Source organism: Ranitomeya variabilis, chromosome 5, assembly GCF_051348905.1.
Source record: "Ranitomeya variabilis isolate aRanVar5 chromosome 5, aRanVar5.hap1, whole genome shotgun sequence".
Lineage (NCBI taxonomy): Eukaryota > Metazoa > Chordata > Amphibia > Anura > Dendrobatidae > Ranitomeya > Ranitomeya variabilis.
Window position 1 is genome coordinate 74,613,011 of NC_135236.1, and position 288,358 is coordinate 74,901,368.

General features: G+C 44.3%; 5 protein-coding genes across 14 annotated transcripts; 3 read left to right on the forward strand and 2 right to left on the reverse strand.

The window, feature by feature from the left end:
- Positions 1-47,788: 47,788 nt before the first annotated feature.
- LOC143773312 (uncharacterized) lies at positions 47,789-74,127 on the reverse strand. Its single transcript, XM_077260792.1, has 4 exons — positions 73,682-74,127; positions 69,495-69,582; positions 66,268-66,381; positions 47,789-48,602 (listed from the first exon to the last, which is right to left on the reverse strand). The coding sequence occupies exons 2-4, from the start codon at positions 69,541-69,543 to the stop codon at positions 48,397-48,399; spliced, it is 369 nt and encodes a 122-aa protein (XP_077116907.1). The 5' UTR covers positions 69,544-69,582; positions 73,682-74,127; the 3' UTR covers positions 47,789-48,396.
- A 1,158-nt stretch (positions 74,128-75,285) lies between these two features.
- TACC1 (transforming acidic coiled-coil containing protein 1) lies at positions 75,286-185,440 on the reverse strand. 10 transcript variants are annotated; one of them, XM_077262273.1, is made up of 14 exons: positions 185,244-185,400; positions 128,828-128,904; positions 117,227-118,037; positions 115,625-115,660; positions 104,877-104,937; positions 103,616-103,775; positions 103,478-103,524; positions 87,652-87,744; positions 85,906-85,982; positions 85,779-85,822; positions 84,452-84,612; positions 84,257-84,363; positions 80,063-80,183; positions 75,286-79,273 (listed from the first exon to the last, which is right to left on the reverse strand). In XM_077262273.1, exons 1-14 carry the CDS (start codon positions 185,306-185,308, stop codon positions 79,205-79,207), a joined length of 1,929 nt encoding a protein of 642 aa, XP_077118388.1. In that variant the 5' UTR covers positions 185,309-185,400; the 3' UTR covers positions 75,286-79,204. The 10 variants fall into 10 exon arrangements, with proteins under 10 accessions (XP_077118388.1, XP_077118385.1, XP_077118384.1 ...); XM_077262270.1 differs by lacking the exon at positions 185,244-185,400 and adding an exon at positions 138,653-139,026 and having other exon boundaries at positions 117,227-118,028; XM_077262269.1 differs by lacking the exon at positions 185,244-185,400 and adding an exon at positions 138,653-139,025.
- LOC143774559 (nodal homolog 2-A-like) lies at positions 139,213-212,285 on the forward strand. The gene is made up of 3 exons (XM_077262279.1): positions 139,213-139,532; positions 209,513-210,270; positions 211,868-212,285. Exons 2-3 carry the CDS (start codon positions 209,554-209,556, stop codon positions 212,018-212,020), a joined length of 870 nt encoding a protein of 289 aa, XP_077118394.1. The 5' UTR covers positions 139,213-139,532; positions 209,513-209,553; the 3' UTR covers positions 212,021-212,285.
- Positions 212,286-214,810: 2,525 nt separating this feature from the next.
- LOC143773314 (nodal homolog) lies at positions 214,811-217,722 on the forward strand. The gene is made up of 3 exons (XM_077260793.1): positions 214,811-215,081; positions 215,447-216,204; positions 217,570-217,722. The coding sequence occupies exons 1-3, from the start codon at positions 214,811-214,813 to the stop codon at positions 217,720-217,722; spliced, it is 1,182 nt and encodes a 393-aa protein (XP_077116908.1).
- A 50,997-nt stretch (positions 217,723-268,719) lies between these two features.
- Positions 268,720-274,252, forward strand: LOC143773315 (uncharacterized). The gene is made up of 9 exons (XM_077260794.1): positions 268,720-269,114; positions 269,413-269,480; positions 269,717-269,859; positions 270,006-270,165; positions 270,676-270,731; positions 270,815-270,901; positions 271,101-271,908; positions 273,814-273,959; positions 274,117-274,252. Exons 1-7 carry the CDS (start codon positions 268,810-268,812, stop codon positions 271,539-271,541), a joined length of 1,260 nt encoding a protein of 419 aa, XP_077116909.1. The 5' UTR covers positions 268,720-268,809; the 3' UTR covers positions 271,542-271,908; positions 273,814-273,959; positions 274,117-274,252.
- The last annotated feature ends 14,106 nt before the right edge of the window (positions 274,253-288,358 follow it).

A 288,358-nucleotide genomic window follows, 5' to 3' on the forward strand; every position in this document is an offset into this window, starting at 1 on the left:
CATGATGCTCAATACTGTATAATGGCCACACATGATGCTCAATACTGTATAATCGCCACACATTATGCCGAGTACAGTATAATGGTCACACATGATGCTGCATACAGTATAATGGCCACACAGTGCTCCATACTGTATAATGGCCACACAGTGCTCCATACTGTATAATGACCACATATGATTCTGCTTACAGTATAATGGCCACACATGATGCTCCATACTGTATAAGCGACCTGCTGCAGCTTGCAGTGTGCACATAGATGGACCTGCTGCAGCTTGCAGTGTGTATATAGACGGACCTGCTGCAGGTTTTTGGAGGAGATGTGTCCCTGTTCTGGGGGTCTGTGATGCTCTGGGGGGTCTGTGATGCTCTGGGGGTCTGTGATGCTCTGGGGGGGTCTGTGATGCACTGGGGGTCTGTGATGCTCTGGGGGTCTGTGAGGCTCTGGGGGGTCTGTGATGCTCTGGGGGTCTGTGATGCTCTGGGGGGTCTGTGATGCTCTGGGGGGTCTGTGATGCTCTGGCGGGCTGGGAGGCTCTGGGGGGTCTGTGATGCTCTTGGGGTCTGTGATGCTCTGGGGGTCTGTGATGCTCTGGGGGTCTGTGATGCCCTGGGGGGTCTGTGATGCTCTGGGAGGCTCTGGGGGGTCTGTGATGCTCTTGGGGTCTGTGATGCTCTGGGGGTCTGTGATGCTCTGAGGGTCTGTGATGCTTTGAGGGTCTGTGATGCTCTGGGGGTCTGTGATGCCCTGGGGGGGGTCTGTGATGCCCTGGGGGGGTCTGTGATGCTCTGGGGGTCTGTAAGGCTCTGGGGGGTATGTGGTCCTCTGGGGGTCTGTGATGCTCTGGGGGTCTGTGATGCCCGGGTTGTAGCCCCAGGCTGCTGGCTGATGTCGATGAGCATGGCAGATAAGAAGTGCCGCTTATTGCTAGATATATTGGTAATTGGAGACAGTAGGTCTGCTGCAGCACCAGGGTAATTACGGTAATGCAGGAGCAGAGGCAGCAGAGTGTGTGAGCCCAGGCACACTGGCACACGGACACTGCCATCTGAGCAGTAAAGTTCCTGGTGTGCTCTCGGCCAGGGAGTGGTGAGCTGTCAGCTGTGATGGAGCGCAGAGAGTGCACTTAACTTTCCAGCAGCAGCAGCAGCGTGTGCTGAGTGCAGGAGCCTCCCCTCTCGCCTCCCTTGTAACTTACCCTCCTCATCCTCCCTCCGTTCTCTACCATCGAGGAAATAAGTCAGGGAGGAAGCGGAGATAGGGAGACTGGAGTGGAGATCTCTTCCCAAAGTGTCTCTGATGGCGGCTGATCAGACCTGGCTGCGAGAGTAGCTGTGCTCAGCCTCTGCACGGTCACTGCCTGGAGTTTATTCTTCGCTGCTTCCATCCCATCCCTGCCTAATACAAGGGGGCGTGTCGGCTGCTTCTGCTGTGTGCGGGAGAAGCAGAGTCCCGTGCAGGACTGCGGGGCACAGCCTCAGAATCGGGACAGTCCTGCAGTATGAGGGACGGTTGGGAGCTATGCCTGCAGCATATGTCTCCATCCTTCCCCATGATCTTGTACCATTTGTTTCCATCCCGCCTCATGTTCCTGCCCCATCTGTCTCTATTCTGCACCATGTGTCTCCATCCTGCCCCATGATCCTGCCCCATCTTGCCCCATGACCCTGTACCATGTGTCTTCATCCTGCCAGATGATCCTGCACCATGTGTCTCCATCCTGTCCCATGTTCCTGCCCCATCTGTCTCCATCCTGCCCCATGATCTTGCACCATAAGTCTTTATCCTGCCCCATGACCCTTCAGCATGTGTCTCCATCCTGTCCCATGTTCCTGCCACATCGGTCTCCATGCTGCCCCATGAACATGCACTATGTATCTTCATCCTGCCCCATGATCCTGCACCATGGTCCCCATCCTGTCCAATGTTCCTGCATAATCTGTCTCCATCCTGCCCCATTATCCTGGACCGTGTGTCTTTATCCTGCCCCATGTGTCCCATGATGCTGCAGCTGCCCCATCTGTCTATCTTCATCCTGCCCCATCTGTCTCCATCCTGCCCTATGTATCCCATGATACTGCCTAATGTGCCCCCATATTGCTGCTTATATTACCGTGCGGGTCCGCGGGGCACGTGGCAATAGATTTCAAAGGACGCACGTTCAGTTACTGCGCCGGCAGGATCATGCCCCTGGAGCCCAGTGAGCAGAAGAGAGCGGCCCGCTCCGGTAATGCCCTGATCACAATACAAGCAGGGATTGTCTAACAAACAGGCAATCCCTGCAGGTGTTGCAGCTGTTGAACAGCTGCGAGACATGCAGCCGCGGGGACTCGAATATATTACGCGAGCATGCCAAAGACACTCTGTTAGCACTTGAGCATGCTCAGATAACACCTTATCCGAGCATGTTCGCTCTTCACTAACACTGACCTCTCCAAGGTCTTCATCACTCCCGTAGCTCCTTCGGGGACAGGGCCGTATCCTCTCTGCATTAATTATATTTTACTTATTCACTTCTCCTGCAAGTCTTCCCTTAAACTCACTTTTTTATGTCCACAGGCAGCAGCTTTAGCTATGAACCACAGCTCATAATGATGTAGATAGGAGATTTTGGTTATTTTGACCTGTATTGAAGGCAGTGAACCCAGAAGCAGATTATATATGTACATTGTATACAGCAGTGTATTTCTTTATACTTGTATACTGAGGTAACGAAAAAGTCAGATTTTTTTTGTTCCTATAAAACCAATAAGCAATTACAAACATGTAATTTTTTTTTTTTTTTTGTGAGTCCCCCCCAGTAATCAAACCCACGACCCTCAACATCACAGGTGGGAGCTAAAGCTGCTGAGCCATTGGCTCCAGCAATGTAAGTTAGAAAGTTCTGTGTACTTGATCTGTATTGCAGGCTCTGACCCCACAGGCAGTTTATACTGATACATTGTACATAGCAGCTGATTTCTATATCTCTGTATTTTATTGGGACAATAAAAGAGATTTTTCTTCCAATAAAATCACGTGGTGCCGCCCATTACAGTGATGAATATGCGGCTCCACCTCCCATAGGGGTAATAATGTTATTCTCTTGAAGCTTCTATGCTTCTTCTCATAGTAGAAGCAATAAAAAATTTAGTTTCACATCCCCAAAGCAGACAAAAAAAGTAAAAAGAAAGTTTTTAAAAATATATGAAAAGAAAAAAAAAAACATAATTGAAATCACCCTCCTTTTCGCGAGCAAAAAATAAATACATGGAAAAAATAAAAAAATATATATATTTGGTATCACAGCATACCTAAAAGTCCAATCTATCAAAATATAAAATGAATGATCCCTTTCAGTAAAAAGGGAAAAAAAAATTAATTTGCACTTTTTCAGTCACTGCATAAAATGCAATAAAAAGTGATCAAAACATAAAATGTACCCCAAAATGGAAGAGCTCACTGCGCAAAAAAAAAAACTAGGCCCACACAGCTCCATTAATGAAAAAATAAAAAATTGATGGGTCTCGGAAAATGGTGGTGCAGCGCCCCAGAGTCCTGGTCGTTGCAGTACTGTGGCTCCGCCACTATGGGGAGCTATGGTACGTCTGATTGCACTAAGGAGTTTCTCTGGCCAGGTAACACTCACACTACACTTCACACTCCAGCCACCAGGGGGGGTGGTTCTATCTAGTAGGCCACTCCTCACACTCTGGTAAAACTGGGGGTTGGACAGGAAGACGGGGAGAGAAGTAACTGGGAAGAGCTAGTGAGAGGACCTGTCAGGGATGGGATCCTGGCAGAGTCCTAAGAGCAGAACTATCCAGTGAACAACGGGAATACAGTAAAGAGGAATTAGGACCAGAAGGAGTCGTGCTGTTAGACCGAGGCAACATCCTTCTGAGGCGCAAACAGTCGGTGGCCGGAACGTCGAGCAAGTAAGAGACTTTAAGTACTACTGCAAACCACGGCAGGACAGCCAATTAAAGGTTGGCTGTCTCACTTAACACCTAAGCAGACAACGGAGGCAGCTGTGGGAGAGGGGCGACTCTAGGGTCCCGGAAGAGCTCCAGGCCTACCCCGTCATACGGGTGCGTCCTACCATATCACCTGGAGGACGGAGAGAACGAACAGTAGAGACAGACAGAAACAGTTGTGAGGACTATCCCGGGAGCTCAGCAGGGAAGAACTACAACACACAGCGCTAGAAGGTAGACACTGATTCCCACCTGTAAAGAGAACTCCTGATGTGCCTTTGGACCGGCCGGTCTCAGACAGCCCTGTTAACAGCGCTCTGGACTGAGGACTCTAAAACCTTCAGTAAAGAGGTAAAGAGACTGCAACCTGGTGTCCTCATTATTTACTACGACCTACACTGCACCGCAACATTACCTTCGCATCTATCATTGTGCGCCCCTCAGCAGGGTCACGGACCGGGTCTAGCCACCGTGACAACCCCAGTACAGAGACTCAGAGGCCCGGTACCGGGTACCCCTCGGCCCTGCGGCAGTGGGGGCGCCACATTTTGGCGTCACGAACAGGATCTACTTAAGCCTGAAGAATCAGGTCATGTGTGCCTTGGAACTGTGATTTATTGTGCTTGGACTGTGTATTGCCATTTACCGCCAAAATTCGCCATTGCCGCGCACGGAGGGAGGAGCCTTAGCTTCGTGGGCGGAACCAGCCAAAAGAAGCGTGGAACGGAAAGCGCGGTAAGGCGCCAATCCCGGAAGAGGAACTCCGACCTCCAGCAGGTTAGTGGGAGGAAGGGACAGCTATGTCCGAGTCGGGAGGAGAGGAGGTGGCGGCCGCAGCCGCAGACGCAGGGGCAGCTCCGGCCCCCGCAGCGAGCGAAGCCGCGGCCCTAATACCACCACTGGTTGCCGCAGAACCCGCTGTTCCCCTCAGCCAGTCGGACACTGCCGCTAACACAAAAGCCATAATGCCCTTCTCTATGCCGTACCTGCCCGGAGCGGCCTGGCTCCCACGATACTCTGGGGAGTCGCATACATTCACTGACTTTAAGGAAGGGCTCTGCAGCCTGCTCGAGTTCTATCCCCTGACAGAGCCTCAGAAGGTTCATATGGTAACTGGCCAACTCTTTGGGGCGGCTCTGAGAGAATTGAAGTCCTGGCCCGCCGAGGATAAGGGAACTGCACAACAGATTTTTGCAAAGCTTAAAGCCACCTTCGATACTCACACTGCTACAGAAATTAAACTGACTTTCTATGGATGCAAACAGAGACCGCAGGATAGCTTACGGGACTATGCCCTTAATCTCCAGGAGGCGATGCGGGCCATTAAGCAGAGCGACCCCGGCAGCATGCAGGATGAGGATAAACTTCTGAAGGAGCGGTTCATTGAGGGGCTCCTGTGCAGTCACCAGCGGGGCCAATTGCACTTCCTGGCCATGCAAAATCCAGACTTGACTTTTGCGCAATTCAAAGATAAAGCTATCCAGGCATTGCAGGACCGACAGCTCAGCCGCGCAATACCACCCAGGCGCCCCGCTCTCACATACCACCAGGAGGTGGCATCAGATACCCCAGTTGCCGCGGAGGCCGACGCCCAGAGCTACGAGGACGACTCCCCTGCAGGACTCCGTCTTCAGATGCAGGAGCTGACCAAGAGCGTTGCTGCCCTAGCCCGGACGGTGCAGTCCCTACAGGAAGGCCCCCAAAGAAAAGATCCAGCTAGCCTCCAGACCAGAAGATGTCCCCTGGACGCGACAGAAGAGGACCCCACCGACCAGAGGCCGGGACAGCGATCGCTTCCATCAGGACGGACGACCCATCTGCCGCCGCTGTCACCAGGTGGGCCACATTGCAAGGTACTGTCCTTTAAACGAGCAACCCCTGGGGCAAAGGGCCAACCCCCAGGAGTAGGACGGTCAGGCCCGCAGCATTGGAGAACCAAGTACATTGGAGGACGACCAGTCCTCCCTGTAGTGGTTGATGGAATCCCCTTGAACGCTTTGCTGGACACCGGTTCTCAGGTGACGACTATACCCTACGTGCTTTATAAACGGTATTGGGAGGACACCGATATTACTCGTGGCCCTGACGATGATTTCACCATAATAGCCAGTAATGGTCAGCCGTTGCCACAAGTGGGGTATAAGGAGGTCACCATCAAGGTGGGGCGGGTGGAATTGAAAGCCCAAGGGATTGTGATTGTTGATATTGATCGTCGAGAGTGTAATCCCATGATGACTCTTGGTACTAATGTTATAGAAAATTGTCTTGCAGAAGTTATTGTTTTGTTGCAACAGGTGGCAGAAACCGCTGGCCACAGTGAGCAACGTGCCCTGCAGAAGGAAATCAGAGCTCTGATGCAGAGACAGCAGGTAGAGCTGACTGGTGGTGAGATTGGCCGTGTCACCGTGAGTGATTCAAACCCCATTGCGATACCCCCCAGGAGTGAAATGTTAATATGGTGTCGGGCAGCCATAGGCCTCAGGGGAAAGGACTACCAGGCCTTGGTAGAACCCGTATATTCAGACAATAGGCCTACTATTCTGACAGCCCGGGGGGGTGGTCGACGTTCGCCAGGGGAGAGTGCCCGTACGTGTCCTCAATTGTGGGGAGGAAGAGGTTCATCTCACCAAGTATGCCACGCTCGCCAGATTGTTCACTGTTAATAATAGTGTGATACAGACACCTGAACCCTTGGTCCCGTCAAACTTGGCGGAGGACAATGGTTCTGCAGAGCACTCGAAAGATTGGTGTCGGGAATTACATGTGGGCACTGATTCTACCCCATCCCATCAAAAACAGGGGGCCTACAGGGTGGTACACGAGTACGAGCAGGTATTCAGCAAACACCCCTTAGATTTTGGGCAGGTGAAAGGGATCCAACATCATATCCCCACGGGAGACCACCGACCCATAAAAGAGAGATATCGCCCTGTACCCCCAGCTCATTACCAGTGTGCCAAGGACATGTTGCGGGAAATGAAGGAGGCTGGGGTGGTGAGAGACAGCTGTAGCCCCTGGGCAGCTCCGTTAGTCCTTGTTAAAAAGAAAGATGGTACAATGAGGATGTGTGTTGATTACAGGCAGTTGAATCGCATTACACATAAGGACGCATACCCACTGCCCAGGATAGAGGAGTCTCTGGCTGCCTTAAAATCTGCTAACTACTTCTCTACCTTAGATCTCACCAGTGGGTACTGGCAGATTCCTGTAGCGGAGGCGGACAAAGAGAAGACGGCCTTCACGACACCAATGGGTCTCTGTGAGTTCAATTACATGCCCTTCGGATTGTGCAATGCTCCCGGGACGTTCCAGAGGATGATGGAGTGCTGCCTGGGACACATGAACTTCGAAACCATGCTGCTGTATTTGGATGATGTCATTGTCTTCTCTAAGACCTACGAAGACCATCTGAAGCACCTGGCCGAGGTGTTTGAAGCCCTGTCCAACTTTGGCTTAAAGGTGAAACCGTCCAAGTGTCATCTGCTGAAACCTAAAGTGCAGTACCTGGGCCATGTGGTGAGCGCTGAAGGAGTGGCCCCAGACCCCGATAAGGTCACGGTGATCAGGGAATGGCCAAAGCCCAGTGACCTTCACGAAGTCCGGCAGTTCCTCGGGCTGGTAGGCTATTACCGGAGGTTCATTAAGGACTTTACCAAGAAGGCCGCGCCCTTGCAAAACCTATTGGTGGGCCAACCAAAGAAGACCAAGGGGAGGAACACCCCCTTTGATTGGAACGAAGAGCTGGAGGGATCCTTCACTTGTTTGAAGTCGGCACTGACGGGAGAAGAGGTACTGGCTTACCCCGAATACGACCAACCGTTTGTGCTGTACACAGATGCCAGCAATGTGGGATTAGGAGCCGTGCTGTCCCAGGTCCAGAAAGGCAAAGAAAGGGTAATCGCTTACGCCAGCAGGAAACTCCGTCCCACGGAAAGAAACCCTGACAACTACAGTTCCTTTAAGCTGGAATTCCTTGCCATCGTCTGGGCAGTGACAGAGAGGTTTAAACATTACCTGGCCTCCGCGAAATTCACCGTCTTCACGGATAACAATCCGCTAATGCATCTGGATACTGCCAAACTCGGGGCCTTAGAACAGCGGTGGATGGCCCGGCTGTCCAACTACGATTTCACCATCAAGTACCGGGCAGGACACAAGAATGCCAATGCCGATGCCTTATCCCGAATACCCAATTTGCCAGAAACGGGAGAAGACCCGGAGGCACTTGAAGAGGTGGAGCTGCCTGCATTCCATCGCCCCAAAGCCACTCAGAACTCTCATCATGTGAAGAACAGGCACAGGAACCAACCGGATGCCACGCTGAATCCCCTGCCCCATCACGGGTGGGCGGAGACCCAGGATGGTGACCCCGCGGTCCGTCGGGTGAAAGAGCTCTTGACGCAGGCAGGGTTGCATCCCGGCCCAGATGATCCACAGGAAACCCAACAGCTGTGGAAGGGGAGAAGCAAACTGTTTATCCATGATGGCAAGCTGTGCAGGAGGAGCATCGACCCACGTACTCATGAATTGGTGTGGCAGATAGTGGTGCCAAGGCGAGATGCGCCCATGGTTCTGGGAGCCTACCACGATGGAGCCGGACACTTCGGATGGAGGAAGCTAGAGAGGCTACTCCGAGGGAGGTTCTATTGGATTGGCATGAAGAGAGCCATTGAGAAGTGGTGTCGGGAGTGCGGTCCATGTAGCCTACGCAGGAAGGACCGTGGCAGCCAACGGGCTCCCCTGCAGCCTATCATCACCAAATGGCCACTCGAACTGGTCGCGCTGGATCATGTGAAGTTGACACCTAGCCGGTCAGGCTATATATACGCTCTTACCATCGTAGATCACTACTCCAGATTTTTGGTGGTTGTACCTGTCAAGGATCTAACGGCCAGGACTGCCGCCAAGGCCTTCCAGCAGTACTTTTGTAGGCCCCATGGCTACCCGGAGAAGGTGCTGACCGATCAGGGACCAGCATTCGAAGCAGAAGTGTTCCAAGAGTTCTGCCAACTGTACAGGTGTAAGAAGATCCGAACCACGCCGTACCATCCTCAAACCAATGGGATGTGCGAAAAGATGAACCAGGTGGTGATCGACTTATTGAAGACCTTGCCCGTAGAGGAACGGAACCTGTGGCCGACAAAGTTGCCTGACTTGGTGGATATCTACAATCACATCCCAGTAAATTCTATCAACAGTACTCCAGCATACCTAATGAGGGGAAGGCCTAGCCAGTTACCCGTTGATCTGGACATGGGGGTCCTAGTCCCCGAAGATACCTCACCGGATGCAGATTGGGATGCAGAAAGGCAACGAAGGTACCGCAAAGTACAGGAGTGCGTGGAAAGAAGTCTCGCCCAGGCTAGGCAGAAACAAGAAAGGGACTACAACCAACACGCTCCTGCGATTCCCCTGTCACCTGGTGAGCAAGTACTTAAACGAAAGAGGAGACTACACAAGCTCGATGACCAATGGGAAGCGGAACCGTATACCATCCTGCCATCCGATTTTGACAACACGAAGGTCTGTCTCATCAGCAAGGACAGAGGGGAGACCTCGACAGCGGTATCCAGGGATCACCTTAAGGTCTGCCCCGATAAGTTGAGGGAGAGGGACACGGCCCCAGGAATCTCCCCGCCGGTGGAAAAGGAGAAGATGATCCATACCGTCCTTGGTGACTTTCCCCAGTCCTGGACTCAGATAAATCAGGCCATCGTGGTACCTGTTCTAATGTTTCCACAGCCGGACCCACCAGAAACAATGGAGGTACCAGATCATCCGACCCCGCAACCTCAACAAGCCCTACCTGAAGCTGCCATGCCAACCGTTGAACCGGCAAATCCTCCCTCTGCTATCGGTGAATCTGCTGTACCCACTGTTGATAGCAGCAGCCCTGAGAGCTCCAGCCTGCCAGTGCTACCCAGACTCACTAGAAGTTTAGCTAGAAGACAGTGCACTACACCAGCGGTAGCAAGCATAGCGGGCCCCGTTAGGCCAATAGCAACCCCTGTGCTGCGACGGTCCACACACAGCACTCAAAATCAAACTCCTCTCCGCTACAAAACTTGGAGGTATTAGCGGGGGCTGCTATTCAGTTGAAAATGTTTGTGTGTATATCTTTTGTTACAGGTTTTAAAATGGACAATAGAGTAATGGACGGTGAATTGCTCAAAAACTTTCACAAGGGGGACCCCTTTGTTTACCCGGGGTCCCCGCTGTTTCAACCACTGAACTGAGAGCCATAAACTGTGCATGACCTAACTTTCGCAATGTTCAAGAGTCCTCACCTCCCATAAAGGGAAGCACTGTTATGTTTAATTGTTATGCTATTTCAAAATTTTGTGTGTTTTCTGTTAACATGTATTGTTGTTCTTGTTTTCCCAGTCCGGGAGTACTGGATTTAACCGGGGGGGAGTGCAGCGCCCCAGAGTCCTGGTCGTTGCAGTACTGTGGCTCCGCCACTATGGGGAGCTATGGTACGTCTGATTGCACTAAGGAGTTTCTCTGACCAGGTAACACTCACACTACACTTCACACTCCGGCCACCAGGGGGGGTGGTTCTATCTAGTAGGCCACTCCTCACACTCTGGTAAAACTGGGGGTTGGACAGGAAGACGGGGAGAGAAGTAACTGGGAAGAGCTAGTGAGAGGACCTGTCAGGGATGGGATCCTGGCAGAGTCCTAAGAGCAGAACTAACCAGTGAACAACGGGAATACAGTAAAGAGGAATTAGGACCAGAAAGAGTCGTGCTGTTAGACCGAGGCAACATCCTTCTGAGGCGCAAACAGTCGGTGGCCGGAACGCCGAGCAAGTAAGAGACTTTAAGTACTACTGCAAACCACGGCAGGACAGCCAATTAAAGGTTGGCTGTCTCACTTAACACCTAAGCAGACAACGGAGGCAGCTGTGGGAGAGGGGCGACTCTAGGGTCCCGGAAGAGCTCCAGGCCTACCCCGTCATACGGGTGCGTCCTACCATATCATCTGGGGGACGGAGAGAACGAACATCAGAGACAGACAGAACAGTTGTGAGGACTACCCCGGGAGCTCAGCAGGGAAGGACTACAACACACAGCGCTAGAAGGTAGACACTGATTCCCACCTGTAAAGAGAACTCCTGATGTGCCTTTGGACTGGCCGGTCTCAGACAGCCCTGTGAACAGCGCTCTGGACTGAGGACTCTAAAACCTTCAGTAAAGAGGTAAAGAGACTGCAACCTGGTGTCCTCATTATTTACTACGACCTACACTGCACCGCAACATTACCTTCGCATCTATTATTGTGCGCCCCTCAGCAGGGTCACGGACCGGGTCTAGCCACCGTGACAACCCCAGTACAGAGACTCAGAGGCCCGGTACCGGGTACCCCTCGGCCCTGCGGCAGTGGGGGCGCCGCAGTGGCACAAACCAAATTCTTATCTAAAATTCTGAATTTTTTCAGCCACTAAAATGGTAAAAAAAAAAATGATGCAAGTTTTCTTTTATAGTAATCATAGTAATTATTATTATTATTATTATTTATTGTTATAGCGCCATTTATTCCATGGCGCTTTACAAGTGAGGAGGGGTATACATAATAAAAACAAGTACAATAATCTTGAACAATACAAGTCATAACTGGTACAGGAGGTGAGAGGACCCTGCCCGCGAAGGCTCACAATCTACAAGGGATGGGTGAGAATACAGTAGGTGAGGGTAGAGCTGGTCATGCAGCGGTTTGGTCGATCGGTGGTTACTGCAGGTTGTAGGCTTGTCGGAAGAGGTGGGTCTTCAGATTCTTTTTGAAGGTTTCGATGGTGGGCGAGAGTCTGATGTGTTGTGGTAGAGGGTTCCAGAGTAGGGGTGATTCGCGAGAGAAATCTTGTATACGATTGTGGGAAGAGGAGATAAGAGGGGAGTAGAGAAGGAGATCTTGTGAGGATCGGAGGTTGCGTGTAGGAAAGTACCGGGAGATGAGGTCACAGATGTAAGGAGGAGACAGGTTGTGGATGGCTTTGTACGTCATGGTTAGGGTTTCGTACTGGAGTCTCTGGGCAATGGGGAGCCAGTGAAGGGATTGAAAGAGGGGAGAGGCCGGAGAATAGTGGGGGGACAGGTGGATTAGTCGGGCAGCAGAGTTTAGAATAGATTGGAGGGGTGCGAGAGTGTTCGAGGGGAGGCCACAGAGCAGGAGGCTGCAGTAGTCAAGGCGAGAGATGATGAGGGCATGGACTAGGGTTTTTGCAGATTCTTGGTTGAGGAATGAACGGATTCGTGCAATATTTTTGAGTTGAAGTCGGCAGGAAGTGGAAAGGGCTTGGATATGTGGTTTGAAGGAGAGATCAGCGTCAAGGATAACCCCGAGGCAGCAAGCTTGTGGGACTGGGGAGAGTGGGCAGCCATTTACTGTAATGGATAGGTTCGTTGGGGGGGTCACGTGAGATGGGGGAAAGATGATGAATTCTGTTTTGTCCATGTTAAGTTTCAGAAATCTAGCGGAGAAGAAGGATGAAATAGTGGACAGACATTGAGGGATTCTGGTTAGTAGGGAGGTGATATCTGGTCCAGAGATGTAGATCTGTGTATCATCAGCATAGAGGTGATACTGAAAGCCATGAGATTCTATGAGCTGTCCCAGGCCAAAGGTGTAAATGGAGAAGAGCAGGGGCCCAAGGACTGAACCTTGAGGGACTCCGACAGATAGGGGGCGAGGTGAGGAGGTGGTGTGTGAGTGGGAGACGCTGAATGTCCGGTCAGTTAGGTATGATGAGATCCAGGATAGGGCCAAGTCTGTGATGCCAAGGGATGAGAGGGTCTGTAATGATAGGGAATGGTCCACTGTGTCAAAGGCAGCCGACAGGTCGAGGAGGAGGAGGACAGAGTAGTGTCACTTGCTCTAATCATACTGACCTGGAGAATCATGTTGCCAGGTCGTTTCTAATGCACAAACAACGCCCCAAAAAACAATAGTGGAATTGCATTTTTTTCACCATTTGACCAAAGTTGGAATTTTTGGGGTATTTTCTTGTACTCTATATGGTAAAGTGAGTGGCGTCATACAAAATTACAACACAAGCCCTCCTACATCTATGTTGGTGGTAGAATAAGATAGTTATGGATAGCACTCATACGCAAAAAATAGACATGTGAAGAACCCCAAATGGTTCAAAAACACTTAAAAGGCTTTGAATCCTCTTCCTACTCATTTCTGTGGGAAATCCATTTTGCTGTTCAGGTTTGTTTGTTTTATTTCTTTTTACTGAGAAAGTTTTGGAAAAAAAGTGCATTACGGGTCAGCTTCATTCACTTCAACGGAGCTGAGCTGCAGTACCGGACACAACCTATGGGCAGGTGTGGCGCTAATAATACACATTAGACTTTTTTTCCAATTTGTAGCATTATGGTCACATTGTACTTTATTTACACTGTATTTTTTATTCTGGTAACAGTCCCTCTATCACCCACATGGCAAGCTAAAAGTCTGTTTCACAAACAACCCTTTTCTACCCCAAAATCCGGATGTTTCTCTATGTGACTGCAGACTTCTGAATCCTCACAGGGCGTGCATTGAGGATTCTCCTGTGCGGGTGGCCATGTCATCCAAAATATGTGATTTGTTTATTTCCGGCCACATTTCAACTAGACTGTATCCAACCATGCTCTATACCAGTGTTCCCCAAGTCTGGTCCTCAAGAGCCACCAACAGGTCATGTTTTCAGGATTTCCTTAGGCTACTTTTACACTAGCGTTAACTGCAATACGTCGCAAATGCGTCGTTTTGCCGAAAAAACGCATCCTGCAAAAGTGCTTGTGGAGCGCCCCCACACCACCGCAGGGCCGAGGGGTACCCGGAGCCGGGCCTCTAGGTCTCAGTCCTGGGGTTGTCACGGTGGCTAGACCCGGTCCGTGGCCCTGTCTGTCAGTGGGGGGACGTCCGGTGCAATAAGTGGTGTTGTAGCGGTGCAGGTCGCAGTAAATAATGAGGACACCAGTTTGCAGTCTCTTTACCTCTTTACTGAAGATGTTGGAGACCTCAGTCCAGAACGCTGTTAACTGGGTTTTCAGAGACCGGCCGGTCCAACGACACATCAGGAGTTCTCCTCACAGGTGGGAATCAGTATCTACCTTCTAGCGCTGTGTGTTGTAGTTCTTCCCTGCTGAGCTCCCGGGATAGTCCTCACAACTGTTTCTTTCTGTCTCTACTGTTCTTTCTCCGTCCTCCAGGTGATATGGTAGGACGCACCCGTATGACGGGGTAGGCCTGGAGTTCTTCCGGGACTCTAGAGTCGCCCCTCTCCCACAGCTGCCTCCGTTGTCTGCTTAGGTGTTAAGTGAGACAGCCAACCTGTAATTAGCTGTCCTGCCGTGGTTTGCAATGTACTTAAAGTCTCTTACTTGCTCGGCGTTCCGGCCACCGATTGTTTGCTCCTCAGCAGGGTGTTGCCTCTTTCAGCACAACCCCTGCTGGTATTCTCCTTTTCTGTATTCCCGTTGTTTGCTGGTTAGTTCTGCTCTGAGGAGTCTGCCAGGATCCCCATCCCTGACAGGTCCTCTCACTAGCTCTTCCCAGCTACTTCTCCCTGTCTTCCTGTCCAACCCCCAGTTTTACCAGAGTTGTGAGGAGTGGCCTACTAGATAGGACCACCCCCCCTGGTGGCCGGAGTGTGAAGTGTGGTGAGAATGTACCTGGTCAGAGAAACTCCTTAGTGCAATCAGACGTACCATAGCTCCCCATAGTGGCGGAGCCACAGTACTGCAACAACCAGGACTCTGGGGTGCTGCACTCCCCCCCGGTTAAATCCAGTACTCCGGGACTGGGAAAACAAGAACAATAATACATGTTAACAGGAAACACACAAACTTTTGAAATAGCATAACAATTGAACATAACAATGCTTCCCTTTACGGGAGGTGAGGATTCTTGAACGTTGCAAAAGTTAGGTCATGCACAGTTTATGACTCTCAGTTCAGTGGTTGAAACAGCGGGGACCCCGGGTAAACAAAGGGGTCCCCCTTATGAAAGTTTTTGAGCAATTCACTGTCCATTACTCTATTGTCCATTTTAACAACCTGTAACAAAAAGATATGCATACAAACATTTTTAATGAAATAGCAGCCCTTATCAATACCTCCACATTTTGTAGCGGAGGGGAGTTTGGTTCTGTGTGCTGCGTGTGGACCTTCGCAGCGCAGGGGTTGCTATTGGCCTAACAGGGCCCGCTATGCTTGCTACCGCTGGTGTAGTGCGCTGTCTTCTAACTACACTTCTAGTGAGTCTGGGTAGCACTGGCAGGTTGGGGCTCTCAGAGCTGCTGCTATCAACAGTGGGTACGGCAGGCTCACTGATAGCAGAGGGAGGATTTGCCGGTTCAACGGTTGGCATGGCTTCTTCAGGCAAGGCTTGTTGAGGTTGCGGGGCCGGATGATCTGGTTCCACCATTGTTTCTGGCGGGTCCGGCTGTTCAAACATTACAACAGGTACCGCAACGGCTTGGTTTATCAGAGTCCAGGACTGGGGAAAGTCACCAAGGACAGTATGGAACATTTTCTCCTTTTCCACCGGCGGGGAGATTTCTGGGGCCGTGCCCCTCTCTTTCAATTTATCGGGGCAGACCTTAAGGTGATCCCTGGATACCGCTGTCGAGGTCTCCCCTTTGTCCTTGCTGATGAGACAGAACTTAGTGTTGTCGAAGTTGGATGGCAAGATGGTATACGGTTCCGCTTCCCATTGGTCATCGAGCTTGTGTAACCTCCTCTTTCATTTAAGCACTTGCTCACCAGGTGACAGGGGAATCGCAGGAGCGTGTTGGTTGTAGTCCCTTTCTTGCCTCTGCCTAGCCTGGGCGAGACTTCTCTCCACACACTCTTGCACTTCGCGGTACCTTCGCTGCCTTTCTGCATCCCAATCCGCATCCGGCGAGGTATCTTCGGGTACTAGGACCCCCATGTCCAGATCAACGGGTAACCGACTAGACCTTCCTTGCATCAGGTACGCTGGAGTACAGTTGGTGGAACTTACTGGGATGTGGTTGTACATATCCACCAAGTCAGGCAACTTTGTCGGCCACAGATTCCGTTCCTCCACAGGCAAGGTTTTCAATAAATCGATTACTACCTGGTTCATCTTCTCGCACATCCCGTTGGTTTGAGGGTGGTACGGTGTAGTTCTGATCTTCTTACACCCGTACAACTGGCAGAATTCTTGGAATACTTCTGCTTCAAAGGCAGGTCCCTGGTCGGTCAGTACCTTCTCTGGGTAGCCATGGGGCCTACAAAAGTGCTGCTGGAAGGCCCTGGCGGCAGTCCTGGCCGTTAGATCTTTAACAGGCACAACCACCAGAAACCTGGAGTAGTGGTCCACGATGGTAAGGGCGTAGATATAGCCCGACCGGCTAGGTGTCAGCTTCACATGATCCAGCGCGACCAGTTCAAGCGGCCGTTTGGTGATGATAGGCCGCAGGGGGGCCCGTTGGCTGTCACGGTCCTTTCTGCGCAGACTACATGGACCACACTCCCGACACCACTTCTCAATGGTTCTCTTCATGCCAATCCAATAGAACCTCCCTCGGAGTAGCTTCTCCAGCTTCTTCCATCCGAAGTGTCCGGCTCCATCATGGTAGGCTCCCAGAACCATGGGCGCATCTCGCCTTGGCACCACTATCTGCCACACCAATTCATGAGTACGTGGGTCGATGCTCCTCCTGCACAGCTTGCCATCATGGATAAACAGCTTGCTTCTTCCCTTCCACAGCTGTTGGGTTTCTTGTGGATCATCTGGGCCAGGGTGCAACCCAGCCTGCGTCAAGAGCTCCTTCACCTGACGGACCGCGGGGTCACTATCCTGGGTTTCTGCCCATCCGTGGTGGGGCAGGGGATTCAGCGTGGCATCCGGTTGGTTCTTGTGCCTGTTCTTCACATGGTGAGAGCTCTGAGTGGCTTTGGGGCGATGGAAGGCAGGCAGCTCCACCTCTTCAAGTGCCTCCGGGTCTTCTCCCACTTCTGGTAAATTGGGCATTCGGGACAAAGCATCGGCATTGGCATTCTGGTGCCCTGCCCGATATTTGATGGTGAAATCATAGTTGGACAGCCGGGCCATCCACCGCTGTTCCAAGGCCCCGAGTTTGGCGGTATCCAGATGCGTTAGCGGATTGTTGTCCGTGAAGACGGTGAATTTCGCGGAAGCCAGGTAGTGCTTAAACCTCTCCGTCACTGCCCAGACAAGGGCAAGGAATTCCAGTTTGAAGGAACTGTAGTTGTCAGGGTTCCTTTCCGTGGGACGGAGTTTCCTGCTGGCGTAAGCGATCACTCTTTCCTTGCCGTTCTGGACCTGAGACAGCACGGCTCCTAGTCCCACATTACTGGCATCTGTGTACAGCACAAACGGTTGGTCGTATTCGGGGTAAGCCAGTACCTCTTCCCCCGTCAGCGCCGACTTCAAGCAGGTGAAGGATTCCTCCAGCTCTTCGTTCCAATCAAAGGGGGTTTTCCTCCCCTTGGTCTTCTTTGGTTGGCCCACCAGCAGATTTTGCAAGGGTGCGGCCTTCTTGGTGAAATCCTTAATGAATCTCCGGTAGTAACCTACCAACCCGAGGAACTGCCGGACTTCGTGGAGGTCACTAGGCTTTGGCCAGTCCTGGATCACTGTGACCTTGTCGGGGTCTGGGGCCACTCCTTCAGCGCTCACCACATGGCCCAGGTACTGCACTTTAGGTTTCAGCAGATGACACTTGGACGGTTTCACTTTTAGGCCGAATTTGGACAAGGCTTCAAACACCTCGGCCAGGTGCTTCAGATGGTCTTCGTAGGTTTTAGAGAAGACTATGACGTCATCCAGATATAGCAGCACGGTTTCAAAGTTCAGGTGTCCCAGGCAGCTCTCCATCATCCTCTGGAACGTTCCGGGAGCATTGCACAATCCGAAGGGCATGTAGTTGAACTCACAGAGGCCCATTGGCGTCGTGAAGGCCGTCTTTTCCTTGTCCGCCTCCGCCACAGGAACCTGCCAGTACCCACTGGTGAGATCTAAGGTAGAGAAATAGTTAGCAGATTTTAAAGCAGCCAGAGACTCCTCTATCCTGGGCAGTGGGTATGCGTCCTTATGTGTAATGCGATTCAACTGTCTGTAATCAACACACATCCTCATTGTACCATCTTTCTTTTTAACAAGGACTAACGGAGCCGCCCAGGGGCTACAGCTGTCTCTCACCACCCCAGCCTCCTTCATTTCCCGCAACATGTCCTTGGCACACTGGTAATGAGCTGGGGGTACAGGGCGATATCTCTCTTTTATGGGTCGATGATCTCCCGTGGGGATGTGATGTTGGATCCCTTTCACCTGCCCAAAATCTGAGGGATGTTTGCTGAATACCTGCTCGTACTCGTGCACCACCCTGTAAGCCCCCTGTATTTGATGAGATGGGGTAGAGTCAGTGCCCACATGCAATTCCCGACACCAATCTTTCGAGTGCTCAGCAGAACCTTTGTTCTCCGCCGCGTTTGACGGGACCAAGGGTTCAGGTGTCTGTATTACACTATTATTGACAGTGAACAGTTTGGCGAGCGTGGTATACTTGGTTAGGTGGACCTCTTCCTCCCCACAATTGAGGACACGTACGGGCACTCTCCCCTGTCGGACGTCTACCACCCCCCGGGCTGTCAGAACAGTAGGCCTATTGTCTGAATATACAGGTTCTACCAAGGCCTGGTAGTCCTTACCCCTGAGGCCTATGGCTGCTCGACACCATATTAACATTTCACTCTTGGGAGGTATCGCGATGGGGTTTGAATCACTTACAGTGACACGACCAATCTCACCACCAGTCAGCTCTACCTGCTGTCTTTGCATCAGAGCTCTGATTTCCTTCTGCAGGGCACGTTGCTCACTGTGGCCAGCGTTTTCTGCCACCTGTTGCAACAAAACAATCACTTCTGCAAGACAATTTTCTATAACATTAGTACCAAGAGTCATCATGGGATTACATTCTCGACGATCAATATCTACAATCACAATCCCTTGGGCTTTCAATTCCACCCGCCCCACTTTGATGGTGACCTCCTTATACCCCACTTGTGGCAACGGCTGACCATTACTGGCGATTATGGTGAAATCATCATCAGGGCCACGAGTAATATCAGCGTCCTCCCAATACCGTTTGTAGAGCACGTAAGGTATAGTCGTCACCTGAGAACCGGTGTCCAGCAAAGCATTCAAGGGGATTCCATCAATCACTACAGGGAGAACTGGTCGTCCTCCAATATACTTGGTTCTCCAATGCTGCGGGCCTGACCGTCCTACTCCTGGGGGTTGGCCCTTTGCCCCAGGGGTTGCTCGTTTAAAGGACAGTACCTTGCAAGATGGCCCACCTGGTGACAGCGGCGGCAGATGGGTCGTCCATCCTGGTGGAAGCGATCGCCGGGCCGGCTCCTGGTCGGCGGAGTCCTCCTCTGTCGCATCCAAGGGACATCCTCCGGGCTGGAAGCCAACTGGATCTTCTCCTTGGGGGCCTCCTGTAGGGACTGCACCGTCCGGGCCAGGGCAGCAACGCTCTTGGTTAGTTCTTGCATCTGGAGACGAAGTCCTGCAGGGGAGTCGTCCTCGAAGCTCTGGGCGTCGGCCTCCGCGGCAACTGGGGTATCCAATGCCACCTCCTGGTGGTAGGTGAGAGCGGGGCGCCTGGGTGGTACTGCGCGGCTGGGCTGTCGCTCCTGCAATGCCTGGATAGCTTTATCTTTAAACTGCGCAAAAGTCAAGTCTGGATTTTGCATGGCCAGAAAGTGCAATTGGCCCCGCTGGTGACTGCACAGGAGCCCCTCAATGAACCGCTCCTTCAGGATTTTATCTTCATCCTGCATGCTGCCGGGGTCACTCTGCTTAATGGCCCGCATCGCTTCCTGGAGATTAAGGGCATAGTCCCGCAAGCTATCCTGTGACTTTTGTTTGCATCCATAAAAAGTCAGTTTAATCTCTGTAGCAGTGCGAGTGTCAAAGGTGGCTTTAAGCTTGGCAAAAATCTGTTGTGCAGTTCCTTTATCCTCAGCGGGCCAGGATTTCAATTCCCTCAGAGCCGCCCCAAAGAGTTGGCCGGTTATCATATGGACCTTCTGGGGCTCGGTTAGGGGATAGAACTCGAGCAGGCTGCAGAGCCCTTCTTTAAAGTCAGTGAACGTATGCGCCTCCCCAGAGTATCGTGGGAGCCAGGCCGCTCCGGGCAGGTAGGGCATGGAGAAGGGCATTATGGCTTTTGCATTAGCGGCAGTGTCCGACTGGCTGATGGGGGCAGCGGGTTCTGCGGCAGTCAGTGGTGGTATTAGGGCCGCGGCTTCGCCCGCTGCGGGGACCGGAGCTGCCCCTGCGTCCGCGGCTGCGACCGCCACCTCCTCTCCTCCCGACTCGGACATGGCCGTCCCTTCCTCCCACTAACCTGCTGGAGGTTGGAGTTCCTCTTCCGGGATTGGCGCCTCACCGCGCTTTCCGTTCCGCGCTTCTTTTGGCTGATCCCGCCCACGTAGCTAAGGCTCCTCCCTCCGCGCGCGGCAATGGCGAATTTTGGCGGCAAATGGCACAGCACAGTCTTTTCAATAAAGTACAGTCCAAGCACAATAACTCACAGTTCCAAGGCACACATGACCTGATTCTTCAGGCTTAAGTAAATCCTGTTCGTGACGCCAAGTTGGAGCGCCCCCACACCACCGCAGGGCCGAGGGGTACCCGGAGCCGGGCCTCTAGGTCTCAGTCCTGGGGTTGTCACGGTGGCTAGACCCGGTCCGTGGCCCTGTCTGTCAGTGGGGGGACGTCCGGTGCAATAAGTGGTGTTGTAGCGGTGCAGGTCGCAGTAAATAATGAGGACACCAGTTTGCAGTCTCTTTACCTCTTTACTGAAGATGTCGGAGACCTCAGTCCAGAGCGCTGTTAACTGGGTTTTCAGAGACCGGCCGGTCCAACGACACATCAGGAGTTCTCCTCACAGGTGGGAATCAGTATCTACCTTCTAGCGCTGTGTGTTGTAGTTCTTCCCTGCTGAGCTCCCGGGATAGTCCTCACAACTGTTTCTTTCTGTCTCTACTGTTCTTTCTCCGTCCTCCAGGTGATATGGTAGGACGCACCCGTATGACGGGGTAGGCCTGGAGTTCTTCCGGGACTCTAGAGTCGCCCCTCTCCCACAGCTGCCTCCGTTGTCTGCTTAGGTGTTAAGTGAGACAGCCAACCTGTAATTAGCTGTCCTGCCGTGGTTTGCAATGTACTTAAAGTCTCTTACTTGCTCGGCGTTCCGGCCACCGATTGTTTGCGCCTCAGCAGGGTGCTGCCTCTTTCAGCACAACCCCTGCTGGTATTCTCCTTTTCTGTATTCCCGTTGTTTGCTGGTTAGTTCTGCTCTGAGGAGTCTGCCAGGATCCCCATCCCTGACAGGTCCTCTCACTAGCTCTTCCCAGCTACTTCTCCCTGTCTTCCTGTCCAACCCCCAGTTTTACCAGAGTTGTGAGGAGTGGCCTACTAGATAGGACCACCCCCCTGGTGGCCGGAGTGTGAAGTGTGGTGAGAATGTACCTGGTCAGAGAAACTCCTTAGTGCAATCAGACGTACCATAGCTCCCCATAGTGGCGGAGCCACAGTACTGCAACAACCAGGACTCTGGGGTGCTGCACTTGCAGGATGCGTTTTTTCTGCATTGACAAACATTAGCGACGCATTTGCGACGCATTGACACACGTCGCAACCATCGTGCGACGGTTGCGCCGTGTTGTGGCGGACCGTCGGGACCAAAAAACGTTACATGTAAAGTTTTTTGCTCCCGACGGTCCGCTTTTTCCGACCGCGCATGCGCGGCCGGAACTCCGCCCCCACCTCCCCGAACTTCCCCGCACCTCACAATGGGGCAGCGGATGCGCTGAAAAAATGCATCCGCTGCCCCCGTTGTGCGGCGGAGACAACGCTAGCTTCGGGGACCTCGGCCCGACGCACTGCGACGGACCGAGCCCGACGCTAGTGTGAAAGTAGCCTTAGTATTGCCCAGGTGATGGAATTCTTGCCTGTGCAGGTGATGCAATTATCACCTGTGCAATACTAAGGAAATACTGAAAACATGACCTGTTGGTGGCTCTTGAGGACCAGACTTGGGGAACACTGATCTATACACTTGAATTGAGCAAGGCTGCACACGTCTAGTTGGCACGTATCTACATGTATACGTATTGGGTACAAGTCTGCTGTTATCTATGTGACTGCAGACTTCTGAAATCACACAGAGCGCGCAGTGAGGATTCTCCTTTACGGACGGCCATGTCACCCAAAATATGTGATTTGGTTCCTTCCAGTCACATTCCGACTAGACTGTATCCAACCTTGCTAAGTACACTTTAATTGAGCAAGGCTGCGCACGTCTAGTTGGCACGTATCCACATGTATACATATTACATACTTACAGTCACGTAGTCACGTTCTTGCCTGCTACCGATGCTGACACTTGAGAATCTTCACAGCACACCATGTGCGCGATGTGAAGATTCACAAGTCTGCAGTCACATAGAGTGACTGCAGCCTTGTACCCCATGGCTGAATAACCCCTTTAAGGACACAGGGACTAAAGGTGGAAAAATACCCCTTTATGGCACAATAATGGCAGTGGCAGTCTCTGTTGGCTGGCAGCATGGCGGTCTTGCGTTCTAATATGACCCTGTACGGAGTGTGTATGTTCTGGTTTTTTTGGGGTGGATTTTCCTGGATTTCTCCAAAAACATACGGAGAACCCACGGGGTCCAGTCACTAGTCTCTGGGCTGATAAAATGGGATTTACTTTATACGTAAGCCTGGCCAAATGGTTAAACTGGTGTAGAGTGGGTCCATGGAATGACGGGATGGGTTGCAGATTTTCCAGGGAGAAGTCACACATGACTAATATATCTGTGGTCTACAAGTCTTGATTTCCCCAGAGTCGTGACTCACAGGCACATTATTTCGGCATTATTCGCACACATAAAATATATTAAACTCCAATACTGACGAGCTTTTCCAGTGAGATGTATCTCACCCAAGATTTATCCGAGAATGAAGAGCAATGCAAAAATGTAATTTCTCCTAAATATTTCTTCAGTGATTGGGTTCACATCCTCAGTTGGGATTATCATTTACTGGATTAAACATCCTGCACCTGGAGTATAAAACCTGCAATCACCTTCACTTCTGGACGAAGAACTATGCTCACATCCAGCATTTTTGCAGCGTTTTTTTTGTTATGCAAATAAGAAACTACGGTAACTTTTGCAGCACCAGCGAAATCGAATAGATTTCAGAACTCTCGTGCACACGCTTCTGTTTTTTTTCCTGACAGAATTGGAGAACTGCAGCATCACTTCTATCAGAGTTTTTGCATCGTTTTTTTTTTTTCACGCATAGAAAGCGATGAGAAAGTGTAAAAGCGCTGCTGTTTTGCTGCATTTTTTGCAGCGTTTTTTTGGTGAAGAAAAAACTTTATTAGACATGTACTGTAGACAAATCACACATAATTCCCAACAATAAAAAACGCAGCTAAAAAATTCAGCATTTTTTACTACTAAAAGAGCAGGTTTGGGCTGAAGAATGAATGTTACTTTTTTAACTCCTTCATGTTGTTTTTACATTATTCCTGACCAAATTCCCAACTCCATGCAGCCCAGGACCCTCCACCATGCTTTACTGCTGCCTGCAGACATTCATTATTGTGCCGCTCTCCAGCTCTTCAGCAAGTAAGCTGCTTTCTGTTACAGCCCAATATTATACATTTTGGCTCATCAGTCCAGCACCTCCTGCCATATTTTGTTCCCCAGTTCCTATATGTAGTTGAGTCACTTGGCCTTGTTTCCATGTCGGAGGTATACGGATTTTTGACCCCACTTCTTCTATGAAGAACATTTCTCCAGACTTCTCTGAAGAGTAGATGGGTGTTAGTTGGATCTCACTGATTTCCAGTTCTGAGCTGATGGCACTGCTGGACATCTTCTGATTTCACACGGACGTTAGTGTAATGGACCTAGTCTGCTGGACTAAGTTTCCTTGGTCGACCACTACATCCACAGTATTCTGCGCTACCCATTTCTTCGTGCTTCTTCAAAAGGGCTTGGACAGCACATCTTGAAATCTCAGTCTGCTTTGTGATCTTTGCCTGGGGGAGACCTTGCTGATGCAGTATAACTACCTGGTGTCTTGTCGCTGTGCTCAGTCTTGCCATGGTTATATGAACCTGTCTTCCACAACCTCACCTTTGTAGCAGAGTTTAAGTGCTCCTCACCCAGTTTTAAGCCTAGTGGACAGCTGTTTCACATGTGAAAACGGCGATCACTATCACCTGTTTGGTATAATTGGTTACTAATATACCTGACTATAATCCTACAGAATCCCTGACTTTGTACAAGAAGATTTGATGCTGTTTTGGTGACAAAGGGCGGTCACGGCAAATACTGATATGATTTAGATTTTTCTTTTTTTTTCATTCACTTTGCGTTTTAGTTCTTTGATAAAAATAAGCTAAACGCCTCTATTTTTTAAAGCATTCTTCTTTTCAAGCATTTTTTCAACACCTGCCGAAACTTTTGCACAGTACTGTATGCTGTCAGCAGTGTTATTGGCAGCATATAAGCATACATTGCACCACATGTGCCAGTCTTTAAAGGGAATCTATCAGAGGGTTTTTCCCATGGAATCTGAGAGCAGCGTGATGTAGGGGCAGAGACTCTGATTCCTGATTCCAGCTATGTGTCACTTACTGGGCAGCCTGGTGCAGTTTTAATACAATTCCTGTTTTCTCTGCTGCGGATCTAGCAGTTCTCAGAATGCTGAGCTGTGTAAAACTCCGCCCTCACTCATGATTGGCAGGTTCTTGTGTATATTGTCAGAAACCTGCCAATCAGTGGAGGGGGCGTGGTTACACAGATTAGCTGGACTAGCTTCCAGTGAGACTTAGTCCTGCAATGATAATCTTCATCTGATAAAACACTGATTGTATTGAAAATACAGCACACAGACTAATAAGTGATGCATTCCTGGAATCAGATCCTCTACCCCTACATTATTCTGCTCTCAGATTAAAGAGCAAAAACCTGCTGACAGATTCACTTTAAGATTCAAGGCCAGGAAATAAAAGGCAGCAAGGACCAGATTTGTAATCTACACTTGTGGCAGTGGCTCTGCTGCACATATTGGTTGCACTACCTACCAGTTACAGCCATTCCATCCTACCTTCTCCTATACCTCCATCCATCTGATTGCTAGAGCAGTGGTTGTACATGGACCCTGGAGCGTGGAACCAAATTATGAAGTTACAGAGGAAAAGAATATGCCTGTTTCTACGGTATGAAAATCAGCATCTTGCTGGCAGTGCCCAAACCAGTGATCCTCTGCGCTATTCCAAAATCCAAGGACAATTTGTAGCCCGTTATGGCTGAATTGCCCCTATTCTAAAAAGGTCAAATGTTTTTTTTTTAGCAGGGTAAAAAAACAGACAAGGACCTCCCACCAATCAGCAGCATAATAAGACTGATCAGAGACCCCACAATATTTATCCAGGCACACCTTACAGCCAAATGTGCTCCTAGAGCTGGTGCTGTAAACGTTGCATGAATCAATAGTATAAGTGAATATAAGAAACTTTGTAATAGATTTTATTACAAATATATGCTTCTGTCTCCATTTATGAGCCACTTCTTTTCCTCCTCACTGCCTCCTGAATTCTTCATTCACACTGAAAAAAAAACCTGTTAAACTCTCTCTTGGTCTTCCACTGAAGTATCAGATTACAGCTGCTTATTGAAGTCTATGAAGATGCAGAATCAGAGAGTGACCGTGAGCTGCAGAGAGATATAGAGACTTGTGTTGTAAATTTCTAGTAAGTGCTTATCTCAACCCCAAAGCTAGATTCACAGCTACATGGCTTAGTAATGCTCAATAATGTCCTCCATGCTGCTACCGCCTGTGATGATGTGATACATAGATGCAGGAATCCCTCTCTGTGCGCTGTGTATGGGAGACATAATGGCAGGTAGTCTCCATCCATTAGCTCAGAGACAACTGTTGTAGATGTCTAGTAAGTGTTTATCTCAACCCCAAAGCTAGATTCACAGCTACATGGCTTAGTAATGCTCTATAATGTCCTCCATGCTGCTATTGCCTGTGATGATGAGATACATAGATGCAGGAATCCCTCTCTGTGTGCTGTGTATGGGAGACATAATAGCAGGTAGTCTCCATCCATTAGCTCAGAGACAACTGTTGTAGATGTCTAGTAAGTGTTTATCTCAACCCCAAAGCTAGATTCACAGCTACATGGCTTAGTAATGCTCTATAATGTCCTCCATGCTGCTACCGCCTGTGATGATGTGATACATAGATGCAGGAATCCCTCTCTGTGCGCTGTGTATGGGAGACATAATAGCAGGTAGTCTCCATCCATTAGCTCAGAGACAACTGAAAATTAGAGATAAATCCTTCAGAGGGGAAAATTGGTGAAAATGTAGTTTACATGTCATATAATGGACAGAAATAGTTAATGTTAAAGGCCCGGACAACTCCTTTATGTGAATAGGGCTAAGTTGTAGTACCAAGCACAGCCACACGTAAAGATGAGCCAATGTACCTAGATGGGTGTAAGCCAACTAAGTAAGGGTACTTTCACACTAGCATCGTGCACTGCACGTCGCTATGCGTCGTTTGGTTGGAAAAACGCATCCTGCAAAAGTGTTTGCAGGATGCGTTTTTTCACCATTGATTTGCATTAGCGTCGCATTGCGACGCTTTGCCACACGTCGCAGCCGTTGTGCGACGGTTGCGCCGTGTTGTGGCGGACCGTCGGCTGCAAAAAACGTTACATGTAACGTTTTTTGCTGCCGACGGACCGCCATTTCCGACCGCGCATGCGCGGCTGGAACTCCGCCCCCACCTCCCCGCACTTCACAATGGGGCGGCGGATGCGCTGGAAAAATGCATCCGCTGCCCCCGTTGTGCGGCGCATTCACTGCTAGCGTCGGTACGTCGGCCCGACGCACTGCGACGGGCCGAGCACGACGCTAGTGTGAAAGTAGCCTTAAGGCCATTAATTCTATTTTTCCTGAAAAATAAAAAACATAAATAATTCCAGATGTTCTATTACAGGAATTTTCTGTAAATGCATAGATTTCTAGATATCTTCAATCTTCCGATTACATGACTGGATTTCCCCCCCGACCGAACTTTCAGATGAGTCATTCTGCGCAGCATTGACTTCTCTGTAAATCTCTAATTAGTAAAGTATTAAAAATATCAGAGTGGTTTTATAGGTCTACTGATCTAAATATTAACTCCATCCACAATGAAAAATGCAGTTCTGGGATGAGATATAGAAAAACTTTGTTAAAGGGGTATTCTCAAGTTTGAACGTTATCCTCGATCCCACCGCTGGGACCCCTCCTGAGAACTGAGCCTGTGTGAATGGAGCGGTGTTCGATCATGTGCACCTCAGGACCATTGACTCTTATGGGAGTGGAGAAGATCAGCTGAACGCTATGCTCGGCAGCAGAGCACACATTTGACCACCACTCCTTTACCATGGGGGTCTTATGAGGGTAGGGGATAACTGCTAATGATGAGCGAATGTGCTGGGATAACGTGTTATCTGAGCATGCTCGGGAGTTATCCGAGTCTGTTCGTCGTGCTTGAGTAATATGTTCGTGTCCCCACGGCTGCATGTCTCACAGCTGTTTGTTAAGCAATCCCTGCATGCATTGTGGCTGTCAAACAGCCATGAGACAGGCAGCCGCGGGGACTCGAATATATTATAATAACATTAGAGAATTTTTATATATGCAATAATTGGAACAAAAGAATGGAAGAGGTTTAAAAGATTAAAAATAAATTAGCATTTTATATTTTTTTCATTTTCCCCTAGAAACATTGCCACTCCTGTCTATAGGTTGTGTCTGGTATTGCACATGAGCCTCGTACACCCCATTAAAATTAAAAGTAATGTCTGTTAGGGCTCGAGTTCCTGCCTCTGCACAGGGGGAACCTCGAGCCATCTCCGCTGTGGTCTCCCATCCTTGTCCAGCCACAGTAGATCCTGCTCAGCGGAAACATCGGTCCCAGCGTCTGGCTCAGGCAGATTCTCTGCGTCTGGCTACTGCTGTTCTTCCAGGCTCAGCCATTGTATGCAGTACTGGTCAGCGGCGAGGACTCGCTTCTGGGACTAAGTCCTGCTTTCTCCCTTCTGAGCATGCCCAAAGGAAGACCTCTCATTGGAGGTCAGGGGTCACACGCTCAGGTTCTGAAGCAACTCCCATTGGTCCTCTCCTCTAGGAAGGTCCTGAAGTTGCTGCAACTTTAAGGCCCCATACACACGTTCAGGAATTGATGCAGAAAATTCCTGGGAAAATCCTGACATTTCTGCCGGTTTTCTGCATGAAAACCGCATGCGTTTTTTGACGCGTTTTTTGCGCGGTTTTGACGCGTTTTTGACGCGTTTTTGTCGCGGTTTTTCCCAAACATTTCCCAATGCATTAGACAGTGGAAAAACCGCAAAAAAACCGCAAAATTAATGAGCATGTCCGGATTTTTACCGCAATGCGTTTTTCATGCGGAAAAACGCACATCATGTACACAGAAATTGCGGATTTCATTAAAAATGATAGGATGCTTAATGTATGCAGATTATTTGCGGTTTTATAGCGTTTTTATAGCGCAAAAACGCTAAAAAACCGCAAATAATCTGCACTGTGTGAACATAGCCTAAAAGGTTTGCATGGCCAAGGCCGGAGCCAGATGTTGGAGCGCGCCCGCAGTCACATTGTGTGCGTGGAGCGCCCCCAGATGCAGGGCCGCGGGGTACTCGGTACTGGGCCTCTCTGTCTCAGTTCTGGGGTTGTCACGGTGGCTAGACCCGGGCCGTGACCCTGCTAAGAGGCGTCCAGTGAAAGGTGTAGGTGGTGGTGCGTGGTGCAGGTCGCGGTAAATAACGAGGACACAGGGTTGCAGTCTCTTTACCTCTTTACTGAAGGCTTCGGGATCCGCAATCCAGAGCACTGCTAACAGGGCTGGCTGAGACCGGCCGGTCCGAAGGCACATCCAGAGCTCCCTTTGCAGGTGGAAATCTGTGCCTACCTTCTAGCGCCTGTGTGTTGTAGTACTTCCCTGCTGAGCACCATGGGATAGTCCTCACAACTGTTGTGTCTGCTTCTGATGTTATTTCCCACAACTTATGTCTGTTCTGATGTTCTTCTCCGTCCCCCAGATGATATGGCTAGGACGCACCCGTATGACGGGTAGGCTCGGAGCTCTTCCGGGACCCTAGTCGCCCCTCTCCCACAGTTGCCCCCTATGTCTGCTTAGGTGATTTAGATGAGACAGCCCGCCTATAACTGACTGTCCTGCCGTAGGTTTGAAGTATTGCTTGGAGCCCAATACTTCCTCGGCGTTCCCGGCCACCGGCTACGCGCCTCAGTAGGATGTTGCCTCGTCTTACAGCACGACTCTTACTGGTGTTTTCTCCTTTTTGCTTTGATCTCGTTTCTCACTCTCCACAATAAACCTCGCTTCTTGTCCTTTCTTAAGACACCGCCGCAAATCAGTGCAGGCGCGGTCCCGTAACGTTCTTTCTGTTCGCTAGGCCTCGGTCAGGATCCCACCCCTGACAGGGACCCCCCTGAATCTTCCCCTGCAACACCCTCTGCCACAGGATGTTGCCTGGTTCCAACCCAGTCAGCTTCTGACTAACTTTCTATCCAACCCCCAGTTTTACCAGATTGTGAGGAGTGGCCTAATACATAGCACCCTTAGCTCCCCCTGGAGGCCAGACTGTGAAGTGTATTGGTGTCTGTGATACCTGGTCAGGTGAACTCCTTCAGTGCCATCAGACGTACCATAGCCCCCCTTAGCGGCGGAGCATCAGTACTTCAACGACCAGGACTCTGGGGCGCTGCATGCGCACCGCCGAGATCACCCAGAGTTAGTGTGCAGGCGCAGACAGGAAACGCGTTCATTGTCATATTTGGAGACATGTCAATCACTAGAAGGTATCCGGTTATGCAAACACTATCAGCACTGATGGTGCTTGCAGATAAATACCCCATTGACATGTAAAGTGGTCACACCCAGTTGTCCATTGATTTAGATTTTGGCAGGAAGAATAACAGAGGGACGTCACAAAGAAGAAATCTAAGAAAAGATGTTCCAACCTTGGTTAATACAAATATTGAGTAAAACTTCCATTCCATCTGTTGAGTAGATTCTGTCCTGCATGGTGCACATGCGGCGTCTTCCCCAGCGCCAAGTCCTATACTTCTGATTTATTAGGTGTCGACCACTTGGTAACTTTGCTGTTTATAAGATGATTATTTAGCAGCATTTTCTATTCTCAGCACTACTGTACACCATATCTGAGAGGTTGTCAGGAGCCAGGACTGAAGTCCCAGTGTTTGCTAAATGACGCATTTCCCAGCACAGGAAACCATCTCCAAACTATCATCACTTCTGGGGAAAGAATAGAAAATGAAAAGAGCCAAGAACGTGAAAAGCCCCTATAAAATGTGATAATCATCCACAGAGCTTGTTCATATCCTCAACTTCTCCATCTGTCTGATAAAGAAACTCATGTTTAGGGAATTCCCTGTGGAGTGGATAGTGGAAGTGGTTATGTGCGGAGATTAGATCTCCTGTTACCCTCATTATATCTGTGTATCACCAAGTGCTCACCCAGATGTAAGGATGGACTTTTTTTTAAAGTTTTGCTCTGTTCTATTCTTGTGACCGTAAGTGAACACACGGCATAATTTGCCACGGATTAGGGGTCTCCCAGGTTGTGGTCCAAGAGCAGCCTCCAATATCAACCACTGATGACTTTTTTACATGGCACAGATATGAGGTACAGAAGTGTAGTCGTTGTCAAGGCAGGAAAACTGTAACGCCAATGCCGGCGTCCCTGTGTGCCTCTCACTCTCTTCCTGGCGGAGACACCGACATGCTCACTGTCCCGGCTGTGCGGCGATGTCTCTGTTCCCTCCTGTGGCTTCCTCCTTCTCTGGGCATGCGCTCACGCGCCTAGTGCACACATGCTCCCCAATTTTTAATGGGGTCATGCGCGTACTTTGGAAATACCCCCAGCCAATAGGTGGGAGGCATCAGGTATATAAGGCACCTTCCCCAGTAGGGAGGTGCCTGACGAACCCTTGTAGGTTTCCCTACTTAGTATGTGTGCAATTAGTATTTTTCCAGTCCCTGTCTTTGAGTCCCGTGTAGACTGAATCAGAACCTATTCCTAAAACCTGTGTTGTCTGAACCTGAACCTGTTCTTGAATCCTTTCCCTAAAACCCATGTTGTGTGAACTAATACCTGAACCCAAAACTGCGGTACCTAAACCTGAACATGAACCCGCTCCGATGGAACATAAATCTGAAATCGCTCAGGCAGTACCTGAATCTGTAAGCACTCCAGTGGTACCTGAACCCACTCCAACGGTACCTGAAATTGAAACTGCTCCGGCAGTACCTGAACAAGCACCATTGTCCATGCTGTCTTGTGATCCTGACCCAGGTACCTGGCGCTTAGCTGCAGCGCAAGCCTTATTCCACCATCAGGAGCTTTAGAGAAGACCAGGTAGCCTCTTACTGTAGCTACACCTCTCCTGGGTAAGCCCAGATCAGGGCACAGCGGGTCCATGATCCACATGTGTGACACAAACAGTATTGTCTCTTGCTTAAACACTTATTAAAAAAAAACAACATGAATGTCAAATGTTTGAGTATGTTTTTTTTTATTTTAAGTATTTATAGTGGCTTATTTATTTTGTAACAAGTAGATGAGTTTTTCAAGTCTTATAGAAAAGCCAATTAAAAAACCCTCACCTAGAGTGGAAGGCTATGTTCCCATGATGAGCTTTTGGTGAGTATTTGATGTTGCAAATTTTCTGCACCCATTAGGTGACTTTTTTCATTGCAATAGGTTTTTATTGCATGTTTTACTCAGTGTTTTTTGGTCATTTGTTATGTCATGTTTAAAATAAAACTGATTTGCTTTTGATTCTGTAAAACCAAAGAAATGAGCTGGTAATGTGTAAGAGCACGTTGACACTGTGGACATTTCACAGACAAACCCCCCCCCAAAAAAAAAAAAAACCCAGAGTGAGCATATACCCTGTAGTAAGTAAATTAGTAAACAGCAATAGCACATGGGGAGATATATACCATAGATGAAATGCCTACCTATGTTTTTGATACTTCCTGGCATTTGACTTTGACAAAACTTTATTCATATACTTAGATGCGGATTACATGCGTTTTTGATGCGTTTCCGATGCGGATGCATACTAAAAGTACATGCACATTTTCTAACTGTGGATTTTCTGCATCCAATGCAAGTCTATTGGAAAGATTGGCATAGAAAACTCAGCGTACCTGCAAGAGATATTGGCATGTTGCGAATTTGAAACACGCACCTCAGATCACTTTACGCTGAGTAAACAAAAATATGACAGTGGGAATGAGATTTCTATAAATCCCATTCACTTTGCTGGAACTGGAAGATGAAAAAATTACCGTGGGCACACAGCCGTAGGCTACTTTCACGCTAGCGTCGTGAGTAACGGGGGCAGCGGATGTTGTTTTTCAACGCATCCGCTGCCCCATTGTGAGGTGCGGGGAGGCGGGGGGCGGAGTTCTGCACACAACGCACAAAAAAAGTTACATGCAACGTTTTTTTGTGCCGACGGTCAGACGCAACAGTCGCACGACGGTTGCGACATGTGGCAATGCGTCGCACTGCGTCGCTAATTCACGTCTATGGAGAAAAAACGCATCCTGCAAGCAATTTTGCAGGATGCGTGTTTTCTACAGAACGACGCATAGCAACGTGCAGTGCACGACGCTAATGTGAAAGAGGCCTTAGAGGAAGGCAGGTTGGATCAGATGTCGACGCGCCATCTGTAGTGAGTATGGAACACATAGTAGCTCTTCAACAGGAAACCAAATGCTAGAGTCGGCTCAATGGGACTTTCCTTACAGTCATCTAATTTGGAGGCACATTACTTTAAACATTTCATACTTAAACCTTCTGATAAGTGAGAGTAAAGCAGCCTATAATTGGTTGCAGGACTCACGTGACATAACAACCCCGGGAGACCCAGCGCTGAAGTCGCTGCAACGAAGGTGAGTATATCCTGCAAATATTGGACAATCCTTTTAAGTCCTCACATTCTGCTGGCATCTCCAAACAGTCTTTCACCAGATCCCTGCCCACCTGTAACACGGTGTCAGGGGGGACCCCTCCAGAATTTTGTTCTCCCACCATTCTTATGCCCCTTCTGCCTTTATCTGCCTGGTAGTCAACTGCCACACCTAGGTCTAAAGGTACCTTCACACGAAGCGACGCTGCAGCGATAGCGACAACGATGCCGATCGCTGCAGCGTCGCTGGAGAGCTGTCACACAGACCACTCTCCAGCGACCAACGATGCTGAGGTCCCCGGGTAACCAGGGTAAACATCGGGTTGCTAAGCGCAGGGCCGCGCTTAGTAACCCGATGTTTACCCTGGTTACCAGCGTAAAATGTAAAAAAAACAAACAGTACATACTTACATGCGTCCCCCGGCGTCCGCTTCCTGCACTGTGTGAGCGCGCTAGCGATATCGTTACAAAGTCGTTTCGTGTGAAGGTACCTTAAGTGTAAGGGGATGGAAAAGTGAGAAGACCCAAACAGTTAATGACTAACAGATTGTCTGCAAGTGAACATCGCTATCTGCTGGTCAAAGATTATAGTAAAAGGGAAAGAAGAGAGAACTGAATTGGCAGAACTGTAGAGCAAAGTGAATGTCCCCTGGGGAAAGAGATTGGAGGAAACACTAGGTCAGGTGATAGCTGTGGCACAGTTAGCAATTATAAAAGGTCCAGGAGGGCAGAGAAGGGGAAGGGGCGAAGTCGACAGCTGAACCTGTAGCAGAACAGACATATGGAAGTAGCTGAGCGGGCTTATAGCCGCAACTACGAGCACGAGCCAGACTGGTGGGCCTTAGCCTTGAGTGAGGAGGATGAGACAAGAGAGGGAGCCAACCAGAGGAATCGAGACGATCCGAGAGAGAGAGAGACGATTAGAAAAATCGAGATGACCCGAGAGAAAGAGAGACAATCGGTGTAAGCTATGGTACAGAGGGGACTGGGAGGGCCAAACTTCAGGAAATGGAGAGAGTCAGAGTAAAGGCATTGCTGAGGCGACAAGTCGATAATAGACGTGCAGCCAAACGGAGTAGTACCCTTGACTCCCGTTAGGGCCTGTTCTGTGGTTGCTAACACTGACGTACTGGCTAAGTGACTAGGGTGTAGAGCACGAGACTGACTGTGGCGCACTATAGACCACGGTATTAGGACAGAGACGCCATTACCCATCATTATCGTTTATTGCCTTGTATGATTGAATTTTATTCTTAGAAATGTTATAGCGACTTCCGCCCTCAAAAGGGGTATACATTCCCATTCTAAAATACTTCACAGCATTTTAACAATTTGCCAAATCTTCTAAAATATATATCTCAATCTCCCAAACTGTTGTGTTAGATTATTAAATAACCTTGTGAGGATACGGCCTGGTTCTTCTCTAACACCTCTATTCACTGGAATTAGGCTGTCACAGCTTCTTAAGGCATCGTGCTTTCCTCCTCCCTCTCTCCTAAGTTGTTATCTGAGCATGCTTGTGTGCTAAGAGTGTCTTGTGGGCCCAATTTCTCCAGTCCGACATTTTATGTATATTTTATATAAATATTACAGCCACTGTGGCATATGTGTATGAATGTGACAGGAAATGTGGTCCACACAAACGACATTTCACCTGCTCCTCAGAGGTTCAGTCAAATCTCTGATGAATGTGAGCTGCTTCCTCTTTTGAAAGAGAGAACAAAAATCCGAAACTGAAAACTCTGGTAAAAAATAACATTGATTGTGGTCAATGTTTCACATTTAAGATAGTTGAATAGATATTTTTGAGAAGCCTGAAAATAAAATTGATTTTTTTTTTAATATTGTCATTCATCTGTTGCTGTAGTTATGTGGTTCCTGCCCGCCCCAACTGCACAAAGAGGGACTTTTTTACATGTTAAGGTAATATGGCAAGATAGATAGATAGATAGATAGATAGATAGATAGATGATAGATATATAGATAGATAGATGATAGATAGATGATAGATATATAAATAGATACATAGATAGATGAGAAAATCAATTCAATGTGAATTAAATTTGTGTCTAATTTTTAGGAATTTGCCAAACCCAATGTATTTGAACAATTGGCAGTGAACAATTGGCAGTTTGCTTCTTGCAAATCGCCTAACATGGCTATCCCTATTTTATACCTTGCTATAGATTGCATCAGCAAAAGGAGAATCACAAGACCTTGGGCAGGTTTCCCTAAAATGCCTTGCAGCTATCACATCACATGGTATAGCACATCCAATCAATGAGGGACTATCACAGCCCGTAAAAAATCAGAGGCAGGGAATGCAGCAGTCACTTTGTGGTGAATCTGGATAAGGAGAGGACATCACAGCTCACTCACTCACTATTGGGTTGAGGTCTGGGGACTGTGGTGGCCAATACAAAACCTCTACTTTATTGTTTTTGAACCATTTCTTTACCAATCTTGACATATGCTTTGTGTTATTGTCCTGTTGGAACATTACGTCATCCTTTTGCTACTTGAGTGTACAAAGTAACTCATCTTGTGGGATACTCACATATAGCTCAGCATTGAGAGCACCATTGATCCTGGTCAAGTATCTAATGCCATTGGCTGTGAAACAACCCCATATCATCAGGCTTTCTCCACCGACCATTCCAGACTTGTGTTACATGTGTTGTGTGGTGCTTGCATGTATGTCTGTGATTTCACTATTATGGAACATACGAGCCTCCTCCACTGCCGTGTTTGTTTTTGTCCAGAACTGATAGACCTTATGATGAGCCAACTTGTTGACTCTGATATTTTGCCTGGACATCCACTTCTTGGCTTTTGAATCGATGGATGGACTTCATTTCGTATTCTTCCAACTGTCATGGTGCTCACATGATGCAGTTTGGCAACTTTTCTTGGCCGAGAGACCGCTATCGATGAGCTGGATGATGCTGTTTCTCTTTTCTTGGGAAACTTTCTTCATGGCTGCTCCTCGGTTCGAACCAGTGACCTTTCACTTGGGAATCAACCTAATAACACACTGAACTATTGGGGAATGTGAGTACAGATTGTGTAATTTGTAGTATACAGGAAGAAAAAAGATTTTTCCACCATCAGGAGCAAAACAATAATGCAGTCATAGGACAAGAATCTGAATAACTAATCATATAATAGTTGCAAGCCAAATTTATGTGTGAGATAGCCAAGATGATAGTCTATAAAATGATGGTTGTCTCACATTAGTGCAGTAGTGGATGGTGAGATATGGAGCCTGAAAGCCAAAAGCCCTTTTGCTCGTCAGTGTATGTGGCGGCAATGCAGTTTTTATTTTATATATTTCATGTATTCAGTGTTTGCATATATCTTTCGCACACACTGTGTTGCTGCAAAAAGAAATTGTATATATTAAAAAAAGACATGTTAGAGAAGCGTACCATTCCTTTGATATGTAATTATACTCAATATATAGAAGATAATTATCCCAGGACAAAGCAACAGTTCAGCTTTTATATTTCATCAATATATCATTTTTACGCAAGTCTCTAAGCAAATGTGGTCAGTTTATTCCTGTCTATATTTTACTATATCTAGGATGCTGCAGTTTACCTGGCTGTGTATACAAGCAAATATTTCCCAACCCCGGGCAACTATTTTCATATATTTGACTATCAGATGGCATCATCAATAGTGATGCAGCTTCAATGCAATAAAAAAAAAGCTGAAAAAAATGTCAGATACAATTTATATTATGAACATATTCTGTAATAATCCAGTGACTTTGCACTTAAAGGGAAACTCCAGAGCACACCTATAAAATCAATCTGACCAATCCTTATCCTAGCTCACATTATTATTATTTAATATTATAGCGCCATTTATTCCATGGCGTTTTACATGTGAAAGGGGTGTACAATATAAAAACAGGTACAATTATCTTGAACAAAATGAGTCACCGACTGGTACAGGGGGAGATAGGACCCTGCCCACGAGGGCTCACAGTTTACAAGGGAAGGGTGAGGATACAGTAGGTGAGGGTAGAGCAGATCATGCAGCGGGTTGGTGGAACGAGTATTACTGCAGTTTGTACTCTTGTTGGAAAAGGTAGGTCTTCTTGTTCCTTCTGAATGTTTCCACAGTAGGTGAGAGTCTGATATTTTGGGGAAGAGCATTCCAAAGTAATGGGGATACACGGGAAAAACCTTTTACGGTACATTATCGCAGTACTCAATTACTTGCTTCTTGCAATATGTTGCTAACAAGAGGTGGTATGTCTGCCGTCTTGATTGTAGAAAACATTATCAGTAGCTTGTAGCTTCAGTGACTACCTAGCTGTCATGCACAGTGTAGGAAAGGCTAATTGCAACACGAAGGGATAAGGGGAAGGGAACCCAACACTAAGGAAGGGGGGAGTGGTGATCCCTACATAGATCTAATATCACCCTGTCTGCCCTATCGTCCCTATATATGTTCCGCACCTATCGCCGAGCAGGATGCCTAACCCCTGCCTGACCCTGGCAATAATCCCTGCATAGGGAAGGACAGGATACGCACTAGTCAGTCCCCACTAACATTAAAGACAGGTGGGAAGGGAAGTTATAAACACCCCAGTCCAGGTGTGTCAACTAGAAGCGGGGGAGGTTGCCACTGGGTCCTAAAGTTCGAAGGACCAGGAAGGAGTCAAACCGCTGAGACCTTCTGAAGCTAGATGCAGTGCGAAAGTCTGCAGTCTCTGACACACCCGTGATACTAGCCCATGAGTTATCATATAGTGGGGGATGCTGTAGTTATTTAGATGATTCTATGTAATGAGCAGGATGTTGGAAGGTTGCACACAGGAGAGGCTGAGGACTGCACATGTACAGCAGCATGTGTTTCACAGATAGTGCACAAAACTCCAGTCAACTGCAGTCAGGGGCTGAGGTGATACAATATGTATAGTCATCACCAATTGTGTTACTGTATTGCTGATATACAACAGCCGACTAACGAACATTCAGCCTGATAGTTTTTTTATTCCGAGAAACAGTAGCATCACATCATCGTGAGAGTTTACATGGTAACCTAAGGCTTGCTCAGGAGGGAGGTTTCTTCTAACAAGTAATCACTTCCTATAATTTCATCACATGTTCATTTTAGGTTCTTCTCCAAAATTCAGCACCGACTGGGGCAATCCAGAATTTTAACTCAATTTCCCCTGCAATCCTTCTGAAACAGATTCTCCTTTGTGCTTGCGATCGTTGTCCGGATGCAATACTCAGTTACTTCCTCTACATTATATAAAACGGAATGTGTTATCAGAAAATGATCATTTAAAATAAAAAAGATAATATATATTTTTTATTTTTCCAAATCACAATATTATCTATATTTAGGATAAAAAAAATATTTTTTACTGCCTACTAGGCGCTATATTATACCTATATTTCCTGTTCTGTGCAAAACACTTTTCAGCAGTTTTATTATCATCACAGGCAGTATTACAATGATATATAACACATCTGTACACAGTGGATAATAACATAGGATTTATCATTCACAAAATGTGATGTCACAGCTCACCTCCTCCTCCTCCATTCACAATAACCATTATTAGAGCATGCTCAGATTAGAAGTTCAAAGGCTTCTGTAAAAATAGGGTCTGAATAGGTCTATTCCTGCTAATGTCCATGTGCCCAACAGGAAATAGAAGTTAGGCTTAAAATATAAAATATAGATCATGATATGAAAAATAAAAAGAAAACTGTATGTATGTATATATATATATATATATATATATATATATATATATATATATATATATATACATTTAATCTAAAACAAGATTTCAGCTTTTTTGTTTTGCAGAGCAACATCAAGGTGACAGCAGCACAGTGAGGCTGTGTGCACACGTAGCAGATTTTTTGCGTTTTTTTCGCGGTTTTTCGCTATAAAAACGCTATAAAACCGCGAAAAAAACGCTAACATTAAGCATCCTATGTAACAGAATGCAATCCGCATTTTTTGTGCACATGCTGCATTTTTTTCCTGAGCGGAATCGCAATCCAGAAAAAAACGCAGCATGTTCATTAAAATTGCGGAATCGCGGCGATTCTGCACACATAGGAGTGCATTGATCTGCTTACTTCCCGCACGGGGCTGTGCACACCATGCGGGAAGTAAGCAGATCAAGTGCGGTTGGTACCCAGGGTGGAGGAGAGGAGACTCTCCTCCACGGACTGGGCACCATGTATTTGGTAAAAAAAAAAAAGAATTAAAATAAAAAACAGCGATATACTCACCTTCTGGCGGCCCGACCTTCTCAGCGGCTTCCGTGGTGTGTGTGAAGGACCTGCGATGACGTCGCGGTCACATGACCGCGGTCACGTGACCGTTACGTCAATGGAAGGTCCTGAACACACAGCATTAGGAACAGAAGCCGCTGAGGTGAGTATAACCTTTTTTTTAATTTTTTTTATTACTTTTAAACATTCTATATTTTACTATAGATGCTGCATAGGCTGCATCAATAGTAAAAAGTTGGTCACACTTGTCAAACAGTATGTTTGACAAGTGTGACCAACCTATCAGTCAGTTTTCCAAGCGATGCTACAGATCGCTTGGAAAACTCTAGCATTCAGCAAGCTAATTTCGCTTGCAAAACGCTAGTTTTCTGCGGGTATATGCATTCAAATTCTGCATGCGATATACCCGCGGCAGGAGGCGCAGAATTGCCACGGAAATTTCCGTGGCAATTCTGCTACGTGTGCACTCAGCCTGAAAGCCAGAGAGATCGAGCTGATATCAGTATGGTGAAAGCCAGAAAGGAGATCAATGTGACAGCAGCACAGTGAAGGCCAGTAAAAGGAGATAAATGTGGTAGCACTATGGTGAGAGTAAAGGCCCCGTCTCACATAGCGATTTACCAACGATCACGACCAGCGATACGACCTGGCCGTGATCGTTGGTAAGTCGCTGTGTGGTCGCTGGGGAGCTGTCACACAGACCGCTCTCTCCAGCGACCAACGATCAGGGGAACGACTTCGGCATCGTTGAAACTGTCTTCAACGATGCCGAAGTCCCCCTGCAGCACCCGGGTAACCAGGGTAAACATCGGGTTACTAAGCGCAGGGCCGCGCTTAGTAACCCGATGTTTACCCTGGTTACCAAAAAAAACAAACAGTACATACTCACCATCTGATGTCCGTCAGGTCCCTTGCCGTCTGCTTCCTGCTCTGACTGAGCCGCCGTACAGTGAGAGCAGAGCGCAGCGGTGACGTCACTGCTGTGCTGTGCTCTCGCTGTACGGCCGGATCTCAGTCAGAGCAGGAAGCAGACGGCAAGGGGCCTGACGGACATCAGATGGTGAGTATGTACGTTTTTGTTTTTTTTTACATTTACGCTGGTAACCAGGGTAAACATCGGGTTACTAAGCGCAGCCCTGCGCTTATTAACCCGATGTTTACCCTGGTTACCAGTGAACACATCGCTGGATCGGTGTCACACACACCGATTCAGCGATGTCAGCGGGGCCTCAACGACCAAAAAAAGGTCCAGACCATTCCGACACGACCAGCGATCTCACAGCAGGGGCCTGATCGCTGGTACGTGTCACACATAGCGAGATCGCTACTGAGGTCGCTGTTGCGTCACAAAACTTGTGACTCAGCAGCGATCTCGCTAGCGATCTCGCTATGTGAGACGGGGCCTTAAGAGCAGAAATCAAGATAAACAGTGGTGTAACTAGCAACCAATTGTCCCCATTGACCTGAGCCTCCACATGCATGTTTTTCAGATGTATGGGCCCTTGTAGCATTCCAGATCCTGTGAAGACATAAATATTCGCCAACCGACCCCATGTAACAATGTCCCCCATCCTGTGCTCCTTCCTTGTAATAATGTCCTCAAGATCAAGATGATAGCTGTCTGGTCGGAGAGGAAGAGTAAAGGTACCTTCACACTAAACAATATCGCTAGCGATCCGTGACGTTGCAGCGTCCTGGCTAGCGATATCGTTGTGTTTGACAGGCAGCAGCGATCAGGATCCTGCTGTGACATCGTTGGTCGGAGAAGAAAGTCCAGAACTTTATTTCGTCACTGGATCTCCCGCTGACATCGCTGAATCGGTGTGTGTGACGCCGATCCAGCGATGTCTTCACTGGTAACCAGGGTAAACATCGGGTTACTAAGCGCAGGGCCGCGCTTAGTAACCCGATGTTTACCCTGGTTACCAGCGTAAATGTAAAAAAAAACAACCACATACTCACATACCGGTGCCCGGCGTCCGCTTCCCTGCACTCCTCCTGCATCCTGTGTAAGTGCCGGCCGTAAAGCAGAGCGGTGACGTCACCGCTCTGCTCTGTGGGAGATGCCGGAGATGTTCGGCGCTGACACAGGATGCAGGAGGAGTGCAGGAAGCGGACGCCGGGCACCGGAATGTGAGTATGTTTTTTTTTTTTTTTTTTACGTTTACGCTGGTAACCAGGGTAAACATCGGGTTACTAAGCGCGGCCCTGCGCTTAGTAACCCGATGTTTACCCTGGTTACCAGGGGACTTCGGCATCGTTGGTCGCTGGAGAGCCGTCTGTGTGACAGCTCCCCAGCGACCACACCGACTAAACAGCGACGCTGCAGCGATCGGCATCGTTGTCTGTATCGCTGCAGCGTCGCTTTTAGTGTGAAGGTACCTTAAGACAGGAGATCGAGGTGACATGAAAGCCACAGAGGAGATATAGATGATAGCAGTATGGTGAGAGACAAAAAGGAGATCAAGGTCAAGATATCAGCAGCACAGCCAAGGCCAAGAATGAGATTGAGGTCATAGCAGCATGGAGAGACCAAAGAGGAGATCAAGGTGATAGCAGTGAAGTGAAGGCCAAAGTAGAGATGGAAGTGGTAGTCGCACAAGAGAAGGAGAAAGCCAGCTGAGAGGCAGCAGCATGAATATTTATGCCTACTGTCAAATGTTTGGTCCTGTTTAGTAACATTCCCATCGTCTTTAGATTAGCCAGACTGGCATGACTTCATCATTGCAGCATGACGCAAACACGAAATTGTGCTGGACCAGCAAATCAAATGTAGAGCTGAAGAATTCTGTGAGTTAAGAAGATTTGCAGATTTTCTGTCCAGTGGCCAGAGACTTCTGACCTGGCCTATGGAACAGAATCATGTGAATTGATTCTTTCATCATTCTCTAGTAACTAGGAAATGCTTTTACTTGTAGTTCCCCATCAGAAGCAGAAAAGGGATAGCTGTCTTGTCCTGACCACGAGGCACCACAAATTAATGTCCTCACCTTATACTAAACTCTAATAGAAGAGAGTGGTAAAGTCACAGTACATGGATGTCTTCTATCAGTGTGATCACAATTTTGTCTGTGAAGTGAGATCAGGGACCAAGTCTGGTCTGAGGTCTGAATTAAGTTAGGGCCTTGTTAAAAAGCTGCTCCTATTTTTGCCATGACCTTCTGGTCATGTATCACCCTGTAAACCAAAAAAAGAATAGGAGCACAGAATAGAACCTATCACTTATTCATAAAGAATATACATATATATACACATATCTCAAGCAGACACTGAAATTGATCATAAAGGGAACCACTTGAAAAATTCTGTATGAAAAAATAATCCAAAACTCAAAAAATGTTCAAAATATAAATAATTTTATTTTAAATTTTATCAGAAACACCAATCCAAACCAACACACAAGAGATATTATTAAAAAACATATACAACAATTCTAAAAACCGGAGGGAGCAGAATACCACCCATAACCTGAATTTTTCATAATAATGGTATACAATTCTTTGCAATATATCTATGATAGTGGGGAAACCAATCTAAAAATATCAAATTTCATTTATATAAATACAGACAAAGTGCTCGTAACTCTATATATAAATCCAAGTAATGTAGTCTGTATGCAATAAATAGAGGGAGATATATCTTTCACGTGCACATCGCCAAGTCATATATAATAAATCCCAATAGAAAAGTGACCAGTGCATATTGCAATCTCCATATACTAACCAGGATTCATTTCCCACGTGGTATTACCGCTATCCCGCACTCCAACGCCGCGTTTCACGTTGCTTCTTCAGGGACTTCTGAAGAAGCAACGTGAAACGCGGCGTTGGAGTGCGGGATAGCGGTAATACCACGTGGGAAATGAATCCTGGTTAGTATATGGAGATTGCAATATGCACTGGTCACTTTTCTATTGGGATTTATTATATATGACTTGGCGATGTGCACGTGAAAGATATATCTCCCTCTATTTATTGCATACAGACTACATTACTTGGATTTATATATAGAGTTACGAGCACTTTGTCTGTATTTATATAAATGAAATTTGATATTTTTAGATTGGTTTCCCCACTATCATAGATATATTGCAAAGAATTGTATACCATTATTATGAAAAATTCAGGTTATGGGTGGTATTCTGCTCCCTCCGGTTTTTAGAATTGTTGTATATGTTTTTTAATAATATCTCTTGTGTGTTGGTTTGGATTGGTGTTTCTGATAAAATTTAAAATAAAATTATTTATATTTTGAACATTTTTTGAGTTTTGGATTATTTTTTCATACAGAATTTTTCAAGTGGTTCCCTTTATGATGTATCACCCTGTGTAGAGTTCTCAGAGGTCATGACGCATCACCGATGTAACCCATGTTACTAGAGGTCCTCACTGTGAGAGGACTGAGGGAAAAGATGAGGAATCCTGTGCAACACTGATATTGTCTGTCCAACATATGAGTCTCTAATTCCTCATCTTTTCGTCCCAAAGCTCCACAGCAGTAATCACAGAACGAGGCATTAAACATGTAAGGTTGCACAGTGGCGGGGATTTCTCCTAGTAGGAAAGCCATGCTTGTGTAAACCATTTGCCTTGGAAGTTCTCAGCCCCCATGCCCAGACTTCCTGCGGCATATGTCTACAAGTTTACATCTACGCTTGAGATATCAAACTCTTTCCACCCGAAGGCTTCATTGTAATTTAATAAAAAAGCATCCCATACGGTGAGATTAGCTCTCATGGACTTGGTAACCCTGATAAAGTGATACATACGTGTCTCTCCTTTTGTCGCTAATGACATGTTACAGCAAAATTCTTTGACCATGGGCAATACCCTACACAAAAAATACAGGGTGATTTTTTGAATGGCACGTTTGTGTATAATGAAGTTCTTAACTCTAGTAATTTTGTCTGAGGCAGTCAGAATACCATTTTTGGGCAGCGATCTCAAAGCCCTCTGGGCATGGATCTGGGTTGGTGTCCTAGACTACCTATGGAGGCTGGGGCCTTCCTGGATTGGTGAGCAGGCACTTTTCTTGTCTGTGGCTGGTGCTGCTGTCGGTATTGTTGGGAGACGTTGGCAGCAGGCACTGGATTGAAGAGCGTCGGCGTACCGGCAGCCATGGTTTGCTGCTCCTGCTTTGATCCTGGTGGTTCCTATCATGGCCACCATTTTCTTATGACAATGGGTGTTTTTATTCCAAGCCTTTTGGGAAGGACTGAGGCTGAGATGAACATATGGGTGTGATCTATGTGGTGCCCTAATAGGGCAGGGTGATTTCTAGATGCAGAAGGATTCACATTGTTGCCCCGATCTTCTGCCAGCAGACGAATCTGGACCAGCAACTTCTCCGGTCCCACAGAATCATTGTTGCAGATGAGAGATGTGATGATGTTCAATGGCTTAAAGCTAACAATGTGCAGACCAGGAAAAACAACCAGGGAGGTAAGGAAAAGACCCCCTCCGCACTCACCTGCCCCTTATGACACAACCAGTCGTCTGCTTGCATAACAAATAATATTGCACATTTTAATTTTGGCCTCAGGTTCTAGATGCTACTTCTAGTCATGGCACCCATGACCTCCATTTTTAGAGGTCAGTATGTACTTATGATAATGGGGTGAATCACAGGGCTGGAGTGCAGGGCTGGAGTGGCCCCAAGTGTGGGAAGTAGCAGGAGGAAGAGGAGCTCTATTTTGTTTTGGCTATGGGAAGCCTTCTCCGGTATACTGTATGCCTGTAAAGTAGTGCTTGAAAGTTTTTTGAACTTTTCAAAAGTTTCCATATTTCTGCAAAAAATTTACCTACAATTGCATCAGATTTCCTAAAGTCCTAAAAGTAGATTTAGAGAAACAAATCAAACGAGTCAAAAATATTAGAATAGAAAATGATCCAATATCACATGTCTGAGAGTGGCAAAAGTATGTGAACCTTTGATTTCAGTATTGATGTGACACCTTGTGCAGGAAAACTGTGTCTAAACTTTTCCGGTGATTGTTGGTTTACTTTTGCACATCAGCTTGGAGAAATATTAGCTCATTCCTCCCAATAAAACAGCTTCAACTCGGTTATGTTGGTGGATTTTCCCCCATTAACTGTTTGCATAACGTCCTTCCGCATCAGTCATGTAGGACTAAGTTCAGGACTTTGACTTGGTCATTACAAAACTTTGGGGCTGATTCATTAAGACCAGTGTTGTACACTGCAGTCTTAATGAATTGGCATGCAGGAGTAAGATGTGCCTGTCCCCTACACCTGCATCTGAATTAGTCACATCTTGCAAGTACCACGTGCCTCCGCCAGAGATGTATTCCTGTCAGAGAATGCAATACTTCTGTGATGAAACTTACACCAATAAAGTGGCATAACTTTTCCTAAATTAAATGTTCAGGTTTAGTCATGCCCCATCACGCCCATGCTCCCATTTAGGTGAAGCTGGTATACAAATGTCAAAAGTCGCACATTTTAGTACAGTTTCTGGGGTAAAGACCCCAACGAATGAGGTCCTTTAGCTTTATTTTTAACCTTTCTTTTGTAGAACGACATGTGTGCTTTGGGTCCTACATTCTCTTGAGATTCAGCTCATGGACAGATGTGCTGACATTGTAATTCAGAATATGTCGATATCATTCAGAATTCCTTGTTCTATGATTGATGGCAGCCGTCCTGGTCCCGACGCAGCAAAACAAGCCCAAACCATAATTCTACCACCAACGTGTTTCACAGATGGTGTGAGCTCTTTACGCTCTAATACATTTAAACATAAAACCTCTATTGTGTTCTCATCCATCCACAAAACATTGTCCCAGTAGACTTCTGGCTTTTCCTTGTGATTTTTAGCAAATTGCAGATGAGCAGCAATGTTCTTTTTGGAGCAGTGTCTTTTTCATTTCCGGCTAGCCAAGCACATCATTGTTTTGTAATGTCCTCCTGATGGTGGACTCATGAACATTCATATTGGCTAATAATAGAAAGGCCTTTAGTTGCTTAGACATTATCTTGGGTCCCTTTGTGACTATTATGCACCTTGCTCTTGGAGTGATCTTTGATGGTTGCCGATCTGGAGAGCATAGTAATGGTCTTGAATTTCCTCTATTTGTATATAATCTGTGGATTGGTGGAGACCAAAAGTTTTACAGCCTGTTGAGCATCAACATCTCTTCTTCTGAGATCCCCAAAAATCTCCTTTGTACATGCTATGATACAATTACACAAAGGTGCGTTGTGAAGATCAGACTTGGGTAGATCCCTAATCTTTAAAGGGAACCTGTCACCCCGTTTTTTGAAGATGAGATAAAAATAGCGTTAAATGGGGCAGAGTTGTGCTTTACATTAGTGTATTTTTTGTGCCTTTATTCCCCACCTATGCTGCCGAAATACCTTTGTAAAGTCGCCGTTTTGGGCTGTCACTCACGCTGGTCTGGTCCTATGGGCGTGGTGACATCGCTGTTTCTCCCCCAGATCTTGCTCAGCTTTCCGTTGGTGGCGTAGTGGTGTGCGCATGCCCAAAAGGCAAATCCACTGCGCAGCTGAAGGAAAAGAGCGCGATCTGCGCTATTTAGCGGTTTATCGGTGGGCGCGGCCATCTTCCTGAGGCCGCGCGTGCGCAGATGGTAGTGCTTGGCTTCCCGGGGCTTCAGGAAAATGGCCGCCGCGATCTCCATCTGCGCACACACGGCATCCCGTGGCCATTTTCCTGAAGCCCCGGGAAGCCGAGCACTACCATCTGCGCACGCGCGGCCTCAGGAAGATGGCCGCGCCCACCGATAAGCCGCTGAATAGCGCAGATCGCGCTCTTTTCCTTCAGCTGCGCAGTGGATTCGCCTGTTGGGCATGCGCACACCACTACGCCACCAACGGAAAGCTGAGCTAGATCTGGGGGAGAAACAGCGATGTCACCACGCCCATATGACCAGACCAGCGTGAGTGACAGCCCAAAACGGCGACTTTACAAAAGTATTTTGGCAGCATAGGTGGGGAATAAAGGCACAAAAATTACACTAATGTAAAGCACAGCTCTGCCCCTATTTAACGCTATTTTTATCTCATCTTGAAAAAACGGGGTGACAGGTTCCCTTTAAATAAAACAAATCACCCACTCACACCTTTTTGTCATCCTATTAATCGAAAACACCAGATTAATTTCACTTAAAGGAAATTATAAAGGTTCACATACTTTTGACACTCACACACATTTGATATTGGATCATTTTGCACAATAAAAAATGACAAGGTCTAATATTTTTACTCATTGGTTTGATTTGGTTCTTTGTTTCTATGTTTAGGACTTGTGTGAAACTCTGGTGTAATTTTAGGTCACATTTATGCAAAAATATGGAAAACTCTGAAAGGGTTCACAAACTTTCAGGTACCATTATACAGCTATTTCTACGACTCATAAGCATAGTTAGAGCACAAAGACTATCTGCATCAGACCACGGTGTGATATTTTTATTATCTGGACACAAGGAGTAGCCACACTCAACAGGCCTCCTCTATATTTTCAGTATGTAATTGACATAAAAACAGGAATGAAAAAAATCTCATTATATTTATATTATCCATACATATCACTATATATACATTACACCGGACTGTAAACTATGAGCTTCAAGAAACAGACTGAAGAATCGAATAAGCGCCAGTTCAGGAGCGTGAAGCCCCCATACACATTTGATAGCCATTGGAAGAACGATGGTTTGGCCAATTGTTCGGCTTATCACTAGAGATTGGGAGTCCAAAATCAGACATGCCCAATCTTAAACATTTCCGACAATCATCTTTTGCGGCCCAAGACACACATTAGACTGTCTGTCGAACTCATTGATGGTGGTTTCAGAAGACATCTGTCTAATGTGTATGGGGACGAAAGACATTTACGAAATCCTATTTCATTGTGATAAACAGGGTTCTAGGGTTCTAAGATTGAATACTTTGCAAATGTTCTCAAACTCATCCTTGGTGAATTTTCACAAAACCTGTTTTAGTATTATTCTCAGCTTCAGAGCAAATGGACATTAGATGACATTCATATTCAATCACAGGGGACGAATGATCAGCAGGGTTGAAAAAAAGAGGACAGAGGACAGTGCTTGGCAACTGGCGGAATTCTTCAGCCCTGCACTGTTGCTTTTTGGTGGTCCATTACAATCATCGGAGAAGCAGCATTCGATGGTAGCACTGTTTCCATTCTGCTGAGCGTGGTCACAGAAGGACTTGTAGGAGCAGGATTTGATGATACTGTCTGCAAAGAGAGGTTAGGTCATATCACACATTACTGTGGGCTATCGAAGGAATGGTCTATGTCATATATAAAGTCAAAGGTGACAAGTGGGTGATAATACTATCTACAGAGGCTACCTAAAAAGTGTGAAAGACACATCTAATCAGATATTATACATGTTCTCTACAACTTTTCTGGAGTGTCACGAGGACGTTCGGTTAGGAGGACCTTTTTGAAAAGTTGTTCATACAGGCTCACCTCATTTTTGGTTACTTGGATATATCTTTGGATCATAGTGGCTTCGTGGGTTATGGAGATATTTTTGGGCACTTACCCATAAAAGAACCTTAGGTTTAAAAATCTTACAAACAATTGTCACTACCCTAAAGGCACATGACTATTCCAGAAACAAAAATGACCCTTTGTCATAAGATACTAATGGCCCAATTCTTTCATCTCCCATGTTCATTATTTATACCCTCCTACCAGAAGATGATGGAAGCGTCTTCGATTTGTCATGTAAATAGAGGAATCAATTTCATCTAGGTTCATTTTCTTGGCACCGCTTCTATTGAGCAAGAGATGACTATTGAAAACTATAGAGGTCCCACTCTGGCATCCATTAATTTTATCAATGGCCTAATGTGCTGAAATATGAGGGATCAAGAGTCCTAAGTACAGTTGGGGCAAATTGATTCACACTTCACATTCCATTGGCCACAACAGTAGTCTATGGCCACTGGACATAGGAGTGAGCAGGGCCGGACTGGCCATCTGGCAATTCTGGCAAATGCCAGAAGGGCCTGTCTGGTTGTGGGCTGCCTTGTCTGCTACATTGTTTGCAGAATCTCTGTTCTCAAGACACCCATATGGTTAAGAGTTGTGATGGAGCACAAAGTCACTTACCCTAGCAGGCCACGGGTATCATTAGAAATATTGGCCTTGTAGTAAATCTTGCTTTCAACCATCCAAGGTAATATTAGTAATATATCCCATCTGGTGCTCGGGGCGGGGAGCCCATGGGCCTGTGTGATTTCAAATGCCAGGGCTGAATTTCAGCCCCAGTCCGTACCTGGGAGTACTGGTTACCTGTCGGAATCTGTGGTTCTTCTGATTAGCACAATACCAATTAGGCACATGTGATGTCACGCTAGGCCGGCTAATGAAAAGAAGAGCTGTGGATGCCAGCAGGAAGGAGGTGATATTCCCTCTCCCATCTTGCAACCACAGACCACTTTCCAAGCCGATGGGATGAGACATAGAGAATAAATTTGCACCAACTCTACTTAAAGCCATCTGTACTAGGCCCCATGTGAAATTCTGTCGAATTTAGCAGGAAGAAAGAGCAGCATGCAATTATATTCTGCCCATTAAAACAACAGAAGTCAAGGTGGGATCCCATGAAACCCCATTTTTGGTCAGTAGGGTCTGTTGAGCATCGCTGATATATGGTGTACTTTGTATCTCGCAGAGCTTTGTAACTATGACTTGAATCTAGAACACAACGGTGAAGCAAGCCTAAGTTTAATATTCTACACTACACCATACAAGCAAGGTTTTTCCGTTACATAGGATCCCCTTATACCATAATGAAGTTGAAGATAGCCACTATTTAGGATAATGAGTGATTTTGGACTGTGTAATGACGTTCACCACCACCAGGCTCATGAAGGAACATTGCTCACACATAGTGTTCTATCAGCAGACCTTTCTACATCTCATGATGAGTCTAAAAATAAGCTGAAGTGGCTCCAAGCATTAAGAATGTCAGGAATTCCTTAGATAAAGTCTCTTGCAGTCATGTGTCGAAAACAAAAAAAAAACATTAAAGAACCATAATATTTTGTGGTAAAAGTGTCTTAATTCTGAAGACCCCACAAAACTAGGACTGGTTTTAGGAGATAGCAACATGGACTATTTCAACTAGGTTTTGGGTAGGAGCCAAAAAGAGTCTATGGCCCCAACTCATCAGGCAATTTTTGTAAGAAATCTGATGTAAAAATGCTTGAAATGTCACCAAATTGTTGCACAACTTGAAATAGTGCAAAAAAACATAGCATTTTTTGTAATTTTTACATCAGTCTCAGGTAGCTCTGGCAAGTTTTAGAAAAGTGGACAAATTGCGGGAGAGATGTGGCATGGACAAACGCGTCCAACAAATTTAGAAAATGACAGAAATGTTAGACCTTAACTGGTGTGCATTTATGGCATTGGCGAACAGCAGTTGAAAGTTGCGCCAAAGAATGGAGTGCAAAATGCTAGCCTTAATCAATCGGGTCCTAATTAGTCACAATCCAGGACTACCTGAGTTTTTAGCATAAACCTTTTTAGTGTTCAGGCTTTGTATTATGCTTTTGTTTGGGCGTTGAATGCTAGAGCTATTGAGAAATATATGGCTGTGCTATATGGGCACTACTGTATATGGTAAATATCATTTGTATAGTACCGTATATTGTGGTAATATGTATTGTTATGGTTCTGGTGGTAGGAACACATGAACTGACCTGATAGGTAAACCAAAAAATAGGACAAGCCCTGGGGATGTGGGAACTTTACTGACCGCAATCCTGATCCTATAAAAACACACTATAGGCAGCCGTGGAGCGTTCCTAACTCGGCCTAGACGCCTCTGCACAGCCTGAGAAACTAGCTACCCCTAGAGAGAAACAAAGCCTCACTTGCCTCAGAGAAATTTTCCCCAAAGTGAGCGCAGCCCACACAAATAATGACGGTGAGTTAAGAGGAAAACACAAACATAGAAATGAAAATAGGTTTTAGCAAATGAGGCCCGCTAATAACTAAATAGTCAGAGGATAGCAAGGAATCTGTGCGGTCAGTATAAAATACTACAAAAGTATCCACGCAGAGAATACAAAAAGACGCCCCCACCGACTCACGATGTGAGGGGCGCAACTCCGCACCCCAGAGCTTCCAGCTAGCAATCAAATAGCATATAAGCAAGCTGGACTGAACTCATAACATACTGAGAAACATTTTCAAATAGCAATGAGCAAAAATAGACTAGCATAAACTTAGCTTCTCCACGAGGAGACAGGTCACAAGGGAAGTCCCAGAGAGATCTGAACCAGTACTGAATACAACGACAGCAGGCAACAAGTAAAGGTCCAGGTGGAGTTAAATAGGCAGCAAGCCTAGCAGGAAACGAGGCAGCTGGAGTCCAGCTACAGACCAGCCGTAACACTCAAAGCCACCAGAGGGAGCCCAAGAAGAGAACTCACAAAGTACCACTCATGACCACAGGAGGGAGCCCGAGAACGGAATTCACAACAGTACCCCCCCCTTGAGGAGGAGTTACCGAACCCTCACCAGAGCCCCCAGGCCGATCAGGATGAGCCAAATGAAAGGCAGGAACCAAATCGGCAGCATGGACATCAGAGGCTACAACCCAGGAATTATCCTCCTGACCATAGCCCTTCCATTTAACCAAGTACTGAAGCTTCCGTCTCGAAATACGAGAATCCAAGATCTTCTCCACCACATACTCCAATTCTCCCTCGACCAACACCGGAGCAGGAGGATCAACAGAAGGAACCACAGGCACCACATACCTCCGCAACAATGACCTATGGAACACATTATGAATGGCAAAAGATGCTGGGAGGTCCAAACGAAATGACACAGGATTGAGGATTTCTGAAATCTTATAAGGACCGATGAAACGAGGTTTAAACTTAGGAGTGGAAACCTTCATAGGAACGTAACGAGATGACAACCATACCAAATCCCCCACACGAAGTCGGGGACCCACACAGCGACGGCGATTAGCAAAGCGCTGAGCCTTCTCCTGTGACAACGTCAAATTGTCCACTACGTGGTTCCAAATCTGCTGCAACCTATCCACCACAGAATCCACCCCAGGACAGTCAGAAGGCTCAACCTGACCTGAGGAAAAACGAGGATGAAAACCAGAATTACAAAAAAAAAGGCGAAACCAAAGTAGCAGAACTAGCCCGATTATTGAGGGCGAACTCAGCCAATGGCAAAAAAGTCACCCAATCATCCTGATCAGCAGAAACAAAACATCTCAGATAAGCTTCCAAGGTCTGATTAGTTCGTTCAGTTTGGCCATTTGTCTAAGGATGGAAGGCCGAAGAAAAAGACAAATCAATGCCCAACTTAGCACAAAAGGACTGCCAAAATCTGGACACAAACTGGGATCCTCTGTCAGACACAATGTTCTCCGGAATACCATGCAAACGAACCACATTCTGAAAAAACAGCGGAACCAAATCAGAGGAGGAGGGCAACTTAGGCAAGGGCACCAAATGGACCATTTTAGAAAAACGATCACAAACCACCCAGATGACAGACATCCTCTGAGAGACTGGAAGATCCGAAATAAAATCCATGGAAATATGCGTCCAAGGCCTCTTCGGGACAGGCAAAGGCAAAAGCAATCCACTGGCACGAGAACAGCAAGGCTTGGCCCGAGCACAAATCCCACAGGACTGCACAAAGGAACGCACATCCCGCGACAAGGAAGGCCACCAAAAGGACCTGGCCACCAGATCCCTGGTACCAAAAATCCCAGGATGACCCGCCAACACCGAAGAATGAACCTCGGAAATAACTCTACTGGTCCATCTATCCGGGACAAACAGTCTCTCCGGTGGACAACGGTCAGGTCTATCGGCCTGAAATTCCTGCAGCACCCGCCGCAAATCAGGGGAGATGGCAGACAAAATCACCCCCTCTCTGAGGATACCAGCCGGCTCAGAAACTCCCGGAGAGTCAGGCACAAAACTCTTAGAAAGGGCATCAGCCTTCACATTCTTTGAGCCCGGAAGGTACGAAACCACAAAATCAAAACGGGAGAAAAACAGCGACCAACGAGCTTGTCTAGGATTTAACCGCTTGGCAGACTCGAGATAAATCAAATTCTTGTGATCCGTCAAGACCACCACGCGATGCTTGGCTCCCTCAAGCCAATGTCGCCACTCCTCGAATGCCCACTTCATTGCCAACAACTCCCGATTACCAACATCATAATTCCGCTCGGCAGGCGAAAACTTTCTAGAAAAGAAAGCACATGGTCTAATCACCGAGCCATCAGAGCTTCTCTGTGACAAGACAGCCCCTGCTCCAATCTCAGAAGCATCAACCTCGACCTGAAAGGGAAGAGAGACATCAGGCTGACGCAAGACAGGAGCCGAAGAAAACCGACGTTTCAGCTCCTGAAAGGCCTCAACGGCCGCAGAAGACCAATTCGTCACATCAGCACCCTTTCTAGTCAAATCCGTCAAAGGTTTAACCACACTAGAAAAATTAGTGATGAAGCGACGGTAAAAATTAGCAAAGCCCAAGAACTTCTGAAGACTCTTCACCGATGTAGGTTGAGTCCAGTCATAGATGGCCTGGACTTTAACTGGATCCATCTCGATAGTAGAAGGGGAAAAAATGAAGCCCAAAAAGGAAACCTTCTGGACTCCAAAGAGACATTTAGAGCCCTTCACAAACAAGGCATTGGCACGCAGGACCTGAAACACCATCCTGACCTGCTTCACATGAGACTCCCAATCATCAGAAAAGACCAAAATATCATCCAGGTACACAATCATAAATCTATCCAGATACTCTCGGAAGATGTCGTGCATGAAGGACTGAAACACGGAAGGGGCATTAGAAAGCCCAAAAGGCATCACCAAGTTCTCAAAATGACCTTCGGGCGTATTAAATGCTGTTTTCCATTCATCGCCCTGCTTTATACGCACAAGATTATAAGCTCCTCGAAGATCTATCTTGGTGAACCAACTAGCCCCCCTAATCCGAGCAAACAGATCGGACAGCAGAGGCAAAGGGTACTGAAATTTGACCGTGATTTAGAAGGCGATAATCTATACAGGGTCTCAGAGAACCATCCTTCTTGGCCACAAAAAAGAACCCTGCACCCAAAGGTGACGAGGACGGATGAATATGCCCTTTCTCCAAAGACTCCTTTATATAAGTCCGCATAGCGGTATGTTCTGGTACAGATAAATTAAAAAGTCGACCCTTAGGGAACTTACTACCAGGAATCAAATTTATAGCACAATCACAATCCCTATGAGGAGGTAGGGCACTGGATTTGGGCTCATCAAATACATCCTGGTAATCCGACAAAAATTCAGGGACTTCAGAAGGAGTAGAAGAAGCAATTGACACCAAAGGAACATCGCCATGTACCCCTTGACAACCCCAACTTGACACAGACATTGCTTTCCAATCCAGGACTGGATTATGAACCTGCAGCCATGGCAGACCCAACACGACAACATCATGCAAATTATGTAACACCAGAAAGCGAATAACCTCCTGATGTGCAGGAGTCATGCACATAGTCACTTGAGTCCAGTACTGAGGCTTATTCTTGGCCAATGGCGTAGCATCAATTCCCTTTAGTGGAATAGGGAATTGCAATGGCTCCAAGATAAAACCACAGCGCCTGGCAAATGACAAATCCATCAAATTCAGGGCAGCGCCTGAATCCACAAAAGCCATAAGAGAGTAGGATGACAGAGAGCAAATCAAAGTAACAGACAATATGAATTTAGGCTGTACAGTACCAATGGTGACAGACTTAGCGAACCTCTTTGTGCGCTTAGAACAGTCAGAGATAACATGAGTGGAGTCACCACAGTAAAAGCACAACCCATTCTGACGTCTGTGATTTTGCCGTTCAATTCTGGTCAGAATCCTGTCACATTGCATAGACTCAGGCTTCTGTTCAGAAAACACCGCCAGATGGTGCACAGGTTTGCGCTCCCGCAAACGCCGATCAATCTGAATGGCCAAAGACATTGACTCATTCAGACCCGCAGGCGTGGGGAACCCCACCATAACATCCTTAAGGGCTTCAGAAAGACCCTTTCTGAAAATCGCTGCGAGGGCACACTCATTCCACTGAGTGAGCACAGACCACTTCCTAAACTTCTGACAGTAAACCTCTGCTTCATCCTGACCCTGAGAGAGAGCCAGCAAAATCTTTTCTGCCTGGTCCACTAGATTAGGTTCCTCATAAAGCAATCCAATCGCCAGAAAAAACGCATCCACATTTAGCAATGCAGGATCTCCTGGCGCTAGGGAGAATGCCCAATCTTGAGGGTCACCACGTAACAAAGAAATAATAATTTTAACTTGCTGAGCAGGGTCGCCAGAGGAACGAGGTCTCAGAGAAAGAAACAATTTGCAATTATTTTTGAAATTCAAAAACCTAGACCTATCTCCAGAGAACAGCTCAGAAATTGGTATTTTAGGTTCTGACATAGGACTGTGAATTACATAATCCTGAATGCTTTGTATCCTTGTAGCGAGCTGATCCACACAAGAGGACAGACCTTGAATGTCCATATCTGCAGCTGAGTCCTGAACCACCCAGAGATTAAGGGGAGGAGAGAGGCTAAACACACTGCAGAGGAAAAAAAAAAACCTCAGAGCTTCTCTTATCCCTCTTTTGCGATGCATTTACCACTTTACGGGCCTGCTGTACTGTTATGGTTCTGGTGGTAGGAACACATGAACTGACCTGATAGGTAAACCAAAAAATAGGACAAGCCCTGGGGATGTGGGAACTTTACTGACCGCAATCCTGATCCTATCAAAACACACTATAGGCAGCCGTGGAGCGTTCCTAACTCGGCCTAGACGCCTCTGCACAGCCTGAGAAACTAGCTACCCCTAGAGAGAAACAAAGCCTCACTTGCCTCAGAGAAATTTTCCCCAAAGTGAGAGCAGCCCCCACAAATAATGACGGTGAGTTAAGAGGAAAACACAAACATAGAAATGAAAATAGGTTTTAGCAAATGAGGCCCGCTAATAACTAGTCAGAGGATAGCAAGGAATCTGTGCGGTCAGTATAAAATACTACAAAAATTATCCACGCAGAGAATACAAAAAGACCCCCACACCGACTCACGATGTGAGGGGCGCAACTACGCACCCCAGAGCTTCCAGCTAGCAATCAAATAGCATATAAGCAAGCTGGACTGAACTCATCATATACTGAGAAACATTTTCAAATAGCAATGAGCAAAAATAGACTAGCATAAACTTAGCTTCTCCACGAGGAGACAGATCACAAGGGAAGTCCCAGAGAGATCTGAACCAGTACTGAATACAACGACAGCCGGCAACAAGTAAAGGTCCAGGTGGAGTTAAATAGGCAGCAAGCCTAGCAGGAAACGAGGCAGCTGGAGTCCAGCTACAGACCAGCCGTAACACTCAAAGCCACCAGAGGGAGCCCAAGAAGAGAACTCACAAAGTACCACTCATGACCACAGGAGGGAGCCCGAGAACGGAATTCACAACAATGTATGCATGGTATGGTGGCATTATTTAGCACCTTCCCAGTCCATGACATACAATTACTTAATTGAATGGGTGTTTATTATACAGCCAGCACCGGCCTCAATACAGCCAGCATCGGTCTCAATACAGCCAGCATCGGTCTCAATACAGCCAGCATCAGCCTCAGTACAGCCAGAACCAGCCTCAATATTGCCAACCCCTGCCTCAATATTGCCAGCACCTGCCTCAATACTGCCAGGACCTAACACACAATACTGCCAGCACCTGCCTCAATATTGCCAGCACCAGCCTCAATTGTCATGATCTCAATGGCAAGAGAACATAGCATAAGCATATATAGGAACTAGCTCTTGGAAGATGGGAACTGAGCTGACCATGAACTAAACCTAACGCACAACTAGCAGTGGCCGGGTAGCATGCCTACGTTGATTCTAGATGCCCAGCACCAGCCGGAGGACTAAATAATGCTAGCAGAGGAAAATATCAGTCCTAACTCACCTCTAGAGAAATACCCCGAAAGGAGACAGAGGCCCCCCACATGTATTGGCGGTGAATTAAGATGAAATAACAAACGTAGTATGAAAATAGGTTTAGCAAATTTGAGGTCCACTTACTACATAGCAGAAGACAGAAAGGACACTTTCATGGTCAGCTGAAAACCCTATCAAAACACCATCCAGGAATTACTTTAAAACTCTGGCATTAACTCATAACACCAGAGTGGCAATTCCCGTTCACAAGAGCTTTCCAGACACAGTAACGAAACTACAGCTGTGAACTGGAAAAAATGCAAAAACAAACATGGACAAGAGTCCAACTTATCTAGTAGTTGTCTAGGAGCAGGAACAAGCACAGAGAGGCTTCTGATAACATTGTTGACCGGCAAGCAACTAACAGAGCAGCAAGGTTATATAGCGACTCCCACATCTTGATGGGAACAGGTGAACAGAGAAGATGAAAACACCAGTTCAATTCCACCAGTAGCCACCGGGGGAGCCCAGAATCCAAATTCACAACAGTACCCCCCCCTCAAGGAGGGGGCACCGAACCCTCACCAGAACCACCAGGGCGATCAGGATGGGCCCTATGAAAGGCACGAACCAGATCAGAGGCATGAACATCAGATGCATTCACCCAAGAATTATCCTCCTGGCCGTATCCCTTCCACTTGACCAGATACTGGAGTCTCCGTCTGGAAACACGAGAGTCTAAGATTTTCTCCACAACGTACTCCAACTCACCCTCAACCAACACCGGAGCAGGAGGCTCAACGGAAGGCACAACCGGTACCTCATACCTGCGCAATAATGACCGATGAAAAACGTTATGAATAGAAAAGGATGCAGGGAGGTCCAAACGGAAGGAAACAGGGTTAAGAATCTCCAATATCTTATACGGGCCGATGAACCGAGGCTTAAACTTAGGAGAAGAGACCCTCATAGGGACAAAACGAGAAGACAACCACACCAAATCCCCAACACAAAGCCGAGGACCAACACGACGGTGGCGGTTGGCAAAAAGCTGAGTCTTCTCCTGGGACAACCTCAAATTGTCCACCACCTGCCCCCAGATCTGATGCAATCTCTCCACCACAGCATCCACTCCAGGACAATCCGAAGATTCCACCTGACCAGAGGAAAATCGAGGATGAAACCCCGAATTACAGAAAAACGGGGACACCAAAGTGGCAGAGCTGGCCCGATTATTGAGAGCGAACTCTGCCAATGGCAAAAAAGCAACCCAATCATCCTGGTCAGCAGACACAAAACACCTCAGATATGTCTCCAGGGTCTGATTAGTCCGCTCGGTCTGGCCATTCGTCTGAGGATGGAAAGCGGACGAAAAAGATAAATCTATGCCCATCCTAGCACAGAATGCCCGCCAAAATCTAGACACGAATTGGGTCCCTCTGTCAGAAATGATATTCTCAGGAATACCATGCAAACGAACAACATTTTGAAAAAACAGAGGAACCAACTCGGAAGAAGAAGGCAACTTGGGCAGAGGAACCAAATGGACCATCTTAGAGAAACGGTCACACACCACCCAGATGACAGACATCTTCTGAGAAACAGGCAGATCTGAAATAAAATCCATCGAGATGTGCGTCCAAGGCCTCTTAGGAATAGGCAAGGGCAACAATAATCCACTAGCCCGAGAGCAACAAGGCTTGGCCCGAGCACAAACGTCACAAGACTGCACAAAGCCTCGCACATCTCGTGACAGGGAAGGCCACCAGAAGGACCTTGCCACCAAATCCCTGGTACCAAAAATGCCAGGATGACCTGCCAACGCAGAAGAATGAACCTCAGAGATGACTCTACTGGTCCAATCATCAGGAACAAACAGTTTATCAGGTGGGCAACGATCCGGTCTATCTGCCTGAAACTCCTGCAAGGCCCGCCGCAGGTCTGGAGAAACGGCTGACAATACCACTCCATCCTTAAGGATACCTGTGGGCTCAGAGTTACCAGGCGAGTCAGGCTCAAAACTCCTAGAAAGGGCATCCGCCTTAACATTCTTAGAACCCGGTAGGTATGACACCACAAAATTAAACCGAGAGAAAAATAATGACCAGCGCGCCTGTCTAGGATTCAGGCGCCTGGCGGTCTCAAGATAAATCAAGTTTTTGTGGTCAGTCAATACCACCACCTGATGTCTGGCCCCCTCAAGCCAATGGCGCCACTCCTCAAAAGCCCACTTCATGGCCAAAAGCTCCCGATTCCCAACATCATAATTCCGCTCAGCGGGCGAAAATTTACGGGAAAAGAAGGCACAAGGCCTCATCACGGAGCAGTCAGAACTTTTCTGCGACAACACTGCCCCAGCTCCGATCTCAGAAGCGTCGACCTCAACCTGAAAAGGTAGAGCAACATCAGGCTGACGCAACACAAGGGCAGAGGAAAAACGGCGCTTAAGCTCCCGAAAGGCCTCCACAGCATCAGGGGACCAATCAGCAACATCAGCACCCTTCTTAGTCAAATCGGTCAATGGCTTAGCAATATCCGAAAAACCAGCAATAAATCGACGATAAAAGTTAGCAAAGCCCAAAAATTTCTGAAGACTCTTAAGAGAAGAGGGCTGCGTCCAATCACAAATAGCTTGAACCTTGACAGGATCCATTTCAATGGAAGAGGGAGAAAAAATATATCCCAAAAAGGAAATCCTCTGTACCCCAAAAACACACTTAGAACCCTTCACACACAAAGAATTAGACCGCAAAACCTGGAAAACCCTCCTGACTTGCTGGACATGAGAGTCCCAGTCATCCGAAAAAATCAGAATATCATCCAGATACACAATCATAAATTTGTCCAAATAATCGCGAAAAATATCATGCATAAAGGACTGGAAAACTGACGGAGCATTTGAAAGACCAAAAGGCATCACTAAATACTCAAAGTGGCCCTCGGGCGTATTAAATGCGGTTTTCCACTCATCCCCCTGCCTGATTCGCACCAAATTATACGCCCCACGAAGGTCAATCTTAGAGAACCACTTGGCCCCCTTTATGCGAGCAAACAAATCAGTCAGCAACGGCAAAGGGTATTGATATTTTACAGTGATTTTATTCAAAAGCCGATAATCGATACATGGTCTCAAAGAGCCGTCTTTTTTTGACACAAAGAAAAAACCGGCTCCTAAGGGAGATGACGATGGACGAATATGTCCCTTTTCCAAGGACTCCTTTATATATTCTCGCATAGCAGCATGTTCAGGCACAGACAGATTAAATAAACGACCCTTTGGGTATTTACTACCCGGGATTAAATCTATGGCACAATCGCACTCTCGGTGCGGAGGTAATGAACCAAGCTTGGATTCTTCAAAGACGTCACGATAGTCAGACAGGAACTCAGGAATTTCAGAGGGAATAGATGATGAAATGGAAACCACAGGTACATCCCCATGAGCCCCCTTACATCCCCAGCTCAACACAGACATAGCTCTCCAGTCGAGGACTGGGTTGTGAGATTGCAGCCAAGGCAATCCTAGCACCAAATCATCATGTAGATTATACAGCACCAGAAAGCGAATAATCTCCTGGTGATCCGGATTAATACGCATAGTTAATTGTGTCCAGTATTGTGGTTTATTATTAGCCAATGGGGTGGAGTCAATCCCCTTCAGAGGAATAAGAGTCTCCAAAGGCTCTAAATCATACCCACAGCGTTTGGCAAAGGACCAATCCATAAGACTCAAAGCGGCGCCAGAGTCGACATAGGCGTCCGTGGTAATAGATGAAAAAGAGCAAATCAGGGTCACAGATAGAATAAACTTAGATGGTAAGGTGCAAATGGAAACAGATTTATCAAGCTTTTTAGTGCGCTTAGAGCATGCTGATATAACATGAGTAGAATCACCACAATAGAAACACAACCCATTTTTCCGTCTAAAATTCTGCCGCTCGCTTCGGGACAGAATTCTATCACACTGCATACTCTCTGGCGACTTCTCAGTGGACACCGCCAGATGGTGCACTGGTTTGCGCTCCCGCAAACGCCTATCGATCTGAATAGCCATTGTCATGGACTCATTCAGACCCGCAGGCACAGGGAACCCCACCATAACATCCTTAATGGCATCAGAGAGACCCTCTCTGAAAGTCGCCGCCAGGGCGCACTCATTCCACTGAGTAAGCACAGACCATTTACGGAATCTTTGGCAGTAAATTTCCGCTTCATCTTGCCCCTGAGATAGGGACATCAAAGTTTTTTCTGCCTGAAGCTCCAAATGAGGTTCGTCATAAAGCAACCCCAAGGCCAGAAAAAACGCATCCACATTGAGCAACGCAGGATCCCCTGGTGTCAATGAAAAAGCCCAGTCTTGAGGGTCGCCCCGGAGCAAGGAAATCACAATCCTGACCTGCTGTGCAGGGTCTCCGGCAGAGCGAGATTTCAGGGACAAAAATAATTTGCAATTATTTCGAAAATTCTGAAACCCAGATCTATTCCCCGAGAAAAATTCCGGCAAAGGAATTCTCGGCTCAGATACAGGTGCATGACAAACAAAATCTTGCAAATTTTGTACCTTCGTGGCGAGATTATTCAAACCTGCAGTTACACTCTGAAGATCCATTACAAACAGGTGGACACAGAGCCATTCAAAGATTAGAAGGAGAGAAAAAAAAAAAAAAAATTTCAGCAGACTACTTATTTCTCTCCTTTCTCAGCCAAGGATTTTAACCCTTTAGTGGGCCGGTCAAACTGTCATGATCTCAATGGCAAGAGAACATAGCATAAGCATATATAGGAACTAGCTCTTGGAAGATGGGAACTGAGCTGACCATGAACTAAACCTAACGCACAACTAGCAGTGGCCGGGTAGCATGCCTACGTTGATTCTAGATGCCCAGCACCAGCCGGAGGACTAAATAATGCTAGCAGAGGAAAATATCAGTCCTAACTCACCTCTAGAGAAATACCCCGAAAGGAGACAGAGGCCCCCCACATGTATTGGCGGTGAATTAAGATGAAATAACAAACGTAGTATGAAAATAGGTTTAGCAAATTTGAGGTCCACTTACTACATAGCAGAAGACAGAAAGGACACTTTCATGGTCAGCTGAAAACCCTATCAAAACACCATCCAGGAATTACTTTAAAACTCTGGCATTAACTCATAACACCAGAGTGGCAATTCCCGTTCACAAGAGCTTTCCAGACACAGTAACGAAACTACAGCTGTGAACTGGAAAAAATGCAAAAACAAACATGGACAAGAGTCCAACTTATCTAGTAGTTGTCTAGGAGCAGGAACAAGCACAGAGAGGCTTCTGATAACATTGTTGACCGGCAAGCAACTAACAGAGCAGCAAGGTTATATAGCGACTCCCACATCTTGATGGGAACAGGTGAACAGAGAAGATGAAAACACCAGTTCAATTCCACCAGTAGCCACCGGGGGAGCCCAGAATCCAAATTCACAACACTCAATATTGCCAGCACCAGCCTCAACATAGCCACCAACAGCCTCAACACAGTCAGCACCAGCCTCAATATTGCCAACACCGGCCTCAAAACAGCCTCCACCAGCCTCAACACAGTCAGCACCTGCCTCAATACCACCAGCACCAACCACAATACAGCCAGCACCAACCTCAATATTCCCAGCCCCTGCCTCATTACAGACAGCAGCTGCTCCAATATTGCCAGCACCAGCTTCAATATAGCCAGCACCAGTCCCAATATTGCCAGCACCAGCCTCGATATTGCCAGCACCTGCCTCAATATTCCCAGCACCTGCCTCAATATTGCCAGCACCAGCCTCAATATCACCACCACCAGCTTCAATACAGCCAACACCAGCCTCAATATAGCCAGCACCGGCCTCAATTCAGCCAGCACTGATCTCAGTACAGTCAGCACCGGCCTCAATATTGCAAGCACCAGTCTCAATACCACCAGCACCAACCTCAATACAGCCAGCACCAGCCTCAATACAGCCAGCACCAGCCTCAATACAGCCAGCACCAGCCTCAATACAGCCAGCACCAGCCTCAATACAGCCTGCACCAGCCTCAATACAGCCTGCACCAGCCTCAATACAGCCTGCACCAGCCTCAATATTCCCAGCACCAGCCTCAATATTGCCAGCACAAGCCTTTGTACAGCAAGCACAACCCTCAATATAGCCAGCACCAGCCTCAATATAGCCAGCACCAGTCCCAATATTGCAAGCACCAGCCTCAATATTGCCAGCACCAGCCTCAATATTGCTAGCACCAGCCTCAATATTGCCAGGCCTGCACCAGCCTCAATACCACCTGCACCAGCTTCAATACAGCTAACACCAGCCTCAATATAGCCAACCCCATCCTCAATATTGCCAGAACCTGCATCATTACAGACAGCACCTGCTTCAATATTGCCAGCACCAGCCTCTGCACAGCAAGCTTCAGCCTCAATACAGCCAGCACCAGTCCCAATATTGCCAGCACCAGCCTCAATATTGCCAGCACCGGCCTCAATATTGCCAGCACCAGCCTCTGCACAGCAAGAACCAGCCTCAATACAGCCAGCACCAGTCCCAATATTGCCAGCACCAGCCGCAATATTGCCAGCACCTGCCTCAATATTGCCAGCACCTGCCTCAATATTGCCAGCACCAGTCCCAATATTGACAGCACCTGCCTCAATATTGCTAGCACCAGCCTCAATACCACCAGCCTCAATATCACCAGCTTCAATACAGCCAACACCAGCCTCAAAATAGCCAGCACCAGCCTCAATACAGCCAGCACCAGCCTCAAAATAGCCAGCACCAGTCTCAATACAGCCAGCACCGGCCTCAACACAGCCAGCACCGGCCTCAATACAACCAGTACCAGCCTCTGCACAGCAAGAACCAGCCTCAATACAGCAAGCACCAGTCCCAATATTTCCAGCACCAGTCCCAATATTGACAGCAGCAGTCCCAATATTGACAGCACCTGCCTCAATATTGCTAGCACCAGCCTCAATACCACCAGCCTCAATATCACCAGCTTCAATACAGCCAACACCAGTCTTAAAATAGCCAGCACCAGCCTCAATACAGCCAGCACCAACCGCAATATTGCCAGCACCTGCCTCAATATTGCCAGCACCTGCCTCAATATTGCCAGCACCAGTCCCAATATTGACAGCACCTGCCTCAATATTGCTAGCACCAGCCTCAATACCACCAGCCTCAATATCACCAGCTTCAATACAGCCAACACCAGCCTCAAAATAGCCAGCACCAGCCTCAATACAGCCAGCACCAGCCTCAAAATAGCCAGCACCAGTCTCAATACAGCCAGCACCAGCCTCAACACAGCCAGCACCGGCCTCAACACAGCCAGCACCGGCCTCAATACAGCCAGCACCGGCCTCAATACAGCCAGCACCAGCCTCTGCACAGCAAGAACCAGCCTCAATACAGCAAGCACCAGTCCCAATATTTCCAGCACCAGTCCCAATATTGACAGCAGCAGTCCCAATATTGACAGCACCTGCCTCAATATTGCTAGCACCAGCCTCAATACCACCAGCCTCAATATCACCAGCTTCAATACAGCCAACACCAGTCTTAAAATAGCCAGCACCAGCCTCAATACAGCCAGCACCTGCCTCAATACAGCCAGTACCGGCCTCAATATTGCCAGCACCAGTCTCAATACAGCCAGCACCTGCCTCAAAATTGCCAGAACCCGGCCTCAATACAGCCAGCACCGGACTCAATACAGCCGGCACCGTCATCAAACAAAGGCTAGGTTTGATCACTGTAGTATAATCACTAAAATTCCAGTATCATTTTCTGATGACTGCAAAGTGCTGGAGGGTTGTCCTGTCTGAAGGCCATCTTGCTGCCATCTTGGTACTCCTGTAAGTCTGGGTTCACATTGCGTTGGTGCAGTCCGTTCAACGCATGCGTTAAACGGGCTGCACCAACGCTAGTGCCTTTTAAAGATCGCGTTATGCGATCGCGATAGCACAGATGGTCCACCTACGCTATCGGTGATGGACCAGGAAACGCTGCAGACCGCGTCCGAGGGTCTGCCACAGAATGACGGCACATCGCTAACGCATGCCGATTATGACATGCGTTAGTGATGCGCTACATAATGGCAGTCAATGGGTGAGCGAACGCATCCGTTACATAGCGTTAGTGCCGCTGTGTAACGGATGCCGTCAGCGCATTGCCATTGATGCAATGTGAACCCTGCCTAAGGCCCAGCCACTTTATAGAAAGCAGTGATTTTCACTATATACTGCAATACTAAAGTATTGAAATACATATTATTATCAGTTAAATACTTGTAGGTTCAAGTCTCCTCTGGAGATTAAAAAATACAGTGAAAAGTAAAAAAAAAAAAGGTTATAAAATGTGGTATGAACCCTAAAAAAGTAATGGGTCTCAGAAAACAGTGACACAAACTGTATTAATTTCAGTTGAGAATTTTGTAAACCACTAAAATAATAATAATAAAAAAACAAGGTTGGTATTGCCGTAATTATACTGACCGGGTGAATCATTGTCAGGTCATTTTTACTGCACCGTGAATACAGTAAAAACACAACAACAACAAAAAAAAACGATGGTGGAATTGTGGGATGTTTTCATTCATCATTTCTCACTTCCCTTAGAATTTTTTTTCCCATTCTTCAGTCAATTGCATGTAAAACCATACCGTGTCATTGAAAACTACAACTCGTCCTGCAAGAAAACAAGCCCCTCAAAAGGCTCTTGTAGGAAGAAGAGGAGGAAAAAACGATAGAGCAAAAAAACTAAAATGGGCTGGTTAGGTATTGAATGATGTTGTTGTGTGTGCAGTGTGCGGTAGTATTATTTGACATTGTGTGGCAGTTTTTCCATATAAACATATTATTTGAGCACCCCACAGGAAGGTTGGACTTACTTGGCGCGGTGATGGTGGAGCAGACCTCTGCATACTGTGGACACACGTGGGTGCCCTGTCTGTAGCATTCCTCCTCGTTGGATGCCACGCAGCTGTGACATCGCAAGGTTTTACCTTTACAGAAGGAACAAGAGAACACAACTATCTTAACCATAAAGCATTTTTCTTTGTAGGAGACTTTTTACTGGTTATATGGTCCATCATCTGTATCAGGCCATAGAGGTCCATGTGGTCCACTATATAAGCCTTGTATAGTCCCCACTTTTGATCATATAATTGCCATTTCTAAAGTTCAAAAATAATATTTAAATGTATAGTAAAAGCTAAATATATTCTTAAAGATGTTGTACCGTGAAAACAAGTAATCACCTATCGATGACTTGCTGATGGGTGGGAGTTTGACCGCTGAGAACTGCATCGGTCGGCAGAACGTGGGACTTGCATCCCTGTAAGAATGGAGCATTAGTGCTCATGCTCTACCGCTGATCCATTCATTCCCTATGTGACTGCAGAGTGCTACTCTTGGCTTTTTCCAGCAGTTCCATAGAGAATGACTGGAAGCATCTTACCTCCATTTTGTAACTGAAAAAACAAACAAGTTTCCAGTTGTTCCGATTGGTGCAGGTCCCAACGGTCATCCCCCTGTGGATAAGTGACTTAAGTTATTTCTCAATGGAAAACCCCTTTAAGGCCTTCTTCACGCATCCGCTTTTTGTGTCTGAATGCAATCTGTTTTTATAGGGCAGCAAATACGGACACACGCACACCCATTGTGTTCAATGGTGGTGCGCACACGTCAGGTTTTTCACACGGGTCGTGTATCGTGTTTGCCGCACACATGCACACTGATGACATACTGCCTGATGGCAGTTCTCATCATTGTCTCCTGCTTGTGCTGAGATAAGCATGACCAGGCGACAATGATGGGAGTTGTATTCAGCAGCAGCTGTGTAAAATAAAGAAATAAAAAACAGCATGGGCTCTGGAACAATTTTCATAACCAGCAGAGGGAAAGTGGACAGCTGGGGGCTGATATTAATAATCTGGGACAAGAGACAATACCTCATAAGGTTCCCAGGCTATTAATATCAGCTCACAACTGTCTGTTTAGCTTTTGCTGGCTTGAATTTATAGGGGGACCCTACGTCATTTTTTTCTGGGGTCCCCAGTTATTTCACCAGTAAAGGCTAAGTAAACAGCTGTGACTTGTTATTAACAGCTTGGGAACCTTATGGGATATTGTCGCTTGTCAGCTTATTAACATCAGCCCCAGCTATCGGCTTTTCCTCTTCTGGTTATGAAAATTATATGGATACAAATTCTGGAGGCGCTTCCGTTTGGAGGTTTAATCCCAGTTTGTGATCCAACTGGTCTCCGACTGAATAACCAAACTGGTGGGAACACTTTGCAAAAGGTTTAGTTTATTCAGAAAGGTTACAAGTAAGAAAAAAAAAACAAACTTACATGTCCATTAAAAAGGATTGCTAAAAATGACAAGTGTCACAAACAGAGGGAACATGTAGCATGGATACACAACACGTTTCAACTCACAAGGAGCCTTCATCAGGTGTACAGAGCTGTATGACTTGTAGAAGGATTTTTATATACGTGTCTCCATTTTATTGTGGGTGTGGTTTCTCCCTTGGAACTTCCCCTCTTTGCTGCATGTCTCCAATCACTATAAACAAACACATGGGTCCCAGTTCTAGAGGAGAGGGGGGGGAGGTGAAGAGACACCACCCAAAATTTCCCTCAATAACATGACTTGGTTATTATAGTAAAATTGCATTCAAAATCATTTGATTTACAAATTCCTGCATTGTACTTATTTTGAAACCGTGTATACTGTATATATTTATGTATCTATTCTTTCATTCTTTACCCTTCCTCTTGATGATCAAATCACACCCCAAGATTAAAAAAAAGCTTTTATTTTTATTAAAAAAATTATTTGGTTTTTATTTATTTATTTTATAAACATTTTTTAAAAAATCTTTCTTTTTATTTGTGCTTTTCGATTTTCTATATGTGGGATAGAAGCGTGGGTTTGTAAATACCAGTATTTCGATAAGTCGACACCACACGGGATTGTGATTGATTGCTTGGGGATGTTTGGATGGCCACACTCGTGTGTTGCAACCCAGTGTCGAAGACGTGCAAGAAACATCCCATCATGGGCAAAACCAGTGAGCTGTCTCAATACCTTTGCAACCTTATTGTTGCAAAACATACTAATGGTAATGGTTGCAGAAGGAATCTGGTGAGAATTTTATGTCAATAGCACCTTTAGAAATATATTTACTTAGAAAATTGGTGACATGATCAATACTTATTTCACCTGCTGCAATTTAAAGGGGAACAATCACATCGCCATACCTATATCTTTATACACAGCTAGAAGTACAATGGTCATAAAGGAAACATGAGTATTTGTACCGGCTATTGTTAAGTAGTGATCACCCCTCTCATTTCTGAATGTATGATAGGAGTGATCAACGCTAAAAACCCTGTCTGATAAGAACGTCTTATTTTAATATACAGAATGCATGATTCTAGGTCTCGTTAATAGCGCCCCCTTGTAGTCACAAAGATAATGGCACTGTATTATTTTATACTGGCAGTCCTGGCTATTACCATGGACTCCATGCACAGTCCTAATTTAGTCTTAGGGGTGTAGTATTATTTTTTGCCTTTGTATGTAAATAAAATGAAATCATTAAAATCCTCTATTAATCTAGTAAACGTAGTACAAGGGCAAAATAAGTTTACATCCCCTGAGCCCTCAAAGTTACCATCCAATGGTTAACCCCAAAAATATAAATTATCGTTTCATTTTGCACAGTATGCACCATGGAAAAAATGATAATCACTTTTTTTTTCTACAATTGTTGAAAATAAATTGAAAAATGTTTATGTAAATTTTGTCACTGTAGATTAGCGGTTTCCAAATTGTGGCTTTCCAGTTGTTAGGGCATGCTGGGAATTGTAGTTTCCACAGCTATATGTTGGCTGCCATAGATAGGTAGGTTACTTCTCACCGACGTAGCTCATAGATACCGCAGATGAACCATAAATATGGCTATATCCCGCCGACCCGTCCAGAACTGATGTATCGTGTGCAGCAAATACATGACTGATCCATCAGGAGGACGTATCCTCGGATCATGGTGACTGCAAAATATAATTACACTTCTAAAATCTGGAAATAACAAGGAGACCACACTTACTGCCCAGAGGTAAGGAGAGGACCAGGGTGAGGAGGAACAGCACCTTCATGGTGTCCGCTGGCTGCTGCAGGACGTTCTAGGAGAGGAGCTGTAAGCCCGAATCCTGGAGTTAATGTCTTGTTATAGGATTAGACATCTGACCATGCCATGATTAGGTTATTAATACCAGCGCTAAGAGAAGGACAGAGCTGCGGCCATCTGTGAGCTCAGAGGGACAATCTCCATCACTAAGGTCCCTAATGTTCCCAATTTCATGTTTCACTGAAAACTCTGAAAAATCTCCATGACATAATATTTACCTGAGCTTTGCGGATGTCTCGCCATTATTATTTACACTACAAGCTTTCGGCTTTGGGTCCTTCACACAGTATAAGCCTCTGTCGCAGAGATCACCTTTTAAAGGTTGATTCAAAAGATCTGTGTCTTTTCAACAAATTTTACTTAAATCAATAGTACAAGCAAAAATAAGAAACTTTATGATATATCTCATCAAAGAAACAGGTTTTTATCCACTGTTCAGCCATTTTTCCCTCCTTTTCTCATCATGACACTCCGAAAAACAGCGCAAATCTATCTTGGTCAAAGCAAGACAGATTTCCAAAGAGGTAAGGCTGGAGAAGTGATGAGCACTGAGCTTACTGAAAGACAAGGCAGATCCCGTGACAGGTTCAGAGCGGGATTCACAGTCACACTGCTCAGTACTATTTTTGCAATAGCCTCCCTGCTGTTCCATCCGTCTGAACGCACACATAGACATCTGAACATGTCTGTGTATGCTGTATATAGGACACATCATAATTGTCTCTACTCACTAGTACAAACTCATGAGAGCTTATTCTGAAAAGATAAATCTGACCACTTCAAAAACACTAACACTGACTCCAGTGACTTCACATTTTGTTTTGTGTTGCCATATGCTGAGAACCATCATTTTTTGTTATTTTTAATCGATAGAGCTATATAAAGGCTAGTTTTTTGTGCATTTTTTTCTTTTTTTTGTAGGATGAGTTTACATTTTCACTAATATTATTAAGGAATACATACAACTTTTTAATTACTTTTCATTTGTTTTGTGTTTTTTTGGGGAGCTGGGATGAACCAAAAATGTCACTTTTCACATTTGGGGGTTTTATTTTGCCACATTGGTTATATATCATACTTTTATAATTAGGTCGTTATGGATGGAACAATATCAATGATGTCTAGTTTTTTTTTATTGTTTTTATTACATAATATAGCAATATTTGTATTGTGACACTGTTAAACTCAGCTGCAGTGCCTCTCCATCCACAGAAATCTGCTCTAAGCTATGGTGGGGGAGTGTTCTTCTTTCTTTGTGAGTGTTGTGATTTCTTATGATTGGTCAACATCATAGAGGGAGAAGAAGTACACACCCCCAGTGAAATCTGTGATAATTTTTTTTTTTAGGTCCAAGTGGGTGTTAACTCATTAGGTGTAAAATACTTTGATTGCTAATATCTCTGCAATATAGAGGCAAAATAATAATAATAAAAAAGATGTACTCCACTCTACAGCCTCCATTACATCGTGTGTCCAGTTCAACATGAAAAATTTGGTGAAAGGTCCTCTTTAAGTGGTGTGAAACCTTTTCCTTCCTTATGTTAGTCAAGCATGGGCCGACACGCTCTAAGGTGGTCTTTGTCTGGAGCTGACCGCAGACTTAGAAACTTAGAGGTGTGTTACCGTTGACTGGGACAAGACGGCCTGAAATTACTGCTGCACGTAGTGGATTTGAGGGACTGGTGATGTATATAGAGTATACAGCTTAGACATTTTTCCCCAAACTGGTAATGCTGCAAGACATGTAGGACTTGAGAAATTGCAGCTGTTTTACTCCCCCAATAACGCTGAAGCAGTGAGGCCAAGAACCATCTTATGAATGTGGCTGCAATTCCCAAGAATCTGCCAGAGTCACTAGCCAGATTGTCATTTGTGAAAAGTTCTCTTGCTGTACTGTTCAAGTGACTATGCCTTTTGTCTGACACGTTATGCTCATTTGCAGTCATTAGTGAAGTAATTCCAGAGTTAAAGTTTCTGCATCTCTGCAATTAACTGTCCACATCTCTATGTATGCGCATTCTTCCGTCAGACCAAACTTGTAGATTACGGTGGGAATGGTGGACCATTAAATGTATATAGAGGTGTTTTACACTCTGTCACTAAGGTCCTGTGGATAAATGAAATTTTCGTTCCCTCGAAAGATAAGTCACCGAGCTTGCATGTAAATGGTGGAGTCGGTAGAGTAAGCCGTCAGTAGATATGTGTCTTACAAGTTTAGCCACCATACTTCTACCTAAATCTTGCTAAATAGGTTCAAAGCCCGAGTACAGACCATAATGTCTGTGCTAGTTGAGCCTCAGATATTCCTATAAAGTTGTTGCGCTCAGCTTAGGAGCCCCACCTTAGGTCAGAACGTCGCGGTCCGCATATGATGGAATGTTAAACCACCGTTACCTCTTGCTACTTTGAGGCCTCATTCAGTTGTCTGACTTTCGTGTGCGAGTGCTATTCAGGTTTTTCATGGAGAGCACTTGTACCTGTGGGGCCATTCACATTTCACGATTTTTTTCCTCAAACTCAGTAGTCCGCGGAAAATATTGGAGACATGTCCGATTTTGATCTGAGGGTTGGAACAAAATGAGCAATGAAAGTCAATGGGTCTGTGATAAAAAAAATCGAACCACAATCAGATGACATCCGAGTGCCAATTTTCACGGACTGTCAGAATGGAGAAGGTGGAGAATTTAAAAAAAAAAAAAGTCTCCGTGTACGAGAAAATCAGAAGACACACTCTGATCAGAATAATCGGTCAGATTTTCTCCTACATGAAAAAAATGGATGTCTGAAAGGCGAAAGAGCCATAATTCATCCATGTGCATGAAGCCGCATTATGTCGAATTCCCACCAAACAACTCCTCATAGCTCAGTATCTTGGACACCTCCGTCAGTGGTTGGATGATAGAATTTTATGAATAGATATTCACTGTAGGGAAACCGAGCTCATCAGACCATAGGGCGATACATTTATAAAAAGAAATATAGGGTAATCTTCTCACCTGAGTGAGTTAATTGGGCTCCTGAGAAAGCTTAACAACGGTGGCTGCTGCCCTGTGGCTAAGGAATGAACTCCACCAGGATGATTGAAAGAAAAGACAATTCACGGTTTGGGACTGCGCTAACAGAAATGATGATCCAATATATGTGTTTTGTTATTCCACAATTTTAAGAATGACTCTTCCAGTTCCGTAGACATGTTCACTAATGTATAGAAATGGGTGCAGCATAAAGATGGAGGCCTTTCCCTGGGCAACAGATGCAGCTCTCATGTACACGAAGGAAGGGAGTGAGTAGCTCCATGAGGTTCGCCGGACCTGACGGTTCAGATAAGTTGGAAGTATCGGGAGAATCCTGAGGTTTCATGAGCGAAGGGGGAGCACTTTTTGAGGTCGTGGGGATAGTACAGTAAGAGGTTGTGGGGCAGCGCGTTGTGAGGTCATGGGTCTGATTCTGTAACGTGGCACGAGACAGTAGCTGTGGGCAAGGTACTCATCTCTTGCCCCCCGGCACATTTCATGAAAGTGAGGGTCCTGGCTAGGTGTGTGGACTTTTGCTGTGGGGGCGCTACGCCCTTGCAGGCTGCATGTAACCAGTGACATTGGTTTGCCAGGACTAGGTGTTGCACAGTACAATGAGGGAGACCACCAGTCAAAAATAAACTTTTTACACAATAACTGGGAACGGATTATATACAGGAGATAGAGGACACATCTTGAACTCTTCTTTTACAATATGGAACATTTTCCATACACAGATTCCTTCCTTTTTTCCCCAATTTTCACCTTTCCGTTTTTCTTTGCCGCGGTCGCGCGGGTCAGGGGAGTACATGGTAGGCAGGCAGTCTATCGGGATGCCACAGTGGCGATTGCCCAGCACTGTGGCCCTGACCAGGCAAGTGAAAGAGGAATATTTACAGGGGATAATAGTTTATGGTTTTATCGTGACGCCAGCTGAGGTGTCTGGCCAGTGCTGCAAGTGGGGTCCCCAGGGGATAGTTGGTAATGCAGCAAGATGGATCACTCCCCTCAGCAAGAGCATGCCCCAGGGGTGATGGTGGGGGTAGTAGTGAGCAGTGCAGCAGAAAGGAGGCAAAAGAATTCAGTCTTTACCTTTACTGATAATGGATGGCAAGTTGAATCCAGAGGTTCTGGTCACCAGGTCCAGGCTCTGGCTGGTCTGGAAGCAGCTGGAGTCCACTCCACTAAGTGGGTAGAATAAGCCTTCCTTTCTGTGCCCGTATGTTTGGAGATTCAACAGCTTATGAGCTGATGTGTGTACTCCTTGTTTGTCTATTCTGCAGCATCTCCAGCCAACATACATTGCAAGCTCTGCAAGCTGTTCTCTCAGTCCCAGCTCTGAACCCTCTATAATGTGGTGCTTCTAGTGCTGCAGGGGTGGCCTGAGAACCTGCAGCCCCCCAGGCTCCAGATTCGGCTTTCAGGGTCTGCAATCCCTGATAGCCAAGGGCTCTGATGCCCTGTTCTCCTCTTATCCTAGGGTGAGCCTTCCATTGCTCCAACCCTGGAAAACTCTACCTGCTCCTCCTTCCTTTCCCTTCCTCACACTACACTCTGCTCTCTCTTACTCCTCCCCCAGCCAGAAGAGGCAGTCACCCCACAAACTAGGGGCTTGTGCTCCCCCTTCTGGTCAGGGATCAGGCTTGTGTGTGGATGCATGGTTTACTTAGTGTAGGGAGCTCCATATACTTCCAGACATGATACCACCACCGCTTAGGGAGGCGATACCATTGTGGCAGCTGGACCGCAGGGGCGCCACATCTTCACCCAGTTGAGTAGTACAATCCAGTTTGTAAGAGTCCTATGGCTCAACCATCAGCTTTGCTTCCTTTTCCCCTTAGGGTAGCTATTTTGACACTATGGCCGTTACTTATCTCTTCCGTTTCTGACGCTCTGGCACTCCCTCCCAGAGCACTCTCTTTGTTTTATGTACTCTGTCTCATTTATGCCAGTTACATCTCTGGGTTATAAACTCTAGGCCCTACTGCTCGGCCTCCTGACCCAGGACCATTCTTCGATCGATCACTATGTTCCTTCTGTCACTTCTCAGGATCTCGCTATCCTCGGTCTCCTCTCTCGATAAGGAAACCCACGTTATTCGGCACTGCTTGGGCATTTTCTCTACCTTTTCTGATGTTCCAACAGGAATTGTCTCTTTAGCCCCTCTAACTATGGGCTAGTCCCAACCATTACCTAACTTTCCCGGTTTACCTGTTGCTGGGCAGAATATAATACCAGCAACACAACACATTTCTCTTTACACATAAAAACACTTCTGCAATGATACCCATATTCTTCAAAGGAGAACATGGGCAATATGTCCATCTCCTTACAATACAAAAAGGGTTTACGAGGGTAACGTATTGCGAGTTTATGTTTCTATGGTGGGAAGTGTTTTACATGCAACTCGTTGTTCCAATCAGAGCTGAATTTTTATGTTTGCTGTAGGATGCTAATCAAGGAATTCTATTCAGACAGCGGTTTGATGGTATATCAAGGACATTAATGACTTGACCGGTGTACAATAGCTAGATTTTTTTCTTTCCGACATTTCATTGAAAATCTTATTGTTTTTCTTTTCATTGCTCAACGTTATGAATAGGTGAAGTCACATCAGTTTATCTAAATAAACCTACCCCAACAGTATACTTTCATGACAATTTTGAAAACCCCCCCCAAAAAATAAAGACCCGGAGTCATATCTGAAACACCATTTATACATACACAAACAAACAAGGAAAAATATATATATGTCTTCATATATTAGTCAATGCATCTTGCCTGTGTGAGAATAGTCAATTATCTGCACATATATATATATAAAAAAAGATCTGCTGTATATAAAATATACTGCGGTTAAATATATACGTTTATGGAGCCAGATTGTGTCATCTCAGAACAGGCTATAGACCTCGCAAAAAGCAGAACGGTTATTTGGCTTCCACATCTGGAAAAAATATATCCTTTCATATATATATTTATTTTTGCAAACAAGGATAGCAGCAGAAAATATATGACCTTTAAATAGGTCACCGTCATTCTTTAAGTAAGGCGGGAAGGCTCAAAGAAGAGGTCTAATATTTAGGGGAGAAAAAAAAAAAATCAACTTTTTCCCCCCAGAAATAGCCCCACTCTTACACAAAGGATGTTACTGGTATTGCAGCCTGATTTGCTTGACTAGGTATGACGTGTAATACCAGGCAACACCTGTAAACATGAGTGGCGCTGATTTTGGAAGTTTACACTTCACGCTCCAATTATGGAAAATTCTTTTAAATATGTGTAATTAAAAGCTAAATAAAACATGGGCACAGCTTCATACTATCATGTAAAATACAAGGGCAAAAGTTGAGATGAACGATTATAAAAGTGTACGAAAAGTTAAGATTTATTCACACTGCGTATACACCCATACAGTAGCATAGGCTGTATGATATTCATAAAAAGTGGGAATAAAAAAAAACTTATTGACGGACATATTCATGATTAATGCCAAAAGGGAATTCTGCAGTGTGAATATTCAGATAACTGGGAAATAAAAATTGGGCGAGTTAAGACTATCTCCAAAACCTAAACTTAAAAAGGACCTGTCATCAGGTCAAAAGTTTGTGCTCATTTTATTCTTGCTGCTCCCTTGTGGGTTTTTTTTTGTAAATCCGACATGGTTCCAGAGAACCAGAGGTACCTTTTTATATAGTGTGACCAATATGCAAATTGTGCGGATATCATAAAGGGGGTGTGGCTCCCAGTGTAATTATGGAAAGCAGCCTAAAGGCACACCCCAGAGGATCCAGTTAGCAGTACCCACTGCGTAAATACCAAAAATAATAGCATTTTGGATGCAGTGAATAAAAACTCCCATACCAAGGGGAGCAGCAAAAATAATTTTTGAGCAAAAATGGACACTTTTGACAGGTCCTCTTTAAAGTAAAACATGGCTGCCATCTTCCAAAAACATCTCTGGTTGCAGCTCTTGTTCCCTTCAATGGAGTTGAGCTGCAATAGTCAACACAACTTGTAACCAGGGGACATGAGTTTTTTTTGGAAAAAAGCAGCCAATTTTTTTTATTTTTCTGAACTACCCAATTAAAGGGTTATGTGATGTCAAAATCCTATCTCCATGTGCCCTATTAGAGCATATAAACAGCATTGATCAATGTCCTCCACTCATGACAGAGTGACAAGTGTCTCTCACTCTGGAGGAAGAGGGAGCATGTCCATGTCTTACATGGTCAGCCATTCATTTCAATGGCTGCTATGTAATTACACATTTTCCATACAGTGGCTCCTGCAGGAAAAATAGAACGGACCTGGGACTGCTCTTTGGAAGACAACTACGTTAACAAGATTCCAAAACATTTTGTAGGTTCCTTTGGCCTACTTATAGTGGATCATGTCAGCCTAAAGGCCTACTTGGAGATGGTGTCCTGATCCACTCTAGAATATCCAACAGAAGGAATATTTTCTTGATAGAAGAGAAGTCAAGATTATATCTGAACTTCATGAGTGTCTTGGTGATGGTCCTTCATAAAAAAAAAAAAATCATAGGGTAGCTTATCAAGCCTAACTCTAGAAGGGAAAAAAAACTATGGCGCATAAAGATCTTACGACTAATGGAGGCCATGTGCCATTTGACCCGGGTTTGTGTAAAAGTACAAGCCAAGTTGTTAAAGTCTCTAGGTAAAGGGGTACGCCCCTTCTTAACTGCCCTTACCCAACACTCAACGCCAAAGCATTGGTACAGTCTGATTTCTTTAATGAAGTTCTTCAAAAAAGTTATAAAATCGCTTCTGTCAAGTAATTTAAACACCAGCCATGCTAGACAGGTGTCAAGATGGTAAGCAGTCTGAAACAATCACTGTTCCAGAGACCTAACAGAAGAGCTGTATCATAAACAACTGTACCAGAGCGGTTGGAGAAGAAATAAATCTCTCCCTATGGCTGACTGAACTAGGACAACCGAGTTTGGAGAAAAAAAAAATTCCTTTGTGCTTAATCAGCTGAGGAGAAGATTTATTTCTTCTGATGTCACAGCCCTTCTAATCGGCTCAGAGGTATGTGTGCTAACAATACAGTTTCTCTGTCAGTTGAGACACAGGTCTCCGAGAGCTGTGTTTTTTCAGACTGCACCCAACATCACACGTGACTAGGTTGGACTACTGTATGAATTACTTAACAGGCCATTTTATTACATTCTTGGGGAACCCCTTTAAGGGGAAAACAAAATGTTCTGTCAATATATTTAGGAGGTTGAACTGCATGGCTTATGTAAGCGTGTAGACATCTACTGTATGCCACCAATACTTGGATCAAACCTCATACAATCCCAGTAGCTACAGACAAATCCCATTCTGACCTTACAGATCTAAAAGCATACTTGCCAACTTCCCCATAACATCTGGGAAGCTACATGAGTAAGTTGCCAAACATGGCAAATCTTGTGGACATGGCCGAAACACCTCCTAGAAGGTAGCAGTTTGGAAAGGTTCCTTAAAAGAGGATCTGGGATGCTCAGATGAAGCCTTGGTGTTCATGCACATTCTGGGGACAGGAAAAGTGGGTCTGGTAAAAGGGACATGACCACGAAAAAAAAACCCCCAGAAAACTCCTGGACACATGTCCCTGAAAGTTGGCAAGTATATCTAAAAGTCATCCCCTTTCCGTCTCGTCTTGGATACAGCAGAGCCATAAATCAAATTGTACTTTGGACAACCTATTACTAGTCTCAGTACTGCCTAGTTCAGTCAAGGAGGTGGAGCCACGATAAGGAGGATCTTACCCACTGCTCCACCTTTTGACCAAATCTATAAGTATTGGATCTCTTTGAAGATCATATGTAGTTTTTTTGTTTTTTTAAGTTTATGATGTAAGGTATTTGATGACCCTTAAACTAAACTTCAAGACTTCTCTTTAAAGTTGTCTATTGGACCAGCCAATAGTGTATGATCATCCTCGTCAGCACAGTGCTTAATCCTACCCAATCCGCTTACGAAAAGCTTAGATGATGCATATTTGCATCAGTGAGGGTGAAAAGAGTATAGTGATAGCGGAATTTACATTAACCACTTGATTATCGATGGGTCCAAAAACAAGATTGCCGTGCATGTACTGTTAACGCCTCATGTAATAAGCAATTAGCAGGAGTCAGTTGGGGAGAATAGTTCTAGCAAGTCCCCAATAGCTTTGCAGATATACTGCATAGTAAAATTCTTTCTGCACAGGTTACTAATGCTGCTCCTAAGAGGCTTACGAAATCCTAGCTGCCATCAGCTCGTTAATAATTACTCCTCATAATAGGGGCTCCACAGTGGGACCACACAGTAAGTATACCTGGGTTATTGACAAGCACAGTGCCTGCAGCACCTATCATATTGATGCCAACATATGACAATGTTACAGCCTGGTACATGGGCAACACAGGTTTGGTACCAAAACAAGAAGAGTCCAGAGTAATTCAAGAAATATACACCAGGAATGTTCCTCAATCCAGGAGCACTCATTATACGCCATGTAGGAAGAAGGAAAATCCAAAGTCTTAGACAGGACTCATGCTGTTCAGGAGCCATTAGATGAGGAGTGGGCTAGGAAGGTCTTTGCGAGGAGATGGGAAAGACATTAGTCACTCTTTCCCATCTTGGCGATTAGCTCATCACAGATCTTTGTCAGTTCTTCGATCTCTTGGTTCTGGAAAAAAACAGATGAAAAAGTTCAGCCGGTGGGAGTCATATCACTTCCATTAAATGTTAGAAAAGACGACCCACCATAACTAATACACTTTTGGAGAAACTCTAGGGAAATGATAAATTAGACTACGAGGGGGTCATTTTACTGGGGATTAGAGTTAGTACAAACTGATAAGTAGGACCAGGATCATCGGTCTCCTCCGTAATCTGCGGTTGCTGTACAGGAGCCCTGAGAACCGCCTCTTAGCATCTGTGGCTCTTCTCTTGATTAGCCGGCATGGCACATCATCATGGAGCGATAACCATGCAATGCTTGGAGTTAGGAGGAGGCTCTCAGGGCTCCCGTCCAGCGACCACAAACTATTAACGTGGCCAGCGGACCTAGTCCTGCAAATTGATTCACATTGAATCTGGTGGGGATGTTAATACTTTCACTGTGGTACTTCAAGGACAACTTTTCTAGGTGCCAAACCAAATTAGCTGCATATTATTGGGCTGTAAAGGAGAAGTTGCCAAATGCTGCCCCTGACATCACTTGACAACACCTGACATCGTGCTCAAATGCTTTGACATCACTTCCTGCTCTGCAGCTATTGGCTGAAGTAGCACCTCACAGACGTCCTGCTCTGCTCGCCCCCTGATATTAATGGGAATGCTTGAAAATACAGAAGTATTTGCAAACTGTTCACACTTCATAAAAAGGCCAATGTCTCTAGAACTGTATGGTAGATAAAAAAAACAAAAACAAAAACCAAAGCCTTAATGTGTACATGGTACATAGATTCAGCACCTTCTGTTGCAGCGCTCTCTCCAGTGACTCCACTTTCATCTGTTCTTTCCTTAGTCCTGCTTGTAAAGCTGCACTCTCCGCACTGGCCTTGGTGCGAACCTGCGCAATCTCCTCATTGGCTCTGAAAAAAAAACCAAACAAGCAAAAGATTAATTAGTGATGTAAAACCTCGAAAGTGGACGGAAACCAAATCCACAGCAATTGGGACACTAAGTATTTCACAAAATTATCTAGCGCCCAAATATCAGAGACCTTTCCTCAGCGTAGGTTATTATAAGTGGCTGTCCAATGAAAATAAGTAATTACCTATCCACAGGATAGATTATTGATCAGTGGAAATCTGACTGCGGGGACCTGCACCGATCGGGAGGATGAGGAACTTTTATCCCTGTTTGAATGGAGCGGTCGGTTGGATGATTGACCGCCACACCATTTATTGCCCATGGAGCTGGCGAGCGCTGCACTCGCAGCTTTTTCTGGAGATTGAAAGCAGCGGTGGTCAAACATCTGACTTCCAGCTCTATTTTGTAGCAAGGATTAACATTTCCAGTTTTGCAGGTAATAAGTGCAGGTCTCAGGGGTTGTACCCACACTGATCAAGAAGTTGTCAGCTATCCACAGACGGGGATAATTTTTTTTTTTCCATTAGACATCCCCTTGGGATGCGAAGAAACCAAGCTGGGAAAATAAGCAACTAAGCTAAGTAACGTAAAAAATATTATGGATGTTTAGGAGTCAGGACTCAAGTATTAGTCTATTAGGTTCATGAGTTTTGGCTAATCAGGTTCACAGACATTACCATAATTGATGCTTGTGATATAATGTAGTTAGATGGTCTAAGGCTATTGTTGTAGCTACCTAATTTGCACAATTGTTGGATGGTGGCACAGAAATTTTTCCCACTGTTTGCGTTCCCTGGACATACAAGTAGTAGGGTCGTTTATAGATAGCAGTCGGTGACGGGGGGCGCCATATCGTACCATACCAGGGTGCTCCGCAGCTAGGAAGGGAATTTGTTTAGGGAAATTCTAGTACTCAACCCCTGTCCCCGTTTTGTCACCTCATTTTTTAATTTTCTATGTATAATGTATACCCGTTTTTAATTGAAGATTAATAAAAGGTATTTTTTTTATGGGTACAGAATCGGTTGTACAACCCCTTTCAATGTCAGATTGGGGTTGGTCCGAAACCATAAATGAACCTGGTCATCAGCCTTTGATAATAATGAGACTGCTGAAAATGAGACTGCTGATGTCTACAGAACAAGAGATGTCAGTCTACTATGAGGCGAGAGTGAAAACTACAAGAATTATGCTAGAAAACAGACCATTATATGAAAATGAGAAAAAAACATCAATTAAAAAAAATATATAACATAAAACTTGACAATCACGGTCCAATTTTGCTCCTCGAAGGCAAAGACTGCGAAGATTTTCAACATTTCTGATGATCTAAAAATGGTTAAAAATTCACAGAGCTTTTCCAACAGAGGAGGATCTTAAACCGAGAAGCTATAAAGCTGATCACAGGCTTTGTTAAGACATCTCACAGAACATGACCAGCTTTAGGCTATGTTCACAAGTGCGATACTGTCAGGGATAACAGGTTGGGGATCCCACCGCTGCCACCACTTAAAACAGGGCTGATCTTCGAATATTTATGGGATGTGGCTGGTCCTTAGAAAATTATGAGATCACTAACTTCCATTATATCTTCCCCTTGGAGGTCCCAGGCGAGAGATATTATGGTCATGTTTCCCATCACGATTTTATCCATCCATAGAGAGGATACATAGTGTACATATCATCATCCTCTGCCTGATATTAATTTGGAAGTGTGACCGTAGCCGCCCAGTGACTTAAGACAATGCGGTATGGAATAAAGGAGCTCACATCAGTCTGTTTGCACTTCTGTGCAGTTGGGAGCCAATGGCCATAACTCTGTCACCTCCCTTATTCTTAGGAAAGCTTGGGATGGAATTTGTGTCTGTGATGTATGTACAGTCACATTCCCATTTTTTTACCAGATCCTAATGGAAGGCAATGGAGGTCTGTTCTGGCTGACTTTATTTTAAAGACATTGACATTTTTTTCAAGATACTCTCAAAAGTAAAAATAATCAGTAAATAAATTGATCCTCTGTGTTTGTCAGTCTGCAGGATTTTTTTTGCATGTTTTTGAAACTTAAAAACTTTTATGCATTTTTTTTATATATATTTTGCAGGCACTTTACCTGCACATATATTGGTGGGTGTCCTTAAACCATCGCCAATTAATCAAGACAATAGAAAAGTGTGCAGCTCAGGTAGCAAGAGCGCACAGCTGTAGCCCGAATGTGCAAACAAAAAGGAGTGCGGATCCAGTAGAAAGCCAATGACTTTCTATTGTCGCCATTCTCTGCTCCGTGTGCATATTCGGGCAGGAGCAGTGCGCTCTTTCCACCTGAGGTGCACACTTGTCTAACATCTTCTCAGTAATCCGTGGGATTCTCAGGACCTGAACCCCCACAAAATGTACCAGCAAAAAAACAAAACAAACATAACTTTCCTCCCTATAGCCTTGTAAAACTTCCACCCAATTATCTTCTAAAAATATTTTAGAGGGCCAGCAGTAATCAGTAATAAACTAATCAAGATCTCCAGGACAAGTGTTGCTATATGTTAAGAGCTCCTGCTCAAAGAGAAGAAACCCCTCTGTGATGTCCATATTCCCTAATAGGACATATGAATAGGACTGTCTTGATGGAACATCTAAAATTAATGTAACTCACATATTATTTCTTCTTCTTTTATATGAGAGAGAAAAATGAGGGGGAGGCTCCATCTGCATGTAGGGGATGTGCCGGGTACATATAATACTCCACTCTCTTTTCTTTTGATAAGGTTTTAATAGCTGCTATGTACCTAATGTATATAATTTTATATTGCATGTACTTGTTACATAGGGAAAGTGTAGTACTGAAGTTTGGACACCAGAGGTGGCACAATAATGTGCATAGTCATGATCAGAGGGGTCAGCTGCAATTAAGACAGGGAGGACTTCCTGATTAGAGGGAGAAGGGCCAGGGTGCCCGGACCACCAACACGGGCTTAAGTGTCCAGGGATAAGAGCAGCGATCAAGCAACGTTTATTAAGAGAGAAGCCCAGCCATCCACAGCTTTGGGCCTGAATAGCAGTGGCCAGTACAACAGCAGGAAAGGAGAATAAAGACAGAAACAGTGACAGTACGGGGACACAGGTAGCTCCATGATGTGGCAGCTTATAGCTTGGGAAGATGCTCTCAGTACCGGGGTGAAACGGCTGCTGAGGGAACTCCCAGATTCAGTGAGCTTAGAACAGGAGTACCTTGGGTCACCATAAAGCACAGTACAGAAGGGCAGGTAGTTCGCCAAGTAGCAACTAGATTCAGAGACAGAAATTCTCTTGTTTGGGGTGAAACAGACTAAGGAAGGTCTAACTGTAGCAGAGCTGAATTGGGAGGACGCTGAGGAACCATGCGGCATGGGTGTGTGCGCTGTGTGACAGGAAGGAAAGTGCAGGGAAAGAAGAAGAGATGTGGACTGCGAAACCTGTTGTAAATGCTGTGAAGAATGTGGATGTGCTGCGCAAAGGAAACAGTAAAGTTGTTTACGGTATTTGAAAGTTGAACAGGACTGTGTATCAATATTTATAACACCGACTGATGGGAGCCTACAGCAAAGCAGAGGTGACCTTGACGGCGCAGAAAGCGGAGCCACAGGTATGCAAAGTGATGGACAAGGTGTGGCCAGGGCACAGATACATCGGGGTGCTCGGCCATGACTATGGCTCTTGTCTTGCCCCTTAAATGCAGAATCACACACAAGTTTGGGAGAAGAAATAGGCTTGACTGACCTTCGTGAAAGGTTCAGGAACGGCAGGTGGCAATTTAACATTATATACCTTTAAACATCTTGGGCAATTAGAAGTAATTTGTGCTGCGTGTTTCTTAATTGGACTGGTTTAAACTTTTTTAATTTGACTTCTATCTGCCAGACTCTGTAGAATAGTTGTAGGTGCGTGGGGGATTTATAGCCATTTGCCATCAGTTTGTGTACAGTATATGATCCAGTCATAATGAACCATATTGTCATGTAGAGGTGTGTTATATTTATGGCATCCAGAACGCTCTGGCACTTAATAGATAAACGACCTAGAGGATTATAGGATCACTCACTTGTTTAGTTTCTCCTCTGCGTGGACTTTCAGGGCCTGGTACCTCAGTTCTTCTTGCTTTACTCTCGCCAAGTAATCTTGTGCGCATTTCTTTAGAGCCTCTTCATTCTGGAATGGTAAGTTGGTGAATTAATGAGATTTGTTTTATAAATTAAAACGTTAAACGATGATATAACTCAGTTATTCAATAAGTCACCTTCTTGAAGCCTTCGAGGACACCCTTGAGATTCTCGTATCTCCTGAAGAGGTCAGACAGGGATCTTTCCACGGAGTTTAAGTCCGCCAGGGCTTGTTCCTTCTCTATGGTGACCTGTTGTAGACTCTTTTGAGAGGTCATCGTACTCCGCTGCTCATCTTCTACTCAAAAGATGTGCACATGACAGAACATTACATGGGAGAGAAGTATTTAAACAAGGATGTAAAGGGTGGGTGCCAAGAGAGGCCACTATAGAGAGTCTTTGAGGGACAAAGATGTACACCCATATGTCATGTATTTGGAGGCATTTGGTGGTCTTTGAAAACTGTACTTGCCAACACTCACAGAATATCTCGAATGCTCCCAGAAAAAATAAAAATAAAAATGGGGAGACCTCTGGGGTTCCCAAATATTAGCAAATCTCTTGGGTGCCACAGAGGCCACCCATAACTCAGTGCTTCTAGAAAATTTCTGGAGCCATGACATTCATTTTCACATTCGTTGGGCAGGGAATGGGGCATGGAGGATCTGTGAAATGGGTGTGGAGGGGCCATGACTTCTAAAAAGGGGCAGAGTTAAAATACTGAAGAGCTGCAAACCACCATTCTCCAAGATTAAAGACTAGAAAAATTGGCACGCAAACCCACAACCTCGCTTTCAAATCAGTAAAAAAAAAGTTGGAAAACTGATTGATTTTGGCACCAGATTTAACAAGAAGACAGTTTTTGGAGGCTATAGTGACAACTAATAAACCCATGAATTTTGTGGTTTATAATGAGAGTTAAAAAAAAGACCTGTCACCAGCGCAGCATTTTCAGTTGTTCCCTTGAGTACTTCACTTTCTCATTTTAAAATCCGCCATACGGTTCCAGTGATATGGGCCTTCTCATCTAGTGCTAATTTTTATGATCTTTACTAGGGGGGGGGGGTGTCTCAGGATCCTCTAGGGCGTGTATTTCTGGTTAAGCCACGCCCCCTTATAAATTCCATAAAAATTATCAAATAAAAAAGGTCCATATCTTTGAAACTGTGTGATGGATTTAAAAAACAAAAAAACTAAACCAAATTCTCAGGGGAGCTGAAAGAATAAAATAAGACCAAAAACTAAATCACTTGTGCCCTGGTGACAGGTCCTCTTCAAAGCCTACTTGTGGTGTTTAAGAACCATACATCTGCACATATTTGTTTGTTCTGTCTCATGGGCTTCATTACAGCCTCCTTTCAATATCTGAGGTCACTTCTAGGTGATGCAGCTAGGACCTCTTTTCATCACGGGTGTCATGGCTTCACCACCCATCTATAGGGAGCGATATTATATATGACTCACCAATCATCTGTGCAATAGTTTTCTCATATTCAGCAACAATTTTCCTGTAAAACAAAAAGGATACCAATGAGCATAATGTCGTCCATCACCGGTTGCATCCCATAATACATATAGACAAGAACAATACCTCATCTCCAGCACCTCCGCATGGCTCTGCTCATACTTCACCTGCCAGTCCTTGGCTTCAATCTCCTTCATAATGATCTTTAGACAGAGAGATAGGAGTATTATCACCATGTCAGGTGTATATTGGAATATACGACCATCATACACTAAGCAGCAATTCCACATATTTGTATCATAAAGATGGAGACGGTCAACCCAATAGTAAAATATAAAGGAAAAATTAAATTCAAAATGAACCGCTGATATCTACAGAGATCACACTGATGATGGATCAGTACATGGAGGGTCCTGGTTTAAGTGTGACATCAACATCTGCGTGGAATTGCTGTTTAGGTGCAGATATGGAATAAGTTATATCGATATGATCACGTATGGGTCCAATAAAATGCACATGATAAGCAGATGTCCACGAGCAACAGATATGAACGATGATCAATGGTCAAAACTAATACTACAGTTAATTGGTATTATAATGGTACAACAGAACTTTAGAGCGGCAGGAGAGCATATACAGGCTGTGGAGCACGTTCTGCTGCATGGAGGCCCGAAGGGAATGTGAGCCTGCCTTCTATGGGGTACCTGTATAGAGACCCCCCATACACAGACTAAAGATGGTCCAAAGACACCCATAACAGAGAACCATACTCCCTGACCGAGGACATTGGGCAGCTTTATTTCAAATGTCCAATCCTTTCGTTTTCCAAGAGAAGATGCTGTCAGAGGTGTCTGGTAGCCGCTTTCTCTGGCTCTACATTGTAAACACATGAACGCTCGACCCTACATGTGTCAGCAGAGATGGCCATCAACTAAATAAATCTTTGACATTATCGCATGTGTATGGCCAGCTTATGAGAAGAGAAGGCAAATGGAAAGAAGTACAAACCCTTGTACACGTTGGTTCAACCCACCGATTTTGGTGGGACGGGACACTCAGCTAATGTGTATCTCTCCCCCGACATATGATGTTCGGGGACTTAAGGATCAGGAAATTTTAATTAAATTGCCCAATACATTTCTGTCCTTCAAGAACACAAGTCATTACTCGATGACTTTGGCAGAGATTTATTTAGCTCCCCCCATAGATACATGAGCACTTGGCTGGGCTGAGTGTACATACGTATAGTCGGGATTGGTAGCGGTCCTCCACCAAATCTTACAGCTGGTCATACACAGTTGACACTCGAAGGCTCTCTCTTCAGATTCCCCCATACTCAAGATGTCAGCTCGACAGAATTCACTATAGCAGAACCAGACGATTGTATTCCAACTGCCTGATCCTTATGTCCCCCCGATATAATCCGATGGGGGACAGTCGCCATACACATTAGATGGCTAGTCGATCCATCAAAAATTGGCAGGTTCTGCAGACTTTTATCCAGTGTGTATGGAGGCTATAACACATGACATCAGGGATCAGACTACACAGGCTTTATTTGTAGTCTGTAACCATAGAGGAACATAAGTGTGTATAGGGGCTGGATACGCGAAACGGTAGATCTCGTTCCATTTTTTTTTTTTTAAGGCTGTGAGTTACAACTACACGCAACCACATAACACATGTACATCCCCAGCCTTAGCATGAAGCAAAAAAATAAAATAATGTGAAAGCGATCACAGGACTATGACACTACTATTTCTCCACCTCCCTACAGGATGGTGTGCTCACAAAAAAAGACACATTCTGGTCAATGAGGTCTCTATGGAATGATGACAGATGCGGATACAAGTAGTCCTAGATGGAAGTTACCTCCTCTCGGATGAGAGTAAGCACCGCAGCTCGGTCACTCAAGTAGAAGACATCCAAGGGATTTTGACTCCCTAAACTGAGCGAGCTGCTGCACTGAAGAGACAGAAAACCCTTGCTTCACTTCATCTGGTTATCAAGACTTTAAAAAGAGGGTTTCCCAGTTTTATGCACCCAAAGCTTCATTATTATATCATCAAACACTCTGCCATATATTTTGGATTTTAAGTCCTTGACATTTTCTAGATCCCTGCTTGCTATCAGTGCTGATAAAATGCGTTATCCTAGAGTCCAAACTATTGCCTAGACTGGAAGAAATGATGGTACATTCTCTGACCTGGGCCTGTAGGGATTTTTATCCTACAGATGTTATTAAAGGAGATGAGAAAAATAAAAAACAGGAAATATAAAATAAGAAAAAAAAAATCACTACTGTAAAGGAACAGGAGGAAATGTCCTGTATGTGTCACCGACGTGGCTGGTCTGAGTGATTTAAGTCCTGGAATTAAAAGCTCATGCAAAGATAGGTTGTTGAGAAGGTTTATATTGGGAACACATTTGGGTCCAGGATTTAGGAGAGACCAAAAGAGTCTGGGTGGGGAAGGATGCTCCCATACCTCCAGTCTGAACTTTGCTGGTCCTACAAAAGGCAGCTGAAGTGGCTCAGGTGTGTCTAATGTGTGGAAGCTGCAGTGTGTTCATTATTGCTCACCAAACAGAGAAGAAGTGCCTGGATAGCTGTACGGGTGAGGCCGTTGTGTATCTTTTGCCTACCCAGAGACGGGTGGTGTTAATTGTTTAAGCCGAGTAAAAGCTATTGTGCTTTCAAGTGATCTCGGTTCATGGTTTATGATGGATAAATAAACCCAAGACTGTTTTACACCAGAACCATGTACCGTTGCGTACCCAAAAAGCTTCAATCCCCACACTAGTCACCTGGTAAATCCACCACTGCTCTAGTGCCCCGCTCCGATCTTCCTGCAGTCCTCAGTATACTTCCCTATCAATGTGTCCACTGCAGCCAATCACTATCAGCAGTGATCTTGTGCTGCTTACGTCAGCATCAATGCTAAAGACAGTGATTGGCTGCAGTGGTTACATGGATAGACATCATATCATTATTGCGGCAGGGAGTAAACAGTGGCAAGCAAAGACCAAAAGAGCTGTTCGGTCAGAGCGGTGATGGATTTATCAATTGTCTTCTTTACAGCATTTTCTCCCTTTAGCCAGTTTTCAAATTTTCACTTGCAGTGTAAACATTTTCAAACTCTTACTTCTGTCCTCTTCACTTGCTGCAGTGTACCAGCCTGAGAATCCAGCTCTTTAGCTCACAGAGGACTGTCGACACTTGACAGATCACAGCAATTCCTCAGCACATTGACTTTAGGGTATAGGCTCATTTTGTTTTTATTCTTAAGTGTTGTCTGTTAAATGGCCATTGTGTGAGCATCCTCGTACACAATGCACGTATACCAGCTTATGTTCCGGCTCATTTCTTTGGTTTTGCTGTAGTTTCTTGCACTTTGTACAAACAATGGCATGACTCCACCTTTTGGGCTGGACATTTCATCTATATAGCTTCCCATGGTCAGGTGTATGCACAGTTGGGACTCAATCCGCCCCATCTACATGCTCATTTTGTTTTTCATCTTAGGTTTTGAATGTACGAGCCTGAGGATCCAGCGCTTTAGTACGCACAGCACAGGTTTGGACAAATCACAGCAATTTCTTAGCAAATTTACTTTCAGCAATCAGAGATCTGGAAAATGGAGATGAATCGGAAATGCAGATATAAAAACAAAAGCTTTTAAATTCTAAAATGATTTGATAAAAAATAAAAAAAATATTACAATGAGTTTGGCCCAATACATCTTATACTGCAGCAGGTTAGGTCTGCTGGGAGTTGTAGTTTTACATTATTTGTAGAACCGCAGGTTGGAGTCTACTAAAAATGGGAAGACAAAATTGTTTCAAATGAAAATATATATATTTATTATGCTACATGACAGCGACACTGAGATAAGCCACGTTCCCTAATGACCTTGAAGGGATCATCTTATTAAAATGTGTCCCTGACAATGCTGAGTCGTCTAATTTGTCCTAACCTGCAAGCAGAAGATGCATGATGCGAAACTGGCTCGTTGGCGCCCCTCGCTGGTACCCTATATGACTGACTATAACCCATGATGAGAAAATGTAATATATATACATATATATATATATATATATATATATATATATATATATATATATATATATATATATATATATATATATATATATATATATATATATATATATATATATATATATACATATATACATATATATATATATATATACATATACACATATATACACACACATATACATATATACACACACATATACATATACACACACATACATATACATATACACACACACACACATATATACACTATATACATATACTATATATATATATATATATATATATATACATATACATATATATATATATATATATATATATATATACACACATTATATATATATTGTTTTTACAAGTTGTCATTGGCTGATTTTTAGGGCATGTGGATTTTTTTTTCTAAACTTCAGCCTTCCTTACGTGACGTGGATTTGTAGAATATTTTTTACCTTAGCATGGCATCACAGAGGTATTCCCATCTCCATGATCCTATCCCAATATGTAGTAGGTGTAATAATAATAATATTAGCAAATACCTCCAATTAGAAGTGTAGTATAGTTCTTCTAATTCGCCAAGTCTCTTTCCTCATGTGCAGGCATTGCAGGACCTTAAGTATCCATGGTTACGACTACTAGCAACTAGCTATCACTATCAGTAGCCGTAACCATGGATACCTAAGATCCTGCAATGCCTGCACATGAGGAAAGACATAGCGAATCAGAAAAACTATACTACATTTCTAATTGGAAATATTTGCTAATATTATTACATCTACTACATATTGGGATAGGATTTTGGAGATGGGAATACCCCTTTAATTCTGCTTCAATATACTACTGCCACCTACTGTTAGATCATGGAATAACAGTACAATCTTGGAAAAATGAGAAGAGCATAGGACTGTCATGGAGGGAGGGGGTCGTTTTGATGGGAACCTCAATGAAAGTAGCAGTTCTCACTTTCTTGGGCACTGATGCGCACAATATGGCATAGTTGCCTGCTGATCTTACTGGGCCCTATGTTATGATTAATGTGTCAGGTGCAGGACCCACAGTGGTCAGCTGACAGCTTCTTTGCAGAGACGACACCTTTACGTGGGGGGCTTTCAGTTTAGGCAACTTCTGTTTTGCTAGCCCCACCCCTCCCCAACAACCTGATTGGGAGAAGTCAGGCGGCATTCCACAAAAATCATTAAACGAATCATGGATTATAAATGGGTTTTGTACTTTTAATAAACTATAACTGCTAATAATGCCGCTGCTATAAACCGCTGCAGTGATGAGAGTGTGGTGAGAGGACTGTCATGGCCTGGGGAATTGACAAGAACATTATGCAATGAAGACAGTGGGATAACAGGCCCCAGTCCTAATGTCCTCCGTGGCTAGGGGTATGATGGAGCTGACAAGCACCTGGAGAGATGCACATTTTAATTTTTTTAATGTCGCTCTGTCAGTAGAGTAGCTACCGGGGGCACAGGGTGCAGCCGCCCCGAGCTCAAAGGGGACAACCCGGATCTACTCTAAACTGTATTGGCATGAGCAGACATGATCTCCCTGCACTACTGCTCAGCCTCCATGATCTATAGACCAGATGTCGATTTAAGCCTGCGGTCTACAGAAAAAGAGGAAGACGCACAGGCAAGGTGGGGAGCAGGCAGCAAGATGACGTTGCTTCGCCCACACTTCTCCTGAGGATTCATGGTTAGGTGAGTATAACATGTTTTTATTCTAATAGTGCTCACGGGGGGTGGAGGAGACTACTGGGGCCCTGTATACAGTGTGTGTGGGGGGTGCGCTATTGGGGCCAAGTATACTGGAATACTGGGGGCCATAAATACAGTATGGGGGACTAGTGGGGGCCATGCATACATTGTGGGGGACTACTGGGGACCCTGTATACAATGTGTGGGTAGAGGTGTGCTAATGGGGCCATGCATATAGTGTGGGGAGTATACTGCTCTATTGGGGCCTGTAAATAGTGTGGGGGGCCATGTATACAATGTGGGACGACTACTGGGGGTCATCCATAAAATGACGAGGATTACTTTGGGCCATGCATACAGTGTGGGGAGACTACTGGGCAGCCAAGCATACAGTGTGAGGGGGCTACTGGAATACTTTGGGCCATGAATACAGTGTGGTGGACTACTGGGGGACCATGCATATGTAACACCCCAGGTAACTGGTTGTTACAGTGATGTTGCTTCCTTTCGGGGAGGGCAATGTCATGCTTGGAGGCAAGGAGGATTCCCTTTACCAGGTAACGCACCTACATGCAACACATTCTGAATCCAGGCCAGAAGAGGGAACTCTGAACCCGGATTCAGGGGAGCGTCCCTCAGATAGATATATTCTGGTCTGGAGGAGCAGTTAGTCTGTTGGAGGGAGATACGGAGAGAGAGCAGAGAGTGGAGCCGTGCAGCCAGGAGTGTGCTGCAGCTCCAGGAATGGAAGATAACTAGTGATGAGCGAGTGTACTCGTTGCTCGGGTGATCTCCGAGTATTTGTTAGTGTTCAGAGATTTAGTTTTCATCGCAGCAGCTGAATGATTTACAGCTACTACCCAGCCTGAGTACATGTGGGGGGGGGTTGCCTGGTTGCTATGGAATCCCCACATCAAGCTCGCTAGTAGCTGTAAATCTTTCAGCTGCAGTGATGAAAACTAAATCTCTGAGCAGTCAAATACTCGGAGGTCACCCGAGCGTGCTCTGGGAAAACCCAAGCAACTAGTATACTCACTCATCACTAAAGATAACCTGAAGGGTTGGAATGTTAGTGATAGTGAGCATCTGAGGAACGAAGCATAGGAGAAGGAAGGAGCTTAGAGGGGAACTGTGACCGGGCACCCTCTGAGCTGGAGCACAGGAACCGGGCACCGGGAGCCTGAGGTTGTGTTGAACTCCAGGTCACACAGCAGAACCGGAGGGCAAAAGGACTTTAAGTAATTTGTCTGCACGCACACCTGAAAGTGCAACAGTACATGAAGAGCCCAGGTCGTGATAGAGACCCTATAAAAAGGCTCGCACTGTCCATCACACGGGTAACTGTCCCAGGACAGGAGAGAGAGGACTTCGCCAGAAAACCACAGGCAGCAAAGACCTCGCATACGAGCGCGAGCAGGAAGGCTTACGGAACTCACCTGGGAGTGGGAGCCACTTTGCCTACAGGCCGGCCGGACCATATCACCACCTGATACTGGTACCCTGGACTGTGGTCTGCTACCACCAGTAAACCAGGTAAAGACGTTACAAACTTGTGTCCTCCATTTATTTGCCGGCATTCACCACCCTTGCCATACACCTTGGGAGCCCTGGGGACCCAGCTTCACCTGTGGGAAGCGTCACCATCTTTGCTGCAATAACATCACCCCAGAGGACCCCTTTTAAGCAGCGTCGGTCACCTCTGACAGAGAACCACAGGTGGCGTCAAGAACTTTAATTACTTTACCAATCCCTTTAAACACTTCCCCTTTTACTTGGGCGCCCAGGGCCACGGACCGGGTCTCAGCCACCGTGACCTCCCCTTTAATAACAACTGGACCCGTTACGAATGCCCCAAGGCCCTGGTGGGCGACTCCCATACAGTTTGGTGAGCCAAACATACAGTGTGGAGGGACTACTGGGGGCCAAACATACAGTGTGTGGGGGGCTACTGAGGGCTGTCATACAGAGTGGGCTTTTTGGTGCTGCCATACAGTGAGAGGGGGCTACTGTTATAGGGAGCTGTGGGCGCAACATGCTGTGTAAAGGGAAACGTTACATGCGTGGACTCGGGACATTAATGTTAAATGGGCACTTAAGCAGCATAATTGTTATAGAGAACTCAGAGTATTGTGCCTGTCAACTGGACACACAGAGGGCATTATTACTTTCTAGGGGCAAAATGTGGGCACTGTATTCTAGGGCATTTGCACAGGGCACTAACATTTTCTAGAGTGTAATTTTACCATCTAAAAGTGCGCAAAGGAGGCATTTTACTTTGTAAGAAGCTCAGTTGTGGGCATTATTATGTGGGGTACTAAGATGATCAGTAATAGGGACACATACAGCAGCAGCGGCTCAGTATTGGGGTATCAGGTGCAGTAATAGGGACACATACGGCAGCAGCGGCTCAGTATTGGGGTATCAGATGTAGTAAAAGGGACACATACGGCAGCAGCGGCTCAGTATTGGGGTATCAGGGGCAGTAATAGGGACACATACGGCAGCAGCGGCTCAGTATTGGGGTATCAGGGGCAGTAATAGGGACACATACGGCAGCAGCGGCTCAGTATTGGGGTATCAGCAGGATGAGGAGTTTGTGCAGGTTGGAGATAGATGAGGACGGGGCAGCAAATGTTAGAAGTGAAATGTCTTTGTTGTATTCTCTGCAGACGATTCCTGGCTGGAGAAGTTGTCGCGTCGGTCTGGGCCAGATGGAAAAGACGGGAAAAGTGAACGACTCCATCAGAAATAAAGTCCTCTGTAAGTAACCATCTATAACTGTGCTGTAATCTCTTATATGTACCGTAGGATTGGTATCTACTATTATATGGTCACCATATGGCGGTAATATCCATGTTGGTCTTTATATAGAGATTATTTTTAGTGCGGTCATCTGCGGAGGTTTCCTTATACCTATGATTAGGGTGTGCCACCATAGTTGTACACACGGTTACCTGATTAGGGGCCCACTCAGATGTTTCGCCCCCTCCTGAGATGAACCCATCGCTACGTCTCTGGGCCCTGTAATTGTTTGTATGTCATTGTCCAAGAGCAAGTGTGATATGTATGCAGCGCCCCAGAGTCCTGGTCGTTGCAGTACTGATGCTCCGCCGCTAAGGGGGGCTATGGTACGTCTGATGGCACTGAAGGAGTTCACCTGACCAGGTATCACAGACACCAATACACTTCACAGTCTGGCCTCCAGGGGGAGCTAAGGGTACTATGTATTAGGCCACTCCTCACAATCTGGTAAAACTGGGGGTTGGATAGGAAGTGAGAGAGAAAGCTGACTGGAAATCGAACAGGCAACATCCCGTGGCAGGGAGTGTTGCGGGGAGAGACTCAGGGGGGGTCCCTGTCAGGGGTGGGATCCTGACAGAGGCCTAGCGAACAGAGAACGTTACGGGACCGCGCCTGCACTAAATAGCGGCGGTGCCCTAAGAAAGGACAAGAAGCGAGGTTTATTGTGCTGAGTGAGAAACGAGATCAAAGCAACAAGGAGAATACCAGTAGGAGTCGTGCTGTAAGACGAGGCAACATCCTACTGAGGCGCACAACCGTTGGCCGGAACGCCGAGGAAGTATAGAGCTCCAGGCCTAACTTCAAACCTACGGCAGGACAGTCAGTTATAGGCGGGCTGTCTCACACAAATCACCTACGAAGACATAGGGGGCAACATTGGAGAAGGGCGACACTAGGGTCCAGGAAGAGCTTGGAGCCTACCCGTCATACGGGTGCGTCCTAGCCATATCATCTGGGGGACGAAGAAGAACATCATAATTGAGTTGTGAGGGAACACGAGAAACAGACACAACAGTTGTGGGGACTATCCCGTAAGCACAGCAGGGGAGGACCGCAACACACAAGCGCTAGAAGGAAGGCACAGATTTCCACCTGCAAAGGGAACTCTGGAGGTGCCATCGGACCGGCCGGACTTGCGCAGCCCGGTTAACCGTATTCCGGATTGAGGATCCTGAAGCCTTCAGTAAAGAGGTAAAGAGACTGCACCCTGGTGTCCTCGTTATTCACTGCGACCGGCACTTCACCGCACCATAACATCAGCACCATACCTCCACCTTCATTGTACGCCCCTCAGCAGGGTCACGGACCGGGTCTAGCCACCGTGACAATCCCAGAACAGAGACTCAGAGGCCCGGTACCGGGTACCCCTCGGCCCTGCGGCAGTGGGGGCGCTGCAAACTTGGCGTCACGAACAGGATCTACTTAAGCCTGAAGAATCAGGTCATGTGTGCCTTGGAATTGTGATTTATTGTGCTTGGACTGTGACTTATTGCAAAGACTGTGTATTGCCACTTGCCGCCAGAAGTTCCCGCCAAAACCGCCGCCATTACAGCGCTAAGGAGAGCGCAGGAGTAGAAGAAGGGCGTGGAAGTGGGCGTACACAAGCTGGAGAGCGCGAAAGACAATGGCCGCCCAGTCTAAATATTTCTGCACCCTGAGGACGTGTCCGTCAGCAGCCGAGATCCGCCTCCTGATTCTCAATGGAGGGCGGAGACAAAGGAAGCGAAACCGCCCACGAAGGAGAGAGCGGGAAAAGGACCAGGAAGAAGAAGTCAGCGACATGGAGGACGCCATGGCCAGCCACCCGGAGCGTGGGGTAGGAGCAGAGGACTCCCCCAGCTACCCGGAGGGGCACCGCAACCAGGCCTCCACTGCTGATATTGACTTCCTGCAGGCCGGAGTGGATGAGCTCAGCGACCAACTCCTGCGGACGCAGCTGAGCACTGAGGCCGGGTGGAAGAAGACCTTCATCGGGAGCCTCCCCAGACGTCTGTCGGCAGCCTCGTCTGGTCCGGAGCAAGAAAGAAGTTCCAGCGCTCCGAAGCCAGAAAGCAAGGCTCTGCCGGAAAGCGAGATGCTGCAAACGGAGATGACAATGCCGCAGCACAAGGCCTCGCAACCAGAGTTCCAGACCCCGGCGGAGACGGAGCAGACTGGCACCGGAGGGACCACGTCTGAAGCAGGTATGAAGAACGACCCTGCCTCGCCAGCAGAGGACCTGCTGATAGGCCCCGTCGCATTATCCCCTCTCCCTGGGACCTATAAACTCCAGCGCCTCACACCCTTGGATCAGGCCCCGGGTATGGAGCACTTCTTAAAGGCCCCGATCTCGCCGATCACCTTGCCGAGCGAAGTCTATGCGGAGCTACGGCCGCCAGAGCGAGAGTAAACCTCGATGCCATGGATATGTAAATAGTTAACTGTTTGTCTTCTTGCTGCTAGTACCCGTTTAGGGTTAACTCTTAAAGGGATCCCTTTGTTTACCCGGGATCCCTTCTTCTGCTTTTTGTTTTTGTTTCCCGTTTTATCATTGTTGAAAGAACTGCTGGATCATGAACACTGCATGATTACAAACTCCTTGTAAATAGTTTGCACCTTCTTAAAGGTGCCCTCTACTGGTTTTATAAAAGAAAGGACTCTTTGCGAAGAAACTGTTCCTGGAAGCAGTACCGGAGTCCTTGCTGCGTACGGACTTGCAGCTTGAGAAGTTGCACTACCTCATAGAGACTTGGTCCCCTCTTAAAGGGAACGTTCACCCATAGCACTTAAAGTGTAATGATGCCTTAAGAGAAATAGTGATAATGCTTACATGTAAAGTTATATGTAGAAAGCTAGTTAATTGTAAGAAATGCCTAATAATGTGTTAGAGAATGAGGACAGGAAGTGAACCCGTATGGGGTTAGTCGGTGAGTCCTCCTAGGAGCCATACTGAGATGGCTCAGTGATCCTGAACTAAGAGATGGATGATACGTTCTATACTGTGTATAGTAGCAGAAAGGCAGAAGGCCCGGGCGGAAAGGGGCGGTCCTGTAGCAGAATGAGAGGCAGTAGGCCTGGAGCAGATAGACAGGTGGTCCTGCAGATGTAAAGATGGAAAATGAAGAAAAAGTTGATTAGCCTTATAGCGTTCTATAAGAAGGTCTTTAGTGGATTCAGCGTGTACGTCCTTAAAGGCAATGTTAAATTATTGTTCAGAAATTTGCACTAAGTAGAATACCCGGTTGGGTAAGAAAAAGTTATTTATAGCATGTTATTTATAATATTTAACCATGTTTGTAACGTTCAAGTGTCCTCACCTCCCATAAAGGGAAGCTTTGTTCAAACTTACTTATTGTTATTGCATTTCAAAATTGTATGTCTTTTTGCTGACATGTATTGTTGTTTTCTTCCCAGTCCAGGAGTACTGGATTTAACCGGGGGGGGGGGGGGGGGAGTGCAGCGCCCCAGAGTCCTGGTCGTTGCAGTAGTGATGCTCCGCCGCTAAGGGGGCTGTGGTACGTCTGATGGCACTGAAGGAGTTCACCTGACCAGGTATCACAGACACCAATACACTTCACAGTCTGGCCTCCAGGGGGAGCTAAGGGTACTATGTATTAGGCCACTCCTCACAATCTGGTAAAACTGGGGGTTGGATAGGAAGTGAGAGAGAAAGCTGACTGGGAATCGAACAGGCAACATCCCGTGGCAGGGGGTGTTGCGGGGAGAGACTCAGGGGGGTCCCTGTCAGGGGTGGGATCCTGACAGAGGCCTAGCGAACAGAGAGAACGTTACGGGACCGCGCCTGCACAATATAGCGGCGGTACCCCAAGAAAGGACAAGAAGCGAGGTTTATTGTGCTGAGTGAGAAACGAGATCAAAGCAACAAGGAGAATACCAGTAGGAGTCGTGCTGTAAGACCGAGGCAACATCCTACTGAGGCGCACAACCGGTGGCCGGAACGCCGAGGAAGTATAGAGCTCCAGGCCTAACTTCAAACCTACGGCAGGACAGTCAGTTATAGGCGGGCTGTCTCACACAAATCACCTACGAAGACATAGGGGGCAACATTGGAGAAGGGCGACACTAGGAAGAGCTTCGAGCCTACCCGTCATACGGGTGCGTCCTAGCCATATCATCTGGGGGACGAAGAAGAACATCATAATTGAGTTGTGAGGGAACACGAGAAACAGAGTGGGGGCGTTGCATGTACATTACTCAGGCATCAGAAAATGGAGAGGAAACCAAAATGTATAGCAGAACGTGTTAGTTTTTCACTTTTCTGTAACATTTGTAACGCGCTTAACACTATGGAAAACTGGACCATCAGAAAATAGAAGGTGGGTTTCCGGGACACCAATATAGATGAGTGGAAGGGAATCTGACAGGTGGAATTCCCGCCTATCAGCCGATTTATGGGGCATGGACGTCTCAGCATATATCATGTCCTTTACATTGTTATACATATGGTAGGGACAGTGGCTGATACTACAGCCTAACACTAAGTAAATGGCACTGACTGTTCAGCTGTAAATATTGAATTGGGTTCACACTACCAGGACTGAAGGACTTGTGGTAATCTAAGTTCTGCAATCTCCCCCCCTCATGGAAGACTATAAAATATCACATCTTGCCCCTGTAATACTTTTTCTTGCCCCAAGCAGTTTTTTTTGTCACTGCTCTATCCCTCGTGAACAGCCATCTAAAAAATAAATGCTGAAAATAAGCTCATTGCAGCACAAACCACTCACACTATTGTGCCATGTTCACAATAGAACGCAGCCTACAAATCCACTTACATACATTATCGTGTCATAATTACAATAGAACACAGCCTTTAAATCCACTACACACACTATTTTGCCCATAATCTTAATGGAATACAGCCTATAAATCCATGTACACACACTATTGCGCCTTTATCACAATAGAGCAAATTCTATAAATCCACAAAAACATTATTTTGCCTTGATCAGAATAGAACACAGCCTATAAATCCACATAGACATGCTAGTGTGCCATCATCAAAATAGAACTCCGCTTCTTTCACCGCTGCCACACTTCTTCTGTCCCAGTCGCCCCACATCGTCAGTCCTCAGTATCAGACAGCTTCTGTCCTTGCCGACTCATTCACAAACTAGACTCCATCATGGAGCAGCGATAAAAGCAGAGCAAGTGACCCCAACACGGCCACACAGCCTTCGTCACCATTCTAAAATGTATCGCCATCAGGGGCGCTACTGCTGTCACTCACCCTGCTTACATCGCCGCCCCCTGATAAACATCTTGTTTCAGTGAAAGAGGCGGTGAGCAAAAATCAGCTGTGACAGAGGCTGTGTGGTGGCAGGAACACAAACTGTAGTAACTTCTTCCTGCCCTCATCACCACAATTGATTCCGGACGTCATCAGGGGCGACGGTGACAGGAGCTGTGATAAGGGAACGCAGAGCCTCCTGCTGATGACGTCCTGTTTGGGGGGGGGGGGGGGTTATAAATGCTGCAGAGAAGTGACTGCAGGACCATCCTCCTGTGACATCCTGCTCAAGACTCCCCTCAAACAAAATGTCACATGAAGTTAAAATAACAAACAGATGAGGCAAATTACAAAGCTGGTTAGAGCTTAAAAAATAGATATTTATAAAAGAGCATTATATGTATCAGACAACTCTTTTTTAAAAGGTAACTCATCAGAACATGGACAATCTATTTAATAAGTAAATCAATTGCAATCCTATGTATCCACTAGAGGGCAGTGTCAAACACGTTAATTTCTCAACGTTCTGTCCTTAGACCTCTCTAAGTTTTAAAGAAACTATAGTCTCCAGAAGTCAATATGAGAATAGCTATGCGTAAATCAACAAGGAAGTCATTGGACAAGGTCTTCGATCGGGGAACATTTCACTGGCAACAAAGACACGGCTCGTACATAGTCTGTTTTTTTCTGTAGTAACATATGGATGCGAAACCTGGACGATAAACAAACAAGACAGAAGAATCGACACCTTCGAAATGTGGTGCTGGAGAAGGATGATATCAATACCATGGATGGCAAGAAGAGTAAACAAATCAATCTTGGAACCTGTCAATTCAGACATGTCACTTTAAGCAAGGATCACCAAGCTACGACTTGCCTACTTTGCACACATCATACGAAGAGAGCAATCACTGGAGAAGGACATCATGGTCGGAAGAATAGAAGGAACAAGGAGAAGAGGTAGACCAGCAACCCGATGACTTGATACTATCAAGATAACGGTGGAGAAGACCCTGGTGGACCTATCTAGGCTTTGACTAGATTGATCTTACTACACATCGCTCATCCATCAAGTTGACATGGTTTGAGATCAAGCAAAAAAAACAGTTAAATAATAATAGAAATATTAGTAATAAAAATAAACAAATCTAGTAAATAGAGGACATCTAAAAGATTGTGTCTAATAAGAAAAGTGTGCATAAAAGTCAGGAGGGTCCAGGACTCGAATTAGGACTATATTTCATAGTTGCTTCTTCATTTTACTAGGAACTATGTAATACTATCAGTAATGACTGGCTGATTATGTGTCAGGAGGGTGACCCAGAATGGTCAGCTGATAGGGAGACCCCTTCCTTCCAGAGACAACACCTTTATGGGGGTGGTATGGGCGGCTATTTGGTTCTGACAAGTTCGATTGCTTTGCTAGCTCATCCAACAACCTGATTGATGTCCCAAGAGTAATAATTGGCGCTGACAGAATTAGGATGGTTGCACAATAGTGTGTGGATTCATAGGCTGTGTTCGATCATGATCATAGCACAACAGTGTGTGGATGTGGATTTATAGGCTGTGTTCTATTATGATCATAGCACAATAGTGTGTATGTGGATTCATAGGCTGTGTTCTATTATGATGATTGCACAATAGTGTGTGTATGTGGATTTATAGGCTGTGTTCTATTATGATCATAGCACAATAGTGTGTGTATGTGGATTCATAGGCTGTTCTATTATGATGATTGCACAATAGTGTGTGTATGTGGATTTATAGGCTGTGTTCTATTATGATCATAGCACAATAGTGTGTGTATGTGGATTCATAGGCTGTGTTCTATTATGATGATTGCACAATAGTGTGTGTATGTGGATTTATAGGCTGTGTTCTATTATGATCATAGCACAATAGTGTGTGTATGTGGATTCATAGGCTGTGTTCTATTATGATGATTGCACAATAGTGTGTGTATGTGGATTTATAGGCTGTGTTCTATTATGATCATAGCACAATAGTGTGTATGTGGATTTATAGGCTGTGTTCTATTATGATCATAGCACAATAGTGTGTGTATGTGGATTCATAGGCTGTGTTCTATTATGATGATTGCACAATAGTGTGTGTATGTGGATTTATAGGCTGTGTTCTATTATGATCATAGCACAATAGTGTGTGTATGTGGATTCATAGGCTGTGTTCTATTATGATGATTGCACAATAGTGTGTGTATGTGGATTTATAGGCTGTGTTCTATTATGATCATAGCACAATAGTGTGTGTATGTGGATTCATAGGCTGTGTTCTATTATGATGATTGCACAATAGTGTGTGTATGTGGATTTATAGGCTGTGTTCTATTATGATCATAGCACAATAGTGTGTGTATGTGGATTCATAGGCTGTGTTCTATTATGATGATTGCACAATAGTGTGTGTATGTGGATTTATAGGCTGTGTTCTATTATGATCATAGCACAATAGTGTGTATGTGGATTTATAGGCTGTGTTCTATTATGATCATAGCACAATAGTGTGTGTATGTGGATTCATAGGCTGTGTTCTATTATGATGATTGCACAATAGTGTGTGTATGTGGATTTATAGGCTGTGTTCTATTATGATCATAGCACAATAGTGTGTGTATGTGGATTCATAGGCTGTGTTCTATTATGATGATTGCACAATAGTGTGTATGTGGATTTATAGGCTGTGTTCTATTATGATCATAGCACAATAGTGTGTGTATGTGGATTTATAGGCTGTGTTCTATTATGATGATTGCACAATAGTGTGTGTGTGGATTTATAGGCTGTGTTCTATTATGATCATAGCACAATAGTGTGTGTATGTGGATTTATAGGCTGTGTTCTATTATGATGATTGCACAATAGTGTGTGTGTGGATTTATAGGCTGTGTTCTATTATGATCATAGCACAATAGTGTGTGTATGTGGATTTATAGGCTGTGTTCTATTATGATGATTGCACAATAGTGTGTGTGTGTGTGTGTGTGTGTGTGTGTGTGTGTGTGTGTGTGTGTGTGTGTGTGTGTGTGTATTTATAGGCTGTGTTCTATAACGGGGATTGCACAATAACGTACAAAACATAAGACCCAAACAAAATGAACATCTGCCCTGCTATAAATAAGTAAAAAGCAATAGTGCATGTAAACAAGGGGTACTTTTTAAACACAATTTTTTAATTTGAAAAAAGCGTAAAAACCCAGCACCAAAGTGGACCCAGTCGAGATGGTTCTAACTTCTAGTATTAAAACCTTATGGGTCAAAAATGATTTCATTTTTTTTTTTTAATCAAAAACAGTGTATACTAAGTACACTATTTTACTTATATGCACTATTGCTTTTTACTTACTTACAGCAGAGTATACGTTCATTTTGTTTCTATCTTATGCTTTGCCTGTTTAATGGCCAGTGTGAACATACTCCTACACGTTGCACTTATACCACCTTATACTCCAGTTCATTTCTTTCAGTTTTGCACAATATGTGTATTTTGATTTATAGGCTGTGTATCTGGAGTTATAGGCTGTTCTATTATGATCTTGACACAATACTGTATGTGGATTTATAGGCTGTGTTCTATTATGATCATGATGCAATAGTGTGTGTATGTGGATTTATAAATATAAAATTATACAATTATAATCCATGTGGCAGATTAAGCAGCTGATATCCACTATATACATCGTACAATATGCTTCTACATCAGCAGCACCATTTGCACTAAGTATCATTCATACTGAGCATTCAATATAAAAGCATTACAGTCTGGTTTGCAAAATTAACTATGTCACGGTAGACTAAAAAAAGTTATAATTCCTGCACCTTGAGGTCTGATTCATCCCACTATAGAAATCTAAGATGCATCATCTTCTCCATAGATACTCACCTGGGGTGAAGGCTCAGACACCTCCAGAGATGATTGCTTTCCTAATCCTGGAAACAAACAGGAAAGCAGCCGTTACATATGGACAAACACCGCAGTATCAAAACTGAGCAAAATAGTAATGCAATCCAGAGTAAATACCTGATGTGGAGTCATTGGGGCACTCAAAAAATTCTTGTTCTTCCTCCTGTTGACTTTTAACCTCAGTGCCCATTGGCTTAGGTGCTGGAACAGACGCCAGCTTCTCCTCATCTGTAGCATGACCTTCTCTCTTCTCAATGCTGGGAGAACCATCTTCTTGCTGTTCAGAAAAAAAGAAAAATAAAAAAATTTCAGTTTAGAATGGATTTGACATTTTATCAGCTTTTGCAGCATCTGCCTGGCATGGTGTAATGATGGTCCAATTACTGGATCGACTCCACGCCATTCATTGTCTATAGGACGGCCGGAGAAAGTCTGCTTCCAGAGTTCCGTTCTTAGGATCACCGAAAGCCCCAGCAGTTGGACCCTCGGTAATTAGTATGTTATCCCTCACCCTATGGATAGTAGATGACCTAACAATGGACATTTTATGTATTTTCATAAAACAATTTACTAAGACCATTGGCCAAGTTGTCTCAAGATCGAATTCGATCACTTATAGATAATATATTTCTGATTGTTGCAGTTTCCAATATCAGGACACCTATTATTTACTAGAACTGGGGTCTCTAGCCCCCAATTTTTACTCCCTGCAAAACTGCATCCTTCAGTCCCATTTCAAGTGTATGGGAATGATGGAGATAGAGAAATACAGTACTTGTCTCTTTTCGGCAGTCCCATAGAGAATGGATTTTGAGTGGGCCCCTTTTTCGAAATTGGTCGCACCTCCACTGATCTGCAAAATATTGTCTATTCTTTGGATAGGTGATAACTTAATGATGGGAATAACCTTTTAAAGGGAACCTTACAGGCCCCCAAACACTATTAACTTACAGATACAGTAACCTGCAGGATAATAGAGTTACAATACTGCCTGGCCAGTGCACTGAAACCCCAGTTACTGGTAGGAAATTAACTTTATTTCTCCCAGGAGCCACCAGATTTCAGTCAAAACAGACCGGTTTCAGCACTACAACCGGCAGCTGTAAGCACGCCCCAGCACACAGACTGGTTGCTCTGCACAGATGTGCTGCAGAATGAGCTGTCAAAGTGCTGTGCGTGCTTACAACTGTGTACTGAGTTGTAACAGTAGCCATTCCAGACACGGATCTATGACTGAAAGCCGGTGGCTCCTGGGAGAAATAAAATTAATTTTCTCCCAGCAGCTGGACTTTCAGTGTAGTGGCCGGGCACCTCTGGAAAGTTATTAACCTGCACCTAACAAATTAACCTAAATTCCAGAGATGTTAGGCTTACCCACCTGAGTGCAAACATCTAACACCAAACTTGATCCTTCATAACTCTGCACTTTACAGCTGTTCCTAAAAAAAAAGTGAAAAAAAAATATTAATTATGGCTTCAGCCACAAACAAAAAACAGATCTGTCACTAGTTTTCACAATACAAGCTGCATATATTATTGAATAGATCTCCTAGAACTGATGAGGCTGGTGTACTTGCTTTGAAAATCCAAGTAAGAATAGAGGTTTATTTATTTATTTTTTATGGGTTTTTTTTTAGATCTACATATTTTCAAACTTTGTTAGGCTCAGTTATCAAATGAGCCATTTCTTAATGATTTTGACCTCCTAAATTCAAATCTGAAATTATCATAGAAACAAGAGACAACTAAAAATGTTTAACAGTATTAATTTTACTGCAACATGTAATTAATGCTTAAAAGTTTTAGTACTTTCTAACATGTTGTAGCCTGGAAGTTAAGAGCTCAGCCTTAATCTTGGGCAGATCCAAATCTCTAACAAGATCAGTTCACTCTGTGTTATAAGGTGCGGTTCAGTTGAGGTTGCTGATAGAAAGTCTGGGTTGTGAGAGGATGAGGCTTCATGACACCAAGTGTCCTCTTCTTCCTCACTTGACCCAACTGAAAATGTTTCTGGTGGTTTTGGAACCGGCAGTTCTTCTGTATGTGGCACTGGGCGTATTGCAGAGGGAAGGTTTGGATGCTGTAAGTCCACCACTTCTTCTTTGAAACTCCTTTCCTGATGGGGGGCACCATGCAGAAATAGCAATTGGTAGTGTGATGGGTTGGCTCTCGCTAATCATTCGGACGGCAAAAGGCATAAATTGCCTCTTCCCATGTAACCACTGGGTAAGATGTGATGTACATTTATTGAACCATATGTGTGGATCCTAACTCTTGTCCTGATCTCCTATTCTGCAGCCAAACCACAGGTTGTAGGCTTTCCTTATCATGGTATGATTCTATGATAGTGAGGGTGATCAATGAGTGGAACAGGCTGCCACGAGATGTGGTGAGTTCTCCATCAATGGAAGTCTTCACACAGAGGCTGCACAGACATCTGTCTGGGATGATTTAATGAATCCTGCATTGAGCAGGGGGTTGGACACGATGACCCAGGAGGTCCCTTCCGACTAACATTCTATGATTCTGTGGTAGTCAAGTTTCGCTTTTGACACATGTGGCAAAAACTATTCGCTTTGTTAATGCAAAAACAAGGCATATCTAAAAAAAAAAAAAAAAAATATAGAAAACAGACCAATCTGTTAAGAAACTAAGCTAAGAAATAAAAAAAAACTGTATACCTTACACAGAGAGCATCGATAAAAGTAAGTGATGCAGCTGTAATTATTATTAAGTCATCGGAGCGGAGTTGGTGTTTTCGGATTGGTCACCCTAAGATGACAAAAGTCTGAACGTTCAACAGACTAAATAGATGATGGAATAGATGAGCTACTAACAATGCAATAATGAGGATAGGGAAATAATAAACGCAATTTTTCTATAAGCTGCATGAAAGGTGTCAAATAATTACAATCTCCTCTGGATCTTAAAAATTAGAGCCAATCAGCAAATTTTAACATTTATTAATTTTCAGTATGTTCAACTGTTTTAGTCTCGGATCCAATTTTATCTGTAGAACAGTGAAACTTTTCCACTGATAATAAAATGATCAGAGCGAGACTCCTGAAACTCTCAAGTTAACATGAGAAGAGTACAATCTTCTTGGCATGGATTTTCAAAGTACTGTAAGTATACCAACCTCAAAAGGTCTAGGAAATTTATGTTCTATATGCAGTTTATATTATAAAATCTGGTGACAGATTCGCTTTAAAGGGAACCTGTCACGTCGTTTTGGCCCCCTAAACAACCCCATTACTGTACTAGTTTTTCAACCTGTGTTCTCTACATGCTACCTTAAAGCTAAACCAATACTATATTTCTGCAAAAAAAATAAAAAATGTTTTATTATGTTTGCCCCTCTTATGCTAATTATCTGCATCCGATCAAGTGGGAGGCACTAAATTCTAAGCGGTCAAGCTTCAGTGCCTCTAGTCATAGCCAACAGGGTTTGACTGATGGGCTGACCTGTGCAAGTGTGGCACACGCACCCCGATTACCAGCTCTCTGGCATGCGCGGTGGCACTGGGTGCTTTTCTCTAGATTCACTGGCGAACTGCATAGGCAGGCTCTAAAGTTGACGGTTACCTCCTACTTGACAAAAAAAAACAAACAGGTAATTGACATAAGAGGCACGGACATAATAAAATTATTGGGAGTAGTTTTGAAGGCCAAAATAACGAGATCGGTTCCCTTAAAATAAAGATTAGGGCAACAGGTTGACCCAACTATGCCCATGCATGTACTGTTGAGACGTCCTGCCATGCTTGGAGATAAGAGGTTCAGTACCATTGGGAAAATGAAGACGGATTCATCCAGGAAAACTTGGCTCATCAAGATGGAAAGTAATACAAGATGGTTATGATGTAATACATAGGATAATAGGGGGCGTAAATGGGTTATAGGGGAAACACACATAAAAAGGAAAAATTGTCATTTATGGAATGGTTTTATTCCAGAGCGAGGGGGTTCAATGAAAATAATATCATGCTGGTCGGTTACAAAGCTCATGCACTTTCAGCTAGGTGCTTTCCTGGCTATCGGTCATGGCTATGCCGCTGCTCTATACGTTTCGGTCTTTACACACTTGTTGTACCACTTTCTCAGATTTCTACTTCAAATTCAAAGAGTAGAAGTCGCATGGGAAAAGTGAAAAAGTGAGAGAGTAGCAAAAAAAAACCAACAAGAACTTTCAACATGTGGGTTATTCTCAATTAACTACATACTGAAAAGGAAAACAGCTCAATGCCAGGCAGCAGTGAGAAAGTTCAAACAAAATTATCTGCTACGAGAAGAAGGGTCTATAATTCACATATCAAAACGTGTACAATAATGGAGAAAGGTTTAAAAAAAAAACATATCCACAAAGGACAAACTTCTGAGAGATTCACAGAAGTGGTGAACAAAAGGAAAAGCCTTCATAAAGGCCCCGTCTCACACAGCGACGCTGCAGCGATACAGACAACGATGCTGATCGCTGCAGCGTCGCTGTGTGGTCGCTTTGTGGTCGCTGGGGAGCTGTCACACAGACAGCTCTCTCCAGCGACCAACGATCAGGGGAACGACTTCGGCATCGTTGAAACTGTCTTCAACGATGCCGAAGCCCCCCTGCAGCACCCGGGTAACCAGGGTAAACATCGGGTTACTAAGCGCAGGGCCGCGCTTAGTAACCCGATGTTTACCCTGGTTACCAGCGTAAATGTAAAAAAAAACAAACAGTACATACTCGCCATCTGTTGCCCGTCAGGTCCCTTGCCGTCTGCTTCCTGCTCTGACTGTGTGCCGCCGTACAGTGAGAGCAGAGCGCAGCGGTGACGTCACTGCTGTGCTCTCACTTTACGGCGGCTCAGTCAGAGCAGGAAGCAGATGCCAAGGGACCTGACGGGCAACAGATGGTGAGTATGTAGTGTTTGGTTTTTTTTTACATTTACGCTGGTAACCAGGGTAAACATCGGGTTACTAAGCGCGGCCCTGCGCTTAGTAACCCGATGTTTACCCTGGTTACCAGTGAAGACATCGCTGGATCGGTGTCACACACACCGATTCAGCGATGTCAGCGGGGCCTCAACGAACAAAAAAAGGTCCAGGCCATTCTGACACGGCCAGCGATCTCGCAGCAGGGGCCTGATCGCTGGTACGTGTCACACATAGCGAGATCGCTACTGAGGTCGCTGTTGCGTCACAAAACTTGTGACTCAGCAGCGATCTCGCTAGCGATCTCGCTATGTGAGACGGGGCCTTAAAAGGACAGGGATTTACAGAATGCCAATCAAGATTTGGATTTCCAAAAGAACTTTCACTTTTAACAGATTAAAGGCTTCTCTGGAGAAATTTAGGAGCAGTAGTTTGTGGCATTCATTATCTGTGAGAGATAAGCAATCCATTAACTAGAGACTCCATACCTGTACTTCTTTCACTTATATGTTCCTCAAAAGCAAAAAACAGAAATCCACAAATTCATTTACTTTGAGAGCAACTAAAGAGGCAACGGAGGCAACATAAACCCCATGGAATGAAGATTGATGGGATGAGATCTACAAAAATAAACCCACAACAAAAGATAATGCAGTGAATAATATATCTGCACACAGGGCTTAGAAATCATAGATGTAACCCATACAATGTCTACGAACATGGGGGTAGTCCTTTCCCCATAACCACAGACAAGGAGCAAGACCAAGTCCTACTCTACAGAGGCCAAAAGAGCAAAGAGGTCACAGCTGATGTACAGAGGTCCCAGCCAGTGAAAAATTTGAGCTCTTGTATTAAAACGATCCTTCTCTTAAAGGGGGATTATCCAAGGCAGAGAAAAAAAAAAAAAAAAAGCTCAGTTTTATTTAACCCCTTACCCCGAAAACACATGGTCAAGTCATGTCATTCTTTTTAGTTCCCACACATTCGCAGAACACTGATCGTTATTATGGATATGGTTTGGTCACAGTACTAGACCCCTATTAAATCTGTTAGGGTGAGGGGAACTTTGATGTGAGATCAATATACAAAACAAATAGCTGGAATGTCTGGTATTTTAATCACATGAGCTTCCCGTAAGGGAATCTGAAATGTCAAGGTCAAGTCTCAGTGCACATTGCAGTGTTCCAAAAAGCTGTAAAAAATTCAGACGCATCTGTCTGATAAATGTGAAGTCACCTACTTTTTTCCCCACCGTGAAAAAAAAAAAAAACCTTTATGCCATTAATTTTTTTTTTTTTTTATGGTTGTTCGATCCCTGGGACCCCCACAATTATATCTTATTCTATGGACAACTTGCCGATATTTTAACCATTAGGTGGCACTGATGAACATTAGATATGTAGCCACAAACTACAAATTGTGAGGCAGCACCCTTCAGGCTATAAGGGTGCCACGACAATGTAATAATTTGTGTAAAATATAAAAGAAACTTTGCGCCTTCTATAATTTGCATGCTATTCAGGCTCGTTAGCTCATTAATGAGTGCAGCCTACCATGCAAAACAGCCCGGTTCTCATGCTAATGGCTTCTCTAGTTCCACATTTGTGCTGCCTGCCAGTAGGAAACATTTGTGCGGTTTATGGGGGTTGGCACAGGGCGCTGCTTGGCATAAGTGATTACTCTGCACTTCTTGAAAAATAGAAAGGGGAAATGGCAGAAGTGTTTTCGTTCCCTGTAATGAGTCCATGGCACCAGGCACAGAAGAAGCGATGACCTATGTAACACAAAGACTGATCGGTGTCGCACAAAGTATTCAGGTTCGGAGCTGCTGCCGCCTTCTTAAATCTTAAACATTAAAGGGAGCGGTTCTAACAACATTTACCATTTTTCACACAGCCGATTTTCTCGTACGACTGCTAGCCGTGGTTTTCATGGATATCACTGGTACCTGTGATATTCTATGGGGCCGTGCACATGTCCGATATTTTTCCTTGGAGAGTGGTCAGCGTAAAATATTGGTGACATGTCTGATTTTGAGGGTCGGATCAAAATCGGCAATAGGACCACACTCGGATGACATTCGAGTGTAGCCCAATTTTCGCAGACTTTCAGAAAGGGAGAAGGTGGATAAAAAAAAATAAATTATTATTTAATTTCTCGATGTCCGAAAAAACCCCAATGACAAAACGTACAATGCTCTGTTGAAAGTCTGATTAGAGTAATCGGTCTGTTTTTCTTGAATGTGTAAAAATCAGATGTGCGAATGAGCCCCGATACACAGGATGGATGAAAATTGTATAATCAGTTGGGGGCTCAAACTTCTGGGACCTACATTGATAAGAATGGAGGCCCAAAGTCCCTTTTAAATGGACCACTCCTATAGATGATAAATGGAGACATGCTCACACTTTGTCACTACAGCTCTATTCATAATGGGGATTTTTCGATCTCCTTTCTCATGATCGGTGGGGTCCCAGTGGTTGGACCCATAGCAATCATACATTTACAGTGGGGCAAAAAAAGTATTTAGTCAGCCACCAATTGTGCAAGTTCTCCCACTTTAAAAGATGAGAGAGGCCTGTAACTGACATCATAGGTAGACCACAACTATGAGAGTCAAAATGAGAAAACAAATAAAATCACCTTGTCTGATTTGGCAAGATTTATTTTGTAAATTATGGTGGAAAATAAGTATTTGATCATTAGCAAAAGTTCATCTCAATATTTTGTTGTATACCCTTTGTTGGCATTGACAGAGGTCAAACGTTTTCTGTAAGTCTTCACAAGGTTGGCACACACTGTTGGTGGTATGTTGGCCCATTCCTCCATGCAGATCTCCTCTAGGGCAGTGATGTTTTGGGCCTGTCGCTGGGCAACACGGACTTTCAACTCCCTCCAAAGGTTTTCTATGGGGTTGAGATGTGGAAACTGGCTAGGCCACTCCAGGACCTCCATAGGCTTCTTACGAAGCCACTCCTTCGTTGCCCTGGCGGTGTGCTTGGGATCATTATCATGCTGAAAGACCCAGCCACGTTTCATCTTCAATGCCCTTGCTGATGGAAGTAGGTTTGCACTCAAAATCTCACGATACATGGCCCCATTCATTCTTTCATGTACACGGATCCGTCGTCCTGTTCCCTTTGCAGAGAAACAGCCCCAAAGCATGCTCTTGCCACCCCCATGCTTCACAGTAGGTATGGTCTTCTTTGGATGCAACTCAGCATTCTGTCTCCTCCAAACACGGCGAATTTTGTTTCTACCAAACAGTTCTACTTTGGTTTCATCAGACCATATGACATTCTCCCAATACTCTTCTGGATAATCCAAATGTTCTCTAGCAAACTTCAGACGGGCCCGAACATGTACTGGCATAAGCAGGGGGACACGTCTGGCACTGCAGGATTTGAGTCCCTGGTAGCGTAGTGTGTTACTGATGGTAGCCTTTGTTACGGTGGCCCTAGCTCTATGCAGGTCATTCACTACGTCCCTCTGTGTGGTTCTGGGATATTTGCTCACCGTTCTTGTGATCATTTTGACCCCACGGGGTGAGATCTTGCGTGGAGCCCCAGATCGAGGGAGATTATCAGTGGTCTTGTATGTCTTCCATTTTCTTATTATTGTTCCCACAGTTGATTTCATCACACCAAGCTGCTTGCCTATTGCAGATTCAGTCTTCCCAGCCTGGTGCAGGGCTACAATTTTGTTTCTGGTGTTCTTGGACAGCTCTTTGGTCTTCACCATAGTGGAGTTTGGAGTGTCACTGTTTGAGGTTTTGGACAGGTGTCTTTTATACTGATAACAAGTTCAAACATGTGCCATTACTACAGGTAATGAGTGGAGGACAGAGGAACCTCTTAAAAGAAGGAGGCTAGTGAGAGCCAGAAATCTTGCATGTTTTTAGATGATCAAATACTTATTTTCCACCATAATTTGTAAAATAAAATCTTGCCAAATCAAACAAGGTGATTTTCTGGATTTGTTTTCCTATTTTGACTAATAGTTGTGGTCTACCTATGATGTCAATTACAGACCTCTCATCTTTTTAAGTGGGAGAACTTGCACAATTGGTGACTGACTAAATACTTCTCCCCCCCCCCACACTATCACTACATTTATCACCTATCCTATGGATACATCTGCAGATGGCCATAATACATTATGTCAGAATCAGCTGCACCAGACACGATAATACATCCCTACATTACAGCCATTTGAAAAAAAAAATAAAATTATATTCGCATTGGGTCTCTAGGTTAAAGCCACAAATTACAACTCCAACAAATGGAGCAAATGGTTTTGCGAAACTAATATAATACAGACAAAATTATCCCTGGTTTTACATTGATCTAAATTTTACTCAGTAGAAACATCTGGTACGCAGGTGGTGCTGGACAACAGAGACCCCGAAAGGCAACCATATTACAGTCATCTGAAAAGGGCCATAAACATCAGATAGCCGCAGGCCATAAACTATCTCTACCTACTTTCCCCATAAATATGGATGCTCAGCTGGGCTTCTATCTGTCCAGGCAGATCAAAGTGATCAGGGGGATAAATTCAAGCAGCGTAAACTTTCCCTCAACATCAGGAGCAGTTAACTAATTACTCTATTGACTTTTTCCCATCAGTCAGTAGTTTCAGCCACCGTTCCTCTTCTGTATGTTGACATTAAGTGGAATTTTTCAAAGAAAAAATAATTTTATTATTTTACTGGAAATTTAAAGCTTAAAATTATTACAAAAATGTATTGTTGGTGTTGAACAGTGAGGACTAGATCACTCCGGTAAGTTTGTCCTACTGGCATACAGGTCTGCAGTGTAGCAACTCACATGGTGGGTCTACCTAGACTACAGTAAATGATGTGTATAGGACAAATTTTAGTGAAAAGCCATCTGCTCCATTGCCTTCATCAGAAAAGAGTTCACTATTGAGTCCATTAAAAAGGGCTTATGGCGGACTGTGGCACTGTCAGCAGCTGCGTCTTTAGGCACTCTCTGCTTAAGACCCCACACACATTAGATAAAGCTGGCCAAATCCACCAATTCCAGCAGGAAAAGCTGACCATCGGATATCTATGGGGGCCTCCTGACGCTTCCCAGACACATGATGTTGAGGAAAAAGAAGGAACAAGCCATTAGAACTACACTGGTCCATCATTAGGTTTTCAGAGGAGATAAGCTGCTGCCAATTAGAGTCGTCTCCTCTCATCCCATAAAAAAAACATATGAACATTCAGCAGAGCCGACCGCCCATGGAGTCGGGAAAGATACCTGTCTGCCAAACAAATCTATGGCCAACTTCAGGCTCTGTTCACATAATGGGAGAAGAACATCCAAATTTTACTGTAGTATTAGATCCATCATGAGCCTGTCACCAGGAGAGCCCGACGGACCCTAAAATAGATGTCCATTTTGGCTGGATCGGTGACAGAATTATGAGTGGTTCCTCCTGCACAGAGGAGAACAAAGCCTTACTCAACTGTATAGTCTGCCCTTGCCCAATATCTCTTATGCTACAGTTCTTTTATGGTCGTAGTAGAGTAGCAGCTTGTAGTATTTTTTACAGCAAAAAATACTAATACCAGTTGGAAACCTGACTGACCCTTTTACTGTAGAAAAATATTTAGAATTGAGAGTCCTCAGTGGTTGATACCTTTTAATGGCTAACTGAAAAGATGGTAACAAATTGCAAGCTTTCGAGACTACATACGTCTCTTCAGACATATGTAGTCTCGAAAGCTTGCAATTTGTTACCATCTTTTCAGTTAGCCATTAAAAGGTATCAACCACTGAGGACTCTCAATTCTAAATATTTTTCTATCTACTGGCTAACACGGTACCAAGATATATTTCTTTCCTTTTACTGTAGTCAGTCATTGAGGTAAAAATAATGGTTTCACCAAAGAGATCACAGCTGATCCATCATATTCATGATGGCTTCTGTAAAAATGGATACCATAAAGTCAGTGTAAACAGAGGCAAAAGCCCCCATACATTAATTTAACCCAGACTAATGTAATTGGGGGCTTCCCGATACTACTCAGAGATGATGAGGGAAAGAAGGATCCAGCACATTGGATTTCCGATGAATGATCTTTTTTTCTTGGGTAGAAAAGCCACCAAAAGAGTTTGGAAGCCGCTCTCTAGAATAGAACAAAAAGGCGCATGGCTGAGTGTTACGGTGTATGGGAGAATTTGGAAAGATAGGTGTTGGCTGGCAACTATTTATTGTGTGAGGAGGGCTTAAGTATTACTAGACCTCTCTCCACATAACCTAACCTCTGCTTATCTTTTCCTATAATCTCTACTGATAACTTCTCTTACCAATCCACCATGTTTTGCTTCTACTAATGCATCTCCCTATAACTCATCCTTTAGCTCAGAGGTGGATAATCTGCATCCTGGGGAGGCCATACGTGGTCCATGAGGTCATTCTGTGTGGTCCCAACCACAGACACGTGCGTCTGGGTCTGGCGGCAGCAAAAGGAGTGGTACATTATGCGGGAGCATACTAATGGTGCAATCTTTGTCCTTTTTTGGGACCACCATATATCTGCAGAATGGAGGTATACTGACCACCGTGGGGCACTGCAGGAAATAGTTGTAGATGAGGTGGCGAAGTAGCCATTCTTTCATTCGGGTCTCATCCGTGAAACTGAGTTTAGCATCTCACATAAATCGCAATGGAAAGAACCACGAGATTGCTTGGCCTTTCATCCAGGTAGATGGGAGTCCTGAAAATGGAACTAGCACTATTTATGGCATATATTTTCTATATACTTAAAGAGGTTGTCTGTGATTTTTACATTGTTGGCCTATCCTTAAGATAAATCATCAATAGCTGCTCAGTGGCGGTGTGACACCTCGCACCCCGACTGATCATCCATTCCTGGAGTTGGACGGATGTGATCAGTTGTGGAGCTACACAGCACATCTCCGTCAACTGTATAGTTGCCACAGCCAAGTACTGCACATCCACACCCTATTCAAACAGATACCTACTCCTCTCCACATGGCTTCTAACCACTCCTGTGATTCCATATAACGTGACCCTATAAATTCCTGCTACTTCTTCATACCACCTCTTCCAATGACATTCCTCCGACACCCTATTACTTTCTCCTATTCCACCAATATTCTCCTTTCTGGTCCATGTCTACACAGAACATGCTGGAAAATGACTCCATTCTCGTCACAAGATACGGAGAATACTTACAACAGAAAACAGAGAAATTTCACTTGCTCAGAAGTCCTGAGGCAAATAAGGAAAGAAAAAGAGAGGAGAGGACAAATGAACCAGAAGAGACTAAAGAATGGCGACATAGCAATCACCCGCTTGGTTCTTTGTAGACATACATAGACTTGGTATATTAGTAGACGTAGTGATAATAGACTTAGAGGTTTAAAAGGGGTACATGATCCGTTGAGCAATGAAATCCATAAACACTAGACCTTATAGCGCATGCATGGAAAATACAAATAGTAGAGATGGTCTAGGAGACATTGCTTCTCCTTATGGTGGCCACCAAGTCGTGAAGTGAGACTTATAGGTGAAGCAATGCAAACAGACTCTCCTTCAAGAAGAAGAAAGCCATCTCTCTAGTGGAGGCAACCACTCTAGGTCAACATCAAAACTTTAAAGGGGTTGTCCTTCTTTAGGGATTTGTAATTAGAGCTAAAATTAATTTTAGCAATTGGGTTTCATTGTAAATTTTGCACCGCTTTCCTTCTATAACCTATGTGTTGTCCTGTCTATTGCTGGCTGCCTCATGCCTTAATTGAGAGTATCAGCGAGCCCACTAAGATTGCCTGACGGGCAGATTTTTGCTTATCTTTTTGAACTCCTATCAGGCGATTGATGACCACATCAAAGGTCAAAGTTGAATGTGCAAGGAAACCAAAAACCTATAAAAGCAAAACAGTGCAAAATTTGTAATGTAACCCAATTGCAAAAATAATTTTAAACCCCAAATACACATATTTAGGAAAAAAAAAAAAGACAAAAGGTCCCCAAAAAGTGGACAATCCATTAATAAGATTTGCCGTGGTGAAGGCATTTTTTCCTTTTTGGAAAAGACTGTGGTTTCTCTAGATATCCTAAGTCATGGTGGAAAGTCTCTATGAACAGAAGAAAAATGTAAAAATGTAGAAGACATGTAGATGAAGGGAATACTACTTTATGATATGGACAAGGAATATGAAGAGATAACAACTATGGTGTATAGAGAGGTTATATGAAGTAACAGGAAACAGTAAAATCGGAACCTGCATGAAAAAACCCATGAAGGATACATTTCAAAACGTAAAAGGGAATAGGTATGGCACTTACAGAGTTATTCTACCTGCAGGGTTGGACTTGCCCACCAGAGAACTGGAGAATCCTCTGGTGGGCCCTGGCTTCTCCTTCAGGAGGGTTCATAGTGCAAACCTTGCAGCTGCTAAGGGCCTCTTGAGTGGGGAAGAAAGGTGGGCCCTCAGAATTAAATCCTCTGGTGAACTCAGTGTTCTTGGGATTATGATATATTGCAGTTCAGCTTCAATAATGTTACTTTTGTCTAAATGAATAGGTTTAATCTACCATTTAATTTGGGATCTCATTTTTTTTCCTGAAACAGCCCATTTAAAACCCTGAAACTAGCCAGTGAAAACTGAAATTCCTTACAGAACAAAGACATGGACATGTGGTCTTCAACAATGTGTTCAAGGTGACAAGGTAACCCAATTTTAGTCAATTTGAAGCGAATCATTTTAATATATATTCTAGCTCGATCATAAGGGAAACAGTGGCATCAGGAGATACAGGTATTGAGATACTTACGTAATTAGGCGTGATCTTCCCAACTTTGGAGATGACCGGGCACTTCCAGTCCCTGTCCTTGGTTTAGGTTCCTGGGAAAGATCTGTTTCAGAGCTGGACAGAGTCTTTGATGGCTTATGATGGTCAAAAGAATCATCATCAAAGTCTTTGTTGAAGCCAGTTGGTGCCTTTGTGACAGTAGGAGAGGAAGACAAGGTAGACTTTCCACCAAATGGGTTGAAATTGGGATCATCCCACTGGCTAGGGTCAAAATTATGGGAAGATTTGGAAAGAGGGACCTCCTCTGGGTTAAAAGAGATATCTCCGCTCTTGGTTGTTGATTTCGGGCTCTTCTCTTTCGGTATCTTTGATGGAAGTTTACTGATAGATTTTTGAACTTTCCTTGCGGGATCATTTTGAACATTTTCCGATGATTCCATTGAGTCTTGGTCAAAGTTTTGCTCAGAAGAATCTGTTAAACCATTCTCTGACTGCACACCATTATTATTATTGAACTGGTCATCTTCTGTCAAATGTTTTCCCTCTACCATTTTTTGATGAGTATCGTTGTCATCAGATGGAAAAAGAAGTTTAACTACAGATGGATCTTCTGATGGCTGCACCACCGTGCTCTCAGGAATGGATTCTTGGACTGTACAATTCAATGTCTTCATGGTAGGACCATTAGAGCAACCATCAGACACACCTGCAACTCTGCCCACCTTGGTTTCAAGGCCTACATCAAAGGTTCCATTACTTGTTATATTGTTGTTTTCATTAAGAGATAATTCGGACAGATGTTTGGTGACATTTTTCTTTGTTTCTGTCAAACCTACAAAACACGGGAGGAAAAAAAATAAATAAATTGAAAAAAATAGTGCAATACTCAGGGGATTTATTAAGAAGAAAAACTTAATTCTATATTAAAAAGTATGTTGTCATTGATAAAATTTCAAATTTGGGGAGTGACCTATTCTGGGAAACACATTTTCATAGACACACAGTGTTAGGAAATTCAAGTTACCACTTAGTGATCCCATGTTCAGTGCCTTCATCTATTAGGCAAAACAATGTCTTTCTCTGGAAGAACCATAAATCCATCCAGTACAGGGACACCCCATTGTGCCATGCCTTTATTCACCTCCTGGTGCTATAGGGGAATTGACCATTTGCTGCCAGGTTCCTTCACAGATTACAACTGATCAGTTTGGGTCTCACCCTATTATCATTTTATTTTTGGCAAAAACCAGAGAAAAAAGGTATTATCCTAAATAGAGAATTTAAAAAAGGACAGGATATGCCATAGATATATGGTAGGTACAGATCCCACCTATGTGACCCTCATTTAACTCAGAATAGTGATAATAGGGGTTTCTTGATACCTGTTCGCGGTCTCTCAGCCACAGCAGATTTCACAGAGGTAGTGCATAGCCCTCCAAATTCAAGTCTATAGGAGTTATGTAAAGAGTAGACCAAGCACTTTTTTTTTTTTTGCACGTGAACCTCCTTATTAAATACCACAGAGACAATTTCAGCAGTTAATTGACAAATGTGGATCACAGACTTTCATGAAGTGAGGGTCTTTCCTCTGTTACTCTCACTTATCAGGCATTTATGAGATATCCAGGCTTTGAAGATCTAAGCAGGAAAATACACTCAACATTAGGGATGAGCGTAAAGTTCGGGTTAGAACCAGACACCTTGTATCCGGTGCTGGACTCCGAACACGAACTTCTCCTGGAAGTCCGTGTTACTGTTCGGATGCTTAATGATGCTTGTTTAAAGGCTGCAGTGCAGAAAATGAACAAGATTTTAAGCTGTGGGCACATCCCGAGCCATCACAGCTATGCAAAGTATTGGAATGGCTGTGATAGGCCAGCGCCACACGTGACCCAGCCTGTATGGTCGCCGGATCACGGGTGGGAACACTGCTCGAATGAGGGACCGTGTAAAATAAATACATTTGAAAAACCAACGTGGAATAAAATAGTGAAATAGCTCTTGACGATTTGCCTGGTGCGGTAGCAATTGGGGTAATGGGATTGTGGGGTTGATGTCAGCAGCTGGCGCTGACATCATGCCCACGTGTTAGTAATGGAAAGGAATCTGTCAGATGTCTGTTTTTCTCTTTTTACTTACTGGGTTAGTAATGGGGGGGGTGTCTGACAGACACCTCTCCATTACTAACAGGTGGGTTTGATGTCAGCAGACATTATAAAGCGGACATCAACCCCACAATCCAATTACCTTAATTTCCACCGCACCAGGGCAATCGGGAAGAGCCAAGGCTAAGCGTCAGAATAGGCACATTTAATGGATGTGCCATTTCTGGGGTGGCTGTGGGCTGGTCTTATTAGGCTGGGAAGGGGCCAATATCCATAGACCATCCCCAGCCTATTAACTTCAGCCCTCAGCTGTCTGCTTTCCCTTGGCTAGTCATTAAAAATAGGGGGGACCCCATGTCGTTTTTTTTTCCATTAAATTTATTAACAAATACAGTAAACTACACATGAAAGGCACTACTCCACTTGGACCTTCACCTCCTGGTTCAAGATTATTATTATTTTTTTTTATTACATGTTATTTCTCTATCCACATTTGTTGGCAGAGCAATTGTCCTGCTTTTAACCCCCATTTTGCTCCCTTTTGCAGCCCCCTAGTCCTTACCATTTTACAGCACCAAAGTTCAGGTCCCCATTGACTTATATGGGGCTTGGGTCCGGGTCAAGTAACTGAACCTGAACCAAACTTTGGCCAAATCTGACAAATCCGAACTTCCATGGGTCTGCTCATCCCTACTCAACATTGAAATTGCCACATCAAGAAGGAAAAGTTGTTGAATTATGGAAAAATGGCATATTAGTCATCTGCAAATGACGAAAGCAAAATATGGATGTTTTGAAAAATGTCTTTGCATTTAATCAGAATCGAGTATGACCGCTATGTGCAGAAATCCCTGCACTTACACATCTTGGCTGTTATCTATGAGGTTATGAATGGCTGTCTTAGGAATGTTCAGCTGCGCTGAATGCACTTGGGCAAATCATCAAGATCCGCTTCTGGCAACTCCCCTTGCAATCGCCGACCGATGTAGCCCTAGATGTGTTCGATGGGAGATGCTACAGACCATGATAGCACATTTAGGCCACACAGGTTGCTCACAGTAGCATAAGCAACATGCAGACTGGTGTTGTCATGTTGAAAAATGCCTCCTGGGACACTTTAGAAAAATTACTGTACCACTGGTTCCACAATCAATCCACTCTCTACTGCAAGTGAAATCAGATCAAGTCTAAGGTGTCAATCAGTTTCTGCACCAACCATCAGAAAGCATTTCTAGGAATTTGGGCTATGAACCATATGTGCAGCTACAGGTGTTCTACTGATCTCATGCCACTGCGCTCAAAGGCCATCATGGTGCCGAGCAAGTCAGCAATGAAGGTCTATTTTCTTCAGTGATGAGTCCAGCTTTGGTCTTGGATGGCCAAAGACTGGTCTGAAGTCCACGTGAGCAACGCCATGAGGACGCCTTCACTAGTGACTGGTACACCGGTCCAACTTCCAGAATTATGATATGGGGTGGCATAATGTATGGTAGCCAGACGCCTATATTCTTTAGTCTAGATACACTAACAGCTTGGTGTAACATTGATTTAGTCGTGGAACCAGTGGTATGGCCATATCTGCAAAGCATCTCAGAAGCAGTTTGCTCGGGATACCGTGATAATCCTGCATAGTCTAAACGTGTTATCATTACTGCAGCATCTCTGGACTTGTCTCCCATCAAGAACATCTGTCATTGGTCATCAATTACAAATGGAGCTACCAGCAGCAGATCTTGATGATTTGCTCAAGTACTCTCAGCACAGACCATTCCTCAACCATTAATGACCTTATTGATAGTAGACAAGACGCGTTTTCTTCACGTGTTGCTCATTTTCATACTTAATAAAATTGAGATATTTTGTAAACTTAGTTCCCACTTTTTCATCACTTGCATAGTGTAATTAACGCTTCATGACACGTGCCATACATGTACTGCGCTTGTCTTGTCCCTACCTTTGATGTGGGTTCCGGCGCCGAGCCCACATCTTTCCCTGCACATGTCAGCTGTTTTGAACAGCTGACATGTGCCTGCAACAGCCACGGATGGAATGGCGATCCACCCGCGGCTGTTAATCCGTTAAATGTGATCGCGCAGGAAGCAAGTCACTAATTCTGCCCATCGGTAACCCGCGATCACATCGGTATGACAACCAGGGGTCTCCAGCAGACCTCTATGGCTCTCATAGCCAGATTGCTATAAGCACCGCCCGGTGGTCAGCGCTCATAGCAAGTGAGCATTTCTGCTACACACAGGCGATCTGGTCATCGCCTTTGTGTAGCAGAGGCACTCGGACAACTGCAACTTCTAGTCTCTCATGAGACTATTGAAGAATGCAAAAAGTTAAAAAAAAAAAAGTTTTTAAAAATATTAAGAAAATAAAAAAATATACATACATTTTCAAATCACCCCCCATTCAAAATAAAACAATGAAAAACAAAATAAAATACAGACATTTGGCATCACTGCATTCAGAATCGCCCCATTTATCAAGCTATAAAAATAATTAATCCGATCAGTAAACAGCGCAGCGAAAAAAAAAAAAAGTCAAAACGCCAGAATTAAAGTTTTTCTGGTCGCTCCAACATTGCATTAAAATGCAATAACGGGCGATCAAAAGATCGTAGTCACACCAAAATGGTATAATTAAAAACGTCAGCTCGGCACGCAAAAAAAAGCCCTCACCCAAACCAAGATCACGAAAAGTGGAGACGCTACGGGTCTCAGAAAATGACATTTTTTTTAACAAACTGGATTTTTTTTTTTTCCCACCATTTAAATAAAAATTAATCTATACATGTTTGGTATCTACGAACTCGTAATGACCTTGAGAATCCTAATGGCAGGTCTGTTTTAGCAATTGGTGAACATGGTAAAAAAAAATCCCAGAAATTGTTGTGGAATCTCACTTTTTTGCAATTTCACCGCACTTGGAATTTTATTCCCATTTTCAAGTACACAACATGGTAAAACCAATGGTGTCGTTCAAAAGTACAACTCGTCCTGCAAAAAAATAAGCCCCAACATAGCCATATTGACAGAAAAAATAAAAATAAATAAAAAAAATAAAAAATGTATGGCTCTGGGAAGAAGGGGAACGAAAAACAAACTCAAAAACTGCGGTGTGACGCGGTTAACATGACTATCCATTCTGTGATTTCTATGACTCCACCACTTTTCCTTCTTGGTGTTGCACTTCCAAAACTAATATATTCTGGAGAAACAGAATTCATATGGTAGAGAGAAGTTAAAAGCATCCTGACCAGATGTTCCTCAAACTGCAGGTATCAGCACATTTCTCCCACATATATAAATTCTTCGTATTTGAAGCATATGAAAAAAAAAGTGCATAAAAGGGATAATAATAGGGACTTGCATCATAATTCATGCTTCTTACGAAGATCTTATTCCCATATCTGTAATATATTAAAATAACTCTTCTCCTTCCAAACACACAACACAAGCATTGTGCGAGCGTGACTCCGGGGAGCATTAGTCCGTAATTACATTACAAATATATTGCTTTCATGTTAAGCCAAAAAATGGGATTGTTGTATGTAAAAGCTATAATCACAGCAATTAAGTCTGAAAGATGGCTTTATATACCTTTAATCCTGAAGGCAGAGGTAAAAACGGAGACTTATGTTTTTTGAAGCCTAATACAAAATCTGTACCAGGGCCATCTACCATTCATCACTTATACAACCGATGCCCTCTTATGTGGCAGAGACGCCTTTGGTCACCATTAGGCACCAAGACCCAAATACAACGTTACCATTATACCTGCTAATCCCCATCCCCAGCTGAGCTGTAAAAACTAAAGGCCCCAAACACATTAAAGTCAGAAGAGCCTGTTGATATCAGAGTTGGTCGACAATCTGAAGTTTAATGGGGTCTCCTGAATCTCCTCTGAAAAATTATAGTTGAGAAGATAGTGATCAAGCAAACCAAAGTAGTGGTCTTATATTCCAATTTTCCCACTTGACCGAATCCCAGATTCCAACTTTCACGAGGACGGTCCAGTCATGAAAATTGACAGTTCGGGCCAGCAGAACTCGTGGACAGAAGTAGGACAGTTTCTCGAAGAAAGCAGCCATGTTTTTCGTATCCTAGAAAGCCCCTTTAAATAAAGTTGGGGTCCAGCAGTGTCATTTTTTACGTGATGTGTACACAAACCTTAGTAATGGGTGGTGTAGAACATTGTGGTTGGGACTAACGACTGTGAGGATTTCCCCTTCTCCCGCCCAATGTCTTTTCTCGAAGACACTACTTACATTGTTCACGCTTCCTTTATGAAATAGTCTCCTGACCTAAAGTCGCCCACAGTCTTCAAAGCAAAAAAGTAATGCGAAGTATAATTTTCCATGGAGAGGTTATGAACAAAAACAATTCTACTCGATTTCCCCCCCCAAACAGAATTTTTTTACATGACATTTCCTTTTAAAAGAAAAATCAACATCCTATATGATAATTAGGAATATTTCTTACATTTTTGGCAAACTAAAAGGAGTTGTCTTGTTTACAAAACCCATTTTCAAATACCCTATTTGAGTCATCTTATGCATTTAGACGATCAGATAATTGGTGGACAAGTTTGTAGGAACGCCTGCGTAAACATGCCGGTGACCACCCGACAAACAAGCAAAACTCTCTTTCATCAAGCGACTGGATTGCTTATGCAGGTAAAAATATATAGATATTGTTCAGTGCAGCACATTGCCCCATGTAAATCAGGAGATGTGCTGATAGGATCGAATGATTGTAGTAGCAATCATTCCAGCGCACAATGTTGGTCTGTGTAAACAGGACAGTAAACAAGCGCCAAATGACATATATATATATATATATATATATATAGCAGATTGACGCTTGATGTGGTGCATTGATGGACGGAAATAGGCATGATAAATACATACATTAGGGTGTGTCTTTTAGATGCCAGCACAGCAGCTGAGTTTTCCCAGGCAAAGCCGCTTCATCAAAACACCAATAGTAGTTTTCCTAAAGCAGCTTTGTGCAGGTGCTACTGAGGCGGCACAGCCGCCGGTAGCCTTCACTCTATGCTCTCAGAATAAAGCACAGGAAGCCGCCTACAGAAGAACAGGTTATTTTTTCAGAGTTAAGAAACATGAAGAGGTTAAAAGAAGTTATAGAAGATGGAACATGTGCACAGCTCATTTTATAGGATGGTATTGCACTGCATTTTATGGAGAACTGTGTAATTCTTCATTTCTCCTGCAGTGTAGTCTTGCGCTGTTCCTGCCCCTGAAGACAAAAATTGGGCACAATGGAACTATGTGGGGGATGGCGGCCGGTCACAGGTGCTCTGCTGGAGGGGACTGAAAATCTCTAAGGATGATTGAGTTAACATACTTAGGAGTAGTCCAGGATGAACAAGTGGCAGGGCTGAAGAGATACGAAGAAAGAAGGAAGATATGTGAAATGCCGTGCCCTGTCACCACCTGATGAACTTGAACTCACTAGTAAACGTTTGCCTATTGTAAAGAACTTGATGTCCACTTGTTTGTGGTGGATCCTGAGGATGGAAGCCTGCAGCCTACAAGTTAGTGAGATGCACTCCACACCCTACAGCTCACTGGGACACCAATTGTCTGTAAGTAACTGGACAGCAGATCACTCATGACTACCGTTCTGCAGAACTTTACATTGGGTATAGTTGGCAGGATCGATCCATGCATCAAGAAAACTTGGTAGATGTTAAGTCAAAGATGGTGATAAACACCAAAGGCAAAATGGTGGTGAGTGGCGTGAAATGGCAAGATGGACCCACCTCTCGTGGGTGTAAACGAAGTGATAGAGAGTGAAAATCCATCCAGCCTGGGAGGTGGCTTTTCCAAAGAGGCTGGCCTGTACTGAGCGGTGCACCTATGGGCACGGCAGAAGAAAAATAAACCACACCCGTTGCAGTAAGTCAATGGAGAAAGGGCAGAGACTACCAGAAAACAGGCTCCAGCCAGGAAGGGGAGAAGACATGGAAAAGTACACCCTTGGAACAGCAGGCTGGCACCATTGTTGGTGAGCAGAGAGCATCGTAAACAAGTTATCATGGAGTGGTTTTATATTGTGGCACTCTGAGGAGACGAGCTCAATGGCAGCGGAAGATGCAAGAGATGGAGCAGGAAATACGGCAGAGAGGATTCAGGCCTTCAGAAGATCTCCCCGAGCCCTCAGAGAAAGTTCGATATCCAGAGTCAGACAATAAAACTGAAGCAGCCGTATCAGTATGGCAGAAGCCATATGCCTGGCAACATGCTTGAAGGCCCTGGCAGCGACAACCTGCCGTGAGTGCACCTTGACCCCCTAAAGAGGCCTCAGCCCCAGAGACAGCCCCCCTGCCCTGCCACGGATGTATGTGGAAGAGACCCAAGCCTCAGACCCTGAAAGGCAAGATGGGTGTTAAGAGTGATTCAAGGGAAGAAGGAATGGGAAAAGTGGGTGTGGGAAAAAGTAAAAAATGTTCATTTTTTTTCCTTCCCAATTTCTTTAATTCCTGTGAAGCACCTGAAGAATTAACAAACGTCTTGACAGTGGTTTTGAGCAGTTTGAGAGGTGATGTCACTTTTGGGTATTTTCACTTTAAATGTGATGTGGTCCCTAAAAAGTTGGGTTTTGTTAATTTTTGGGGAAAATTGAATAATTGCTGATCAATTTTTAACCCTTCTAACCATTCTATGCAGATGTAAAAGTAGACATATGGTAAATGTTATTTATTAAGTATTTTGTGTGATACTCTCCGGTTTCAGGGCATAAACATTTTAAAATTGCTACATTTTTGCTAAAATTCTGATGATATTTTCACAAATAAATGCAAAAAAATATCAACCTAAAATTTACCACTAACGTGAAATACACTGTGTTACGAAAAATAACGCATTCTCAGAATCACTGGGATATGCTGACGCGTTCCAGAGTTCTTATCACACAAAAGTGACACTGGTCAGAATGTTAAAATATGACCTGGTCAGGAAGGTGAAAACAGACTCAGGGGTGAAGGGGTTAATTAATATCAACTAATACAGGGACTTTTATTCAGTTCATATATATTTAATCTGATGGCGTTAGATGTTGCACTAGCCTCGATTGATCACAGAGTAGTAAGAGGCCATTATTCTTTTTTGAGAGCATTTTAGAAAATGGAAACTATGGGCACTAAGAACATATAGATGATCTGCACAAGATCACACAGGAAAGGACATCCAGTCTTATCACAGATATATTACCCATCAACTGAACATTCTTCATGACAGGAATTTGCTTTCCCCCCCCCCCCCCTATGGCTGCTTAAACAAGGAATCTGACCAATGAAGGGTTAAAAAGTCAGATGCCTTGTTGAAGCAGCCATAGAAAAAATGCCAAGAATCCTTCTAGTAGACAATGTTCCTGACATTTCCAGTGCTGGCTGGTATGTGGTCTGAGGACACACCGAATATTCAACGCAAAATGTAAACAGGACAGAAATAGGCCTACGTCATAAAGGAACACAACTCCCAGCCGGAACCGCACAGGAACCCAACACGATGGAGGAGTACGAGAAGAATGAACTAAGACATAGTAGTGTATATATATATACCGTATATATTCCTCCTGACATGTGCGCAAACCTCATCATCAACTACAAAAAATGTCTGACTGCTGTGCTTGCCAACAAGGGTTTTGCCACCAAGTATTAAATCTTGTTTGCCAGAAGGATCAAATACTTATTTCTTACTGCAAAATGCAAATACATTTATATAATTTATACAATGGGATTTTCTGGATGTTATTTTTTATATTCTATCTCTCAATGTTAACATTAACCTACCCTTACAATTATAGACTGTTCATGTCTTTGTCAGTGCGTAAACTTACAAAATCAGCAAGGGATCGAATACTTATTTCCCTGTATGTATGTATGTATGTATGTATGTATGTATGTATGTATGTATGTATGTATGTATGTATATATATATATACATGAGTGTTGGGGTGATTCATGCTGCAGAACGTGGAATATATTTAGATTCCTCGGATCCTATGAGTCACTCGCCCACATACTGTGTATCTGAATCACAAACCGGGGAAAACAAGCTGTCAGGAAGCTTTTATATTCTGGAGAGGAGCTGATCAGTCACACGATACGGGAACAGAACATGGAAATGTGAAATCACAGGCAGATGATGGCTACAGTGCTCCATTCATATGGGGGGATATAAGGGCCTTCGTTCTGAAGATCAGCGAGGCTCTCAGCGGACGGACCCCTACCGATCTATGGATAGATGATATCAACTATGGATAGGTGATAACGTCCGGTTATTGGAATACCCCTTTAAGGCAGATCCAAAGATCGCTTTATTCTGCATAATGCAGGTGAATAGGGTCGATCTGTGACCCGCAAGGTGCCACGGCTGTAACAAGCAAGTTGCAAAAAAATTCAGAACCATTTGGATTATTTCACATCTTGCTTGTTGTGGTACATTGCGGGTCACAGTGTGACCCCATTCACCTCCATTAGGCGGGGATGTAGCAGCAGCATAAGGCGATCTTTGGCCGCACACTGTAACTCCAGCCTGAACCTTATAAGGGGTATTCCCATCTCCAACATAATATCCCAATATGTAGTAGGTGTAATATTAATATTAGCAATTACCTCCAATTAGAAATGTAGTATAGTTCTTCTGATTCTCTATGTCACATACCCCATGTGCAGGGCATTGAAGTAGATTAGGTATCCACTAAAAACTAACTGTCACTATATGAGTGGTCGTAACCATGGATACCTAAGCTACTGCAATGCCCTGCACATGGGGTAAGCGACAGAGAATCAGAAGAACTATACTACATTTCTAATTTAAGGCATCTCTTAATATAAAAAAAATATTATTACACTTACTATATGCTGGGATAAGATCTTGAAGATGGGAATAAGTTTTAACATAAAAGATTTAAACAAGACTGATCCTATTCACTGGCAAGATTTAGAGATCTTTCAATTGGTGAGGAATTGATAAAAAAACAACTATTAGAGCCTTCAGTAATGGTGGAATTGTAGTATCTGACACCTCAAATGTTGGTGCCTAGTTTTTGGCTGTACATTTTCCATATCTGTCAGCTGAGAGACAGTTTGGATGACAGCTACTCTTCCTTACCCCTCTATACACATGAATCACCATCAACGGTGTCTGGCAGAGGATTAGGCATATTGAAATTCAACATGTACGATTTATTTTTTTTTGTCCCCTGACATCTACTAAAAGGAATTTGGGCAGAACATCTTGTTCACATGGGTGACTGGTCCCACTGAAATTGATGGTTCAGCCGACTTAGGTGTGATGTGTACGGCCACTTTAACCGAATCCTGTAGCACAACCAGAGTGGGTCACGTCTGCTCATCTGAACATACAAATACCCACACTGGGGACATTATGGGCACCACGTGTAGGGACACCAGCCACAGTGGACGGTCAGAGGACTTGCACATGGAGGCGGTGCAGCACAAGGACATCCGCACGTCCGGTTACCTTGAGTTTGCTCCTTGACGGGTGAAGGGACGGGAGTATCGGCCTCAGGCGTGTCAAAGCTTCCCTCCGAGTCGGAGCTGCGGAAGACAGTAAACCAGTTCTGTTAGATTCCTGCCATTATTATTAAGAGATAAACATCCTTTTGTCTAATCGGGCATCTGAGATCCTTCTCTGAAAGCAGCTAAGAATTCACAGCCAGGAGAAAACTAAAATCACAAATAGAGGTCCTGAAAGAGGTGGTCTCATGACAGATCTTTATGGCAGGATATGTCCCACCTCTGGGACCAGCATTTATCCCCAGACTACAGATCCTCCATTTTCCCATTGACGTTGGCATCCTACAACCAATCAGTGGACATGTGCGCCAGTTCACTCCATTCATAGCTATGGGGAGTTCCAGCTGAGACTATTTATGCTACCTCCTCGCCACGCACCGGTGGCCAGATGCCATCTAGAATGGGGCGGGGAACGAGGGACCATAGTCCTGGAGATGGGACGGACTTCTATCAGACATTTACAATGAATATGCCAGAAATGTCTTTCATCTCGAAACAGAAGAACAACTTCAAGCTTTTCTAAAAGTTGGGTGTCCAGTGAATATATGGAATTATTTAATTATTATATGTATAAATTAAATATTATATATTAAAGTATAAGTATATATTTATATAAAAAAAAATAGATATACACACACAAATGTGCTATTCCCAAAATTAGAATATCATAAAAAAATAAAATTTATTTCAGTTCATTACAAAAAGTGAATCTCATTATATAGAGTCATTACACACAGAGTGATCTATTTCAAGTGTTTATTTCTGTTAATGTTGATGATTATGGCTTGAAGCCAATGAATACCAAAAAGTCATTATCTCACTAAATTAGAATACTTTATAACACCAGCTTGAAAAATGATTTTAAAATCCGAAATATTGGCCTACTGAAATGTATGTTCAGTAACTGCACTCAATACTTGGTCGGGGCTCCTTTTGCATCAATTACTGCATCAATGCGGCGTGGCATGGAGGTGATCAGCCCGTGGCACTGCTGAGGGGTTATGGAAGCCCAGGTTGCTTTGATAGCAGCCTTCAGCTCATCTGCATTGTTGGGTCTGGTGTCTTACCTTCCTCTTGACAATACTCCATAGATTCTCTGTGGGGTTAAGATCAGACGAGTTTGGTGGCCAATCAAGCACAGTGATACTGTTGTTTGTAAACCAGGTATTGGTACTTTTGGCCATGTGGACAGGTGACAAGTCCTGCTGGAGAATGACATTCCCATCTCCAAAAAGCTTGTCGGCAGAGGGAAGCATGAAGTGCTCTAATATTTCCTGGTAGACGGCTGCGCTGACTTTGGTCTTGATAAAACACAGTGGACCTACACCAGCAGATGACATGGCTCCCCAAACCATCACTGATTGTGGAAACTTCACACTAGACCTCCAGCAGCTTGGATTGTGGCCTCTCCACTCTTCCTCCAGACTCTGGGACCTTGATTTCCAAATGAAATGCAAAATGTACTTTAATCTGAAAACAACACCTTGGACCACTGACAACAGTCCAGTTCTTTTTCTCCTTGGCCCAGGTAAGACGCATCTAGTGTTGTCTATTGGTCATGAGTGGCCTGACACAAGGAATGTGACACTTGTAGCCCATGTCCTGGATACCTCTGTCTGTGGTGGCTCTAGAAGCAATGACTCCAGCAGCAGTCCACTCCTTGTGAATCCCCCCAAAATTTTTGAATGGCCTTTTCTTAATCCTTTCAAGGCTGTGGTTATCCCGGTTGCTTGTGCACCTTTTTCTACCACACTTTTTTCCTTCCACTCAACTTTTTATTTATATGCTTGGATACAGCAGTCAGTGAACAGATGGCTTCTTTAGCAATGACCTTTTGTGGCTTCCCCTCCTTGTGGAGTGTGTCAGTGACTGCCTTCTGGACCTCCGTCAAGTCAGCAGTTTTTCTCATGATTGTGGAGCCTACTGAAAGAAACTAAGGGACCTTTTAAAATGCTTAGGAAGCCTTCGCAGGTGTTTTTTTGTTAATTATTCTAATTTACTGAGATAGTGACTTTTGGGTTTTCATTGGCTACAAGCCATAATCATCAACATTAACAGAAATAAACACTTCAATTAGATCACTCTCTTTGTAATGACTCTATATAACATGAGTTTCACTTTTTGTTTTAAAGAACTGAAATAATTTAACTTTTTGATGATATTCTAAGTTAGTGAGAAGCCTATATACGAGATTTTCCATGCTAAACCTTGGCGCATACATCATATCCTAAGAATATGCCTTCACTTTCTACAATTGAAATATCCCTTTGCACCATTACCATATTTTCCAAGAAAAATTAGGAAGGACGGAGATAAGGTTACAGTGAAAAAAAAATGTAATTGGAGAAAAAAAAAAATAAACCCATCAGTTTTTGACCCCTGCAGGCTCTCCTGTTAGTCTGGTCAGCACAGAAAACAATCCAGGCAAGAAATAATGGCAGAGAAGTTTATTTCCCTTTTCCTCCCTCGGTCCTCAGAGCACAGCCAACAGTTACATGATAACCATATGGTTCTAGCAGTAGGGCACAGTCAGTCATAACCCCGTACACCGTGACGAGGACGTGCGCAGAAAACAACGTCTGTACATTGTGATACACATCACTGAGGACGCCTCGAGATTTCGTGTGTTACATCGATACCCACGGCTGATGCCGACTCCTATATTGCAGCTGTTGTTTGACCTGACCTCGCACAGTTGTCAGCAGGTGACTACACAACCGGTGACCCCGCTCGCCCCAGGGGACTAACAGCGAAGCACAAGTGTCACCAATCTCCATTACCGTGATAACAAAAAAAAATAAAATCTATGAACTTGTTACTAAGCCTTCTTCAATTTCTCACTATTTTAAAAATTATACGCTTGCTGTCAGTGTATGGAAACATAAAAAAAAAAAAATTATAGATATATTTTTACACATGCACACATATATTTCTATTAATCCAAAGGCTGCAAACTTGTCCTACCCTGGTCACATTGCTGCTGTTAACTTATAGAGAGTGTTCTAGATAAGAAATGTGAGGTCCGGGGGCCACAACCAAAGGTGAAGAGCTGGAAATAGTGGCTCAGAGTACCCAGCTGTCGACATCCCGAAGTCACCGCTATCTGCATCCTCAAGACACAAGTAGTGGTGAATATAATGGTGGGGGAGGGGGCCGCCAGCTCCTTCTTCCACTTTTCAGTATGTGCGAATGAGACAGCAGAAGTGATGACGCCACTACAACGCGCCTGCTGTGCGGAGCGTCAGTGCTCACAGCAAAGAGTGGAGGAGAGCGCCGGGGGAGGGGGGGGGGGGGAACAGGAGTGATGCGAGTATGTGTTGGTGTTGCTTTTTTATGTTTGAGGGCTCATACTGTAAATAGGGTGATTGGAATCTCATAGGGGCTCATACTGTATATAGGGGTTAAAACTGTATATAGTGGTACTGTGTGGAATCTTATAGGGTCTCACTGTATATATTTATTATTATTATTATTATTCATTTTTATAGCGCCATTTATTCCATTGCGCTTTACATGTGAAGTACGGGGCAAATATAGACAAACATTAAACATGAGCAAAAACAAGGCACACGGGTACATAAGGAGGGAGGAATATAGGGGGCTATGTGGAATCTGATACTGTATATAAGGGATAATACCGTATTTTGGGTGTTTGTATAATATGAGCGCTCATACTGTATATAGGGTGCTATGTAGGGGCTCATACTGTATATAGGGGGTTGTGTGGGGGTCTCATACTGCATATAAGGAAGCTATAGGTGGTCAGGCTCATACTATATATAGGGGGTTGTGTGGGGGCTCATGCTGAATATAGGCAGGGATGCTTGTGGGCTCAAATATTATATATATATATATACTCACCGGCCACTTTATTAGGTACACCATGCTAGTAACGGGTTGGACCCCCTTTTGCCTTCAGAACTGCCTCAATTCTTCGTGGCATAGATTCAACAAGGTGCTGGAAGCATTCCTCAGAGATTTTGGTCCATATTGACATGATGGCATCACACAGTTGCCGCAGATTTGTCGGCTGCACATCCCAAAGATGCTCCATACAAGGCAGGATGGATCCATGCTTTCATGTTGTTTACGCCAAATTCTGACCCTACCATCCGAATGTCGCAGCAGAAATCGAGACTCATCAGACCAAGCAACGTTTTTCCAATCTTCTACTGTCCAATTTCGATGAGCTTGTACAAATTGTAGCCTCAGTTTCCTGTTCTTAGCTGAAAGGAGTGGTACCCGGTGTGGTCTTCTGCTGCTGTAGCCCATCTGCCTCAAAGTTCGACGCACTGTGCGTTCAGAGATGCTCTTAGGCCTACCTTGGTTGTAACGGGTGGCGATTTGAGTCACTGTTGCCTTTCTATCAGCTCGAACCAGTCTGCCCATTCTCCTCTGACCTCTGGCATCAACAAGGCATTTCCGCCCACAGAACTGCCGCTCACTGGATTTTTTTTCTTTTTCGGACCATTCTCTGTAAACCCTAGAGATGGTTGTGCGTGAAAATCCCAGTAGATCAGCAGTTTCTGAAATACTCAGACCAGCCCTTCTGGCACCAACAACCATGCCACGTTCAAAGGCACTCAAATCACCTTTCTTCCCCATACTGATGCTCGGTTTGAACTGCAGGAGATTGTCTCGACCATGTCTACATGCCTAAATGCACTGAGTTGCCGCCATGTGATTGGCTGATTAGAAATTAAGTGTTAACAAGAAGTTGGACAGGTGTACCTAATAAAGTGGCCAGTGAGTGTGTGTGTGTGTATATATATATATATATATATATATATATATATATATATATATATATATATATATATATATATATATATATATATATATATATATATATATATATATATATATATATATACACACACACACATACATACATACATACATACATACATACATACATACATATACATACATATATACACACACACACATATACTAGATTGTGGCCCGATTCTAATGCATCGGGTATTCTAGAATATGCATGTCCCCGTTGTATATGGACAATGATGATTCCAGAATTCGCGGCAGACTGTGCCCGTCGCTGATTGGTCGAGGCAACCTTTATGACATCATCGTCGCCATGCTGTGCCCGTCGCTGATTGGTCGAGGCCTGGCGGCCCCGACCAGAGACGCGGGATTTCCAGGACAGACAGAAAAACCCTTAGACAATTATATAGAGAGAGGGAGAGAGGGACAGAGAGAGAGAGAGAGAGAGAGCGCACATACTGTATAAAGAGGGGCCGTGGTGATTCGTATTGTATATAGGGCAGCTATGTCGGGGTTCATACGGTATAAAGGGTGGGTGTCAGCATACGTACTTCTACTCTATACTAAATGATATAAATTATAATTTATTTTACAATTGTATTGAACAGAATTAATTTCAGCCTATTGGTTCGGCCTTCACGGCAGTTGTGGTCGCTCATGTGGCGACTCGGGAAAATTAATTGCCCACCCCTGCTGAAGACTGGACATCACTGTAGCAGGCAGCCTGCAATGTACTAGTACTGGAGTATGTGCACACAAGTTTTTGGAGCAGAAACTCTTCAAATCTTCTGCCAAAAAACTCCTAGAAAACACTCCGTGTGCACATACTCTTAGGCTTAAACAAGTCTTGACCTCTGGATGTCAGCAAGAGTGTTTCTATTCACTGACAGCGAGCAGACTGAGGAATTGAGACACAAAGTTGCAGAACTATTTATTATAACCTGATGATTCTTTTTTCTCACTAAGCCAATACAGAACTGATGCCAGTGATGGCCGGCGGCCTTGTGCTGCCCATGTGTGCAGCCACAGATGTAAGCCGCCAGAGAGGGTGCAGTTCCTGCTCCGTGTCAGCGAGCGGTCAGGAGCTCTCTCTCTCCTGTACACATATTTGTGGTTGTTTTTCCTTTTATACTTATTTTGCCAAAAAAAACAATGGAGGGAACGTGGACCACAAAAATGACGGTAGAAGCAAGCTCTCTGTGCATATGTCTACCCGGCTGCAACTGAACGGGAAGTTGCTTTCTGAGTCAATGATCAAAAATGGACCTCGTCCTAATGCCACCATCTCAGGAGCCAAGGTGTTATGTATTTGTAAGGCGGCATTCACATGGACGATTTCCTGACCCCAACTCATCTCAGTCTCATATATACGTACGGCACGCAGGAGACCCTCAGTCAGTCCGGAAATCAGACATGTGAAGGCAAACTGATAAGCAAATGGTTTCCTGCTAGAGACCACCACAGAAGTCACCGGCTGGCTGTACATGAACACTTGCCATCTCTCCAGCCCCGAAACACATGCAGAACGAGCCCAGTGACCATATGTTTTCAATGGGGAAAGGGGATTAAAAAAAAAAAAAAAAAAAGGTCCCATACACATTAGGTAAAAGTTTGCTGAAATTGCCGACTTCTGCAGGATCAGTCAGCAATCTAGCAATCTATTGGGTAGGCGGACCTCCAGACGATTCCGGCATCGGCTCTATCATAGAGAACACAAGAGCACTCCTGTGTGTGGGAGCATAATTCAGCCAACAACTACCTAATGTATGTGACCAACGTAAACTCTCTCTGGTCACAGCCAATCTTCCCTGAGAACAAAGTAACTGGGCATGCTGATATTCAATATGCCCAATCATTTTCCTTCTTGGTTTGGAACATGGATAATTCATAGATGAGAGCTGTACTTTGTTGACCAATCATGTACTGTACAATATAGCCCTAAAATTTTTGTGGGTGCTGCATTAGGCCACACGTGACAGCCATTTGGTGCCCTGGAGCTAAATAAAGATAATGGCGGGCAAAGCTCGGTGCCCAAAATTTTCACCGTAATGATTATTTAACAGACTTTGGCTCGATCTCAAGCCATGGTGACATGATGGATGAATTATCTGTCTGGAGGTCGATCTTGTTGTAAGCCTACATAGGTCCACCAGGGTCTTCTCCACCGTTATCTTGATAGTATCAAGTCATCGGGTGCTGGTCTTCCTCTTCACCTTGTTCCTTCTATTCTTCCGACCATGATGACCTTTTCTTTTCGTATGAGGCGTCCAAAGTAGGCAAGTTGTAGCTTGGTGATCCTTTCTTCGACTGACATGTCTGACTAGATTTTTTTTGTTCCTCTGGCCATCCATGGTATTGATATCATCCTTCTCCAGCGCCACATTTCGAAGGCGTCGATTCTTCATCCGTCTTGTTTCTTTATTGTCCAGGTTTCTCATCCGTGTTTTACCAAAGAAAAGATCAAACTATGTACAAGCCGCGTCTTCGTCGCCAGTGAAATGTTCCTCGACCTTGTCCATTGACTTCATTGTTGATTTGCCCATAGCTTTTTTTCCTATTGACTTCCAGTATCGTCGATGCATCTTGAGCGATGATTGATCCGAGTAGATTGAAGTCCTTTACAACGTTAGCATTCCTTTCCAGGGACGGACATACCATTGGTGCAACCTGTGCAACCGAAACAGGGGCCAAGAGGTAAGAGGGGCACTTACACCTCCAAAACAGGTGGGATTGTGCATTAGGAGGAGCTAGAGGCCCTCTTCTGTGAATCCACTACTTCTCCTTTCCATGTCATGTCCATACCCCGTGAACATCCTGGAGGATTTGGCTTCATCCAATTGGATCCTGCTTTCCAAGAATTTTGAAGAGGCAACAATCCTGGAAGTTTCCCCTTGTTTTGACTTGCAAAAGAAGTGGAAAATCTATTTTAAAGGGAACTTGTTGGGCGATTGATGCTGTCCAAACCGTAGGAAGCACGGCACATGTTTGCAGCCAGATTTTTTCTTTTCTGAAATACTCCAACGTTTCAGAGGAAATATACTTTGAAGATCCAGCTGGGGACCTGACTTAGTCCAGTGCCACACCTGGATGGTTCTTCCTAGCGCCGCGACTGCCGATTGACAAGTTCCTCCCTGTGTACACCGAGGGACAAACCGGTCAATCAGCAGCTGAAGAACTTGGAAGAACCGTCCGGGGTGGCGCCGGAATAATCAGGTCACCGGCTATGATCCCTGGACAGATCTTCAAAGTATATTTTCTCTAAAATGTGGCTGGCTGCAATCTCCTTAAATATGTTTTAAAACTCTATGAAATGGAGTAATAATATCACCATTTACAGAGAAAGCCACCAAATTCGCCCCCACTGTCCTACGTATTCATAAGTCGGGGAAATCTTGTATGGAGCACATTCCCTTCCATGGCTCTCACCACGATGGTGCCGTTCTACAGCCAGTAACATGGAGCTTGTGGGCCCCAATGCAAAATCTCCAACTGAATTCCATCTATAAGGTCTCTTTTCATATGGGGCAGAGGCACTTTTTTGGGCTCCCCTAGGCTCCGGGACCTGGGTGCATCTACAGCTTTAAGGTTTTACAATGGAGCCGTTAGCGGTTTGTGACATTTCCTTCCTATTTCTTCAGCCTTTCTGTAAGAGCTGCAAATTCACTCTGCGCGCAGGAGCGATGGTGACATGCGGAGAATAATAAGTGTGACCTCATGCCGGGAAATATATATATATATCCAATACTGTACATAGAAGACAGAGTCTCATAGATAGGACCAAAAGCGGGTTGGCAATGGTGGTGCCAGGTATTGCTCCCCAGAAGAGAGGGGTCTGGTGTTTAATTTTTCTCTCCAGGTGCCCCTGTAACAGCTTCATGGTCTGTATCTCCTTGTATATAGTCACTAATAAGATGAGAAGTCTCAATAGTCTTTTATGAGATTATATCTAAGTATACAAGAACCTTAAATCCTGAAACCTGCAGTAGATACATGGCACCACTTTTTAACCAAAAGACCCAACGGTGCCATATATCATAGCAATATTCTGCATTTTAGCACAGCTACCAGTTGGATGTGTAAACCTTCCTTACTTCAAAAACAGCGCCACACCTGTTCAGAGGCTGTGTGTGGTATTGCAGCTCAGCCCCAGTCACTTCAGTGAAGAGGGGATGAAATACCAGTCATAAGCAATGGACAGGTAGGGGGACATTTCTGGGAAAAAAAACAAACAGCTGCTACGCATGTCTCTAAGCCCCTTCTTATGGAGAGCTAGGTGGGCTGCGTAGTATTACATGGCGCCAACTCAAATGAATGGGCCATCAAGCAAAACACATGGACTGACCAAGTCCGCCATTGCAGGAGCCATTTCTTTGCAGGGGCATTCTGCTCTGGTGTACTTCATTAGGTCCCATCCATAAGCTCCAATAGGACCTCCCCATTTAGAAAAGGGGTTGTCTCAACTTTGCAAATTATCATTAGGATAAGTGATGACTTTCAGGGGTCTGACCACCGGGACCCCCATCGATCTAAAAATTTCCCATCTCATCAACCCCATTGAAAACGATCATTTACAATATGGCAACCACCCAGAATCAGACGTGGTCCGTGGGGACTGTAAGCAGCGACTATCTGGGGGGCACTAATCCCCCCTGAAATTTCCATCAGCAGCAACATCTCATCTCATTTCAGTATGGAAAAAAAAAATGGACACGCAGGCAGGTTTTTGTAGAGATTAAATGACCTAGTAGAATCCATGGGATTTTTTTTAGGACATACAGAAAACAGATTATATAGGACAACTGGAATTAACCCATTCATGCACAGTAATAGGCGATTATATCCTTTATACAATATACCATGCCCAGATATTAGACCGACAGAGCTGCATCTGTCACTTATCTACGACAGCAGTCCTATGTAAAACTGAAGCTTTATCATTACCATCTATTGCTACATAAAATGTTGAGGATTTCTTACGACTCACCCAGAATCATGTTCCTCCTCATCCTCGGCGGTCTCCTCTCCAGAACCCCTCACTGCTGACCATGTCCATTTTGCCCACTGGACTGGTGACAGCATCTGCCAAGGACTGAACGCCATCCTGCGACTTATCTCCAGATATTACCCCCCCAAGAGCAATGCGCCCCTGTTCAGTACTGGAGGTGCATGCTAGATATCCCAAATGCTGCCTTTCCCTGGGTCCTGTGGGAACCTGAGCCTCTCTGATGTTGCAAGGAGGATGCCTCTCCCCTGTTCTGCCTGTGTAGCTGGGAATCAGCTGTCTGGCATGTCTCTGCTATCCCTCCCCCTAGCAGACTGTACTACTGCACAGAGCAGGGAGGATCAAAGCCCACACAGCTCTGCAAACCCCAACCTGCACTACATATATAAATGCATTGGCCACTTTGGCCCTTTATCGCTGGCATTCTAGCCTTAATATTACTCATGTAACCACTCAACAGGTTCCATTCCTGCAACAAACTGCTACATTGTATCAATCACTTTGCTTACAAAACACAAATCTTAACCCTTTCATGCCCCTATCAAAAAAAATCTGAATTGCTGCACCACATCCAACCCCTTCTGCGGTTTGTACTATTAAACAGGGGGGGGGATCTACGGCCATTGGACCAAAATAGTAGATTAGAGACATTCAGCTCTTTTTTTTTTTTTTTTTTTACATTCACCCTTTTCTTCCAGAGTTGAATGGTTTAGTCCCAAATTGTAGGGGAATTAGAACAGAAAAAAAAAAAGTGATGGGAAACCTGCTAAGTAAAGTGTACTGTGCAGCTGTTCAGACACAGCTTCCTGCCCACACAGCTCCTGGGCAGGGGAAGTGCGCCCAGCTGTGGCTCCCTTTGCAAGTACATTGTGTGCTTTTTTTGTTTTACCCTTTGTTATTTCCTTTCTTTACCATTTGCAACACAATAGGAAATAGTGTGGAGAATCCTGGGAATGTGAAGAGCCCCGGGCCGTGGAGTGAAGGGTGGAAAAGTTCCATAGTAAGGGCCTATTCACACGTCAGTATTCTGCATCCGCGCTTGTATGACAAAACCAGGAGTAGAACATATAGAGAAAAACTATCATTCAAAGATTGACACCTGTTCTGTGTATTTGGTGACTCTCCTGGCTTTGGATTAGAAATACTGATAAAAAATAAATGTCAATTGCCTTTTCTTAAAATCTTAGAGGAGCATTGCATGGCTTATAAGCCTCCTTGCCACAAGGAGGGACGTTACCACTTAGATCCTGATTAGTGATGAGCGAATGTGCTCGGATCCTAACCGAGTGTCTTCAGCGTGCTCCAATAATATGGTCGTGTCTTCGCGGCTGCTCGACAGACACAACACATGTAGAGATTGCCTGTTTATTAGATAATCCCTGCATGTGTTGCGGCTGACGAACAGCCGTGAGACATGCAGCCGCGGAGAGTCGACCATAATATTCAAGCACGCCGAAGACACTCGGTTAGCACACGAGCATGGTCAGATATCACCTTATTCCAGCACGGTCACTCATCACTAATCCTGATCAAAAATACTGATGTGTGAATAAAGCCTAAAGCAGATGGAAGTCTATGGTGTGGGTCCAAATCCACCATCACATCCATCACTCATCATCTTGGCGCCCCATATTACCGGGAGATTGTCCAGGGGTCCCTAGGTTTGACACAATAATGGACCCCAAAGGGTCAGGAGAAAGTAACCCCCTGTAGAGGTGACATTGGGGCCAATTCATAGCTCTTTAACTGTTGCAGGTCTATGTAGTGTAATCCACATCACAAATTCCCACTCCAGACCCGACTGCCATCACTCAGGTCATCTCCAGAGGGGAACATGAAAAAGACAGACCATTTACCACAGCTTCATCCAGGTACCTGCTCAACCTCCTCAGCAGGCCCTGGGGCTCTGTTTAGCCACTGAAGTTCTGATGTTCCTGCAACACTAGCCTCCATGGTTAGCTCTCTCCCCGACATACAGGTCTACCGGCCCTAACATGAGCAGGGTTAGGCCTCTTTCAGACTAGCGTCGTGCACTGCACGTTGCTACGCGTCGTTTTGCAGAAAAAACGCATCCTGCAAAAGTGCTTGCAGGATGCGTTTTTTCTCCATAGACTAGCATTAGCGACGCAGTGCGACGCATTGACACACGTCGCAACCGTCTTGTGTTGCGTCAGACCATCGCCACCAAAAAACTTTACATGTAACATTTTTTGGTGCGTCGTCTGCAGCATTTCCGACCGCGCATGCACGGCCGAAACTCCGCACCCGCCTACCTGCTCCTCACAATGGGGCAGCGGATGCGCTGAAAAACAGCATCCGCTGCCCCCGTTGTGCGGCGCTTCCACAGCTAGCGTCGGTGCTCTGCAACGTCGCAGTGCATGACGCTAGTGTGAAAGTAGCCTTAGAAGTAAAATGTGCAGACTACGGACACATGCCCAATCCACCTTCTCCTGAGCACTGAGTGCGAGATACGCTAACCCTTTCCCTGTTCAAGTCAATCAGGTGAAAGCAAAACCGCCTCACCGGCGGCAGCCCGACACCACCAATCTACTCCGGGGAGTCCATGGAGCCCTAGACTGACACTGATGAAAATGAAACCTAAGGCTATGTGCACACGTTGCGGATTTACTGCATTTTTTTCCATGCAGAAATGCTGCAGATCCGCAAGTGATTTACAGTACAATGTAAATCAATGGGAAAAAAAAATTGCTGTGCTAATGGTGCGGAAAATTCCGCACGGAAAATGCTGCGGATTAAAAGAAGGAGCATGTCATTTATTTGTGCGGATCTGCAGCGTTTTTGTACCCATTCCATTATAGAAGTTCGCAGGGGTAAAAACACTAGAAATCCGCAGTAAATCCGCACAAAAACGCATCAAATCCGCACCTGCGTTTTGTGCCAAGAGATGCAGAATCCGCACAAAAAATTCCAGGGGCTAATCCGCAGCGTGTGCACATACCCTAATTCCACTTAAGTTTCCACAATGAATTTTCATTGCACAAAAAAAGCAGTGTCTTACGCCGGCGTCACACTAGAGAGGAATACGGGCGTATGAGAGGCGCAAAAAACCACATTGCACACTGACCAATGTTTCTCTATGGGGCAGCTCCTGTCTGCCGTATATTTCTAGCCCGTATTTTACGAGCTGAGAAAATCGCAGCATGCTGCGTCTGTCAGCGTATTGCGCAAAAAATCAGCCAAGGAAAGTCTATGGGGGCGAGAAAAATACGGATTACACACGGACCATCAGTGTGACTTGCGAGAAATACGCAGCGGTGTCCTATAGAAAAGCCGGTAATTTAGCAGTAAAATCACACTGACAGGTTAGAATAGAATAGATAGAATAAATGTGTACACATAGTATAGGTATATATATATGTCAGTGAGACATATATATAGACTGTATATATGTTTTCACAAATATTTGAGCCCATGGATCCATTCTATGTCCATTTTTCAAGCCGGCGAGATTCTCGTACGAATGCCATACGGATAATTTTTTGAGAAAAAAATCTCATCCTCGCATTGAATACGGATCACTGTTCAGAAACTTTTCTGCGTATCTCGGCAGTAAAAACGGACCGTATTTTCCTACGCTAGGTGTGACGCCGGCCTCACAGTTTCAGAAAAATGGATGAGATTTCTAGAAATCTCCTGCCCACTGTGCTTTTTTTATGCAGCATTTCTGCACCTATTAGGTCAATTGGAGCTTGTACTGAGACTGAGAGCAGTTAACCCCAATATTCACTCTCCTCATGTCTCTTTGGGATCCAGGAGGCAGAAATATTGGACTTTTCTCCGTATCCCATGGCAGCACTACGGAGAGAGGGGATCCGCCCTTCAGGGGCAGGAAACCTACAGATAAAAGGGCGGTACCTCTCCCTCGCATCATTTGGTTTCCTGTCCCTGACGGGGAACCTCTCTTTTGGTGGTACCTGCAAGAAGACGCCGACGGACCGGGACCGGGCAGTCGGGTTCCGGCAGCGAGGAGGCTCCTGCCGCGGCTTGTCCGGCACCCGAAGCCGCCACCGCTGGAACCGAGGGGTTCTTCAGGGTGTGCGGGGGGAGAACGCCGCCGACTCTGATGGAGGAAGGGGCGCTGGATCACCCGGAGCTCCTGTGTCGATAAGCGCATGCTCCGGGTGTAGAAAGATGGCCGCCGCTCCGGAAATGCGGCAAGAACTTCCGGGTCATCTCCGCGCGCATGCGCGGTAGTCTTTTCTCCCTGGAGGATGTGCGTGGGACCGGAAGTGCGGTGAACGCCGGGGGTGGCGCCGGATTCAAATAGGGAGATAGTGCGACAACTATGTGTGCACCATCTCCCTGCAAGCATGGAGGACAGCGATCCACAGCAGCAACTGCAGCCGAGGCAGCAGCACCATAAGAAGATAGACCCTAAGAGTTCCAGGGGAAGTGGGTCTAGCAGTCAGTCCACGCAGCGCAGCAGATCTGCTGCAAGGACTAACTCTCCTCCTCAGGAGACTCCTCTACCAGACCCAGGCCCTCCTCCAGAACTGGTACCTACTTCCACATCCGAATGGTGAGTGATCTCCGTGAAAGTACATATTTTATAATGGGGTTCCCTCTTCTCCCTTACTAGGGAAAGAAGAGGCTGGAGAAAAAGAAAAATAGGTCCTGCCCCACCTGTAACAAAGCTTTGCCGGTAGCCTGGAACAAAAAGCTTTGTAAATCATGCATTCAACGTTTATTGTGTGAAGAGACCCCTGACTTCGCATCTGAACTTAAAACTATAATTAGATCTGAGGTTCAGAATGCCCTTTTATCTTCCAAAAAAGGGAAGGATAAGGTGAAGGAGACGGCATATTCCCACTCTGTCCGATCCTCATCTGAGGACGTGGATTCTGACGATTCTAAATCCTCCCTATCTTCCTCTGATGAAGATTCGGGCCGTCATTGCTTTCCACTAGAGGAGGTGGATACTTTAGTGAAGGCCGTTAGAGCTACTATGGGGGTTGAGGATCCCAGACCCGATAAAACGGCACAAAAAAAGCAGAGATCTTTTCCATTAAATCCCAATGTCCAGACACTGATCAAAAAAGAGTGGGAGAAACCGGACAGGAGAAATTCTTCGGTGCCCTCGCTTAAAAGGAAGTATCCCTTTGAAGACGAGGCGTCCACTTCTTGGGACAAGGCACCAAAATTGGATGTTGCAGTGGCCAAAGCATCGAAAAAATTTGCCCTCCCGTTTGAGGATATGGGTACCCTCAAAGTCCCTTTAGATAAGAAAGCGGATACTTTTCTTAAAGGGGCATGGGAATCGGCTGGGGGTAGTTTGAGACCTGCAGTTGCAGGGACTTGCACCTCCAGATCTTTAATGGTGTGGATTGACCAGCTACAAAGCCAGATTAAGGATGGGTCACCCAGGAGTAAATTGCTAGATTCAATCCCTGCAATTAGGGCAGCAGCAGCGTTCCTAGCAGACTCCTCAGCGGACTCAGTGCGTTTAACATCCAAGGCCGCTGCTCTCTCCAACGCAGCCAGAAGAACTTTATGGCTTAAGAGTTGGCCGGGGGACCTCCAAACGAAGCTAAAATTATGTTCTATCCCATGTGAGGGGAATTTCTTGTTTGGGAAGACCTTGGATGACATCCTCCAGAAAGCTGGAGACAAAAAGAAGGGGTTTCCAAATCTGGGACCAGCCCCATTTAGACAGTCCTTTCGGAACCGGAAATTTTTTCATCGGAGACCTCCCAGGGAACAAAACAAATGGGAAGAAGGGAGAAGAAGGGATAGGGGCTACCTTTTCGGCAACACTTCCCGTGACAAAAAGCCCTCCAAATGACATTTTTCCTACGGTGGGGGGAAGACTCACCTCATTTCTTCCTGCCTGGAAGAAAATATCCAACAACACTTGGATTTTAAAACTCATACAATCCGGTCTAAAAATAGATTTTCTTTCTCCCCCTCCCCCCACCCCCGAAATTATATAGTGACAAAAACAAGAACTTCGGTGGCAGAACAAGCAGCATTAGAGAAAGAAATTATTTCCCTACTGCAGAAATCCGTAATTCAAGAAATCTCCCCTCAAGAAATAGGGGAAGGTTTTTTCTCCCCTCTGTTTCTAGTACCGAAACCCGACGGGTCCTTTCGGACAATTATAAACCTAAAAAACTTAAACAAATATGTAAAAAATCACAAATTCAAAATGGAAACAATAAAGTCTACCGTAAAAATCCTTTTCCCGAATTGCTACATGGTCGTGATAGACCTAACCGACGCATACTACCATGTGCCCATCCACGAACAATCTCAAAAATTTCTCAGGATGGCGGTCTCCATAGAGGGACAAATAAGAAATTTCCAGTACAGGGCCCTCCCGTTTGGGATCTCAATTGCTCCGCGAATATTCACAAAAATCGTAGCGGAAATGATGGCCCACATAAGGGAACAAAATATTATCATAGTCCCTTACTTGGACGATTTTCTTATTGCGAGCGACTCGGCTCAAAGTTGCAGAGAACAGAGAGACCGAGTAATGACTATTCTGACGGACTTGGGTTGGCTCATAAACGTAAAGTCAAGTACAGGAGTTCCTAGGACTGATGTTAGACTCCCAGGTTCAAGAATGCCGACTCCCAGGCTCCAAAAAGGACAATATATTGACCATGATAGCACGAACTCTACACAACCCCTCCATGACTCTAAGGAGGGCAATGTCACTACTGGGCTCTCTATCTTCATGCCTGCCAGCGATACCTTTCGCACAATTCCACACAAGGGAGCTTCAGTGGCACATACTAGAGTGGCAGTTAATATTAAAAAAACAATTTGGAAAGCCGGGTCACTCTAAATTCTTCAGTTATTCATTCCCTTCTTTGGTGGGGAAAGAACCAGAATCTTTCAAAAGGAATCCCTTGGGTACCAAAAATATCTCGGGTAATAACAACCGATGCGAGTCCCAGAGGGTGGGGGGCCCACATGGGAGACAGAGTGGCTCAGGGAAACTGGATGGTTCAGGAACTATCAGAATCCTCAAACCAAAAAGAACTTTGGGCGGTGCATCGTGCTCTTCTATCTTTTCTAACCTACATTCGGGGACATCATGTCCGAATTTTTTCGGACAACATAGTGACAGTAGCATATATAAATCACCAGGGGGGAACAAGGTCTCGGTCACTGATGAGTTCCTCCGCCAAAATTATCAGCCTTGCGGAAGAAAATCTATTATCCCTCTCTGCGCTACACATTCAGGGTTCAAACAACGAGAAAGCAGACTACTTGAGTCGAACCCAGTTGAAACAAGGCGAGTGGTCCCCCAATCAGTCTATCTACAACCAGATCACAGGAATGTCGGGAACTAAAACAATAGACTTATTCACCAATTCCAAAAACAAAAAAGTAAACAAATTTTGCTCATTGAATCCGGAAGGGAATCCCCAGGCTCTAGATGCCTTTCTGATTCCAGGGACCCACAAGCTGACATATGCTTTTCCGCCAATAATTCTGATCCCGGCAGTCATTCGGAAAGTCAGAGAGGACAAAACAAAAATGATCCTTAGCCCCGTTCTGGCCAAAAAGGACATGGTTTTCCTGGCTAAGGATGCTATCGGTCTCAGACCCATGGATCCTACCGAATATACCAGACCTGCTACAGCAAGGACCGATCTTCCACCCACAAGAGTCGAACTAGCATTTGACAGCCTGGCTTTTGAACGGAGACTATTAAAAGAAAGGGGTTTCTCAGACAACTTAGTTGCTACATTGTTAAAAAGTAGAAAACCTATTACTACTAAAATATATGGGAAAACATGGAAAAAATTCTTGTCTGTCTCCAAGGTAAAAATCCAGGATGGGCCCTCAATTAATAAAATACTTGAGTTCCTACAAAAAGGTCTGGAACGGGGGTTAGCGGTCAGTACTCTTAAGGTACAGATAGCAGCTCTGGGAGCACTCTATAACCAAAATATTGAGGCTAACCCATGGGTAATAAGATTCATTAAAGCGGTAACTAGATCAAAACCATTAATTACTCAAAAGATGCCCGCGTGGGACCTAAATTTAGTCCTCTCAGCGTTATCTGGTCCTCCATTTGAACCCATAGAGGCGATTCCCATTAAAACACTATCACTTAAGACCATTCTTCTAGTAGCCTTAACATCTGCGCGCAGAATTTGTGATATTCAAGCCCTATCCTCTAACCCACCCTTTACAAAAATATTGGATGATAGGCCGGGTCGGGTCTAAGAGTGACTCTATCTGCCAAAAGTGGCGTCAAAATTCCATAGGTCACAAGAAATATCCCTACCGACCTTTTGCCCAAACCCCAGAAATGAAAAAGAGCAGAACTTCCATAATCTAGATGTCAGAAGATGTCTAGTCAAATACCTAGATTCCACCTGGGAGTATAGGAAGGAAGGCTCTTTGTTTGTCTGTTTTCAGGGTCACAAAAAAGGATTCCGGGCATCCAAAGATACTTTGGCAAGGTGGATAAAGGAGGCAATAGCGTTGCCATATTCATCCACGGGGAATACAATCCCGGATGGTATAAGAGCGCATTCCACAAGAGCAGTAGCTACCTCATGGGCTGAGAAGTCAGAGGTATCAATAGAACAAATCTGTAAGGCGGCCACCTGGTCATCACCATCAACCTTTTTTAGACACTATAGATTAAATCTAGCCTCTGTGTCTGACTTGACCTTCGGGAGAAGGGTTCTCGAGGCGGTGGTCCCTCCCTAAGCTTAGTCTCTGCAATTCTCTCCGTAGTGCTGTCATGGGGGACCGAGAAAGTCATAGTTACTCACCGATAACAGTGTTTCTCGGAGCCCATGACAGCACCCGCTTATTCCCTCCCATCACGAGTGCGGTGAGCACCTTTAATTACATATAATTTATATAATTTATATAATATAGTCTAGGCACGGGGTTCCTTTATTAAGAGATGTTATAATATGATTTTTTTTCTCTGTTGTAACTAACCTGGAGGTCCTCCGATGCTCTGTAAACCAACTGATGCGAGGGAGAGGTACCGCCCTTTTATCTGTAGGTTTCCTGTCCCTGAAGGGCGGATCCCCTCTCTCCGTAGTGCTGTCATGGGCTCCGAGAAACACCGTTATCGGTGAGTAACTATGACTTTTTTTTTCAAACTTTACACCTTAGAGACCTGACTGTTTTTGGTGGGCGCTTATAGATGGAGCCTCCGTCAGGGCAAAAAATATTGTAATTGAAAAAAGTTAAATAAAAGCACAAAATTACTCTCCTATCTTTGGCTGCAGAATAATGGGTTTTTTTTTCAGGTCTGTTGTGTAAAATAATCATTGTATGGGTATACCAGCAAAAGCATTTATCACCTGTCCACTGGAAAAGAGTAAATGCATCGAAAAATGGCACAAATAAGATCATAAATGTGGACAAGGAGTCAAACATAATCCATGACTTTAGTGTTGGAAGGTTGTAAAGGGGTAGGGATGGGCGATGTGGTACTACTGTAGGTTGGAACCCTTTTTTAAAAAAAAAAAAAAGATGTAGAATGGTGCACCCCATTAAATAAAATAGGATGTAGTGGCCCTTGGTTTTATCATGGTTTTTTCTTGGAGATGGCGGAAGGATGCAGGTGTACACAGGAGACAAGCTTTACTCACAATGAGGCAATAAGCTTGATGGTTACAGCAGCTGTCTTACATGAGGCCACAGATTGGCTTCACAGAAGTATAGGACACTTTCTGACACTTGCAACAACTTGATGACACTAGCCACTGTCTGTTAGCACTTTCCTAAGCAGCATAAGGAGCGCAGCCCACATTCACAGTGCTGGTCACAATGATCCTTATGGTCACATCGCTCTGGCAGCAAGATGCTTCTTGCTTGGCACTTTGCACACTCTTGTGTTGTGCCGGTACTCGAGGGCAGGAGCGCTCACCCCTGTCTGCTGCGCTGTCCCTTCCTGCCAAGTCTCCTTTCTTTTGCACACGCTCCGCTCTTCCTGAGCTAACTACGCCCCTGCTGCTGAGTGCAAAGGTCGGTTAGGTTGCTTAAGTTTTCCCCCGGACAACAGAAAAGACAGTTCCGAACCTGGCGCAAGAAAGGTATCCCCAGCCTGGTCCTTCTGCTTACACAGGCATCATCTGAGCCGTCTCTGTCATGGCACTCCCCTTCACACTAGGGCATCGGCTTACTGGCTCCTCCATGGTGGCTTCTTCTCCTCCTTCACAGGCAATTCTCTCTTCAACTCCTTTTCGGAGGATGGACTCTTCATAGTCGGGAATGAGCTACTAAGTTTCCCTTTATTGTGACAATCTCACCCCTATCTGCAAGAAGCCTTTCCAGAGAGGGAGAGGTCAGGAAGTCTAGTGCAGTATTCCCCAACTTCAATCCTCAAGGCCCATTAACAGATCAAGTTTTCAGGATTTCCTTAGGCTGGTTTCACACTTGCGTTTTGATCTGCAGCGTTTTTACCAAAAAAAAGCATGCGTTTTTTCCCTATGTTTAACATTAAAAACGCATGCGTTTTTTTGCATGCGTTTTGCTGCGTTTGACAACGCATGCGTTTTTTCTATGCTTGCGTTTTTTGCGGAAATGCAACATGTAGTAATTTCTAGAGGCGTTTTTTTGCCGCAAAAAAACGAATGCGTTTTTTTTGCGGCAAAAAAATGCATTGCTGTCTATGTAAACGCATGCGTTTTTAAGCACATGCGTTTGCTTGCGTTAAAAACGCATGCATTTTTATAGAAAAAAACAAGAATACACACTGACAAGCCACCCCCCACCATCAAGGTGATAAAGGGATCCAAACCCTAACCCTATCCCTGACAAGCCCCCACCCACCATCAAGGTGATAAAGGGATCCAAACTCTAACCCTGACAAGTCACCACCCACCATCAAGGTGATAAAGGGATCCAAACCCTAACCCTACCCCTAACCCGCCACCACCCACCATCAAGGTGATAAAGGGATCCAAACCCTAACCCTAACCCTGACAAGTCACCACCCACCATCAAGGTGATAAAGGGATCCAAACCCTAACCCTACCCCTAACCCTGACAAGCCACCACCCACCATCAAGGTGATAAAGGGATCCAAACCCTAACCCTACCCCTAACACTAACACTGTGACAGTCAATACTGTACGAGTTTATATTTTTAGTACTCTATAGGAATACCGTATATCTTGGGGTGTCCACATTGAACAAAGCTTTTTATTAGAAGAATGTCCTGGTCACCAGGTCAAAATAATAGCCAATTCCTATGGATCGCTAGGATCCCTAGGGTTAGGGTTGGGGTTAGGGGTAGGGTTTGGATCCCTTTATCACCTTGATGGTGGGTGGTGGCTTGTCAGGGTTAGGGGTAGGGTTAGGATCCCTTTATCACCTTGATGGTGGGGGGTGGCTTGTCAGGGTTAGGGTTAGGGTCCCTTTATCACCTTGATGGTGGGTGGTGGCTTGTCAGGGTTAGGGTTAGGGTTTGGATCCCTTTATCACCTTGATGGTGGGGGGTGGCTTGTCAGGGTTAGGGTTTGGATCCCTTTATCACCTTGATGGTGGGGGGTGGCTTATCAGTGACCTGGTGACCAGGACATTCTTCTAATAAAAAGCTACCCCTACCCCTAGGGATCCTAACCCTAACCCTAGCTATTTCTAGTGGGTTTTCTAGTTGATTTTGATGATTGGCAGCTGTCACACACTTCTCAGCATGCGTTTTAAAAACGCAAACGCAAGAAAAAACGCATGTAAACGCGTAAAAACGCCGCATTTTTTTCCACATGCAAAAACGCATGCGTCTAAAAAACGCACCGTTTACACGCATTTACATGCGTTTTTTCACGACCTGCATTTTTTTTTAAAACGCTGCAGATCAAAACGCAATTGTGAAACCAGCCTTAGTATTGGGTATCCTGAAAACATGATCTGCTGGTGAGCCTTGAGGACTGGAGTTGAGGAACACTGCCACCAATCAGAAGTAGCAATCCTAAAAGTCAATATCCACCCTTTGAAGGGCCTTATCAAATGACTTAGGATAAACAGTCAAAATCAAAAGCTCCATTTGCAGACATGTCTTTCAAAGTATTTGCCACTCATCAGTGCAAAAGCAGGAGATCTGGTTGGTCTGGGTAAGAGGCCTTTGACAGGGTAACTAAGGTTTAACGCTTCTCCTTGTGTAGAGGGCCAAGTTGGTGTTGGAAGATTTACAGGCCATGTAATGCTCCCTCGCCCCTCTAATAGGAGTACTCTCTTACATGGGCTGACCTGTCTCCTCCATCAGAGACAAAGCTCACATGCTATAGCTCACTGGATCTGAATAAAATGCTCCAGCATATATAGGCCCTAGGACAGCACATAATAGAGAATGTTAGTGTAACACCCCAGGGTCCTGGTTGTTTCAGTGGCATTGCTTTCCTCACGGGGAGAGTGGTGTCACACTTGGAAGCAGGCGAAGATCTCTTCTATCAGGTAACACAAGCATACAACATGTTCACACTCCAGGCCAGAAGGGGGAGCTCTGATCCAGCTTGTGGGTGGTTCCCCTGTATATATATTCTGGTCTGGAGGGAAAGTTAGTTTGAGACAGTTAGTGCCAGACAGCAGACTGGAGCAGTTTGAGGCAGAGAGACGTGTGAGGGGCCGTGCAGCCAGAGGTGCTGCAGCTCCAGGATAGAGAGAATACAGAAGGAAGAAGATATTTGTAGTGAGTGTGCAGGAGAGCAAAGCACAGGAGAGTGACAACTGGGGAGAATAGCTGGGACTGGGCTACCTCCCTACAGAACGCAGATTCCGGTAGCCGGAAGACCGAGGTTGTGTTGGACTCTGGGAAGCACAGCAGAAATCGGCAGGACAGCTGGAATACACATCACCTGTCCACCCTAATACCTGGAGACACAGTGGCACATAGAGCCCGGGTCGTGATAGAGACCCTGTAAAAAGGTTCGAGCCACCTGTCATATGGGTTAGTGCCCCACCTTTATGGAGGACAGCGAGAACTGTGAGGACCTTGATAGAAGCCACAGGCAGCAAAGGACTACACCAAAGCGCTGGTAGGAAGGCTTTCATCTTCACCAGGTAACGGGACTCTGAACTTGCTTCCAAGCTGACCGGACCCTGCCTGTACCTGTGATCTGTGTTGTGAAATTGGATTCTGGGCTCCCCCGGTGGCCACTTGTGGAATTGTACTTGTGTGCATCATCCCCTCTGTTCACCTGCTCCTATCAGGATGTGGGAGTCGCTATATAACCTTGCTCCTCTGTCAGTTTCATGCCGGTCAACAATGTAATCAGAAGCCTTTCTGTGCATGTTCCTGCTACTAGACAACTCCCAGCTAAGTTGGACTTTTGTCCTTGTGTGTTTTTGCATTTTGTTCCTGTTCACAGCTGCTGTTTCGTTACTGTGTCTGGAAAGCTCTTGTGAGCGGAAATTGCCACTCTGGTGTTATGAGTTAATGCTAGAGTCTTAAAGTAATTTCTGGATGGTGTTTTGATAGGGTTTTCTGCTGACCATGAAAGTGCCCTTTCTGTCTTCTTGCTATCTAGTAAGCGGACCTCGATTTTTGCTAAACCTATTTCATACTACGTTTGTCATTTCATCTAAAATCACCGCCAATATATGTGGGGGCCTCTGTCTGCCTTTTGGGAAAATTTCTCTAGAGGTGAGCCAGGACTGTCTTTTCCTCTGCTAGGATTAGGTAGTTCTCCGGCTGGCGCTGGGCATCTAGGGATAAAAAAACGTAGGCATGCTACCCGGCCACTTCTAGTTGTGCGGCAGGTTTAGTTCATGGTCAGTATAGTTTCCATCTTCCAAGAGCTAGTTCTCATATATGCTGGGCTATGTTCTCTCGCCATTGAGAATCATGACAGTTTGACCGGCCCAAAAAAAAGGGTTAAATTACTGGCTGAGAAAGGAGAGAAAAAAGAAGTCTGCTACAATTTTTTTTTTTTTTTTTTTTCCTCTAGTTCTGAGTGTGCTCTTAATTGAATCACTTGCTAGTCTGCCTATACTGCAGCCTTCCTCTCTTTCTCTCCTTCTTATCCTTGAATGGCTCTGTGTTCACCTGTTTCAAATGGATCTTCAGAGTGTAGCTACAGGTTTGAATAATCTCGCCACAAAGGTACAAAATTTGCAAGATTTTGTTGTTCATGCACCTATGTCTGAGCCTAGAATTCCTTTGCCTGAATTCTTCTCGGGGAATAGATCTCACTTTCAAAATTTTAAAAATTATTGCAAATTGTTTTTGTCCCTGAAGTCTCGCTCTGCCGGAGACCCTGCACAGCAGGTCAGGATTGTAATTTCCTTGCTCCGGGGCGACCCTCAAGACTGGGCTTTTGCATTGGCACCAGGGGATCCTGCGTTGCTCAATGTGGATGCGTTTTTTCTGGCCTTGGGGTTGCTTTATGAGGAACCTCATTTAGAGCTTCAGGCGGAAAAGGCCTTGATGTCCTTGTCTCAGGGGCAAGATGAAGCTGAAATATACTGCCAAAAATTCCGCAAATGGTCTGTGCTTACTCAGTGGAATGAGTGCGCCCTGGCGGCGATTTTCAGAGAAGGTCTCTCTGATGCCATTAAGGATGTTATGGTGGGGTTCCCTGTGCCTGCGAGTCTGAATGAGTCCATGACGATGGCTATTCAGATCGATAGGCGTCTGCGGGAGCGCAAACCTGTGCACCATTTGGCGGTGTCTACTGAGAAAACGCCAGAAAATATGCAATGTGATAGAATTCTGTCCAGAAGCGAGCGGCAGAATTTTAGACGAAAAAATGGGTTGTGCTTCTATTGTGGTGATTCAACTCATGTTATATCAGCATGCTTTAAGCGTACTAAGAAGCCTGACAAGTCTGTTTCAATTAGCACTTTACAGTCTAAGTTTATTCTATCTGTGACCCTGATTTGTTCTTTGTCATCTATTACCGCGGACGCCTATGTCGACTCTGGCGCTGCTTTGAGTCTTATGGATTGGTCCTTTGCCAAACGCTGTGGGTATGATTTGGAGCCATTGGAGGCTCCGATACCTCTGAAAGGGATTGACTCCACCCCATTGGCTAGTAATAAACCACAATACTGGACACAAGTGACTATGCGTGTTAATCCGGATCACCAGGAGGTTATTCGCTTTCTGGTGCTGTATAATCTACATGATGTTTTGGTGCTGGGATTGCCATGGCTGCAATCTCATAACCCAGTCCTCGACTGGAGAGCTATGTCTGTGTTAAGCTGGGGATGTAAAGGAACTCATGGGGACGTACCTTTGGTTTCCATTTCATCATCTATTCCCTCTGAGATTCCTGAATTCTTGTCTGACTTTCGTGACGTTTTTGAAGAACCCAAGGTTGGTTCACTACCTCCGCACCGGGAGTGCGATTGTGCCATAGATTTGATTCCGGGTAGTAAATACCCTAAGGGTCGTTTATTTAATCTGTCTGTGCCTGAACACGCGGCTATGCGAGAATATATAAAGGAGTCCTTGGAAAAGGGACATATTCGTCCTTCGTCATCTCCCTTAGGAGCCGGTTTTTTCTTTGTGTCTAAGAAAGACGGCTCTTTGAGGCCGTGTATTGATTATCGACTTTTGAATAAAATCACGGTTAAATATCAATATCCGTTACCACTGCTTACTGATTTGTTTGCTCGTATAAAGGGGGCCAAGTGGTTCTCTAAGATTGATCTCCGTGGGGCGTATAATTTGGTGCGAATCAAGCAGGGGGATGAGTGGAAAACCGCATTTAATACGCCCGAGGGCCACTTTGAGTATTTGGTGATGCCTTTTGGTCTTTCAAATGCCCCTTCAGTCTTCCAGTCCTTTATGCATGACATTTTCCGCGATTATTTGGACAAATTTATGATTGTGTATCTGGATGATATTCTGATTTTTTCGGATGACTGGGACTCTCATGTCCAGCAGGTCAGGAGGGTTTTTCAGGTTTTGCGGTCTAATTCCTTGTGTGTGAAGGGTTCTAAGTGTGTTTTTGGGGTTCAAAAGATTTCCTTCTTGGGATACATTTTTTCCCCCTCTTCCATCGAGATGGATCCTGTCAAGGTTCAGGCTATTGGTGATTGGACGCAACCCTCTTCTCTTAAGAGTCTTCAGAAATTTTTGGGCTTTGCTAACTTTTATCGTCGATTTATTGCTGGTTTTTCTGATGTTGTAAAACCATTGACTGATTTGACTAAGAAGGGTGCTGATGTTGCTGATTGGTCCCCTGATGCTGTGGAGGCCTTTCGGGAGCTCAAGCGCCGCTTTTCTTCCGCCCCAGTGTTGCGTCAGCCTGATGTTGCTCTTCCTTTTCAGGTTGAGGTCGACGCTTCTGAAATCGGAGCTGGGGCGGTGTTGTCGCAGAGAAGTTCCGACTGCTCCGTGATGAGACCTTGTGCTTTTTTTTCCCGTAAATTTCCGCCCGCCGAGCGGAATTATGATATTGGGAATCGGGAGCTTTTGGCCATGAAGTGGGCTTTTGAGGAGTGGCGTCACTGGCTTGAGGGGGCCAGACATCAGGTGGTGGTATTGACTGACCACAAAAATTTAATTTACCTTGAGTCTGCCAGGCGCCTGAATCCTAGACAGGCGCGCTGGTCGTTGTTTTTCTCTCGGTTTAATTTTGTGGTGTCTTACCTACCGGGTTCTAAGAATGTTAAGGCGGATGCCCTTTCTAGGAGTTTTGAGCCTGACTCCCCTGGTAATTCTGAGCCCACAGGTATCCTTAAAGATGGAGTGATATTGTCTGCCGTTTCTCCAGACCTGCGGCGGGCCTTGCAGGAGTTTCAGGCGGATAGACCTGATCGTTGCCCACCTGGTAGACTGTTTGTTCCTGATGATTGGACCAGTAGAGTCATCTCTGAGGTTCATTCTTCTGCGTTGGCAGGTCATCCTGGAATCTTTGGTACCAGGGATTTGGTGGCAAGGTCCTTCTGGTGGCCTTCCCTGTCACGAGATGTGCGAGGCTTTGTGCAGTCTTGTGACGTTTGTGCTCGGGCCAAGCCTTGTTGTTCTCGGGCTAGTGGATTGTTGTTACCCTTGCCTATCCCGAAGAGGCCTTGGACGCACATCTCGATGGATTTTATTTCGGATCTGCCTGTTTCTCATAAGATGTCTGTCATCTGGGTGGTGTGTGACCGTTTCTCTAAGATGGTCCATCTGGTTCCCTTGCCTAAGTTGCCTTCTTCTTCCGAGTTGGTTCCTCTGTTTTTTCAAAATGTTGTTCGTTTGCATGGTATTCCGGAGAATATCGTTTCTGACAGAGGAACCCAATTCGTGTCTAGATTTTGGCGGGCATTCTGTGCTAGGATGGGCATAGATTTGTCTTTTTCGTCTGCTTTCCATCCTCAGACTAATGGCCAGACCGAGCGGACTAATCAGACCTTGGAGACATATTTGAGGTGTTTTGTGTCTGCGGATCAGGATGATTGGGTTGCTTTTTTGCCTTTGGCGGAGTTCGCCCTCAATAATCGGGCCAGCTCTGCCACCTTGGTGTCCCCGTTTTTCTGTAATTCGGGGTTTCATCCTCGATTTTCCTCCGGTCAAGTGGAATCTTCGGATTGTCCTGGAGTGGATGCTGTGGTGGAGAGGTTGCATCAGATTTGGGGGCAGGTGGTGGACAATTTGAAGTTGTCCCAGGAGAAGACTCAGCTTTTTGCCAACCGCCGTCGTCGTGTTGGTCCTCGGCTTTGTGTTGGGGACTTGGTGTGGTTGTCTTCTCGTTTTGTCCCTATGAGGGTTTCTTCTCCTAAGTTTAAGCCTCGGTTCATCGGCCCGTACAAGATATTGGAGATTCTTAACCCTGTGTCCTTCCGTTTGGACCTCCCTGCATCCTTTTCGATTCATAATGTTTTTCATCGGTCATTGTTGCGCAGGTATGAGGTACCGGCTGTGCCTTCCGTTGAGCCTCCTGCTCCGGTGTTGGTTGAGGGTGAGTTGGAGTACGTTGTGGAAAAGATCTTGGACTCTCGTGTTTCCAGACGGAAACTCCAGTATCTGGTCAAATGGAAGGGATACGGTCAGGAGGATAATTCTTGGGTCACTGCCTCTGATGTTCATGCCTCCGATCTTGTCCGTGCCTTTCATAGGGCTCATCCTGATCGCCCTGGTGGTTCTGGTGAGGGTTCGGTGCCCCCTCCTTGAGGGGGGGGTACTGTTGTGAAATTGGATTCTGGGCTCCCCCGGTGGCCACTTGTGGAATTGTACTTGTGTGCATCATCCCCTCTGTTCACCTGCTCCTATCAGGATGTGGGAGTCGCTATATAACCTTGCTCCTCTGTCAGTTTCATGCCGGTCAACAATGTAATCAGAAGCCTTTCTGTGCATGTTCCTGCTACTAGACAACTCCCAGCTAAGTTGGACTTTTGTCCTTGTGTGTTTTTGCATTTTGTTCCTGTTCACAGCTGCTGTTTCGTTACTGTGTCTGGAAAGCTCTTGTGAGCGGAAATTGCCACTCTGGTGTTATGAGTTAATGCTAGAGTCTTAAAGTAATTTCTGGATGGTGTTTTGATAGGGTTTTCTGCTGACCATGAAAGTGCCCTTTCTGTCTTCTTGCTATCTAGTAAGCGGACCTCGATTTTTGCTAAACCTATTTCATACTACGTTTGTCATTTCATCTAAAATCACCGCCAATATATGTGGGGGCCTCTGTCTGCCTTTTGGGAAAATTTCTCTAGAGGTGAGCCAGGACTGTCTTTTCCTCTGCTAGGATTAGGTAGTTCTCCGGCTGGCGCTGGGCATCTAGGGATAAAAAAACGTAGGCATGCTACCCGGCCACTTCTAGTTGTGCGGCAGGTTTAGTTCATGGTCAGTATAGTTTCCATCTTCCAAGAGCTAGTTCTCATATATGCTGGGCTATGTTCTCTCGCCATTGAGAATCATGACAGATCTGGTGCCCTGGACTGTGGATACCTGAAGTCTCCAGTAAACCAGGAAAGAGACTGCAAACCTGTGCCCTCCATTCTTTACTGCACCGTTCACCATCCTTATCTATACACCGGGAGCCCTGGGGACCTACTTCACCTGTGGGAAGTTATAACATCTTAGCTGCCATAACATCATCCCAGAGGACCCCTTTAAGCAGTGTCGGTCCCCACTGACCGAATACCACAAGTGGTGTCACAAACACAAACTTTATTCAAAACCCCTTTAAAGACATTCCCTTTTACATGGGCACCCAGGGCCATGGACCGGGTCGCTGCCACCGTGACACATCCCCTTAAGTACCGGACCCGGTACCGAGTACCCCTAGGCCCTGGCAGGCGACTCATTTACTCATCCTCATTTGCTAGCTTCCTTCATTCGAAGTCTGACTGTTATGGAAGGAAAGTGCCAGTATTTACAGTGGGAGAAATAAGTATTTGATCCCTTGCTGATTTTGTAAGTTTGCCCACTGACAAAGACATGACAAAGTCTAATTTTAAGGGTAGGTTAATTTTAACATTGAGAGATAGAATATCAAAAATAAAATCCAGAAAATCACATTGTATAAATTATATAAATTTATTTGCATTTTGCAGTGAGAAATAAGTATTTGATCACTCTGGAAGACTTAATACTTGGTGGCAAAACCCTTGTTGGCAAGCACAGCAGTCAGACGTTTTTTGTGGTGGCAAAACCCTTGTTGGCAAGCACAGCAGTCAGACGTTTTTTGTAGCTGATGATGAGGTTTGCGCACATATCAGGGGGAATTTTGGTCCACTCCTCTTTTGCAGATAATCTCTATATCATTAAGATTTTGAGGCTGTCGCTTGGCAACTTGGAGCTTCAACTCCCTCCATAAGTTTTCTATGGGATTAAGGTCTGGAGACTGGCTAGGCCACTCCATGACCTTAATGTGCTTCTTTTTGAGCCACTCGTTTGTTGCCTTGGCTGTATGTTTTGGGTCATTGTCTTGCTGGAAGACCCAGCCACGACCCATTTTTAATGTCCTGGAGGAGGGAAGGATTTTACAGCACATGGCTCCATCCATTCTCCCATTGATTAAACAATTAAAAAACTCAAGGCAGAATGCACACACAACAACATCTGTGGCAAAATGTAAAACATAATATAATATAATATAGAATACCCAAGCCTCTGTGTGTCCCTACATGGATAGTTCAACGAGCACAATCGGAAAATACAAACAACAATAAAGAAAAACACCTGAAATACGTCCAATGATTAAAATAAAAACAACATTTTTATTTAAATATAAATACAAAGATAATAATAAAAAGGTGGGGACAATACCAGAACTTGAAGGGCATACCAAAGGAACTGACAAGCTGCAAGATATTCGGTAAAGTATAATAAATAGATGAAGTAGGAGACAGCAGTGGCCGTGTGCTACAATTAATTAACTGGCAAAAATACCAGACATGCTGCCACTCCGAAAAAAGTTGCAGTAAAAATACATCCAAAAAGTGACATGTGCAAGGTATAAAATGCAAAAGAATATATATGCTACTAAAGTGCATATGCTTAATGAGGAGGAGAAGCGGGGAGAGACCAGCACAATCGCTGGATGATCCAATAACTAGTGATAGTATACATATAAATATATGCTGCCCAAATAAAATCTCTAAATGAAAACCTCCAAATAATTACCTTAAAACGCTGCAGAGTCCCTAGGATGCGCCCGACCCCAACGCGCGTTTCGGCGTCTGCCTTTGACCCCTGACTGTGTGCCCTTCAAGTTCTGGTATTGTCCCCACCTTTTTATTATTATCTTTGTATTTATATTTAAATAAAAAAATTGTTTTCATTTTAATCATTGGACGTATTTCGGGTGTATTTCTTTGTTGTTGTTCTCCCATTGATGCAGAGAAGTAGTCCTGTGCCCATAGCAGAGAAACATCGCCAAAACATAATGTTTCCACCTCCATGCTTGTCAGTGGGGACGGTGTTCTTTGGGTCATAGGCAGCATTTCTCTTCCTCCAAAGACGGCGAGTTGAGTTAATGCCAAAGACCAAATGCCAAATTTTTGTCTCATCTGACCACAGCACCTTCTCACAATCACTCACAGAATCATCCAGGTGTTCAGTGGCAAACTTCAGACAGGCCTGCACATGTGCCTTCTTGAGCAGGGGGACCTTCCAGACACAGCAGGATTTTAAACCTTTACGGCGTAATGTGTTACCAATGGTTTTCTTGGTGACTGTGGTCCCAGCTGCTCTGAGGTCATTAACAATTTCCCCCATGTAGTTTTAGGCTGATCTCTCACCTTCCTCATGATCAAAGATACCCCACGAGGTGAGATTTTGCATGGTGCCCCAGATCGATGTTGATTGACATTTTCTTACTATTGCACCAACAGTTGTCTCCTTCTCACCCAGCGTCTTACTTACGGTTTTGTAGCCCATTCCAGCTTTGTGCAGTTCTATGATCCTGTCCCCGACATCCTTAGAAAGCTCTTTGGTCTTGCCCATGTTATATAGGTTAGAATCTGACTGATTATTTGAGTCTGTGGACAGGAGTCTTTTATAAAGGTGACTATGTAAGACCGCTGTCTTTAATGCAGGTAACGAGTTGATTAGGAGCGTCTAATTGGTCTGTAGGAGCCAGAACTCCTAATGGTTGGTAGGGGATCAAATACTTATTTCTCACTTTATATAATTTATACAATGTGATTTTCTGGATTTTATTTTTGATATTTTGTCTCTCAATGTTAAAATTAACCTACCCTTAAAATTATAGACTGTTCATGTATTTGTCGGTGGGCAAACTTACAAAATCAGCAAGGGATCAAATACTTATTTCCCCCACTGTATGCTCCATGAAGAGCTACAGGGGACCTGCTACATTGACTTCACTCTGACCTACGACCTAGCAGTTTCACCTGTCGGCCCAACACACTCAAAGGAGACAGTGCAAAACTCTTATTATGTAACCTAAAATGTCCAATCCACTACCCAGTGACATGAGTTGACCTAGTTATATCTCTTTTACCTCCAGTCATGATCTCAATCACTCATTCATGTGGCACAAAGTCTATCCGTCACATCGCAAGATTGTTAGCATTGTGTGAATCACACATACCTCAATATAGCATAACTGAATAACATAGTGGCATTAAAGTGGTTGTCCAGGCTACTGAGAAAAGCCAGAGACGTCTAGTCGGCACTTGATGGTAAGTATGCAAGTCACATACATGTGGTTGGAAAGGAATGGAGAAGCTACCCACACTCCCTTAAAGATCGTATAGTCATATCATGCATTACGATGTTTTAAAGGGCCACTGTCACCCCCCCTCCAGCCGTTATAAACTAAAAGAGCCACCTTGTGCAGCAGTAATGCTGCAGTCTAACAAGGTGGCTCTTTTAGTTTTTGATTCAGTTAATCCCTGAATAAAGCGTTTTAAAGTTTGCCACAAATACCTGACTTTGTACCTGGAGGCGGTCCGAAGCTTCCTCGGTGAATCTCCCAACGGCCGTCACTCTTCTCTTCTGGGGCGATGGTCGCCGCCCCCTTCACGCTGTTTCTTCTTAAATCCGGCGCCTGCGCTGTGCGTGCCTGCCTGGGGCAGGCGCGGTCTTCATTGTCTGTCATAGGTCAGATGCAGGGTGCCTGACTGCGCCTGTGCGGGCAGTGCGGCCACCCTGTTGCTGAATCCCCGCCCCGCACTGTGTTATTCATTATGCACAGTGCGGGGCTGGGGTTCCTGGGCATGCGCACTGCGCTGTTCAGGCGCTCCCCCATCTCGGACGCTCCCCCTGCTCCCCCGCCTTCCAGCATTGTTATTTGCGGCTGCCTCATTACAAACGTTGGTGAGGATTAGTGTATATTGCGGCAACGCTGGAAGGCGGGGGACCGGGGGAGCGTCTGAACAGCGCAGTGCGCATGCCCAGGAACCCCAGATCCGCACTGTGCATAATGAATAACACAGTGCGGGGCGGGGATTCAGCAACAGGGTGGCCGCACTGCCGGCACAGGCGCAGTCAGGCACCCTGCGTCTGAGCTGTGACTGACAATGAAGACTGCGCCTGCCCCAGGCAGGCACGCACAGCGCAGGCGCCGGATTTAAGAAGAAACAGCGCTCAGGGGGCGGCGACCATCGCCCCTGAAGAGAAGAGTGACGGCAGTTGGGAGATTCATAGAGGAGGCTTCGGAACGCCTCCAGGTACAAAGTCAGGTATTTGTGGCAAACTTTAAAACGCTTTATTCAGGGATTAACTGAATCAAAAACTAAAAGAGCCACCTTGTTAGAATGCAGCATTACTGCTGCACAAGGTGGCTCTTTTAGTTTATAACGGCTAGAGGGGGTGACAGTGGCCCTTTAAATGTTTATCCAGTCTTGTGTCCTGCCACAGCGATTTACATACAGACAGGGTTAACTACTAGGACCAACCAGGGGCGTAACTACTGCGGTCGCAGCGGTCGCAGCTGCGACGGGGCCCAGACTACTTAGGGGCCCCATGGACAGGAGTGAAGGAGAATGAAATGACCCATGATTGATGATGATCCACCATTTGTGAGTGACCCGCAGCAGGGAGCCGTCACCGCTCTCTAATTATACTCACCTACTCCCGGCACGGTCCCTGGACGTCCCTGCTTCTTCCAGCGCTGCAGATTCTTCCTGCACTGAGCGGTCACATGGTCCCGCTCATTACAGAAATGAATATGCGGCTCCACCTCCCATAGGGGTGGAGCCGCATATTCATTTCTGTATTGAACGGTAACTGTGACCGCTCAATACAGGAAGAATCTGCAGCGCTGGAAGAAGCAGGGACGTCCAGGGACGTGCCGGGAGTAGGTGAGTATACAGCGCTGCGCAGCGCTGCGCGATATTTACCGCTCCTCGTTCCGGTGCGGCTCTGTCATCAGCGTCCTCTGGCAGTGACGCTCAGGTCAGAGGGCGCGGTGACGTAGTCAGTGCGTGCCCTCTGCTGAACGTCAGTGCCGTAGACGGAGCCGCACGAGGAGCAGCCATGTAAATATTGAAAGTGCCGGGGGTCCTGAGCGAAGAGAGAGAGGTGAGGTGAGTATGTGATTTATTTTTTTTATGGCAGCAAAAGCATAAGGGGCAAGTGACTGTACGGAGCATTTTATGGGGCCATAACACTTGTGCAGCGCCAGCACTATAAGGGGCAGTGACTGTGCGGAGCATCTTATGGGGCCATAACAATTGTGCAGCACTATAAGGGGCAAGTGACTGTGCGGAGCATCTTATGGGGCCATAATGAACGGTGCAGAGCATTATATATGGCACAGCTTTATATGGCGTATCTATGGGGCCATAATGACCGGTGCAGAGCATAATACATGGCACAGCTTTCTATGGAGCATCTATGGGGCCATAATGAACGGTGCAGAGCATTATATATGGCACAGCTTTCTATGGAGCATCTATGGGGCCATAATGAACGGTGCAGAGCATTATATATGGGGCAGCTTTATATGGAGCATCTATGGGGCAATAATCAACGGTATGGAGCACTGTGAGGGGGGCTGCGTTGTATTCTATGGGGGTTACCTTGAGTTGTATGGCAGGGCTGCGGGGGGGCCCCATTTGGAAGTTCGCACCGGGGCCCATAACTTTGTAGTTACGCCACTGGGACCAACCCCTGGGTGGGGTTACGTGGGCACAAGGAGATGCAGTTGTTAGAAAGATACTAGGACAAGTAATTGAGAAGGCCTATGGTCTTGTTGCCTGCAGACCTGCATATAAATGGGTGTTTGTGTGATGTGAAGGGAGGTCATCTATCAATAGCATGTTTTGAAAGAAACAAGGATTAAGTGGCAGTAGTATTCCTTATCTGGTGCAAGGTGGCCTAAAGCAAGAACTAAAGGTACCGTCACACTCAGCGATGCTGCAGCGATATAGTCAACGAGCCGATCACTGGAGCATCGCTGTTTAGGTCGCTGTAGAGACGTCAAACACAGCAGCTCCAGAACGATGCAGGAGCGTTCCAGTGACGTAACGGTGACTCACTTATCGTTCTCGCTGGTTGTTAGCTCCATGTAAAACATTGCTGACATCGTTGCTTTTGATGTCAAACACGACGATACACGCCGACCTGAGGACGAAATAAAGTTCTGGACTTCTAGCTCCGACCAGCGATGGCACAGCGGGATCCAGATCGCTGCTGCGTGTCAAACACAACGAGATCGCTAACCAGGACGCTGCAACGTCACGGATCGTTGTCGTTCTCGTTGCAAAGTTGCAAGTGTGACGGTACCTTTAGCTAAACTATTGATTCCTTATCGGTCTTAAGCAAACAATTATCTATACAAGATGAGAAGCTAGAGAGTAGCCAGACCTGAGGGTCATAGATGGAGAAGATGGCCAGGCTGGGACACAAGTTCTCTGACAGTGAACTGAAGATGAAGTGGCATCACAAGAAGCATGTGGCCCTCATTGAATGCACTTTGAGAGCAGTAGTGAGGAGTCGTCAGTCAGTGAGGGCCTCACAAATCAACTTGGAGTTGAGACTAGCAGTGAGTGGTTGTAGCAACACACTTAGACGCATGTGGTTCTCACAGGACAAGATGGAGGTTCTCATAATGGTTTGCATGCTACCTTGAAGTTCCTGCCCCTGGGTTGTGCAGAAGAAGTGCTCTTTAAGTGGTATGCCTGCCATCTGATGTATATATTTCTCATCAAGATGTTAAGTAAAGAAACTTTATTTTTTTACTTTGGTCTCCCTCATTTATTTCCATTTTATCAGGTCCTGGCCTGCCAAGTCAAGCGGCAGCATATGGTCTACAGAAGCATATCACCAATGTAATAGTAGCACACACACCCACCCAGGACCCTAATTTTCCTGTAGTGAGGCAGGGCGTGGAGGATGCGAGCCTTACCAATGGCTGAAGCCCCTGTTCACATTACACAGTTATGTCATCATCTGCTCATAGTGGCTATATCGGGGAAATGTGACAGCAAGCGATGCAATTTAGCAGTCTAAAGTCACATAGGGTACTGTAGATTTTTGTCCCAAACCAGGACAACCCCTTTAATTAGGCAAAAACATTGCATCACTGTAGCAAACCTACCTACATGGGCATAATGCTGTTTAGCAGCATTACCTTTGTGGCTGTACACAGCACATATAGCAAGGCATAATCAGGTGGTATTTCTGAAAGGAGATGGCCATATTGCCCATGTTCTTTCTTGAAGAAAAAGGACATTGTTATGTTGGGTAATGTGAACTGTGATGTAAGTTAAAGGTGTTAGTATTGTGAATTGCTGTACAGTAGGGATAGCAGGAGATGATGGTTGGGACTAGCCCAGAGTGGGAGGGGCTAAGTTGAAGCGAAAAAGACAGTTTCCTGGTGAGGAGTCAGAAAGGGCCTGTAGTGCATAGAGAACAGACCTAAGTTCTGATGTGAGCAGTGCTAGGTACTAAGTAGTACTGAGTCCTAGTACTGAGAGGAGACGGGGAGAAAGAGATAGAGTGATCCGGAGCAGAAACAACGAAGAGTAACTGAGACACAGAGTGATTTACCGGAGATGGGTCCTGGGAGAGGACACCTAGCAGAGAGGCCCAGAGTTTATAACTCCTAAAGGTAACAGGCCAGGGCAGGACACAGTATGTGAGACGAAGACAGTGAGAGATGGGAGATCCAGAGCGTTAGCATTAGAGAAGATAAGTGTCAGCCATGCTGACACCATACTTCCCTAGAGGGTTGAGTAAAGCACTTGTCACGCATTGACTAAGGACTGTGTGCGCTTACGTGATCCCTCGAACTAGGGGGCGCTATAGTCTATCCTTGTCCCCTGGATTACCCCAGAAGGTGGAGACGATTGGGTGACGTACCTTGCTATGCTCCTATTTTAGTCCTCATCTGTTCCCTCCCCAACCCAGGGAGGTGTGAGGCCGAAGTGTATAGAATTACACTAACCTAACAAGTAAGGGAAAACAGACATGGATGGGAAAAAAACTACAATCATATGAATACACTCACAAAACAGAGTGAAACACAGGGAAGGAATAGGTAGGTGAACCAAATTGGTAAGGATACGCATGTAAATTAACTCCACGCAGCAATCATCAGAACAACTCTCCAAACATCTACAACAAACACAAACTACTTCGCCGACACCAAACCAGGCAGAATGAACTATCACTGGCAAGATCAGAAGCAAGGAGGAGGGTTTTTATATCTGGTGGGAGTAACAAACTCAGACCAGCTCATATCACCCAAGACAGAGAACTCTAGGAGTCGAACTAAGCAGTTTAACCCTTGCAGTGCCAGAGCAAAAAAAGCCAGAACTGATAATAGGACGGTAAAGCCGTTTTAACTACTGCAGGTGTATATGTGTCACCGGACACTGCAATCGTCTCACCCCGCTCTGTCACGGTATCTGTGTGACAGGACTCTTGCTAGTTGAATTGTAGTGCTGAGCAGGGTTGTGGTGTAGTAGTGAGAAATAGTGAAGATGGAGAAACAAGTAGAGAGAGAGAAGAGAAAGGGACTAAATTTGTGTGAGTAAAATGTTATGCATTATCAAGTAAACGTATGAGAAGATATGTATTCACTATCTACTATATATAATCCTTCCCAAGTTAATGGTCAGTAAAAAGTTTATTTTGAACTGGTGGTCTACCTCCTTGTACTGTCAAACATCTGGTCCTGGCCATCCAGGAACATCGGTTATATGTGACCTGCACTGACGTAGCACCCTCACAGCACAAGTCCACACACCCAGCCAGGACTCCCACTTTCATGTAATATGCCGGCACGTAAGAGACTAGTACCCCAAGAACGACTTCCGCGATACGTTACATTTCCATCTTAACAGCAAAGTAATTATAATAGGTGCAGGGGTTGCAATCACCCATAGGAGGTCCCAAAAGTTCTCTTTCACCCACATTAAAAAACAAATAAAAAGCTTTACGTTACGCCACTGCATCCCAACATGGTCACCAGTAATTCAGAGCAGGGGTATGGCAGTCCTGGACATACCAGTGTATACCTGCTGATAGTCCTGACTTTCCTACAACAACAGTTCAGCAAAATGGCCTGCAAAAAAAAGCTCAGTACAGCAAAACTATGCCCCATTTTAGGGACAATCTCGGGTTGAGGATAGAAATGTCAAAATGTTTCGAAATTTGAATTTCTGGCAGTATGACAGGGGAAGTCCATGTAATGTTTTAACTTTTTTCTAGGAGGGTGGAGGCATCTCTTTCAGCCCTCTTAGTGTACATCTATGCCTTGTCTTCAAGATGTCGGTGTACCTGGTGAGTTTTTGAAGTAGAAAACGCTTCAGGAAAATGTCGACAGCGTTTTCATGAAGCTTCTTCTTTCTCATCTTTTCGGTCATTTTTATTGCATTTTTGCTGCTGCAACTTTTTTTGTGCGGATTGTTTTTACAACATCTTTGTCCCTGGCATCTTTTTTGGGGCGCTGTTTTTACGGCGTCTTTGCCACAGGCATATTTTTTTGGGGGGGTTGTTTTTACAACATCTTTTTCTCTGGCATTTTTCTTTTGGGGTAATTTTTTTGTGCTTTGAAAGACGTGACTGAAAAAGAAGCTCAAAAAGACTGATCATATACAGTGGGGAAAAACAGTGTTTAGTCAGCCCCCAATTGTGCAAGTTTTGTTGACCAAATACTACAGGATAAAGTTTCAAGCATGTACTGAGCAACACTGTCCAAGAATGGTGTAGTTTCATGAACCAGTGCCAAAAGTAGTCTCCGTTTTGGATATGTGCATTGCTAAAAAAGGTTAATTCCCCAATATACGTTTGTTGGGTGTCCTTTGGTGGAAACCTTTATTTGCTTGGAAACCTTCCCAGAAATCTCATTCACTCCGCTGATGATGTCATCATATTTTTTTTTTAATAATAATTGGGTCAGTGTCTCTAAGTGTAGTTACCTGACTTAGAAATGAAGGTAATTCAAGCCAGAATGGTAAATAGGTGAGAGATTCCAGCTGAGGAACGAACAACAGCTGCCGACCGTGTCATCCCGGGCGGAGGTCTCTCCAACTTCTCTCACTGCCCCTCCAGCTGTCTCCTGGTTATTCATCAGCATTCTCATATGAGGAAATATTTAATGGGGTTAAACCTTCTCAAGACTTGCTGAAGCAGAAGGAGCTTTTGACAGGTAGGGCAAAGGGGTGCAGACAGAGGTAATGATGGCTGTAAGCACAAAATAATGACTGACGCAAAGAAACCTAAATTCAACTTCATCTATAGTTGAAGATGTTCTCCTTGTGTAGTAGCCAGTGACTTACCCCTAATAACAGCAGACGAGGCCATTATAGAACCCATGAGTTGGGGGGGTCCAGGGTCAGTGCCAGCATCGCGCCCACCCCCTCGCCTGACATCATAATTTCAACTGTGTCTGCAGATAACCTACATGCAGATAGCCTTGAAAGCAATGATGGAAAAGGGTGCCGTCAGCGACCTCCTCCATCATTATCCTTTTGTGTGTGAGCTCTGACATCTCGGCACAAAGGGTACGATGATGTCACTACATCACACCCACTGTACGAAACTTCAGAATACAAGCTGCAGACATTTTTTTTAAAATCAATAAGTACATAGTACTCAATGGGGTGATCATACTGTGTGGAGGGCTGTGTGCGGGCCATTATCCTGTGTAAGGGGTCCATTATACTCTGTGGAGGGCTGTGTGTGGGCCATTATCCTGTGTAAGGGGTCCATTATACTGTGTGGAGGGCTGTGTGTGGGCCATTATCCTGTTTAAGGGGTCCATTATACTCTGTGGAGGGCTGGGTGCGGGCCATTATCCTGTGTAAGGGGTCCATTATACTCTGTGGAGGGCTGTGTGTGGGCCATTATCCTGTGTAAGGGGTCCATTATACTGTGTGGAGGGCTGGGTGCGGGCCATTATCCTGTGTAAGGGGTCCATTATACTATGTGGAGGGCTGTGTGTGTGGGCCATTATAATGTGTAAGGGGTCCATTATACTATGTGGAGGGCTGTGTGTGTGGGCCATTATACTGTGTAAGGGGTCCATTATACTCTGTGGAGGGCTGTGTGTGGGCCATTATACTGTATAAGGGGTCCATTATACTCTGTGGGGGGCTGTGTGCGGGCCATTTTACTGTAAAATGGGTCCATTATACTGTGTGCAGGCCATTGTAATGTTTGATGGTCTAGTGGGGGCCATTATGCTGTCTGAGGGCCATCATAATGTGTGGAGGGTTGTTGGGGCCATCATACTGCTTAGGAGGCTGTCTAGGGTGCATTATAATATGTGGGGGGCCATTTTACTGTGTAGAGGGCTGTGTGAGGGCCATTGTACTGTGCGGAGAGCCATTATACTATGTGGGAAGACTGTGTCAGGACCATCATCCTGTGTGTAGGGGACAGTGGGGGCCACCATACTGTGTTGAGGTCACTGTGGGAGCATCATGCTGTGCGTGTGGAGGAATTTACCATGGGCATGTCATACTATGTTTTGCTGTAATCATACTTTATGGGGGCCATGGAATGGGTATCTTAGTGTGTTGGTGTGAGCAGGTTGCGGGATGCAGTAACGGACAGGAGGCAGAGCAAGGGTTAAAGTTTAACTTTACTGATACAGGGGTATACTCCATGCAGGGAGGGGAAAATAGAGGAAGGGGATATGAGCACCATATGTGTGCTGAGGAAGGTAACGAGGGCAAAAATATAACAACTGTTCATTAAGGGTAAACTTATCAGTCTGATGGCTTCCTGAATGCAGTCTTAGGTTCTAACGGTGGTGCCAACGCGGTCAGCACGTGATGAATCCTGTGTTGTCCTGCAGGCGTTGATGTTCCGGTTCCAGGTAATGGGTCCTTGACGTCTTGCACGGGGTCCTGGGTCCCGGATGTGGGTTGAGGGTGAAGACCGGTCTCTAACACTGCCGGGGCTTAACGAAGCTCGGCAGAAATAGGCGGGTGAGAAAGGGTACAGTCCTAGGTAAGTCACCCGGGGTTTCTTAGGCGGCATGCGCGTGTTCTTTACAGGCCCGTAGTGTCAGGTACCTGGAGTAGTGGGAGCCGACGGGCAGAATACAGTTCTATGGTCACAGTATCTGTAAGTGGTAGCAGAGATACTATAGCGCAGGCCTGCGCTGTCACGGTGCTCAGAGGACGGAGCACTATACTTCCCCTGCTGCGCACTGCGTGTTTCCACCAAGTCTCTACTCCTTTTTGCGCGCTCTCTCCTTTTTATCCTAGCTACACCCCCTGCTGTCCAGTGGAACGGCCGGTCCGGGTCTCTAAGCTTTCCCCCAGACAACAAAAGTGACAGTCCCGACAGTACCGGACACGGCGCAAGAAAGTTGCCCCCGGTCCGGTGCCTTTTCTTACACTGGAACACTAAGGGGCTTCAGTAGGAACAAAATGACTTTTTTTAAGAGCTGCAAAGTTGTGAAATATGATCTGTGTGACCCAGCCAAATATTTTATTCATTTATTTTTGGGGGTAGGGGACAATTAGGACTTCTGTTATGATTTCAATGTATGACCCTGGTAATAACTGGCTATAGCCTATGGTGGAGGCTCATGATGTTGTATGTACTGATGGGTGAGTGGCTGTTTTTTCATTAATTTAATGAGCAATTGGATGCTGGGCTGACAAAATACCCCATGGCTTAGTAAAATGGGTTGTCTGGGAGGGCAACAAGTGTCACCACTGTTTTTTTTTCTTTTAGATTGATTCTCACATTTAAAGCGACCATTTTCTGACTTGTCAGTGTAGGTAACAGCTGCAGGCTTATGTTGGAGGAACTGTGTTGAGTGGACAGCAGATGGCGCTGTGTGGTAAGAGTTTGTCAGACTGTTTTGTAGGACCCTGTTTGTGGCAGCTTCACTTCCTGTAATCCTCCATGTTGTGATGATGAAGGAAACAGTTGCTTTATGTCCTTGGAAGTACATTCTCCCAAAATGTCTAAGTGCTGATGAATCTGCAGAAAGCTAAACTCTGCAACATCATTATCCATAGAACAGTTGCACTGCTGTGAGTCACTGAACTGTAACTTCCAGTAAATCTGAAAATAAAAGATGTAACAGAGCCCATATAACAGATTGCAATGTGCATGATGTCTGCTCTTCATTTTCTTCTACGAATTAACTCCCCCGATGTTTTCTTCCAACATGCCTCCATGACAATATAATGAAAGCTTCCAAAAAGGCGGCAATTAGGGTGCGTTTCTAGCATGTGATGACACCCATTGTGACTTTATCTTTTAATACTGACAGTTGGACTTTAGGATCGAGCATAGATATCACATAATGATTGCTGCCTCCCCACCTGTAAGCCCCATAATGAGTAAGGGGTGGATGGGGAGGATGATTTATCAATATATAATAGGAAGTGGCATCATTGGAAACTGAGATTATGTTGCCACACTGTGGTTATAAAGGGTATTGTCATCAAGGGGGACATGTCATCAAGATTTACCCCTAGAGGTTACTAGTAGCGGTTAATCGCCTCGTAATACCCTTTATAATGATGCCTGTGTTATCCCTAACGCTTAATGTCAGTGTATAAAAACTAAGTTTAATGGTCCCTGCTCTCCCTGCCCTGCAACCACCACACTAGTTTGGGACCTCTGTCAATCAATGCCACTGCACAGGGAGAAGCATGTCCATCTTGAGCAGGGAGGAGGAGGAAAAAAATGGCCGCTGGCGACCCCAGGCAGAGAGAGCAGGGACAATAAATATGTTTTTAAACCCTTAGTGCTCCTGTAAAACTTGGTCTCAGCACACACTGCAATGCTCTCTTTTGCCGAACTCAACAGCCTCGTAAATGCCTATAAGGCAGTCACATTCAGGTGACCCACAGACAACAATCTCCCAAATTCTTCAGATGTCTGGCCTGTGAGATAGGTTAGCAAGACAGAAGCCTTGTCTTATAAGGAAAAACATCCCTGCCCAGCTTATCTTGCCAAAACTTTACATTAAGTCTGTCAAAAGCATGTGGGAAAACCTGTTATGTCTGATGAGACCAAGGTTGAACTTTTTGGCCGTAAGTTATGTTTGGTGTAAAGTCAACATTCCATCACCAAAAGAACACCATACCCACAGTGAGGCATGGTGGAGGCAGCATTATGTTTTTAGGTCTGTTTTGTGGCAGCTGGAACTGGGGCTTAATTATGGTGAGGTAAATTATGAACGGTTCCAGATATCAGTAAGTTTTACAACAAAACTTTCAGCTAAAAAGCTGAAAATAAAGACGAATTTCACCTTTCAGCATAACAATGAACCAAAGTGACCTCTAAATCAACGGAAGAATGGCTTCACTAGAAAAAGATAATAGTTTTGCAATGGCAGCCAGAACCCAATTAAAAATCTCTTTGTGACCTGAAGAGGGCGCTGTACACAGACGATGCCTCACAATCTGACAGGTACTGCAAGGAAGAGTGGGCAAACATTGCCAATCCTAGATGTGTCATGCTGATAGACTCCTACCCAAAAAGATTGAGAGCTGTCATAAATTCAAAGGGTACATGAACAAAGTTTACCCACATTATTTTAGTTATTTCGCTTTATTTTTCAATAGATTTGTACAAATTATGGGAGGCATTCAGAAATATTTCTTTTTGGTATGATTTAGTTTAGAGGACCTAAACCTGGCATTTTAACAAGGGTGTGTAGACTTTTTATATCCACCGTTTACACTATAATCACACAACAATTCTAACATGAAACCTAAGAATGAAAAGTTACAGAAGCCAACATGAATCGGAATCACAATGTCTGCTGCACCATCTAGTGGTCCAACGTGGTACTACACTTGACCCCAAGTGATCCGTTTTTTATCCCGTGGACAAGTAAATGGCCCGCAGCCAGCGCACCATAAAGGACCATTTATTTCTGTCTCATTAGTCCCATTTCCCAGTATCATTTTTGCCATTTTAACTTTTCTTAAAGCTGCAGGCCAATCAGTGACAAATCGCAATACAGCTAGCGCTGGATGATGTCGGTGACCGGACAATGTTGGGTAATGCCTCATCCGACTGGAAAACATAGATTGTAAAATGAAGCCGCTGTCATCGAATGATTAGAGTTTTTTATGTTAAGGATCTTATTCACATGTGACCAGACCTGTCCATCAGCCTCCTCCAGTAGAAAAGCAGCTTTCCTATATGTCGTGTTTTTTGATCTGAAGGTTTTGCGCCGATCCCGGTTACGCGAGTGACGACCAGCGCTGGCACGGGAGCTACGTATAGGTGTTCTTATTCAGATCAAGAAGGGGGTGGTCTTAATAGTGGACGACCCCTTTAATAGCTGCCGCTGTAAAAAAAAAAAACCAATTGTACACCGATGACAAGGCAGAAAAAAAAACGTCCCACTTTTCTACATGAAATTCTAAACAATTTTTTATACTGTGCCCTATCACAAAACGATGAAATAACACCAACACACCACAAAACCAAGAAGTCCGCATATAAAATCATCTGATATGAGCGCAATACAATTTATAAAAAAATACCGCTATACCAGTAATAAGATTTTTGGTGGTCGCAGACCATTTGTAGTGAGGGATGACCCCTGAAGGTGACCCTGGGTGCAGCATGTCAGGCTGTGTTGTAGAGGGCACGTTCACACGGTCAGTATTTTACCTCAGTATTTTACCTCAGTATTTTACCTCAGTGTTTGTAAGCCAAAACCAGGAGTGGAACAGTCAGAGGGAAAGTATAATAGAAACACGTCAACACTTCTGTATTTATCACCCACTCCTGGATTTGGCTTACAAATATTGAGGTAAAATACTGAGGTAAAATACTGAGGCAAAATACTGAGTGTGCGAACGTGGCCTTATTTGGTTAGTACTGCAAAACAGCTGAGGTCTGGAGGGAATGTAGAAATCCCGTGCTACATGTTACACGCTGGAAATATGAGATCTTTCAGAAAATGTTCTTCTCTTGTGAGACATTCACAGAGGCCACAATCCATCCTATTGTTCGGTGCCTGGAGTATTATGGATGTGTGAAAATCTGTTGCTGGGGAAGACGGCTCACAAATACTATTTTTTTCCTCCTCTTCTTCCAAGAGCTAGAACATTTTTTTTATTTCTGCATCAATATAGCTGTATGAGTTTTTTTTTTTATGGGTCACGGTCTAGTTTGGAAATATGTTAACATTTCCCTTTCTATTTATTGCACTGAAAAAAAAGATGGAAAAAAATCCAAGTTGGGTAAAGTAGTGAGAAAAAGACGAAAGCTCAATTTTTAAAAAATTATTTTCATTTTAGGGAATTCAATGTGCACTAAAAATTTAGTGCGCATTTTAACATTTTAGTTTTTTTACTTTTTTTTTTCTATATTTATTAACAGGAGATTTCCAAAACAGAGCAGTTTAATTTAAAACATGACATACCAAAAAGAGACAAAGACTGCAACAACAAAAAAAATCTATAAAAACGCACAAAGAAATGTACGAAAAAATGCAGCTAATAGGTGCAGAAATGGTAAAATTCGGCCAATACTCAGAGTGGGAAAGAATGGGTAGGAGAAGCTTTGTACGTTTTTTTTGTCTCCTACACAGGTGCACAGTAATCCCCATCATTCACATAGGAGCAGCCGGGATATTTGCCATTGGCTCATTCTCGCTCCCAGATCCGTGTGTGCGGGCGCTGCAGGACTGGCCGGACGTGTTTCTGGATTATCTGATAGTCCGCGCATATTATGTATAAATATGTAATAAGTGTGGGAACAAATCATCAGGGCAAGGACCGCACCCAGCGGACTAGGACTGTCAGCAGCTGGAAAACACACAAGTGCAGGCACAGGTGCACATCCTGCTCAGGGTGTGGTGACATATGCAAACACCATCAGTGCGGAGTGTATTGTAACCCTTTATTGTCCAAGAAATAATAGCCAGGTATTGGGCCGGGGAGCAGATTTGCCTACACTGCCAGAAGGTTTAGGAAAATTGCCAAAAAAAAGGGGGAAACCTCCTGGAAAAGAAGGCAAACTCCATGGCACTGTGTCCCAGCTAAGCCCCTGCCCCTGTTTATTCCTGCGGTCTTTTCCCTGCCCGGAGGGAGTACCAGGGTCTCCTCTGTATGAAATCCAAATGCCCTAATTGGGAAACCCCTTTAGGCTGTATTCACACATAGCATCAATGCTACAATTTATTTTTTTTTGCTCCTTTTTAGCTTTAGATTTTCGGCAGGTGTCCATTAGTGATGAGTGAACGTGCTGGGATAAGGTGTTATCTGAGCATGCTCAGGTGCAAACCGAGGGTCTTCGGCGTGCTTCAATAATATGTACGAGTCCCCGCGGCTGCATGTCTCGCGGCTCTACAACAGCTGCACCACATGCAGGGATTCTCTAACAAACAGCCAGTCCTTGCATGTGTTGTGGCTGTCAAACAGCCACGAGACATGCAGCCGCGGGGACTCGAACATATTTTTTGAGCAAGCCGAACACACTCGGTTAGCACCCGAGCATGCTCAAATAACACCTTATCAAAGCACGTTCGCTCGTCACTATTCTCTATGAGAAAGCCGCTGTCAGACATCTCTGGCAGTGGCTTATCGCAGGGATAATATCAGACATGCCGGATCCTTACCTCCCCCCAACAATCGTCTGTTAGGGGCACCAATACACATTAGACTGTTGTCAGGACATGTATCGGTGGGTTCGTCTGACGCTAGTCTAATGTGTATGGGGGGCTTTACTCCACTCTTGATGTGATTTTGTCATTGTATGGCAGTTATTATCAGTGCACTCTATGGCACTAATACTTATATAGCTCGGATATCTTTTAGTATATTGTACATTTTCATCTGCCACTTTCTCAACAAGATTTTCCCACCCTTCAGCGGAATTCTCACGTCATCCGCCAGAGGCGAATCATCAGAGGTGATATTGTAGATTTTATTAGATTACTAGGGTAAAGCCACACTGCAGATTATAATGCCGCATTGTCCGACATCAAGGACAGCTGAAGTTACAAAGCTCCCAGAACAACCCTTATGTATAACTTGTGACCGAAAGTAGCCACTTCAGCCGATTGTGCCACATTCCTGCCATACTTCTTAGGCTGCCGTCACACTACCAGTATTTGGTCAGTATTTTACATCAGTATTTGTAAGCCAAAACCAGGAGTGGAACAATTAAAGGAAAAGTATAATAGAAACATATGCACCACTTCTGCATTTATCACCCACTCCTGGATTTGGCTTACAAATACTGATGTAAAATGCTGACCAAATACTGCCAGTGTGACGGCAGCCTTATTCAGATTTTGTGACTGAACAGAGGGTGATCTGTCATGATCTCAATGGCAAGAGAACATAGCATAAGCATATATAGGAACTAGCTCTTGGAAGATGGGAACTGAGCTGACCATGAACTAAACCTAACGCACAACTAGCAGTGGCCGGGTAGCATGCCTACGTTGATTCTAGATGCCCAGCACCAGCCGGAGGACTAAATAATGCTAGCAGAGGAAAATATCAGTCCTAGCTCACCTCTAGAGAAATACCCCGAAAGGAGACAGAGGCCCCCCACATGTATTGGCGGTGAATTAAGATGAAATAACAAACGTAGTATGAAAATAGGTTTAGCAAATTTGAGGTCCACTTACTACATAGCAGAAGACAGAAAGGACACTTTCATGGTCAGCTGAAAACCCTATCAAAACACCATCCAGAAATTACTTTAAAACTCTGGCATTAACTCATAACACCAGAGTGGCAATTCCTGTTCACAAGAGCTTTCCAGACACAGTAACGAAACTACAGCTGTGAACTGGAACAAAAATGCAAAAACAAACATGGACAAGAGTCCAACTTATCTAGTAGTTGTCTAGGAGCAGGAACAAGCACAGAGAGGCTTCTGATAACATTGTTGACCGGCAAGCAACTAACAGAGCAGCAAGGTTATATAGCGACTCCCACATCTTGATGGGAACAGGTGAACAGAGAAGATGAAAACACCAGTTCAATTCCACCAGTAGCCACCGGGGGAGCCCAGAATCCAAATTCACAACAGTACCCCCCCCCTCAAGGAGGGGGCACCGAACCCTCACCAGAACCACCAGGGCGATCAGGATGGGCCCTATGAAAGGCACGAACCAGATCAGAGGCATGAACATCAGATGCATTCACCCAAGAATTATCCTCCTGGCCGTATCCCTTCCACTTGACCAGATACTGGAGTCTCCGTCTGGAAACACGAGAGTCCAAGATTTTCTCCACAACGTACTCCAACTCACCCTCAACCAACACCGGAGCAGGAGGCTCAACGGAAGGCACAACCGGTACCTCATACCTGCGCAATAATGACCGATGAAAAACGTTATGAATAGAAAAGGATGCAGGGAGGTCCAAACGGAAGGAAACAGGGTTAAGAATCTCCAATATCTTATACGGGCCGATGAACCGAGGCTTAAACTTAGGAGAAGAGACCCTCATAGGGACAAAACGAGAAGACAACCACACCAAATCCCCAACAACAAGCCGAGGACCAACACGACGGTGGCGGTTGGCAAAAAGCTGAGTCTTCTCCTGGGACAACCTCAAATTGTCCACCACCTGCCCCCAGATCTGATGCAATCTCTCCACCACAGCATCCACTCCAGGACAATCCGAAGATTCCACCTGACCAGAGGAAAATCGAGGATGAAACCCCGAATTACAGAAAAACGGGGACACCAAAGTGGCAGAGCTGGCCCGATTATTGAGAGCGAACTCTGCCAATGGCAAAAAAGCAACCCAATCATCCTGGTCAGCAGACACAAAACACCTCAGATATGTCTCCAGGGTCTGATTAGTCCGCTCGGTCTGGCCATTCGTCTGAGGATGGAAAGCGGACGAAAAAGATAAATCTATGCCCATCCTAGCACAGAATGCCCGCCAAAATCTAGACACGAATTGGGTCCCTCTGTCAGAAATGATATTCTCAGGAATACCATGCAAACGAACAACATTTTGAAAAAACAGAGGAACCAACTCGGAAGAAGAAGGCAACTTGGGCAGAGGAACCAAATGGACCATCTTAGAGAAACGGTCACACACCACCCAGATGACAGACATCTTCTGAGAAACAGGCAGATCTGAAATAAAATCCATCGAGATGTGCGTCCAAGGCCTCTTAGGAATAGGCAAGGGCAACAATAATCCACTAGCCCGAGAGCAACAAGGCTTGGCCCGAGCACAAACGTCACAAGACTGCACAAAGCCTCGCACATCTCGTGACAGGGAAGGCCACCAGAAGGACCTTGCCACCAAATCCCTGGTACCAAAAATGCCAGGATGACCTGCCAACGCAGAAGAATGAACCTCAGAGATGACTCTAATGGTCCAATCATCAGGAACAAACAGTTTATCAGGTGGGCAACGATCCGGTCTATCTGCCTGAAACTCCTGCAAGGCCCGCCGCAGGTCTGGAGAAACGGCTGACAATACCACTCCATCCTTAAGGATACCTGTGGGCTCAGAGTTACCAGGCGAGTCAGGCTCAAAACTCCTAGAAAGGGCATCCGCCTTAACATTCTTAGAACCCGGTAGGTATGACACCACAAAATCAAACCGAGAGAAAAATAATGACCAGCGCGCCTGTCTAGGATTCAGGCGCCTGGCGGTCTCAAGATAAATCAAGTTTTTGTGGTCAGTCAATACCACCACCTGATGTCTGGCCCCCTCAAGCCAATGGCGCCACTCCTCAAAAGCCCACTTCATGGCCAAAAGCTCCCGATTCCCAACATCATAATTCCGCTCAGCGGGCGAAAATTTACGGGAAAAGAAGGCACAAGGCCTCATCACGGAGCAGTCAGAACTTTTCTGCGACAACACTGCCCCAGCTCCGATCTCAGAAGCGTCGACCTCAACCTGAAAAGGTAGAGCAACATCAGGCTGACGCAACACAGGGGCAGAGGAAAAACGGCGCTTAAGCTCCCGAAAGGCCTCCACAGCGTCAGGGGACCAATCAGCAACATCAGCACCCTTCTTAGTCAAATCGGTCAATGGCTTAGCAATATCCGAAAAAACAGCAATAAATCGACGATAAAAGTTAGCAAAGCCCAAAAATTTCTGAAGACTCTTAAGAGAAGAGGGCTGCGTCCAATCACAAATAGCTTGAACCTTGACAGGATCCATTTCAATGGAAGAGGGAGAAAAAATATATCCCAAAAAGGAAATCCTCTGTACCCCAAAAACACACTTAGAACCCTTCACACACAAATAATTAGACCGCAAAACCTGGAAAACCCTCCTGACTTGCTGGACATGAGAGTCCCAGTCATCCGAAAAAATCAGAATATCATCCAGATACACAATCATAAATTTATCCAAATAATCGCGAAAAATATCATGCATAAAGGACTGGAAAACTGACGGAGCATTTGAAAGACCAAAAGGCATCACTAAATACTCAAAGTGGCCCTCGGGCGTATTAAATGCGGTTTTCCACTCATCCCCCTGCCTGATTCGCACCAAATTATACGCCCCACGAAGGTCAATCTTAGAGAACCACTTGGCCCCCTTTATGCGAGCAAACAAATCAGTCAGCAACGGCAATGGGTATTGATATTTTACAGTGATTTTATTCAAAAGCCGATAATCGATACATGGTCTCAAAGAGCCGTCTTTTTTTGACACAAAGAAAAAACCGGCTCCTAAGGGAGATGACGATGGACGAATATGTCCCTTTTCCAAGGACTCCTTTATATATTCTCGCATAGCAGCATGTTCAGGCACAGACAGATTAAATAAACGACCCTTTGGGTATTTACTACCCGGGATTAAATCTATGGCACAATCGCACTCTCTGTGCGGAGGTAATGAACCAAGCTTGGATTCTTCAAAGACGTCACGATAGTCAGACAGGAACTCAGGAATTTCAGAGGGAATAGATGATGAAATGGAAACCACAGGTACATCCCCATGAGCCCCCTTACATCCCCAGCTCAACACAGACATAGCTCTCCAGTCGAGGACTGGGTTGTGAGATTGCAGCCAAGGCAATCCTAGCACCAAATCATCATGTAGATTATACAGCACCAGAAAGCGAATAATCTCCTGGTGATCCGGATTAATACGCATAGTTACTTGTGTCCAGTATTGTGGTTTATTATTAGCCAATGGGGTGGAGTCAATCCCCTTCAGAGGAATAAGAGTCTCCAAAGGCTCTAAATCATACCCACAGCGTTTGGCAAAGGACCAATCCATAAGACTCAAAGCGGCGCCAGAGTCGACATAGGCGTCCGTGGTAATAGATGACAAAGAGCAAATCAGGGTCACAGATAGAATAAACTTAGATGGTAAGGTGCAAATGGAAACAGATTTATCAAGCTTTTTAGTGCGCTTAGAGCATGCTGATATAACATGAGTAGAATCACCACAATAGAAACACAACCCATTTTTCCGTCTAAAATTCTGCCGCTCGCTTCGGGACAGAATTCTATCACACTGCATACTCTCTGGCGACTTCTCAGTGGACACCGCCAGATGGTGCACTGGTTTGCGCTCCCGCAAACGCCTATCGATCTGAATAGCCATTGTCATGGACTCATTCAGACCCGCAGGCACAGGGAACCCCACCATAACATCCTTAATGGCATCAGAGAGACCCTCTCTGAAAGTCGCCGCCAGGGCGCACTCATTCCACTGAGTAAGCACAGACCATTTACGGAATCTTTGGCAGTAAATTTCCGCTTCATCTTGCCCCTGAGATAGGGACATCAAAGTTTTTTCTGCCTGAAGCTCCAAATGAGGTTCGTCATAAAGCAACCCCAAGGCCAGAAAAAACGCATCCACATTGAGCAACGCAGGATCCCCTGGTGTCAATGAAAAAGCCCAGTCTTGAGGGTCGCCCCGGAGCAAGGAAATCACAATCCTGACCTGCTGTGCAGGGTCTCCGGCAGAGCGAGATTTCAGGGACAAAAATAATTTGCAATTATTTCGAAAATTCTGAAACCCAGATCTATTCCCCGAGAAAAATTCCGGCAAAGGAATTCTCGGCTCAGATACAGGTGCATGACAAACAAAATCTTGCAAATTTTGTAACTTCGTGGCGAGATTATTCAAACCTGCAGTTACACTCTGAAGATCCATTACAAACATGTGGACACAGAGCCATTCAAAGATTAGAAGGAGAGAAAAAAAAAAAAAAATTTCAGCAGACTACTTATTTCTCTCCTTTCTCAGCCAAGGATTTTAACCCTTTAGTGGGCCGGTCAAACTGTCATGATCTCAATGGCAAGAGAACATAGCATAAGCATATATAGGAACTAGCTCTTGGAAGATGGGAACTGAGCTGACCATGAACTAAACCTAACGCACAACTAGCAGTGGCCGGGTAGCATGCCTACGTTGATTCTAGATGCCCAGCACCAGCCGGAGGACTAAATAATGCTAGCAGAGGAAAATATCAGTCCTAGCTCACCTCTAGAGAAATACCCCGAAAGGAGACAGAGGCCCCCCACATGTATTGGCGGTGAATTAAGATGAAATAACAAACGTAGTATGAAAATAGGTTTAGCAAATTTGAGGTCCACTTACTACATAGCAGAAGACAGAAAGGACACTTTCATGGTCAGCTGAAAACCCTATCAAAACACCATCCAGAAATTACTTTAAAACTCTGGCATTAACTCATAACACCAGAGTGGCAATTCCTGTTCACAAGAGCTTTCCAGACACAGTAACGAAACTACAGCTGTGAACTGGAACAAAAATGCAAAAACAAACATGGACAAGAGTCCAACTTATCTAGTAGTTGTCTAGGAGCAGGAACAAGCACAGAGAGGCTTCTGATAACATTGTTGACCGGCAAGCAACTAACAGAGCAGCAAGGTTATATAGCGACTCCCACATCTTGATGGGAACAGGTGAACAGAGAAGATGAAAACACCAGTTCAATTCCACCAGTAGCCACCGGGGGAGCCCAGAATCCAAATTCACAACAGTGATCATAGTGTGATCCAATTTTCTCGGAAGAGAAGATAGAAAAAAAAATGTCTCCATCCTCTTCATTCTGTCACTGCGTGGAAATAGGTTTGCACTCACATGTCATCCGAGTGCCGTCTGATGTTTTCCATGGACTTGCATGGCCAAGTCTGATCCAAATGTAAGGTGCAAATCATGCATGCTGTGACATGGACCTGTGCTTAGCCCCATAGAATAACACTGGTCCGAGTGCGATCTAATGTTTTATTGTTTTGCACTTAGACCGAACATAAAGCCATGTGCACGAGCCATAAGGATAAGTGATCTGCCCAGGGTCGGACTGGCCCACCGGAGAACCGGAGGACTCTCCGGTGGGCCCAGGCACTGACACCTGCTGGCATACTGGCCAGCAGCTGCCTAGGGAGCCCACTGCTCCACGGGCTAATAGCTAATAGTGGCGCTCCAAGCAGCTATGGGGCCCCTGAGTCAGGGGGGCCCGCCTGGCGTCAGCTGAGCAGCAGCTGGAGACAAGAGCCTGTCCCCGCTGCTAAAGAGAAATTAATATTCATACCTCCCCATTCCCCCATGGGCGTGGAGAGGAGTGAGTATTCATTTCACATAGCGGGCAGCATTAGCCGCAGGCTGAGGCTAACACTGCCCACATATAAATCCAGAGCGGCTGCATTGGGGCCCTGGAGGTGGACTCCTGCAGGCCAGCTAAACCGTGCAGCTTGGCAGCGAAGAGCTGCTGGGATCTGATGCCGTCCTGCTTCCAGTCCGCTGCCCAGCGCTTCCTGTCTGACACAGCGCGGCTGGATGACGTCATCATTCAGCGCGGCTATTTCAGAGAAGATGCTGCTTCCTGGATGTGCTGCGGGGAACGTGCGGAGAAGTGAATGTTGCTGTGTCTCTGTTTGGCTGCCTGCGTGAGTATATGTGGTGCGGTGGTGTGTGTGTGTGTGGTGCATGTATTGGAGATTGGCAATGACGTGGGTGATAGAGAGAGCAGTGATGGGAATGGTGGGGGAGAAGGCAATTTTGGTGGCGGTGGAAAGGATGATGGGGTGGTGGGGGAGGAGGCAATGATGGAGGTGGTGGAATGGGCAATGATGGGGGTGGTGGGGGAGGAGGCAATGATGGAGGTGGAGGAGGGATGCATTATACCTTATGAGGGGATCTGCACTATACTTTGAGGGGGCTACATTATATTCTGTGGAGGGGCTGCAATATATTCTGTGCGGGGGCTGCATTCTCTCAGGGGGCTACATTATACCCTATGAGGGGGCTACATTATATTCTATTTGGGAGTTGCATTATACCTTATGAGGGGGTTGCATTATATTTTGTAGGGTGCTGCATTATACCCTATGAGGGTGCTGCATTATACCCGATGGGGGTGCTACATTATATTCTATGAGGGGTTGCATTATACCTTATGAGGGGGTTGCATTATATTGTGGGGTGCTGCATTATACCCTATGAGGGGCTGCATTATATTCTGTGAAGGGGGCTGCATTATATTCCATGAGGGGGGTACATTATATTCTATGAGAGGGGTACATTATATTCTATGAGGGGGGCTACTCCAACCCCTGCTACATAATTAAGACATGTACTGCTTTATATTATACCCTAATATTAGCGTGTTTTACGGCACAATTGGTGGTCTTGTATTTATTTCTATGTAGGTACATAGTGGGCCCAAAGAATGATTTTCTCTCGTGGGCCCAAGGTGCTCCAGTCCGACGCTGGATCTGCCTATAAATCCCCTTTAAGCTTTGGCATGGCTTGTTCAGATTTTAAGGTAAAAAACACATGGTATAGGGTTATTGCCATCATTAGAAGCTCAAGGATAGGTCACATTTATCAACTCGTGCAATGTCAACTACTGGGCTCTGCAATGAACCTGAAGACGGGACTGAAGTACCCCTGTTGGCACAGCCTGGAAGCCTTACATGCTTGCCACCATTCCATTCATTCTTTGTAGGGCTACTGGAAATTGCCGACTACAGCGCTCAGCCTTTTCGTGGCAGTCCTATAGGCAATGATTGGAGAGGTGGAGCTCAGGGCATTTCAGAGCCCCATTTTCTGGATTGGTGGACGTCCAGGTAGTCAGACCACTATCGATCCCCATTTATTACCTATCTTTAGAAAAGAGGATAGGATAAGTTTTAATGATGGGAATAACCCAATAAGAGGTCATATTAAAGTGAGTGCTCCATTGTTATACAGGGCATTTTTTAAGGAATAATTAATTATTAATACCCTGTAGACCCCCAATCCTTCGCTGTTTTATTAAACTTTTTATTGTGTTCTACAGTGATTGAAAATTGGTTCGAAAAATTCAGGGGTCCTATATGACATTATTAAAGATCTGACTGATTGGTTTCCCGGTGATCGCACTTTCACAAGAAGTCATCTACAGTAGAAGTTAGTGGGTAGAATACTCCCTTAAGGTGGTAACATTGCCGCCTAGTATAGCCATTCCCACAACGTCATCTACTCCAGACGTGTACTCCACAATTGTAATTCTAGCTGTCAATATTACCCCCTCCATGACATATGATGTATATTTACGTCATATGTCGTGTCTCTGACTTTGATTCGGGCTCACACGCTGAGCCTGCATATTTCTCCGCACATGATGGTTGATTTAATCAGTCATCATGTGCCTTTAACAGCCGTGGGTGGATCAGTACATTGCCCTGCTGCTGTTTTAACCAGTTAAATCTCTGACAGTGGGATTTAACACGTGCTGCCCAGAAGAGCGTTGTGCATGAGCACCCCTGTCATGTAATCGCGGGGCGCCAATGGGTTATCAGTCACAACAGCCGAGGGTCTAATGATGACCCCCCCTGCCTATCATTACAATCCTCTTGTGAATGCCGGCTCGTGGCTGAATCACTGCTATGTATAGCACCTGTGATCAGACGATCGCAGCTTCAAGTCCCCTAAGGGGACTATTAAATAAAGTAAAAAAAAAAATGTTTTGGAAAATGTAAAAAATACAAAAATTCAAATCACCCCCACATTTGCCCCATTGAAAATAAAACAATAATAAATACATATATTTTGTATCAGAAGAAGTGTCCGATCTATCAAAATATATTAAAAAAAATCTGATTGGTAAACGGTGTATCTAAAAAAAAAATCGAAGCTCCAGAATTAAGGGGTTTTGGCTGCTGCTAAATTGTAATAAAATGCAGCAAGAGGCGATCAAAACATCTTATTTACCCCAAAATGTTCACAGTAAAAATGTCAGCTCAGGGCACAAAAAATAATCCCACACCAGCCCCAGATCCTGAACATGCAAAACACAACGGGCGACAGAGGTACAAAAAATGTTTTTATGCAAATTTCCATATTTTATTCACCACTTAAATTAAAAAAAAAAACTATACATGTTTGGTATCTGCGTACTCGTACTGACCTGGGGAATCATATTAACAGGTTAGTATTACCATATAGTGAACAAGGTAAATAAAAAAAAAAAAAACAATTGTGGCATTGCACTTTTTTTTGCAATTTCACTGCACTTGGATCTTTTTTTCCCCATATGGTAAAACCAATGGTGTCGTTCAAAAGTACAACTCGTCCTGCAAAAAACAAGCCCTCACATGGCCGTATTTACGGAAAAATAAAAAAATTATGTCTCTGGGAAGAAGGGGAGGAAAAAGGGAAAATGACCAGGAGTGAAAGGGTTATTAACCGCATAAAGTGCTAAAAAAAAATACCGACATACACTTTTATTATATTTTAGAAAAAAAAGTAAATGTTACGGTATGATGGCGCAGCGATGCTAAATATCATCTCCCATCGTTTGCACTTGCCCAGAAGTCGATGACTCTGCATATAGCATTACACAGTGAAGTATGGCGGAGAGGCTCTTACTCACCAGGGCTTGGGCTGCGGGGATTTCTCAGGTTGAGCCTTCTTTCTTTGGGACAGTGCTCCCCCCATAGTGATGTCTAGGGGTCTTCCCAGCCCGGATTCCCCTGGAGATCTCCTGTAGGAGCTTTGAGCTGCAGTGAGGATGTCGCTGCATTGCAGGGAGGGTGAGCAGCGGTTGATGGCAGTTACTGTGATCCACCAATGACAGCACTCCCTGCCCTAACCTGGGAGCTTAACCCCTGGTGCACTTACTCACTTAGCCTCCTTCAGGTACAAAGTCATTTTTCTCCACTGTCTCATCCGTATACATGCGCCAAGGTTATTCTTATTATTTCCACTTGTAAAACTTCTTCCAAGATATAGTTCTGTCTGAGAATTAGGGAAAAACTCATAAGACCCCCGTGCTGATCGGTCTTAAAGGGATATTCCCATCTTAAACCGTTTCAGGTGTTGTAGCCACGTAAAAGTATTATCGATCATTGGTGGTCCCGGGGGGCAAAAGTGCCCAGCTTCTGCACAAGCTTGAGCTTAGTAATGGAACAGCTCAGTGAGAAAGTACAAGGAATGGAAAAGAACCCCCTTTATTCTGCCCTTATTTTTTGGGTTTGGTGCAGTCTCTGTGTGGTGTAAATGACATTAACTTGATTTTTCGGGTCGGTACAATTATCCAAATACCTAATTTATAAACTTATACATTTCTAAACCATATTCTGAGAACAATTATCTTTTTATTTTTGCATCGACGGAGTTGATTGACAGCTTGCTTTTTTACAGAGGGGAGGTGGGTAAGAGGGAGTTATACTTTTTTTTTTTATTACCACCATTTTTTTCTGTATAAAAAAAACATTTAATAGTCACCTTTTTATTCTATTTTTCTTGGAAGGCAGACAAGGCAAAAATGTAATTTTATTTTTCGTTTTTAATACTGCATTTAACGTATTTCATTAGTTTTTGGATTGTTATTAACCTGAAATAACCAATTATATATTTTTTTATTATTATTTAGTTTTTTATGTAACAAATAGAACTTGTATAGGGTTTTTTCCATAGGTTTGAAAACATTTTAAAACTCTTTTTTTAGTTTTTTTTTTTAGTCATAATATTGGTGTTGAACATGCATGTTCGATTGGTAAAGTACACTACAATACTTGCAGGATTACCGGTTTATAATGGGAAACCATAGCTCCAGCTCTTGTGAAGTTTCCGCCTTGATGTCACTTTATTAGAAGTTCAGGGTTTATGCTAAAGAAAATGCTGCCATCTGCTGGACATGAAGGAACCTACACCTCAAATACAGCTTTCCCTGTATCTTCAAATCAATAGCAAAGGTCTCACTTAAAGAGGATTTGTGCTGCGCACTCAGACATAAATGTTTGCAGACATGTACATGCATGTGTGATGAAAACTTATAACCGAAGTTGGCCAATGTTCACAACTTTCAGCCGTATGTTGGATGCTTTAAGATTTATAAAATTGAAAGGATCCCTTTAAAATTATTCCGGTGAAGTCACAGGATGGTTCCCAGCGGAATACTGACTAAGTACTCTGATCATATCCTTGCCAGTAGATAAGCTGCATCTCTGCTCATTAATATTTGACTTTTTTATATTGTCATAGGGGAATACCAACTTGGCAAATAAGATAGCAAGAATATAAATACACCCACATGTACAGGTGCATCTCACAAAATTAGAATATCATCAAAAAGTTAATTATATTTCAGTTCTTCAATACAAAAAATGAAACTCGTATATAATGTAGAGTCATTACAGAGTGATCTATTTCACGTGTTTATTTCTGTTAATGTTGATGATTATGGCTTACAGCCAAAAGTCATTATCTCAGTAAATTAGAATACTTTATAACACCAGCTTGAAAAATGATTTTAAAATCCGTAATGTTGGCCTACTGAAATGTATGTTCAGTAACTGCACTCAATACTTGGTCAGGGCTCCTTTTGCCTCACTTACTGCATCAATGAGGTGTGGCATGGAGGCGATCAGCCTGTGGCTGGAATCATTGGGGAACACCATGTCGCGTTTGGAGACCTCCTGATGTACCTAACCCGTGGAAACCTCCCAATTCTAACTCCAACCCTAACACAGCCCTAACCCCAACATACCGCTAACCCTAATCCCAACCCTAACCATAACCCCAACCACAACTCTAACCCCAACACCACTACCCTAACCCCAACACCACAACCCTAGCCTAACCATAACCCTAGCTCTAACCCCAAACCTAACCCTAGCCCCAACCCTAACCTTAGCTCCAACCCTATCTCTAACCCCACCCTAACCCTAGCGTTAACCCCAACCCTAGCCCCAATCATAACACTAGCTCTAACCCAACCCTAGCCCCAATCCTAACCCTAATGGAAAAAAATACATTTTTTAAATTTTATTATTTTTACCTAACTAAGGGGGTGATAAAGGGGGGTTTGATTTACTATTTTTTTATTTTGATCACTGAGATAGGGTCTATCAGTGATCAAAATGAACCAATAGGAAAAATCTTCTATTGTTGCTGGGCACCCGCCATTTTCTTCCTGGATTAAAAAGTGGAGGGCAGTGTGACAGGACCGGGGGATGCAGGAGGGTTCAGGGACACCGGAGGTACTGAGGGGGCTCGGCGGACCTCATTTCTCTCTCCTCTGATGTGCTAGATCACATCAGAGGAGAGAGAAATTAAATGGGAAATCAGACTTTTTTTTGCGGTCGCCGTTATTCCATGAATAACAGTGATCGCAACACTGGGGTCGGTAAAAACCAACCCATATCATGTTCTCCGGGGTCTCGGCTACCCCCAGTAGCTGAGACCCTGGAGATTTTCTGACCCTGGGGGGCACTATAACCTTATTTCTCAGCGCAGTTAAAAAGCAGCGCTGAGGAATAAGTACCCTTAACTGCTGCCGTTAAAAGGAGTATCGACGGAAGTTAAGGGGTTAAGTAGTGAAATAGCAGTATATACCTTTGCTTATTCAGAATGCATATTTACCTGCTAAGACGAACCCTGGGGTGTTTACAGCCACTATCATTTGAGGGATGATAGATATATAGAGGTAATAGATATATGGTCCCATTATCTGAAATGTTTCTTACCTTGTAAATATTTTTAGCATTCACTCCGACTACCGGATTCACGACTCTTGGCAGCTACAAACCAGTTAGCGATCATCATTTAGCATTAGAATTCTGCGTCTTGTTTCCACCGGTAAGTGATGACGGTAACAGAAGCATATGAAAGGGAAATTCTTGAGACTGAAGATGTCCTGACACTAAACTACTGTAGCTTCTTTATTTTCAATCCACCCAAGAGTTGTCATGGATATCTGGAATCAGGAGAGAAACATCTGGTTTTCACGTGGATTCCTGCCATTACAGCAGCCACGGGGAATGTCGGAAGATGCGAATGATAAATCTATGGCTGTACTATTTCTGGGAGTTGGCACAATTAAATATAGTGAATTTTATGGAGCTTCCACCAATTATCTGAATAAAGGAGTAAATACCCATTTACTTTGTACGATGTGCAGCGTTAAACTGAGCTTCATAAGATAGTGATTTCTACTATATACCGCAGCATATAATGTAAGCAATCAAATAATCGCAGGTTCAGCTCCCCTAAGGGGAAAAAAAAGAGCGAAAAGGAAAAAAAATGTAAAAAAAAGGTTTTGAAAAAAAAAAGTAAAATGTTAAAGAGTTTGTCCAGGTGGTTTGGCACAAAAGTCTGCAGTCACTCTAAGATTCATGGCGATCTGTCGATGCAAGGGTACAAGAGTCACGTCAATCCAGTGAATAAATTAAGACAAGTCATCCACATCAACCAAACCAACAAGACGGCAGCTGCAGGGATTGAGGAGGCACCGAAAATAGAAAAAAGGTGTCCATCTGATCAGACCATGCTGTATGCGAGAAGTATAGTCGGTATTTGTTGGCATATGCAGAGGAAGATGAGGGCAAAGCATGGTGTCAGGTTCCCTTTAAGGAAAAAAAAGATCATGACTACTCACAAAGATCAAGCTGAAAACATCACAGCTAAGAGTAAAATCAAGGGCATTTCATACAAATTTTTCATGAACTGATGCTTGCGGACCTTAAATGGGTTGTCCGGTCCAAATCGCACGCACTGTGCGCTGTGGGGATTCGCCGGTTTCTGAGTCGGGACTGGAGGATATCTGAGTTATACATACTCCCAGCTAGAGGGCGCAGCCTTGTTTCTTACAAGTATATGGAAGCGAGGCCGTGCCCATTGGCTGGGAGTATGTATCGATTTTGACCAGACCACCCCTTTAATCAGCTAAAGAAAAATTACTACCACACAAAGCACAACCTCCCCAATAAAGAAAAAAAAGCTTTGAAATCATTAAGGCGTAACTAAGATCTCCTGTTTAGAGCAGCAGACTGTTATTAACGGAACACACACTCACAGGTAACGGAAAAAGGGAAGATCTACTGCAGGGAGACGCCGCACCTACACCCAACTTGTCCATGTATAGACTAGTAAGACCCTAGCTACAAAACTCAAAAACACCACTTCGGACCTGGCTCTCTAAAGGCCATCATGGAGTTTCTCGTACCACCTGAGGAACCAAAGTGGAGGCCCCAACACACTGCCAACAAGAGGAAAGGAAAATGTACAGGAAGATATGAAAACCCAGGGTGAGAAAATTAAAACACGTTCATATAAGGTAGAAAAGGAGAGCTAAGGAGAATGGAGCACAAATAACCTCTCAGAAACCTGAAGAGCTGAAAAAGGATGAACTGGGTAGGAAAACAAACCGACTCACTGCAAAAATTGAACTGCTGTTTACCAACCAAGGTCAACCCTTTAGCTGAAGGGTGAAGCGCCTAAATTCAAGTCCACCTATACGTATAGCCAGCAAGGAAATACAGTAAAGGGTGAACATATAAAACCCAATCCAGAATGTGATGGGACAAATGAAAAACACCTGGAGGGGAAGAAACCAAAAAGAGAGAACAAAGACAATTAGAACCACCAGCACGAACGGACCCCAGAGCAACAGGTCAGCGGATTGAATCCCCTAACCGAGCCCTGACACAGACAAAGGAGGAGGAACAGTTAACCTCAACTACACAGATCACACAAAAAAGACGGAAACATTCTACCTGAAGAGAAATCCTACAAAATACTCTACCACAATACCTTTCCAAATTTAAATAAATCAGTAAAACAACATCAATAACGCATAAGATAAACATGTAATTAATAAAAATAAAAGATTTCCAAACCATATTTTTATTACCTACTGAAAGTCCACAAAAACCATATCAATCCACACGGAAGGCTTATAGCATCTAACATAAATTCAGCAAGTAACTTATCCCACCTACTTGATCTTCACCTCCACAACACGTCTTCTGTCAATCTGTCTTCTATCATATCTGAAGGACTATCAAAAAAACTAAAGAAAATCGTTTCAAATAAGGTCAAAAAATCAAGAAAATCAACAAAAATAACCTTATATCCTAATGATATTGCAGATAAAATTATCCTTTTATTTATACCTTTAAAACCATGAAACGACCACAATCACCATAACAAACAACCGTGCTGACTAGATAACCCTACCACTGTAGCCTAATAAACACTGTCTGTCAGCGGAGGTTGGCACCCTAAGGCCGGGGACACACATAACGTATAAAAAAACGGTCCGTTTTTCACAGCCGAGAATCGCACAAATGTTTCCAAAACAGTGATCCGTGTGCAGTGCGAGGATGTGATTTCCTCGCATCAAATGATCCGTGTGACATCCGTGTGACATCCGTATGGCATCCGTATGCCGAGGCTTGCAAAACCGACATCTAATGGATTTATGTGCTCAAATGTTCATTGAAACATATCTACAGTATGTATATATATATATATATATATATATATATATATGTCATTGAGGCACATATATATATATATATATATATATATTTATATATATATTCTGTATTTATATTTAGTTCAGCGCGATATATGTGAAAAGCCGGTAATTCAATTGCCGGCTTTTCATTTCTCCTGCCTAAACCCGACATGATATGAGACATGGATTACATACAGTAAACCATCTCATATCCCCCTTTTTTTTGCATATTCCACACTACTAATGTTAGTAGTGTGTATGTGCAAAATTTGGCCGCTGTAGCTGCTCAAATAAAGGGTTAAATGGCGGAAAAAGTTGGCGTGGGCTCACGCGCAATTTTCTCCGCCAGAATGGTAAAGCCAGTGACTGACGGCAGATATTAATAGCCAGGAGAGGGTCCATGGTTATTGGCCCCCCGGTGGCTAAAAACATCTGCCCCCAGCCACCCCAGAAAAGGCACATCTGGAAGATGCGCCTATTCTGGCACTTGGCCACTCTCTTCCCACTCCCTGTAGCGGTGGGATATGGGGTAATGAAGGGTTAATGCCACCTTGCTATTGTAAGGTGACATTAAGCCAGATTAATAATGGAGAGGCGTCAATTATGACACCTATCCATTATTAATCCAATTGTAAGAAAGGGTTAAAAAACACACACACACATGATTAAAAAGTATTTTAATGAAATAAACACACAGGTTGTTTTAGGCCATGTTCACACAGTGCGGTTTTTGCTGCGGATCCGCAGCGGAATTGCAGCTGCGGATCCGCATCCTTTTTCCATGCAGGTTACAGTACAATGTAACCCAATGGAAAACAAAACCCGCTGTGCCGACGATCCTTTTTTTCGCAGGCAAATCCGCGCGGATTTGCCTGCAGAAAAAAGAAGTACCATGTCAATTCTTTCTGCGGATTTCGCTGCGGGTTTCCAGCAGCACCAATAGGAAACTGCAGTTGGAAACCCGCAGTGGAATCCGCAGTAGAAAAAGGACACAAATCCGCGGTGAAAAGCACCGCGGGTTTTCACTGCGGATTTTCCCAAAAAAGGACCGGAGAAATCCGCAGTGAAAAAAGGATCGTGTGAACATACCCTTAATATTTTATTGTTCTCTCAATCCATCATAAGACCCTCGCTTGGCAAAATAATAAACGCACAAGATACATACCCTCTGGTGAACCGTCACGTCCCACGAGGTAATCCATCTGAAGGGGTTAATTATTTTACAGCCATGAGCTGTGCTAATGCACTCGCTCGTGGTTGTAATCCCTGGGGAATGAAGAAAATCTGAGTGATCTGTACTTACATTGAGTTGCGGTGATGCGCCCTCTGGTGGATGAACTCATATGAACTCGAGCGTGGGAACTTTTCCAAGGCTGCAGTTCATGAGAACATCCAGCAGGGGCGCATCACCGCAACTCAATGTAAGTACAGATCACTCAGATTTCCTTCATTCCCCGGGGATTACAACCACGAGCGAGTGCTTTTGCACAGCTCATGGATGTAAAATAATTAACCCCTTCAGATGGATTACCTCGTGGGACATGACGGTTCACCAGAGGGTATGTATCTTGTGCGTTTATTATTTTGCCAAGCGAGGGTCTTATGATGGATTGAGAGAACAATAAAATACTAAAACAACCTGTGTGTTTATTTCATTAAAATAATTTTTAATAATGTGTGTGTGTTTTTTAACCCTTTCTTACAATTGGATTAATAATGGATAGGTGTCATAATTGACGCCTCTCCATTATTAATCTGGCTTAATGTCACCTTCCAATAGCAAGGTGGCATTAACCCTTCATTACCCCATAGCCCACCGCTACAGGGAGTGGGAAGAGAGTGGCCAAGTGCCAGAATAGGCGCATCTTCCAGATGTGCCTTTTCTGGGGTGGCTGGGGGCAGATGTTTTTGGCCACGGGGGGGCCAATAACCATGGACCCTCTCCTGGCTATTAATATCTGCCCTCAGTCACTGGCTTTACCATTCTGGCGGAGAAAATTGCGCGGGAGCCCACGCCAATTTTTTCCGCCATTTAACCCTTTATTTGAGCAGCTACAGCGGCCAAATTTTGCACATACACTCTACTAACATTAGTAGTGTGGAATATGCAAAAAAAAAGGGGATATGAGATGGTTTACTGTATGTAAACCATGTCTCATATCCTGTCGGGTTTGTGCAGGAGAAATGAAAAGCCGGCAATTGAATTACCGGCTTTTCAATAGAACACCGCTGCGTATTTCTCGCAATGCATGGTCCGTGTGTAATCCGATTTTTTCTCGCACCCATAGACTTGCATTGGCGAGTCTCGGCCGAGATACGCTGACAATCGCAGCCTGCTGCGAGTTCCCTCGGATCCGAAATACGGTGGAGAAAATATCGGATGATGGGAGCTGAACCATAGATTAACATTGGGCCGAGTGCTATGCGATTTTTTATCGCATAGCACTCGTCCGTATTACGGTCTAGTGTGACCCCGGCCTAACACACCCGCTCTTCGGTGGCTGTCCCTAAATCTCCTAGGTGCACCCTGGATTAGTGTCTCATTTGGGCCACCATTTGTACATGACAGGAACAAATAGAGAGAGATAGGGATTGCCAATGGAGGATGTTAGATGGCAGATTGCAATAGTAAATAAATGTGGCAGGGTGAAAGACACAAAGACAAAGTGCAAAAGTGCTTGTAATACCTCACTATACTGTCCCCTGCTGATACAGAATCCTGCCTGCTGTGGGGGTTGGCACCCTACTGTTCAGCGGATATGGCGCCCTCACTCCGCGACGGCTCGCCCTTGGAAACCTTGTAAATCAACTAATATCATTGAAAACATATCATATGATGCGCTCCAAAAGGGTGTCCATATTTCCCAAATAAGGCAGGTTTGAAGTCAAATAACACAGCACTGATTAAAGACTGGTATTACGTATTACATAATCGGTGCTGTGTGTTGTTTGCACTACAGTACTCAGCACCCGACACTTTTACACTCGACGCTCCAAAGGTCTTTAAAAAATTGGCGTTGAACATTGTGAAGAAGGCTGCAATTCACAGATACAAAAGGAACAGTGAAAGCCAACTAGGAAATCCAAACAAAATTCATCCCATTGTCGTGGAACAACATAAACCATAATGTAGAAAAGTGGACATGGTGGTAGATTTCAAAGAAATTGAATGGGACAAGCGGATTCTCTACCGCCCAAAATATAATGCTTACAGGTGAAAATGAACCTGTATTTCACCAGCCTTCAAAGACCGCAAACCATGACCACATAAAGGTAAGAATAATATCAACCTGCTTTTGTTTTAAAGAATATTATGTTTACTATTATAAAATATAATACACACTGCTCCAAAAAATAAAAAGAAAGGTAAATTCCCACATCCTAGATATCACTGAATGAAATATTCCAGTTGCAAATCTTTACATCATTACATAGTGGAATGTGTTGAGAACAATAAAACCTAAACATTATCAATGTAAATCACAACTAATATCCCACGGAGGTCTGGAGTTGGAATGATGCTCAAAATCAAAGTGGAAAATGAAGTTACAGGCTGATCCAACTTCAGTGGAAATGCCTCAAGACGAGGAAATGATGCTCAGTAGTGTGTGTGGCCTCCACGTGCCTGTATAGCCTCTCTACAATGCCTGGGCATGCTCCTGATGTCAGATGTCATTTTCTCTCATATGAATTCTTATTTTTCATTTATAGAACACGTTCCCCATTATAATCTATAGCACCTGGGGTCTGACTGGCACGGCGGGACAGCCGGGCAATTCTCCAGCGGGCCTTAGCGAGTATGAAATAAAGGGAGTATGCACATTTAGTTAAATAGTTTAGATGCAGAAAACCACCGGCTTCCTACACCACAATAGTTAAAATAACCACTGACGTCATCGCACCCGTCAGGGTCGCCACATTGCAGTAACGTTATACGTTGCCTGTGCTCAGTAAATTTACAGCATATCAATTTATGCTACAAATTTTAACTAAATTTACTGCAATGGATCTTCCTGCCGCTAGAGGTCAGCATAGGCACGCAATGGCTTATCCATTAGTTGGAGTGCACAGATAATTTCCAAAACTATTACATGAACTTACCATTAGGTGTCACTACAGCTCTTAGAGTTGCTTGAAAATACTACGTGGAGATTTTTATAAAGGTTTATTTTTTTGGCAATTTCCTGGTCATTGGTGCCACACACAAAAAAATGTTTGAATAATTTTATTTTTTTTTTCGGTGATTTTACGCCGCTTTGGTAACTTTTCAAAACTGGTCATGGAAATGCATATAATTAGCAAGGTTTCAAAATGTTGTAGGAGGTATCATAAGTAATGGGAAAACAGATCTAGGAAAAAGTGTGATATTCATTGATGCATCAAATTTATTAAACCCTGAGCAAAATGTTGATAAATTTGAAACATAAAAAATACACAGCGATGACAAATTTGCATCCTACTATGTGCAATTGCTATTGTGCGCTGCGGGGAGTCACCGGTTTCTGACCCAGGACCAGAGGGTAAGTATGAGTCGTACATACTTCCGGCCGGTGGGCGTAGCCTTGCTCCATACACTTTTATGGAGCAAGGCCACATCCTCTAAGTCGGCCACGCCCAATGAACGGCAAAGATACAGGGAAGACTGCCAATCACGGAATAGGACCGCCCACTGGACTGATGAATGCAAACACCAGGGATTTCAAGGAATAAAACATAAGTTTCCCGCAAAAATGTCTTAATCTTATCTACACCGTGTTCCAAATTATTATGAAAATAGGATTTAAGTGTCAAAAAGATTTAATTGTTTTGTTTTTGAAATAAACTCATGGATGGTATTGTGTCTCAGGGCTCAATGGATCACTGAAATCAATCTTAAACACATGTGATAATTAGTTTTCCACGTGATTCTAATTAAAAGAAAACTACTTAAAAATGATGTTCCACATTATTAAGCAGGCCACAGGTTTCAGGTAATATGGGAAATAAAAAGGATCTCTCTGCTGCCTAAAAGCATCAAATAGTGCAATGCCTTGGTCAAGGGATGAAAACATTAGATATTTCCCAAAAACTTAAGAGTGATCATCGTACTGTTAAGAGATTTGTGGCTGATTCTAAGCACAGACGTATTCGTGCTGATAAAGGCATAATGAGGAAGGTTTCTGCCAGGCAAGTTTATCGGATTAAGAGAGCAGCTGCCAAAAAGCCATTACAAACCAGCAAACAGATATTTGAAGCTGCTGGTGCCTGTGGAGTCCCTCAAACCTCAAGGTGTAGGCTCCTTCAAAGGCTTGCTGTGGTGCATAAACCTACTATTCGGCCACCCCTAAACAGTGTTCACAAGCAAAAACGGTTGCAGTGGGCCCAGACATACATGAAGACTAATTTCTAAACAGTCTTGTTTACTAATGAGTGTCGAGCAACCCTGGATGGTCCAGATGGATGGAGTAGTGGATGGTTGGTGGATGGCCACCATGTCCCAACAAGGCTGCTACGTCAGAAAGGTGGAGGAGTCATGTTTGGGCTGGACTCATGGGGAAACAGCTGGTAGGGCCCTTTAAGGTTCCTGAAGGTGTGAAAATGACCTCTGCAAAGTATATAGAGTTTCTGACTGACAACTTTCATCCATGGTCTAAAAAGCAGAAACGTGCCTTCAGGAGCAAAATCATCTTCATGCATGACAATGCACCATCTCATGCTGCAAAGAATACCTCTGAGTCATTGGCTGCTATGGGCATAATATGAGATAAACTCATGGTGTGGCCACCATCTTCCCCTGACCTCAACCCTATAGAGAACCTTTGGATGATCATCAAGCAAAAGATCTATGAGGGTGGGAGGCAGTTCACATCAAAACAGCAGCTCTGGGAGGCTATTCTGACTTCATTCAAAGAAATACAAGCAGAAACTCTACAAAAACTCACAAGATAAATGGATGCAAGAATTGTGAAGGTGATATCAAAGAAGGGGTCCTGTGTTACATGTAACTTGGCCCGTTAGGATGTTTTGGAGGTAAATAGCTTTTTTGTTCAGTGAATGTGACCTCCTAATGCTGCAAACTCCACAAATGAGGATTTTCAGTTCTTTAAAACAGATCAAATGTTTAGAAATTCTACTGTGCCTAATAATTTGGAACAGTGCATTCTGAGTTTTTATTCATTTTGGAGATTATACTGTTATCATTGGGAGGTTTCTCCAATAAAATTCGATGTATAATCTAAAGAGTGATGACTTTTATTAGACTGACTGTCATTTGTGCCGACCATTTTGGAAAATCCGAGAAAAGTATCATTTGCATAATAATTTGGGTCATGGTGTATGTCTCCTATTTTAGAATATCCTGCATGCAGATCAGATACCATTTTCTACATGGTGGGTTCCCTTTAAGTTTTACAAAAATTATACAAAAAACAAGCAAGGGATAGTAATGAAAAAAATAAAAAAAAGTTATGTGGCCTAAATCTTCAGAGGCTATGATGAAGCTTCTCAGATATGTCTATACGCTTCTGATTTGCAGCAGATTACTATTGCAAAACAAATCTGAAGAAATTTGTAATTATTATTATTATTATTTATTTATAAAGCACCATTGATTCCATGGTGCTGTACATGAGAAGGGGTTACATACAAGTTACAGATATCACTTACAGTAAACAAACTAACAATGACAGACTGATACAGAGGGGCGAGGACCCTGCCCTTGCGGGCTTACATTCTGCAGGATTATGGGGAAGGAGACAGTAGGTTGGGGGTTGCAGGAGCTCCGGTGTTGGTGAGGCGGTAGCTTCGGTGGTAATGAGGAGGCAGCGGGGTCAGTGCAGGCTGTAAGCTTTCCTGAAGAGATGAGTTTTCAGGTTCCGTCTGAAGGATCCGAATGTGGTGGATAACCGGACGTGTTGGGGCAGAGAATTCCAGAGGATGGGGGATATTCGGAAGCAGTCTTGGAGGCGATTGGATGAGGAGCGAATAAGTGTGGAGGAAAGAGGGAGGTCTTGGGAGGATCAGAGATTACGTGAGGGAAGATATCGGGAGATTAGTTCAGAGATATATGGAGGAGACAGGTTATGGATGGCTTTGTAGGTCAGTATTAGTAATTTGAACGGGATACGCTGAGGGAATGGGAGCCAGTGAAGGGATTTGCAGAGGGGGGAAACGGAGGAGTAGCGAGGAGATGGATTAGTCGGGCAGCAGAGTTGAGGATGGACTGGAGAGGTGCAAGGGTGTTAGCAGGGAGGCCGCAGAAAAGGATGTAATTAAATCTGCAAGTCAAATAAATGGCTACAAAATGGTGAGAAGGAAAAAGTAAAAATTATGCATAGGCAGCATCAATAGTAAAAAGTGAAGCGGTGTTCAAATCCTGCCCCAATCTCACTGATTCGTCGCGACCGGCTGGCCGCGACCAATCAGCGACCCAGGATTTCCGTTACAGAAGTTACAGACAAACAGACGGAAGTACCCCTCAGGCAATTATATATATAGATTTTAAATTTTGGTGGCAATTCAAAAACTGAAAAGTGGGGCGTGCAATATTATTCGGCCCCTTTCACTTAATACTTTGTTGCGCAACCTTTTGCTGCGATTACAGCTGCAGTCACTTGGGGTATGTCTCTATCAGTTTTGTACATCGAGAGACTGAAATTCTTGCCCATTCTTCCTTGACAAACAGCTCGAGCTCAGTGAGGTTTGATGGAGATCGTTTGTGAACAGCAGTTTTCAGCTCTTTCCACAGATTCTCGATTGGATTGAGGTCTGGACTTTGACTTGACCATTCTAACACCTGGATACGTTTATTTGTGAACCATTCCATTGTAGATTTTGCTTTATGTTTGGGATCATTGGCTTGTTGGAAGACAAATCTCCGTCCCAGTCTCAGGTCTTTTGCAGACTCAAACAGGTTTTCTTCAAGAATGGTCCTGTATTTGGCTCCATCCATCTTCCCATCAATTTTAACCATCTTCCCTGTCCCTGCTGAAAAAAAGCAGACCCAAACCATGATGCTGCCACCACCATGTTTGACAGTGGGGATGGTGTGTTCAGGGTGATAAGCTGTGTTGCCTTTACGCCAAACATATCGTTTGGCATTGTTGCCAAAAAGTTCGATTTTGGTTTCATCTGACCAGAGCACCTTCTTCCACATGTTTGGTGTGTCTCCCAGGTGGCTTGTTGCAAACTGTAAATGACACTTTTTATGGATATCTTTGAGAAATGGCTTTCTTCTTGCCAGTCTTCCATAAAGGCCAGATTTGTGCAGTGTACGACTGATTGTTGTCCTATGGACAGACTGTCCCACCTCAGCTGTAGATCTCTGTAGTTCATCCAGAGTGATCATGGGCTTCTTGGCTGCATCTCTGGTCAGTCTTCTCCTTGTTTGAGATGAAAGTTTAGAGGGACGGCCGGGTCTTGGTAGATTTGCAGTGGCATGATACTCCTTCCATTTCAATATGATCGCTTGCACAGTGCTCCTTGAGATGTTTAAAGTTTTGGAAATAATTTTATATCCAAATCCGGCTTTAAACTTCTCCACAACAGTATCACGGACCTGCCTGTTGTGTTCCTTGGTCTTCATGAGGCTCTCTGTGCTTCAAACAGAACCCCGAGATTATCACAGAGCAGGTGCATTTATACGGAGAATTGATTACACACAGGTGGATTATATTTATCATCATTAGGCATTTAGGAGAACATTGGATCATTCAGAGATCCACAATGAACTTCTGGAGTGAGTTTTCTGCACTGAAAGTAAAGGGGCCGAATAATATTGCACGTCCCACTTTTCAGTTTTTGAATTTCCACAAAAATTTTAAATAAACAATACATTTTGTTCAACTTCACAATTGTGTCCCACTTGTTGTTGATTCTTCACCAAAAATTTACATTTGGTATCTTTATGTTTGAAGCATGATATGTTGATATGTGGGAAAAGGTTGAAAAGTTCCAGGGGGCCGAATACTTTCGCAAGGCACTGTATATATATATACTGTATGCACATGTACTTTTGGCTGGTGTCTATGAGCAGCTGCTTGTATCTGTACCAGGGTTATTAAAGGCTCATTATCTCAGTAGGTTTGTGGATTGCCCCTCTTTTTCGCTCTTGCAGGGCCCTTTAGTAAACATCCTGGCTGTTTTGACAACTGGACTAAGTTTCTGTTTTGTGTAAAATGCAATGGCACATGTGAAAGCTGGGAACATTAGCATACAAAAAATGTAAAAAGAAGGAAATGAAGACCCTGTTTTGTGTCTGCACAGACAGACAGGTATTGTATTTATATAATCTCCGTCATTGTACATAGTCTCCTAGAGAGCCTTAAGTAGATATTGTATGGAATCGTACAATTCACCTCTGTATCCTTTAGAGAGGAACTAAGAGGTGTTAAGAGGGTCCTGCCCAAGACATTTCAGGGGGTCGTTCAAGTCTGGACTGTAATGTCTATCATTCAAGATGACTGTTACAAATGTGAATATAAGGGGGTTTTTTTGCGTTGATCTATGACTATGGCTGACAAATTTTGGCCTCCTATCGATAGAGTCAAAATCTGTCATTTGCTTCAAACGACTTCCCAATAATTACCAACATCTATCTCTGATATTTGGCAGGAAATAATTGTGCTACTTTTTACACTATTATACTAGTGACTGTTTCCAGTATGCGCCAGGAGGAGAAGGTACCTAGAACATCCATGAAACATATCCATAGACCTCCAATCACTTGATGAGGCCAGTTTGGCTTCTGTATGATGAATGGTATACTTCAGTTGTGCCAAAAAGGGACCCCCACCAAACACTACAACAAGCGTCCCAACATAAATATGTCTATAATATCTTTGTTTTGGGATCTGTATTTTATAACATTGGGCATTTGCAGTTTATAAAATCCTAGAATGGTAGGGTTGAAAGGGACCTCCTTGGTCCTCATGTCCAACCCCCTGCTCAATGCAGGATTCCCTAAACCATCTCAGACAGATGTCTGTCCAGCCTCTGTTTGAAGACTTCCATTGAAGAAGAACTTACGATCGCCATTGAAGGCGACCACCACCAACAGTTCATTTTTTGCTTGATTTTTCTTAGTCTACGTTCCCACATGGCGGAAATTAAGCAGATTTTCTGCTGCATGTTCTCTGTTATGATTACTAGCACTAGCTTTGTTGATTTTAAGAATGCCATCTGTAACATAAATTGACCAATGTTCAATTTACCCTGCAAATGTCATCCCGTATTTCACTCTTTGCAACAGAAAAGCTGAAATATGTAGGTTGCTTGCTCCTCTCTCGCTACGATATCCTCAGCGATAAGTGCAAGGATCATCCTCTACTCTATGGTCGATCCAAATCCCTTTTTTTTTAATTCAATATACTTTTTAGTTCTGAGATTTTATTTTTATCTGTATTGTACTGACATACTCAATATATGCCTGAACTTTAGCCTGTGTACGGAGTATAACAGGAAATATGGTCAGACAGCTCTGAAGTGTTTCACTGGTTTCTGGGTGTCTGTACTCAAAAGGTTTGATTCTTAATCTTGTCTCAGAGTTTCACTGTAACATGATCAAAGTAGAGGTTCACCACCAAAGTCTCTACTTTTGAATTATCAGCATGAATTGTAGCATTCAAAGGATTTCATGGTGTAGACCTTCTACTGATTTCCACCATCTTGATCATGTGGACAACTGCTTACTGCTCGTGACAAGCCTACTCAACACAGGAAAATAGCCATAGAGGGCCAAAAATGATAACATAAGGCTGGCCATACATGTTATATGTCTATCTGCCATTTTTCCCATACACAGGACATTCGTTCAACCAAGCTCTTTGAGAACGCCACCGACTGACACATCGGCCGGTGGCTTATCACGGTGAACGGCAGTCCGAAATAGGACATGCCTGATCGGCATTTTTCCAGACCATCAGTCAGCCGGCTCCAACATTCACATTAGACCTTCAGCCTAACCTGTCAATATCGACAGGTTGAGCTGACATTAGTCTAATGTGTATGGGGAATTTACTAATATACTAATACTAATAGTATGTAAAGGAGCAAATGATTAGGTGATAAAAGGCTTTCTAGTCATCAAATATCACAAATACTTAACACAGATTATTGGTCACAAATCCCAAATTAGCTGATAAATTGCTCCAACTGTGTCTCAACACCTTAATTCCAATTAACACATCAATTATGAACAGCAGTTACATCAACAATTACTAAGTAGAATAGTAGCGCAGCACATCATAATTACATGACGCCAGTCCTAACATTATTTTCCCTAAATTAACATTTTGATGATAAAATATCTGGACAACTAGGATGTTAAATCAGTTGATCAGTCACAGCAGCAGAAATTGGCCAAGTCTGAGGGACCTAACTTCTCAATTTCATTTTAGGCAGAAATTAGACAGCCTTATCGTGGCCGTTAAACAATAGTCAATTGCTCCCACCACGCTTCCATGCACACACAATACTACAATTGTTCTGTGTGCATAAAATATCATTGTTCTCTGCTGCACATCTCCCGTTTACACAGGACAATGTGCTGCCGAAGAACGATGATTTTAAAGCCAGATTTAAAAAAAAAAATGTTGCTCATTTGTCGGGTGATTGCTGACCATTACACAACCACCAACTAGTTACATTGAAGTCTATTTGTGATCCTTTATTAGTCTATTTAGACAGACAAACAACACTTTTATGCAGACAACGTAACGTATATACTCGAGTATAAGCCGAGATTTTCAGCCCATTTTTTTGGGGAGGGGGAGCAGGGGCTGTCTAATCATACTTACTTGCTCCTGGTGCGGTCCCTGCACGTCTGTTCCCTCGCGCCGGCAGCTTCTTCCTGTACTGAGCGGTCACATGGTACCGCTCATTACAGTAATGAATATGTGGCTCCACCTCCCATAGGGGTGGAGCTGCATATTCATTACTGTAATGAGCGGTAACGGTGACTGCTCAGTACAGGAAGAAGCTGCCGGCGCGAGGGAACAGACGTGCAGGGACCGCACCAGCAGCAGGTGAGTATAATGGGGAGGGGAGCACAGCGCTGCGCGATATTCACCTGCTCCTTGTTCCGGCGCCGCTCCATCTTCAGCGTCTTCTGCAGTGACGCTCAGGTCAGATGGCGTGGTGACGTGGTTAGTGCGCGCCCTCTGCCTGAACGTCATTGCAGAAGACACTGAAGATGGAGCGGAGCCGGAACGAAGTCAGGTAAATATTGAAAGTGTCAGGGGCCTGAGCGACGGAGGTGAGTATGTGATTATTTTTTTTATCGCAGCAACAGCAAATGGGGCAAGTGTCTGTATGGAGCATCTTATGGGGCCATAACGTTTGTGCAGCACTATATGGGGCAAGTGTCTGTATGGAGCATCTTATGAGGCCATAATCAACGTTTGTGCAGCACTATATGGCGCAAATATCTTTAAGGAGCATCTTATGGGGCCATAACGTTTGTGCAGCACTATATGGGGCAAGTGTCTGTATGGGGCCATAATCAACGTTTGTGCAGCACTATATGGGGCAAGTGTCTGTATGGGGCCATAACGTTTGTGCAGCACTATATGGGGCAAGTGTCTGTATGGAGCATCTTATGGGGCCATAATCAACGCTTGTGCAGCACTATATGGGGAAAATATCTTTATGGAGCATCTTATGGGGCCATAATTAACATTTGTGCTGCATTATATTGGGCAAATGTGTCTGTGGAGCACCTTATGGGGCCCATTATTAACCTTTATGCAGGATTATATGGGGCATATTTTAATATGGAGCATCATATGGGGCCATCAAACTTTATGGAGCATTATATGGGGCTCCTGATTCAATATGGATATTCAAAAACACTTAACCTACTGATGTCTCAATTAATTTTACTTTTTTGACATTTACCGGTAGCTGCTGCATTTCCCACCCTAGGCTTATACTCGAGTCATTAAGTTTTCCCAGTTTTTTGTGGCAAAATTAGGGGGGTCGGCTTATACTCGAGTATATACGGTAATTTCGGTCCACGTTCATCAAGTATTATTGTTCTCCACAGCACATCTCCAGTTTACAGGGAACAATGTGCTGCAGTGAGAGATGATTTTAAAGCAAGCTTAAAAATAATTATGCCCATTTGTCGGGTGACTGCTGTCCTGTTTAGAACTATAAACCTTGGATAGTTTATTAAAATAATTTATATAAAAAATTTAAATCTGTGTTTTCAGCCAACATTCATCTCATCTGTACAACATTTCTTAGCCTCAACACCAGCAATCAGGGAAAAGTAGGGATGCCCCCAAACACATCAAATAAATGGTCAGTCCTGATGAAATTGGCGGTTTCAGCCAACATTCATCTAATGTGTATAACCCTTCCTTCCTCTGACATCTGCTCTGACCAGAAGGTTGGTTGGTCCTTCCATACAGCTTAGATCTTTGTCCTGAATTGCTAAAATTTTGCAGTTTCAGCCAACATTCATCTATTTTATATGGCCATCTTCAGTCTCTGGCTCTTCAAGTGTCTTCATATGGCAAAGTGTTATGTAGATATTCCAGAATTAATAATTCTCGCAGGGATACGTCAGGACACATTCATACACATTAGATGGTCATCTAGTTCCACTGAAATCACTGGCTTAAGTCACCATTCATCTAGTGTATGTAACCCATCTTTTCCCCAATTTGCTGCTAGGAAAGTGGAAATACGACCATACATACCAAATGATCTCTTATTCTCTATAAACCTTATCTGATTTGGTGGCCCTACTGAAATTGATGATTTTAGCAAATATTCATCTTAGGTGTACAATCCTCCTAATTAGTGATGAGTGAATATACTCGTTACTCGAGATTTCTCGAGCACACTCGGGTGTCCTCCGAGTATTTTTTTAATGCTCAGAGATTTAGTTTATATTGCCGCAGCTGAATGATCTACATCTGTTAGCCAGCATAAGTACATGTGGGGATTCCCTAGCAACCAGACAACCCCCACATGTACTTATGCTGGCTAACAGATGTAAATCATTCAGCTGCGGCAATAAAAACTAAATCTCCGAGCACTAAAAAATACTCGGAGAACCCCCGAGCATGCTCGAGAAATCTAGAGAAACGAGTATATTCGCTTATCACTACTCCTAATATGTATAATCCTCCTTTCTCCTAACATCTGCTGTAAAGTGATAGTCAAAACACCATACAAATCAGAGGATTGGCTGGTCCCTTATATTCCTTAGATGATAGCATTTCAGCTAAAATCAGTGGTTTTCAACCAACATTCATCTAATGTGTATGACCATCTTTAGTCATAGGAACTGTATGTGTCCCCATAGGCTGTCTCCATTCAGCATCATGTTACATAGATATTCTGTCAGAACCCATCAATTTAGGCAGGACAATACCCAACAAGTCATCAAATGTGTATGGGGGCCTCTTGACTCTCCCCTGACAAATGATGCCAAATTAAGAAGGTCGGGCCTGTTAAATTTCAATGCTGAATTCTTTAGCTCAAAGGGGAGATAAGCCACCGCCACAGGTTTCTGACAATGGCTTTCTCCCCTCTTTCCATCCTGAATACATACATGTTTGGATCTAGTCAAGTAAGTGCAGCGCCCCAGAGTCCTGGTCGTTGCAGTAATGTCGCTCTGCCACTAAGGGGAGTGATGTTACGTCTGATTGCACTAAAGGAGTTCACCTGACCAGGTATCACAATCACACATTACACTTCACACTCTGGCCACCAGGGGGAGCAAAGGGTTCTATGTATTAGGCCACTCCTCACACTCTGGTAAAACTGGGGGTTGGATAGGAAGTTAGGGAGAAGCTGACTGGGTTTTGCCCAGGTAACATCTAGTGAGAGAGAGAGTTCCTGGGAAGATTCAGGGGGGTCTCTGTCAGGGGTGGGATCATGACAGTGGGCTAGCAAAAAGGACAGATCGTTACGGAGCCGCGCCTGCACCCGTTGCGGCGGCATCTTAAGAAAGGACACGAAGCGAGGTTTATTGTGGAGAAGTGAGAAACGAGATCACAGCACAAAGGAGAATAGAACCAGTAGGAGTCGTGCCCTAAGATCGTGGCAACATCCTACTGAGGCGCGGAGCCGGTGGCCGGAACGCCGAGGAAGTATTGGGCTCCAAGCATTACTTCAAACAGCGGCAGGACAGTTAATTTTAGTTTGGCTGTCTCACCTAAATCACCTAAGCAGACAACAGAGGCAATTGTGGGAGAGGGGCGTCTCTAGGTTCCCTGTAAAATAACTCCAGGCCTACCCCGTCATACGGGTGCATCCTAGCCATATCATCTGGGGGACGGAGAGAGAAAGAACATCAGAAACAGACACAACAGTTGTGAGGACTATCCTGTGGTGCTCAGCAGGGAAGTACTACAACACTCTGGATGTGCCTTCGGACCGGCCGGTCTCAGCCAGCCCTGTTAGCAGTGCTCTGGATTGCGGATCCCGATGCCTTCAGTAAAGAGGTAAAGAGACTGCAACCCTGTGTCCTCGTTATTCATCGCGCCTTGCACTACGCACCATCATCACACCTTTCATTGGACGCCCCTTAGCAGGGTCACGGACCGGGTCTAGCCACCGTGACAACCCCAGAACCGAGACCGAGAGGCCCGGTACCGAGTACCCCGCGGCCCTGCGTATGGGGGCGCTCCATAAGCATATGTATGAAACAGTCAGGACAGAGATTCGTCAACCAAAATAAGCATTGGCCGCACAGGTATTTGCTAGGTCCTCAAGGACAGGAGACAAGCAGTGTAAGCACAGTGCTTACACTAGGTTTCCAAATGATGAGAGTCCTGTACAGGGGACATATTCAGTCATATACCATATCAAAATACCCATCTAGTCAAAATGTGGCCACCTTAGATACCTCTTAGCTGAAATCTCATAAGGCTGACCGCTATTCCTCCCGATTGCACCAATACATCTGAATACTTAGCTTGGAGGGAGAGGGGAGTATGCCTCTATAATAAATCTGACAACTCATGTTCAATGAGAGCAAGTGTTTGGACATGTGAAAAGCCAATACGACCAATCCTTCATTCCCTCAACATCTGCATAATTTCTATGTGGTCTTGCTCAAATTTTTGGATTTGGTGGATGATCATTTAATGTGTGTGAACTCCTTAATAGCCCATCAGTGTACTAGTATACCTTCTAATAGTGCTTGTAAGTATTAGATAAAATTTGGTTTCAACCATACCGACCCTTTGTCTATACAATTCTGGTACAATGAACTATTCATTTCGCACAATTACTAAACAATGAATGTTCATTATCATTCAAAACACAAGTCAGGCATGAAAGAATTTGTGATCCAATGATAAGCACGGGCTGGAGGTATTTTAGTCCGTCTATGAGCGATTGTTCATCCAACCAATGATTTTTGCTGGCCCAAGCTAAGCTGACATGTACAGTGGCCTTCAGCTGGCAGTATACATTAGATGGCTGTCAGCCAAACGATGCTTTGCGATCTCTCAGCCAACACAGAAGCGCTCATTCTGCCAAGCCACCTGTGTTTTTTGTGATAAATCCGATGGCTGACCCATCGGCTGGCGGCCTTTCTCAGGAAGAAAAGTGAGATAGCTATTCTGAATTCAGACATGTTCGATCAGCACATCTCTCCAGATTATTACTCTGCTGGCGCCCCTAAACACATTAGACCGTCAGCCAATCCAGTCGATATCAATGGCTTCAGCCAACTTAAGTCTAATGTGCCTGTGGGCTCTTAAAATAGAAAAAAGTGGACATCTGTTTAATGTTTTCTCTTTTTCAGTGCTTTTATTCCAAGTGTGAACTGAAACCTAATAATACAGGACCAATCACTAATCTGTGATTACACAGAGTCTAAGCTACTGGGCAACATTTGTGTGCTTTGTTTGAAGTATGGTCCTTAGGGTCTCCTGAATGAACCAATACTGTAGAAGAGTTCAGACATTGGGCATTAGCATCACTGAAGAAATGGATTAACCACACAGTGGCTGGTTTGTGGGCAATGATACTGAATAGGTTGAAAGTGTGAAGTGTTTGAGGTGTGAACAGTCATCTTTGCTATATAAAGTAAAAAAGTGATTGCTCACATCAGACTGAGACCTTCAAAAAAGATCAGAGTAGACATGGCTTTACTGAGCACCCTTATCTGCCTAGCACTTATTCATGTAGTTCTGGCCATTCCCCACCAAGGGAGCAAAGGATTACAAGACTCATTTTATAGCAGCAAACACACACATAGAACCAACTATCCACTCTATATGATGAAGCTTTACCAGTCAATCATCGCGGGGAATACAACGGAGCTATCTAGACTGGAGCATCCAGCCCTCCAAGAATCTGATACTGTCCTGAGTCTCGGTGCAAGGAGTAAGTACAGTTTCTTTACATTCTAATACCTTAACTTACATCAAAATGTCCTCATTATCGCTCTATTCAATATTGAATGGGCTTTTGAAGGACATGTAAGGTCAAGCTTTCTATATACTCCCATCACTGGATCAATTAGACAGTCAACTAAATAAGAAGGTTTAGTCTTTATACTACTAATTCACTTTGGGGCGGTCGGTAGTGCTTGAGTCAAACCACATAGAAAGATTTTAAAATATTTTCTGATGGTCTGTCTTAAGATCCACATACACATTAGTTGGCTGATTGTTCACCTGACACCTATCTCTCCCGACTTTCCAATACACAGGAACACTTGGCATTTCTGTGTTTTCTATGAGAGTTGCTAGCAAAACTCTTTGGCAGCGGCTTATTTCACTGCCACACAAAAGCAAACAGGTTAGATCCTTTCCTCTCCCAACATCATCGGTAAAGGGGCAGTTAGGAGGCCCTCATACACATTAGATGGTCATCCAATTGTTGGGTTTGGATGATTTTTATATAATGAATATAGGGGTCTTTAGCACTCCAAAAATATTAATTTAATACCTTAAAATATCAATTATTTCATTAATCGATTTTATTAATGTTAAAAAATGTTCCTGTAAATTTATACAGGTAACCCCTTTTTTAAATTTGGCAATAGATGATGGAGTTGGGTTCTGGCACTGTACTGCTCTCACACATGTTAGATCGGAATGAGAAGATCCTTATCAGACTGGACTTCCATCTGTTTATTTGTATGTTTTCTCCTTTCTGGTGATGGATGACTGGCCGGCAGACTTCAGAATGGAGCTAAATGCTCATTAAGTCATTAGATTTTGTGTATTCGGTTTAGGACCTGTACTAGAACAACAAAAAAATGACGTATACAGTCTCAATACACATCTCATGTTGTGACAATTGGCCAAACAGTTTTTGTTTTGTCTGTCAGTAGCTGACAGGACTTACATGAGATAAAAAGGGAAAATGAATATACAAAACTGTTTTCGAGACACTGATGTTTTGGCCGTCTGGATGCTAATATTACTTATTTGTGTATTCTCTAGGTTGCACTGAAGAAGGAAATCACTGGTTGATATCTTTTGATATGTCTTCTATTTCCAGCAGCTCAGAACTAAAATTGTTGGAACTCAGAATTTTTTTCCCTCATTTTGGAAAGAAACATAATATCACGGTGAAGATCTACCACTGGAAGAGCGGTAACAAGAAGCTCTTCATGGGATCCTTCAAGACTAACTCGGCAACAAAAATGGATGACACCTGGAAGATCTTTAACTTAACCAGAACTCTTCAAAATTCCATCTACCATGGAGAGCCAGGTGTAAGTGTAGAATATCTACCAGCAGAAGACCAGCTACAAAGTAGCGGTGTAGACACTGGTCAAACTCTACAGCACAACACTGAACATCTTGATGAGAATCCTTTACCCTCAGACAGAGCCATGCTTGTTGTTTTTGCCAGAGATAAGCCAAACACAAGACATTTTAGCTCTTCCAGCCTTTTTCAAACTGTACAGTCCTCAAAGTATATTAGGACAGACAGAACAACCAAAAGTGGTGGTCTAAGGAGACAAAAGCGGAACCATAACCCAAAACACAACGTAATAGTCAACAGTATGCCAGCCAATGCCATAGAAGTAGGTGAACCTCTTTGTAGAAAAGTAGACATGTGGGTGGAGTTTCATAAGATTGAATGGGGGGACCGAATTGTCTACCCAAGAAGGTACAACGCCTATAGGTGTGAGGGAGCATGTCCAATTCCACTCAACGAAAGCTTTCAGCCAACAAACCATGCTTTTATAAAAGTAAGTATCAAACATGTATGACTAAATATTCATATTCTCCAATTTAGCAGAAGCGGCTAAGTTATATGTTGATTGTCTATGATTAAGGCAGATAAAATAATTCCATGTTTGTTGTTGTACATTAACATACATGCTTAAAGTTAAAGACATTTTCCACCATGAACATTTATGGCATATCCACATTCTCTGGGATCCATGTTTATAAGGAAGATGTGGTCAGGCATTGTGGGTTATAGATAATTTAGTGACAAAGAATTTATAATTGGTGGAGAACGGTTGACCTTGCTGGTCTTTTTTCAACCTATGTAACTATGTAACATAAAAAGTTGGGCAAGGATGTACAGGGACTTTACCAGGTGGTCAAGAGACCCCCTTTTGTATTCTATGTGGAGATCCATAAAGCTGGACATGCACCTACAAAACATTTATGGCAAAGTGGAGATTATCACGATGTGCGGGCTGTGCTCACGGAAAGTTTGTGATCCAGAGAGTAGAAACAAGGTTTTTTATTGAACCAACACGTTTTGGTGCTGGGCTGGCACTTACCTTGAGGTCCAGCGCCAAAATGTGTTGGTTCTACTCTCTGGTTCTCATCCTTCCCGTGAGCGCAGCCCACACATCGTGATAGTCTCCGCTTTCCCAAACTGTTATCTGGATACTCTCCTCCAGTGACGGGGCTGCAGCTAAGGCACATCAGGCTTCTAGAGGTGTTATATGCTTACACAACCCTTACAGGTGAGCACTACCATCACCCTCACCCCAATCTTGCTCCTTATGGTACTGCCCTATTTGTGCACATTTGTCCCATTCGTATCTTCCCTACAAGACATTTATGGCATATTCTCTAGATGTGCCACAAATGTAAATGGTGTGAAAACTCTTGAAGAAGCATGGTAGGTAAACTGTATGGTCAATAGCATTGTATTGTAGGCTTTGTTAATATATGGGTTCAGAGACTCTGTTGGAGAGTCCATTGGGGTTTCTGTCACTTTATGGCAGGCCAAAGAACTTAGCATGTAGCACTGCTCTCTGTCAACTTTGGAACTCAGAAAGTCCCCATTATAAATTAATCTTTAGGTTAATAGCCTTAAAAGGATTTTCCAGGACTTTAATACTGACAATGTATCTTTAGGATAGGGCATCAATATGATATTGGTAGTAGTCCAACTTCTGTCACTTCCATTGATATTGTGGTTAAAGGTACCATCGCTCTGAAAATGGTGTAGTGGCCATAAATGGTACTGCAAGTTCTCTCCCATATAAGTGAATAGAAGAATTGTAGGCCATCACAAAGTGTTTGGGGTTGTGCAACTTCTGACGCTCCATGGCAACTTCTGACGCTCCATGGCATCTTCAGCTAGTTGACTAATGGAGGTGTCAGAAATTGGACTCTCACCATCTGATACCCAACTAATCTGTAAAAAATTAAGTAAAGTGCTAGAAAAACACTTTTTAATGAATATATGTAAAGGAACACTGATTATGATATATGATAATATTGTACAAACCTGATTCTAATGAACATGCAGAAAAAATAAGATAACCTCTACTGTGTTAAGGACTCATGCCTTCTCATGTGTTGCCTTTGATTCTTCAGAGTTTGGTCAAGCTGTACGATACTGAAAAAGTCGAGTGCTCCTCCTGCATCCCGGTGAAGATGAGTGCAATGTCAATGCTGATGTACGAAGATGAAATTGTTGTATTGAAGCACCACGAGGATATGGTCGTAGAACAGTGCGGATGTAACTAAGGAATTCTGATGCTTTGATGAATTTGCTTATCTATGTACATACTGTAAATAAGATGTTTAAATATATATTACATTTCAAATGCTTGATCTAGTGAACATTTTTATCACACTTTTCTGCATACTATAATGCCATAGAGCATATATCCATTTATAAAAAAAATTGTAATAACAATGTTTTTTCATCATACCGCCGGGCAAAAGTGGAATAAAATGCAATAAAATAGTCATATGCACGGTAAACGGCACAAAAAATACATAAATAATAGCAATTTTTTAATGCCTACCAAAGATTAAAATAGTGATCCGTTTATTTTTATCCTGCGCTGAGCACTAACATCGGGGTTTCCATGTAAATCTCTTAAATACGTGATTCAGGCAAAACCCCCGATGGAAGATTGAGACACTGTGGACGCCGTCTGGCCTAAGATCTCATGATGTCCATCTCTCTTAGGTATACATAAAAGCGCGGCCGACCACAGTTTTGTGCACCACTGAAAAAACAGACACCACTGAACAGAAGCCAGTCGGAGTACAGAATATCTCTGCCTCCTCATTATGTGAATGGATCCCTCAGGGGTTTCCATCTGAATCACGTATTTTTCAATTTTAGATCTGCAAATTGTCTCTTCAGAGAAGGAGATGACTTGAACTCTAGTGCCACCTATTGTATGTATCCTGCGCTCTACAATGAACACTTACATTGGGGTTACCATCTAAAGTTGTGGATCTAAGGGGTAAGGTTTCTCCTTGTGGAGAGTGACAAGCCAGGTCTGGCATGCCAGTATGAGGAGACCTAAATGCCTTACATGCTCCTCTGAGAAATTAAATATGCAAACTGTCTCTTCAGAGAGGAAGAGGACTTGAACTCTAGTGCCACCTATTAGTAGTAGCAATCCTACAAGTCAATATTGACCCTTTAAAGAGCCTTGCAATATAACTTAGGATAAAAGCCAAACCAGAATCCCAATTTGCCGACATAGTGTTTGGGGGCATTGCCTATTGTAAGTGCAAAGTATAAGTTCTGATTTGGCTAGGTGATCTCATACTTTGCACTGACGAGGGGCAATAGCCCAAAATACCATATCTGCAAATTGGGATTCTGGTTTGGCTTTTATCCTAACTCATATTGCAAGGCTCATTAAAAGGTCAGTGTTGACTTGTAGGATTGCTACTTCCAATAGGTGGCACTAGAGTGGAAGTCATCTTACTCTATGAAGTGTTCACGCATTTGGTAGCACAAAGGTTTTATTAAATCAACATGTACCACTCAAAAGAAAATCCAGTGAAATATGCACACCCAAACCCAAATGCCTCCCTTTCATTTGAGCCCCACAATGTGCCTAAAGCACAGTTAGTTTCCCACTTAAAAATATATGGGGTGCACATCTCCAGAAGCACCAGCTGGACACAATGTATTGAGAACTACAATGGAAAATGTGCAATTTTCACTGCAACATCACCACGTTTGTTTCTGGAAATCACCCATGAAGTCAAAATCGTCAATCATAGATCAATTCCCAAAGGGGGGTAATTTGGCATAGTGTCTGCTCTTCCGGCAGTAAGGCTACGTTCACATTTGCGTTGTTGTGTGCTGCGTCGGCAACGCAACGCACGCAAAACGCAGCAAAAAAAATGCAACATGCTGCGTCCTCTGCGCCCTGACGCTTGCACCAAAAAAACGCATGCGTCACAAAACGCAACACAACGCATGTCCATGCGCCCCCCATGTTAAATATAGGGGCGCATGACGCATGCGTCGCCGCGGCTGCACCCAATGCAACGCAAATGTGAACGTAGCCTTACAGGCTCTGCAAATAGGCTGCTAACTATTTTAGGGAAACCTAAGCTCCAAAAGTCAAATAGCACTCCTTCCCTCCCGAGTCTTCCCTTGTGGCCAAACAGAACTGTAGAGCCAGACATGGGGTATTGCCACGATCAGGAGAAATTGTGCAACAAAATATGGGGGAATTTTTTCCAAGTAATCCTTGTAATAATGTAAACACTGGGGGTAAAAAAAGTTTTAGTGGTAAAAATGTAATTTTTCTTCTTCACCGTCCAATGGTATAAAATTCTTTGGAGCACCTGTGGTGTCAACATGTGCACTGTCTTTAAAGATGAATTAATGGAAGGGTTTGAATAACATCATTTATGAGGGGGTTCTGCTGTTCTGGCACCTCAGGGGCTCTGCCAATGTGACATGGCATCCGCAAACCATTCCAGCAAAAGTTGAGCTCCAATATGGCGCTTCTTCCCTTCTGAGCTTTGCACTGTGCCTTAAAAGTAGTTTTCAAACACATATGGGTTATCGGTGTACTCAGGAGAAATTGTGTAATAAATTATGTGGTCCATTTTCTCCTATTAGCTTTTTTGAAAATTAAAAACTTGTTTCTAAAACAACATTATTGTAATTTTTCATTTTCACAGCCCAACGCTATCAATGCTTCCACATTCTAGATCACAATGCAAAAACATTTTCTTCTTAAATTAAATATATTTTTCCATCAAACAACTAAATGAAGTGAGCATGGAAATATTTATGACATAGTACAAGATCCCCACTGTGGTGTCATTAGTTTAACAGTAGGGAGCCATTAGGTTGACATATCCCTAGAACCTATTGGCTTTCAAGGAAGAGGTCATTTAGATCAAAAGGTCATTAGGTGTGAAGAGTAAAGCATCAGCCCTGTCTTCCTCTCTATATATACAGGGGAGAATCCAAGGCTAAATCAGAGAGGGAGAGGACTAGACACATCTCTTGAGTTAAGAAAACAGCAGAAGCTCAATGCAGAGATGACCTTATTAAGCATTGCTATCTACTGCCTATTCTTCTCCATGGTCCAGGCTATGCCCAGTCATCGAGAAACATCATCCAGGGTTGTTTTGCCAGGGACTAACATAGGATTAAAAGTTTCATCCTTCCTTTTTGGAAAGCGCCACTCATTGGACATAAGATATCCCCAGTATATGATGCAGCTCTACCATAGTCTTGCGAAGAATGACACCAACCTCTCCAACTCACACCGTCCTGACTATGACTCCGTGCTAAGCCTCGTCCCAAAGAGTAAGTACCCTGATCCTTTCTTAATTGCATCAATATTTCACTAAATTTGTGGATACATTTTTCTTACATAATCCTAAATCCATAATTTTATTACAAGAAAATTCTAAATTTTGAGCATAATTGTAGATCTCCACAGGTTCGCCTCGTTCTTTTTTGAATGGATAAAGATGGATGATTGAGAAGCAAATGCATCTCTGCTGAGAATAAGTGTTAAAAAATCATTATCCAATTAGGTTTTAAGTACCGAGTATTGAAAATATCGCATTACTGGACGTAACACATTATCAGAGTTATACCAAGGAAAATGCTTATGTTCCCCTTGCATGGCCTCTTCAGCTTACAAGTCTTTTCTGTTTTTTTTCCAGATTGTACCATGGTCTTTAATCGTGTCATGTTGTCCTTTGACATGTCTTCAATCTCTTCCAGCAGTGAGATGAAGTTGGCACAACTAAGAATCCATATTCCATCTTTTGAGATATCCCAAAATTTTACTCTGGAAATTTATCACAGTAAGAAAGCCAACAATCTTTTCCTTGGGTCTTTCAAAATCAATCCATCTAACCCTAAAGAGTCCCCTTGGAAACATTTTGATCTCACAAAAATGCTTCAATACTTCCTCCAACAAGGAGAGAAATACTTAGATACATTCATAAAGACTAAATATATGACGGAGAGGAGCCCAGATACTAACCTACACGTAGACTCAGAAGATACAAAACATACCCCGAACAAAATCTATGGGTCCATGGATGACAGAGTTGTGTTGGTAGTATACACAAAGGACAAGTCTGTTGACAGCATCTCTGGTTCTCGTAGTCTCATCAAAACAGTAGAGTCCTCCAAACATGTCTCACTGGAAAAAGGCACAAGACTGTCAGTCATTAGGAGGCATAGAAGAAACAGATACGAGAACCATCATTTGATCATGAATAATGTGCCATTCAAGCCTATAGAAAGTGGAAAACCCCTTTGTCGTAGAGTTGACATGACAGTGGACTTTGGTGAAATTGGGTGGAAAAGCTGGATTGTCTACCCTTTAAAATTTAATGCCTACAGATGTGAAGGTGCCTGTCCGATCCCACTGAACGAAACCTTCAAGCCAACAAACCATGCTTATATGACGGTAAGGTGAATTGCTCAGTACCAATCATTTTACATATTAAAGAAGCCCTCCCATCAAAATATTTATCCTCTTAATATATTGGAATTATTGCAATTGCTCATTTTGCCCTTCTACCAGTCAATTATTCTCTTTTCCATTAGGTCCATGGCATCACAAGATTAAAAAATGACTAGCTGAATACTTCTAAGCGCTATGTAGAAACAGGAAGTCTATTTTTCCTGTATCAGTCATAAGTCATGGAAGGAGAGAGGAAAGAATAAAAAGAGAATAATTAACTGGGAAGAAAGGCAGGATGAGCAATTGTAAGTACATAATGCCATACATAGTGCTATATAATATGATGATTACAATATATTAAGAGTAAAAAAATTTTGTTGGGAGTGCTACGGAATATGTTGGCGCTATATAAATAAAATTATTATTATTATTATTATTATTATTAATAAATTATTATTATTCTTTAAAGTCTTGCTTAGTCTTTCTTTTTTTGATGGGAGTGCTTCTTTAAAATCTTGCTTAGTCTTTCTTGGGTTGTAGCATTCTGAAAATTCTAAAATTGACCATAAACATCAGATAGAATTAAGACTAAATGAAATAATGATCATCAGTTGGCTATATGTCATATGTTGCTAAATGTTACCCTATGAACCATCGCTTTGATTAAAATGATCTTTTTTTAATCAACTGTAGATTTTATGTATGACTACTTTAAAGATGACCTTCCACTAGATCAAAAATAGGCATTTTTTGCTCTTATTTTCTTCCTGCTACTTCCCTGAGTATTCTGTAGTTTGTTTTTTTTCCATTCCATCATGACTTTCCAAGGAGTTGTGGATCACGCAAAGTAAAAATGAAGAGTAGCCTAAAGATGCCCCAAGAGAATCCTGTGAGCAAACCCCAATTGGTAAAGACCAGAAAAATGAGTACCGAATAATAAGGTCCAAATTTCTGGAACAGTATGGAGGATTAAAAAAAACAACAAACGGAATACTCAGGAAAGAGCAAAAACTGGCAATTTTTTACCTGGTTATATATGGTGATTCCCATCTCAGTCAGTGGGGCCAACCTTTGAGACTCCCTGATCTTGAGCTGAACCCCTTTCTAATTTTTTGTCTGACATTCATCCACTGCAGTGAATGGTATTCAATAGGAGGTCCCAAAGATCAAACCCTCTGCGATCATAAAGTGACGGCATATCCTAGCAATTTTTTACGACTTACTAAGATGTTAATAACCCTTTAGGTTTTCTCATTAGATACAAGTAGGCGAATAGTATAAAAAATATCAATGAGAATGACCAAAGTCTCAGAGTATATACATCCCGTGTAACATGTTGGCAGTAACTGATTAATTTCTCTATTGCAGAGCGTGTTGAAGGTCTACCAGCCGGAGAGGGTGGAGTGTCCGTCTTGTGTTCCAATTAGGATGAGCCCATTGTCCATGATGTATAAGGAAGGCAATAACATAGTTGTAAAACATCATGAAGAAATGGTGGTAGAAGAATGTGGCTGCAGCTAGTCATCTATGTGCATCTAATATTCTGATATAGTGTAAATATTGTACATATGTGGTTGTATATTTATTTAAAAAAAATGTATATTACGTTTTTAGGTGATATTATTTTTTACTGCATTATAATTATGAATTTTGCGAATAAAAATGTAAAAAAATTAATAAAAATAACATGACATGAAATTTTCTGTGCACATTACTGAATATGGGGATAAGAATAATTATTTATTATTGATAGTTATTTCTTTAAAACACCACCCCTTACACACCAAAGACGCAATAAAAGATGTCTAGTGGTCATCAGTTTCCTACTCCACACTGATGAGGGGCAAATACCCCGAAACAGCTGTCTGTGGATGGATACTATGTTTTGGCATAGGTGGTTTTCCTTTACTGGATACTGCCCTTCCCGTGGTTGTTCCTTCCCGGTGAAAGACCTGGCTATTCATTGCTTGCGTTGAGAAACACGTGATGGTGTCTCCGCACTTTTGTACCATTGACAGGGGAGTAATCTGCAATAAAAATCGACAACAAAAATTGATGCGCTATCGATTTAGAATTACACACCCCAGGTCAATTTTCATGGAGAAAAAAGAAAATCACAGCATATGAATAAAATAAAAAAAAATCTTGATCACATTCCTGATGCTGTAGTCAACTGCAGATTTTGCCTGCACAAAGCCCATAACATTTCCAACTCATTTGATACACAAATACACAAAAATCAGAGTTTTATCTGATTTTCGGCAGAGTAACTAAAACTGATGGAGGTTCCTCAAGCTTATCCAATGAAACATTCTTTGAAAAGTGGATGGCATCCGAGGGGTGTACGATTTTTTTCATGGACCCATAGACTCGTGACTTATCAAAGTCAGATTTACCTCCATGATTTTGTTTGGGCCAACTGGTCAGCCACAATACACATAGATGGGAACAGACCCCTAGGCTGTTAAATATAAATATGTTGTTTGGTTCACAGCTATCGTATGGGAGGCCTTAGGCTTTAACAGAGAGAAATCCACGGGAAGGTGGATCATCTAGGCCCAAGGTCCAGGTGGCCATACGGGCCACAGGTGTCGGTGCAGCACCCAGGGGGAGCACGCAAAACACAGACACATAGTATGCAAACTAGAATTTTAATGAAGTCCTGGAAACCACAGACAGATTACAGAGTTACTGAACTCCTCGGGCAGGTAGCAGAGTCACTGAAGTACGTTGGAAAACGGGAGGCCTCATGGAGACGCAGACAGAACGGAGTGACAAGAAAGTCTAATACCATGGAAGCCACGCAGACAGGGGTAGACATCATGAAAACCCCGGTCAGGCACACAGAATAAGTCCTAGAACACCATGGACAGGCATGAAACAGAACTCCAATGTGACAAAGTCTAATACCTTGGAAAGTGCACTCAGATTGATATTAAAAACCACAGACAAGTAGGTAACGATACTGAAAACGACAGGCACGTAGGTAGCAAGGTTACTGGAAAACCGCAGACAAGAAGGTAAGGATACTGGAAACGACAGGCACATAGTTAGCAAGGTTACTGGAAAACCACAGACAAGTAGCTCAAAGAATAGAAACCACAGACAAGCAGGAGAAGTCCTCATGAATGTGGACTGGACATGTGCACAGCAAACTAAGAGAGTTACTACAAGTCTTAGAGCAATACCAAGACACAGGTGTGTCTCTAGGGAGGCCTATACAGTGGCATGTAAAACTTTGGACACCCTGTTATTGCGAACAGTTAAGGAAGTTGAAGATGAAATGATCTCTAGAAGGTCTAAAGTTAAAGATGACGCATTTCCTTTGTATTTTAGGCAAAAAAATATATATTTTCATCTTTTGCATTTAAAAAATTCCAAAAATGAAAATGTCCCAATGCAAAAGTTTGGGTACTCTGAATGTTTAGTAACCAGTAGACACCCTTTTGAAAGTATCACAGCTTGTAAACACTTTTTGTAGCCAGATAAGAGTCTATCAATACTTGTTTGAGGGATTTTCATCCATTCTTCCTTGGAGTTCTGTGAGATTCCTGAGTCATCTTGCATGCATTGCTATTTTTGAAGTCTAGCACAGATTTTCAATGATCTTCAGATCAGGGGACTGTGAGGGCCATTGTAAAACCTTCAGCTTGCGCCTTTTGTAATCGTGTATTGTGGATTTTGACGTGTGTTTAGGATCATTATCCATTTGTAGAAGCCATCCTCTTTTTACCTTCAGCTTTTTTACAGATGCTGTTATGTCTTCATCAAGCATTTGTTGAAATTTCATTGCATCCATTCTTCCCTCTACCCATGAAATGTTCCCCGTGCCATTGGCTGCAACACAACCCCGAAGCATGAATGATCCACCCCCATGCTTCATGGTTGTCGAAATATTCTTTTCCTGAAACTCTGTGCCCTTTTTTCTCTACCAAAACACGAAGAAACAAACCGAAAAAACGTCCAATAATAGGGTATATGTAACAAAATTTATTAAAATATATGATAATGTGGTAGAGTGAGAACAGATACCAAAGATGGGCACTACACCAGGGACATACAAAATTCAAGAAATAATGACAGGCATAGATAATTAGTATAGCTAAGATGAGAATTCAACATATATGTGCATATCTATGTCTACATGTAATATAATCAGTAAAATAAATCATAACCATGCTACACATAATATATCAAGCAGGGATACCAGAAGGTGTATGACTGGATAAAGTGCGTGTGCATATTTGCTGAGGTGGCAAAAGAGTAAATGACACAAGATGGTGTTAAAAACATAATGTAAACAATGATCAAAATGGTGTCACCGTGGTACAACCCATATGCAATGAGATGGGCAGAGGAAATAGTGGAGAAAAAAGCCACCTGGTATTTACCTGCTGAGGCTGGTAGGAGTCCCTGGATGTGCCTTGCACAGATAGGTGCACATTGTTGGTGATGGTACTCCCCTTCACATAATCTGTTATGTGTACCGCGCCTAGAGTTCTCTATATTTAATCCTTTTTTCTCTAGACATACCTCTGAACATTGTGGCCAAAGAGTTCTATTTTATCTTCATCAGTCCGCAGGACTTGTTTCCAAAATGCATCAGGCTTGTTTGGGTGTTCTTTTGCATACTTTTGACACTGAATTTTATGGTGAGGATTCAGGATAAGTTTTCTTTTAGGACTCTTCCATGAAGGCCATGTTTGTGCAGGTTTCTCTGAACAGTAGAACAGTGTACCACAACTCCAGAGTCTGCTGGAGTTCCTGATGGTGGAGACATTAGTTAAGTCATTAGTCCGGCCACACTTAGAATACTGTACAATTTTGGTCTCTGGTACAATTTTGGTCTCTGGTGTAAGAAGGAAATGAAACTATGGATTCTTTACTGTAAGAGCAGTGAGACTATGAATTCTTTACTGTAAGAGCAGTGAGACTATGGATTATTTACTGAAAGAGCAGTGAGACTATAGATTCTTTACTGTAAGAGCAGTGAGACTATGGATTCTTTACTGTAAGAGCAGTGAGACTATGGATTCTTTACTGTAAGAGCAGTGAGACTATGGATTCTTTACTGTAAGAGCAGTGAGACTATGAATTCCATACTGTAAGAGCAGTGAGACTATGAATTATCTACTATAAGAGCAGTGAGACTATGGATTCTTTACTATAAGAAAAGTGAGACTATAGATTCTTTACTGTAAGAGCAGTGAGACTATGGATTCTTTACTGAAAGAGCAGTGAAACTATGGATTCTTTACTGCAAGACTATTGAGAAGACTATGGATTCTTTACTGTAAGAGCAGGAAAAATATGGAACTCCCTGCCACATGATGTTATAAAGGCTGATTCACAAAAATATTTAAGGAGGCCTGGATGCCTTTTGTGAAAAATATATTACAGGTTATGGCTACTAGATTCTGTGTTGGGGTGTTGATCCAGGGAACTAGTTTGATTGATGTATGTGGAGTCGGGAAGGAATTGTTCTCATTAGCATCTGTCGCATGGGATTTTTGCCTTCCTTTATATCAACATGTTAGGTTTTAGGTTGGACATGATGGACTTGCGTCTTTTAACCGTAAAACTCTGAAACTGAAGGTCCTTGCAGGTCCTTTGGGCTCTACATAGATGAAATGGTGCAGTAAGAACCTGACAGTTCCCTGCTTCACTATTGAATTGAACTGTATCTGTTTCCCAAAGGCACAGATATAGTTGAAGTCATGACATATTCCCACAACCTTTTGGGATAGCTCCCCAAATTCACTACCTACTGCTCCAACCCTCTGGCTGTACTTCTACATGGTCTGAGACATAAAGTGAAATTACGCACTATACTGTCTCACTGAAACTGCCATGAGCTTCTGATGTATCCCGCAATTGCTCCCGCCTGATGAAGAGCCTGTGACCCGAGTCATTGCGTTCACAAGGAATTATATTAAAAAATGTAGTTTGTCTTTTTGGATCTGAAACCAAAGCAATAAAATTGTTTTGAAGGAAACCTGCTAAATACAGAGTTCTGATCCATCTCTGTCTAAGGCCATATTCACACGTAATTTAAATGTTTTTTCTGCTGCTTTTTATCCACAGTTTTCTGCAGGTGCCTGCACCAATCATCTCTGATTATTGCATTTTTGCTGAGTTTATTTGATGTTTATTTCCCCTTTATCTGATACAGATTTGAAGTAGTATTTTAATGAATTTTTTAGTACAGAAAGCTTTGATTCTGGACTTTAAAATGCAGTTGCATTTTTTTTTATACATTCATTATTTATATACCTTTTTATATGTGTTTTTTTTTTTTCAAGCTCTCCATAGAAATCCATAGGTAAAAATGCAAAACACGCCAAAAAACGCACAGATCAACAGCATCTTGAAACAAAAAGTGGGCATGAGTTTGTATGGAATCACATCCACTTTGCTTGGACTGATAAACGCAACGTATTTTCTGTACAAAAAAATACAGCAGAAAAAACGCAGAATTTACACTTCTTGGGAACACGGCCTAATGGTCTTTTTAAGGGCTTGTTCACACGTTTGTATTTTTGGACCAATATTATTCATTGGGGCAGTGCAGATGAACAATTTTTTTTTTCACTGAGCAAATCTGTATGTGAAAAAATTGTCAGCCTGCACAAGTTTTTCCGTAAATCGGATGAGACTCGCCCATTCAAGTCTGTGAGTGCGCAAAAGAAATCAGATGCCGTACAGAGCCTCAGTATAACATCCGATTTTTACAGATACATTGCGATTCTGTAACATAGAAAACTGGAAATGATCAATAGCTGTTGTAAAAAATGGATTGTATATGGTGAGTGAGAAAAAAAATAGTCTGAGTCTTCCGATGAAAATCTTATCATTTTTTTATATGCTCATGTGAACCTTTCCTAATGGGAAGATGAGAAAATGAAGCTGGGAGGTAAAACAAGTGTGACCTCCACGGGCTGCGCTATGTGGATTGACTGGTACATGAACCAGCAAGAATAACAAAACACAGAGGCCTCAGGCCTGAAGACAAAACACATGTCTGAGCAGCCTGAATCCACATCCTACACATCAGCACCTTCAGGCCTTTTCCTCCTGTCTGGAGACTGCTAATTACTTTACAATGAGAATTGGTGGACGGAGAGTAATGTGCACATTTATTAAAAATGCTCGATCAACAGGACGCCACATAGACACAGACATCTGCAGAAATAATATCTATCCATCTATCATAAAAAATAGCTATCTATCATCTATCTATCTATCTATCCTGTCTATCAATCTATCTATTATCTATCTATCTATCCTGTCTATCAATCTATCTATTATCTATCTATCTGTCGATTATCTATCTATAGATCTATCTATTATCTATATATCTATTATCTATCAATCTATCTATTATCTATCTATCTATCATGTAGATATAATGGTCCTTAAAGGGATTGTCCAGGCTTAGGGTTCAGGTCTACAGTCACCCTGTGCGAGTGCTATCAGAATTCTCTGTTGCCAGGGGCGGGCAGGTGTGTCATCGAAAGTATGCTATTTGTATGCATGTGGTCACGTGCCAACTAGACATCTGCAGCCTCACTCAATACAAATGAATTGATCAAGGTCGGACACGTCTAGTTGTAATGTGGCAAATTGCCTACTTGTGGTCACATGACAGCCCACTCTCAGTGTCGGCACAAGTCAGCAGTCACATAGAGTAACTGTAGACTTTAATTCCAAGCCTGGACAACCCCTGTAATGACCACCAATTTTTTATTTTTTGCCTCTTTTCAGCTGCCATAATTTTTTATTTTTTTCAAACACATCTTTATCTTACAATTATCTAATATACATGTATGTAATGCTGCACCTATATATCTAATATCTACAATATTTAGACATATCTATGCATGTGTGGAATGTCCAAGTATATTTTAAATATTTTTCCCCTCATTATCATACAGAGGTTAACGCCTCACACTGGTTCCAGAGAGCTGTAGGTAAAGGCCCTTTGGTCTGGATCAAACTGATACTTTATTATTCAAATGCCATGTAATATATCAAAACTAATTGTAGCCACAATGTGAAAGGAGCAAATCCTCCAGAAATAATAAAGAAAAATGCAACAGGTTTATAAGGTCATGTTCACACGTTCAGTATTTGTAAGCCAAAAACCACTCCTGGTTTTGGCTTACAAATACTGACTGCATACAGAATGTGTGAAAGTGGTCTAAAAGTCCAGATAATTATTAGCAAACAATGGTGGAAACCTCTTGTTGAGGAAAAGCTTTGTAAATGTAAGGCACAGTGACACAAAGCTATTTCTGCGCCATTACCCACTGTCTGTGATTGACAGTTTTTAAATGCCGAGGAGTGGAAGCCCCCTTTGTTGTCCCATTGTCAAGCTACAATAACAAAGGCCCATGGTAACCCCTTTAGGACGTATAATATATATTTATGTCATATCTAAGGTCCGTGCCTTTTGATGTGGGCTCACATGCTGAGCCGGCATCTTTTCCTGAACATTATGGCTGATTAACAGCCGCGGATGGGGTGGTGCTCCGCCGGCAACTATTAACCTGACAGGGGCGTGTGTCATTCCACCTGCCCATCAGTGCGCCCGTGACGTGATCGCGGGGCGCCGATGGGTTATGACAGCCAAGGGTCTGTTGATGGACCTGATGCCTGTGATTATGGTCCTTCTGTAAATGCCAGCCTGAGGCTAGCATTCATAGAAGAATGTGATTTCTGCTGTACATACTGATGCACTGGCATGTATAGCACTGGTGATCGGATAGTAGCAGCTTCAAGTCCCCTAAGGGAACTATTAAACACAGTAAAAATGAAAAAAAGAACGTGAAAAAATAAAAAACACAAAAGTTCAAATCACCTCCTCATTTACCCCATTTTCGAAATAAAACAATAATAAAAAATACCAATATTTGGACTCAGAAATGTCCAGTCTGTCAAAATATAAAATTAATTAATCCGATCGGTAAACAGCATAATGAAAAAAATCAAAACACCAGAATTACGAGTTTTTGGCTAACGCAAAATTGCCTTGAAATGCAATAAGAAGCAATCAAAACATCGATCTACCCCAAAATAGTACCAATAAAAACATCAGTCCAGGGAACAAAAAATAAGCTCTCACTAAGCCCCAGATCCTGGAAAATGGAGACACTGCCGGTTCCAGAAAATGGAGACAACTACAAAAATCTTTTTCATATAAATTGTTTTGGTTTCACCACTTCAATAAAAAAAAACTATACATGTTTGGTATTTACGTACTCGTAGTGACCTGGAGAATCATATTACCCAGTCAGTTTTACCATACCTTAAACATGGCAAATAAAAAACCCAAAAAACAATTTTCGCCATTTCACTAAACTTTGAATATTTTTCTAATTTTCCAGTACAGTATATGGTAAAATGGAAGGTGTAATTCAAAATTACAACTCATCCCGCAAAAAACCAAGCCTTTGTACAGCTAAATCGACAGAAAAATAAATAAAGCTATGGCTCTTGGAAAAAGGGGAAGAAAAAACGAAAATGAAAAATAGGAAAATTGCCTGGGGTGAAGGTGTTAAATCATAGAATGTTAAGAGTTGGAAGGGACCTCCTGGGTCATTGTGTCCAACCCCCTACTCAATGCAGGATTCACTAAACCATCTCAGACAGATGTCTGTCCAGCCTCTGCTTGAAGACTTCCATTGAAGGACAACTCCCCTGCCATAAAATCATGTGGAATTACATTTTCTTTACTTACACTTTACTTATCCATCCCATACTAGACTCTCAGAAAGCTAACTAGTTACTTCCTAGCTGTAGGATGACTTGCTTTTGATGAGTGGAGTTGTATTTTTCAGAGGTATGATTTTGAGGTGTATATAACTTTTATATTTTGTAGAGGGAGGAGAAAAAATACAGCAATTCTGTCCATAGACAAGGTGATAATTTCATGATTGCTGGGGCCGAGAGTGGAGCGGAGACTAAACATAAGCATGAAAAGTGGATTTTTATTGGAAAAATTTCTGAATTATTGTTTTGTTTTTTATTCCCACTATGGAACTTGACCCATCCATCTACTGATTTCTCATATACTTCACCACGCTACACATATATTATTAAGCACAAACACTGCTGCTGCAACCAGTCTGTGAAAACTGGTGGTTTCATCTTGTACAAGCAGTGACCAGCTGCTCTATAGGAATAACGCAAATCCCATAGCGTCCTGAAGGGTGGTCTAAACTTCTCTAATTTCAATAGGTTTTGAATAAAAAAATAATGATGTCTGCTGTAGTGGTTTGATATAGTTGTAGGGTCATTTTTTTTCGACACAGTAAACGCAGAGGGATGTAGTAGTTTGACAATATATGGCTTCACCCAACCACTAACCATGAGTGGAGAAAAAGGTTTGGTGTTATCATTCATATTCTCTGAAATAAGGCCAAAAAGCAAAAATTCTGCCGTGGTATGTAAACTTTTGAGCACAGCTGCAGATGTTGGACCTCTGTCTACTTAATTTTAGGTGAGTATCTATGACCCTGTGCGTAGTGAAACCAAACTGTTTAGATAGAACATCGCTCAGTCTCAGCTGTTCTATGAAGTAGTTGTGCGATGTCCATGTGGTCTTAATAGACAGGTGGGCAAATATACAGGCAGTGGTATATACCAAGCTCTCCCTTCCTGGCAGCTGTGTCAGACTCAGAAATATATGGTCACATACAGCCAGGTGGAAATGTGTGGGGACTCAGTGCACCGAGAACACTCTCAGCACCTGAGACAATGGAAACTTGGACCATTGTGAACCACCTGCTCAGTGCTGAGCTCACACATATTATACATGGTGGGAAAGAAATTAAATAATTGTAATGTAAGGAGTTTTCACAACTGAAAATGTTGCCATACGGATGCAAACTTCTAAAAAAAAAGTTGTTTTTTTCATAAACACCTTTATTATAAATTGCTATAACAAGCCATTGGAGTAAAAAAAGCTTGGCCTGTCATAGTTCTATATCCCTGCATTAACCTCCCATATCCAGAACCCAGTATCCATAACCTGTAATATTATATTTTTCAATTAAGGCATCCAGGCCCTCCTTGACCTTGTTTGGTGAGTCACCTAACACAACATCATGTAGCAGAGAGTTCCAATGTGATGTATATGCTGCAACACCAGTGTCTCCTGTGTGGCGTATCTGCACCAGCTCCAGTGTCTCCTATGTGATGTATAGTATATGCCCCAGTATCTATTATATGCAGTATTTACACGTATGTCCCAGTTTCTCCTATGCACCAACACCAGTGTCTCACATGCGATGCACCAGCTCGTGTCTCCTATGTGATGTATATGAACCAGCCCCAGTGTCTCCTATGTGATGTATATACATCAGCCCCAGTGTCTCCTGTGATGTGTATGAACCAGCCCCAGTGTCTCCTATGTGATGTATATAAACCAGCCCCAGTCTCCTATGTGATGTATATACACCAGCCCCAGTGTCTCCTATGTGATGTATACTAACTAGCCCATGTCCCCTATGTGGTGTATATACACCAGCCCCATCTTCTCCTATGTGATGTATATAAACCAGCCCCAGTGTCTCCTATGCGATGTATATACACCAGCCCCAGTGTCTCCTGTGATGTATATGAACCAGTCCCAGTGTCTCCTATGTGATGTATACACACCAGCCCCATTGTCTCCTATGTGATGTATACTTACTAGCCCCAGTGTCCCCTATGTGGTGTATATACACCAGCCCCAGTTTCTCCTATGTGATGTATACTTACTAGCCCCATTGTCCCCTATGTCATGTATATACATCAGCTCCAGTGTTTCCTTTGTGATGCATTTACACCGGTCCCAGTGTCTCTTATGTGTGGTATATGTACTAGCCCCAGTGGCCGCTATGTGATGTACATATATCAGCCCGTGTCTCATATGTGATGCATATCCACCAGCTCCAGTGTCTCCTATGTGGTGTATATGAACCAGCCCCAGTGCCTCCTATGTAAGGTATATGTACTAGCCCAGGGTCCCCTATGTGATGCACATATACCAGCCCCAGTGTCTCATATGTGATGTATATGAACCAGCCCCAGTGTCTCCTATGTGAGGTATATGCACCAGCTTGAAAATATCCTACAGTGTGGAAAAAAGTACTTAGCCACCAATTGTGCAAGTTCTCCCACTTAAAAAGATGAGAGAGGCCTGCAATTGACATCATAGGTAGACCACAACTATGAGAGTCAGAATGAGAAAACAAATAAAGAAAATCACCTTGTCTGATTTGGCTAGATTTATTTTTAAAATTATGGTGGAAAATAAGCATTTGGTCATTAACAAAAGTTCATCTCAATATTTTGTTATATATCCTTTGTTGACAATGACAGAGGTCAAACAAATTCTGTAAGTCTTCACAAGGTTGGCACATACTGTTGGTGGTATGTTGGCCCATTCCTCCATGTAGATCTCCTCTAGAGCAGTGATGTTTGGGGCCTGTCGCTGGGCAACACGGACTTTCAACTCCCCCCAAAGGTTTTCTATGGGGTTGAGATCTGGAGACTGGCTAGGCCACTCCAGGACCTTCATATGCTTCTTACGAAGCCACTCCTTTGTTGCCCTGGTGGTGTGTTTGGAATCATTATCATGCTGAAAGACCCATTCAAGTTTCATCTTCAATGCCCTTGCTGATGGAAGGAGGTTTGAACTCAAAATGTCCCCATTCATTCTTTCATGTACATGTGTCAGTCGTCCTTATCTCTTTGCAGAGAAACAGCCCCAAAGGGTGATGATGCCACCCCCATGTTTCACAGTAGTTATTGTGTTCTTTGGATGCTACTCAGCATTCTGTCTCCTCCAAACACGGAGTTTTACTTCTACCAAACAGTTCTACTTTGGTTTCATCAGACCATGTTACATTCTCAGAATGCTCTTCTTGATAATCCAAATGCTCTCTAGCAAACTTCAAACGTGCCCAGACATGTACTGGCTTTAGCAGGGGGACACGTCTGGCACTGCAGGATCTGAGTCCCTGGCGGTGTAGTGTGTTACTGATGATAGTCATTGTTACGGTGGTCCCAGCTCTATGCAGGTCATTCACTAGGTCCCCCCATGTGGTTCTGAAATTTTTGCTCACCATTCTTTTTATCATTTTGACCCCATGGGGTGAGATCTTGCAAGGAGCCCCAGATCGAGGGAGATTACCAGTGGTCTTGTATGTCTTCCATTTACTTATTATTGCTCACAAAGTTAATTTCATCACACCAAGCTGCTGGCCTATTGCAGATTCAGTCTTCTCAGCCTCGTGCTGGGCTACAATTTTGTTTCTGGTGTCCTTAGACAGCTCTTTGGTCTTCACCATACGGGAGTTTGGAGTGTGACTGTTTGAGGTTTTGGACAGGTGTCTTTTTATACTGCTAACAAGTTCAAACAGGTGCCGTTACTACAGGTAATGAGTGGAGGACAGAGGAGCCTCTTAAAGAAGAAGTTACAGGTCTGTGAGAGCCAGAAATCTTGTATGTTTTTAGGTTACCAAATACTTTTTTTCCGCTATAATTTGAAAAATAAATCTTGCCAAATCAGACAAGGTGATTTTCTAGACTTGTTTTCTCAATTTTGACTCTCATAGCTGTGGTCTACCTATGATGTCAATTACAGGCCTCTCTCATCTTTTTAAGTGGGAGAACTTGCACAATTGGTGGCTGAATAAATACTTTTTTCCCCACTGTATATGATTTTTATACAGCAGTCTCAATGTGTCCTTTATGATGTACACTATCGTTCAAAAGTTTAGGGTCACTTAGAAATTTCCTTATTTTTTTAAAGAAAAGCACAGTTTTTCCGATGAAGCTAACATTAAATGATTCAGAAATACACTCTATACATTGTTGATGTGGTAAATGACTATACTAGCTGCAAACGTCTGGTTTGTAATGCAGTATCTTCATAGGTGTATAGAGGCCCATTTCCAACAACCATCACTCCAGTGTTCTTATGGTACTTTGTGTTTGCTGTGTATGAAGGCTAATGGAAGGTTAGACTACCCTTGAAAACCCTTGTGCAAGTATGTTAGCACAGCTGAAAACAGTTTGGCTGATTAGAGAGCCTATAAACTTGACCTTCCTTTGAGCTAGTTGAGAATCTGGAGCATTACATTTGTTGGTTCCATTAAACTCTCAAAATGGCCAGAAAAAGGAACTTTCATGTGAAACTCGACAGTCTATTCTTGTTCTTAGAAATGAAAGCTATTCCATGAGAGAAATTGCCAAGAAACTGAAGATTTCTTACAACGGTGTGTACTACTCCTTTCAGAGGGGAGCACAAACAGGCTCTAACCAGCGTAGAAAGATAAGTGGGAGGTCCCGCTGCACAACTGACCAACAAGACAAGTACATTAGAGTCTGTAGTTTGAGAAATTGAAGCCTCACAGGTCCTCAACTGGCAGCTTCATTAAATAGTAATAATAATAATAATAATTATTATTTATATAGCGCCAACATATTCCGCAGCGCTTTACAAATTATAGAGGGGACTTGTACAGACAATAGACATTACAGCATAACAGAAATCACAGTTCAAAACAGATACCAGGAGGAATGAGGGCCCTGCTCGCAAGCTTACAAACTATGAGGAAAAGGGGAGACACGAGAGGTGGATGGTAACAATTGCTTTAGTTATTTGGACCAGCCATAGTGTAAGGCTCGGGTGTTCATGTAAAGCTGCATGAACCAGTTAACAGCCTAAGTATGTACCAGTACAGACACAGAGGGCTATTAACTGCATAAAGTGTATGAGAACATGATGCGAGGAACCTGATTGTTTTTTTGTTTTTTTTTAATAGGCCACACAGGGATAGTTAGGCTAATGCGTTGAGGCGGTAGGCCAATCTGAACAAATGAGTTTTTAGGGCACGCTTAAAACTGTGGGGATTGGGGATTAATCGTATTAACCTAGGTAGTGCATTCCAAAGAATCGGCGCAGCACGTGTAAAGTCTTGGAGACGGGAGTGGGAGGTTCTGATTATTGAGGATGCTAACCTGAGGTCATTAGCGGAGCGGAGGGCACGGGTAGGGTGGTAGACTGAGAGCAGAGAGGAGATGTAGGGTGGTGCTGAGCCATGGAGTGCTTTGTGGATGAGGGTAGTAGTTTTGTACTGGATTCTGGAGTGGTTGGGTAGCCAGTGTAATGAATGGCACAAGGTAGAGTGTTATGACCCCAATGGCGAGGGTCTCAGAGGAACGTGGAAGTCTGCAGAATACAAAAATCCAGCTCATAGGGCAGTGGTAACTGGGTTGACCATATATCTACTCCTAACGCCAACACTAGAAGTAGCCGGGGATCATTCCTACGTTGATTCTAGATGACACGCGCCAGCCGGAGAATCTAGCTACCCCTAGTAGAGGAAAACAAAGACCTTTCTTGCCTCCAGAGAAGGGGACCCCAAAGCTGGATAGAAGCCCCCCACAAATAATGACGGTTAGGTAAGAGGAAATGACAAACACAGAAATGAACCAGGTTTAGCACAGAGAGGCCCGCTTACTGATAGCAGAATAAAGAAAGGTAACTTATATGGTCAACAAAAACCCTATCAAAATCCACACTGGAAATTCAAGAACCCCCGAACCGACTAACGGTCCGGGGGGAGAACACCAGCCCCCTAGAGCTTCCAGCAAAGGTCAGGATATAGATTTGGAACAAGCTGGACAAAAATACAAAAACAAAACAAATAGCAAAAAGCAAAAGGCAGACTTAGCTGATATAACTGGAACCAGGATCAGTAGACAAGAGCACAGCAGACTAGCTCTGATAACTACGTTGCCAGGCATTGAACTGAAGGTCCAGGGAGCTTATATAGCAACACCCCTAACTAACGACCCAGGTGCGGATAAAAGGAATGACAGAAAAACCAGAGTCAAAAAACTAGTAACCACTAGAGGGAGCAAAAAGCAAATTCACAACAGTACCCCCCCCTTAGTGAGGGGTCACCGAACCCTCACCACGACCACCACGTACTCCAACTCGCCCTCAACCAACACCGGAGCAGGAGGCTCAGCAGAAGGAACTACAGGCACAATGTACCGCCGCAACAAGGACCTATGAAATACATTGTGAATAGCAAACGACACAGGAAGATCCAGACGAAAAGATACAGGATTAAGGATTTCCAATATCTTGTAAGGCCCAATAAAACGAGGTTTAAATTTGGGAGAGGAGACCTTCATAGGAACAAAGCGGGAAGAAAGCCATACCAAATCCCCAACGCGTAGTCGGGGACCCACACCGCGGCGGCGGTTGGCAAAGCGCTGAGCCTTCTCCTGTGACAACTTCAAGTTGTCCACCACATGATTCCAGATCTGCTGCAACCTATCCACCACAGAATCCACCCCAGGACAGTCAGAAGGCTCCACATGACCCGAAGAAAAGCGAGGATGGAAACCAGAGTTGCAGAAAAAAGGCGAAACCAAGGTGGCGGAACTAGCCCGATTATTAAGGGCAAACTCAGCCAACGGCAAGAATGTCACCCAATCGTCCTGATCAGCAGAGACAAAACACCTCAAATAAGCCTCCAAAGTCTGATTGGTTCGCTCCGTCTGTCCATTAGTCTGAGGATGGAAAGCAGACGAAAACGACAAATCAATGCCCATCCTACTACAAAAGGATCGCCAGAACCTGGAAACGAACTGGGATCCTCTGTCTGACACAATATTCTCAGGGATGCCGTGCAAACGAACCACGTTCTGGAAAAACACAGGAACCAGATCGGAAGAGGAAGGCAGCTTAGGCAAAGGAACCAAATGGACCATCTTGGAGAAGCGATCACATATCACCCAGATAACGGACATGCCCTGAGATAGCGGAAGATCAGAAATGAAATCCATGGAGATATGTGTCCAAGGTCTCTTCGGGACAGGCAAGGGCAAGAGCAAACCGCTGGCACGAGAACAGCAAGGCTTAGCTCGAGCACAAGTCCCACAGGACTGCACAAATGACCGCACATCCCTTGACAAGGAAGGCCACCAAAAGGACCTGGCCACCAGATCTCTGGTGCCAAAAATTCCCGGGTGACCTGACAACACCGAGGAATGAACCTCGGAAATGACTCTGCTGGTCCACTTATCCGGGACAAACAGTCTGTCAGGTGGACAAGACTCAGGCCTATCAGCCTGAAATCTCTGCAACACACGTCGCAGATCCGGAGAAATAGCTGACAAGATAACTCCATCTTTAAGAATACCAACAGGATCAGCGACTCCAGGAGCATCAGGCACAAAGCTCCTAGAAAGAGCATCGGCCTTCACATTCTTTGAACCTGGTAAATACGAGACAACAAAATCAAAGCGGGAGAAAAACAATGACCAGCGGGCCTGTCTCGGATTAAGGCGTTTAGCAGACTCGAGATACATCAGATTTTTGTGATCAGTCAAGACCACCACACGATGCTTAGCACCCTCGAGCCAATGACGCCACTCCTCAAATGCCCATTTCATGGCCAACAACTCCCGATTGCCCACATCATAATTTCGCTCGGCAGGCGAAAACTTCCTAGAGAAAAAGGCACAAGGCTTCATAACAGAGCAACCAGGGCCTCTCTGCGACAAAACGGCCCCTGCCCCAATCTCCGAAGCATCCACCTCAACCTGAAAGGGAAGTGAGACGTCAGGCTGGCACAAAACCGGCGCCGAAGTAAACCGGCGTTTCAACTCCTGGAAAGCCTCCACGGCAGCAGGAGCCCAGTTAGCTACATCGGAGCCCTTCTTGGTCATATCCGTCAAAGGTTTCACAATGCTAGAAAAATTAGCGATAAAACGACGGTAGAAGTTAGCGAAGCCCAAGAACTTCTGAAGACTCTTAACTGACGAGGGCTGAGTCCAATCAAGAATAGCTCGGACCTTGACTGGGTCCATCTCCACAGCAGAAGGGGAAAAAATGAACCCCAAAAAGGGAACCTTCTGTACACCAAAGAGACACTTTGAGCCCTTGACAAACAAAGAATTTTCACGCAAAATTTTAAAGACCAACCTGACCTGCTCCACATGCGAATCCCAATTATCAGAAAAAACCAAAATATCATCCAGATAAACAATCAAAAATTTATCCAGATACTTCCGGAAAATGTCATGCATAAAGGACTGAAAAACTGAAGGCGCATTGGAGAGCCCAAAAGGCATCACCAAGTACTCAAAATGACCTTCGGGCGTATTGAATGCGGTTTTCCATTCATCACCTTGCTTAATGCGCACAAGGTTGTACGCACCACGAAGGTCTATCTTGGTGAACCACTTGGCACCCTTAATCCGGGCAAACAAGTCAGACAACAGCGGTAAAGGATACTGAAATTTGACAGTGATCTTATTTAAAAGCCGATAATCAATACAAGGTCTCAAAGATCCGTCCTTTTTTGCCACAAAAAAGAATCCCGCACCAAGAGGGGAAGAAGACGGACGAATATGTCCTTTCTCCAGAGACTCCTTGATATATGAACGCATAGCGGTATGTTCAGGTACCGACAGATTAAACAGTCTTCCCTTAGGAAATTTACTGCCTGGGATCAAATCTATAGCACAGTCACAGTCCCTATGAGGAGGCAGTGCACTGGACTCAGACTCACTGAAGACATCCTGATAATCAGACAAATACTCCGGAACTTCCGAAGGCGTAGAAGAAGCAATAGACACAGGCAGGGAATCCCCATGAATACCACGACAGCCCCAACTTGAGACTGACATAGCCTTCCAGTCCAGGACTGGATTATGGGTCTGTAACCATGGCAGCCCTAAAACAACCAAATCATGCATTTTATGTAAAACCAGGAAACGTATCACCTCGCGGTGTTCAGGAGTCATGCACATGGTAACCTGTGTCCAATACTGCGGTTTATTTGCTGCCAATGGTGTAGCATCAATACCCCTAAGAGGAATAGGATTTTCTAATGGTTCAAGAGTAAAACCACAGCGCTTAGCAAATGAGAGATCCATGAGACTCAGGGCAGCACCTGAATCTACAAACGCCATGACAGGATAAGATGACAGTGAGCAAATCAAAGTTACAGACAGAATAAATTTAGGTTGCAAATTACCAACGGTGACAGGACTAACAACCTTAGCTATACGTTTAGAGCATGCTGAGATAACATGTGTAGAATCACCACAGTAGTAGCACAAGCCATTCCGGCGTCTATGAATTTTCCGCTCACTTCTAGTCAGGATTCTATCACATTGCATTAAATCAGGTGTCTGTTCAGACAACACCATGAGGGAATTTGCGGTTTTTCTATCACATTGCACCGAATTAGGTGTCTGTTCAGACAACACCATGAGGGAATTTGCGGTTTTGCGCTCCCGCAACCGCCGGTCAATTTGAATAGCCAGTGCCATAGTATCATTCAGACCTGTGGGAATGGGAAAACCCACCATAACATTCTTAATGGCTTCAGAAAGGCCATTTCTAAAATTAGCGGCCAGTGCACACTCGTTCCAATGTGTCAGCACGGACCATTTCCGAAATTTTTGGCAATACACTTCAGCCTCGTCCTGCCCCTGAGACATAGCCAGCAAGGCCTTTTCTGCCTGAATCTCAAGATTGGGTTCCTCATAAAGTAAACCGAGCGCCAGAAAAAACGCATCAAGATCAGCCAATGCCGGATCTCCTGGCGCCAGCGAAAAAGCCCAATCCTGAGGGTCGCCCCGTAAGAACGAAATAACAATCTTTACTTGCTGAGCAGAATCTCCAGATGAACAGGGTCTCAGGGACAAAAACAATTTACAATTATTCACGAAATTCCTAAACTTAAACCTGTCTCCGGAAAACAGTTCAGGAATCGGTATTTTAGGTTCTGACCTAGGATTTCTGATAACATAGTCTTGTATGCCCTGCACACGAGTAGCCAGCTGGTCCACACTTGTAATCAAGGTCTGGACATTCATGTCTGCAGCAAGCATAGCCACTCTGAGGTAAAGGGGAAGAAGAGAAAAAAAAAAAAAAAAAAAACTCAGAATCTTCTTTCTTATAATCCCTCTTCTGCAATGCATTAAACATTTAATATTGGCCTGGCAAACTGTTATGACCCCAATGGCGAGGGTCTCAGTGGAACGTGGAAGTCTGCAGAATACAAAAATCCAGCTCATAGGGCAGTGGTAACTGGGTTGACCATATATCTACTCCTAACGCCAACACTAGAAGTAGCCGGGGATCATTCCTACGTTGATTCTAGATGACACGCGCCAGCCGGAGAATCTAGCTACCCCTAGTAGAGGAAAACAAAGACCTTTCTTGCCTCCAGAGAAGGGGACCCCAAAGCTGGATAGAAGCCCCCCACAAATAATGACGGTGAGGTAAGAGGAAATGACAAACACAGAAATGAACCAGGTTTAGCACAGAGAGGCCCGCTTACTGATAGCAGAATAAAGAAAGGTAACTTATATGGTCAACAAAAACCCTATCAAAATCCACACTGGAAATTCAAGAACCCCCGAACCGACTAACGGTCCGGGGGGAGAACACCAGCCCCCTAGAGCTTCCAGCAAAGGTCAGGATATAGATTTGGAACAAGCTGGACAAAAATACAAAAACAAAACAAATAGCAAAAAGCAAAAGGCAGACTTAGCTGATATAACTGGAACCAGGATCAGCAGACAAGAGCACAGCAGACTAGCTCTGATAACTACGTTGCCAGGCATTGAACTGAAGGTCCAGGGAGCTTATATAGCAACACCCCTAACTAACGACCCAGGTGCGGATAAAAGGAATGACAGAAAAACCAGAGTCAAAAAACTAGTAACCACTAGAGGGAGCAAAAAGCAAATTCACAACAGTAGAGGCATCGGTGTAACGGTTGGTGAGGAATATGATCCTGGCTGCAGCATTCAGGACAGATTGGAGCGGGGAGAGTTTGGTAAGAGGGAAGCCGATTAGTACAGAGTTACAATAGTCCAGACGAGAATGAATAAGTGAAACAGTAAGAGTTTTTGCAGAGTCGAAAGAAAAGGGTGAATTCTAGAAATGTTTTTGAGACGCAGATAAGAAGAGCGAGCCAGTGATCGGATGTGGGGGGTGAATGAAAGCTCGGAGTCAAGGATGACCCCAAGGCAGCGGGCATGTTGCTTTGGAGTAATGGTGGAACCGCACACGGAGATGGCAATGTCAGGCAAAGGTAGGTTAGTAGAGGGAGAGAACACGAGGAGTTCAGTTTTTGACAGGTTCAGTTTCAGATAGAGGGAGGACATGATGTTAGAGACAGCGGTAAGACAATCACTGGTGTTTTCTAAAAAGATCGGCGTGATAACAGGAGAAGAGGTGTATAATTGGGTGTCGTCAGCATAGAGATGGTACTGGAAACCAAATCTACTGATTGTTTGTCCAATAGGGGCAGTATACAAAGAGAAGAGGAGGGGGCCTAGGACTGATCCTTGAGGAACCCCAACAGTAAGGGGAAGGTGAGAGGAGGAGGAATCAGCAAAAGATACAGTGAAGGATCGGTCAGAGAGATAGGAGAACCAGGAGAGAACGGTGTCCTTGAGGCCGATGGAGCGGAGCATAGTGAGGAGGAGCTGATGATCCACAGTATCGAATGCTGCGGAGAGATCCAAGAGAATTAGCATGGAGTACTGACCATTAGATTTAGCTGTTAGTAGGTCATTAGAGACTTTAGTGAGGGCAGTTTTAGTACAGTGTAAAGAGCAGAAGCCAGATTGAAGAGGGTCGAGAAGAGAGTTATCTGAGAGATAGGGGGTAAGACGGGAGTGGACCAGGCGTTCGAGAAGTTTGGAGATGAAGGGAAGATTAGAGACAGGTCTATAATTAGCGGCACAGTTTTGGTCGAGGGATGGTTTTTTAAGTAATGGATGTATGATGGCATGCTTAAATGAGGAGGGAAAAATACCGGAAGTGAGAGAAAGGTTGAATATTTTTGTTAGGTGAGAGGTGACAGCCGGGGAAAGGGACTGGAGGAGATGTGATGGAATGGGGTCACTGGTGCAAGTGGTCGGGCGAGAAGATGCAAGGAGCCTGATTGCTTCTTCTTCTGTAACTGGTTCAAAGTCAGAGAGTGAACTAGATGCAGTGGGGGAGGGAGGACAGTGCATGGTATGAAGAGATTGGGAGATGATTTCCTGTCGAATGTGGTCAATTTTTTCTTTGAAGTAATTGGCCAGATCGTCAGCGCGGAGATAGTACACGCAAAACGCCAGTGACAAAGTCTACAGGGAAGAGGCGACTCCGGGATGCTGGCCTTCAGGGCAGAGTGACACAGAAAAAGCCATATCTGAGACTGGCTAATAAAAGGAAAAGATTAATATGGGCAAAAGAACATAGACATTGGACAGAGGAAGATTGGAAAAAAGTGTTATGGACAGATGAATCCAAGTTTGAGGTGTTTGGATCACACAGAAGAACATTTGTGAGATGCAGAACAACTGAAAAGATGCAGGAAGAGTGCCTGACGCCATCTGTCAAGCATGGTGGAGGTAATGTGATGGTCTGGGGTTGCTTTGGTGCTGGTAAAGTGGGAGATTTGTACAAGGTAAAAGGGATATTGAATAAGGAAGGCTATCACTCCATTTTGCAACGCCATGCCAAACCCAGTGGACAGCGCTTGATTGGAGCCAATTTCATCTTACAAACAGGACAATGACCCAAAGCACACCTCCAAATTATGCAAGAACTGTTTAGGGAAGAAGCAGGCAGCTGGTATTCTGTCTGTAATGGAGTGGCCAGCGCCGTCACCAGATCTCAACCCCATTGAGCTGTTGTGGGAGCAGCTTGACAATATGGTACGCAAAAAAAAAGTGCCCATCAAACCAAACCAACTTGTGGGAGGGGCTTCTGGAAGCATGGGTAAAATTTATCCAGATTACCTCAGCAAATTAACTGCTAGAATGCCAAAGGTCTGCAATGCTGCAATTGCTGCAAAGGGAGCATTCTTTGATGAAAGCAAAGCAAAGGAGAAAATTATTATTTCAAACAAAAATCTTTTTTTCGAACCTTGTCATTGTCTGGACTAGATTTTCAATTCATTTGGCAACTCATTTGATTAATAAAAGTATGAGTTATCATGGAAAACACAAAATTGTCTCGGTGACCCTAAACTTTTGAACTGGAGTGTACCCATAGAATGTAAGTCCGCAAGGACAGGGTCCTCTCCCCTCTGTACCAGTCTGTCACTGTAAACTTGTTTACTGTAAACGATATTTATAACCCTGTATGTAACCCCTTTCTCATGTACAGCACCATGGAATTAATGGTGCTATATAAATAAATAATAATAATAATATATCACAATGCTTGAGTTCTATAAATGTAACATGAGCAGAGATGAATTTCCCATTGTAAGGAGACCTGCAATTTAATACACATCATTGCTTGGAACGTCTTACTACTGAGAGTTCTTTACAAAACTTATTGCAAAGAGTTGACTGTGCTCCAGACTGACGTAAACCTGTAAAACCAGTTGCAAGTAACAACATCAATACCACCTAATAGCGCAAGTCTCACCAAAGAGACGTAGTTCCAGCCATCACATTAGTGAGTACATTAAAGGGAACCTGTCACCTGTATTTGGCGGGACCGGTTTTGGGTCATATGGGCGGGGTTTTCGGGTGTTTGATTCACCCTTTCCTTACCCGCTGGCTGCATGCTGGCTGCAATATTGGATTGAAGTTCATTCTCTGTCCTCCGGAGTACATGCCTGCGCAAGGCAATATGGCAAAAAACACAAAATGAGTATGCTTGCAATTTTCACACTGGCCACTGGGGCTGTTTTACTTCATGTACTTTAACCCCTTAATGACAGAGCCAATTTTGACCCAAATGACCAAGCCAAACTTTACAATTCTGACCACTGTCACTTTATGAGCTTAGAACTCTGGAACACTTTAACGGATCCCACTGATTCTGAAATTGTTATTTCATGGCATATTTTACTTCATAATAGTGGTAACATTTCTTCTATATAACTTGCGTTTGTGAAAAAAAAGTACAGTATATTTAACGGAAATGTGGAAAATTTTGCAATTTTCAAACTTTGAATTCTTATGCCCTTAAATCAGAGAGTTATTGTCACACAAAATAGTTAATAAGTAACATTTCTCACATGTCTACTTTACATCAGCACAATTTGGTTAGGAAGTTATAAGGGTTAAAAGTTGACCAGCGATTTCTCATTTTTCCAAAAAAATTTACAATTTTTTTAGGGACCACCTCACACTTTAAGTGACTTTGAGGCATCTATATGATAGAAAATACCCAAAAGTGACACCATTCTGAAAACTGCATCCCTCAAAGTGCTCAAATCCACATTCAAGAAGTTTATTAGCCCTTCAGGAGCTACACAGGAATTTTTGGAATATGGAAAAAAAAAATTTTTTCCCAAAAAATTAACTTTAGACCATTTTTTTTTATTTTCACAAGGGTAACAGAACAAAAATGGACCCCAAAATGTGTTGTGCTCTTTCTCTTGAGTACGCCAATGCCTCATATGTTGGGGGAAACCACTGTTTGGGCACACAGGAGAGCTCAGAAGGAGCAACATTTGACTTTTTGAATGCAAAATCTGCTGGAATAATTAGTGGTTGCCATGTTGCATTTGAAGAGCCCCTGATGTCTATACACAGTGGAAACCCCCCACAAATGACCCGATTTTGGAAACCAAACCCCTCAAAGATTTTATCCAGGGGTATAGTGAGCATTTGAACCCACAGATACAACACAGAATTTGATAACATTAGGTCGTCATATTGAATATGTCACCATTAGTGTTGAACGCAATGCTTGCTACTCCAGTTTGCATGGGGCTCTCGGGTATGCACCAAATATCGCGGGTGCTCGAGTGACATGCGATTGGGTCTATCCCAGTGATCAAAAGGAACCAATAAGAAAATTTCCTATAGTTACCGGGTGCCAGACAGCAGATCTCGGAGGGCGCACTGGCAAAATGTACCCCGTCATTTTTTTTTACAGGAAGATGACGCTGGGACGGGGGACGGAGCAGGAGGGACGAGGGGATGGCAGAGGGAGCAGGAGGGACTAGGGGATGGCAGAGGTACCAGGTGGTCTTGGGGGGCTTCATTTATGTGCAATTGGCAGTTAAGGAAGAGTTTAAAGCAGTTTCAACAAAGAATTTACCGATCACGATAAAAAACATTCTTTTTACCACTTTAATAAAATTAAAAAAAAGAACAAATTTGGTATCTCTGTTATCTTTGGTAATTCTATAATTATACAATCATATCGCCAGGTCATTTTTTTTACAGCACAATCAATGCTATAAATACAAAACCTAAAAAACAATTGTCTTATTGCGTGTTTTGCACAATTTTCCCTGACTTGGAATTTTTTTTTTTTTTTTTTTCCAGCACATTGTATAGTAAAATTAATGGTGTCACTCAAAATCACAACTTGTCCTTCAAAAAAACAAGCCCTCATGTGGCTATATACATGGAAAAATAGAAAAGTTATGGCTCTTGGACAAAGTGGAGGAAAAAAAATGAAAAAATAGAGATGGTTACCATACGTACTGGAAACACTGACTTGTGAAGGAGGCTTAAGTAGGAGGAATGTAGGAATCTCCAATGGTTGGTATGTTATACATGCTGTATTACCCATATTAAAGGGGAAGCTATCGAACACCATTCACACTTATTAGATATAACCTCAAACATCTACATTTTGCAGGTTGACAAGAAGTATCTTTTCCAAGATCAAACGATGGTCTGACGCTACATAGGGAAGTCAATTACACTATTTCCTGAGATGGTCCTTTTATCTATAAAGCCTGGTATAACGGGGCAGCATGGTGGCTGAGTGGATAGCACTACAACCTAGCTGCGCTGGGTTCAGATCCCACCAAGGACAACATCTGCAAGGAGTTGGTATGTTCTCCCCGTGTTTGCATGGGTTTTCTCCGGGTTCTCCAGTTTTCTTAAGGTACTCCGGGTTCTCCAGGTTTCTCCGGGTTCTCCAAGTTCTCCAGTTTTCTCCGGGTTCTCCAGTTTTCTCCAACACTGGAGTTCTCCAACTCTGAAACTCTGTGACTGCTAAGGACCAACCACATAGGAGATTAGTCAGACAGGCAGATCTCTGGCAGCTTCTTTCCACCTGCCAGTGACGGATGGGTCTCTCCCTGTGTGCAGGTATAAGAAGAAGCCTCTCGCTCCATGGGCAACAAGGATCAGAGCCTGGCACAATTGCAGGCAGGTATGTTTTACTCGGAAACATCGCGGTGTTTGATAGAAAACAGAGACCTGACAGGTCTGATGACGTCCCTGGCCGGCTTCTCCAGGCCCCGCTCCAGTTGATTGACAGGTCTCTCCCAATGTACACACAGATACCCTTTAAGCACAGAATATAAATAACTCCCAACTAGTGATGAGCGACCGTGTTCGGATAAAGTGTTATCTGAGCATGCTCATGTGTTTACCGAGTGTCTTCGGCGTGCTCGAATAATATTTTTCAAGATCTCGCAGCTGCATGTCTCGCAGCTGTAGGACAGCCACAACACATGCAGGGATTGCCTAACAAACAGTCAATCTCTGCACATGTTGCGACTGTCTAACAGCCACGAGATATGCAGTCTCGGAACATATTATTCGAGCATGCCAAAGACACTAGGTCAGCACACGAGCATGCGCAGACAACACCTTATCTTAACTCATTCGCTCATCACCAGGGCTGGCTCCAGGTTTTCTTGGGCGAACAGTCTCAGTGGGCCCCTTTAACACATACCTCAATTCATAATGCACAGATATGGCAGAGAAATATAGGTATAGTACAATGCCAGAGAGTTCACTTACTTCTTACATTACATGAGTGATATCTAGTGTAAATTCTACAATAGCCCAGAAAACGGACAGCATAGTCCTCCATACAGTATTACGGGCACCACATAGTGCTCCATACAGAATAATGAGCCCCATATATTGCTCCATACAGAATATTGAGCCCCATATATTGCTCCATATAGAATAATGAGCCAAATATATTGCTCCATACAGTATGAGACCCATATATTGCTCCATATAGAATAATTATTCTTGGCATAAAACCACTATTGATTTTTTAGATATTACTTTGTGTGTGGCCGGGGATGGATCCATTGAAACGGATCTTTATAGAAAAGAGACATCTGTTAACCCTGCTGTTCTGTTAGGTCAAAAATGACCATTTTTGAAATTCTATAATGTTATAAAAATTCAGCGTGTGATTCTGAGACTTGAGGGTCCCTGACTTTTCGTCATTAGGGGGGTACTCTCTGTGGGAATTTATTTTTTTTTGAATTTTTGTTTACTTTATTTGGTACAATTTTTTTATGTGAAATCTAAACAGAACAGCAGGGTTAATTCGTTGCTGCATGCATCCTCGGCACACAATTATTCTGTTATTAAGGCCATCCCAGTTGGGCAATTTTTGAGGAACAGACGGGTGTGCTCTACGGAAGCCCGCTTCGAGAGTCAGTCCGCCATCCTATCGGAACGTTTCCAGGCAAGGGGATACAGTCGCCGGAGCATCAGGGCAGGGTATGGAAGGGCTAAGTCCACACGTAGGGAGGATTTGTTGGTACAAGGAGGGAAATTAAAATCTGATGGCGGGTCTGGGGTCAGGTTCATATCAACTTCGAACTGCCAGTGGCACCGCATCCGAGAAATATTGAAGAGGCACTGGTCTATATTGCAGACCGACACAGTGTTAGCCTCACATCTGACAGAGTCCCCCCTCATGACTCAACGGAGGGGTAGGAATCTGAGAGATAATCTGGTGAGGAGTCATTATGTGGCCAAAAATAGCAACAACAAAAATTTCTTGGGTGCGGTGAGCCCAAGACAGGGGTGTTACCCATGCGGCTCATGTGTCGCGTGTCCGAATATCCTTAGATGTGGGACCTTTAAGACCTCAGATGGGAGCAGGGAGTTCAAAATAAGGGAATTTATCTCATGTAGTACAGACTGTGTTGTATACTATGCAACGTGCCCCTGCTCCCTTATTTATGTGGGTCTCACATCTAGGGAATTAAGAATTCGGACGCGTGAGCATGTACGCGACATCATTGCCGCAAAAAAGGCAGTGGATGTGGCCAGTTTAAAAACCTTACCCAGACACTTCCGGAAGTTTCATGGATGTGACCCCACAGGCCTGAAAATAAGGGGCATAGAGAGGATACATGGGGGGGTCAGGGGTGGCAATACCACCAAGACTCTTGCACAACGTGAGTGTAGGTGGATTGTCACCCTTGACACCATGGCTCCAAAGGGGCTAAACGAAAAATTAAGTTTCGCCCCCTTCCTCTGATGTACCTGGTACTTTGAGTGTAGTGCCTGTCCCTCGGTCTCGTTGCGCCTGTGTGGCATTGGACACTTTGATATTTGAAATGAAACAAATAGGACTTTATTTGTCCATATATTCTCTACTCCTGAGTGAAGTCATCATTTGGTTTTTATTTTCTTTTAATATTAATTGTTCTTGTGTTTGTTTCATTTTTAGTTTACACTTGCACGTTTATGGCCGTGGATGATGTTGGGGCTGCTTAATATTCCTTCCCTCCATGTAATAACACTATTTGCCATCCTGTGACGTCACTGAGAGAAAAAGGAGAAACAGTCGGCACTAATAAATAATTTGAATGCGGACTTTATGATCTTTTATAAACTTGTATGTTTTACGTATTCACGATATGCACATGTCACTTTATGTACTTCTCTCTTTGGATCTTAATGCAGCTTGTTTATAGCTGGAGTTTTTTGATATATTTATACAACTATGTTGGGTATATTGGATATTTGTATCCCCTCATGCACTAGATCGCTGTATTGTAATTGATATCATGCACTTATTTATTTCACTTTTTTTCACCTAACATGTTTGGTGGGAATATACAGCCCCTTAGTCTTTTTAAACATGGCCGCTTGCGCGGTCTTCTCAAATATGGACGCCAGGTGTGCGCATGCCCACTGCCGCCCGGACAATGCGTCCTCTGCTGTGCTCATCTCCAATAGCAGGGGGGCGTCACATGACGTCTATGGGAGGTTATTTCTCCTTACGCCCGCCCTGCTATGATGACCCGGCTGATGACGCGACCCGGGTGCCACTGCGCATGCGCCGATATGCCGGCGCTACTTCCGGTCATTTCAATATTTAAAGAGCATGGGAACGGTTACACATTAGCCCTGTTGAAAAAGCGACAACGCGAAACGCGCGTCCAGGGGGGCCACACCAAGAGGAGAGACCCTTTCCAGGACCTTAGTATGGGTAAGCCCTATTGAATATAGCACATTGCCTGTCTATGCATTAGCTGTTTATTGACTGTGAACAGGGGATACCGTAGGACCCTGCATGTTACTGAGATGGCTTTGAGCTGGGCACCTTATTGAGCCAGGGGGGGTTTGTATGGGCACATTGTCTTGTGCCGCTCCTCCTTGTGGTTGGCTACCATTCTTTTCCCCTTTCTTGTGTTACCTCCCTATATCGGCGGGTTGCATACAGCGCCCGTGGTAGTATGTGCATTTATATATATATACATTAATGTTTATGAGTTATATTTAATAAACTTTTCTGTTTTTATATACAACTATGTTGTTGTGGATATTTCTGCTCCGTTTTTTCGTATACACAACATAGTGCTCCATACAGAATAATGAGCCCCATATATTGCTCCATACAGAATATTGAGCCCCATATATTGCTCCATATAGAATAATGAGCCAAATATATTGCTCCATACAGTATGAGACCCATATATTGCTCCATATAGAATAATGAGCCCCATATATTGCCAAATACAGAATAATGAGACCCATATATTGCTCCATACAGAATAATGAGCCCCATATATTGCTCCATACAGAATATTGAGCCCCATATATTGCTCCATACAAAATAATGAACCCCATTTATTGCTCAATACAGTGTTATGGATACCACATAGTGCTCCATACAGAATAATGAACCCCATATATTGCTCCATACGGTATTATGGGCACCACATAGTGCTCCATACAGAATAATAAGCCTCATATATTGCTCCATACAGAATATTGAGCCCCATATATTGATCCATACAAAATATTGAGCCCCATATATTGCTCCATACAGTATTATGGATACCACATATTGCTCCATACAGTATAATGAGCCCCACATATTGCTCCATACAGAATAATATATGGGGCTTCATATATATTGAGCCCCATAAATGCTCCATATATAATAGGCCCCACATGATACTCCCATATATGATGGGCCCCATATATGATGTTCCAGTGTATGATGGGCCCTATATAATGCTCCATATATAATGGGCCCCATATATGATGCTCCAGTGTATGATGGGCCCTATATAATGCTCCATATATAATGGGCCCCATATCCAGTATATTGCTTCAAACATTAAAAAAACTGAAATCCTCACCTCTCCTTGCTGGCCACTGCTGTGCTCTGGACTCCTCAGCGTCGCCATCTTCCGGCTCTCTGCACTGTTACTTTTCAGGCAGTGGGTGCACAGATGTGATGCCATCGCACCCTCTGACCTGAAACGTCACAGTCAGGAGACGCGGAAGACGCCGCAGCAGTGGAACAGGGAGATGTAAGTATTGCAAGTATCGCGACCCAGAGCAAGCAGGGGGGCACTCGTGGGCTGGCACAAGCACAGGGGCCCCCATACCGTGCCGGTGTCCCTATTGTGAATCCTCTTTCCTGGTCCTATGTTCGAGTCTGTTGAGCGTTTTCCTTCTGCTTCAAGTTTGTAAAAACACCTGGTGGGAAAAAAGAGAGCGCATGTCACTTCTTTGAAGAGTCTTCGATGGAAAACGCTCCAAACAAAACAATGTCAGATCAAAAGGCTGCGAAAAAGCTTCAGGAAAAACTTTCCTAAAACGCTTTAAAAACTCTTTCAAAAACTACCAAAGGATCATTTCCTCAAGGATCATTTTCCACTAGAAAACTTATGTTTTTTCGTACCTGAAAATTTCTCTGTGTGCCCACAGACTACCGTCTCCTCTGCTCCAGAAAAATAAGCTATCAATATGCAGAAGAGTTATGCTGCCCTCTGCTGTCTACAATCTGTAAAGATAGTATAGTCTCACTGACCCTAATTAACCCATTATATACATACTAGATGGTGGCCCGATTCTAATGCATCGGGTATTCTAGAATATGTATGTAGTTTATTTATGAAGTTTTAAGAATAATGCAATTTATACACAGGATTCGGCTGACCGGCTGCAACCAATTAGCGAAGCGTGGTTCAAATTCCGTGCCAATTCGCGGGCGAACTGCACCTGTCGCTGATTGCTCGCGGCCGGGCGTGACCAATCAGTGAAGCCAGGGCCGTCTCCAGGTTGAGGGCCCCTGGTGAAAGAGTCTCAGTGGACCCCCCTCTTTAACACATACCACGATTCATGATGCACAGATACAGCAGAGAAATATAGCACAGCCAAGTAGCATATAACACAGCCCACGTAGTATATAACACAGCTCACATAGTATATAGCAGTCACGTAGTATATAGCACAACCGCGTAGTATATAACACAGCCACGTAGTATATTGCCCAGCCACGTAGTATATAGCACAGCCCACGTAGTAAATAGCAGACACATAGTATATTGCCCAGCCACGTAGTATATTGCCCAGCCACGTAGTATATTGCCCAGCCACGTGGTATATTGCCCAGCCACGTAGTATATTGCCCAGCCACGTAGTATATTGCCCAGCCACATAGTATATTGCCCAGCCACGTAGTATATTGCCCAGCCACGTAGTATATTGCCCAGTGACGTAGTATATTGCCCAGCCACGTAGTATATTGCCCAGCCACGTGGTATATTGCCCAGCCACGTGGTATATTGCCCAGCCACGTAGTATATTGCCCAGCCAAGTAGTATACTGCCCAGCCAAGTAGTATATTGCCCAGCCATGTAGTATATTGCCCAGAGACCGCTACATCATCATTTCGCGAGACCGCAATGCATGGAGCGGTCTCTGGAGCGTCGCGAGGAGCGGGAAAGGCCTGGGCTGGATCCGGGGGGCCGACGGAGGGTGAGAATATAATGATTTTTTATTTTTTTTATGATTTTTAACATTAGATCTTTTTACTATTGATGCTGCATAGGCAGCATCAATAGTAAAAAGTTGGTCACACAGGGTTAATAGCAGCGTTAACGGAGTGCATTACACCACGGCATAACGTGGTCCGTTAACGCTGCTATTAACCCTGTGTGAGCGCTGACTGGAGGGGAGTATGGAGCGGGCACTGACTGCAGGGGAGTAGGGAGCGGCCATTTCGCCGCCGGACTGTGCCCGTCGCTGACTGGTCGTGGCCATTTTGCCGCGACCAATCAGCGACTTGGGGTTTCCGTGACAGACAGACAGACGGAAGTGACCCTTAGACAATTATATAGTAGATAAGTACTTCTCACTAAATTAGAATATTGTTAAAAAGTTAATTTATTTCAGTTGTGAAACTCATATATTACCGTATTTTTCAGGTTATAAGATGCACTTTTTTTCCCAAAAATTTGGGGGAGAAATGGGGGGGGGTGTCTTATAATGCGAATATACCGTTGCTGCAGGCTGGGATAAGGGGGTGTCCGGCGGTGCTGCGGGTGCCTGTCGGTGCTGCGGGAGTGTCCAGCGGTGCTGCAGGTGTCATTTTGTGAAAGGCCAGAGCCCCCGCAGTTCCATGGTTTCCTATGTGGTGGAAATTTTATTGCACTAGAAAAATTTAATCTGACAAGGGGGATGACAAGTATTGGGCTTTTGATCACTGTGAGAGTCTAGCAAAAAGTCAGCAACCAATAGGAATAATCCCTGCACTTGCCAGGTGTCGGATGGCAGATCTCGGCGAATGCACTGCTCTTGCGCCCGCCATTTTGCTTTTGGAACAGGAGGAGGAGGGCCGGGAGATGGCGGATACGATATTAAGGTACCATGTGGAGCCTGGGACATCATGTCTCATTTCTGTACAGTGAATAAAGTGGTAATTAAACATACGTATAACTTATTACCTACATGTACAGCACCACGAAATGAATGGTGCTACATAAATAAATAATAATAAAATTACAATCTTAATAAAGTATCAATCCACTACGTATTCCATGAGAAGACACACTAGCAAAAATGCTCAATCTTTTTCACGGCTTACGGACACGGCCCCATTGTAAATCAATGGGGTTGCAAAAACAACAGAAGGCTATTTTTGCAGTGCACCGTGACTTACGGTTTTGCGGATTGCCGTTTTTTCTCAATAGTTTTGCCATAGCATTGGAAACCCGAAAAACGGCGATCCGCAAGTTTTTTGCTGTCCGTTATTGCGGCAGAGTGTGAAAATTGTGGCAATAACGAACCGCAAAAAACACAATAAGTGTAAAATAAGCCTAAGGCTATAGGGTTAGATAGACGCACACAAGGAAAAAACAGTTACCTATAGTGTGCTTCTAGCAGTAGTACTTAGTCTTAAAGCGCTTAGTATGTAATACGTATATAATAACCAGTGCACAATAACACTAGTAACCTAGATTAATCAAAATAGTAATATATAGAGAACAATATAAAGTGCTAGAGTGCATAGCCTAGTGATACATTGCCGTCTGCAGTTTATCTATGTAATATTGTGAATATTCTATCTATGCACTCTTGATACTTTATTAAGATTGTAATATTGTATGTAATAAGTTATACATATGATTAATTACCACTTTATTCACTATATAGACATACCCCTTTTTTCTGATTTTTAATTGTATGTGTTTTTATTGTAATATTTAATAAAGATTGATATTTATTATAATTTGATTTAGGTAGTTTAATCTTTGTTGGCGCTTTCAGTTATCTCAAAACTTCCATTCACTAGTTATTGCCCCACACTTCTTTAATTGTTGTAGTCTTTAGCTGTGGACTGCCCATATCAGGGAGGGAGCAAAGGGGATTAAGGCCAGTGCAGTCCCTATAGGGAAAAACAGGGGCAGAAGCAAATACCAACCCCGGACAATCACTGAAACTACTCCCTTGATGCCAGTCCACTGACAACTCATCATTGGGTGAGAACGCTCCTGTTCCTTCCACTTATTATTTGTTTATGTGATCCACCATTGAGGTGGTTGGGTCTAACGCTCTTATCCACCACTGGGGTGCTTGCATTTATTTGGTCTATTATACATCTTTGGAACTGTAGTGTCTCAAATGTGTTATGGTTCTCAATGGCAAGAGAACATAGCCCAGCAAACATAAGTACTAGCTCTTGGAAGGATGGAAACTAAACTGACCATGAACTAAACCTGCCGCACAACTAACAGTAGCCGGGTAGCGTTGCCTACGTTTTTTATCCCTAGACGCCCAGCGCCGGCCGGAGGACTAACTAATCCTGGCAGAGGAAAATATAGTCCTGGCTCACCTCTAGAGAAGTTTCCACGATAGGCAGACAGAGGCCCCCACATATATTGGCGGTGATTTTAGATGAAATGACAAACGTAGTATGAAAATAGGTTTAGCAAAATTGAGGTCCGCTTACTAGATAGCAGGAAGACAGAAAGGGCACTTTCATGGTCAGCTGAAAACCCTATCAAAATACCATCCTGAAATTACTTTAAGACTCTAGTATTAACTCATAACATCAGAGTGGCAATTTCAGATCACAAGAGCTTTCCAGACACAGAAACGAAACTACAGCTGTGAACTGGAACAAAATGCAAAAACAAACGAGGACTAAAGTCCAACTTAGCTGGGAGTTGTCTAGCAGCAGGAACATGCACAGAAAGGCTTCTGATTACAATGTTGACCGGCATGGAAGTGACAGAGGAGCAAGGTTAAATAGCGACTCCCACATCCTGATGGAAACAGGTGAACAGAGGGGATGATGCACAGAAGTTCAATTCCACCAGTGGCCACCGGGGGAGCCCAAAATCCAATTTCACAACAGTACCCCCCCCTCAAGGAGGGGGCACCGAACCCTCACCAGAACCACCAGGGCGATCAGGATGAGCCCTATGAAAGGCACGGACCAGATCGGAGGCATGAACATCAGAGGCAGTCACCCAAGAATTATCCTCCTGACCGTATCCCTTCCATTTGACCAGATACTGCAGTTTCCGTCTGGAAACACGGGAGTCCAAGATTTTTTCCACAACGTACTCCAACTCGCCCTCAACCAACACCGGAGCAGGAGGCTCAACGGAAGGCACAACCGGTACCTCATACCTGCGCAACAATGACCGATGAAAAACATTATGAATAGAAAAAGATGCAGGGAGGTCCAAACGGAAGGACACAGGGTTAAGAATCTCCAATATCTTGTACGGGCCGATGAACCGAGGCTTAAACTTAGGAGAAGAAACCCTCATAGGGACAAAACGAGAAGACAACCACACCAAGTCCCCAACACAAAGCCGAGGACCAACCCGACGCCGGCGGTTGGCAAAAAGCTGAGTCTTCTCCTGGGACAACTTCAAATTGTCCACTACCTGCCCCCAAATCTGATGCAACCTCTCCACCACAGCATCCACTCCAGGACAATCCGAAGATTCCACCTGACCAGAAGAAAATCGAGGATGAAACCCCGAATTACAGAAAAAAGGAGACACCAAGGTGGCAGAGCTGGCCCGATTATTGAGGGCAAACTCCGCTAAAGGCAAAAAAGCAACCCAATCATCCTGATCTGCAGACACAAAACACCTCAAATATGTCTCCAAGGTCTGATTTGTCCGCTCGGTCTGGCCATTAGTCTGAGGATGGAAAGCAGACGAGAAAGACAAATCTATGCCCATCCTAGCACAGAATGCTCGCTAAAATCTAGACACGAACTGGGTTCCTCTGTCAGAAACGATATTCTCCGGAATACCATGCAAACGGACCACATTTTGAAAAAACAGAGGAACCAACTCGGAAGAAGGCAACTTAGGCAGGGGAACCAAATGGACCATCTTAGAGAAACGGTCACACACCACCCAGATGACAGACATCTTCTGAGAAACAGGAAGATCCGAAATAAAATCCATCGAGATGTGCGTCCAGGGCCTCTTCGAGATAGGCAAGGGCAACAACAATCCACTAGCCCGAGAACAACAAGGCTTGGCCCGAGCACAAACGTCACAAGACTGCACAAAGCCTCGCACATCTCGAGACAGGGAAGGCCACCAGAAGGACCTTGCCACCAAATCCCTGGTACCAAAGATTCCAGGATGACCTGTCAACGCAGAAGAATGAACCTCAGAAATGACTTTACTGGTCCAATCATCAGGAACAAACAGTCTACCAGGTGGGCAACGATCAGGTCTATCCGCCTGAAACTCCTGCAAGGCCCGCCGCAGGTCTGGAGAAACGGCAGACAATATCACTCCATCCTTAAGGATACCTGTAGGTTCAGAGTTACCAGGGGAGTCAGGCTCCAAACTCCTAGAAAGGGCATCCGCCTTAACATTCTTAGAACCCGGCAGGTAGGACACCACAAAATTAAACCGAGAGAAAAACAACGACCAGCGCGCCTGTCTAGGATTCAGGCGTCTGGCGGACTCAAGATAAATTAGATTTTTGTGGTCAGTCAATACCACCACCTGATGTCTAGCCCCCTCAAGCCAATGACGCCACTCCTCAAAAGCCCACTTCATGGCCAAAAGCTCCCGATTCCCAACATCATAATTCCGCTCGGCGGGCGAAAATTTACGCGAGAAAAAGGCACAAGGTCTCATCACGGAACAATCGGAACTTCTCTGCGACAAAACTGCCCCAGCTCCGATTTCAGAAGCGTCGACCTCAACCTGAAAAGGAAGAGCAACATCAGGCTGACGCAACACAGGGGCGGAAGAAAAGCGGCGCTTAAGCTCCCGAAAGGCCTCCACAGCAGCAGGGGACCAATCAGCAACATCAGCACCCTTCTTAGTCAAATCAGTCAATGGTTTAACAACATCAGAAAAACCAGCAATAAATCGACGATAAAAGTTAGCAAAGCCCAAAAATTTCTGAAGACTCTTAAGAGAAGAGGGTTGCGTCCAATCACAAATAGCCTGAACCTTCACAGGATCCATCTCGATGGAAGAGGGGGAAAAAATATATCCCAAAAAGGAAATCTTTTGAACCCCAAAAACGCACTTAGAACCCTTCACACACAAGGAATTAGACCGCAAAACCTGAAAAACTCTCCTGACCTGCTGGACATGAGAGTCCCAGTCATCCGAAAAAATCAAAATATCATCCAGATACACAATCATAAATTTATCCAAATAATCACGGAAAATGTCATGCATAAAGGACTGAAAGACTGAAGGGGCATTTGAAAGACCAAAAGGCATCACCAAATACTCAAAGTGGCCCTCGGGCATATTAAATGCGGTCTTCCACTCATCCCCCTGCTTAATTCGCACCAAATTATACGCCCCACGGAGATCTATCTTAGAGAACCACTTGGCCCCCTTTATGCGAGCAAACAAATCAGTCAGCAGTGGCAACGGATATTGATATTTAACCGTGATTTTATTCAAAAGCCGATAATCAATACACGGTCTCAAAGAGCCATCTTTCTTAGCCACAAAGAAAAAACCGGCTCCTAAGGGAGATGACGAAGGACGAATATGTCCCTTTTCCAAGGACTCCTTTATATATTCTCGCATAGCAGCATGTTCAGGCACAGACAGATTAAATAAACGACCCTTAGGGTATTTACTACCCGGAATCAAATCTATGGCACAATCGCACTCCCGGTGCGGAGGTAATGAACCAAGCTTAGGTTCTTCAAAAACGTCACGATATTCAGTCAAGAATTCAGGAATCTCAGAGGGAATAGATGATGAAATGGAAACCACAGGTACGTCCCCATGCGTCCCCTTACATCCCCAGCTTAACACAGACATAGCTTTCCAGTCAAGGACTGGGTTATGAGATTGCAGCCATGGCAATCCAAGCACCAACACATCATGTAGGTTATACAGCACAAGAAAGCGAATAATCTCCTGGTGATCCGGATTAATTCGCATAGTTACTTGTGTCCAGTATTGTGGTTTATTGCTAGCCAATGGGGTGGAGTCAATCCCCTTCAGGGGTATAGGAGTTTCAAGAGGCTCCAAATCATACCCACAGCGTTTGGCAAAGGACCAATCCATAAGACTCAAAGCGGCGCCAGAGTCGACATAGGCATCCGCGGTAATAGATGATAAAGAACAAATCAGGGTCACAGATAGAATAAACTTAGACTGTAAAGTGCCAATTGAAACAGACTTATCAAGCTTCTTAGTACGCTTAGAGCATGCTGATATAACATGAGTTGAATCACCGCAATAGAAGCACAACCCATTTTTTCGTCTTAAATTCTGCCGTTCACTTCTGGACAGAATTCTATCACATTGCATATTCTCTGGCGTCTTCTCAGTAGACACCGCCAAATGGTGCACAGGTTTGCGCTCCCGCAGATGCCTATCGATCTGGATAGCCATTGTCATGGACTCATTCAGACCCGCAGGCACAGGGAACCCCACCATAACATCCTTAATGGCATCAGAGAGACCCTCTCTGAAATTCGCCGCCAGGGCGCACTCATTCCACTGAGTAAGCACAGCCCATTTACGGAATTTCTGGCAGTATATTTCAGCTTCGTCTTGCCCCTGAGATAGGGACATCAAGGCCTTTTCCGCCTGAAGCTCTAACTGAGGTTCCTCATAAAGCAACCCCAAGGCCAGAAAAAACGCATCCACATTGAGCAACGCAGGATCCCCTGGAGCCAATGCAAAAGCCCAATCCTGAGGGTCGCCCCGGAGCAAGGAAATCACAATCCTGACCTGCTGTGCAGGGTCTCCGGCAGAGCGAGACTTCAGGGACAAAAACAATTTGCAATTATTTTTAAAATTTTGAAAGTGAGATCTATTCCCCGAGAAGAATTCAGGCAAAGGAATTCTAGGCTCAGACATAGGTGCATGAACAACAAAATCTTGTAAATTTTGAACTTTCGTGGTGAGATTATTCAAACCTGCAGCTAAACTCTGAATATCCATTTTAAACAGGTGAACACAGAGCCATTCCAGGATTAGAAGGAGAGAGAGAGAGAGAAAGGCTGCAATATAGGCAGACTTGCAAGAGATTCAATTACAAGCACACTCAGAACTGAAGGGAAGGGGAAGAAAAAAAAAAAAAAAAAATCTTCAGCAGACTTCTCTTTTCTCTCCTTTCTCTGTCAATTAATTTAACCCTTTTTTGGCCGGTCAAACTGTTATGGTTCTCAATGGCAAGAGAACATAGCCCAGCAAACATAAGTACTAGCTCTTGGAAGGATGGAAACTAAACTGACCATGAACTAAACCTGCCGCACAACTAACAGTAGCCGGGTAGCGTTGCCTACGTTTTTTATCCCTAGACGCCCAGCCCCGGCCGGAGGACTAACTAATCCTGGCAGAGGAAAATATAGTCCTGGCTCACCTCTAGAGAAGTTTCCCCGATAGGCAGACAGAGGCCCCCACATATATTGGCGGTGATTTTAGATGAAATGACAAACGTAGTATGAAAATAGGTTTAGCAAAATTGAGGTCCGCTTACTAGATAGCAGGAAGACAGAAAGGGCACTTTCATGGTCAGCTGAAAACCCTATCAAAATACCATCCTGAAATTACTTTAAGACTCTAGTATTAACTCATAACATCAGAGTGGCAATTTCAGATCACAAGAGCTTTCCAGACACAGAAACGAAACTACAGCAGTGAACTGGAACAAAATGCAAAAACAAACGAGGACTAAAGTCCAACTTAGCTGGGAGTTGTCTAGCAGCAGGAACATGCACAGAAAGGCTTCTGATTACAATGTTGACCGGCATGGAAGTGACAGAGGAGCAAGGTTAAATAGCGACTCCCACATCCTGATGGAAACAGGTGAACAGAGGGGATGATGCACAGAAGTTCAATTCCACCAGTGGCCACCGGGGGAGCCCAAAATCCAATTTCACAACACAAATGTGTTTATACCAAAACATACTATCTATCGTGAATAACAAAAGGTGTTTTCCCTTTCTTTCCAATATATCTGGATCCATCACTGGGATGGCCATTAAGTGTACCACATAAGGTATTGAGATTGTTATGTTACTGCGTTTCTACCATTACCATTCTCACGATTAATTTAGGGGTAGATCATTCTGTCCCCAACAAATTTCTGATCCACCGTTTTTTGTGTATCATGTTGTATTATGGGGCATCTAACATCAATATGGGGACACCCCAGGGGTGTTCTTTTGCATTTTTTGTCCTATTCTACAGATATTGCACTATCCAGCAGATAAACTAGAACCTATGCTGGATTAGCACTCCGTCTGCCTTAAAGTGGTTCACAGTACATTGACCATCTCTAGACACAATTAGAATAATATTTGGAATTGAGAGTCCTCAGTGGTTGATACCGTTTTAATGGCTAACTGAAAAGATGGTAACAAATTGCAAGCTTTCGAGACTACTCAGGTCTCTTCATCAGGCATAGACTAATACAGAATCTGAAGAATCACATATTTATACACAACATAGCACAGAACTGTCATTATGGGAAAGTGATAAACAGTTGTGTCCATAAATATTGGCACAGTTCCTAGATAAGGAGTGAATGTTTTATTGCCCTCTGATTGGGGTCTTTTTCTTTGTTATGATGACCCATAAGGTCTGAAGTGCAAATTCCTTAATTGATGTAAAAAGACATAAATCCATGCGACACATTCATTCCTGCACTAAGTGTGTGAAAGGTCGTCATAAGTTTTACTCCCAGATTCTTCTGTCTCTCTGAGATTTGAAGTTACCTTTCAATACAAGTAATTTCAGGTACATGGTGCTATGATCAGGCATGCAAAAATGTTTGGCCACAGATAGATCCATTTTTTTTTCTCTTATTGTGTGGCGGTGAGAATTTATCCTTGTTCTCAGTTTCTGCCCTGTCTCCTCTACATACAGACCCCCAGTTGGACATTTAGGACATTTAGTGCAAATAATTAGGTACACCACTTTGAATTAGACAAGATATATCTAAAGGAGACTGGCACAGCAATGGGAAGTAAAATGGCCCCACAGTATGCAAATCTTTTCATGGCCAAGCTTGGAAGTGACTTTTTGTCCTCATGTCCCATCAGGCCTCTGGCCTACTACCGCTACATTGATGACATTTTAATCATCTGGACGGAGTCTGAGCCACGGCTAAAGACGTTCCATGAACAGTTTAATCAATTTCATCCCACCATCAACTTAACACTCAACTACTCCTGTACTGAAATTAACTTTTTGGACACCATCATTAAGCTGCAGAACAATAAGATAGAGACATCCCTGTATCAGAAGCCAATCGACTGCCCAACATACCTTAAATGGGACAGTTTCCATCCAAAACACATCAAAAACTCTATTGTCTACAGCCAAGCCATCAGACACAATCGTATATGTTCCAACCCCATGGATAGAGATGAACACCTTGGTCGCCTCAGAAAGACCTTTTTGAATCAGGGCTACCATCCAAGAACAATTGAAAACCAGATCACAAGAGCCACCAGAATATCAAGGAATCACCTGCTACATTACAAAGCTAAAGAAGAAAATAACCGGGTACCTCTAGTAGTCACCTACAATCCAAATCTGGAGGTGCTAAGGGGAGATGCACGGAAATTACAACCTTTACTACAAAAAAGATGCCCGACTACAAGCAATTTTTCCAGACCCCCCACTACTGTGTTTTAGGCAGCCCCCAAATCTAAGAAGCATCATTGTCAGAAGCTCCCTGTCCTCTCCAACAGCTGCAGGAACCTTTTCTTGCAACCAGAAAAAATGTAAAACCTGTCCATTTATAATGACCACGGACAAGATAAAGACCCCCAACTCACATTAGGACTGCAAGATCCCAGGTACTTTCAGCTGCATCACATCTAATGTGGTGTACCTAATTATTTGTACTAAATGTCCAACTGGGGGTCTGTATGTGGGGGAGACAGGGCAAAAGCTTAGAACAAGGATGAATTCTCACCCGCCACAAGATAAGAGAAAAAAGAATGAATCTACCTGTGGCCAAACATTTTTGCATGCCTGATCATAACACCATGCACCTGAAATTACTTGTATTGAAAGGTAACTTCATATCTCAGAGAGACAGAAGAATCTGGGATAATAAACTTATGACGACCTTTGACACACTTAGTGCAGGAATGAATGTGTTGCATGGATTTATGTCTTTTTACATCAATTGCGTGCACCTGTGACCACCGTCATGTGATTGGGGTCATCGGCATGTCAGCATAACAACCAGAGGTCTCCAGCAGACCTCTATGGTTGTTGATGCCAGATTGCTATGAGCACCACTCTATGGACGGCGCTCATAGCAATGCAGTAATTCTGCTACATAGGGGTGATCTGAGCATTGCATTTATGTAGCAGAGCCGATCAAGTTGTGGCAGCTTCTAGCCTTCTATGGAGGCTATTGAAGCATGTCAAAATAAAAATGTTTTTAAAAATATGAAAAAAAATTAAAAAAATAAAAGTTTAAATCACCCTCCTTTCGCCCCATTCAAAATAAAACAATTAAAAAAAAAATCAAACCTACACATATTTGGTATCGCCGTGTTCAGAATCGCTCGATCTATCAATGAAAAAAAGGATTAACCTGATCGCTAAACGGTGTAGCGATAAAAAAAAATTCAAAACGCCAGAATTACGTTTTTTTCGTCGCCGCGACATTTCATTAAAATGCAATAACGGGCGATCAAAAGAACGTATCTGAACCAAAATGGTATCACTAAAAACGTCAGCTCGGCACGCAAAAAATAAGCCCTCACTGACCCAAGATCACGAAAAATGGAGACGCTACGGGTATTGGAAAATTGGCATTTTTATTTTTAGCAAAGTTTGGAATTTTTTTTCCACCACTTAGATAAAAAAAGAACATAGACATGTTTGGTGTCTATGAACTCACAATAACCTGGAGAATCATAATGGTAGGTCAATGTTAGCATTTACTGAACCTAGCAAAAAATTCAAACAAAAAAAACAAGTGTAGGATTGCACTTTTTTGCAATTTCACCAAACTTGGAATGTTTTTTCCATTTTCTAGTACACGACATGGTAGAACCAATGGTGTCGTTCAAAAGTACAAATCGTCCCGTAAAAAATAAGCCCTCACATGGCCATATTGATGGAAAAATAAAAAAGTTATGGCTCTGGGAAGGAGGGGAGCGAAAAACAAAAACGGAAAAATGAAAATACCCCGGGTCATTAAGGGGTTAATGCACACCTGAAACACACTGCCTCTTTGTGTAGCATCATGGAAAAGTCTAAAGAAATCAGCCAAGATATCAAGAAGAGAATTTTGGACTTGCAAAAGTCTGGCTCATCCTTGGGTACAATTTCAAGATACCTGAAGGTGCCTCGTTAATCTATACAAATAATTATACGGAAGTAGAAACAAGATGGAAATGTCCAGCCATCATACCACTCAGAAAGCAGATGGGTTCTGTGTCCTAGAGATAAGCGTGCTTTGGCCCGACGTGCATATCAGCCCAAGGACAAAAGCAAAAGACCTTGTGAAGATGATTGCGGAAGCTGGTAAGTGTGTGTCAGTATCCACAGAGAAACGAGTACTGTATCAACATGGGTTGAAAGGCCGCTCTGCCAGGAAGAAGCCATTATTCCAACAGAAACATAAAAAAAGCCAGATTAAGGTTTTCAAATGCACACAGGAAGAAAAATCTTAATTTTTTTCGAGACATATCCTGTGGTCTGATGAAACTAAAATTGAACTTTTTGGGCATAAAGACCACTGTTACGTTTGGAGGAAAAAGGGAGAAGCTTGGAAGCCTAAGAACACAAGGGTGGCAGCATCATGTTGTAGGGTTGTTTTGCTGGAGGGACTGGGGCACTTCACAAAATAGATGAAAGCTTGGGCGGAAATGGGTCTTCAAAATGACCCAAAGCATACTGCCAAAATGGTAACAAAGTGGTTTAAGGATAACAAAATCAATGTTTTGGAGCGGCCATCACAAAGCCCTGATCTCAATACCATTGAAAATGTATGGGCAAAGCTGAAAAGGCGGCTGCGAGCAAGGCGACGTACAAACCTGGATCTGTTACACCAGTTTTGTCAGGAGGAATGGGCCCAAATTCCGACCAACTATTGTGAGAAGCTTGTGGAAGGAGATCCCAAACGTTTGACCCAAGTCATTCAGTTTAAGGGCAATGGTACCAAATACTAATGTAATGTATGTAAACTTTTGACTTTGCAGTAAGTAAAAGAAATGCCTTAAAACATTCTCTCTCTTATTATTCTGGTATTTGGCAAATATTAATAATTATGGAAATCCTAATTGACCGAAACAGGAAAGGCTTATTCTGATTTCATGTCAGATATTGAGAAAAACATGCAGATGTGTCTTTTTATATAGTGTGTGTAAACTTCTGGTTTCAACTGTATATATATATATATATATATATATATATATATATATATATATATACTGTATATATACATATATACACATAAACACAGTTCTTGCAAAACCGTGCATCGCTTGCACCATTGTGACATCATCAGCTCTCTGACATCATAGAAGGGGAGCCTATTAGAACGCAGAGAATTGGCAGACTGGTCACTTTCTCTGCATTCTTGCTAGACGAAGGTTCCTGCTTTACTGAGCAAAAGCGATTCAAAACCCTTACCCCGTTCCCGCTTCCCTCTCCCTAAAATGCTGAGCCCTGGCCTGGCTGTTCTGCCATGCGTCTGGGCAGCATGGAATATCATTGGTGTAATTACCATCTACATCATGAACATCAATGAAAATCATTATGAGACTCCGTATATCAGCATCAGGTAAGAGATCGTAGACACCATCTGGGGACAAATATCTCTACAATAACATAGGAATGACAATTATTATTTTCTTAACCCATAACATGAAAGTAAGGTTTATAATATAACTTTCCTTAGAAAATGTTCAGTTTTACTTAAATTATTTTAGGCAAAAATAGTGAGTACACCCCACATCATTCCTTAAAAATCATGGAAGCCATATAAAATTCTAGATGTAGAAGCTTTGTAGTTTTACAAAACCACTACATCTAGAATTTTCTATGGCTTCCATGATTTTTAAGCCCAACACCAAGTCTCCTAGGCATGGAATGAACAAGTTGGTGACATATTGCAACATCTATGTTTTTGCATTCTCTGAGAACGATCTCTTTTAGAGCCTGGATGCCGGATGGAGAGCGGTGATAACTTGTCTCTTCAGGCTTCTCCATAGGTGCTCGGTTGGGTCCAGGTTAGGAGACACTTGTCCACTCAATCACTTTCACCCTGTTCTTCTTCAGAAATGTAACAGATGTGTGCTTTGTATCATCAAGTTGGAAAAGCGCACGTCTATCGAGGGTAGAGAGTGATGGCGGCATCTTATCTTTCACTATAGAAAAAAACATCTGTGAATCCATGATGTTATTAACCCCTTCACCCCCAAGGGTGGTTTGCACGTTAATGACCGGGCCAATTTTTACAATTCTGACCACTGTCCCTTTATGAGGCTATAACTCTGGAACGCTTTGACGGATCTTGGCGATTCTGACATTGTTTTCTCGTGACATATTGTACTTCATGTTAGTGGTAAAATTTATTCGATATAACTTGCATTTATTTGTGAAAAAAACGAATATTTGGCGAAAATTTTGAAAATTTCGCAATTTTCCAACTTTGAATTTTTATGCCCTTAAATCACAGACATATGTCACGCAAAATACTTAATAAGTAACATTTCCCACATGTCTACTTTACATCAGTACAATTTTGGAACCAAAATTTTTTTTTGTGACGGAGTTATAAGGGTTAAAAGTTGACCAGCAATTTCTCATTTTTACAACACCATTTTTTTTTAGGGACCACATCTCATTTGAAGTCATTTTGAGGGGTCTATATGATAGAAAATACTCAAGTGTGACACCATTCTAAAAACTGCACCCCTCAAGGTGCTCAAAACCACATTCAAGAAGTTTATTAACCCTTCAGGTGTTTCACAGGAATTTTTTGAATGTTTAAATAAAAATGAGCATTTAACTTTTTTTCACACACAATTTATTTCAGCTCCAATTTGTTTTATTTTACCAAGGGTAACAGGAGAAAATGGACCCCCAAAGTTGTTGTACAATTTGTCCTGAGTACGCTGATACCCCATATGTGAGGGTAAACCACTGTTTGGGCGTATGGCAGAGCTCGGAAGGAAAGGAGCGCCATTTGACTTTTCAATGCAAAATTGACTGGAATTGAGATGGGACGCCATGTTGCGTTTGGAGAGCCCCTGATGTGCCTAAACACTGAAACCCCCTACAAGTGACACCATTTTGGAAAGTAGACCCCCTAAGGAACTTATCTTGATGTGTGGTGAGCACTTTGACCCACCAAGTGCTTCACAGAAGTTTATAATGCAGAGCCGTAAAAATAAAAAATCATATTTTTTCACAAAAATGATCTTTTTGCCCCCAATTTTTTATTTTCCCAAGGGTAAGAGAAGAAATTGGACCCCAAAAAATGTTGTGCAATTTGTCCTGAGTACGATGATACCCCATATGTGGGTGTAAACCATTGTTTGGGCGCATGGCAGAGCTTGGAAGGGAAGGAGCGCCATTTGACTTTTCAATGCAAAATTGACTGGAATTGAGATGGGACGCCATGTTGCGTTTGGAGAGCCCCTGATGTGCCTAAACATTGAAACTCCCTACAAGTGACACCATTTTGGAAAGTAGACCCCCTAAGGAACTTATCTAGATGTGTGGTGAGCACTTTGACCCACCAAGTGCTTCACAGAAGTTTATAATGCAGAGCCGTAAAAATAAAAAATCATATTTTTTCACAAAAATGATCTTTTCGCCCCCAATTTTTTATTTTCCCAAGGGTAAGAGAAGAAATTGGACCCCAAAAAATGTTGTCCAATTTGTCCTGAGTACGCTGATACCCCATATGTGGGTGTAAACCATTGTTTGGGCGCATGGCAGAGCTTGGAAGGGAAGGAGCGCCATTTGACTTTTCAATGCAAAATTGACTGGAATTGAGATGGGACGCCATGTTGCGTTTGGAGAGCCCCTGATGTGCCTAAACACTGAAACCCCCTACAAGTGACACCATTTTGGAAAGTAGACCCCCTAAGGAACTTATCTTGATGTGTGGTGAGCACTTTGACCCACCAAGTGCTTCACAGAAGTTTATAATGCAGAGCCGTAAAAATAAAAAATCATATTTTTTCACAAAAATGATCTTTTCGCCCCCAATTTTTTATTTTCCCAAGGGTAAGAGAAGAAATTGGACCCCAAAAAATGTTGTGCAATTTGTCCTGAGTACGCTGATACCCCATATGTGGGTGTAAACCATTGTTTGGGCGCATGGCAGAGCTTGGAAGGGAAGGAGCGCCATTTGACTTTTCAATGCAAAATTGACTGGAATTGAGATGGGACGCCATGTTGCGTTTGGAGAGCCCCTGATGTGCCTAAACATTGAAACTCCCTACAAGTGACACCATTTTGGAAAGTAGACCCCCTAAGGAACTTATCTAGATGTGTGGTGAGCACTTTGACCCACCAAGTGCTTCACAGAAGTTTATAATGCAGAGCCGTAAAAATAAAAAATCATATTTTTTCACAAAAATGATCTTTTTGCCCCCAATTTTTTATTTTCCCAAGGGTAAGAGAAGAAATTGGACCCCAAAAAATGTTGTGCAATTTGTCCTGAGTACGCTGATACCCCATATGTGGGTGTAAACCATTGTTTGGGCGCATGGCAGAGCTTGGAAGGGAAGGAGCGCCATTTGACTTTTCAATGCAAAATTGACTGGAATTGAGATGGGACGCCATGTTGCGTTTGGAGAGCCCCTGATGTGCCTAAACACTGAAACCCCCTACAAGTGACACCATTTTGGAAAGTAGACCCCCTAAGGAACTTATCTTGATGTGTGGTGAGCACTTTGACCCACCAAGTGCTTCACAGAAGTTTATAATGCAGAGCCGTAAAAATAAAAAATCATATTTTTTCACAAAAATGATCTTTTCGCCCCCAATTTTTTATTTTCCCAAGGGTAAGAGAAGAAATTGGACCCCAAAAAATGTTGTGCAATTTGTCCTGAGTACGCTGATACCCCATATGTGGGTGTAAACCATTGTTTGGGCGCATGGCAGAGCTTGGAAGGGAAGGAGCGCCATTTGACTTTTCAATGCAAAATTGACTGGAATTGAGATGGGACGCCATGTTGCGTTTGGAGAGCCCCTGATGTGCCTAAACATTGAAACTCCCTACAAGTGACACCATTTTGGAAAGTAGACCCCCTAAGGAACTTATCTAGATGTGTTTTGAGAGCTTTGAACCCCCAAGTGTTTCACTACAGATTATAACGCAGAGCCGTGAAAATAATTTTTATTTTTTTTCTCAAAAATGATTTTTTAGCACCCAGCTTTGTATTTTTACAAGGGTAACAGAATAAATTGGACCCCAAAATTTGTTTTCCAATTTGTCCTGAGTACGCTGATACCCCATATGTGGGGGGGAACCACTGTTTGGGCGCATGACAGAGCTCGGAAGGGAAGGAGCGCCATTTGGAATGCAGACTTAAATGGATTGGTCAGCAGCCGTCACGTTGCATTTGCAGAGCCCCTGATGTACCCAAACAGTACAAACCCCCCACAAGTGACCCCATATTGGAAACTAGACCTCCCAAAGAACTTATCTAGATGTGTTTTGAGAACTTTGAACCCCCAAGTGTTTCACTAAAGTTTATAGCGCAAAGCCGTGAAAATAAAAATTCTTTTTTTTTTTCACAAAAATGATTTTTTAGCCCCCAGTTTTGTATTTTCACAAGGGTAACAGGATAAATTAGACCCCAAAAGTTGTTGTCCAATTTGTCCTGAGTACGCTGATACCCCATATGTGGGGGGGAACCACTGTTTGGGTGCATGACAGAGCTCGGAAGGGAAGGAGCGCCATTTGGAATGCAGCCTTAAATGGATTGGTCTGCAGGCGTCACGTTGCATTTGCAGAGCCCCTGATGTACCCAAACAGTACAAACCCCCCACAAGTGACCCCATATTGGAAACTAGACCTCCCAAGGAACTTATCTAGATGTGTTGTGAGAACTTTGAACCCCCAAGTGTTTCACTACAGTTTATAACGCAGAGCCGTGAAAATAAAACATCTTTTTTTTCCCACAAAAATGATTTTTAGCCCCCCAAATTTTTATTTTCCTAAGGATAACAAGAGAACTTGGACCCCAGAAGTTGTTGTTCAATTTGTCCCGAGTACGCTGATAACACATATGTTGGGGTAAACCCCTTTTTGGGCGCACGGGAGAGCTCGGAAGGGAAGGAGCACTGTTTTACTTTTTCAACACAGAATTGGCTGGAATTGAGATTGGACGCCATGTCGCGCTTGTAGAGCCCCTGATGTGCCTGGACAGTGGAAACTCCCCAATTCTACCTGAAACCCTAACCCAAACACACCCCTAACCCTAATCCCAACGGTAACCCTAACCACACCCCTAGCCCTGACACACCCATAATTCTAATCCCAACCCTAATCCAAACGTAAATGTAATCCAAACCCTAACCCTAACTTTAGCCCCAACCCTAACTTTAGCCCCAACCCTAACTTTACCTCCAACCCTAGCCCTAACCCTAACCCTAACCCTACCCCTAACCCTAACCCTAAACGTGACTGAAATACGTGGCACTGAAATACGTGGCACTGAAATACGTGGCACTGAAATACGTGGCACTGAAATACGTGGCACTGAAATACGTGATACGTGGCACTTAAATACGTGGCACTGAAACACGTGGCACTGAAATACGTGATACGTGGCACTGAAATACGTGGCACTGAAATACGTGGCACTGAAATACGTGGCACTGAAATACGTGGCACTGAAATACGTGGCACTGAAATACGTGGCACTGAAATACGTGGCACTGAAATACGTGGCACTGAAATACGTGGCACTGAAATACGTGGCACTGAAATATGTGATACGTGGCACTGATACGTGGCACTGATACGTGGCACTGAAATACGTGGCACTGAAATACGTGGCACTGAAATACGTGGCACTGAAATACGTGGCACTGAAATACGTGGCACGTGGCACTGAAATACGTGGCACTGAAATACGTGGCACTGAAATACGTGATACGTGGCACTTAAATACGTGGCACTGAAACACGTGGCACTGAAATACGTGATACGTGGCACTGAAATACGTGGCACTGAAATACGTGGCACTGAAATACGTGGCACTGAAATACGTGGCACTGAAATACGTGGCACTGAAATACGTGGCACTGAAATACGTGGCACTGAAATACGTGGTACTAAAATATGTGGCACTGAAATACGTGATACGTGGCACTGAAATACGTGATACGTGGCACTGAAATATGTGATACGTGGCACTGAAATACGTGGCACTGAAACACGTGGCACTGAAATACGTGGCACTGAAATACGTGGCACTGAAATACGTGGCACTGAAATACGTGGCACTGAAATACGTGGCACTATGACTGTCAGAAAATGTTCATTAAACGGTTAGGGGTGAGGTTAGGGGTAGAGTTAGGGTTAGGGTTTGGATCCCTTTATCACCTTGATGGTGGTGGGTGGCTTTTCAGTGTGTTTAAATGCATGCGTTTTTAACGCAAACAAACGCATGTGCTTAAAAACGCAAGAAAATACTGCAGGTTGTATTTCTGAAAATGAACGCATGCAGAAAAAAAACGCATGCGTTTGAAAACGCGACCAAACGCGTACAAAAAAACCGCATGCGTTTTCAATGTTAAATATAGGGAAAAAATGCATGCGTTTTTTGTGCAAAAAACGCTGCAGACAAAAACGCAAGTGTGAAACCAGCGACGCTTTTTATAGCAAAAAAGTTTTTGCGTCTCCACATTTTGAGACCTATAATTTTTCCACATTTTGCTCCACAGAGTCATGTGAGGTCTTGTTTTTTGCGGGACGAGTTGACGTTTTTATTGGTAACATTTTCGGACACGTGACCGTTTTTGATCGCTTTTTATTCCGATTTTTGTGAGGCAGAATGACCAAAAACCAGCTATTCATGAATTTCTTTTGGGGGAGGCGTTTATACCGTTCCGCGTTTGGTAAAATTGATAAAGCAGTTTTATTCGTCGGGTCAGTACGATTACAGCGATATCTCATTTATATCATTTTTTTATGTTTTGGCGCTTTTATACGATAAAAACTAAAATATAGAAAAAATAATTATTTTCGTATCGCTTTATTCTCAGGACTATAACTTTTTTATTTTTTTGCTGATAATGTTGTATGGCGGCTTGTTTTTTGCGGGACAAGATGACGTTTTCAGCGGTACCATGGATATTTATATCAGTCTTTTTGATCGCGTGTTATTCCACTTTTTGTTCGGCGGTATGGTAATAAAGCGTTGTTTTTTGCCTCGTTTTTTTTTTTTTTTTCTTACGGTGTTTACTGAAGGGGTTAACTAGTGGGGCAGTTTTATAGGTTGGGTCGTTACGGACGCGGCGATACTAAATATGTGTACTTTTATTGTTTTGTTTTTTTTATTTAGATAAAGAAATGTATTTATGGGAATAATATATATTTTTTTATTATTATTTATTTAGGATTTTTTTTTTTTTTTTTTTTACACATGTGGAAAAAATTTTTTTTAACTTTTTTACTTTGTCCCAGGGGGGGACATCACAGATCATTGATCTGGCAGTGTGCACAGCACTCTGCCAGATCGACGATCTGCTGTGCAGGGCTGCAGGCTTACCAAGTGTCTGCTCTGAGCAGACACTCGGTAAGCCACCTCCTTCCCTGCAGGACCCGGATGCCGCGGCCATCTTGGATCCGGGACCTGCAGCCAGGAAGGAGGTAGGAGACCCTCGCAGCAACGCGATCACATCGCGTTGCTCCGGGGGTCTCAGGGAAGCCCGCAGGGAGCCCCCTCCCTGCGCGATGCTTCCCTATACCGCCGGTACACTGCGATCATGTTTGATCGCGGTGTGCCGGGGGTTAATGTGCCGGGGGCGGTCCGTGACCGCTCCTGGCACATAGTGCCGGATGTCAGCTGCGATATGCAGCTGACACCCGGCCGCGATCGGCCGCGCTCCCCCCGTGAGCGCCGCTGATCGGTGATGACGTACTATCCCGTCGGCGGTCATACGGGCCCACCCCACCTCGACGGGATAGTACGTCAAATGTCGGGAAGGGGTTAATGAAATGTAGTTCCCCGAAACCAGCAGTGTTCATCCCGCCCCACATGAGTACACAGCCGGCACCAGGCTTCACTGCAGGCACCGGGCATTTACAAAAATACAGTGGAACCTGGTTGTCCTTAAAAATCAAAGATGTCATACAAAATACTAGATGTTGTAGTTATTGATGTGGGGTGTACTTATTTTTGCATCAACTAAGTTGAGTAAAACTGAAGGTTTTGTAATGAAAGTTCTATTATTAATCTTACTTTCATGTTATGGGTTAAAAATGTTCTATGGATCTCAGTCTTGTCAATCTTTGGGAAATTATTCTTGTATCCGGTGAGATATTGATTGAGATCTTACTTTTTAAATGGGATGTATTCATTCATGCCGTGGGTTGTGTATATATATACGGTATATATGTGATGGATACATACACGGTCCTGGTAAACCTTACAGCGCTTGCACCACTATGACATCATCACTGATGATTCATCAGATCTATGACATCATAGAAGGGGAGCCTATTAGAACGCAGAGAATTGGCAGACTGATCACTTTCTCTGCATTCTTGCTAGACGAAGGTTCACCTGCTTTACTGAGCAAAAGCGATTCAAAACCCTTACCCCGTTCCCGCTTCCCTCTCCCCAAAATGCTGAGCCCTGGCCTGGCGGTTCTGCCATGCGTCTGGGCAGCATGGAATATCATTGGTGTAATTACCATCTACATAATAAACATCAATGAAAATCATTATGAGACTCCGTATATCAGCATCAGGTAAGAGATCTTAGACACCATCTGGGAATAAATATCTCTACAATAACTTAGGAATAATAATCAATAATATTCACAATACCCATAGTTACAAGGTACACACATATAGTTTTCTATTATTTCCTCATGTGGTCAGCATTCTGGATTTTGGCTCCTCTTACTATAAAGAACTATTTCTTATATTGATTCAAGAAGCCTATTACCATAACATGTAAGAAGTGTCTAAACTTGTGTTACTGGGAGCTCTGGTCACCTGCTCGGAGCTCCACTCATGTTCTGTATGGATTTTATTTCTCCTCAGAGATACTGGAGCAATTTTCCCAGAGTCAACAGGGATGAAGATAGTGGCCATAGTCTCAGAGCTACTAGGTAAGTGCCGTATATCTGGAGGTTATTAATAATTATTTATTACCATTCCTTAGTTTTATCTGTCTCTGGGAAAGTTGAAACCCATATTGCAGCTTTAACAGGTTGTCACCCAACTTTCTCAAGATCTGCCTAGTTGTACAGCGTTACAACCTCTGTACATGGTATAGTATTAATAGAATGTATAGAATGTTATTATTGTGTGAGCAGTCAATTAACCTTCTGATTTTGTATTTCAGGTGCCGCTATCATGTACGTGTTGTACAGACTGATTCAGATCAGAACGGCACAGAGAACAACAACTGAAGACATCGTACAAAAGATTCTGCTGGCAGTCGGCTGGTTGTCCTGTGTGGAAAAAATAATAACCACATTTTTACCGGTTTGTAATATAGAATTAGTCTGGAGCTTGGGGTGTAGGGGTGCGAGCCCTCAGATGGCCACCATTGGGTGACACATTATAATTGGAGGGGGTGAATATTTGCACTCTTACATATCTCATCCGTCACATTCTCTGCTTTCCTCTAGGACTCCATTGTGAATGACTACATCACCATTGCTGCATTATTATGTGCAGTAGTCTATGCGATCTTCACAGAGCCGCCAGATATGGATTCCACGCATGGAAAATGTGTTCTTCTCACTAAGAAGATTGTGGCTTTGCTCCTGCTTTTAGCCACCATGAGCAGTATCCTTTACAAATCACTATCTTATATTCTAGAATTAAAAAGGAATCTCCAATAACATCTCAACAAATGCCTCCACAAATAACAGTGCCCCTTGTAGGTCCTTACGCTATAATGGTGCCCCCATTAGTTGGAGTGGTATGTTATGCAGCAACTTAATCCCTAACGTCTGGTCGGTTTTAGGCTTAGAGTAGCTGGTAGCCCATGATAGTTAATGGTGGTGTGGGTGTTGGACATTCCCCTGCCCATCATAGTATTCAAACGAATCTACATCCTGAGCCAGGGCAACAGTTTACAGGTGGCCATTGGGGTGAGGATCAGCGGAGGTTTACAGTTGCTGCCGGGTTTATTCTATAATCTATATACTCGGAGGTGTTAGTGCCAGCATTCCTCCTCTATGTCGCTACATTACCACTTCCACAGTCTTCAGGGCAGTTGTAATCAAAATGTATCTATTAGATCACCCATTATATCAGTGTCACGTTATTTTCCTATATATGTCCTCCTTTCAGTGATGGTATTGAAAATTGTCAAAATCATCAAACGTTCCAGCGATTCCTGTATAGAGGTATGTATGTTCTACCAACCGGTGCAGAGCTCACTGGGGAAGAACAAAAATGAGTCACATGTATTCTTCCCTCTTTTTTTCAGGAAATCAATATCATAATGGCAATCTTGGATTTGCTGATGTTCATCTGCTCTTGCATTGAAGGTATCCTGCTGTATGAGAATTTCCAGGTCAGTATAACAGACCCAGGTACAACGCTTCATCCTCCCACAAATGTATACTGTATGATAATATACTGTATATATATATATATATTCCCTCCTGCCCCTTCTGATGACAACCACTGCATCCTCCCCTCCATCAGAGCCATTTGTAAGTCAGTGACTATGGAGATTTATATATCTAACATGCCCCGTTATTTCTTTATAGGTTCTAACTATAAAATCAAAGATGAGCCTAAAGGAAGATTGGATCATCTTGAGAGACCACCTGAAGGAAACATCATCTCCTTACAGAAAATCCGAGCCAAACCTTCAGATGGGACGGCATAGACGAGACCATCTGAAGGAAACATCATCTCCTTACAGAAAATCCGAGCCAAACCTTGAGATGGGACGGCATAGACTCATCTCAAGCTCAATATCAGCGCACGGATGTCTACATGTATCCAGTCCAGATTGTGACTCCACGGACATATGGGGCCAGGCGTGTATCGTCCGAAGGAGCAGCCCACGCTGCTATGGAGCCCCTGGGACAAGGAGGCCTGGTGTGACCCAACATCGGACCCCTCCATGCCCCCACCACAATTTCAACAGTAGTGGCATCCTTAGGATAGAGATTAAAATGATCGGGTTTGATCAGAGCCACTAAAGGATTCAGTGAGCCCCGAGTCCGGAGAAGGGTCCACCTCTGCACCTCTGGCTGCACTATGTCAGGCCGCGCAGAGGAAGCCTCAGTGTCTGCTCTGTTAGTGCAGATGAGAGGAGGCTCGGCCCACCAGCTCCGGGCTCAGCAGAGCGGCTGCTTGTAACATAGCCACTGCTGGGTATATTAGTTCTCCGCTCTCCTCCTGCCCTGCAATTACAGCAGGACAGCTCTGCAGTCCAGCCCCGAAGGATGGGAGGCTGCACCAGAAACAGGAGATAGAAGTACAAGCTGCTGGAAGAAGAAGCCTGCAAGTAAGGACCCCACTTCTGTCCAGGGCAGCATGCATCATGTGCAATCATCTGCAGAGAAGGTACGTGCATGTGTAATGTGTGTATGTGTCATATGTTTCTATATGTGACATGTCTACGTATTTGTGCACATATGTGTATGTGATGCACATGTGTTTAGTACATACATGTATTCATATATAGTTATATGTGGAATTTCAGCGTCATTAGGGGCTGAAGTGCCATATGTGAGCATACAGGGAATAAATATTTCAAAAGTGAACCTGATACCTGCTGCCCAAACTGTGGGCCGCATGTATTAGGCACCGGCTGTATGATCCCAGCCAGGTACGTCTGACTCTGAAACTGCGGCATTACAGAGAAACATACGTTATTAGCATCTGAGAACGGAGCCGCGCTGTAAACTAGTCTGACACGTGCCGCCAACTGCAGTGATCGATAAGTGTCTGCCTATACGAGTTCTCAGCCAGAGACCTGTCAGTCATGGGAACGGGTGGAGAAAAGCCACCATGGACCCCACTGTCCGACTAGTCACCAGCACAGCTCCGTCCCCGACTGCTAATAAAGTGTCATTTTCTAAGAAATGCCGCAGCGTTTCAGAGTCAGACACACCTGGCTGGGATCATACAGACGGTGCCCGATAACGTGCTGCCCGTGGATCGTGGGTATTAGTCGTCAGGTTCCCTTTAAAGCTGTTGTCCAAAATAATAAAAGCTCTGCGCACCAGAAATAATACATGTGCAGTACAGAGATTGTCTGGGCAAAAGGTTCTAGTGCGGGCTAGATTATGTACAGGTAATAAAATAAATCATACTCGCCTGCAGTCACTCTTCTGGATCCAACACTGATTGATCTGTGGTCTGCGCCAGCACCAATGTTGTCCCCACTCTACCAGGCACTAGACCACTGCAGGTTGTGATAGGCGGCAGCGGTCTGATGATGCAGCTTGTGATAGGCGGCAGCGGTCTGATGATGCAGCTTGTGATAGGCGGCAGCGGTCTGATGATGCAGCTTGTGATAGGCAGCAGCGGTCTGATGATGCAGATTGTGATAGGCAGCAGCGGTCTGATGATGCTGCTTGTGATAGGCGGCAGCGGTCTGATGATGCAGCTTGTGATAGGCAGCAGCGGTCTGATGATGCTGCTTGTGATAGGCAGCAGCGGTCTGATGATGCAGCTTGTGATAGGCGGCAGCGGTCGGGTGACTTGTACTGTATGCATCACAAGCTGCAGCAGTTGTGTGTCTGGTGGAAAGGTGGTGCTGGTGCAGAACACAGGGCGACCTGCGATGGATCTGGGTGAGGGACAGCAGGTGAGTATGATTTATTTTATCATTACTTTTACAGAACCTGGCCTCCAGGTTATTAGCACATTTTGTCCGGACGGCCTTAGTAGTTAACTTCTAAATACTCATCTTTCTAGCTCCTGGCAGTTTTGGTGTGGCATTCCCTGCCGGATTCTTCTGTATACAATGGCTGCAGATCACTGGCCTCATGGTCCATGCTGTATACCACTGACAAGCTGCCAAAAACACAAAGCCATCTGCAGCCCATGTAACTACAGGCATCGGAGACATGGCACTGGAGCCACCGCGAGCTAGAGGGATAATATCAAATAAAAGATTAGGAAAAATGGTTCTGTAGACATCTGGCCCCTTGTGTGCACCGATCAGACGTCGGTGGACAAGGAACGTAGATTCTCAGGCCGTTTGAATGTAAACCACTGGTAGCAAAGACCATGGACAACTGGTTACAAGGTTTCTCAGTGCTACGTAGCATCACGGGTCATAAACACCCAGAGCGAGGCACTGAACTATCTGTATACCAGGATGCAATTTACAGCTCATTCAAGTCGTATGGCAGCAATAACTAAGACTTTCTCAGACGCCCGGCCCTACAGCTGAACTGGGGTGGGGGGTTCGAACCACCGATGTCCGGCTAAAATTAATTACCTTTTATTTCTCTATAGGTTCTAATTATAAAATCTAGGAAGAATCTAAAGGCAGATTGGATTATAACTCAGAAATGTGGAATGAGAGCCGGACCTGGAGATGAAGGTCCTAGACTGTGTGATCTTCATTCCCAGAACAGCTTTACAGATGTCTATCCATCAAGGTCAGTATATGAGATCCAGGTGCATATGTGGGGTCTCTGCTGCCTGACCCCCGCTCGTTACCGCAGACCACTCAGTCCTCCCCTCCTCCAGACACTGTTATGCCATATATATTATCAATTTATTTCCATATTTACTGACATATTTCTCTCTTCTCAGCTTCTAACTAAGATTGGAAAATCTTGAAGATACATCACCCAATAACAGGAAGAAACAGAGGCCGGCCTTGAGATATTGAGGTTTTAGGCTGTGTAATGTCCTGTCATAAGGAAGCTTAAATGATTTCTGTTTTGTGCATTATATATTAAATAAATTGCATTCAAATATATTGATATTCTTCCTACTTGTTTTTCCATTTTTTTCTATTAAGCATCAGCATACTCTGATGTACATAGCAGGAAGTATAATTGTGGTAGGACAATAGATGGGGCAGGTACAAGCAGGGTGGCATTGGCTGCTTGATGGCCAAGAGTAACATTTAGGCCGGAGACACACTGGTGCGAGATACGGCCGAGTCGGTGTGGCACCGGCACTCCGGAGCGGAGCGTGCGGCTCCATGTATTGCTATGCAGCTGCACGCTCCGCTCCGGAGGGCCGGTGCCACTGCTTGCTTTTAACCAGCGAGACTCGGCCGTATCTCGCACCAGTGTGTCTCCGGCCTTACAGGTAGAATGGAAATCTGTGAGAAAACGACCTGCAAACCATGCGGAGCTTTCTTCTGATTTTTCATTACCCAATCAATTACATTTTGAGTGAAGTCGGAAGCAAAATGTTGGTCTATCATCCAATAGATGAGGCAGATCCCAGAAACTGCTGGAATACACAACCCAGTAATGCAGCACCACTCTATACGCTAAGATCTATGCAAACATTCACTACTAGGGTTGAGCGACTTTCATTTTTTTAAGATCGAGTCGGGTTTTGTGAAACCCGACTTTGTCCAGAGTCGAGTCGAGTGCAGTCGGCCGATTATCGCTAAAAGTCGGGGATCGACCGAAACACGAAACCCAATGCAAGTCAATGGGGAAGCATAGTCGGCAGTGAGTGGAGGCCAGGAAAACACCTACAGTGCCCATTTTAATGCCAAAAACATCCATTCTTGTTTCTGAAGCTTGTCAATCTTAATTAACTTTATAATAATAGTTGGGCATTGGAAATTGGGGGTCATTTGGCAAAAGTTGTGGGGGGTAGGGCTGGTTCAAGGTTTTAGTGGGCCCAGGAAACGTGGACTACGTCACGGCGGTGGAGCAGTGAGAGGTAAGTATGGCAAGTTTGCAAGTGCTGTGATCCTAAGCAAGCAGGGGGGGCCCACTCGTTGGCATTGGCACTGGCACAGGGCCCCTCAAAGTACAGAGGTGTGTTTGCACGACGGGGGCGCCTCCCACCAGCAGCGACACTTTTGCGTAATCTGAGGGGCCCTGTGCCAGTGACGTCGCCAACGAGTATGCCCCCCCACCTGATGAAGGAACCTGCGCTTTCATCTGCACCTTCCTCTTTGTCCCTGTGTAAGGTGGTATAACATGCGGGAAGGGGAACCTTACTTTCAGCAGGGTCAGATTCTGGCTGTGTAGAGTGCAAGAGGAATGTAGTGGTCTAGGTCAATGTACCAGCAGACTCATCTAGCAGTGGCTGGGCAATGGGCAGGATGAGGAGGAAACACAGATATAGGGCCAAAGAATAAAGTAGGCTAAATGCAGTTCAAAATTGGTAACAGGACTAAACAGGCGGCGTTGCTTTGTTCAGTGGAGTAGCAAACCCAGGAGCAGCAGACACTGTTTTAAGGGCCCAACCACACTAGTAGGCCAAATGCAGTTTAATATCTGCTACTATAGGCCAAAAGCCTAAAGACTGAAGCTCAGCTTTATACAGTTGAGGACAAACACCAGGGAGGGGCAGACACCGTTAGTACGCCCTAACCACCAATTTTTAAAAAAAACAGCACTTAATGAGAGCCAGAAGGTTGAAGCTCAGCTTTATACAGTTGAGAACAAACACCTGGGAGCGGCAGACACCGTTAGTAGGCCGTAACCAAAGTTGAAGGCCAAATGCAGTTTAATATCTGATACTATAGGCCGAAAGCCAGAAGGTTGAAGCTCAGCTTTATACAGTTGAGGAGAACACCAGGGAGGGGCAGACACCGTTAGTAGGCCCTAACCACCAATTTTTTAAAAAACAGCACTTAATGAGAGCCAGAAGGTTGAAGCTCAGCTTTATACAGTTGAGGACAAACACCTGGGAGCGGCAGACACCGTTAGTAGGCCATAACCAAAGTTGAAGGCCAAATGCAGTTTAATATCTGATACTATAGGCCGAAAGCCAGAAGGTTAAAGCTCAGCTTTATACAGTTGAGGACAAACACCTGGGAGCAGCAGACACCGTTAGTAGGCCGTAACCAAAGTTGAAGGCCAAATGCAGTTTAATATCTGATACTATAGGCCGACAGCCAGAAGGTTAAAGCTCAGCTTTATACAGTTGAGGAGAACACCAGGGAGGGGCAGACACCGTTAGTAGGCCCTAACCACCAATTTTTTTAAAAACAGCACTTAATGAGAGCCAGAAGGTTGAAGCTCAGCTTTATACAGTTGAGGACAAACACCTGGGAGCGGCAGACACCGTTAGTAGGCCATAACCAAAGTTGAAGGCCAAATGCAGTTTAATATCTGATACTATAGGCCGAAAGCCAGAAGGTTAAAGCTCAGCTTTATACAGTTGAGGACAAACACCTGGGAGCGGCAGACACCGTTAGTAGGCCGTAACCAAAGTTGAAGGCCAAATGCAGTTTAATATCTGATACTATAGGCCGACAGCCAGAAGGTTAAAGCTCAGCTTTATACAGTTGAGGAGAACACCAGGGAGGGGCAGACACCGTTAGTAGGCCCTAACCACCAATTTTTTAAAAAACAGCACTTAATGAGAGCCAGAAGGTTGAAGCTCAGCTTTATACAGTTGAGGAGAACACCAGGGAGGGGCAGACACCGTTAGTAGGCCCTAACCAATGTTGAAGGCCAAATGCAGTTTAATATCTGATACTATAGGCCGAAAGCCAGAAGGTTGAAGCTCAGCTTTATACAGTTGAGGAGAACACTAGGGAGGGGCAGACACCGTTAGTAGGCCCTAACCACCAATTTTTAAAAAAACAGCACTTAATGAGAGCCAGAAGGTTGAAGCTCAGCTTTATACAGTTGAGGACAAACACCTGGGAGCGGCAGACACCGTTAGTAGGCCGTAACCAAAGTTGAAGGCCAAATGCAGTTTAATATCTGATACTATAGGCCGAAAGCCAGAAGGTTGAAGCTCAGCTTTATACAGTTGAGGACAAACACCAGGGAGGGGCAGACACCGTTAGTAGGCCCTAACCACCAATTTTTTAAAAAACAGCACTTAATGAGAGCCAGAAGGTTGAAGCTCAGCTTTATACAGTTGAGGAGAACACCAGGGAGGGGCAGACACCGTTAGTAGGCCCTAACCACCAATTTTTAAAAAAACAGCACTTAATGAGAGCCAGAAGGTTGAAGCTCAGCTTTATACAGTTGAGGACAAACACCAGGGAGGGGCAGACACCGTTAGTAGGCCCTAACCAAAGGTGAAGGCCAAATGCAGTTTAATATCTGATACTATAGGCCGAAAGCCAGAAGGTTGAAGCTCAGCTTTATACAGTTGAGGAGAACACCAGGGAGGGGCAGACACCGTTAGTAGGCCCTAACCACCAATTTTTAAAAAAACAGCACTTAATGAGAGCCAGAAGGTTGAAGCTCAGCTTTATACAGTTGAGGACAAACACTAGAGAGGGGCAGACACCGTTAGTAGGCCCTAACCAAAGTTGAAGGCCAAATGCAGTTTAATATCTGATACTATAGGCCGAAAGCCAGAAGGTTAAAGCTCAGCTTTATACAGTTGAGGACAAACACCTGGGAGCGGCAGACACCGTTAGTAGGCCGTAACCAAAGTTGAAGGCCAAATGCAGTTTAATATCTGATACTATAGGCCGAAAGCCAGAAGGTTAAAGCTCAGCTTTATACAGTTGAGGAGAACACCAGGGAGGGGCAGACACCGTTAGTAGGCCCTAACCACCAATTTTTTAAAAAACAGCACTTAATGAGAGCCAGAAGTGTTGTGAAATTGGATTCTGGGCTCCCCCGGTGGCCACTTGTGGAATTTAACTTGTGTGCATCATCCCCTCTGTTCACCTGCTCCTATCAGGATGTGGGAGTCGCTATATAACCTTGCTCCTCTGTCAGTTTCATGCCGGTCAACAATGTAATCAGTAGCCTTTCTGTGCATGTTCCTGCTACTAGACAACTCCCAGCTAAGTTGGACTTTTGTCCTTGTGTGTTTTTGCATTTTGTTCCTGTTCACAGCTGCTGTTTCGTTACTGTGTCTGGAAAGCTCTTGTGAGCGGAAATTGCCACTCTGGTGTTATGAGTTAATGCTAGAGTCTTAAAGTAATTTCTGGATGGTGTTTTGATAGGGTTTTCTGCTGACCATGAAAGTGCCCTTTCTGTCTTCATGCTATCTAGTAAGCGGACCTCGATTTTGCTAAACCTATTTTCATACTACGTTTGTCATTTCATCTTAAATCACCGCCAATATATGTGGGGGCCTCTGTCTGCCTTTTGGGAAAATTTCTCTAGAGGTGAGCCAGGACTGTCTTTTCCTCTGCTAGGATTAGGTAGTTCTCCGGCTGGCGCTGGGCATCTAGGGATAAAAAAACGTAGGCATGCTACCCGGCCACTTCTAGTTGTGCGGCAGGTTTAGTTCATGGTCAGTATAGTTTCCATCTTCCAAGAGCTAGTTCTCATATATGCTGGGCTATGTTCTCTCGCCATTGAGAATCATGACAGTTTGACCGGCCCAAAAAAGGGTTAAATTACTGGCTGAGAAAGGAGAGAAAAAAGAAGTCTGCTACAATTTTTTTTTTTTTTTTTTCCCTCTAGTTCTGAGTGTGCTCTTAATTGAATCACTTGCTAGTCTGCCTATACTGCAGCCTTCCTCTCTTCCTCTCCTTCTAATCCTTGAATGGCTCTGTGTTCACCTGTTTCAAATGGATCTTCAGAGTGTAGCTACAGGTTTGAATAATCTCGCCACAAAGGTACAAAATTTGCAAGATTTTGTTGTTCATGCACCTATGTCTGAGCCTAGAATTCCTTTGCCTGAATTCTTCTCGGGGAATAGATCTCACTTTCAAAATTTTAAAAATAATTGCAAATTGTTTTTGTCCCTGAAGTCTCGCTCTGCCGGAGACCCTGCACAGCAGGTCAGGATTGTAATTTCCTTGCTCCGGGGCGACCCTCAAGACTGGGCTTTTGCATTGGCACCAGGGGATCCTGCGTTGCTCAATGTGGATGCGTTTTTTCTGGCCTTGGGGTTGCTTTATGAGGAACCTCATTTAGAGCTTCAGGCGGAAAAGGCCTTGATGTCCTTGTCTCAGGGGCAAGATGAAGCTGAAATATACTGCCAAAAATTCCGCAAATGGTCTGTGCTTACTCAGTGGAATGAGTGCGCCCTGGCGGCGATTTTCAGAGAAGGTCTCTCTGATGCCATTAAGGATGTTATGGTGGGGCTCCCTGTGCCTGCGAGTCTGAATGAGTCCATGACAATGGCTATTCAGATCGATAGGCGTTTGCGGGAGCGCAAACCTGTGCACCATTTGGCGGTGTCTACTGAGAAAACGCCAGAAAATATGCAATGTGATAGAATTCTGTCCAGAAGCGAGCGGCAGAATTTTAGACGAAAAAATGGGTTGTGCTTCTATTGTGGTGATTCAACTCATGTTATATCAGCATGCTTTAAGCGTACTAAGAAGCCTGACAAGTCTGTTTCAATTAGCACTTTACAGTCTAAGTTTATTCTATCTGTGACCCTGATTTGTTCTTTGTCATCTATTACCGCGAACGCCTATGTCGACTCTGGCGCTGCTTTGAGTCTTATGGATTGGTCCTTTGCCAAACGCTGTGGGTATGATTTGGAGCCATTGGAGGCTCCGATACCTCTGAAAGGGATTGACTCCACCCCATTGGCTAGTAATAAACCACAATACTGGACACAAGTGACTATGCGTGTTAATCCGGATCACCAGGAGGTTATTCGCTTTCTGGTGCTGTATAATCTACATGATGTTTTGGTGCTGGGATTGCCATGGCTGCAATCTCATAACCCAGTCCTCGATTGGAGAGCTATGTCTGTGTTAAGCTGGGGATGTAAAGGAACTCATGGGGACGTACCTTTGGTTTCCATTTCATCATCTATTCCCTCTGAGATTCCTGAATTCTTGTCTGACTTTCGTGACGTTTTTGAAGAACCCAAGGTTGGTTCACTACCTCCGCACCGGGAGTGCGATTGTGCCATAGACTTGATCCCGGGTAGTAAATACCCTAAGGGTCGTTTATTTAATCTGTCTGTGCCTGAACACGCTGCTATGCGAGAATATATAAAGGAGTCCTTGGAAAAGGGACATATTCGTCCTTCGTCATCTCCCTTAGGAGCCGGTTTTTTTTTTTGTGTCTAAGAAAGACGGCTCTTTGAGGCCGTGTATTGATTATCGACTTTTGAATAAAATCACGGTTAAATATCAATATCCGTTACCACTGCTTACTGATTTGTTTGCTCGTATAAAGGGGGCCAAGTGGTTCTCTAAGATTGATCTCCGTGGGGCGTATAATTTGGTGCGAATCAAGCAGGGGGATGAGTGGAAAACCGCATTTAATACGCCCGAGGGCCATTTTGAGTATTTGGTGATGCCTTTTGGTCTTTCAAATGCCCCTTCAGTCTTCCAGTCCTTTATGCATGACATTTTCCGCGATTATTTGGATAAATTTATGATTGTGTATCTGGATGATATTCTGATTTTTTCGGATGACTGGGACTCTCATGTCCAGCAGGTCAGGAGGGTTTTTCAGGTTTTGCGGTCTAATTCCTTGTGTGTGAAGGGTTCTAAGTGTGTTTTTGGGGTTCAGAAGATTTCCTTCTTGGGATACATTTTTTCCCCCTCTTCCATCGAGATGGATCCTGTCAAGGTTCAGGCTATTGGTGATTGGACGCAACCCTCTTCTCTTAAGAGTCTTCAGAAATTTTTGGGCTTTGCTAACTTTTATCGTCGATTTATTGCTGGTTTTTCTGATGTTGTAAAACCATTGACTGATTTGACTAAGAAGGGTGCTGATGTTGCTGATTGGTCCCCTGATGCTGTGGAGGCCTTTCGGGAGCTCAAGCGCCGCTTTTCTTCCGCCCCAGTGTTGCGTCAGCCTGATGTTGCTCTTCCTTTTCAGGTTGAGGTCGACGCTTCTGAAATCGGAGCTGGGGCGGTGTTGTCGCAGAGAAGTTCCGACTGCTCCGTGATGAGACCTTGTGCTTTTTTTTCCCGTAAATTTTCGCCCGCCGAGCGGAATTATGATATTGGGAATCGGGAGCTTTTGGCCATGAAGTGGGCTTTTGAGGAGTGGCGTCACTGGCTTGAGGGGGCCAGACATCAGGTGGTGGTATTGACTGACCACAAAAATTTAATTTACCTTGAGTCTGCCAGGCGCCTGAATCCTAGACAAGCGCGCTGGTCGTTGTTTTTCTCTCGGTTTAATTTTGTGGTGTCTTACCTACCGGGTTCTAAGAATGTTAAGGCGGATGCCCTTTCTAGGAGTTTTGAGCCTGACTCCCCTGGTAATTCTGAGCCCACAGGTATCCTTAAAGATGGAGTGATATTGTCTGCCGTTTCTCCAGACCTGCGGCGGGCCTTGCAGGAGTTTCAGGCGGATAGACCTGATCGTTGCCCACCTGGTAGACTGTTTGTTCCTGATGATTGGACCAGTAGAGTCATCTCTGAGGTTCATTCTTCTGCGTTGGCAGGTCATCCTGGAATCTTTGGTACCAGGGATTTGGTGGCAAGGTCCTTCTGGTGGCCTTCCCTGTCACGAGATGTGCGAGGCTTTGTGCAGTCTTGTGACGTTTGTGCTCGGGCCAAGCCTTGTTGTTCTCGGGCTAGTGGATTGTTGTTACCCTTGCCTATCCCGAAGAGGCCTTGGACGCACATTTCGATGGATTTTATTTCGGATCTGCCTGTTTCTCAGAAGATGTCTGTCATCTGGGTGGTGTGTGACCGTTTCTCTAAGATGGTCCATCTGGTTCCCTTGCCTAAGTTGCCTTCTTCTTCCGAGTTGGTTCCTCTGTTTTTTCAAAATGTTGTTCGTTTGCATGGTATTCCGGAGAATATCGTTTCTGACAGAGGGACCCAATTCGTGTCTAGATTTTGGCGGGCATTCTGTGCTAGGATGGGCATAGATTTGTCTTTTTCGTCTGCTTTCCATCCTCAGACTAATGGCCAGACCGAGCGGACTAATCAGACCTTGGAGACATATTTGAGGTGTTTTGTGTCTGCGGATCAGGATGATTGGGTTGCTTTTTTGCCTTTGGTGGAGTTCGCCCTCAATAATCGGGCCAGCTCTGCCACCTTGGTGTCCCCGTTTTTCTGTAATTCGGGGTTTCATCCTCGATTTTCCTCCGGTCAAGTGGAATCTTCGGATTGTCCTGGAGTGGATGCTGTGGTGGAGAGGTTGCATCAGATTTGGGGGCAGGTGGTGGACAATTTGAAGTTGTCCCAGGAGAAGACTCAGCTTTTTGCCAACCGCCGTCGTCGTGTTGGTCCTCGGCTTTGTGTTGGGGACTTGGTGTGGTTGTCTTCTCGTTTTGTCCCTATGAGGGTTTCTTCTCCTAAGTTTAAGCCTCGGTTCATCGGCCCGTACAAGATATTGGAGATTCTTAACCCTGTGTCCTTCCGTTTGGACCTCCCTGCATCCTTTTCGATTCATAATGTTTTTCATCGGTCATTGTTGCGCAGGTATGAGGTACCAGCTGTGCCTTCCGTTGAGCCTCCTGCTCCGGTGTTGGTTGAGGGTGAGTTGGAGTACGTTGTGGAAAAGATCTTGGACTCTCGTGTTTCCAGACGGAAACTCCAGTATCTGGTCAAATGGAAGGGATACGGTCAGGAGGATAATTCTTGGGTCACTGCCTCTGATGTTCATGCCTCCGATCTTGTCCGTGCCTTTCATAGGGCTCATCCTGATCGCCCTGGTGGTTCTGGTGAGGGTTCGGTGCCCCCTCCTTGAGGGGGGGGTACTGTTGTGAAATTGGATTCTGGGCTCCCCCGGTGGCCTGTCATGATCTCAATGGCAAGAGAACATAGCATAAGCATATATAGGAACTAGCTCTTGGAAGATGGGAACTGAGCTGACCATGAACTAAACCTAACGCACAACTAGCAGTGGCCGGGTAGCATGCCTACGTTGATTCTAGATGCCCAGCCCAGCCGGAGGACTAAATAAAGCTAGCAGAGGAAAATATTAGTCCTAGCTCACCTCTAGAGAAATACCCCGAAAGGAGACAGAGGCCCCCCACATGTATTGGCGGTGAGTTGAGATGAAATAACAAACGTAGAATGAAAATAGGTTTAGCAAATTTGAGGTCCACTTACTACATAGCAGAAGACAGAAAGGACACTTTCATGGTCAGCTGAAAACCCTATCAAAAAACACCATCCAGAAATTACTTTAAAACTCTGGCATTAACTCATAACACCAGAGTGGCAATTCCCGTTCGCAAGAGCTTTCCAGACACAGTAACGAAACTACAGCTGTGAACTGGAACAAAATGCAAAAACAAACATGGACAAGAGTCCAACTTATCTAGTAGTTGTCTAGGAGCAGGAACAAGCACAGAGAGGCTTCTGATAACATTGTTGACCGGCAAGCAACTAACAGAGCAGCAAGGTTATATAGCGACTCCCACATCTTGATGGGAACAGGTGAACAGAGAAGATGAAGACACCAGTTCAATTCCACCAGTAGCCACCGGGGGAGCCCAGAATCCAAATTCACAACAGTACCCCCCCCTCAAGGAGGGGGCACCGAACCCTCACCAGAACCACCAGGGCGATCAGGATGGGCCCTATGAAAGGCACGAACCAGATCGGAGGCATGAACATCAGATGCATTCACCCAAGAATTATCCTCCTGGCCGTATCCCTTCCACTTGACCAGATACTGGAGTCTCCGTCTGGAAACACGAGAGTCCAAGATTTTCTCCACAACGTACTCCAACTCACCCTCAACCAACACCGGAGCAGGAGGCTCAACGGAAGGCACAACCGGTACCTCATACCTGCGCAATAATGACCGATGAAAAACGTTATGAATAGAAAAGGATGCAGGGAGGTCCAAACGGAAGGAAACAGGGTTAAGAATCTCCAATATCTTATACGGGCCGATAAACCGAGGCTTAAACTTAGGAGAAGAGACCCTCATAGGGACAAAACGAGAAGACAACCACACCAAATCCCCAACAGAAAGCCGAGGACCAACACGACGGTGGCGGTTGGCAAAAAGCTGAGTCTTCTCCTGGGACAACCTCAAACTGTCCACCACCTGCCCCCAGATCTGATGCAATCTCTCCACCACAGCATCCACTCCAGGACAATCCGAAGATTCCACCTGACCAGAGGAAAATCGAGGATGAAACCCCGAATTACAGAAAAACGGGGACACCAAAGTGGCAGAGCTGGCCCGATTATTGAGAGCGAACTCCGCCAATGGCAAAAAAGCAACCCAATCATCCTGGTCAGCAGACACAAAACACCTCAGATATGTCTCCAGGGTCTGATTAATCCGCTCGGTCTGGCCATTCGTCTGAGGATGGAAAGCGGACGAAAAAGATAAATCTATGCCCATCCTAGCACAGAATGCCCGCCAAAATCTAGACACGAATTGGGTCCCTCTGTCAGAAACGATATTCTCAGGAATACCATGCAAACGAACAACATTTTGAAAAAACAGAGGAACCAACTCGGAAGAAGAAGGTAACTTGGGCAGAGGAACCAAATGGACCATCTTAGAAAAACGGTCACACACCACCCAGATGACAGACATCTTCTGAGAAACAGGCAGATCTGAAATAAAATCCATCGAGATGTGCGTCCAAGGCCTCTTAGGAATAGGCAAGGGCAACAATAATCCACTAGCCCGAGAACAACAAGGCTTGGCCCGAGCACAAACGTCACAAGACTGCACAAAGCCTCGCACATCTCGTGACAGGGAAGGCCACCAGAAGGACCTTGCCACCAAATCCCTGGTACCAAAAATGCCAGGATGACCTGCCAACGCAGAAGAATGAACCTCAGAGATGACTCTACTGGTCCAATCATCAGGAACAAACAGTTTATCAGGTGGGCAACGATCAGGTCTCTCCGCCTGAAACTCCTGCAAGGCCCGCCGCAGGTCTGGAGAAACGGCTGACAATACCACTCCATCCTTAAGGATACCTGTGGGCTCAGAGTTACCAGGCGAGTCAGGCTCAAAACTCCTAGAAAGGGCGTCCGCCTTAACATTCTTAGAACCCGGTAGGTACGTCCCCATGAGTCCCTTTACATCCCCAGCTCAACACAGACATAGCTCTCCAGTCGAGGACTGGGTTGTGAGATTGCAGCCAAGGCAATCCTAGCACCAAATCATCATGTAGATTATACAGCACCAGAAAGCGAATAATCTCCTGGTGATCCGGATTAATACGCATAGTTACTTGTGTCCAGTATTGTGGTTTATTATTAGCCAATGGGGTGGAGTCAATCCCCTTCAGAGGAATAGGAGTCTCCAAAGGCTCTAAATCATACCCACAGCGTTTGGCAAAGGACCAATCCATAAGACTCAAAGCGGCGCCAGAGTCGACATAGGCGTCCGTGGTAATAGATGACAAAGAGCAAATCAGGGTCACAGATAGAATAAATTTAGACGGTAAGGTGCAAATGGAAACAGATTTACCAAGCTTTTTAGTGCGCTTAGAGCATGCTGATATAACATGAGTAGAATCACCACAATAGAAACACAACCCATTTTTCCGTCTAAAATTCTGCCGTTCGCTTCGGGACAGAATTCTACCACACTGCATACTCTCTGGCGACTTCTCAGTGGACACCGCCAGATGGTGCACTGGTTTGCGCTCCCGCAAACGCCTATCGATCTGAATAGCCATTGTCATGGACTCATTCAGACCCACAGGCACAGGGAACCCCACCATAACATCCTTAATGGCATCAGAGAGACCCTCTCTGAAAGTCGCCGCCAGGGCGCACTCATTCCACTGAGTAAGCACAGACCATTTACGGAATCTTTGGCAGTAAATTTCCGCTTCATCTTGCCCCTGAGATAGGGACATCAAAGTTTTTTCTGCCTGAAGCTCCAAATGAGGTTCGTCATAAAGCAATCCCAAGGCCAGAAAAAACGCATCCACATTGAGCAACGCAGGATCCCCTGGTGTCAATGAAAAAGCCCAGTCTTGAGGGTCGCCCCGGAGCAAGGAAATCACAATCCTGACCTGCTGTGCAGGGTCTCCGGCAGAGCGAGATTTCAGAGACAAAAATAATTTGCAATTATTTCGAAAATTCTGAAACCCGGATCTATTCCCCGAGAAAAATTCCGGCAAAGGAATTCTCGGCTCAGATACAGGTGCATGACAAACAAAATCTTGCAAATTTTGTACCTTCGTGGCGAGATTATTCAAACCTGCAGTTACACTCTGAAGATCCATTACAAACAGGTGGACACAGAGCCATTCAAGGGTTAAGAGGAGGTAAGAAGCAGCTAGACAGCAATTAAGGGCTAGGCAGCAAAACTCTGAGGGGAAAAAAAAAAAAAAAATTTCCCTTCAACACTTCTTTTTCTCCTGCTTCAGCCCAAACAATTAACACTTTGCGGGCCGGTCAAACTGTCATGATCTCAATGGCAAGAGAACATAGCATAAGCATATATAGGAACTAGCTCTTGGAAGATGGGAACTGAGCTGACCATGAACTAAACCTAACGCACAACTAGCAGTGGCCGGGTAGCATGCCTACGTTGATTCTAGATGCCCAGCCCAGCCGGAGGACTAAATAAAGCTAGCAGAGGAAAATATTAGTCCTAGCTCACCTCTAGAGAAATACCCCGAAAGGAGACAGAGGCCCCCCACATGTATTGGCGGTGAGTTGAGATGAAATAACAAACGTAGAATGAAAATAGGTTTAGCAAATTTGAGGTCCACTTACTACATAGCAGAAGACAGAAAGGACACTTTCATGGTCAGCTGAAAACCCTATCAAAAAACACCATCCAGAAATTACTTTAAAACTCTGGCATTAACTCATAACACCAGAGTGGCAATTCCCGTTCGCAAGAGCTTTCCAGACACAGTAACGAAACTACAGCTGTGAACTGGAACAAAATGCAAAAACAAACATGGACAAGAGTCCAACTTATCTAGTAGTTGTCTAGGAGCAGGAACAAGCACAGAGAGGCTTCTGATAACATTGTTGACCGGCAAGCAACTAACAGAGCAGCAAGGTTATATAGCGACTCCCACATCTTGATGGGAACAGGTGAACAGAGAAGATGAAGACACCAGTTCAATTCCACCAGTAGCCACCGGGGGAGCCCAGAATCCAAATTCACAACAGTGGCCACTTGTGGAATTTAACTTGTGTGCATCATCCCCTCTGTTCACCTGCTCCTATCAGGATGTGGGAGTCGCTATATAACCTTGCTCCTCTGTCAGTTTCATGCCGGTCAACAATGTAATCAGTAGCCTTTCTGTGCATGTTCCTGCTACTAGACAACTCCCAGCTAAGTTGGACTTTTGTCCTTGTGTGTTTTTGCATTTTGTTCCTGTTCACAGCTGCTGTTTCGTTACTGTGTCTGGAAAGCTCTTGTGAGCGGAAATTGCCACTCTGGTGTTATGAGTTAATGCTAGAGTCTTAAAGTAATTTCTGGATGGTGTTTTGATAGGGTTTTCTGCTGACCATGAAAGTGCCCTTTCTGTCTTCATGCTATCTAGTAAGCGGACCTCGATTTTGCTAAACCTATTTTCATACTACGTTTGTCATTTCATCTTAAATCACCGCCAATATATGTGGGGGCCTCTGTCTGCCTTTTGGGAAAATTTCTCTAGAGGTGAGCCAGGACTGTCTTTTCCTCTGCTAGGATTAGGTAGTTCTCCAGCTGGCGCTGGGCATCTAGGGATAAAAAAACGTAGGCATGCTACCCGGCCACTTCTAGTTGTGCGGCAGGTTTAGTTCATGGTCAGTATAGTTTCCATCTTCCAAGAGCTAGTTCTCATATATGCTGGGCTATGTTCTCTCGCCATTGAGAATCATGACACAGAAGGTTGAAGCTCAGCTTTATACAGTTGAGGACAAACACCTGGGAGCGGCAGACACCGTTAGTAGGCCATAACCAAAGTTGAAGGCCAAATGCAGTTTAATATCTGATACTATAGGCCGAAAGCCAGAAGGTTAAAGCTCAGCTTTATACAGTTGAGGACAAACACCTGGGAGCGGCAGACACCGTTAGTAGGCCGTAACCAAAGTTGAAGGCCAAATGCAGTTTAATATCTG

What these genes read in the sequence shown, in the direction of transcription:
- LOC143774559 (XM_077262279.1), top strand. Translation starts at nt 209,554, where the DNA reads ATGTCTTCTATTTCCAGCAGCTCAGAACTAAAATTGTTGGAACTCAGA. An exon ending in CAAACCATGCTTTTATAAAA is followed by an intron (nt 210,271 to 211,867) that starts GTAAGTATCAAA and finishes TTGATTCTTCAG; the next exon opens with AGTTTGGTCAAGCTGTACGA.
- LOC143773312 (XM_077260792.1), bottom strand. Translation starts at nt 69,543, where the DNA reads ATGAAGGTGCTGTTCCTCCTCACCCTGGTCCTCTCCTTACCTCTGGGC. An exon ending in CCTCTCCTTACCTCTGGGCA is followed by an intron (nt 66,382 to 69,494) that starts GTAAGTGTGGTC and finishes CCTTCTGTAAAG; the next exon opens with GTAAAACCTTGCGATGTCAC. An exon ending in CTCCACCATCACCGCGCCAA is followed by an intron (nt 48,603 to 66,267) that starts GTAAGTCCAACC and finishes CTCTCTTTGCAG; the next exon opens with ACAGTATCATCAAATCCTGC.
- LOC143773314 (XM_077260793.1), top strand. Translation starts at nt 214,811, where the DNA reads ATGACCTTATTAAGCATTGCTATCTACTGCCTATTCTTCTCCATGGTC. An exon ending in GCTAAGCCTCGTCCCAAAGA is followed by an intron (nt 215,082 to 215,446) that starts GTAAGTACCCTG and finishes TTTTTTTTCCAG; the next exon opens with ATTGTACCATGGTCTTTAAT. An exon ending in CAAACCATGCTTATATGACG is followed by an intron (nt 216,205 to 217,569) that starts GTAAGGTGAATT and finishes TCTCTATTGCAG; the next exon opens with AGCGTGTTGAAGGTCTACCA.
- TACC1 (XM_077262269.1), bottom strand. Translation starts at nt 138,768, where the DNA reads ATGGCGTTCAGTCCTTGGCAGATGCTGTCACCAGTCCAGTGGGCAAAA. An exon ending in TGTTAGATGTTTGCACTCAG is followed by an intron (nt 103,776 to 104,876) that starts GTGGGTAAGCCT and finishes TTTTCTGAACAG; the next exon opens with CAAGAAGATGGTTCTCCCAG. An exon ending in AACTATTGCACAGATGATTG is followed by an intron (nt 84,613 to 85,778) that starts GTGAGTCATATA and finishes TCTTTTGAGTAG; the next exon opens with AAGATGAGCAGCGGAGTACG.
- LOC143773315 (XM_077260794.1), top strand. Translation starts at nt 268,810, where the DNA reads ATGACATCATCACTGATGATTCATCAGATCTATGACATCATAGAAGGG. An exon ending in CATAGTCTCAGAGCTACTAG is followed by an intron (nt 269,481 to 269,716) that starts GTAAGTGCCGTA and finishes TTTGTATTTCAG; the next exon opens with GTGCCGCTATCATGTACGTG. An exon ending in CCAGCGATTCCTGTATAGAG is followed by an intron (nt 270,732 to 270,814) that starts GTATGTATGTTC and finishes TCTTTTTTTCAG; the next exon opens with GAAATCAATATCATAATGGC.